We start from the raw sequence: 236,236 nt of genomic DNA on the forward strand, positions 1-236,236 counted from the left end.
AGAGGGCAGAAGACATTAGAGGCAATCCAGATGAACTGAGCAAGGGTTTGTGTGCACATGTCATGTACCGTTTTATATATGTATTATTGACGTTTAGAGTAATGCGAAGGAAACTTTCAAGTATGAGGTCTCTCTCAAATCTATTTACAGTTCATTTGGCTGTTGGTGTATTTATGCATTAGCTTTCCTCTGTACCAGCTGCTTAAGTATATATATATATATATATATATATATATATATATATATATATATATTATATATATTATATGGTCCATATGACTGTACCTACCTGTTTTACTTCTAATAACAGTGTGCATTCAAGCCTTTTTCAGGCAAATTTTAAAGAGAAATCTTCAATGACGTTTCTGTTTTCCCGTATATGTCTACCTCCATGTTGACCGCATCTGTTCGTACATTTTCACACTTCGCTCTCAGTGGAGGCTTTACGGTTCGGGACCCAGCCGGTGTCGGGATGCGCACTATGATGTTGAGCCGTTATGGCATGGGTGGTGTTAATACTCGAGCACTCTGATTGGTCACCCTGCAGCAGCTGTTCAGTTTCTCCATCGTTCAGAGAGGCGGAGCTTGCCTGTAGTGAGACGGTATCTGTGCGCATGCAGGCGTGAAGCCCAGCTCCTCGACACACCTTCAACTGCCTCAAGTCTTCCCAGTAAAGATCCTCTCCTGAGAGCAGACAAACTCCTTCCACGATGCGGATCTTCTCTTTAGTGTAGCCTCCATCCCCAACGCCCTGGACCTACAGATGACATTCAACTGCCATTAGAAGAGACTTTAAACTCAATCTAACTTTATAATATCACTGTAATTTGGAGATACTATTGTGAAAAGGAAGTACCCTTTAGCATACTTATTACGTAATACTTATTAAAAGAACTTATTACAGAAAAAATATATATACTTAAAGGGTTAGTTCACCCAAATGTGAAAATTCTGTCATTAATTACTCACCCTCATGTCGTTCAACACCCGTGAGACCTTCGTTAATCTTCAGAACACAAATTAAGATATTTTTGATGAAATCTGAGAAGTATATGACTTGTCCATAAACAGCAATATAATCACCACTTTCAGGGTCCAGAAAGGTACTGAAGACATCGTTAAAACCGTTGACATGACTGCAGTGGTTCAACCTAAATTTTAATGAAGCAACGAGAATACAGTACTTTTTGCGCGCCAAAAAACAAAACAAAAATAACAACTTTATTTCAACAATATCTTGAAATACTGCAGTCACGTCGACTGCTTTAACAGTCTGGACCATGAAAGTGGTGATTATATTGCTGTCTATGAATGAGTCATATACCTCTCGAATCTCCTCAAAAGTATCTTAATTTGTGTTCTGAAAATGAATGAAGATCTTACTGGGGTGGAACAACATGAGGGTGAGTAATTAATGACAACATTTTGGGATGAACTAACCCTTTAAGTGTAATCTGAATGTAATGTTTTCACACACTTGATTGAACTTAAATGAAAATATAGTTTAAATTTATATTAAATGCAACTTAAAGGTGCAATAGGTGATTCTCTACAGAAACATTTTTTGTTATACTGGTAGAAAGTCTCCTCATATTCTAAAAGCAATCACTATGTTAAATGGTCTAAATGTATTTTTATAAATATATATCATCTGTGGAAGGCGTAGGACCATAAAATGTTCATCCAGTTATTATATTCGGTCCGAATAAAATAATACAATGTCCTACCTGCCTGTCAACGTATGTTTTTACATACCCTCGCGCACCCTGTTCGTGCAGACATCATACGTCATCAACGCATTTAAAGGGATAGTACACCCAAAAATGAAAATTTGATGTTTACCTGCTTACCCACAGCGCACCCAAGATGTAGGTGACTTTGTTTGCTCAGTTGAACACAAAGGGTTTTTGACTCAAACCGTTGCCGTCTGTCAGCCGTATAATGAGAGTGGATGGGAACTCATACGATAAGAGTCGAAAACACTTCCATAGACAAATCCAAATTAAACCCTGCGGCTCGTGACGACACATTGATGTCCTAAGACACGTAACGATCGCTTTGTGTGAGAAAACGAAGAGTATTTATATAATTTTTTACCTCTAATACACCACTATGTCCAACTGCGTTCAGCACTCGGTTAGTGAGATCTGATCACGCTCTGACAACGGAAGTAATGTCTAGCACTCATTGAAGTATATGCGCGAGACATCACTGCCGTTGTCAGAGCGCGATCTGACCTCACTAAACGAGTGCTGAACGCAGTTGGACATAGCGGTGTATTAGAGGTAAAAAATGATATAAATACTGTTCGTTTTCTCACACAAAGCGATCGTTACGTGTCTTAGGACATCAATGTGTCGTCACGAGCCGCAGGGTTTAATTTGGATTTGTCTATGGAAGTGTTTTCGACTCTTATCGAACGAGTTCCCATCCACTCTTATTATACGGCTGACAGACGACAACGGTTGGAGTTAAAAATCATTGTTTGTGTTCGACTGAAGAAACAAAGTCACCTACATCTTGGATGCCCTGGGGGTAAGCAGATAAACATCAAATTTTCATTTTACTATCCCTTTAATGCTACGCAGAGTTTATATAGACATCAGTCACAGAGCACCGCAAACAAATAGCAGCCACCTTTTACAGTTCCTCCAAAACAATACGCTTATGCTGCGTTCAAGCCATAACTACCGTAATTAATAGGCGGCAACCTGTGATGTTGTACCCTGTACGGTTCGTGTTCTCAGACCTGGAATTATCCGCATTCATGTCAACAGTGTCAACACCGAAATGAGTCTGCAGCAGTCAGGTACAAGCTCTCTAAGTTTTTTACATTATTTATTATTGTAATGCTATGTGCTTTGAGACATGAGGTAGTTTAACACCGTCTCTTGTGAGGCTTTGCCGAGAGCAGCTGTGTGTGTGTGTGCCTTCTTAATGTGTTTGAGGATTTGCAGGTAGGGTGGGATTGTATGCCTTTAATGCTAGCAGGCTAACGTTAACATTTCTCACATCACCTACTGCACCTTTAATAGTGTTTTTTTTTGACCCACTGAAGTATGAATCAAAGGGAGAGGGATCACCCAAAAATAAAAATTGTCATTTACTCTCCCTCAAGTTGTTCCAAACCTGTATACATTTATTTCTTTTGTTGAGCACAAAAGATGATATTTTGAAGAAAATGGGCCAAACAGTTGAGGGGAACCATTGTCTTACATAGTATGGGAAAAAATACTATGGAAGTCAATGAAGCCCATAAACTCTTGGTTACAGACATTTTTCAAAATAACTTCTTTTGTGTTCAGCAGAAGAAAGAAATTTATACTGTACATGTTTGAAATAACTCGAGGGAGATTAAACGATGACAGAATTTTCATTTTTGGGTGAACTATCCCTAAGTACATCTTTATTTTAAATTTAATACTGAATAACACACTACAGTTCAAATTATAATCAAGTGCTTTACATGTGCTTTAGTATGTTAGTCAACACATCAAAATAAGTGTACTTCTTTAAAACATGACAAAAGATTATTAAAACAATGACTTGTACAACTTGAATGTACAATAAAAATGGACATTATTACAAAGTGCACTACTTAAGTGTATTAAGACAGTCATGAAAGTGTACTCTCTTTAAATACACTAAGTGGCCTTTTATTTTATTGTTATTATTCAATCTGAAAGTACGCTTTTAAAAATATACTTTTAAGATTTGAAGTACAATACAAGTGCACATTCAATAAAATCCAATTAAGTGCACTTCTTTTTCACAATGATATGCTATTATTAGCATTTTACAACCCATGTTACTTCTATTAAAGGGATAGTTTACCCAAAAATGAAAATTTGATGTTTATCTGCTTACCCCCAGTGCATCCAAGATGTTGGTGACTTTTTTTCTTCAGTCGAACGCAAATTATGATTTTTAACTCCAACCGCTGCCGTCTGTCAGTCAAATAATAGCAGTAGATGGGAACTTCAACTATAACAGTAAATAAAACTTGCTTAGACAAATCAAAATTAAAACCTGCGGCTCGTGACGACACATTAATGTCCTAAGACACGAAACGATCGGTTTGTGCGAGAAACCGAACAGTATTTATATAATTTTTACCTCTAATACACCACTATGTCCAACTTCGTTCAGCTTCCTGTTAGTGAAGTCAAAAAACGCGTTGTGATGACTGAAGTGATGTCTCGCCCATATACTTCAATGAGCGCGAGACATCACTTCCGTTGTCAGAGCGCGATCAGACCTCACTAGCCGGAAGCTGAACGGAGTTGGACATAGTGGTGTATTAGAGGTAAAAAATTATATAAATACTGTTCGGTTTCTCGCACAAACCGATCGTTTCGTGTCTTAGGACATCAATGTGCCGTCACGAGCCGCAGGGTTTAATTTGGATTTGTCTATGGAAGTTTTTTCGACTCTTATTGTTCAAGTTCCCAATCACTGCTATTATTTGACTGACAGACGGCAGCGGTTGCAGATAAAAATCATAATTTGCGTTCGACTGAAGAAAAAAAGTCCTCTACATCTTGGATGCCCTGGGGGTAAGCAGATAAACATCAAATTTTCATTTTTGGGTGAACTATCCCTTTAAGTGACATTTTCTGCTTAGGGGGTTTCATGTTGATTTTAAAACAGTACAGTATTTCTATTTCTTTGGCATTAAAATCATTGTGAACCGGAAGTTGTGACCTACTTTACGTATTGTGACGTACTTTCAGAGTGAAAAAGAATAATGCATGATAAAAAATAAAGGCCTGGCTTGTTTTTTCCCCACTGGGAATCGATTGGATCTGGAAAAGTGGGCGTTCCATTCAGCTCACTGTCAAAGCTCGCAGCAGACTGACAGTTGGAGAGAATGTCAAAGTGACGTAAACAGAGAAGGAAGGCCATCCCAGAGGGAAAGTACATTTTCAGATTTTTATCAAAGATTACTAAGAATCAACTTGCACGGATGAATTGTTCACCACAAGACTAGTAATGCGCACTAACAAAGTAAATAGTATCAATTTTGATTTCATGCTGACTTTAAGAATAAAACAACATCACTGCAACCACTGCACTTCAAAAGAAAAGGTTCACAATTCATGCTACCTCAGGCAGTATAGGCTAAGAAATTGCTCCTTTATAATATTATAAAATCATAACAAATTGTAACATCTATAAATGCTATCTTGCTTGCACTTTCATGCAGAAATTCTTTTCAAACTGATTACATGCATGAAGAAAACGTTTGGATGCTGGATTTGAGCATTCGAGCATAACAGTTGGTCTCAATCACAAGGCTGACTTAAAATTGGGGAAGCAAGAATATTTTCCCCAATTTGTTTGACTACCTTGTTTGCCATTCTGATGAAAATAAAAGGGGGTTGTCAAAAGATGAAAGGAGAAAGGGAGTTGTAAGGATGATTGAGCTGCCGTGGAGAACATGGGGGGGAAAAAAAAAAGATGAGTGGGGACTCTGTAAAGAGATCCAAGTACTGCTCACGAAAATGATGAGAACAATTATGTCAGTCATGGCTGACGTCAAACAACATCAACAATAATTTACATTCATCGAAATGATTCTTTTGTGAAATTTTCAACAGTGAAAAAGGAAAGAACAATAAACAATACCTCTTTTTTATATCGCAGTTGGTTGTTTATTGTAGGTTTCTGGGCAGTTTCTATTTTAACCTCCTGTGTTGAAGTTCTGTATGAAGGGTTGCTGTAAGTCAAGTTGCTCACTCCTGGATCTGCAAACTTGAATTTTTTGTGCCTGGAAAGCCCAAAAAAAAAAAAAATAAAATTATATATGTATGTTAGTATGAGCAGCTGAGAAATGGAATTCATTCATGAAATTTTATGAAACTTTATAAAGTGCTTCATAAACCCTGTGACCTACCTGTAAATAATGAATGCAGCTATGAGTATCAGGATCGCCAAAATTGACAGAGCTCCACCAATCACGTAGCTGATATGAGGGCTCTCATCTTTATAAAAATGGTCAAAATACAAATGGTCAATTCACACTTGCTTTACAATGTTCATTATTCTTATACGACAGAATTGTAATCCATTTACCACGAGGTGCAGACACAACATTATTCTGAGAGCAGTCCTCTGGATTGTGACTTGCATCTGTACAACTGTGGGGAGAAAATGTTTGGATTGGATTTGACGTGATTCTTCAAAGGAAACCTTTTTTTAGTCTGGATAGTTGCAGTTGACTTACTTGACCACTGACAGGCCTTTGTGAGGTTTCACTGTGGTGGGGGGTTTAGGGGCCCGAGTACCCATGGTGCCTTTCTCAGGTGCAGTGGGAATGTAACCAGAGACTAGTCCAGAGACAGAATCAGGGTTATTATAATTAACTAAAAATAAAACCATAAAAAAAAAAAAAACTTGTGTCACTTGAAAAAAAACTCGATGTACTAAAATAACAAAATCTAAAACTGAAATAATAATTAAATATAGCTGCAAGAAGCCATTAAGGGGCCAAGCACAAAGCAGCAAGCAAGTAGTAAATTCATCAGTAAAATATAGCATTATATTTCATATACTTTATTATAGTTAGTGGCAATTTAATATTTTTACAGCACCACCAACAGGCACAAATTTTTTTTATGCACAATTTTTCTTTTTTTTAGCCACTTACTATCAAAATTTTGGCATTTTGGACTTTAATATATAGCCAGCGACCTATGATTGTGAATTTCCCAATCAGACTAAAGGTTTTGAAGATATTCGCAAACATTGTTTTAATACTAAATCGCAATGTTGCACAAACCATAAGGTGAAACCTAGCATGTTAGGTATCGTTGGTCTCTGAAATGATTCAGTAATCCAAGGAGATGGCTCTCGTGAAAATAAGTCATCCACAACAAAAGTTATGAGCATATGAATATTTGATTTCAAGACTTGCTCCAAGACGTCGTGCTGATGGCTCATACAGAGTTTCGTAATGATACGGTAATTCGTAAAAAAAAAAAAAAATGCTGCATTTGTCTACATTAATACAAAATGGCCAACACCCAAAATGGCCGATATGGTAAAATTGGATATCATTCAACTTGGTATGCTGTCCTGAATCTAACAGTTTTATAATTTTTGGTCAAACTGTTCAGAAATTATAAGCAAAAAAAAAAAAAGGCTATATCCAGACCAGTAGGTGGCACTGAGCCGAAATGCAGCATGTAGCCGTAGGTCATGCTTGTGATGACATGTACCAAGTTTGGTCAGAATATGCTACAGCGTTGCGGAGATATAGCCTTGCATCCAATTTGGCATATTCTTCTTCTAATTTGTTTGCGTATTATTCGAGAATAGATGGGTGTATCAAAAAGCTTTTGATGACTTTTGCCAACATAGTCTGAAGATGATCTGATTTGATTTTCATGAAAATTGGAGCAACCTTCTAAGAGGAGTTTGAAAAAGTAGTGTTTTTGGCAGGAAAATTTGATGGGAAAAGTTTCATGATGGAAAATGACATCATAGGGTGTGGTCGAATTGCATTGAACCAAGGAATCAGAGGAAAACGAATTTTGTTTCTAACCCTTATGGTTCAAAATTTATTAGAGTAAACATGACCAAACTTTGAACAAGTGGTGGCGCTAGATAGTTTGATTTAGAGACACCAAATAGAGTGCCCCAGGGATTACGCGTTTTTGTAGGCAAAACCCGGAAGCGAGTTAGCATTTTAGGAGTTCCGGTTCCAACGCCGTCAAGTCTATGGTTTTTTTGAATGGGTTTTTGCTAAATTGCCTGAAATAAGGTCTGTGGTTAACAAAGCCTCTAAATACTTTCACGTTTTGATCTATGACATAAAACACACCAGATATAACCAACTTGTGAATTTTTTAACTTTTACTGTGTCTTAAAATCGGCGGTTGCTAACAAGTTGCTAAAAGGGACTACTTCCTTTGGCGGGGACTTCAGATGTCATCATTAAAAACGGGACATTTGGACAGCATTTCTCATGAAAAAGTGGATAAGTGTTCATACACAGCACAGATCATAATCAGTTGGCATGTTTTTAAATAGTGTTGTTTTTTAAATAAAGTTTGAGGACGCTTGGTGGTGACGACGTTGATCCACGACCATGGTGTGCTGTAGTCCGTTTATAGCCTACTGTTAGCCTTTTATATCTGACGACTTTATTTAGGCTTCAAAATCTATAAATGTTGTGTTAACTTGTAAAGATTATCTTGATAGACAAAACGTGTAAGTGTCATAACCCTTTGTTAAACACAGAGCTTATTTTCTGCGATTTTCCAAAAGTCTATGGGAAAAATGCATAGGCTTTCGATCGAGGGAACCCGTGCGCTGCTAACGTCCGGGTTGGCCTACAAAAACGCGTCATCCCTGGGGCACTCTATTGTCTGTAGGTAATGTTGGGACTGTCCTCTATCAGCGTGGCAAATTTCATTTCAATTTTCCCGCAAGTTATGAAAAAGTATAAAGTATAAATAAAGTATAAATATTACATGAAAAACTTAGAAGTACTAAAATTATTAAAACAAATAAAAATAAATAAAAGCTAAATATAAATTAAAAAAATAACTAAAACTTAAAAAAAGTATATAATAAAATTACAACAAACTTAAAATTGAAGTGAAAACTGAAAATATAAAAAATAAAAGCTAATTCAAAATATGAATAAATACTATAATAGTACATAACACTAAAATAACACCTATGGTAATCTGGTAGATGTAAACGCAGTCATATCATTAATATAATTATTCATTTGTGTAACATCTCCATGTTCAACAGTGATTCCATGAAAATTGTTGAACTCACTTGTAGAACAAGGTCTGTCGTCAGGCTCATCTGGACATGCGCACACAAAACTGTTACTCTTCGCAAGACACAAGTGTGTGCAACCCCCATTATTCACGCCGCAATAATTTGTACCTAGAACAATAAGATAGTAAATGTTACTAATATATTCATATCAATGGCAACTATAACATTTCTTCATCATTTATGTGTTCTCTGTTCATGTATCATTAACAATCTTGAAAATATTTAAGACATTTATTGCATTGTGATAGAGCTATATAGGCAACATTGTTTATATTCAAATCACACAAAAGACCATATTTAAGACATATTAATGTTTTCCAGCTCTGGTCCAGGACACATTTTGGACGTCTCCCATATCTGACGCACACATTCCAGGTCTTGGAGTTTCCTCTAAAGAGCTGATGAATTGAATCTTATTTGTTTGAATAGGGAGACATAAAAAATGTGCAGTGATGTTGGGGCCCCAGGATCAGGGCTGGGAAACAGTATTGGACCACAGACAAGACCACCAGAGGATTTATGTATAGCATTTCCTTAAGAATCCAAACACTGTGATATAGTCAGACATTATTTAATAAAGTACATCACATTTTAATTACATTTTGTCTGCTGCTGGGTTTCTGTTTTCAGAGTGGATTTTTTGGAAATTGACAAAAATCATATAATTACAATCATTAAATTCAAAACTAAATTCAATAGCCAATGTTGCTATATTCATAGTTTTCATGTGACATCACACTCTTATAAGAACGCCCACCTAAAGGGCAAAACAAGGCTTTCCTCCATGGATCGCCAGTTATTTTTTATCAGGTTTGTGCTAAGTACTAATGTAAGACAGTGATATTAAAAGACCAAATTCAGTACGAACCTTATTGATAAAGCATTCTACGTACAGGCAAGTAGATGAACCATTATAAATAAAACGCTTAAAGGGTTAGTTCACCCAAAAATGAAAATTCTGTCATTAATTACTCACCCTCAAGTCATTCCACACCCGTAAGATCTTTTTGTGCGCCAAAAATAACAAAATAGCGACTTTATTCCACAATATCTAGTGATGGGCGATTTCAAAACACTGCTTCATAAAGCTTCGAAGCTTAACGAATCCTTTGTTTCGAATCAGTGGTTCAGAGCGCCAAAATCTCATGATTTCAGTAAACCAGGCTTCGTTACTTCATAAGTGTTTTGAAACTTCAATAGTTCACGGGACTTTGGCAGTGCTCCGAACCACTGATTCGAAAAGCAGAGATTTGTTAAGCTTCAAACCTTCATGAAACAATGTTTTGAAATTGCCCATCACTAGATATTGTGGAATAAAGTCACTATTTTGTTATTTTTGAAAAAGTATTCTCATTGCTTTATTATATAAACGTTGAACCACTGTACTCACATGAACTGTTTTAAATGTATTTATAGTAACTTTCTGGGCATTGAAAAAGGGAGTGTTATTGCTGGCAATGCAGGCCTTACTGAACCATCGAATTTTATCAAAAATATCTTAATTTGTGTTCCGAAGATGAATGAAGTTCTTACGGGTGTGGAACAACATGAGGATGAGTAATTAATGACAGAATTTTAATTTTTGGGTGAACTAACCCTTTAACCATTTAGCACTTTGCGTTCATATTCTGGGCTCATCTTCTCACCTGTACAATAGAATGTACAGTATTATCAATAAGGTTTATACGGAAGTTGATCTTTTAATAACACTGTCTTAGTGCATTAAAGCACTTTAAGCGTTTTCACGTTAAGCGTTTTAGAACATCCCGCTATTTTTAGTCATTAAAATATTGCAGCAGTTGCTGTATGTACAGTTTATGGATCAAAAGTGCCCAAAACTTGCATTTTGTATACATGTTTGTGTTTTTCTTCTTTTGAGATGGAAAATTGACAGGTGTGTAATGCAGTTCTATGGATGTTTTGCCCTCCAGGTCTCCGCAGCATCATGTGACTGAAAACTATGAATAGCAGTAATTCTCAACCAGGCATCCTTAAGATGACTAAAAAAGTATTTAGTTAATAAATTAAATATTAATACATTAAAATAATCTAAATCAAAATAAAAAATCCTAAATTATTATTAGTTTTTTTATTTAAAAAATGCTAACACAAAAAATCATGACAAACTGAAATTAATTTCTTATATAACAAATATATATTTTTAATATAAAAAAAATACATATTTTTCTCTCCTCAAACTGTTGATTTAACTCAATAACACAAAGATCTTTAAAATTCTGAATTGACAAAATCTATTGTGGATAATTAATTAATATTCACTTGCAATGGATATTCTGAATGAGTATGTTTTTATAGGCCAAAATTCTGATTAATACAGGCATATGTAAGCCATCTTATTCAAATTTCTAGAAAACAAAACACTCTTCACCTTATAGCGATAGTTTACCCAAAAATGAAAATTTTGTCGTCATTTACTCACCTTCATGTTGTTCCAAACCTGTATACGTTTTTTTTCTTCTTCTGCTGAATAGAAAAGAAGATATTTTGAAGAATGCTGGTAAACCAGACAGTTGACGGTAGACATTGACTTCCATATTAGGAAAACAAATAATCTAATAATCTGTCTATTGTCAACTGTCTGGTTACCAACATTCTGCAAAATATCTTTTTTTGTGTTCAACAGAAAAAAGAAACTCATACAGATTTGGAAAAACTTGAGGGTGAGTAAATGATGATTTAATTTTTGGGTGAACTATTGCTTTAAAGATTAGGTGCATCTCCCAAATGTTCTATGCGTAGGAATTGTATGCAAAAATTAAATATCACAAAAACCCTTCAAAGTAAAACATGTAGACACATTGTGCTCTTCAGATCAGGCCCAACAAGTTAATCTTACCAGTCTGCCTTTGTGGTGACACCACTATGATGTCCATGAGGCCCTCTACATTAGCCAGCACAGTTTCCTTACTACGACCTGTATGCTTATCTACTCGCTGAATAGACTTGGTCTGCCAGTCCGTCCAGTAAATCCAATGGTCTTGCTGTGAGATTCGGGAAAAAGGAGTTAAAGGAGAGTATACCGGTTTCAACTGGAGACAAAGAAAAGGGGTAAAAAAAAAAAAAAAGAGGGGGAGAAAGAAAGATGGGAAGAAAAAGGAGGGTCAGATAATGGAAAGATGCAAAGGAACATCATGCTAAGGTTATAAATGCAGAGACATAAGTGAAAGAGAGGACGGGTCAGTGGAGCAGGAGGTGATGAAGGTGCAGGTGAGTGAGACACATTAATTCGATAAGTGAGGGTGAGGATCAGATATGGAAAGGTACCTGCGTGAGGGCAAACGGGTGTGAGACGGGGCTGATGAGAATTTGACGCAGTTTGCCATTCAAGTCAGAACTTTCTATGCGGTCCAAGTGTGCATCCACCCAAAAGATCCTATACATGAAATCACGTGATAATTCAGTTGTGTGTCCTCCAAAATGTTTGAAGGTACTTGCCATGATTGTGGTACAAAATAGAGTCTGAAACACTTGAAGGAAGACATCTTTTTAAGCAAATGAAGAATGTGAAAAGAGGTGCCTTGAGAAAGTGTTAAGCCTCAGGATGTCAACAGCCGTTTTATTTTTCAATGAAGTTTGCAATTGTGGTTATCAACATTTGGGACATGACTTAATACGGTTAAAACACTGATTTGTGATGTAATGTTTGTTTTATTATACTGAAATGGCACAAGTAAATAAATATATAAGGAAATCCTAAAAGCATTTTATTCTTAGCAAAATGCTTATATAAATCTACAATTTTATTTTAGTATCACTGATATAAAACTATAATTTTAAATTAGGGTTTATTTTCCATTTTCCTTATATATATATATATCTTTCTATATTTTGTTTTTCTGTCTACATAGTTGTTATTAATTTTTAATAAACTTTTAGTACATCTAGTTAAACTAAATTAAAATGAGAAATGCTGCCTGGCAAATAGAAAAAGTAAATAAAGTCATGGTTATTTTATTTCAAGTTTTTTTTTTTTTTTATGACTTTAGTTTTAGTTAACTAAGATAACGCAGTAACTCTATTTTGAGAGTTGTCATGATTGAAATATATATAAAAAAAAAACGCCTAAATTAATAACTTTGCAAATTTAACCTAAAGGATTACTCAGAGCTACAGTAGCTAGTTCCCCTTATTTCAACCAAAAATGGGACACTAACTGTACCCTATTCATGGAAAGTACCTGAACAGTCAAAGCCAGTTGTTGTTAGTGGTAAAGTGGCATTGAAAAAGTATAGCTAGGTGTAAAACTGAAGAAAGAAAGAAAAGAGAACAAAATTTGAAATGAAAATGATTGTCAAAAACAGCAACAGTGTATGTATGTTTCACCTAAGGCCACATACACACTGCAACCTAGTGACAGGAGTGTTTAAATGTGGCAGTGAATCTCCAAAAATAATTTGGTGTGCATCACCCTTGAAATTGCGATGACGGAGTGATAAACATGACTGTGAACAAGAAGCAGGAATGCCAACCTGTTTGACCTAAGTAATATTAGTAAATGCAAAGGTACATTTTTGAGGAAATTGCCAAGGACAGAAGCACTGTTTTGACAATTTTTTTCACACACCTATTTTTATTTTTATAAAAAAAAATGCTGGATGGAAACGCCAACATGTGCACAAATTCTAAAAATGCTCATTAAAAACTTGACTTGATAGTTGCAGTTTAACATAGCTTCATTAACATTAAATCCACTACCTGCATTTTTAGGGAATTTGGTCATAGAATACAACTGTCACTCCCATAAATTACCAAACTGTGTTTGTACAGAAAGTTATTATGCACTCTATAGGGAAAACTGTACAGAGTACTGTATGTAGCCTTAAAGTGCATCAGAATTTTGTTGATATGGGTTTAAGGTCCATTTTATACATGTATATACATTTTATACAACAAAATCATTATTGTGGTTATCATTATATATAGCTCTCTACTCTTCTTAATGAATTCTCCTCTTTTACCTGCGAGTGTCATAGTCCAGTGTCAAGCCATTTGGCCATCCCAGATCTGTGTTAATGAGGACTTTTCTGTCTGTGCCATCCAGATATGCTCGCTCGATCTTTGCGATATGACCCCAATCTGTCCAGAACAAGAACCTTGCCAAAAAATAAAATGATGAAATGCATTCATTAGTAATAATATAGTAACTATATATAGCAATTACCTTCTCTCTCTCTCTCTCCCTCTCATTCAAATAAATGCAATCTTACTGCATTATTTTATTCTAGATTCAACTACCTGTAGACAAAATAGCTAAAGAAAATTAACCATTATGGAAGTTTACAATATATACACACACACAGAGAATATATATAGTAAGCTTACATACCACTGTTCTACATATACAAAATACATAGAAAATACAGACACTGGGTAAAATAGTTTAGAATTAGACTAAGGGGTTTAGATACTTTTCAGGATTTAATAACATCGACATTTCTCATTTTCTCTTTCCAACAATAGTGCATTCCGCTAGCAAAGCCAAGGTCATGGGTTCGATTCCCAGGGAATGCATGAATTGATAAATTGTGTACCTTCAATGCAATATAAGTTGCTTTGGATAACACTATCAGCCATATGCACAAAGGCCCCAATATACTTTAAATGTGAAGTCATTTCGAACAAAATTAGGCCAAAACAAAGTTAGTTTGTTGTTCATTTCAGGAGTTCATAATAACTTGCCAAGGTGAACTTTCCAGAAAAGGAAACTCTTTCAAACTACCATTAGTCTGTGGCAGTGGCGTGCAGTGTTCTGAAATTTCTACATTCATTCCAAAATAATAACTAAAGGCAATAATAATTTAAACAATATATTTTATTTGTGTATTGATGTTTTTCTTTCTAATAGTCAACTTAGGCTATTTTGGATCATCAGTCATGCTCCGTAAACACCATCTGTCACAGACACGAAGATGTATTTTTAATTTCAGCAAGCTGATTGCACTAAAAAAACCTGCAGTCATCAAGCTTTCAGTCCATTTCAAGTTTGATTTTGACGTGACAAAGCAATTCTAATGGGGTCTAATGGTTTTCTATGGATTCCTAGGAGAGGAAAGGGAGGCATGACTCCTGCTGTAACTTCACCTGCGGGTGTCGCTGTTGGGCAGTGTTCCTCAAGAAATACAAGTGACTTGCGCTCTTTTTAAAGGGATAGTTCACCCAAAAATGAAAATTTTATGTTTATCTGCTTACCCCCAGGGCATACAAGATGTAGGTGACTTTGTTTCTTCAGTAGAACATAAATGATGTTTTTTAACTCCAACCGTTGATGTCTGTCAGTCTTATAATGCGAGTCAATGGTCACACAGTTTATAAGAGTCAATAAACATGAACAGGCGAATCCAAATTATACCCTGCAGCTCGTGACGGCACATTGATGCTTATACTTCAATGAGTGCGAGACATCACTGTTGTTGTCAGAGCGTGATCAGACCTCACCAAGCGATTGCTGAACGCAGTTGGACATAGTGGTGTTTTAGAGGTAAAAAATGATATAAATACTGTTCGTTTTCTAGCACAAACCGATCGTTTCGTATCTTAGGACATCAATGTGTCCTGGCCAAATTCCCTCCATAGGCCCTTACCAATCACGGCCTCCTAATAATCCCCATCCATTGAATTGGTGTGTGGTGAGCGCACTGGCGCCGTTGTACTGTGGCTGCCGTCGCATCATCCAAGTGGATGCTGCACACTGGTGGTGGATGAGGAGAGACCCCTGATATGATTGTAAAGCGCTTTGGGTGTACAGTAGTACATATGAAAGTGCTATATAAATGCCTCATTCATTCATTCATGTGCCGTCACGAGCTGCAGGGTTTAATTTGGATTTGCCTGTGCATGTTTATTGACTCTTATAAACTGTGTGACCATTGACTCGCATTATAAGACTGACAGACATCAACGATTGGAGTTAAAAATCATAATTTGTGTTCTACTGAAGAAACAAAGTCTTGGATGCCCTGGGGGTAAGCAGATACACATCAAATTTTCATTTTTGGGTGAACTATCCCTTTAAAGGGGCTCTATGTACGATTTTTGCTTTAATAAAGCATAAAAATACCCCGATATGTTTGCAGATATTTAGGAAACATGCTGAGTTCACCTACTTGTTTCTCAGAAAAACAATGCTACAGCCAGACATTCTACTTTGAAAATATGTGTTCCGTGTCGGAATGTCTGTTTTTGTTTTGGTCTGTGTGAAACATGTGCTGCCAGTTTATCCAATAGTATTTCGACATCACAGGTTGCCAGTTGGCAGAAAACACCGCATATTGTAGCCATGGAAACCAGCAAACAAACTGGGTCAGAGAATCAGGCAATAACGTCAGCTGCCCGTTCCTGCTCTCTTCTCTGTCACGGTGAAGCGACACACACCCGCGCGGGCGCCTCCTCTCTCTCCCTCGTCTCATTCGCTCCGGTTAAGTAATGCTTGTACTGCGCATTAATTTTAGTCATTCCTGCAGGTCTCGTGCTAACACCGAAACCCACACCACGTCCACTGAGTGGCAAAAGACTGAGTGGCAGGCAGCATTGGTTTTCAGCGTAAATGTCGCGAAAAACACAAAACACATCCAAAACGGGAAAGAGCTTTGTGATTGACTGTACAAATAGCTTTGACACAAACCTTGAGGTATATATTTAAAGACCACCGAAAGCTACAGAAAAAAAGCAAATGGATCACTGTAATTCACAGAAACAACTTGACTCCAGCAGATAAACATGGATTTAATCATTTTGTGTCAAATTGATTTTGAGGTAAAATCATACCGTATATATTGTATTGTTATATATTATGTTGACAACTCATCAATTAAATAGTTTACATCTAATATTCTGCATAATTGGGTGTTTTTAAATAAACAACACTGACAAAAACTATACTATAAAACTATATATGTTTTAAGGCTGGACAATATGACGATATAACATTGATATAAGTGATTACGCGGATTTAAACCTACCTATATTGTAGTTATATAAAATATACACAGGCAGATTTGCTTTATGTATTTCCCCGGCGTCGAAATCAGGCACATATAAATGTCAGGAACAATATCCATGGATTAGATTTATTTGACAATTTGTAAGGAACACATTCAATTCCAACCTTTAGTGTAATTCGTCAGTTTTACTTGTGTTTTCGCAGTTTCCTCTATTAAATCCGGTCACGCAGCAGCTTCTTTTGCCACTCAGTCCAGCTGAGGGAGCGTGCTTTCGGCGGGAAAGTGACGTTGATGCATACCCTCTATTGCATTTATTTGAGCTGTTTATATTTTATTAGTGACTTTTACTTTTTTTTAATGAAAATAAAACTCTGCATTGAAGAAAAGTAGATTTTTGTTTGTATATGTTGTCATTTAGAATTCTTAGAAAGAAAATTGGAATCGGCAAAAAATACGTATCGGCCAAGAAAATTGCAATCGGTGCATTTCTACTAAAAAGCCTCTGAGTCCATCTAATTATCTCTATGAACAACAGCATAACAAAACTAATCATAAATCAACTCATCAGCTTATAGTGTTTAAGTCTCCTCAGCTTTCATTGTCAATTGCACTCCCTATTGTTGCTGGCAACCATATACTGTAAAAGCTTGCAACCCATGTCTTTGAACGAGGGGACGGGCCAAACAATATTTTGAATTCGGACTGCAGTACCTATTTTGAACAATGGGTGTCATTCCTACAGAGAGCCCCTTTAATATTATAGTAATGTAAAAAAAAAAAAAAAAGGGCTCCCTGTATATAGTTTACAGCATTAGCCGAGATATTTATTTTTATCCTTCAGAAAATGTTAATTTTAATTTTAAGAGAGAGACACAATTTGTTCAATAAACCATTGTTTAATAAAAAAAGAAGAAAAAAGAAGCAATTCTATGTTTAGTTTTCTCCCCCCTGCTGTACCGAATAGTGACGTCCTGAGGTACTTCCCGAACTGGCATGTTTGTGTACCGTTACACCCCTAATATTTGCATATTCATCTAAAAACCGCTCTTAGCAGCATGGGCGACATAGTGTTGTTTGCTAACAGTATCCTTAAGCGAAGAATGAAAAAGAACTTACACCGTGAGTATACCAGTATAACTAAATGTAAACAAAGAAATCCAAAAATCAATACAACTGGAAGTAAATGATAATATGTTTGCCATTCTCACCCTTTGCTAGGAAACACAGCAATGGCTCTTGGTTCATCCAGACTGTTATTCACCAGAACTTTCCGAGATGTACCATCTAAGTGAGCCACTTCAATGGTGTTGCGGCCAGTGTCTGTCCAGTACATGTTGCGGGCGACCCAGTCAACAGCAAGTCCATCAGTGGTCTTCAGACCATGACTGATCACAGTTTCCATATTGCTGCCATCTAAATTTACCCGTCTGAATACAATTAAATATTTTGTAAATAATATAAGAGAGCTTAACAACATATTGCATTTAAAATAGAAGAAAATGGACATTTTTAAAACTTGCAGTAAAAATCTTGCAGCAACAAGCTGACAAATGATAACATGCCACTACTACAGTATTTCAAGACTAATGATTAAATTTTAGTATTAGACATCATACCTGATAACATCCAGTGACACATCTGTATAGTACAGTTTCCTTTCCACGCTGTCATAGTCCAACGAAATCACATTATGCAACTCGGGCACAGGAACGTACACATCTGTATGGTCATTAGTGTCTAAAGAGATTCGTCGAACACTGATGCGATTCGAAAACAGTAGGTATGTTTCAGGCAAACTGTCACATGATCTTCCATCACTTTTCAGCAGAATACCCGTGGGACACGCACAAGACGTCACATTATGCCGAGGAAGGCACAGGTGAGTGCAGCCGCCATTTCTCCTGCCACATTTATTGAAGCCTGAAGGAACAGGAAGGACGATTATGCCAGAAAGTAAAATCATTTTTGTATTATTATATGCCAAGCTCTGATAAGCCTTGAACTGCACAACATTATTCACCAATTACCCACTATTTAAGTACTTTAAGCTCATTGCTGTAATTATTTACTGGAAAAAGAATATAATGGTTCAGGTGGTTAATGGTTACCTTACATTTAGCAGACACCTTCTGTAACAAAACACGGGTTTGTTTTACTAGTGTTATTTAATATTACTTATATATATATATTACGGATATATATTATAATATATATATATATATATATATATTATAATATATATATATATATATATATATTATAATATATATATATATATATATATATTATAATATATATATATATATATATATATATATATATATATATATATATATATATATATATATATATATATATATATATATATATATATATATATATATATATATATATATATATATATATATATATATATATATATATATATATATATATATATATATATATATATATATATATATATATATATATATATATACACACACACTTTCAGTTTTTTGATTTTAATTTATTTTATTAATAGTAATTTTATGTATTTTTTTATTTCCATTTTTATATTTTATTTAAAAAAAAAATTTTTATTTCTATTTAGCTATAATTTATAACAATTTCATTTTTTATATTTTTTAAATGTATTATAAATCTAATTATATTTTATTTCAGCTTTATTTCAATTATTGATTAACATTTATTCATAGCTTTAGTTCATGACAAGACAAAACAAAACATTTTGGTTCTGAAAATGGCTGAAAATTATATTTCATGTCTTTTGTTCTTTTGAAACATGAAGGCTGTTTGCTGTAGTACAATGTGAAAGTCAAAGAATGAAAATGACAAAAAATAAATAAATAAATAAAACGACAATACTGTACATTATAACTTACCCAAAGGTTTTGCACGGTCAACAGCCTGTATGTCCATGAGACCAGGTAAGTTGGAGCGGACTGTGATGGTGTTTGCTCCAGTTCCCTTGTCTGCTCTATGAATACTGCGGCTCTGCCAGTCGGTCCAGTACATGTGTGGCCCCAACAGAGTGAGACCATATGGATGCTGCACAGGAGACACCAGGGTCCTCCGGTTTGAACCATTAAGATCAGCTGCTTCGATCCTCTAATGGTTAAAAAATAGATTAGACTGTTTAATTTAATTCAACCAGCAAGCATTTATAAAAGTCTTTTCATCCTCCTGTAGGGAAACACCTGTAAAGGTGTTACACAAAAAGCTGGAATAGACTACATGACCTTTAACCCTATAAAGCCTACCGTATCATATTTAATATGCAAATTTCTAAGACCTCTAAATTAACACTTAGCTGAAAATCCTTTTGCACACAGCCTCTCGTACTTTATTGCTTACATAACACAGATTGTGCTGTATCATGAATAAGTCACGGCTGAAGGGCGTCGTTAGGCACGACGCGAAGCGGACTTATTCACGATACAGCACTAGCCTCGAGTACCTTATTGCTTTTATAAAACGGTTACCACACAATATAAATATTAAAGCCAGAAATATGTATCAATGCAACTTTCATGAAGTAAACTTTTTCTAAAAGCCTTCCTTCCGCCGGAAAAAATAGTCCCTGACTGTGAACAGCAACAGAACTTTCATTTATGAGTGTGTCAATCAGTAGCGAAGACTTTTATTTTGATAAGACTGGATTGTTTTGAAAACGGAACAAAACTTGACTAGTGCTGTTAGTCACGTTAAATGTTAAAAAATGTTAAAAGGACAAGATGATACATCAGACATTTAAAACAGATTTTTTATTATGAATATAGGACTGACCTGAAGGAAAATGCTAAATCTGAATGCAGCTAATAAACTCGCTCACTCTATCTTTTTCTCACAACACTCTTCTACATAATACAGTAAGCTTCATTGAACAATATCAATTGAGAACATACAGTTTACATTGCTAAGAGTGGCTGCTATGGATGTTGTGTAGTGATGCACAGAACCGTTGGGTGAAATGGTCATAGCTGTGTTTTATTCATGATATTGACCAATCAGAAACAAGGAAAGGAACTAACAGTTTTATAAATTGTTATAAAGAGCTCATTGATTTCCATTACAAGCTATCAGAATTTCTTAAATCTTACTTTCTTTTTATATAAATATCCACAACTGCACCCAATTGCTTATTTTTGCTCAGTCTGGGACTCTGACTCTATCATAGTGTATAAGCCATAAATGCATGATGCATAATTTATGATATTCAGTTAACATTCAATTAAAAAATAAATAAATTATATATATAATTATAAAAAATAAATAAATGAATAAATATAAATAAATAAAAAAATAAATAAATTATAATTATTATTTTATATATATATATATATATATATATATATATATATATATATATATATATATATATATATATATATATATATATATATATATTATAATTATATCTCCATAAAAAATTTAATATTTCTGACTATTATTTCATATATCAGGCTTTACAGAGTCAAATTTTGAACAAAGGGCATCATTAACTAAATGACTGAGGATCAAACACTACCTGACGTTCAATCCATTCTGAACTCAAAAAACTCACGCAGAAACGTGTGTATCATTTCTAGGAGACACTAACCTCAGTATGTGCATCAGCCCAGAGCAATTGTGAACCAGCTTTGTCTATGGCCAGTCCATTAGGCCAGCCGAGATTATTATTTATCAGAACTACACGATCTGAACCATCCATACTGGAGCGCTCCAGCTTGGCATGTTCACCCCAGTCAGTCCAGTACATGTACCTGGAAGCAGATTTTATATTATTAATCATCACATACTGTGCATAGCTGCAGAAAAACATCTTAAAGGGATAGTTCACCCAAAAATGAAAATTTGATGTTTATCTGCTTACCCCCAGTACATCCAAGATGTAGGTGAATTTGTTTCTTCAGTCGAACACAAATTATGATTTTTAACTGCAACCGCTGCGTCTGTCAGTCAAATAATAGCAGTGGTTGGGAACTTCTACTCTAACAGTAAATAAACTTGCTTAGACAAATCCAAATTAAACCCTGCGGCTCGTGACGACACATTGATGTCCTAAGACACGAAACGATCGGTTTGTGTGAGAAATTTATATAATTTTTTACCTCTAATACACCACTATGTCCAACTCCGTTCAGCTTCCGGTTAGTGAGGTCAAAAAACGCGTTCTGATGTCTCGCCCATATACTTCAATGAGCGCGAGACATCACTTCCGTTGTCAGAGCCTCAGACCTCACTAACCGGAAGCTGAACGGAGTTGGACATAGTGGTGTATTAGAGGTAAAAAATTATATAAATACTGTTCTGTTTCTCACACAAACCGATCGTTTCATGTCTTAGGACATCAATGTGTCGTCACGAGCCGCAGGGTTTAATTTGGATTTGTCTATGGAAGTTTTTTCGACTCATTGTTCAAGTTCCCAATCACTGCTATTATTTGACTGACAGACGACAGCGGTTGCAGTTAAAAATCATAATTTGCGTTCAACTGAAGAAAAAAAGTCACCTACATCTTGGATGCACTGGGGGTAAGCAGATAAACATCAGATTTTCATTTTTGGGTGAACTATCCCTTTAATTTAAGAAAATCAGTGAGGGATTTTCTTAAATTAAGAGGGTTTTTTGCAGCTGGCTTAAAATGAAAATTTTAGTTTTAGTCTGTTGATAAGCTTGAAGGTCATCTATATGCAAGTATAATTCAAAACATTGGCATTTAATATTTACAGTCTCTCCCATCTTTTGGAAATATGGACCCAGAAAAAAAAGGAAAGAATTTTGTCCAAACAAATGCTTTCAGAACCAGAATATAATAAAGTTATTAGAAATACCACCTTCAAAGATATCACTCATTAGTTCATTCATTCAGTTCTACCCTTGTGGAAAAAAGGTGCATAATTTTATTGAATATGAACTTGTGTTGTACTTTAAATCTTGAAATTATATTCCTACAAACTTCACATGCAGATAATATATTTATGAAATAAAATGCCACTTAAGTGTAATTAAAGACTAGAGTTTCATGACTGTTTCTTAACACACTTAAGTACACTTTTAAAAAGTGCACTTCATAATGTCAAATTAAAAGTTTTACTTTAAAGTGCATTTTTTTTAAAATCAGTGCTTTAATCTTTTTTTGCAGTACTTTAAAGCACTTAATTTGATGTGTTGCCTAACAAGCACATGTAAATACAACATGACATACATTTCAATAGAAATAACATTAAAGTATATTTTAGTTTACCATAAATATAATTAGGAAAAAAGTGGGTATAACTGCACACTAAATTTCAGCTAATAGAATTTAATATAAATTTAAACTATAATACATTTTCATTTCATTGCCATTAAACATCACATTCAGTTTGCATTTAAGAAAATTTTTTAAGTAATGTTGCTAAAGTATACTTCTTTTTCACACATTGTGAATAACACGTATATCATCCTATATAAGGAAAGGATATTTATCAAGTCTATCTTTGATAAAAGATATGGCCTGAAATGAATTGTTTGGAGTCAAAACAGTGCAGGGCAAAACATTTACCCCATCTCATGGAACAGGGCGATAGCACGAGGGCTGTCCAGGTTCTGCCACACAAGCACTTTTCTCATGGAGCCATTGAGATTAGCAACCTCAATGCGGTTTGTCCCGGTGTCTGTCCAGTAGATTTTTCTGCCCACTGAATCCACTGCCAGACCATCTGTGGTCATTAGACCTGAAAGAGAGAGAAAATACCCCAAATGAATGAAAATTTGAGAGACTGGATAAAAGGAATTTAATATTACTGTAAGGAGTTTTGAGGGTAACTGTAAATGTATTATGGTCCCTTACCAGTTGAAATAATGTCCTCATGTTCTGTACCATTGATATTGGCTCTGCTGATTTTCTTTAACGTACTGTCTGACCAGTACACTTTACCTGTAAGAGCATGAAAATTTTCACAATGATTTTCCCTTGAATTCTAAGCCAAAGTGTCTATATATTGAGAATTTCCTTGTACCTTCTACAGCATCAACTCCAATGGCAATCGTGTTCTTCATAGACGCACTGACTGCCAGAACAACATCAGCAAAGTATGGGATGTCCAAAGAAATCATTCTGATGTCTGTCCGCCGGGCAAAGATAAGAAAGCTGTTCATTGCTGTAAGACAAGAGAGAACAATGGTGAAGGATTAGATAAATAAACAAGTTAAATTACTTTTTTCATACAACAAAAATATTTTTTAATATATTTTGTGCATTGTTTTAATTGCATTTAAATGTTAAAAGTAAACATGTTTAAAAAAATAAAATAAAAATGAAGGGGTTTTGAGCAGGGGTTTCCTTCATAGACATGATGGCAGCCCCTGTTATTAAACAAGCTGGCAGGATTTCAAAGAATAAAAAAAAAAAAAAAGTAAAGTAAAAAAAGTAAAGGCACAATATGTAATTAAAACCACTAGAGGTCACTTATTCAAAACAAAGGCGTAACTTCATGCCATGAATGACTGTGGAATCATGGGAGTTGTTGTCTTCATCTCGCCTATGGAAAGCAATCTAGAATAATAGACCACTTTGGAGCAGACGTCACAATGACGTCACTTGCAGCTGCGCGCACATAGTGGTTGCAGAAAAATAGTGGTAGCAATTGGAGAAAAATGTGCAAAATCCACAGAGTAAGAGAAAAATGTTTTGTTGTGCCTCTGGATGTTGGAATCGGAATGCAAAAAATATAGTCTTCATTTTTAAAGAAAACCATCATTGAAAACGTCCTTTGAAGCTAAACGGAGACGTTTCACAGACTGGACTGATGACACCTGCAAGGATTAGTCTACTATTTAAAGCAGTAAGTCTACATAATATTCACATATGCAGTTCAGAGGTCATACATACATAGCAGTTACAGCATTGAAATAATTTTTAAACCAATAACATTTCACATAGATAACTTTTAAACAGTCTATACAATTTTAATTTCACAATTCTGACTTTTTTCTTGCATTTGCGTGTTTATTACTCCCAGTTCGGACTTTATTACTCGCAATTGTGAGTTTATTTCACAATTCTGAGGAGAAAAAAGTCAGAATTGCGGGATAAATTGTAATTCAGAAAAGACAGAATAACGAGTATATCTCACAATTGTTTTTCTTTGTAAGAAATGTGAGATATAAACTCAGATTTGCGAGAAATAAAAGTCAGAATTGTGAGATATAAACTCGAAATTAACTTTTTATTCTTTTAATTCGTGACAAACAAAAACAAAACAAAAAACAAAGTTGCACGCGTCAAGAGACTTATACGCTTTTAGCTTCTCCTGAGTATAGGCTATACACTTGAGGTGTCAATCAGGTAAATATATATCTCTGGCCACTGGATGCTTGGCCATTTCGTTTCGTCATTGAACCACTGACAAGGTGCTATGGCAAACGGATCCGTAAGCTGTATCTCACTCTATGATCCCACTCGGTAATGTTAATTTTTTTTAAATAACAGTGCTTATCGCTGGGTGAAGCTGCTGTGATATGCCGACAACATTTAAAAAAAATAACAAATCAAAATATTATATAATGTTTCTAAATCTTAACTACTTTGAACCGCTTCGTCGTAACTCTCTAGTCGCACTGGTTATCACTCCCGGGTTTTCTGCAACCATGATGCGCGCGCATCCCGAATGTTTACAAACAGTAAATAGGCCTATAGAATATCATATTTTGAAAAGCTGAATGACTAAATGACTGTTGCTAAATGACATGCAATTCATTTTAAAATGTATGATGGAGATATCTCTTTCTGATTATGGTATGTTAGCCATTTGAAAAAATAGTGTTGTCTCTGACGCGTGGTAAAACATGGTACTCGCGGTAAATCAAGAAACAATTGAAACAAGCTTGCGCTTGCCTTAAACAGCATGAACAAAGTTCACACAGCTAATATAACCCTCAAAATGGATCTTTACAAAGTGTTCGTCATGCAGCATGACTAATCGCGTAAGTATGGTATTTATTTGGATGTTTACATTTGATTCTGAATGAGTTTGAGGCTATGCTCCGTGGCTAAAGCTAACATTACACACTGTTGGAGAGATTTATAAAGAATGAAGTTGTGTTTATGAATTATACAGATTGCAAGTGTTTAAAAAATGAAAATAACGACAGTCTTGTCTCCGTGAATACATTAAGAAACAATGGTAACTTTAACCACATTTAACAGTACATTAGCAACATGTTAACAAAACATTTAGAAATATGTAATATATCATGTCAGTTATTATTGCTCCATCTGGCATTTTTCGCTGTTGTCCTTGCTTGCTTACCTAGTCTGATGATTCAGCTGTGCACAGATCCAGACGTTAATACTGGCTGCCCTTGTCTAATGCCTTGAACATGAGCTGGCATATGCAAATATTGGGGTCATACATATTAATGATCCCGACTGTTACGTAACAGTCGGTGTTATGTTGAGATTCGCCTGTTCTTCGGAGGTCTTTTAAACAAATGAGATTTATATAAGAAGGAGGAAACAATGGAGTTTGAGTCTCACTGTATGTCATTTCCATGTACTGAACTCTTGTTAGTCAACTATGCCGAGGTAAATTCAATTTTCAATTCTAGGGCACCTTTAATACTAACCGTGTTGAGCTGTATAATAATGATCGGTTTGTGGATAAATGCATCCAAACAGTTGGACACCGGTCTAATAAAAGACAATATATCAAAGCATGCTTATTGTTTCCATGGTTTCTATAAAAGTAAAACTGGAAATTGAAGGTAGTGTAGATATGACGTCAGTGACAGGCGACGCAGTTACATGGTCCATGTCCTAGTTAAATTGCTGATTTCTCTGAATATAAACATTGTTGGAAACATTTGGGATAATGTAAGTATACAAGTCAACAAAATAATAACATTGTTTTTGTGGTTTTTGGATATTTTCATTTAAAATGTTACATATTGTGCGTTTAATTATAAAAGTGTCAAAAAAAAAAAAAATACAAGGAATAATTGACAACGGGTCGTTGAATTATTAGAAAATAACGCACACCCAAGGTGGTAATGCGGCTATGACGTGAAGCAGAGTTACACCTCAGGGGTGCATTATTTTCTAATAATTAGAAAATAATATAATAATTTTAAAACATTTCTCAGTTTTTTTGTCCTTACAATGCTCTTGTGTGTGAGACTAATTTCGTATGCATCTCATCCCACGCCTCCATTGCTAATACCAAAACGTCATTTCAGAGCTAGTAACAGCGGCTTGAGTCATTGATAGCAGACTAATTCAGTTTTAACGCAGTTATTAGAGAGTGTGTATGTTTTTACTGTATGTGTGTGCGTTTAAGTGGGAGAGAGAGCGGGAGAAAGACTATGTGCTTTCTGTGCATAATAAAACTTAATTTTGTGGCAAAAAAAACGTTTTCATCCAGTTGTTTACTATATTTATTTGCTTGGTTGGTGTCGTTGTGGGTTTTGGTTCTTTTGCTGTTGTAGGCTGTAAGAACCTTTGAAATCATTTGGCGAAGTGATATGGAACTGCAATGCAGTCAAGAACTGCCTGGAACTACTTTAACCGTGCATTTCCCTGAAAAGAATTGCACACCTTAGAACAACCTATCAGATTCAAGCATTCAACAGCAATGTATGTTTTTGTCTGCCAACATTTTCAGATATCTGGGGTTTTAGTCCAGATTAAAATTGTAAAAATGTTTTAAATGCAAACCAATGTTTGAAAATAAATATTAAGTCTAAAGTATTTGGTGTTGTTTGATAAAAACCATAAAAAATATAAAAATCTGAAAACATCAAACAGAAGTACTGACTTCCTTTCTTCTCTGTGACAAGCGGGTGTCAGAAACAGAAAGTTAACTGTTTTGTTTATGGGTAGCCAAGGCAACCACATTACTTCTGCTTTTCCATAAGCACCATCTACTGTCAGAGAAAGTGTGCATTTTTATTCAGTCCATCTCCTTCACTCGTTTCCAACATGCTTCTCGTTCATGTTGTAGTTTGGTTAGAGTGTACATGCTTCTTTATGCAGCACACACACAGATTTTTAAATGGTTGGTGGAAAAGAAGCATTCTAATTATTCCTGGTATTTTAAAGTGCCCACGATAATGCAGTAAAATGCATATTCATTACTGCAATACATCATCTTACTGAATGTGTACCTCACACATGCCACTGTTCCAGTAAACATCATGGTTTCTTTTGTAATTTGGTCTAACTCAAGTAAATGGTGGGCGAAGCTAGTGTAAATAGCCTTTGCCAACACAACGGGGTATTTTCATGTAGTGTAAATTAGCATACTGTCATTGCATGCACAGGAATAGTAGGTGCCATTTACTGAAACTGTAAATAAAACAAGCCTACAGTCAGATTTGATCGATGGCATTAAATGTCCAGAGTTGCCCACCGAGCAATTAAGTTAAGTAAGCAAAAAAGGACAAATCTTCTAGTGAATTCGAATTAAAACCAACTAAATGGTTTTCAGTCAGTGACTCTCACCTTCAGACATGCACCATGACATCATCACCACTGACACATCATTACGGTGACCCCTAAACCCCTACGGCAACTCAAAATGAGCATCAAATTTCAAAGATTCTTCTGCCCTTGCAACAAAAACCATGGACTGTCACCTGGAATCCCAAAAGCAAAGAACACCTGCAGCCATTTCATTAAATTTCAAGTCAATTGTGGAATTATGGTTACTGAATGAGGAGTTATTGCTGGTTCCTTAGATATTTGAGATGGGTAGAGCAGTATGGACTTATCGTCATTACCGTGAGTGCAAGTCTTGCCATCCGCCTGTAGGTTGATACCAGTGGGACATGCACAGCTTGAGGATTTGGGAGCAGGAGCCAGGAGGCAAAGGTGACTGCAGCCACCATTATTCACTGAACAGGGCGTCTGGACTTTAGACAGAAAGCAAAGAGTGGAGACAGGTGAGAGAGAGAGAGGGGAAGAAATGGCCGTTCAATCAGATGTAACAGATGCCTATCAGGCCTCTGGGTGTCCCGGTAGATCATAATACACCAATGAGACTCCAGACTGAAGATCAGTTATCACTGGCCTTAATCCACTGTCTGAAAACCCAAGACACTGGATACGGCAGAGACCCACATTCCTCTTTACCACATATCTGCTAGGTATGTGTGTGAATTTCAGTTGTCAGCGGGAAAAAGATGATGAATAGGAATGCTAACTTAAAGAATTATATTTAACTTATTTTATTTCAGTTTATAGAATACAGTTAAGGCATTAATTTAATTTGACATGCTGAATATACAATTTAAAAAAAAAAAAAAAAAAAAAAAAAAAAAAAACATTTACAGAAAATGTCTAAATTTTAGCCCTTAAAAAAAAAAAAAAAAAAAATCACTTGCACTGAAATATTTGCATGCAATACATGCAAAAATTCAGATGTGTTAATATACCCCTAGTCAAACTAGATGGAATTTAAACAATAATCTTAATTGGAATCTGATGCATTTTAATTTCGATCTAAAATTGTGTTTTAACCAAGTGGATGCGATACATGTGAAAATCAATCATAAAACAGAATCAATCATAACTGAAAAAAAAAAAATATATAAATATATATCTTTTATAAAACTAATATACTAAGTGTGAACTAAATTTAAAGTTTTCAGATGCTTAACTGCATTTTAATTGCAATTTAAAGGAAAATTAATATTAAATTTATATTAAATGCAATTAGTTGAACTTTACAGTGCTTTTTTAAGTACATCTTCACAAATATGGTTAAAGTGTACTGCAAGCATTTATGGTAAATTACAACATACTTTAAAGGTGCCATTGAAATTTTTTTTACAAGATGTAATTCTTTCTGTAAGTCTAAGGTGTCCCCTGAATGTGTCTGTGAAGTTTCAGCTCAAAATACCCCATAGATTTTAGATTTACCCCATAGCATAATTAGAAATGCGCCCCGATTCAGGGCTGTGGCCCCTTTGATTGCTCGCGCTCTCCGCCCCCCAGAGCTCTCGACTTTATCATTGCATAAACAAAGTTTACACAGCTAATATAACCCTCAAAATGGATCTTTACAAAGTGTTTGTCATGCAACATGTCTAATCGCGTAAATATGGTATTTATTTGGATGTTTACATTTGATTCTGAATGAGTTTGATAGTGCTCTGTGGCTAAAGCTAACATTACACTGTTGGAGAGATTTATAAAGAATGAAGTTGTGTTTATGAATTATACAGGCTGAGTGTTTAAAAATGAAAATAGCGACGGCTCTTGTCTCAGTGAATACAGTAAGAAACAATGGTAACTTTAACCACATTTAACAGTACATTAGCAACATGCTAACGAAACATATAGAAAGAATTTACAAATATCACTAAAAATATCATGATATCATGGATCATGTCAGTTATTATTGCTCCATCTGCCATTTTTCGCTATTGTCCTTGCTTGCTTACCTAGTCTGATGATTCGACTGTGCACATCCAGACATTAATACTGGCTGCCCTTGTGTAATGCCTTTCATAATGTTGGGAATATGGGCTGGCATATGCAAATATTGGGGCATACACCCTGACTGTTACGTAACAGTCTGTGTTATGCTGAGATTCGTCTGTTCTTCGGAGGTCTTTTAAACAAATGAGATTTATATAAGGAGGAGGAAACAACGGAGTTTGAGACTCACTGTATGTCATTTCCATGTACTGAACTCTTGTTATTCAACTATGCCGAGGTAAATTCAATTTTTAATTCGATGGAACCTTTAATGTAATTTCTATGAAACTAGTTTAACTTTAAAAGCTTTTTTGGTTACACTATTTTAAGGTGTCCTTATTAAAGTGTAATTATATATTTAAGTAATGAGTAATATTAATTAACTACATGTACTTACTATAGGGTTAGGATTAGGGTTTAATAATTATACTAAGTACATGTAACACAGACAATAAAATAAAGTGTTATTGCTTTTTCCCCCCACTGGACTGGACAGTGCTGGCAAAGAAACCAACAAGTGAACTCATTCAATACTATTTAAAAAGCAACTCAGGATGAACCTCATGATCTTGGTTGAGAGAACATCCAAAGTGTAATGTATATTTGGTACCAGTATTATTGATACATAATATCTCTATTGTTATAATGAAAGTTGTGATTACCGATACATAACTCTATTGTGCCATTTTACCTGTAGTTCTATGATGGTGGAACATGTGAATGTCCATGAGGTTTTCAAGGTTTTCTGCCAGCGTTCTTCGGTCCAAACCAGTAAGCTTGTCTGCACTTTGGATGCTCTTGGATTGCCAGTCTGTCCAGTAAATTTTGTCTTCATGGAGTGTCAACCCAAATGGATGAGGCAACTGACTGCCAATCAACACCTTTAATAGAGAAGAATGAATTGCAACCTTTAGCCTACTTAAATAAAAAGAGAGAGAGACACACACATACACACTCATTTCTACCTGTCTGCCTGATCCATCAAAGTTGCCATACTCAATGGTCTTAATGCTAGCATCTGCCCAGTACAGTCTCTCTGTGTTGTAGTCGATTGCCAACCCATTAGGCCACGTCAGGTTTGTTGAGATGATAACAGTACGGTTGGATGCATCCATTCCAGCACGCTCAATCTTAGGATTTGCACCCCAATCTGTCCAGTACATGAATCTATGGTGAGACAAAACAAATAAGGTTATGTACCCTTTTTTATAATGTTGTGTAAGCATCCAAAGCTACTGCAATACTGTCCAAATGACTATACAGCATCTTCCATTTATTTTGGCACCCTTGGTAAATAGACTAAAAATTCTATTATAATTCTACTTTTAAAAAATGTTGATGTATTATACACTGGTAACGCCAAGGTCATGGGTTTGACTCCCAGGGATTGCAATAACTGATAAAAGGTAAATTTGAATGCAATGTATGTCGCTTTGAATTAAAGTGTCTGCTAAATGCATAAATGTAAATGTTTTAAGTTCACCTGCCTGATTAACACTCAAGTAATAAAACCACGATTTCCTGTTTCACTGGGATAAAAAAATGAGGTCATGCACAGGCCAAATTCCTTTACTCATCCATGACTATGGGAAAGACCCAATAAAGTAATGATGTGTGACAAAAGGCTGTTGTGTTGCACAAATCAGGAAATGGCTATAAGAAAATGGCTCTGCTGTCGAAAAGGGCAATTTCCATTATTCAATCATTATCAATGGAAGTACCTCATCCCAAATGTGAAATCTTTGAAGTTATGGAGTTGTTTTCCCCCTAAAGGCCCTGGACAACTAGTAAGATATATGGTATCATGAACTACAAGTACCAGCAGAATAAATCAACACCTGACTGACCCTGTCAGGAAGCTTACACTGGCCATGACTGGATCTTCCAGCAAGATATTGGGTCTCATTCACATTCTTATTTACACATACTTTGAACAGACAAGAGATCTTCTCACAAATTACGCACAATTCACAACAGGTGTGCACTGGCATGAATTAGTTCTTAACCTTGGTCTAAGGTTAAGGAATTCAGAGTGTTCTAAATGAACGTCCATGTGCCTAAGGCTAGTAATTTGCATAAAACAACAAAAAATTCCATATAAGGGCTTTTTGTGCATCCTCTCCTGTACAGAAATACAACAAACAATTGTAAAATCAAGTTTTTTCCACTTGCGTAATTTAGCAAAGATGAAATAGTGTTTGCAGTCTTTCTTCAAATCTCCCTCTTGCTAATTCTGTCTCCTCGACTGTCATATGCCCCCTAACTTTGATTGGTTAGACGTTTGTTGTTGGTGTCGGCCTGAATAACTTCCAAACAGTGTTGTTCAAAAAATACATACCCCACCTTTAATTGTGCTATACAAATTAAATCACATTGACAATTTATAAGTGGAAGCAATAGATTCATCAGTAGGCTGTATATAAATGAATCTGCATTTTTATACAGAGGAACTTATCGTAGCTCGAGGTTTGTAAAACCCACTCTCACACCCCACACCCATTCTGATCTTCTCTCCATGCATCCATCAACACTTCCGACAACCCCCTGTCCTGCCCTCCTGCACTTCGGGTCTGTGAAAATGATGTGCGTCGTGTCTTCCGGAAACAGAAGACATCGAAAGCACCAGGCCCAGATGGAGTTACACCAGCCTGTCTAAAACCTGTGCTGACCAGCTGGCCCCTGTCTTCACACAGATCTTTAACAGATCACTGGAGCTATGCAAAGTTCCTTTCTCCTTCATATGCTCCACCATCATCCCCATCCCAAAGAAACCCAAAAAAAAAAAAAAAAAAAAAAAAAAAAAAAAAAACAGGACTTAATGACTAGAGACCTGTTGCCTTAAAAGATTAGTTAACTTTAGAAATAAAATTTCCTGAAAAAAGAGCTAGTGCAAGACGAGCATTTGTGGTTGTGTATATATATAATTTTTTTTTAGAAAATGACAGATTGCTTCACTAGATAAGACCCTTATTCATTGGCTGGGATCATGTAGAGCCCTCTGAAGCTGCATTGAAACTGCAATTTGGACCTTCAAACTGTTCAAACTGCTGAAATCCACTATATGGAGAAAAATCCTGGAATGTTTTCCTCAAAAACCTTAATTTCTGTTCAATCTTGGATGACATGGGGGTGAGTAAATTATCAGGGAATTTTAACTCTGAAGTGAACTAATTCTTTAACATCTGTGGTCATAAAGTCATTTGAAAGACTGGTGTCGGCCTACCTGAAGGATATTACTGGACACTTGCTGGATCCTCTGCAATTTTCTTATCAAGCAAACAGGTCTATGAATCCTGCAACATCTGGACAAACCTATGTGAAGATCCTGTTTGTGGACTTCAGCTCGGCCTTCAACACCATCATCCCTAACCTCCTCCTGTACAAATTAACATCTCTCTCTCTCTGCCCTCCTCCATCTGTCAGTGGATCACGAACTTCCTGACAGACAGGCAACAGCTAGTGAGGCTGGAAAAATTCTCATTCAACACCCGCACGATCAGCACTGGCGCCCCCCAGAGATATGTGCTCTCTCCACTGCTCTTCTCTCTCTACACCAATGACTTCACTGCAAAAGACCCCTCTATCAAGCTCCTGAAGTTCACAAGTGACACCACACTTAATGGCCTCATCCAGGATGGTGACGGGTCTGTCTACAGGTTAAAGAGCTGGATGTCTGGTGCAGTCAGTCAGTTGATAAATAGCTATTGCGATCTCAGAATTCTGGACAGTTGATAATACCTAGAATATCAAAATCAACTGCAGGCGGTAGATCCTTTTCCAAAGTTTAGGTGCTAAATAGGAACAGTCTTCCTATCACTGTTCGGGAAGCAGACACACTCATTCAGTTTTAATCTAGAATAAAAACACATCTATTTAAACATGCATACACAGAACACACTACCTACTTCTATGATTCAAATCATGTAAATTGTTAGGCTGCATAGATTAGGTCAGCCGGAACCGGGAACACTTCCCATAACACCTGATGTACTCGCTACATCATAAGGAGAATGGCGTCTACGCTAATATTAGTCTCTCTCTGTTTATCTCTAGGTTTGCCGCAGCCTGCCAGATCAAGGCCGTATCCAGATGAGATGAAGGACCTGCATCTAGACATGATGATAATGCAGCCCTGACGTTTCAACTAAACTATCCCCTGCGAAGGCCCATTTCCCTTTCCCTATGTATAGATAAAACACTTTTTAAAAAAGACCAAGCTTCTGCGCACATACACACTCAAACACGCAAACCTATAGACTAAACACGTAAACGAATGGCAAGAATGCATTAAAGGTATTCGGTTTTTCAGAAGGAAAGTTGTCATTTAAGCAGCCCCTAAAGTAATAATTAACAGTTATTACAATGGAAGTGATTCAATCAAAAACCAACTTTAGCTCGATAAGAATTTTCCTATTGTCACTGTGAAGCTGCTTTGAAACAATATGTATTGTGAAAAGTGCTATATAAATGAAGATGACTTGACTTGACGACAACAACCTGGAGCTGAACACGTTCAAAACAGTGGAGATGATTGTGGACTTTAGGAGAAACACCCCAGCACTCCCCAGCACCTTTTTGACCTACCCGCCGATTGGGTCAACAACAATGTCCCGGGGACGATCAAGATTCTCCCAGATCAGAACTGTACGCATGCTTCCATCTGTGTTTGAAACTTCAATCCGGTCAGTGCCTAAAAGTGTTATGAATGGGAAAAAAATAAATAAAAAACAATCAATGTTTTCTCAACAACAATGGGGAAAATTAGCTGTAAAAAAAAAAAAAAAAAAAAAAAAAAAAAAAACACAACCTTAAAATGTAGCTTAATAATGACAATTATTGAGAAAAAAGATATCATGAAAAAAGATAAACATATATATTCCACTTGGTCTGAAAGATGAACCAATAAAAGATCAGTACCTGCATCAGTCCAGTACAGTTTATGTGTAAGCCAATCAATAGCTAGACCTGCAGGGCTTTCCAAGCTTGTGTCCACCACAACCTGCAACCAAATTGAATATCATCTGTCAAATTACACGAAAATACATTACAGCAACCAACTTTATAAGGGAGAATTTATTGGCTTTTGCTAGTTTGTTCTCCAGGGGTCAGTATTTTACACATTTCTCCCCATTATATACTAAAACATTGCATAGTTTATACATTAGACATCCAACAGCAGTGACGTCCACAGACCTAAGCAAAGGCAAGGATAGAGGAGTAACAAAAAGGGCACTTAAAATATATCATTTGTACTTACACATAACATTGTGTTTGATTTTATTATTCCATCATTATATATTTTAGATTTTAATTCCATTCTCACAACACCTTACTAAATACAAGGATGTACCATGGTGTGTGTGAGCATGCATTTATCTATATGGATGAACTTCAAAGAATGTCAAGGTGTTATCCTTAAAATATTAATTAGATTATATATAAAATTAAAATGACATTAAATATATAAAATTTAAACATTAAAAACATATTAAGAGTAATCTGAAGTTCATCCACTTCAATGACAACCCAGCTAACAAAAATATGTTATGAAAAGTATTAATTAAAGTTATTCCTGAATGTTCTCCCAACATTTAAAATTACCAGTTTTTCAAATGTTTTTTTAAAAAAAATCTTGATTTTGCAAACGTTACAGGAACATTCCATTTTATTAATTCTGCAAACACTCTGGAAACGTTACTTTTGATGTTCTCTGAATATTTCAAAACAAGAAGTACTGTACATTTAAAAACATGTTAGATGAACATCCAGCTTAAACATTTCAGAAAAAAAACACCATGAACAATGTATAAATAATGTTATGTTACCATTTTGAGAAAATGATTAAATATGATAACTTTGAATGAACATCTTATTAATGTTACTGGAAGAAGGTTTGTTCATAACTTTGAGGGTGCCTTGCCACAACGTTAGCCAAAGTTCTGAGAATGTTAGCTGAAAACAGATACTTTCAACAGAAAATTACTTTCACTTCAATTCTTTTCATATTAATATAATGAGATTTTTATTGTAATGTTAATATTTAGGACTGTAATATCAAGCCAAATGCAAGTAAAAGTTTTCATGTAATAGCGGTCTAATTTCTTCAACTTTTGCTACTAGTCAAACAGCTCATTCAGTTTGTCACTTTTCTTTAGTGATATATGAAAGACCAATACACTGAATTAAATTTCTACTACACTGAAAGCATGTGACAGGATGTCATGTTTGAAGACACATACTCTCACTGTAGGTGTAATAGGAAATGCAGAAGCAACAGAGTTTTATGTTTTTGTAAATATATGATGAACAGCCACAAAGAACAGTACCTGTTCTACCTACCTGTTAATCACCTAAAGCTACTCTATGCTTTTTCTTCAGTGCTTTTACCAGTTGTAAAGGACATGTCATTACCGCTTAATCATTATCAATTATGAATTTATGGGTGATTATCATAAGGTTGTTTTTTATATTAGACAAAATAATAAATCTGTTTCTGGGTCTCAGGCTAAATTCCTGCTAACCTCCTGTTTGGTGCCATCCCATTTTGCTCTGTTGATAGAATCAGTGGTGACGTCGGTCCAGTATATATATCGCTCACTGGAATCCCAGTCCAGGGCAACTGCATTTCGAATATCAGCCAGTGGAATGACATCATCCAACTTGTCTTCAGTGTCAAAGCTGATTCGACGGATGTCCGTCCTTCGGGCAAAAAGCAGGAACTTGTCAAGACCTGATCAAAGACCAAAGGTCTCCTGTCAGTTCTTCAGATTTGAAAAGTTCATCAGTATAGACAAGTCAAAAATGTGAAAGGAAAATGACAAATTTGTTAAATGACATTTATTATTCATGTTTGTGGCTGTATTAATTTTTGTTACTTGTAAACAAGGATGGTTAGTTGATAAAGAGAGCAGCTGCAATTGACAGATTATTGATTATTAACATGTATACATATTAGTACAAGTATGATTTCTAAGGCTACATTTTATTGCACTATAAAAAAGCAACTAACTTTTGAGTCTCAAATATTAAGAAAAGCAATTTTCTTAATATTTGCTTTAGATTGTTTCTGTGCGTGCACACACCCTAAGCGAGCACACAGAAAGTCACCTCTCAGACAGCACACGAGTACTGAATTGAGTTATTTTCCACGTCTTCTTGAGCAAATACACACAAAATTATGTCAAAATGCCCATTTTGACGAGTAGCTGCATAAACAGACTTAAAGATGCAGTAAGCAATTTCTGAGAAACGCTGTTGAAAGTGGATCGGACTGAGAGCCAAAACACTTGTAACCAATCACCACTAAGGGACGTATGCACTCATTAGGGGGAAGGTGCCTGTGTTGCATATGGTGTTTGTGAATTTGGGGGTCAAGAAAGGGGTGTGATCCTTTTGGGTAGGGACGTTTTGTTTTTGGTGATTTCAAATATCAACAGCAATTTTCAGAAATAGCTTACTGCACCTTTAAGTGAACAAACATTCAAGAAAATATCGGATGCGTGTCAATCGCTCATCCATGTCTTTATGGACCTTGCTTTGTGCACTGGTGTGCAGTCATGTTAGAAAAGGAAGGGGCCATCCCCGAACTCTTCCCACAAAGTTGGGAGCATGATATTGTCCAAAATATCTTGGTATGTCACTGTGTGCCTCAGCATGCGTTGACACCGCTCTGTGATTTTACGTGGCCTACCACTTCGTGGCTGAGTTGCTGTTGTTCCCAATTGCTTCCACTTTATGATACCACTAACAGTTGACCGTGGAATATTTAGTAGTGAGGAAATTTCACGAATGGACTTATTGCACAGGTGGCAACCTATCACAGTACCACGCTTAAATTCACTGAGCTCCTGAGAGCGACCCATTCTTTCACAAATGTTTGGAGAAGCAGTCTGCATGCCTAGGTGCTTGATTTTATACACCTGTGGCCATGGAAGTGATTGGAACACCTGAATTCAATGATTTGGAGGGGTGTCCCAATACTTTTGCCAATATAATGTATATATATATTATTATATATATATATATATATATATAATATATATAATAATATATATTCAGGGCACTATATATATATATTATATATATAGTGCCCTGAGTCACTATTTTTATTTTTTAGCTAGTTAATAGTTATACTTGTTAATAATAATGATATGGTCACAATTTTCTGTCAAACAGTAGCCTATACTTGTACTGCTTTGAACTGTATTGCATAAAGACTGGTATCATTATATCATTTAAAATTTTTTGTATTGACTAAGTACCGGTAGGCTAATTTGACTTAATATATAGTAATATAGTGGTGTCGATTTAAAGATGCACCACTTAGGCAATTATCTCTTTCAACAGATTCTTATTGAGGGCTTAAGCCCCCTTGAGGATGAAATCCTAGAACCGCCCCTGGTCCAAACTACATTTTTCTGAACAAAGGGTGGATACTGTACAATATAGCTGAAATATTAAGGGTTTTTGAGTTCCCATCATGTATTGCAGCATGAATAAATTATGCAGCTACTTTACTATTGTTTTGGTCTTTGCTGACTTTATTTCAACTTTTGTTGTTTTATCATTACTGTTAGTCATTTGTAGTGTTGTAATGTTAAAAGCTTTTTTTATATAACATTTTTTGATTATCACCATTTGTTTGTTATATATCTCAAAACAATAAATCAATTTATTGTGTTACAAATTGAAAATTTGCTAAGCAAGAAATCTGTTGCTGTCTTCATGAATTTATTGGCTAAATGAGCATTTTGCACTTATTGAATGAACAAATTCAAATATAGTATTGTTACTTTTACAATTATTACAAAAATCATGTATAATTATTATTAAGACAATAGTTAAGAGAACTTCTGAATGCATCATGTTATCTATTGAAAGTATAACTCAATTTCTGCCAGTTACCCAGAACGCATCTGTGAGACTACATTAAACTCTCGTCTTGTAATCCCTTTAAAAGCCTGCTGTCAGTGAGTGAGAGGCTCTTCTTGGTTTCAACACAATAATGCACACAATCACTTTTTGGAAGTTTGTATTGCACTTCTCACATAACTGTCCCCTTAAGGTAAAGGGCTTATGTTGTAGCATGAATAAGGATAAATAACTAAAAAAAGAAGTACTTACTCTGGGCACAGTTATAGTGGTCCACCTTTTTAAAGCCTGTAGGACATGTACAGGTGTAGGTTTTATTGCTTGGAAGACACAGGTGACTGCAGCCCCCATTATTGCTCCCACAGCGATTTCTCCCTCCTAAAAAATAATAACTCTTTTAAAATGAATATTATTTCCTCAATCCAGGCTCTTTGGAAAAACATGACAGTGGTGACATTTTTTTTTTTTGAGGTCATAGCACAGTATTGTGTAAGAAACAGGATGGAAATAAGTCTTTATTAGTCGATAATCTGCCCCTGTAAAATCATAATTTGTGTGAAAAGGAATAAAAGTTGTTGGGGTTTTACAGACACTATCGTTCATTTCAGCTGAAAACTGTACTGAAGTGTATGTATAGGTAAATTTTTTTCCCATATGAGCCTATGTTGCAGTTACTTTAAAACGCATTTATAAACATTGTACACTGTAATCATTGTCTACTGTACTATGAGTAATAAGGACTTCTGTTTATTTGACCTGCAGGTTGCCTCTGGGGGTGCAGCGTGTGGATGTCCATGGGAAAATGCAGCTTGTTCCGGATGACCTCTTGGTTTTTGCCAGTAAACTTGTTTGCACTGTTGATACTCTTGGTGTGCCAGTCAGTCCAGTAAAGACTGTCTTCAAACACTGTGATGGCAAAAGGATGTGGAAGACCTGGAAGACAGAAAGATGGTTTAGAGTTTAGAATTATGACTGGACTGCTGTCGTTAACTATTGTTAAGCAATAATTAACGACTGCACACCAAAACTCAAGATCTCATGTGTTACAGGAAGTGGAGTGTTTTCCAATAATCAATACTCTGATGATTCATAATCCTCCTGTTATGTTTAAGAGTGAAAATCAAGCTAAAATGTTATATTTGGTCAAATTATTTCAGGGTTCTCCACTACAATGAATAGCTGCAAAAAAAACAAACAAACAAACAAACAAAAAACTCATAGGCTTTATGGAATGTCAAGCTTTTTGTCTACACTTTCTACGTTCAGGTCAAATCTGGCCCATGGGTAAATAATGTGAAAAGCATCACAAAATCACTCTCGATCCCTCCCTCTCTTTTTCGCTCTCACAAACAAGGTATTTATATCAAGGAACTCTAGAATTCTTGATTCTGATTGGTTCACAAATGCTCTAAGGTACTTATTTTCATTTTATAAAAGGGTTAGTTCATGTCCTTGATTCTGATGGCTATGACCGCTTCACTCAACGGTTCTGTGTATCATTACACAACACCCTTAGCAACCACTCTTAGCAATGTAAACTGTATGTTCTCAATTGATATTGTTCATTGAAGCTTACTGTATTATGTCGGAGAGCATTATAAGAAAGAGATCGAGTTTATTAGCTGCATTCAGATTTAGCATTTTCCTTCAGGTCAGTCCTATTTTCATAATAAATCTGTTTGAATGTCTGATGTATTATCTTGTCCTTTTAACAGTTAAGGGGTTTTCCCATGACTGACAGCACTAGTCAAAGCATTTGTCAGTTGCGTCTTGTTCCGTGTTCACAACAATTCAGACTTTTCATTATAAAACACTTTGCTTCTGACTGACACACTCATTTGGACTCTTTGCCGCCATCTAATGGCATGAAAATGTAACTTCTGTTGCTGTTCACGGTCAGGGACTATTTTTTCCTGCGGAAAGAACGGCTTTTAGTGATTTTACTTCATGAAAGTTGCTTTGATACATATTTTTTGGCTTTAATATTTGTATTGTGTGGTAACCGTTTTATAAAAGCAATAAGGTACTCGAGGCTAGTGCTGTATCGTGAATAAGTCATGCCTAAAGGGGTTAGCAAGTAGCCCGCTTCACGTTGTGCCTAACAACGCCCTTCAGCCGTGACATATTCACAATAAAGTACAGCCTCTCGTACCTTATTGCTTACATAACTCTGTTCCAGTCCTTGATTAAAATCGGCTGAGCTGTGTTCTAAGCTGTTGTAAAATACTCTATAAATACACTTGACTTCATTACATATAAGGTCAAATTAATCAAGTTTTACTTTAAAGTGCATTTTACATCATGATTTAATAATCTTTTGTCATGTTTTAAAGAAATATACTTAAACTTGTGTTGATTAACATACTAAAGCATATGTAAAGTACTTGATTTAAATTTTAACTGTATTGTGTTATTTGATATTAAAGTTGTTTTAAATGTACTAAACTTCAGCTTCATCATTACAAATATGTGACTACAAATATAAATACATGACATTAAAATATATTTTAGTTTAGCATAAATGCCAGCACATTCGGCAGTACACTTTAACCATATTTCAAACACAATATGAGTAACTATAAAATTACATACAAAGAAGTACTTAAGTGGGTCAAAAAACACACTAAAGTTGAGCTGATTGCATATAATTTCAACTAATTTTAAACTCCAATACATTTTCATTTAATTATAATTAACATGCAGTTAAGTGTCTGAAAACATCACACATGTAAGTTCACACTTTAGTATTTCTCTAATAAGTATGCTAAACTGTACTTCTTTTTCACAAGCGTTTATTGAGAATGTCAGATAAAATTAGACATGACGGAAATCTGGTGTACTTTAAACTTTGAATTCAAAGAAGATGAGGTAAACTATTTTTTTAAACTACTAATTAGCTACTTTCCATCTAACCAGGATTAGAAAAATCTTCCCTTCGAGCAATAGTCAATCAGAGGTGGCAGCCAAAAAGTTGTCCCTTACCATCCCTACCTAAATCTACAGCTAAAGACCTCTTCCACCCTTAACAAAAGGCACTTATAACCTCCTATTTCAAAATACTTATTATAACCTCCTATTTTTTCTGTTATTTCTCTTCTTTTCTGCTCTAAGTTGTGTGCTCTCCTAGCTTATTCTTTACACTTGGCACTCTGCCAAACTATAGGCGTGTAATGCACCCTGCCTGTATCTCCCTCCTTTTCTGCACCTTTCACCCTACTCCAGGTGTACACACACAGCGTGGGGTTGTTTTGTGATCTTATCTTTGTAGAGAAGCAAGAACAGGTTTGAGTTAGAAGGTTTGTTTGCCTTTTCCATCTCTTTTTTCTTTTGTTTCCAGCTCCGCTGCCATCTGCTGTCCCTCTTTGCTGGTACCTTTCTCTTGTCATCTCAATCATCATTCACTTTTGATCTTGTTTTTGCAGTCAGCATATCTTTTCTCTGTGTGTGTGCACTCTGATTTTTTTTATAATGCTGGTGCCTCCCTCCCTAGTAAATCTGTCATTGATGACCACAGTAAGCAAATCTGCACTGAATTTTTTTTAGAGCTCGGTTTTCAGGTCTAAATATTCCCCCACCTTTCCCAGGTGCACAGGTATTTTGTTCCTGCAAACCCCGAGGCTTAGTCTTCCTTTCTAGTGTGCCATTTAGAGGGAACATGGATTGCACTCTATCACACATCAGAGAGACATCTGAATTTATCTACAAGACACTGCTTATCCTCAAATGAACAGAATACTCAATAAAAAGAAAAAGCACAGCAGCCTAACCAAGCTTAACAGAGTCTGTAAACCTTTCCAGCTTTTAAAACACTGAACTGACAATAGAATCAATGTTTTGCTGTAGCAAAGTGCGTTTTAAAATCGTTTGTCCATAAGATGAACATAAGTTGCAGTTTAATCAGAAAACTTTCATCAGACTATGCCAAGTAAGTGGTTTAGTCTTGAAACGTACCAGTTTGATTTTTGTGAAATCAAACAAACAGACCTAGTTAATGCAATATTAAATCACACAACAATGTTTTCCATTTGAATATATTTTGAAACACATTTTATTACTGTGATGCAAAGCTGAATTTTCAGCATTATTACTCCAAACTTCAGGGTCACATGATCCTTCAGAAATCATCTGATGTCGGCACCGATAGCCTAGTGGTTAGTGCGCAGACATATGGAGCAAATGCGTTCACGGCGACCAGTTCGAGTTCGATTCCTGTATCGAGGTCCTTTGCTGATCCTGCCCCCCTCTCTCTGCCCAGTGCATTCCTGTTTGCTCTCTACTGTCCTTTCCAAATAAAAGGCACAAAAAGCCCATAAATATTTAAAAAAAAAAAAAAAAAAAGTAATCATCTGATTTATTATTCATTTTTATTGGTGCTTAATTATTAATAATGGTTCTTATTATCACCAATGTTGAAAACAGTGGAAACCATGATACACTACCATTCAAAGGATTGGGGTAATTATGATTTATATTATAAAATAATAATAATAAAAAATGTCAGCAAGGATTAAATTAAAATTGATCAAAAGTGACAGTAAAGACACTTATAATGTTACAAAAGATGTTCTTTTGAACTTTCAATTAATCAAAGAATCTGGAAAAAAATGTTTCCTCAAAAATATGAAGCAGCAAAACACTGATAATAATAAGAAGAAATGTTTCTGAAGCAGCAAATCAGCATATTATAATGATTTCCGAAGGATAAAGTGACACTGAAGACTGGAGTAATTCAGCTTTGCATTAAAATGAATAAATTACATATTAAAATATATTCACATAGAAATTTTTTTGTGGCTACAATATCTCAATTTTTGGATCCAGTAAATGCAGCCTTGGTGAGCATAAAACATACAAATACAAACATTATACAACATTAATTGTGAAACCATGACCTACATTTTACCACTCTATAAAGTACCATCTAAGATGTAATATATAAAAGCATCTGTAAAGGAATAAAAGGTAAAGAATTTTATTTTTATTTATTTATTTATTTTTTACCTTGGCTGATGACAGCTTTTCTATTCTTCCCATCCAGGTCAGCTCTTTCAATGACATGGTGTTTGGCATCCACCCAGTACATACGGTGACTGGCATAGTCAATGGTGAGTCCATTAGGCCAGAATAGGTGTGTATCAGCAATTATTTTCCGATTAGAACCATCCATGTTGGCATATTCAATGCGTGGCATATTTCCCCAGTCAGTCCAGTAAATCTTCCTAAACACAGAGCATAAGTGATGTTAGAAACATAGTTTTATCTTAATGTAAAAATATGCAGTTAGGACTCAATAAAGCAAATAATAAATGTCCTTTTGATAATGGCCTAACATTGGAAACATCTTTTTCCAACTCAATTTTGACTTAATGCAATTTACAGGAATTACTGTGCATAGGTTTTTACCATGAGGTTGTGTTTACAAAGTGCTTTTGAAGTAGTACGTAACTAGTTACTGGATTTGCCAAAGTTTTCCAGGTTGGTGGCATCAAATTTATAAAAGATACTCAGAGTTTTTTTTAAAACATGATCATTTTTTTTTAGTAAGGACTGAAACAAATTTGAACAAATGTTGCCCTACAAATAATCCTTATCCTCATCTTATCTTATAACTGATTCCTTTTTCTTTTCTTACACTTTACATTATGCATTTTATCCTTCAGAAAAATAATGTAATGCTTTGGCTTTTCTCACATACAGCAAGATCTACATGCATCTGTGTGTGAGAATCAGTGGACGCAAAGCTGGTCGAAAACAGGGGCTAAATCTCGTTGGAGAGCGAGAATTCAAGCCAGATTTCATAAACCCCTTTGTCCTCCATGACAAAGAGCCATGATGAGTGTCGGCTGCAACTCAAGCCTTGTGACAATCCCTGAATAAAACTTTTTGCACAGCCTTTGTGATTAGAAGCAAATTGAGTTACGAAGTTTAGCCAGAAGTCACCAGAATGGTTTCATGCCCTGCTTATCATTGCTTATTACAGAACAACAACTTCTGGTCACAAGAGGGGATTTTTCCCCATGCAAAAGAACAAAGAGGCAGTGACAGTTTTCTGTATACAAAATAATAAATGTACAGCATTTAAGCACATAAATTAAAGGGTCTCAGCATGAGGAAAGAGTCTGATGTTCCTTGTGAAAAAGAGGTACACTTTAGAGGACTTTTAAGAATTAAAACGTAATACTTCCAGACTTTTAACTACATGGTATTTGCAATTAAATAGAAATGGGTTAAAGTTTACATTCATATTAATGTGACTTGTATGTAATGAAGTTACAATGTAGTTACAATTAAGTACATTAAAACAGATTAACTTCAAAATAATGTAATACTGAGTAACACACTACAGTTGAAATTATAAACAAGTACTTCATTATGTAGTATGTCATTCAGCATTTCAAAATATGTGTACTTCTTTAGAGTAATTAAAATTAAAATTAAATTATTTAAAATGTACCTTAATGTAAACTTTTCATTTGACATTATTACAAATAGCATTTTCAAACCTGTAAAAATAAATGTATACAGGTTTGGAACAACTTGAGGTGGAGCAAATGATGACAGAATTTTCATTTTTGAGTGAACTATCCCTTTAAGTGTGTTAAGAAACATTTGCGTATTTATTGTGCAAAGCTTGTAATGAATATCCATTTGAAGGATCCAGCATTATTTGCAAGTTGCATTTTACAGTATATGTTATTAAAACACAACGGCCTGAATATTTACCCTTCAATGGGGTGCAGAGCAATAGCACGTGGTTTCTCCATTCTCTGCCATAAAAGCACTTTACGGTGTGTGCCGTCCAGATTGGACACTTCAATACGAGATGTTCCTGAGTCAGTCCAGTACAGCTTATTATGAATCCAGTCTATGGCCAGACCACCTACAATAGCAGAATAATAATAAAACAAATTATCTATGTAACTATTATTCAAATGGTATGTATTATTTCTTCTTTTCCTTGGGGAAGCAGAGAATCAAACTGAGCATCAAATTAGAGCATCAAACTCTTATGAAAACTTCACTTCATTCTGTAAAATAGTTTTAATATCATAATTAATATAATTTTTTAATAATGTAATATAATCTTTTAGACAGTCTATTAGTGCTGCATGGCTGTAATAAAAACAAACAAACAAACAAAAAAACAATTGTTGATTGTGAAAGTTTTGTTTTTGTAATATATTTTTATTAAAAGCTTTTGTTAAACAGTTTTTCTTCATCTAAGCTACAAAAGCATTCAAAATAAGCCAGTAACATTTTAATTTATTGCCATTTTATACATCTACAGGTGCTGGTCATATAATTAGAATATCATCAAAAAGTTGATTTATTTCACTATTTCCATTCTAAAAGTGAAATTTGTATATTATATTCATTCATCACACACAGACTGATATATTTCAAATGTTTATTTCTTTTAATTATGATTATAACTGACAACTAAGGAAAATCCCAAATTCAGTATCTCAGAAAATTAGAATATTACTTAAGACCAATACAAAGAAAGGATTTTTAGAAATCTTGGCCAACTGAAAAGTATGAACATGAAAAGTATGAGCATGTACATCACCCAATACTTAGTTGGGGCTCCTTTCACCTGAATTACTGCAGCAATGCGGCGTGGCATGGAGTCGATCAGTCTGTGGCACTGCTCAGGTGTTATGAGAGCCCAGGTTGCTCTGATAGTGGCCTTCAGCTCTTCTGCATTGTTGGGTCTGGCATATCGCATCTTCCTCTTCACAATACCCCATAGATTTTCTATGTGGTTAAGGTCAGGCGAGTTTGCTGGCCAATTAAGAACAGGGATACTGTGGTCCTTAAACCAGGTACTGGTAGCTTTGGCACTGTGTGCAGGTGCCAAGTCCTGTTGGAAAATGAAATCTGCATCTCCATAAAGTTGGTCAGCAGCAGGAAGCATGAAGTGCTCTAAAACATCCTGGTATCTGGCTGCATTGACCTTGGACCTCAGAAAACACAGTGGACCAACACCAGCAGATGACATGGCACCCCAAACCATCACTGACTGTGGAAACTTTACACTGGACCTCAGGCAACGTGGATTATGTGCCTCTCCTCTCTTCCTCCAGACTCTGGGACCCTGATTTCAAAATTTACTTTCATCAGAGAACATAACTTTGGACCACTCAGCAGCAGTCCAGTTCTTTTTGTCTTTAGACGCTTCTGACACTGTTTGTTGTTCAAGAGTGGCTTGACACAAGGAATGCGACAGCTGAAACCCATGTCTTGCAGACGTCTGTGCGTAGTGGTTCTTGAAGCACTGACTCCAGCTGCAGTCCACTCTTTGTGAATCTCCCCCACGTTTTTGAATGGGTTTTGCTTCACAATCCTCTCCAGGGTGCGGTTATCCCTATTGGTTGTACACTTTTTTTCTACCACATCTTTTCCTTCCCTTCGCCTCTTTATTAATGTGCTTGGACACAGAGCTTTATGAACAGCCAGCCTCTTTTGCAAATAATTTTTGTGTCTTGCCCTCCTCCAAGGTGTCAATGGTCGTCTTTTGGACAACTGTCAAGTCAGCAGTCTTCCCCATGATTGTGTAGCCTACAGAACTAGACTGAGAGACCATTTAAAGGCCTTTGCAGGTGTTTTGAGTTAATTAGCTGATTAGAGTGTGGCACCAGGTGTCTTCAATATTGAACCTTTTCACAATATTCTAATTTTCTGAGATACTGAATTTGGGATTTTCCTTAGTTGTCAGTTATAATCATCAAAATTAAAAGAAATAAACATTTGAAATATATCAGTCTGTGTCTAATGAATGAATATAATATACAAGTTTCACTTTTTTGAATGGAATTAGTGAAATAAATCAACTTTTTGATGATATTATTCTAATTATATGACCAGCACCTGTTTAAATCAAGACATTGCCTAGACTGTCAAATCTCACATTGGTTCTCTAAGCAACATGAAGAAAAAAACTTTTATTCATATTTTGAACAAATTATACACAAAGCAAGCAACATAATACTGGAATGCTTCCATTATCAATCAATGAAATTGTCACTAACCGCTTTAGACAATTTAAATGTAGCTGCAGTTTAGCATCTGCAGTTTCATTATAATCAATGCAGCTGTCTACACTGCAAAATAAATCTCAATTTATATCTTGTTGAGTGTAATGGGAGCATTTGAGTTTTTCTACATCTCCAAATTTTCCATTATTTATTTGGTTAATTGTACACTGTATAAAATAAAAAAAAGAAAAATGAACGCAACAGTATAGATCACTTTTTTTTGGAGTTATGATAACTTCTAATGAAATTATGCTCAATCAACAAACCAAAAGGAACTTAATTTGTTGGAACAACATATATTTTTTTGAGCATTGAGTTGGGTTCCTGGAACATTAGCATAGCACATGCTAAATGTAACAGTTAGCATGTAATTTTATTGAGTGAGTAAGACATTACTTGTCCAAATTTATACTCTCATGTCACCACCCATAACCATAACCACAAGATCTATTATTAAGCACAATAACCACAAACTTCAACATAAAAACAATTTTAAACGTCAAATACAACTGCATTAAATACGAACATGACTTTCCCCTTACTAAAAAACATAACATTTAATTTCAACATTTATTCTCCTTATCCAGTCCTATGCAAAGCATGCTGGAAACTATTAAGACATGCTATAAGTTATCAAGACAATTTAAATTTAGAGTTCATGCAACTTCATTAAAAATAAAACAAAACAAAACAAAAAAAAAAAAAAAAACAAAGAAGAATTTTTGGTTTAAATGACAATTAAGCTGGTGTAATAATCAACATTTTTGTCAAAATAATGTTTGCAACTTAAAAGGTTTAATTAAATCAATAAATTAGAATTTTAACTTATAACCATCCATTTAATTAAGCTGTGGTAATAGTTGTGCATTGAATGAATGCATTGTGAAAATTATAAAATATTTACTGCTTACCTGGGCTCTCAAGACCCGTGGACACGACCTCCTCCACATTACTACCGTTGAGGCTAGCTCTCATGATACGGTCCAGTGTGACATCTGACCAGAATACTAGCTCTTTGCTATGATGAAAGTCCAACGCAATGGCATTTTCCAGATTATTGAGTAACAATGTGTACTCAGCACGGTGCGGTAGAACTTGTCGGATGTCAATCCGATTGGCAAACAACAAAACCGGTTCTGGACCTGGGAATAGTAAACATGAAAGTTGCTATTAAAATGACATCTCCGTTCCAAACAACCAATGTTTTGCTGCTTTTATAATAGATATTCAACCTCACCCAAAGCCTTGCAACTGCGTTTATCAGGCCGAAGCTCATAACCTTGAACACACCAGCAGTGGAATCCTCCTTCTATGTTCGTACAGCCTTGACTACAATAACCTTCATCCGCACACTCATCCACATCTGGGTTCAGACACAGAAGCAGGAAAGATTAGAGAGGATGAAATACATAATATGAATAAAATGTATTAGTTTCCCCTTTAGGTATAGTAACATGATGATTCAAGCACAGAGAGACTGACTGCAAGACTGTACAGTTTAGAACTTGCAACACTACAGTGAACAAAGTAGCCAGAAACATCCCTGGATTTCTCCACTTAAAGATCCAAATGAGCTCTAAAAAGAGCAAATATTGCTCACTGCTATTGTACTGAGCTCAATTTTAAGCTCATTGATAATAAGCTGAATTTTAATTACAAAACGGAGTTGATTTGTAAGAAGGGACAGCAGATCCCTGATGACTTTGTTTTATAAATCTTTTATCGAGTCGGTTTTAAAATTCTCAATGTTATGCTGGTATGGCAGTCTTGGTGTGAAGGGAAAACTGCTCTTTTAAAAATAGTTAATGCCAGCAGCAAGGTTTTAGGTGTCCAACAGAGTCACTCTACCAAACTGTATAATGGTCAGGTAGTGAGGCAAGCTTGATCTATTTTAACAGTTTGTTCCCACCCTCTTTATTCTGAGTTACAGCTTTTGCCCTCAGGAGCTCGGTTCAGGTTCTATTCTGTTATGAGTAACAGGTACAGACACTCATTCATTTCCACTGCAATTTCTCTGTTAAATTTGGGTATGGGTGGAGCAGGGTGTAGTAGGATGTCTGTGGTAGTGGTTGTCGTGGATTGTATGTTATTTTTTAATGGTGGTATTTTTTTATGCCGTTTCTAATGTATGTTAGAAATTGTTTTGTTTGTATGCTGGCCTTGCTGCAAAACCTTGCCCTTCGGGGACATAAATAAATTAAGTGAAGTGATATTATCCCGTAATATCCCTGAAACTAAACTGCCACACTTCTTACACCCGTATGCTCAGTATTTTAAGTGTTTATTTTACTGGGCAGACGGCTTAAGCATGTTAGATTCTTCACCAAAAAAATTATTTATACCCTTATATATATTTATTATATATAAATACCTTGTATAAATAACCTGATTATCACTGTAAAGCTGCTTTGAAACCATCTATATTGTATACAACTAGGGCTTGACATTAACTTTTTTTTGTTCACTAGCCACTCAGCATTTTCACTGGCCACAATTTTGACATTGATACCATGGGAAAACCTCCTAGTACAGTGAATAAAGCATAGCAAATGCACACCTGCAGAGGTTCAACTTGAAGAAAAATGCAGTACAGGCTCATTTATTCACCAAAGTTTTGGCTACTAGCTTCAGTAGCTATATGCTTCAGTGTGCGTGCAATTGTTACCCTTTTACTACCATGGGAAAACCTGCCATATAGATATTTTTAATATCATCTCATTATTTGGCACCAGGTATATTAGGCTGCTGTCACTTTAAGACCTGACGCACGAATCTATTATACCGTTTCTCAACTGTTTTACATTCACTTAAAACATAACTGACAGCGTTTACGTGAATACTCTCCAAAACCGGCATTTTGATATTATTTTTTGTGTATTTGACTGTTTAAGTGCAATAAGCAGCGAAAAAGAATTCAATTTAGTACTGAGAGGTGGCTTTATGTTCACGCACTTTGGGTGTGAGCACAAAATCTGTGGGAATGTGTAAAATTATGCGCAATACGTGCAATCGCACACCGAAATTCAAGCCCTGTAAAAGCAACAATATTCATCCAGAGCAAATGAAACGAGTGAGTGTGGGGAGGCAGGTTTTTTGTGTCAACTCGCTGTCGGAGAGATGAGAGAGCGAGAAAGCGCAGCTGGTATTGTAAATCTATTCTGTGGAAAACGAGTATTGGAAGTTTTCAGATATTTCGATATTTATAAAACGGACAGTTCCAGCCCTTGATTCTAATTGGCTGAGCTGCGTTCCAAGCTGTTGTGAAATTCCCAAAAACATACAGCTGACCCTGCTTCACAGGGCTTACTGCTTTTTTTGATAACACTACATTGAATTTTATTTCAGATGCCTTTTTAAAAGACTATAATTGAAAAATGTATAAAATTCAAACCGCCAAAGTGGCTAGCAGGAGTGACTGTTTTACACACCACTGCTGAAATCCACCCGCATTTGGCGGGTTGTTGGGTGTCAAGCCCTGTATAAAGCATTACATAAATAAAGGTTACTTGACTTTGTCAGAAATCAAATCTTCAATCTTTAAATTTTTAAAAAGTAAATTTTGAAGAAAACAAAAAGAAGAAGAAAAAAAAACTATGTACTTGCAGGTAATATAATATTAATTAAATAAAAGGACACTAGGTGTACTTAAAGAGAGTACACTTTCATGACTTTGTTTCTTAACACACTTAAAGTAGTACACTTTTACCCCCGGTTTCACAGACAAGGCTTAAGCTAGTCCCAGACTAAAATGCATGTTTGAGCTGTTTTAACTGAAAGCAACGTGCACTGACATGTCTTAACCTATGTCAGTGTCATTGTTTTGCCTTAAGATGCACACCAGTACTGTTTTTTCTAGGGTACATTTATAAAAACTACTTAAATATCCTAACTGAACTAAGGCCTAATCCTGGCTTAGGCTAAACAAATTTTTCAGAATTGTTTAATTACATATAAAGCTTAAGTCCTACTTAAGTGGGTCAAAAAACACTTTTAAAGTTCAACTAATTGCATTTAATATAAATTTTAACTACAATTAGGGTTGCAAAGGGGTGGAAAGTTTCCGGAAACTTTCCACGGGAACCTAACCTGGGGAATTTTGGAAATATTCCAATTTGGAAACTTAGCAGGAATTTATGGGAATTTATTAGAAATTTTGGGAAATTTATATAATGAATAATATTTATATAAAATGTATAATATACAAACATAAATATAAACATTTTGTTTGGTCATAACATGATTTTTTTTTTTTTTTTTTTACATTCAATTCTAATTTAGTAAATATGTAAAATAAATATTTTTATTGCAGCAATTATTATGTGTTTATTTCAGTGTTACATGATCCTTCAGAAATCATTCTAATATGCTGATTTGATACGCTGATATGCTGACAGTTATTATCAACGTTGGAAACAGTTGTGCTTAATATTTTTTTGGAACCTGTGATACTTTTTTCAGAATTCACTGATGAATAAAAAAGTTAAAAGAACAGCATTTATTCAAAATTGAAATCTTTTCTAACAATATCACTTTAATATCACTTTTTTTTATCAATTTCACACATCCTTGCTGATTAATATGGAAGCCCGTTTCCGCCACTAAAAAAAAAAAAGAAACGCCACTTAAAAAAAAAAAAAAAAAAAGCCACCAAAAAAAAAAAAAAAAAAAAAAGATTAATTGCGACTTTTTATCTCAGAATTGCGAGTTATAAAGTCAGAATTCTGAGATATAAAGTCGCAATTGCTTGATAAAAAGTCAGAATTCTGAGATATAAAGTCGCAATTGCGAGTTATAAAGTCAGAATTCTGAGATATAAAGTCGCAATTGCGTGATATAAAGTCAGAATTCTGAGATATAAAGTCGCAACTGCGTGATAAAAAGTCAGAATTCTGAGATATAAAGTCGCAATTGCGTGATAAAAAGTCAGAATTCTGAGATATAAAGTCGCAATTGCGTGATAAAAAGTCAGAATTCTGAGATATAAAGTCGCAATTGCGAGTTATAAAGTCAGAATTCTGAGATATAAAGTCGCAATTGCGAGTTATAAAGTCAGAATTCTGAGATATAAAGTCGCAATTGCGAGTTATAAAGTCAGAATTCTGAGATATAAAGTCGCAATTGCGAGTTATAAAGTCAGAATTCTGAGATATAAAGTCGCAATTGCGTGATATAAAGTCAGAATTCTGACTTTATTTCTCGCAATTGCGACTTTATATCTCAGAATTCTGACTTTTTCTCACTACTGTGAAACGTTATTTCTCACAGTTCTTACTTTGCTTGCGTTTCCTTTCATTGCGACTGACCATCAGGATTACTGCTTTGTTATTATTATACATTAAATAGAGGACATCATAAAGGATTATTTTTAGCGCCGATTTACCAATAAAGAAATATTGAATTTACTGGATGAGACACATATAGATTAGTCTCCGGACATATGCATTACGCAGGAATATGCATATAGTGTTTCCAGGGTAACCTTGTACACAGCGTTTCAAGGAGAAAAAACAGCTTTTACTGCCATCTAGTGGGCTTAATACTAAAACAACCAATACCTATCATGTTTCATTAACTTTGCAACTCAAGGGTAGAATCATGCAATTCTTCAAATTACAGTCGAGGTATTTGGACAATAAAAGTTGTTTTTAACAGAATGGATACACTAATGAATTTTACACGATAATAACAATATCATAATAATCATAAGAAGAAGAAGAATCAGCTGTGGCGGAGGCGCAATAAATCAGACAAAGCTGAAGTGGAACATTTTAATACATCCAACAGCTTCAGACTTCACGGCAGCACGTCTATCGTTGGATGCACTGTTACAGACAGAGATACTGACCATCAGTTAATTGCGAGGAAAAAAAAGTCAGAATTCTGACTTTTTATCACGCAATTGCGACTTTATATCTCAGAATTCTGACTTTTTATCACGCAATTGCGACTTTATATCTCAGAATTCTGACTTTTTATCACGCAATTGCGACTTTATATCTCAGAATTCTGACTTTATAACTCGCAATTGCGACTTTATATCTCAGAATTCTGACTTTTTATCAAGCAATTGCGACTTTATATCTCAGAATTCTGACTTTTTATCACGCAATTGCGACTTTATATCTCAGAATTCCGACTTTTTATCACGCAATTGCGACTTTATATCTCAGAATTCTGACTTTATAACTCGCAATTGCGACTTTATATCTCAGAATTCTGACTTTATAACTCGCAATTGCGACTTTATATCTCAGAATTCTGACTTTATAACTCGCAATTCTGAGATAAAAAGTCGCAATTCATCTTTTTTTTTTTTAGTGGCGTTTTCTTTTTTTTTTTTTAGTGGCGGAAACGGGCTTCCATAGATTAAAAGTATAAAATAAAAAAAAAAAATAAATAAATAAAAAAGATTTACCCCAACATTTTGACTGGTAATGTATATTGTTACCAAATATTTCTATTTTAAATAAATGCTGTACTTTACATTTTTATTCATCAAAGAATCCTGAAAAAAGTATCACAGGTTATAAAAAAATGTTAAGCAGCACAACTGTTTCCATCACTGATAATTGAGTATCAAATTAGCATATTAGAATGACTTCTGAAGGATCATGTGACACTGAAGACTGGAATAATGATGCTGACAATTCAGCTTTGCATCACAGAAATAAATTATAATTTAATGTATATTAAAATTGAAAACCATTATTTTAAATTGTAGTTATATTTCACAATTTTACCTTTTTTTTTTTTTTTTTTTGTATTTTTGATCAAATGTGCATGCTATGGACTGGGGGAATGCACAGTGCATGCAGGAGTTGTGGCCTCAATAGCCCTGCACTAAGTAGTGTGCCGTGTGAAAGGTTAAAATTTCAACTGAAATTGGATTAAATCTGGTTGTTTTAACCAAAATTATGCTGCAAGATAATTTTTTCAACTACATTTAAGTACCCTGTTTGTTATAGGCTAACCTGCAATTTTGCAAATTCCCTGTTTATTCCCATATATTCCCATTAATTCCCATATATTCCCGTTAAAGGTACAATTTGTGATATTTTTTTCCGCTAGAGGTCACTAGAAGCCTATTCAAAACAAAGGCGTAGTTTGATGACGCCAAGTTTTAGAGCGGAAACTTGGGACATGTGGTCTCCATCTCAACGGACGGTGCAAAAGAATAGGGATTGGAGTCTGGAAGAACTCATATTCGTGGATGCAAGTATTAACGTTACTGTAGTATGAAGCAGAGCAGGACTGAGTGTTGCGGGAGCTGAACGAGGAGCTGGAGCGATTGATCAACACACGCCTCACGAGCAGCGGGACTTTTATTATGACACAGTCGCCGGCGCCGCTTCCACTTTTCCGGTCATGAGTTTATGGGAGCTGTCCTTGTCGACAGAACCAGCGGCAGATGGTAAACAGTAATTATGTTCCATAAATAAGTAACACCATCCACCATTAAACGTGCAAGAAGTAAATAAGGAACTGCTTGAAGCAAGCTAGTGGTTTGCTGGACGCTAGACACTACTTCCGCATTTGTCCATGGCACTGTTGTCATGTGGTTTCTACGTCAGTAAAGGCGGTAACAAAGGGTAACTGAGGTCATTGACAGGCGACTGCACTGCCCCGTGTCACTGTTTAGAATGGGAATTTTCTAATGATTTACAAGTCGTTGAAAACATTAGAGATATTGTTAGTAATCAGCTGGACAAAATATATAACACTAGCCTAGTGGTTTTTGGATATTTTACTGCAAAAATTTTACATATTCTACCTTTAATTCCCATGGATAGTTCCAGTTTTGAAAATTCACGGAATTTTGCAACCCTAACTGCAATACATTTTCATTTAATTGCAATTAACATGCAATTAAGTCTGAAAAAAGATTACATTCAGTTTGCTCTTAAGTATATTATTAAGTATATTATTATATTATATTATATTATATTATATTATATTATATTATATTATATTATATTATATTATATTATATTATATTATATTATATTATATTATATTATATTATATTATTCCCTTGAGTACTCCCTTTAAAAAGTATTCTAAACTACACTTATTTTTCACAAGGGTATCAACTTCTTCTTTAGTGTGCCAAACATTTGTGCCAAATGTGTGCCAAACATTTGTGCCAAACATTGTTCTTTTGCCAATAATTTTAATAGTCAAGTGAGATTTTTGTAGTTCGACAACAGACGGTGAGATCTGATCTCACTGTCATCCAGTCTGTCTGGGATTAGATAAAGAAACAGAAAAAACTGACAGAGACTACATCTATAAGAACTGTGGCAACATGTCCAAGACACTTGGAAAAATCTATCAAAATTAATTTACATAAACTGTACAAATATACAAGTGCATAATCCATATTATAAAACCCTTGCAGTATTCATCCAAATATAAAAGACAAAAAATATATATTAGATATTTACCTATACCCTAAGAATATAACACAAATATCCCCTTGCAATTTAACTTTCTTTTCTGCGGTCTTCTCATTTAACTGTCCTTTGTTTTTTCCCCTTGTCTATAGCTCACCTCTGCACGTCTTCCCATCCTGTGTTAATGTGTAGCCGGTGTGACAAGTACACTGCACCAGACCTCGAGACATCTGGCATTTCTGTGAGCAACCTCCATTGTTAACATTACAATTTTCTTCACTTGACTTGGAGCCTACAAACACACAGAGGCAAACATATGAATGCTAACAAAGAGGGAATGTGATATTTTCAGAGGAACTACCACGATTTGTCTTATGTAAGATGTCACGTGTGCTTGTCTATCTGCGTGCAACAGTGCGTTTTGTAGACTCACGGCAGTCCTGGAATGGATGTTCATCAGTTCCATCTTCACAGTCTTTGATGTCATTACAAACCTTACGCTGGCCAATACAGCGGCCATTCTCGCACAGGAACTGATCTGATGCGCATGGAGGAGTTTCTAAGAAACAAGGGGAATGTAAAAAAGAAACAGAAGACTATAAAGGTAAGTAATGCAGCAAAGGTAACTAAGCAGATATTAGAAAATATGAATGCTTTTTTATGCACATAATGCTTTTTTTAACCCATTTTAACAAAATGTGTACTCATTACTTTTAGTTGTAGCTTTTAGAGTAACGTTATAACATAACTTTTAACGCACACAAACAGTGTTGCGTTATTCTGCAATTTTAATTTGTCAAATAAACTGACGTGTATGAGTACAAATTTTCAAACACATATTTGCTCTCGGCAGTGTGGGCATCAGACGTTCGATAGCAGGACATCGCTGCTCACGCATTTCGAACTTTGTTTTATCCCAAAACAAAGAACGAAAAAGAACTTTGCCATGAGTATATCGGGGACTTAAGCGACCTCTAGCGACAGAACTTACATACTTTTTACCTCTTATGCTGCGTTCACACCGAACGCGTCTGGGGCGTCTGATTTACATGTTAAGTCAATGCAAACGCGCGTCTAGAGGTCCTGCGGCGCGAATCATGCGTCTAGCGCGGCGCGAATCGGCCGTTGACGCGCGAATGGCGCGGCGCGAATTGAGCGTTCACGCGGCTGACGCGCGAATTGAGCGTCTGACGCCCAAACGCCCGAGTTGAAAAATCTGAACTTTGGCGTAAATTCGCGGCGCGTTAACCAATCAGGGACTCTGCTTTGGTAGTAACGTGTTTATGATGTGATCAGTGATGCCGGAGACCAGAACAAAGATGTCGCTGTGTGTGGCCACCCTGAGCTCTGTGATGTGTCATTATATTTTTATCGAGACAGGAATAAAAAGGACCTTGCCTGGAAGAGAATAAGCGAAGAAATCGGACAATATGGTTAGTTGTAAAACTTTTTGCATGATTTTAGCCGTTGATACTAGCCCACCTTCTAACTAGCAAAAGTCGGCCAGCATAACCGAGTTAAATTGCCGCTACAGGTTTCCAACTGACGAGATTATGTGTTTATTCAGAGGATCTGTGCAGAAAGAGATGAAAGCCCCTCCCATGACGCGAATTCGCGTCTGAACACACTTTGTTTAGACGGCGAATTGAGCGAATTTTACGCGCGTCTGAAGCGTCTGACTTCAAAATGTTCAAGCGTCCAACTAGACGCGTCTGGCGCGAATTTGACGCCCCAGACGCGTTTGGTGTGAACGCAGCATTAAAAGCAGAGTATGTGTTGGCTTTTATATTCCTCACCTGTCTTTTCACAGCCTTCCTCATCACTGCCATCAGAACAGTCATTTTCTCCATCACAGCGCCATGACAACCGCACACATCGACCAGTCATACAGCGAAACTGATCAGCCATGCACATCGATGTGCCTGACGGTGAGAAAGAGGCATGTGACAGATGTGTAATATACACACACACACACACACACACACTAATATTACAATAAAACAGTAACTCACTGCAGTTCTTTTCATCTGATTGGTCGTCGCAATCGTATTCTCCGTCACACCTCCAGCCTGAATTTATACACATGCCACTGCTGCACATGAACTCTGCAGAACGGCAGGGTTGGTGGGAGGCTGCGTTCACACACACACAACACAAACACACACCAAGTCAGATATACACACACCCATAAAACTCAACTTCCATAAAATTCTATTGAAACTTCTATGTCATGTATTTAAATATATTTGTAATTACACATTTGTAATGATGAAGTTGCAATTTAAGAACTTTAAACTTTTTTTCACTAAACCGTGTACAAATACTACATTGATGTATGATGTATACTGTTGTCTTTTTTCAGTATATTTTATATTATGTCACACTTTAAAGAAGTACATTTAAACTACAAATAAAGATGTATTAAGACCTACTTTAGGTGGGTTAGAAAGCACCCTAACATTTAGCTAGGTGAATGTGAGACCCGCCCCCTTTAGTTACGGTTGCTACGTCCAACAAGGCCTTTTGAACCGACCATCTCTTCCTTCTAGTTAATTTATAGCATCAAATAAACATGAATGAAAAGGAATGTTGTTTCAACCACGGAAAGACATCAGCACACACCATTTTTCAAGTTCAAGTCTTACAACAATATTCTACAACACCCCGGACTGCTTTGTCGGACAAAACTGTGGATTCAGTGTTATGACTGGTTAGACTGCCTGTCAATCAAACTCCCGGGTAAGGGTTAATTAAGTGTCTGGAAATATTACATTCAGTTTGCACTTAAGTACATTATTTCCATAATAAGCATGCTAAAAAATATTTCTTTTCACAAGGGAAAGTGTGAATTATCTCTAATGATTGTGAGTAAAGAGAGGAAAGGCATTTCAAACAAAAGGAAGATATAACAGTAAGAACGAATGATCCTCACAACAGTCAGACTCATCAGACCAGTCACCGCAGTCGTCATCTCCATCACAGTGGTAGATGTCCAGAATGCAACGGCCATATGCACACTGAAACTCCTCAACACTGCATGTGGCTGTCATCACGTCAGATGCTGGAGAGAGAAATTATGTAACATGAGTTACACACCCACACACATGCACCCTGAAACAGTCCAAAAAAATCCCTCTGAGCAGCCATTTCCAATAAATAAAACAAAAATTTATGTCTGAATATTTTTTGGTTGGCATTTGTTTTCTACATTATACATGCAGAGTTTTGGATTGCATACAATGAGATGAAAAGATTTAAGAAAATCTAGAATAATTTGACCTAAGTGCATATTTTCTCTATAGTCCACCATGATGGATGGATGGATGGATGGATGGATGGATGGATGGATGGATGGATGGATGGATGGATGGATGGATGGATGGATGGATGGATGGATGGATGGATGGATGGATGGATGGATGGATGGATGGATGGATGGATGGATGGATGGATGGATGGATGGATGGATGGATGGATGGATGGATGGATGGATGGATGGATGGATGGATGGATGGATGGATGGATGGATGGATGGATGGATGGATGGATGGATGGAGCATTTATTTGTCAAATGAACATCTATCTAAGAAGCTCAAAATCAACTTACGGCAATTCTCTTCATCGGTTCCATCTTTGCAGTCGGTGTCTCCATCACAGTACCAGTGTTCTGCGATGCAACTTCCATCAGAGCATCGGAACTCTTTATCAGAGCACTTCCTCTTATCTGGACACACACAAGTCATGCAGAAAAAGGGCTTGAGATGCTTGAGATGTGCAGATGGGACTGTACTAAACGACTATGAATGTTTTTCAGAGCCAAATAAAGTGGAAATACAGCTGCAAGAACCAGTTGTAAGAAAAGGCACACCAGTACCACATACATCGCAATGTTATGAAGGATTGCTGGGCTGTGGCCATGTCTCTGGCCTTTTAGGCAAATTTAGATGCTACAAAATGGACCATTATTCATAGTTTTTGACAAATAAGGAGCTCCTGAAATGTGTGACTCGCCAGTTTCACTGTGCAATCAACTTGATGAAATTAAAGGTACATCTTTGTGTCTGTGACCAGTGTTTACCAAGCATGATGACTGATGAAAATACACAAAAAAAAAAAAATAGAATTGTATTTGGTGAATTTACATTTGATTAATAAAAAAATAAAAATAAAAAGGACCTTGCCTCCTTATTTCATAACAATACTGCACACCACTGATTTTGTGTTAGACCACATAAAAATGAGGATGTTCTCAATTACTCCCTCCTAAAACCCTTTTTATAATTTGTGCTTGTTATTAAAGACAATAATTAGCGCAGTGCCCCATAAATTTATTTTTTTGAGCAGAGCTGCAGCTCTGACATACAGAGGACACATGGCCAGCATGAAAACACAACGTGACCTTTTTATTTCAGAATATATTATTAGCAAGCAGGTCTTCTTTAAATATACTTTAAACATTTGAAGTACACTACAATGCACATTAGGGGTATATATTGTCTACTATTACAACGTATTTGTTGTTTTAACGATGTGCAATCTGACATTATCGAATATGTCCCTCACTTTGCAAAAAACAAATAAAAACACACCTAGAGTGCACATACACTGCGTGATGTAGCCTTTTTGGTGTAGGCTAGACTACTGCGTACATACTTAAAGTGCACGCTCTTACTGCTTGATTTATTCTTAAAGGGTTAGTTCACCCAAATATGAAAATTCTGTCATTTAAAACTTACCCTCATGCCGTTCCACACCCGTAAGACCTTCGTTAATCTTCGGAACACAAATTAATTTAGTTAATTCAGGAAGATTCAAAGCACAAATGAATCTGTGTATCGAATCATGATTCAGATCGCGTGTCAACTGCCAACGGCTGAAATCACGTGACTTTGGTGCTCCGAACAGCAGATTCGATACACTGATTAATTTATGCTCCGAATCTTCCTGAAGCAGTGTTTTGAAATTGGCCATCATTAAATAAGACGTTATTTTGTTTTTTTTGGCACTCCAAAAATATTCTTGTCGCTTTATAATATTAATATTGAACCACTGTACTCACATGAACGGATTTAAATACGTTTTTAGTACTTTTATGGATCTTGAGAGAGGAAGTGTCATTGCTCCCTATGGAGGCCTCACGGAGCCATCGGATTTCAACTAAAATATCTTAATTTGTGTTCCGAAGATTAACAAAGGTCTTCGGGGTGTGGAACGGCATGAGGGTGAGTAATAAATGACAGAATTTTTATTTTTGTGTGAACTAACCCTTTAAAATGCAGTTAAAATGCCCCTGTATGTGTATTTGTCTTTTAGGCTATATTCATATCATATGATCTAGCTAATCAGTCACACAAAGAGTGCTGTTTTTTCCCCCCAAATATCAGCACAACTAAAAAAGCGATATTGATTTTACACAAACAATTAAGTGACTCACATTTTAGACAATACTGCAAACATCATTTATGCATTTATCTGCAGCTTAAATGCTGAGCTGCATTAAACAGTCTGTGAAAATACATCTAACTAACCACCACCAGTTACTGTATTTGTTGATTTACAATGAAAGGTATCAGTTAAACTTTTTGCAATGGTCTGTTCTGTTCTAAGGGTGTAACAGTTCTGTGCATACAGTAAGATGACGAATACAATCAGTCACAGGCAATCCACACTTCATTCCAGAAGGGGGCGTGCGCGGTAATGCAACGCTATTTGCTAAGCGCCACAAGAGGAAAAAGCACATATCAAAGACATATGATCTAAGCATAAATATGTTTACGTGTAATCTCTCAATCAGTGTTTCATCCACGGAAAGACATCAATAAAACAGCTTGAGAATAATCTCTCACATAGCATTACATTTACCTCAGGCAAGTCATTTAGTGTCCACAGCATATTAGTTTACCAGAGAAATGAACTAATGTTTTGTTATGTAATGTTTGTAATGTAATGTTAAGTTTCACTAAATATATGATCAATATTAGCATATTTATTTATTATATTTACTTTACCTGTTAGTAATGTATTAATTATTTAATATACGTTTAAAAAGATTTGTCATGAAACAAAGTTATGACCGTAACTATGTAAATGATTATATTTCAAAAATGAATTGGAGTAGAAAAATCATTGTTAAAAATGAATTCAATAGTTTGGCTCTGTTGTTAATTGTAACCTTTAATATTATAGTAATGTGCAATAAAGAGCTCCCTGTGTAGTTTACAGTGTAAGCTAAAAAAAAAAAAAAGAAAAAAAAAGTAAATTATAATTGAATTTATTTAAAGAGAGAGACACAATTTGTTCAATAAACCACTGTTTAATTAAAAAAATTAATGCAATTTTATGTTTAGTTTTGTCCCCCCTGCTGTACCGAACCCATACCGAACCGTGACTTCAATACCGAGGTACGTACTGAACCATAATGTTTGTGTACCGTCACCCTGTTCTGTTCAGTTCTGATCTTTCTCTTTTGCTCTAAATTGCTCTTTCCACTGTCCCTTGGCAGGTATGTGATTCAGACCATCTGGCCCCAATTACAATCAAGGATGACCTGCCTGTTGAGATAGGTTAATGAGAGGAAAAGAGAAAGCATAAATGCCTGACAGACACCACACTACTCTCATGAGGATGTCTTTCTCCTGCACCATATGTTAACTACCAACTTGTTGCTAAACTTAATGCTACGGTTATTTAAATTCTATAACTGTTTTTGTATTTGATGTTTCATCTCTTCCCTGGACAGGGGAGGGGCGTAACGCCTCCAACATTCAAGACATGCTGAGACCAACTGTGCGTCCGAAATCGCATAATGTTTGAATAGGCTCTACATTTGAATTTGAAATTACTTTGCAACTGTTAAAAAATTATGTTCCATATAGTAAGAATATGGATAGTATAAATGAAATTCGGACATACTACATTCATGTTGTTATTGTCACATGACCTATCAGCACCAGTTGCGTCGCATGGGATAGTAAAGTGTCCATCTAATGCACACTTCAGATTCTCGCCGGGAGTTGAAGATCATCCAGGTACTTTTCGTCTACTGTTTTTCGAATACTATGTATTCTGACATACCACTCTGTAGTATTCAAAACACAGTATGCCAACATAGTAAGGAAGTAATCAATTTCAGATGCAGCACAAGTTTCACAAATCATTCTGAAAGAAGTAAGGAACTCACCACACTGCTCGTCACTGTTATCTCCACAGTCATTGTCTCCATCACAGTACCACAGGCTGCGGATACAGTATCCATTCTGACAGTGGAACTCATCTTCCTCACATTCTCGTGGCGCTGCTCAAAAACATACGAGAATGATATAAAATAAATGTCAGCAATGCGTTCACATAAATCAAACATATGAACTGTTTTTGCAAACAAAATTCCCTTTCTTCTGTTTAAATAGGGCCCTATGATTTTCACAAGGCAGAAAACGTGGACTGAATTGCGGAAACCAGTCATAATAATAGTTTGGTTTGACTTGAAGAAATTCTGACATTCAAGATTCAAAATATATTACTATTCTGCAGTAGCCTCCTGGGACCCAGAAAAAAAAATTGTAGTATTTTTTCACGTCATTATATTGTTTAGGGCATAAGAAAAAAATGAAAAATAACATTTTTGAAAAGTTACATATTTTATTCATATGTTATGTCCTCTGTGGTGGACACCAGGACTAAGTTGTTTAAAAAATAAAATGACATGAAATGACATGACATGTATAGGCAAAAACAATGGGATTTTTTTTTTTTTTTATTCGCCAATCAATTTTTAGGCTTCAGGATTTTTTTTAAACCAAACTTTGTTTAAAGATGATTCTAAACTATGTTATAAAAAATATAATGGAATTAATTGATACACCATTTTACTTTATGCAATATGTGGGTAAAATAGCCATACATGGGTTTTTCCATTCAATACAATGCATCTATACATTATATAATTTGCATATTAATTTGTTCTTAGGGCAACATGTAATGAAAAAAACAAGTGTAATAATAATTGGAAACATTTTCATAATAATATATAATAATTAATAAGAATATTGATACATAATTTATTTTGCTATTCTCCCAAAATGCCTGATAATCATGATTTAAGTCCTGTTGTCCTCTACAGTGGACATGTATAAAATCAATGTTCTGTTTTGTAACAAAGTCATATTTTGATTAGAAACCCCATAACATTTTCCTGAGATGTTTATTTGTGACAAACAATTTTAAAATTATTCTGATGTAAATGATTACAACAAAATATTATCATATATGTTAAATTTGATCACTAAATCAATGTCAGTCATATTTAAAGACCAAGGAGAAGGAGTGTTCATGGTGAAACCTCCGAACATTAGGTATCTCTGAAAAGCCCTGAATATGCTCTTTACAGGATATTCAGACTTAAAGGTGCCATCGAATGAAAATTGAATTTACCTCGGCATAGATGAATAACAAGAGTTCAGTACATGGAAATGACATACAGTGAGTCTCAAACTCCATTGTTTCCTCCTTCTTATATAAATCTCATTTGTTTAAAAGACCTCCAAAAAACAGGCGAATCTCATAACACCGACTGTTACGCAACAGTCGGGGTGTACGCCCCCAATATTTGCATATGCCAGCCCATGTTCCCAACATTATGAAAGGCATTAGACAAGGACAGAACGTCTGGATCTGCACAGCTGAATCATCAGACTAGGTAAGCAAGCAAGAACAATAGCAAAAAATGGCAGATGGAGCAATAATAACTGACATGATCCATGATATCATGATATTTTTAGTGATATTTGTAAATTGTCTTTCTAAATGTTTCGTTAGCATGTTGCTAATGTACTGTAACTTACTGTATTCACGGAGACAAGAGCCGTCGCTATTTTCATTATTAAATACGTGCAGTCTGTATAATTCATAAACACAACTTCATTCTTTATAAATCTCTCCAGCAGTGTAGCATTAGCCGTTAGCCACGGAGCACTATCAAACTCGTTCAGAATCAAATGTAAACATCAAAATAAATACTATACTCACAGGAATCGACGCATGCATGCAGCATGAATGACAAACACTTTGTAAAGATCCATTTTGAGGGTTATATTAGCTGTGTCAACTTTGTTTATGCTGGTTAAGGCATTCGAGAGCTTGGGGGCGGGGGAGCGTGAGGAATTAAAGGGGCCACGCACTGAATCGGTGCATATGTAATTATGGCTCAAAATAGGCAGTTAAAAAATTAATTAAAAAAAAATCTATGGGGTATTTTGAGCTGAAACTTCAGACACGTTCAGGGGACACCTTAGACTTATATTACATCTTGTTAAAACTGGTTCTAGGGCACCTTTAAAACTGTGATATGTATGTTGTCAGAGAAAATCACTAAAATATAATGTCCACTACAGAGGACAAAAGTCTATTCCTGGGTTCCAGAATGTACTTAATAAAATTATTTTTAAAATACTTTTTTTGTGTGTGTGTGTGTGAGAATATCACACATTTTTCCATGTTTTAATGTTAACTGTTTGCCGAAAACAAATGCTAGATTAATGATTAATGTAAAATTTTCAATTGACTGCATTTTAAAATATTTGTTAATACAATATTTCAAATTTTTATTTATTTTAGGAAATAAATAATACACATTTCATATGGACATAATGCAATTTTTGGGAAAATAGAAATTTGTATGTATAAAATAAAATGGAATTTAGGAAAAAATGATTTCATAGGGCCCTTGATTAACTAAATTTGTGCACCTCAGTACTACAGAAAAAGCTAGCAACACTCTGCAGCTACACAATCCAGTGCACTGGTGGCGCTCACAGCATTTTATTGACACCAGTAAGGGACTCCAGAACAGCAGCATTCAATGTGATGCTGCTTGTATTTACACCACCCACCGCGCCAGACAGACCGACACCAGTGTATTTCTGCACCACTGCACTTTTACTCGCCATACTCACAAAACATAATATCAAACTGCATCAAACCACACTGGAAAAGCAAAAAAACCCTGAATGAAATACATTTCACCCCACTCCCTGTTTAAAACATGTTTCCTATTACAGTATTTTAAATGGTGTTTTATCTTTAAGTAATTTTTTTTTCATGTTTATTACTGTACCTTTTGTTATATTGCCCTGACAGTTTGTAACAAAACACATACATAAAAACATTGGGTAGAAAGGTCTTACTTGCACAAAAGCGCTTTTCTTCTAAATGAATCCAAATACACAGGACATGCAGTCTTAAAGCAGTCTTTCTTCCATTTTATTACATGCCAATAATTCACAGAGGAAGCATGAACACATCACACTTTTTAATATAAAAGGGTGTAATATAGTATAATATAAAACAAAAGGAGGGAGAGAAGCAAAAAGAGATACTGAATGTAAGAGATGAGGCAGACATAGAGAAGTGTGGTGGAAAAGACACTAACTGTACAAAAGCATGTCAATGAAAAATTCATGGAAAGCTTATGGCAGACAGACCCCCCATCATGAGAAGAGCCTCAAGAGTACAGCGCAGAGAAATATGGGTCAGATGCAAAGATGCTTCTGTTTTTCTCTCACTGCCTCACAGACAGACATACTGTTCCTTTACAACATTAAAATGTGTTATATGTGTAATATACATACATATACATATACACTGCCCAGCCAAAAAAAATTTATTTTACCTCAACAGTGGATGGGATCCGAAAACTGGATTAACCTGCAGGCCATATTCATTGCACAGCATCTCAAATGTAGGTTTGATTATTCTTAAATTCCTGAGCCAAGTCGGCCATCAGAATGATTTGGTATAATTCCCTCCCAGAAGTGTCTCACAGGATTGCATTCCCAAACACTAGGCACACGCAAGCAGCGTTTATTGCGCTTCATATGTGCGGTTTATTATTATGTCATATTTCGTCATTTATCATGTAGGGAAAAAGAGCCACAGTGGCATCTTTATTACAGATATTTTGCACCAATTCCTCAGGAAGTGATGATTTTGTTCTCTTGAACACAAGGGATCAAAATGCTGCTTTGTTTTATGTGATATTCCAATTTTGTTAAATTCACAACTTTGAATGGAAGCACAATAGTGATGATCGTAGAACTTCAAAAAGGACACAAAAGGTATCATAAAATAATTATAGTATAATTATTTTATGATAGAACTGCTGCCCTCAAATGCACTCACGAATGAACACAGGAGAGTACATGCTGAGGTCAAGATCACTAAATAATAAATGAAATTTCAGTTTGTTTCTCACCAAAACCCCATGCTTTCAGAACACTAGAATATACAGCAGTCTAAATCCTTTTATTTTTCAAGCATTCTCCGTTTGTGCCTTCACAGAAGTACGGAAGAGGATTAGGGCCAAGCAATAATAAAAAAATAAAACCATCTCGAGATTAAAGTTGTTAAATTTCGAGAAAAATGTCGAAATAAAATGTTGAGAATAAACTTGTTAAATTACGAGAAAAAAAGCGTTAAATTTCAAGAAAAAAAAAGTCTAGATAAAATGTTGTGAATAAAGTCATTAAATTACGAGAAAAAAGTCGTTAGATTATGAGAAATTCATTAAATTATGAGGAAAAAAGTTGAGAAAATTTTGAGAATAAACTCATTAAATTATGTTATTAAATTATTAAATTAAAAAAGTCATTAAATTATGAGAACAAATTCGTAACAATTTTTTTTCCCCGAAATTTAAGGACTTTTCTCGTAATTTAACGAGTTTATTCTTAACATTTTATCTTGATGTTTTTCTTGAAATTTAACGAGTTTTTTTCTCGTAATTTAACGAGTTTATTCTTAACATTTTATCTTGACTTATTTTCTCGAAATTTAATGACATTTCTCTCATAATTTAACAAATTTGTTCTCGTAATTTAAAAACTTTTTTCTCGTAATTTAACAAGTTTTTTCTCGTAATTTAACAACTTTAATCTCGAGATGGTTTTATTTTTTTTATTATTGCTTGGCCCTAATCCTCTTCCGTAAGTAAGAAGGTCAAACATGTCTATGATTAAATAACTGAATAAAATACCCAGTAAAATATTCCTTTTAACATTTTCTTGTTCTCGTTCATTGGAAGTATACAGGGCTAAGAGAAGCTGTCACAAGCATATTCTTAACCCTCTGGTGCTCCTCATTTAGTGGTCACACACATACTCCTGGTTAAAAGTGGATGAACACCTCAAAAGTGACTTTTGTTTACAGTAAAATAAATGTAATATTTGTATTTTGAGGGAATTTAATGGTACTAAGTAATATGCAATAATTATGATCCATTTGTTTCCACGTTTTTTTTATAATACAATTAACCCATACATTTGTATTCCCCCCCCCCATTGATTTCTGTGGCAGTCATATTTTAACCATGAGGAGTACAAGTCTTTTTTTTTTTTTAGGACCATTTAACCTTTTTGAATTATATCCACAATTTGTGTGTGTGTGTTCACATAGCAATGCCACAAACTCACCAAGTGTCATACAATTCCAATGAAATAAAACATTAAAAAAAAAATCTAAACATACAAATTGTTGGTCAAAACTTAAACATGAGGGTTAAACATGCTGTTTTAAATAAGTTAAATATGTTTGAACTGTTTAAAGTTTAAAATATAGAATTGCAGTTCAGCACAGAATCACCACATCAGTCTTTAAAAGAACAACAAAGCCAAACAAACTAACATGTTTTTTTTTGTTTTTTTTTTAATCCTTAAACTATAACAACAAAAAAGATAAATTTACTCACGACAGTCTTGTTCATCAGAGTCATCCTCACAGTCATTGTCTCCATCACATAACCATGAGCGTCGGATGCATTTTCCATTATCGCAGTGAAAGTCTAGTGGTGAGCACGTGGGCAATACTGAAGGAATGAGATGAAATTAAAAACAATTAAACATCTAATTTCAACTTCTGACATTTTGAAAGATAAATAAATCTGAATTATTATAATATTAATATAATAACAATAATAGCTGTTTTTGATGAGCGTACATTCATTCATGAACTGGACCGATCCGACTACATCTGTTCTCGAGTCAACAGCTCACTGATTCAAATGATTCAGTCAGAACGAGTCTCCAGTTAACATTTCACTGAATTCACAAGTCTGACTCAAAATGAGCCAAGAACGTGAGATCTTGAGAGTGAAAGTGGACTTCAATGGCCTCCAAACGGTTGAAGGTCAAAATTACAGTGTCAGTACAGCTTCAAAGAACTTTAAACAATACCAGACAAGGAATAAGGGTCTTATCTAGCGAAACGATTGGTCATTTTCTAAAAAAATACAAATGTATATGGTTTATAAACACAACTGATCACCTTGCATGTGCTTCCGCTTTCCGTATTCTTCAAAAAGCTTACGCTGTATGTCCTAGACCTTCCCTATTCAACTTACGGAACGAACGCGGCGCCAGTTCAGTTTTTTTCCGTAAGTAGAATAGCTTTCCGTATTCTTCAAAAAGCTTACGCTGTATTACGTTTCCCTATTCTACTTACGAAAAAAAACAACTTGCGCCGCGTTCTTTTCCTGGAGTACTATTTTAATAGGGTATCTGTACTTTTACTCAAGAACTTGATTTGTGTACTTCATCCACTGCTGGTAAAAATGCAGAAAGTTTTCTGTGATTGGTAAGTTTAGGGGTAAGGGAAAGAATATGTAGTTTGTACGAAATCATTGTCTATGGAAAGTCCCAATAAAGCATGGAAACCCAACAATAACATCTAATCATTCCTCTTTAGATACCAACTTTTCAATTTCGGGAAACAAGCCTTTCTGCAGTATTCTCCTGAACTCCAAAGCATTAAATGACTTTTCACAGTGAAGCAGCTCACCAATACCAGCAGCTAAAAAAGGCTCCCCACACAATGACAGCTATTCCTCCATGCTTCACTGGTAGAGATGCATTTATTATTAGATTTCCCACCAGATTTTCAGACACCACTCTGGAGCCTCAACTCGTGTTTTATTGGGATTTATCACTTCACAAAAACTTCATTCTGTCTTTGATGTTTTTCTGAGACAACAATGGCTTTTTAAGTAGTGCATTTACTTGAATTTTGCTAATTTCCTAATCAATGATTTGTGGTTAAGACAATTAAAAGCTTAGCGTGGAGCCATTTTGGCCGAGGAGTGTGTGTATAGAAACCTGAACAGAAACCATATATCTACATGCGTATATGTCCATAGAAATGTGTGTGCATGGTAATGTTGTGCATGTCTGTGTGTGTTTTGTGTAGTGAGCTCTTCAGTCTTGTTCCTCATTAGGAATCTACATGGAGGAAGAGACTCCTGAGCCTTTCTGTGTTCTCAGGCTACGTTAGACTTTGCCTGAAGGCAGCATTGACAAGAGGCCATTGTTAGGATGGTGAGGGTCCTTAATGATTTCCCTGGTGCTTGTTCTGAACCTCCTGGATTAAGTATCCTGATGCGATGGTAGAGGGCTTCTATATGGCCCTGTAAAGAGTGACACGCTCAGCTGAGCACATCACCCTCAGCAGGGTCATTCAGCCCTGTCAGGTGCAGTTTGTGAGGTGCTGGCCAAAAAGATGCTTTCTATTGTGCTGTTGTAGAATGATGTCAGAGCCATCCTGAATTTTGCCTTCTGGACCACACTGTGAATGTGAACTATTCCTTGTGAAAAAGAAGAGTTCCTTAATTGTATTGAACGTGCACTTGTCGTTTACTTAAGAAAACATTATGTTTAATACATAATATTAAAGAAATAAAAGGCCACTTAAGTGCACTTAAAGAGCGTACACTTTCATTAGTCACTTAAGCACACTTTTAAAAAGTGCACTGTTAAATTAATAATGTTAAATTAAAAGTTTCAAAGTACATTTTTTACATTTTATATTCAAAATAAATCTAACAAACGCTTAGCTTGGATCACATCAAACCATGCAAATTATTATTATTGATATACTTTCATCTCAAATTTTTAATGTTAACAACATAAGCATTGCGTTACTATGTGTATTAGAGTTACCTGTAGATTTCAATTTCTGTACAGTCTAATCTCTAAAGTTAATTTGTCATACCATACAATCCGCCATCCAAATGATAAGTTTAATTATTGCAGCTGATGTGAGAAAAGGCATAAATGATCTGCCTCACATGCAATACAGCCTCTAGCTACTCATTCTTCAACAGACGTGACATAATGACGACATGATCGAATTTCTCACGAAAGTACCAACCGAATTATAAAACATTATTACAAGTTTACTGTTGTAAGGAGATAGTTTTGAACACTGGCTGGTTATGTACTTGCTCAAAAATCGATTTTGGATCATTTTTAAACCAAAAAAAGTTATGGACAGCAGCTTTAAATTTAATATATTTTTAATATACTAAAGTGCAATTTCATCAAAACATGACATATATGTTTTAAATATAAATGACATTGAAGTATACTTCAGTTATTTTACTCTAGTTTAGTTGTCTCTAGTTAGCACTCTAATGTTCAGCTAATTGCTTTAAATATAAATTTAAAATACAATTTAAAATACAGTATATTGATATATGACTTTCATGTCAAGTGTCCGATAACCTCAAATTCAATTCACACTAGGTATATTCTTTAAAGATAAAGTATATTATTTCCATAATAAGTACTTTATAAAAAGAAAACTCTACTTCTTTTTCACAAGGGTTGTATATACATGCTATATAAAGCTGTGCAACAACTGAATTAAGTAGATCTGTTTGTCATACTTCACAAAAAATGGACTTCAGTTTCAGACTACAATGCTAAAATGCTATTTACATGACATTTTAAAAAGACAAATGATGGTTTTAGTCTGACTGAAATTGACTTTTAAAGTGCATGTAAATGCACTTTGTGATGTACAATCAATTTCAATTGTATTACATTTGTTCAATCAACTTGTACAATTCAATTGTACAATCAATTTTAATTGATTGTAGATGAATTCTCACTTCATCCTAGTGCTCCTTTTGTTCTGTTCAAAAGATTCACGTCACTGTTTTAAAGACTGAGAAACCACTACAAGCTCTACAATGCATGAGTGATTTTTTTAAATGTTTTAGACTGAATCGCAAACCAATTCAGAACATTTTTCTATACCGCTTGACCAATTAATAGAAAATTCATTTGAAGTGCGCTCAATACTGCAACAATTGAAAAGATATTCCAGCAAACATATACATGTATGCTACCTTTGAAAATAACTTGTAGCCAAAGCAGAGGCCTAAATAACAAATTACCTGTCTTTGAATAAATAAATGCGTGTCTGTGCATGTGTATTTGTTTTATGTAATTATATTATGTTATTGCATTCTCATGAATGTGTGTGTGGTAAAAGACTCACTGCAGCCGTCTTCATCACTGTGATCTCCGCAGTCATTGTCCCCGTCACACTGCCACTGCGCCGGGATGCATGTGCACTCGCCAAATGCACTGACCGCACATGTGAAGTGATTTCTTCCACAGGAGCATTCGGCAGCGCTTAAAACACCTACAAAATACACAAAAATACATGAAGTCAGAAGGGGATTTAATCATTAGTTCATTAGCCAGAAAATGTAAAAAGGATGTGGGCTATTCTAAATATTAAGATTCCACTAATATTCTTCGGTAACACTTTGTAACAAATTTTGATTATAAGTGAAGGAGGCGGGATTATCTTACGGCATTTCTTAAAAAAAACCTGTTTTATGCTAGTTCATATTGTTAAATTTAAAATGTGACAGATAACATGTAGCTCTTTGGGGTCCTCTTTGGGGTTGAAAGTCATGCTGTGATAACTGCACAGTTGTGATGCATCTATCCGGCAACAAATAATAATCACAATTATCTTCAACAACACATTTTTTCTTTTCCATTCAATTCAACCCCCCCCCATCCTCTCGGTCTCTCACTTCCTAGCTGTCAGTCTGAGATCTGAAGTTCAAGAAAATACAGGAGGTCTCACCAGGCACAAACAGCAGATCATTATCCTGTCTCAATCTCTGATTGCATCTCTCTATCTAGAGAAATGCAAATAATGTTTATGAGAATCACCACTGGCTTATGTTCCCAAAATCACATGAGGCAAATTATTAAACAAAATAAAGGTGACCCTTGTAATGTCACAGACAAGATAAACACTTTAAAACCTATACAGTGAATACAAGTTCATCCAACTTATTTCAACAAAAATAACTATTACACTACTACTCTCAAAAATATGCTGCAATGCTTGCACAATAATTCAAGGATGTGTCTTAATTATTCCAGCCCACCTCCCATCTTTCAAGTATGTGGTTAAATATGTATATTTCATGAGAATGACAATTTACTTGGTTTAATCATTTGCATCTTTTTATTCCTCTCTGCTTCTTCACACTGTATTAAAATTTGCTTGCTTTGGACAGGATTATAAAGTAACCGAATAAAAAAAAAAAAATGTAGGGAATCAAGTAGAGTGAACTTGGCATGTAGAAGCACATGGTTCTGTGTTCCTTTTTGGCAAGCTTGAATAATTACAGCCCTTCTCTTGTGGGATATCAAGTTATATATGCCATGTTTAGTCACTAAATGGAGCAAGACATTCATCATGTATGCTTTAAAGCCTTGCCATTTCTGTTTCAAAGTCAAAAACTCCTTAATATCTTTGAAACAAAGCAAACAACATTACTGATAAAAGTTAAATATATTTTATATACATAGTCCTAAAGCATATTTGGGTGCTTGTAATAATATTTTTACAAAAACATTTATTATTAAAAGGTGCAGTAAGCAATTTGAGAAAAACTGCTGACATTTGAAATCATCCCAAACCAACACACCCCTCCCTTCATTGCCCCAAACCAAAATGCACAAACACACAATGCAAGAGTGAATGTCTCTGTCACAGATGAAGATGACGACAAGAAAGAACAAAAAACCTTCCCACTTCGGTCCCTTCAGCACTGGAAAGCTTTTCGAATATTAAAGTGGGTCCTAAAGCTCTTGCCTGATTTGAACCCTTCTTTTTCCAGTGATATTTCACTGACCTTTTCTCTTTTATAATGTCTCTCAGCCATCTCTCTTTCTACAGTCTTTCTTCAAATGCCCCTCTTGCTCACTCTCTCTCCTCCCCTATCATGAGTGGACACACCCCCCCTACTGCTGATTGACTACAAGTGCGTTTGTGGTGCTCAGTCCAAACACTTTCAACATTAGTTCTCAGAAATCACTTACTGCAATTTTATGCACAAAATACGCTTACTGATATTGCTGACAGACCTGATATTTGACAGCCAGCTAAAATTGGTAAAAATGTCTTTTTGTAAGCGATAAATATATACATACATATAGTCGCAAACATATTTGGGCACTTAGAATAAAGCAATAAGCCCCAAGAAGCTGTGGTTTACAGTGAATTGATAATAGCTAAGGAGCGTTGTTAGTGGTTATATATTCACTGTAAACCACAGCTTCTTGGGGCTTATTGCTTTTATTAAATGGTTACTACACAATACAAATATTAAAGCCAAAAAATATGTCTCAATGCAACTTTCATGAAGTAAAATCATTTAAAGCCTTCCTTCCGCTGGAAAAAAAAAAAAAAAATCGCCCCTGACCGTGAACAGCAACAGAAGTTACATATATTACGCCATTAGATGGTGGCAAAGATTGTCTTTATAAGTGAGTCACTCAGTCGCAAAGTCTTTTATATTGAAACTTGTTGTGAACACGGAACAAGACGCAAATGACAAATGCTTTGACTAGTGCTGTCAGTGTCAGCAGGGCATAAGAAAACCCATTAAATGTTAAAAGGACAAGATAGCAGCGGACATTCAAAATTTTTTATGATGAATATAGGACTGACCTGAAGGAAAATGCTAAATCTGAATGCAGGTAATACACTCGGTCACCTGATATCTCTCTCACAATACGCTTCTAGATAATGCTGTAAGCTTCAATGAACAAAATCAATTGAGAACATACATGTGTTTATGTTGCTAAGAGCGGTTGCTAAGACAGAAACAGAAACATACACACTCAGTGGAGCAGCGTCACTTGCAGTGCTCAGCGCAAATGAGTACACCCTCTTTGAAAAGTAACATTTTAAACAATGAAAACAAAAACAATTTCCAAAATGTGGACAATACTAAGTTTAATATAACATCTGTTTAACTTATAACATGAAAGTAAGGTTAATAACATAACTTAGAGAACAAAATGTTCAGTTTTACTCAAATAAGGGTGATGCAAAAATGAGTACACCCCACTGAAAGTCTCTGGAGAAAAGCTAAATTTTAGACTACAAATGTCTAATTTAACAAGAATTCAACCACAGGCGAGTCTAATTATTCATTACACAGGTCTCCAGCAGACAGTTGACTATAAAAGGGTGTTAAAACCCCTTTCCATTTCATGCTGTCAGCAATGGCACCACATGGAAGAGAAATGTCACAAGACCTGAGAAAGAAAATAATTTCTTTACACCAGAAAGGTGAAAGCTACAAGAAAATCAGCAAAGCTTTACTTTTACTTTTCAGTCAGAATACTGTAGCAAAATAGGTACAAAATTTAAAAAATATGGAACTGCAACCATCTCACAGAGACGTCCAGGTCGTACACAGAAGTTAACACCTCGACAGGAGCATCTTATGATGAGAAGGGTTGAAGAAAATCAGCATGCAAGTTCACTGCAGTTATCTAAAGTAGAAGAAAGGAAAACTGAAATGCCTATTTCCCGTGACACAATACGGCGTTCAGAACAGAGTGGAGAGAAATGGCATGCATGGGTGCCGTCCACGAAAGAAGCCTCTCCTAAACCCCAGGCACAAAAAAGCCCGCCTAGAGTTTGCCAGGGCCCATGCTGACAAAGATGAAGACTACTGGGACTCTATACTCTGCAGTGATGAGACCAAAATAAATGTTTTTGGAACTGATGGCTTCAAAACTGTATGGCGTCGCAAAGGTGAGGAATACAAAGAAAAATGCATGGTGCTATACAGTGAATCATGGTGGTGGCCGTGTCCTTATGTGGGGCTGCATGAGTGCTGCTGGTGTCGGGGAGCTGCATTTCATTGATGGCATCATGAATTCACAGATGTACTGCTCTATACTGAAAGAGAAGATGCTACCATCACTCCATGCCCTTGGTCGTTGTGCACTTTTCTAACATGACAATAATCCTAAACACGTCTAAGGCCACTGTTGGATTTCTGAAGAAGAACATGGTGAAAGTGAATCAGTGGCTTCTTATCTGAACCCAATCGAACACCTATGGGGAATTCTGAAGAGACAAGTTGAGCATCACTCTCCATCCTCTCTAAAGAGGTCATTCTTGAAGAATGGAAAAAGATAGATGTTTCAAAATGTCGCCAACTTGTTCATTCCATGCCTAGAAGACTTGGTGCTGCCATTAAAAATCATGGAGGCCATACAAACTACTATATGTAGCAGTTTTTGTTGGAGGGTGTACTCATTTTTTGCATCGCACTAATTTGAGTAAAACTGAAAAATGTGTAATATTATTAGTTATATTATTAACCTTACTTTCATGTTACAAGTTAAACAGATTTTTATATTAAACTTAGTCTTGTCAACATTTTGGAAATTGTTTTTGTGTTCATTGAGATATTGTTAAAAATGTTACTTTTCAAAGGGGGTGTACTCATTTACGCTGAGCACTGTATTGTAATGTGGTCAGCTGTGTGTTTTCAGGAATTTACAACGACTTCAAACGCGGCTCAACCAATCATAATCAAGAGCCATAAAAATATCAGTTTTGTAATAAATGTAATTTTTTGTCATATTTTAAAAATGGCTAAAATAAACTTTACAAATTAGGTTTTGTCCTTATATATTTGTTTACTGTTTGTTGTAACGAGTGTTTCTGTGTACTTCTCTATGTATGTTGGTAATAATACAAGAGAAAGAGAGACTGTTTATGGATAATATTTTAATTAGTTTTATTAAGCACTTACAGTGATTTTCTAAAGTGAAAACCGACGCTTTATCTTTTGTGTTAAGTACAATTAACGTCATAAAAATCTGTAAAGTTTTGGCCATCATTCGGACGGTACAACAGGCTTGCAGTAATAGCCTATAGTGGATAAAAACAAGAAGACAATATAATTATTTTCATAATATCATTAGTTACAAACGTAATTTAACCAAACTTTACCTGTTCTAACTCCATGCAGCATATATTCGCAGTTTCTGACATTATAGTGTTTCCTGACTGACTCCTGACACCAGAGAATAGAGTGCCCCAGGGATGACCCGTTTTTGTAGGCCAACCCGGACGTTAGCAGCGCACGGGTTCCCTCGATCGAAAGCCTATGCATTTTTCCCATAGACTTTTGGAAAATCGCAGAAAATAATCTCTGTCTTTAACAGAGGGTTATGACACTTACACGTTTTTTCTATCAAGATAATCTTTACAAGTTAACACAACATTTATAGATTTTGAAGCCTAAATAAAGTCGTCAGATATAAAAGGCTAACAGTAGGCTATAAACGGACTACAAAACACCATGGTCGCGGATCAACGTCGTCACCACCAAGCTTCCTCAAACTGTTTTTAAAAAACAACTCTATTTAAAAACATGCTCACTGATTATGATCTGTGCTGTTATGAATACTTTTCCACTTTTTCATGAGAAATGCTGTCCAAATGTCCCGTTTTTAATGATGACATCTGAAGTCCCCGCCAAAGGAAGTAGTCCCTTTTAGCAATTTGTTAGCAACCGCCGATTTTAAGACACAGTAAAAGTTTAAAAACCTCACAAGTTGGTTATATCTGGTGTGTTTTATGTCATAGATCAAAACGTGAAAGTATTTAGAGGCTTTGTTAACCACAGACCTTATTTCAGGCGATTTAGCAAAAACCCATTCAAAACACCCATAGACTTGACGGCGTTGGAACCGGAACTCCTAAAATGCTAACTCGCTTCTGGGTTTTGCCTACAAAAACGCGTAATCCCTGGGGCACTCTATAAGCTCTTGAAGCTCCGCCCCCTTAGGCCGAGTGCAGCAGCTCATTTGCATTTAAAGGGACCACACTGAAACGGCACGTTTTTGCTTAACCACTAAAAGTGGCAATTTTAACATGCTATCAAAAAAAATAAAATCTGTGGGGTATTGAGCTAAAACTTCACATACACTCTGGGAACATTAGAGACGTATTTTACATCTTGTAAAATGGGGCATAATAGGTCTCCTTTAAAATGCATTCAAGGTATACATTTATCAGTATGACAACATAATTGCCCTTCTAAATTTAGAGAAAACATACAATTCTAAAACAAATCAAATTTAATGCAATGAAATTCATACTTGAAGTGTGCCTTCACTGTCCAAAAATATTTTGGAGATAGTGTTTTTCAGATCCATTGCAATTCATTTTGAATAATTGATAAATAAAATAAATGCTTTTTAATCTATTAATTACACAGCCTTTATTTCAAAAAGTTTTTTTTTCCATAAATACATTTCCTCTGTGCTTAAATGCCAGCAGCCAGCCGCATCCACTGATCTAGAGTCTTCTTATCGCATTTCAGTAGTAATTATGGTTTAGACTTGACCAAGACTTGTGGTTATGAGTATCTGTGTGCCAAAGCAGAAACCAGAAGCAACTGGTTGAGCGAGAGGATTCACAAAATTCTTTGTGCAATCTAAGATCATACCGATTAAATGCTTGAGTATGCATGAAAGCAGAATGTGGAACTGCAGATTAGGACACTGACTGGCAAGATATAACTAGTATTGATGGAGATTTTGGATTGCTCTACTATGTTATGTTATATGTTATGTTATGTTATATTATATGTTATGTTAAGCATCCAGTAGCACCATCATAGAACCAGGACTGTTAAAACTGGCATGCAAATGTGGATAATAGGGTGGAAATAAAAAGCAATGAAGCTGTACAAAGGTGCACCCACACATATGCATTTCCTAAAAAAAGTAATTTATTAAATTTCCTTTTTGCTCAAAGCAGATAAATATAGCAAATCTGAGAAGACCAATACGATAAAAGAGCAGCAGATCAGTCTGTACTCAAATTATCCAAAACATCATCTTTTCATTTTCCAGTTTTCCATCTCAATTCCACCCTTCCATTTGCTGAAAACCCCTCACATCTGGAATCTCTTCTCTTCCCCCCTGTAGCATTGGTTGCTCTCCGTTACAGACACTGGCAACAAAAAATGCCAATACCTCACTGTGTGTGCATGTGTAACTGCCGTTCTCTCTAATTTCTATACCGTGAAATTACCCCTCAACCACAAAGATATATCAACATGTCTTTCCAGAAAGCTGTCAGACTTCTAAGCTTAACCCCTCAAATGCGAAATGAAGACACAGCTGTGGATGTATGAACGGGAGCCACCCTTTCAGCAAGAAAATCTACATTTAAAAAGTTCTTCAACACTGATGATAGATTTGCTTACCACAGCTCAGCAGTACTGCAAGTTGCTTAATCTATTCATTGTTTTATAAATGGAACAAATGGAAAGAATTTTTTTCATATATATATATATATATATATATATTGCTAATTTCAAGAGTAATAAAATTCAAAAAGAGCTGAAAGAGTGAAAAAATGTATTTGAAACTGAAGTGAAAATGTTCAAGTTTCTGAAACCAGGGTTATAATTCAGATCATTTAACTAAAAACTAAATTAGATTAAAATTAAACTTTTTCATTACTTGAAAGCTAGTTGCCAAGGCAACATCTAATGTTTCAGTTAAAAGTTGAAGTAAAATAAACTCAAAACTTGTATAGACAAAACTAATAGAAATGACAAACACACTAAAATCATTCTTTAAAATCAAGATGAAAACAGAAAATGTAAAAATTAATATTGAATATATTTTAATATAAAATCAAATGCAAATAAAAAATCTAATATAAGTTAATTCAAATACAATCTATAAGCTAATCAATAATAAAAATTATAATTATACATCAATAAAATAACATGAAACTTGTCTACAACTGACCTGTGTTTTAACATAAAACGTCAACATCAACGTGATAAAGTTGATATGATTAGTCATGAAGAGTACTGTGAGATATTTGGCAATAATAATAATAAAAAGTTCTTGATAAAAGAATAGTTCACCAAAAAAGAAAATTTGATCATACACATTCAAACATTGTGAATCAAGATTGGCCCTAAACATGTCATGAAATGTCTTGAGGCTTCAAGTTTAAATGTGAAATCAAATATGGAAAGTAGTCAAATAGGATTACAACTAAAAAATATTATTTGATAATCAATTAATTATGTTGATTATTTCTTGGAGAGGCTCCAGCATCTGCGACACTACAGAACAAGCAATTTGGAGAATGGATGCAAAAAGCCAAATGTTTTCCTCCAGACAAATGTGAAAACTGAAGAATATAAGAAACAAATATAAATCAGTCACAATGATAAAGAAAAACAAAAGCACAAAAAAAGCTAGCATTGCCACTCAAATGAACAGATAAATGAAAAATGAACTGAAAAATGTCCAATGTCCGTCCCCTTCTCTCTGAACCGAGAAGGATGTTCACAATGTTTCTTACAAGGTTGGGGGAAAAGCCCTTTTTTTTTTTTTTTTTTTTTTTTACAGGCCCGTAGAGAAAATGGAAAGAGACATTTGTCTGCGATTTAAAAAGAGGGTATCCCATTGCAGATGCCAAGTGCAGAGTTTTAGTTTTGAATGATGAGGTACAGTAAAGGGGAAAGATAAAGTATGATGTATTTAGAGGGTTAAAAAAAAAAAAAAGGGAAAAGGACTGGAAAAGAAAAATAGGGCTTGTCGTTGAGTGCCGGTTCTTTTCCATCAGTCAGCCATTTTTAATGAACTTGGCTGTTCTAGTCTGCATTTGAGGCAGAGCTGAGAGTCAGTGGGCTGAAGGAATGGGAAAGGGGAAGTGTAACGGTGGCATGAACGTGAAAGGAGAGAAAAGAAGTTCAAAATGCAGCCTCGACTCCGAAACATGCAAACAGAGTAGGGTAAGAAGGAAAGATGTCCTCCTCAAGAACAACGTGCATTTATTTTTAAATTGTAAACACATTTAGACAAGTTTAGCATTTGCAGGATTATTATGCAATCAGCTAATGTGTTAAGGAAATAAATGGAAACATTTGCTAAATTATTTTTCATAGCACAAGTGTACTGAAAATACCTCAAATGCTTTATGAAGGATGACAATGATGTCACTCTGAATCATTTTTAAGCTTTATTTACAATACGACAGCCAGCGTTAACCAAATAAAATTTGGTTACTTGAATACTTTGAAATCATTTTCACTCAGAAACTGCTAGTAAATTTTGCAATTAATTACAAAGAACGTTACAAAGACATTCAATGGCAAATAACACATTGAAACAAACATGAAATTATTATAGTATTGTAAAAATGTATGTAAAAATGATTTTTTAAGTTGTAAATAAAACAGTGTATATTATGAAATATTTGGAGAATTTAAACATTAAAGCAGTTAAAAAATAGGGTGGTTCTACCCATAGGTTGAGGTTTAAAACAACAACTTGCATTTAGAAAATACATAAGGCATATTTTTATTTCATTCCAACTTTAACACTGAGAATGCAGAATGAATTAAATGAAATGAATCGGTTCACTTAAATGGCACAATATGTACGATTTTGGAATTAAAACATCCAAAAACCATTCAAACAATGTTATATATTTTGTTGACTTGTGTACTAACATTATCCCAGATGTTTCCAAGAATGTTTAAATCCCAAGAAATAAGCCATTTTAACCAGTGTCCCGACTCTTGTCACTGCATCGCTATCAGTGACGTCATACCTGTGTTTCCCTGGATTTCTGGTTTTATTTTGTAGAAACCATGGAAAAAACCAAAACACTTTAAAAGGTGCAATCGAACGTTTTTTTACAAGATGTAATATAATTCTAAGGTGTCCCCTGAAAGTTTCAGCTCAAAATACCCCATCGATTTTTTGTAATTAATTTTTTTAACTGCCTATTTTGGGGCATCATTAACTATGCACCGATTCAGGCTGCGGCCCCTTTAAATCACGTGCTCCCTGCCCCCCGAGCTCTCGACTATAATACAATGCATTTACAAGGTTCACACAGCTAATATAACCCTCAAATTGATCTTTAGAAGATGTTTGTCATGTATGCTGCATGCATGCTTCGGGTCATGTGAGTATAGGGATGTCCCGATCACGTTTTTTTGCCCTTGAGTCCGAGTCCGAGTCATTTGATTTTGAGTATCTGCCGATACCGAGTCCCGATCCGATACTTAATAGCCTACATAAAAAAGAATAAAGAAGAGCGAAAAAACAGATCCAGGAACAGTGCTTTTCAGATTTTTCAGGTATCTAACAGTTTTCAAATAGTAATCAAATATAAAATATCACTGCATATTATCTTTACTGTATAAAATAAATAAAGATTAATCATTATTTAAGTTACAAAAACTATTCAGTCAAGAGCAGTGAGCATTGAAAACAGGCAGCAGGAATAGTTGTTTTCCCTTTAAGACATGCACGATCCAGTTCATATACTGTTACACATGCGCTGTCTTTTCTCGACTAATATACGTTCACTTAAGACATAACCGACTATGTTTGCTAGGATACTCGCTAATACGGGCATTTTGAAATAATTTTTGTGTGAATTTGTCCGCTGAAGCGCAAGACGTGAAAGAGAACTCAGTATTTGCGCGCTGACTGGAATAAGCGTGTGCGCGCTTCGGATGAGCGCACATAAATCTTCTCACAGCGCGTGCGAGTTCTCTTTCGCGTCTTGTTCTTGAAGGTTTAAATCAGCAAGGCTTAAATGAGTTAGTTTAAACACAGATAGCAACGTGTGCTGTTCAGGTCTCACCTGTATCAACACCCGGGTGATGACGGTGTAAATGACTGGACATTACAGCAGACGGCACTCGCAGTCAACAGTTTACAAAGAGTGACTGTTTTGTCCACACTTTCTGATTATCGTTGTTGTAACGTTTTGCGCATCCATCGACTGAAACATACATTATCTGAACTCTGTCTGTTTTCCACGTTGCTATTTTAAACAAACCATATTAACCAATAGATGCGTCGTCATTCGAGATGGACCGCAGTGCAAGTGCCGTCCGTAAGTGAACCGTATGGTTTGATTTTTTTATCGAGAACCGTTGCACCCCTAATATATCCGAGTCCTGATCGGGAGGTAATGTCCGATTCCGATCGAGTCTGAAACCACATGATCGGGCCCGATTTCCGATCACGTGATCGGATCTGGACATCCCTATATTTATTTGGGTGTTTATATTTGATTCTGAACGAGTTTGATAGTGCTCCGTGGCTAAAGCTAACATTACACACTGTTGGAGAGATTTATAAAGAATGAAGTTGTGTTTATGCATTATACAGACTGCAAGTGTTTAAAAATGAAAAGAGCGACGGCTCTTGTCTCTGTGAATACAGTAAGAAATTATGGTAACTAACCAACAGTAGCCTACATTAGCAACATTCAAACAAAACATTTAGAAAGACAATTTACAAATATCACTAAAAATATCATGTTATCATGGATCATGTCAGTTATTATTGCTCCATCTGTCATTTTTCGCTGTTGTTATTGCTTGCTTACCTAGTCTGATGATTTAGCTGTGCACATCCAGACGTTACTGGCTGCCCTTTGTCAAATGCCTTTCATAATGTTGGGAACATGGGCTGGCATATGCAAATATTGGGGGCGTACACCCCAACTGTTACATAACAGTTGGTGTTATGCTGAGATTCGCCTGTTCTTCGGGGGTCTTTTAAACAAATGAGATTTATATAAGGAGGAAACAATGGAGTTTGAAACTCAGTGTCTGTCTTTTCCATGTACTGAACTCTTGTTATTCAACTATGCCAAGGTAAATTCAATTTTTAATTCTAGGGCACCTGTAATATATTATGTGTCATTAGACAAGAGAACAACTGTTTGGATACATTTACAGGCAGAAAACTGATCACTGTTAGCCTTATTGTTTGAATCTCATTTTCTTGATTTTCTTGATCTAGCTTACTTGATCTAGTGTGCAACCAGTGTCTCATAGCAGCTGCCGAGCGAACGCAGTAACGCTATAGCATCATTTTCAACACACTCAAATGTATCCAATATGATAAAACAGCACTGCGTTACCCCACATACACTTGACCGGAAGAAGCGGAAGTGGCGACTGCAGCATAATAAAAGTTCCGCTGCTCTTGAGCCATGTGTCACGCTCGTCTCTCATTAGCAAATCGCTCCATTGGCCTCGTTCAGCTCCCACAGCACTCGGCCCTGCTCTGCTTCATACTCCAGTAACGTTAATAATCTTAACCATGAACATGATTTCTGCCCTGTCCTGATTCTTTTCCTCCGCTAAATCTCGGCAGAATCAAGAATAGGCGACCTCTAGCAGCTAAAAATTACATATTGTGCCTTTAAAAGGTTTTGCATGGCATTTTACATGGTTTTGAAAAATTGTTTGCATATGTTCAAAACCGATTTCTTGTGTGTTTTTCATTTGTTTCTCTCACCCCAATTCCAAAAGTATTAGTGCAGAAAAAGGAATCCGCTGTTGTGTTCAGACGCAACAGGAATTCGCTTACAAACAGACTGTTGTACTGTGAAGTCGTATCTCTTCACAAAGAACCACAGAATTGCTGGCAGTTGGAGAGGAGACAAACTGTCATTGTTCTTCCCAAGATTTCTTCAAATGTAATACCTAACCCATCTTAGGACTTGTCTCTTTTGCAAAACATAGTATTTATCTGTTTTGGCTGCTTTGCAACAATATATATTGTTAAAAGGGCAATACAAAAATATTAAGACAAAAATTCTATATATAATAATAGTTATTCAGTCTCAATTTGGAAGAGGAATCAGTAATATCTTGGATCATTTTACAGTCAGCGGAGGTGATTTGCAAAAGTGTAAAACCACTATGAGCAAGGGTAAGATTTATAAACCTTTGAGTTCATTTGTCATGTTTAATCAGTAGTGTCATTATTAAGAGAGTAGGGTAAGCTGGGCCACACTTATGTTGTCCTGTAGGGAAGGACAAAGAAGACAGGAGATTAATAGATAGCTTGAAATATAATTAGTTGTATTTGTTTCCTTTTAATCTCCCATAGCAGTACTACAAATTACTATGGTTAACATTACAATAGATTTTACAATAGTTATGTCTAACTAATTTATCTTAGTCAAATGCTTTTCATTTTGCCGTTTGTGTATGTTTTGAGTAGACAATCACTACACATACTACTACTACTACATATCATGATCACAAATATCAATAATTAAGAAACACCACCATTTGAACTAACTTAACTTGCATTTACGTTCCCTATCTCTCCCTGTTTTGTCTACTCACCTGACTTTTATGAATGTTTGCCACATTCCTCTGATGTTCTTACCACAAAATACTTGTTTGACTCCATTCCAGTTACCCAGACACTGCTATATGCTCTATATTGTCTAAGCTACCAGCTCAGAAATACACCAGTGTAAAAATAAGCCCACCCAGAGAGCCTTTCACAGGACGCATGCATCAGCAAACTCTCCCTACACACACAGACAGAAACATCTCTGGATCAAGCTGATCTAAGCAGATGTAATGACTAAACAATTTCAGCACTGAAATGATTTGTCTTGAGGCTTAAGTAGCTTGTCTGGATAACCTACAATCTTCTATAGCCAAACTTGACTACCAGCATGAAGTCTAGTCTACTTTGCAGCTTATTCTGGCCAAAACCAGCCCAATTAGACCATCTGACTGATTCAAAGAGAGTTGCTTTTGATTTGAACAAGCAGTTTAGGGGTGTGTTTATCTGAAATAGTCCCAATAAAATACCAATGTAAACACTGCCACCTTTCTCATTTTAAGAAACATTTAAAGGTACTCCAACACATGAGAAAAAGAGAATGTGACAGAGCTCATAATAAAATGAGAATCAACACTGGCTTGGCTTTTCGGGGAATGTTGTAAAAGCGAGGCGGGGATGGTGCTTTTATTACTCAACAGATGAGTAAGGTATTTTATTGAACAGATAAATTGCCACATGTAGCAGTTCATTGTAAAGCATTATCTATTGTGAAGGGCTGTTTCATTATTGTAGTTGAAGTGCTGTGTTGGAATTTATTTTCAAGAAAGTGCCATGCCTAATAATGGGTATGGATACAGTAACTTATCCAGCTAGTCAGTTTGAGATCTAAACTGGTTATAGCTCTTAAAAGTATAGGGTAGGCAATTGTGGAGAGGCTAGTAATAGCAAGTTAGCTTTGAAAGCATGAGATCCCTTCAGAGCGCTCTCCAAAGCCATGCCTCCTTCAAAACACATCTACGCACACGGCCAGAGCAGATTCTGCAAAGTGTTGCGAGAGACAGCGTTAAATTACCTCATATTTAAAAGCACATAACATAGGGCTGGGCGATATATCGAATGCTTTTGTCACGCGCATTTCGTCAGTAAAGCCGGTTCCCTGATTACCGCTAAATCGCCATCACCTGCTTTCAAATGAAACGGCATTTAATAGACAGAGCCGTAGTTCACTGATAAGCCACGCAATATCGCGTTTAATATCGACGGCGATTCATATCGATATTGAACGCGTTATTGCGTGGCTTATCAGTGAACTACGGCTCTGTCTATTAAATGCCGTTTCATTTGAAAGCAGGTGATGGCGATTTAGCGGTAATCAGGGAACCGGCTTTACTGAAGAAATGCGCGTAGTTTTATACGTTCTTTGTATATTTGAAAGTGAACTAATCCTTTAATATTTAGACCACTTCTATTGATTGCTATCAGGATGTAAAGAGTTTCAAACAGTATAACAAAAAGTGTTTATAAAACAAATTGTCTACCCTACCTTTAAGCCTAGTAGTGAATGATTTGAAAGCAGAAAGTTACCAAAGGGCCAAAAGTTACATAGTGTACCCTTAATAAAGTCAATACACTGAATAAAACAAATCAAAAGCTGAAATGAGCTGAGATTACAGACATAACTCAAAAATAAACTAAACTATTCTGCTCACGGAAAGCTTGTTCCCAAGTGTCTTCAAACTCTAAATATCTTTTTAAAATTTTGATGTCACTAACCTTGCAAAGTTTGGAAAATCTTGGCAATTTTTGGTTGCCACCACTTAACACATATTTATGTGTGTGTATATGTAGCTTATAGTATGTTCTCATTTACTCATTTATTGTGTACATTTACTTTGCATTGCCACAACTTTTGGTTTAAAATCCTGCTAAGGACTATAAATGTCATTGTGCTTAAAGTCATGGCTTCTCAGCTGATCACTTGCATACAATGCCAGATGTTTCATTTGTCTTCATCCATCAGCAGGGAGGAAATCACCTTGAGAAGTGTAATTCGATAGATAAACTCACAAAGAAGGTCACAGAATTACAAGCACACACATATGAAAGTTAGTGGAGATTAATGAGATTCAGTTTTTGAGACTTCATGTCATGTCAGATGAAAGGAAAAAAGGATTTAGCAGTTGCTTTTCTTCATCTACACACAAAGTCTTCCACACATAAAGATGCTATGCATACACTTCTCAGAAAAATCACAGATGGGCTCAAACAGACATCTAGCATGCCTGTTTCTAATCCCTCATCTGACAGCACTCACTAACATCCTGTCCTTAAGGAAGAAGCAGCACCATTTTCTTCAAGGGTCACTTGTTTCCCTGTGGACATGCCTCATCTTACAAAGACACTTTTGTTCCAATTGAACTACAGCTCATCTCTCTGCTCTGATATGTTATAACTGTGATTTCAAGAAAAATATCCTTCTTTCTGTTATTTGAATCTGAAAATCTCTTACATTTACTCAGTCACCAACTTTATTCATCTTTCCTGGTTCAGAACGGGTAGGGTAATAAGAAAGGTAACATCAGTAACTAAAGAAGAATATGAAAATTAATGCAGCAGCCACAGAACCAACAGCAACAGTGGCAGATCGGTTTCTACTTAATGTAACGTACAGCATCCTCTCCAGTGATTTCAAGAAAAGTGGTTTTAAAGCCATAGTTATAGTTATATCCATGTATAATGTAATACAAAACAGTAGGTGTTGCTTTCTACCTATACAATACTAAGGGGCTGACATAGATTTCCACTAGCAAGAAAGATACATATAAATGGCAAATAAAATTAAATAAGTTATAAATACCTATTATTAGGGGTGTAATGGTGCAGAAGCCACGGTTCGGTATACCTCAGTTTTGGGGTCACGGTTCGGAACAACAGGATAAAGCAACAAATCCCACTCAGAACTTTTACTGTTGTTGGTTTCACTCAAACAATCCTTGTTCACATTACTTAAACTCATGTAACTACATTAACTTTTAACTGTGTTGTTTAAACTGTGTTGTTAAAAGTGAGTATTGTCAGCTTTACTTAAGTGTTTGTTCAGTCAGCTTAACATTGCCGAGTGAAACGCACAAATAAATGTTGACAACTGGGCAGTGGATCCGTTGTTCCCAGCCTGCTTTACAAGGGACTGGATTAAAGTGTTATTTTATTAAAGGTTAAAAGTTGTTTTTCAGTAAAGGGAAAGAGTGGCGCCTGTGTTTAGGCTGTGAGCACTCATATACGCATGTTTTTAGGACTGAATTCCTGCTCAATTAAATTGAGTTTGTTCAACGAGTGCATTTTGTAGAGCAAATAGTTAAGGTAAATTAAGTCAATAAATGTGTTCACATACATAATAATCCTTTATAAATTTAACATTTTTATAAAGTAAAGTAAACTGCACATATAAATTATGTAACAGTGACAAATTCAAATGATTTGTATTTACTCAAAGATTTGTCAGCTTTACTTGTATTTCTTTTGTTCATTCAACTAAATTGTTATTTGTACAAATTATTTGATATAGTTGCGTGGAACCACTTGACACTGCTTTAAATCCAACAATTCATTTCTTTGAGTGAATGCTAGGCTTCTTTTCATTTATTTTGAACAGACAGTAGTGCAAATTACAGTTTGTTCCACCAAGCGGCATTTAGTCCCCCTGACGTAGTCGGTACAGTACAGCCTCCTTCACTAAGCAGTAAACATTATGCACTCTAGCATGTCATTATATTTTGTAGGGCTGGAAAAAAAAAAATTGTTTTTGGTCACAACAGTGGAAACAACGCAAAATACTTCGTAATTTATGGTCATATCGATAACAGACATCATTTCAAACTGTAAAGGGTATATTTTTATTTGTGTACACTCACAAAAAAACTAAACATTGTGCTTTTGTAAAATAAAGAAAACAAACAGGATGCAGCTTTCTGCTGTCCCGGTTTTCTTTCTGTGAAGTTTGTGGAGCGTGTCACAAAAATTAATCAAAACTTGGCATATAGACTACTAGTGTGCCGGTTAGCAAACAATGTTGCATTACCACACACCCCCTTCAGGATTGGAGTGCAGATTGCCTGTGACATATTGTATTCGGCGTCTGACTGTATGCACCAAAATTGTGATGTCCGTACCAGGGCCGCGGGAAGTAATTTTGAACAGGGGGTGCTGTGAATTTTTTTTTTTTTTTTTTGACAAAAAACCTATGAGCCTATAGGCCTATTTAAAATACATTTTAAAAATAAATACATTGAGATTTACTACTTTATTGTCATATACACTTCAGTGCACAGCCAGCCAGGGTCTGAAACACACAGACATCAGTTCTCAGATATGCGCAATGCACTATTAAAGAAGCTAGAAGCAGAATCAGAAATAATAGTTTAATAATCGAAAGAAAACGAAATAATTACTTTCATTACAATTTCAGATAGCCTATACATACATGCAACTTATTTAGATACAACAAATAATATTACAACAAAATATAATATTAATCAAACTTCACAATAACGCTAAAACAATGCAATCGATTTGGTCAGCTGGCTTGAGTCACTGCACGTTTATGTCACACGCAACTCTATTAACTCCAAAATCTTTTTACGCACACCACAAGGAAATAATCTCTGACTATTTAAGCAATTTGTTTATTGAACAGTTCTCCACATCCATTACGCAAAGAACACACGCACAGTATAAAGCTTTCTGTCTCCATCTCCAACCTTTTTACACAAACCACAAGGAAATAATCTCCGACTATTTAAACGTTATTTAACAGTTCTCCACAACCATTACGCAAAGAACACACAAACGAAATAATACTCTCCATCTCCATCCCCACCACCTTACAAAAATACTATAGTGTACTACTTACAATTGCTTGGCTAGTCAAAGCTGATCCCACACTTGTTGCCAAAAAAATAAATGTTACAAGCGCGGCAGCACCATGCTCTTACCTGAGCTACATGCAAAAAAAATCCAAAATTGGTTTCTGTGACATATTTTCTCCTCGTTTCTGTCATTAAACTATGTAAATTTACTAGTTAGCTGCTGCCAAAGATGTATTCTGCATGGAACGAGCGGGACCTCTTTACTCGGCGACCAAACCTGCCTGCCTGACGTTGACAACGTAACTTCCGAACCTGTGTTGATTAGGCCTCAAAATATGAAATTAAAATCCAAAATATACGTAATAGCCTACGTGTGTCAAAATCATTTTCTAAAATATTCATAAGGAATTTATAAATTGTGCAAAATATTTTAATAGGCCTACATTTTTTTTTAAATCTCCCTCTCGTCACTAGGGGGTGCTGCAGCACCCCCAGCACCCCCACTTCCCGCGGCCATGGTCCGTACCATGACGGTTCGGGACGAATATATGTACCATTACACCCCTATATGAATATTTATTTAAGCCTTGTAACTTGTAACCAATATGGGCAATGATTATTCCCTGTTATTCCCAGGGCACTGGTGTCTATAACACAAAGTAAAAATTGGGCCCAATGTACTGTGCTAATATATTATTTCGAAGAATGAAAGTCTTATGGGTTTAGAACAACATGACAGTGAGTAACTGATGACAGAATTGTAATTTTTGGGTGAATTAACACTTTAATTAAATGAAAATGTGACCAAACTGAACACTTATAGAGGGTTTAGTACAAGTTCCGAATAAATATCATATTTCACAACCTTTTATGGACAATAGAAAATATAAATATGATGTCTACCTCTTTGCCATTTTCCTCAGGATTATCATCCAGATTTAGTTTAAATCAACAACTGAGAAGGCTTTCCCATGCCAGCCCAGCAGGATATCAGAGCATGCTGTGTGAAAGCTTCTGTCTTCATCAAAAGACAGAGATGAACAATGCTGCCTGCGATGGCTGTGCTCTGAACAATTCACGTGGCTCTGCCTTGCTCAATACATCCACCATGTTCAGCATCAGCATATCCTCCAGCACTGAATATGTCTTGTGAAAGACAAACAAATTAAAAGAAATAGAAGGCAGGGAATGAAGTTTCACACATGTCTGAGTTCTCAGGACCCTAAATGACCTTATTGCATATACATCTTTGACATTTTCTGTGCATCGCTCCCAGCGATGCCCATCCTTATTTGCTGGCATGCACAATATCCAAGTGCTGACAAATGAAAACCTTGATAATCCTATGAAAAATACTTAATAATAAACTGTTGTTTGTTATGAAACAAGGTTAGAGTGTTCTAAATGAGCATTAGTAATTTGCACAAGCCACACCTAAGCATCGTGCGTGCGCACGTGTGTGTGTGTTCTAGAAAGCTGATTAAGATGGACCTGCAAACAAAAGTGACGTTCTTAAAGTTTTTTGAAGAGTGTGTGTGTGTGTGTGTGAAAAGGTTGGATAAATAAAGAAAATGGAAAGGTGAGGAGAAAGCCATTTACCGACTGAGCCGCATGTACAGAAGGGATAAGAGAAAGTCACTAACACAGCACATGTAAAAGCAAATGCAACTTTCGTGTTTTAATCAGCTTTCTCGCAGTGTGCTTGCAAACGTACTTTCTCTGTGGAGTTCCCACAGTATTTTAAATGCATTTAAAGCAGTTTAAACATCATTTGTAGCATAAAGCACAGTCTCCCGCTAGGCCAGGCCTAATAGTCATTACCATTGTCCTCAGTTAATGGGACACTATATCTTTTCTTTCCACCTAAAGCGACTTTCTCATTTTCTTTCAGTGCACAACAGAAGGGGGCCATGTGGCCAAATAAAATGTTTTTGGAAGTTAGTAAAGTGTTCTGTGAATTTGGAGTTAAAGTTCCTTTCGATGGAGTCCTTGGGAGTCATTATACAGGACTTTCATTAATTTACATTAAATTTACATTTATTCATTTAGCAGATGCAAGGGACAGCCAAAAATGAAATTCTGTCATTTATTTGTTACCCTCATGCCGTTCCACACCCGTAAAACCTTCGTTTATCTTCAGAACAAAAATTAAGATATTTTAGTTGAAATTCGATGGCTCAGTGAGGCCTGCATAGGGAGCAATGACACTTCCTCTCTCAAGATCCATAAAGGTACAAAAAACATATCTAAATCCGTTCACGTGAGTACAGTGGTTCAATATTAATATTATAAAGCGACGAGAATATTTTTGCACCAAAAAAACAAAATAACGACTTATTTAGTGATGGCCGATTTCAAAACACTGCTTCAGGAAGCTTTGGAGCACAAATTAATCAGTGTATCGAATCATGATTCAGATCGCATGTCAAACTGCCAACGGCTGAAATCACATGACTTTGGCGCTCCGACTAGCAGATTCGCTACACTGATTAATTTATGCTCCGAAGCTTCATGAAGCAGTGTTTTGAAATCAGCCATTACTAAATAAGTAGTCATTTTGTTTTTTGGTGCTCCAAAAATATTCTCGTCGCTTTATAATTTTAATACTGAACCACTGTACTCACAATAACTGATTTAAATATGTTTTTAGTACCTTTATGGATCTTGAGAGAGGAAGTGTCATTGCTCCCTATGGAGGCCTCACGCAGCCATCGGATTTCAACTAAAATATCTTAATTTGCGTTCTGAAGATTAACGAAGGACTTAGAGGTTTGGAACGGCATGAGGGTGAGTAATAAATGACAAAATTTTCATTTTTGGGTGAACTAACCCTTTAAGTAATAATATAAGTGGCGGCAGCAATACAAAGTTTCAAACATTGCCCAGAATAGTACAAGCTACCATTAACTGCATCAAGGGGGGGGCTGCAATGATCAAGCCAAGGGGGACCCCCTTCCGTGGAACATGATTTCAAATTTCATTCATTCGTTCAGACATATTAATATTATTATGGAAATATTATTAGGTATGCATATAAATGGTGCTTCAGCTTACAGCAATAACAACACTACTTCTCTCATAAAAAAAAAAAGAAATCAATATTTTCACTTGAAATCAAAACCGGCAATCTTTTTTTTTTATTATTATTATTATTTATTATAAATGACTTGGCTTATCTGTGCACATTTTTTTTTATTCATGTGACTCAATCTTTAATCAAAATTACTTCCCCTGCCTCTTCCAGCGACATCTTTTCTCTTTTCTGATGACGTCTTTACTGTGCGAGGGCAAGACAACCGGTCACTCACAAGAGATTGACTAAAAGCAAACCACAACTTTCCAACCATCCAATCAATTCCCCACGGACAATATCAAGTCTCGCCCTACATTTTTCCATTTAAAAAGCTGTTTCACTCTGATATACGTCACAATAGAGAAGAAAAAACTAACGCAACTTCTATTTCATGTCGACTTTAATGATTACATTTGTTTCTTACCAAAACATTGTATATCAACAGTAGACTTTAAAATAAAGATGGCATGGACTACATTTATGGTGCTTTTAAATCTCAACATACAATATCCAATTATTGCCATTGAAAGTGAAAGGGTGATAGGGATATTTATCAGAATTCTGCTTTTTTATGATCCTCAAAGTGAATTTTTGGAAGGCAAGGGGCAATCGTAACCTTTTACATCAATTCTTTGTGAATAAAAATAGATGTAAACTTTTGTACTGACTTGTTTATGTAAATTCAGTTATTATTTTGTCTTGTTGAATTTATGTAAACATCTGTTATGTGAAAGAACTTATTCAGGCCAATGCTAAAATAAAAACAAAACAAAATGCAATGTGTGTATCTAAAGAACGATTACATGCTTTCATTTGGCCTGCCCTTTATATGCTAGTCACATTTTGTGTTCATGTGATACACAACATTTTAGAAAAAATTGTGGAATCATCTGATCAATATAATTTTAAATAATTACTGTGGCCAGTTGCATAAACTGCTTAGACTAGGCTTAAAAGTTAGACAGGTCATAACTTCTTAAAGTCAGGAGATCTACCTTCCTGCAGAGTTCAGCTCCAGCCCTAGCCCTGCCCGTGAAGATCTTAATTAGCTGATTTAGGTGTGTTTTACCAGGGTTGGAGCTAAACTTTGCAGGTAGGTAGACCTCCAAAAACAGGGCTGGACACCCCTGCATAAAAAGATAGATCATTTTTATATAATTTGAATTGGAAAAGTGAGATGGTTAACCCCTTGGTTAACTGCTAGTTGGTCGAACTAGTTCAGTCTTAGCAGAGACTTAACATAGTTGCAAAGTTTATGAAAGACAGAGAGAGAAAGAGAGAGAGAGAGAGAAACAGTTACTAGCAGGAGCTGGACAGTCAGACTGTGTTTTAAATAGCCCAAATTATCAGCTGTTCATATGGTGATGGCATTTGCTCAGAAAAGTATCAGTCATAAGAATTCCTACAAGGACAGGAGTGCTTTTAATAGAGTGCATGTGGCCTAGAGTACACAAATAAAACACAGGACCTCCCAAAGCAATCTGAAGAAATCTAAAGGGAATCTAATGTAATCTTTTAGATAAGAGCTTGATATTCTATGAAAACATTCATTAAAGAGATAGTTCACCCGAAAATTAAAATTTTATGTTTATCTGCTTACCCCCAGGGCATCCAAGATGAAGGTCTTATAATGCACGTCAATGGGAATTCCATCTATAAGAGTCAAAAAAACATGCACAGACAAATCCAAATTAAACCCTGCGGCTCGTGATGACACATTGATGTTCTAAGACACAAAACGATCAGTTTGTGCAAGAAACCAAACAGTCTTTATACAATTTTTTTACCTTTTACCTACACCACCATGTCCAACTGCCTTGCGCATCCAGTTGGTGAGGTCTGACAACGGAAGAGATCTCTCGCACTCATTGACATATACACGCAAGAGATCACTTCCGTCATCAGATCGCGTTTTCAGACCGAATGCAGTTGGACATAGTGGTGTATCAGAGGTAAAAAATTATATAAATACTGTTTGGTTTCTCACACAAACTGATCGTTTCGTGTCTTAGGACGTCAATGTGTCATCACGAGCCACAGGGTTTAATTTGGATTTGTCTGTGCATGTTTTTTTGACTCTTATAGATGAAGTTCCCATTGACACGCATTATAAGACTGACAGACCACAATGGTTGGAGTTAAAAATCATCATTTGTTCTACTGAAGAAACAAAGTCACCTACAACTTGGATGCTATCCCTTTAATAGAGGTGTGGCGACGAGATAGTTAGCTCACGAGACAAGGCACGAGATTGAGTTCACGAGAACGAGATGAGACGATATTTTTACACAGTATTTTTAAGAAATCCTCAACGACGAAATACATGACTAGAAAAATAGTCTGCAAGTGCTTTTGAAATAAATGCTCATCTTGTAATGAATGTCAGTTCTACTTTGAGTATGAATTATCATATGCAGTAAAAGACAACAAAATGTTTTGCCACAAACTCAACTGACTGGCTTCTCTCCTGGATGATTTCATAATGGAATTTTTGACCTCCAAACTGAACTCCTTTTCACAAATTGATGATAGAAATAAAATCAGTATAAATAAAAATGAATAACAGTTCTCTCTTAGTCTAAAGTGCAAACAATAAACCATAATCAAAGTACTCTCTCAATACTGCAATAAGTGCAAACAGAGACCAAATTGTTCTTCAAGCATGATACAGAGCGAAAAGATGGTTAAAACTACACAGCCCAGCCTAAGATAGCTTTCATATTGGGAGGTATGTGCATGCATCAGGGAGCCGCATTCATAATGTGGGGTATTGAAATCGTGTTTGAATGCACGTTCGCATTTTACTTTATCTGTGAATAGGGAGCGGTGCTGAGCAAACATCCTACAAGATAAGACGTATGTTCGATTCATAGGCTCTGTCGTGCAACAAATCCTCCGCCACGGTCTTGAACTCTGTGAACTCTGATGATTCCTGATGCACTACATACATTGTGTTGGATGAGGTGGATGGAATTGAAGCGACCGTAATCCAAATGAATTAAATGGTTTTTATTTCTAAAAAGCAAAATGACAGCGGTGTAATGTAAATGTAGCGATGGCATATTCTATCCTAATTTCACCCTCACACTCCGTTATGGCAATTTCGAGAGACAGCTTTTCACCTTGATGAGAAATCTCATCACATTTTTATCTTGCGAGACCTTGTGGCACGAGATCTCGTCACACCCCTAGACATTAATCATCAAATTCACTGTAACATCATGCTAGCAAGTGTCAGATCAACTTCATCAACATTTTTACCAAATTTTTTACGTTCTCAATTTCATTCTCTGCAACTGTGCCCTTTACTCGCCTCACTTCCACAAAATCAGATTCAATATTCTTTACAAAACATGCACAGGGAATTACAAAGACTTTCTGAACTTTATGCAAACCTGCAAAAATGAATTTGTTTATGGAATATTTCAGTATTTATTGTAAATAATGTATCCGTACACATTTTTTATGTCACAATGAAGAAGAGCTGACTTTAAATAAAACAATAGTGTTTTTGGTGTTGACCTTCAATCAGTAAATAAAATCATACAAATAACTTGACTTCAGCTAAACAATGTTTATGTTTAATTAGCCTGATGCATATATATTTCAGTGTTGGTTTGAATAAACCATTTGTCTGATTCTTTTTCGTTTTATGTGAAAGGGTTTTTTTCCCTGTGAAAATATTTGTTTTGTAATCCATTTTACAACTCACTGTGTATTACAGCTGCACAATTAATCAAAAAACATGAGCTGAACAACTTTAAGCCAGGTGTATACTGTACGATTTATAATAGTCCTTTACAACTGTTGCTTGTCAGATGGTAAAAATCTCTAGCATTAGTTTTGATCATGGCTTGTCAAGAAAAGAAAAGTGGATCTGATGAAAAGAAAGATTGATTTGATGGTTATCGTAGGAGAAGTCACTGCAAGACTGCGCCTCAGAACTTCTGACATTGGCAGAATTTCATTGGAGGTAAAATTTGATCACAGTAGTCATTAATCAGCTGTTGGCGAACATGTCAAACTAACGATCAAAGACTACAGATTTTGGCCTAGGAAGAGGAATCTTTTAGGATTTACAAAATTTGGCTCAGACAGCCAAATCGTGGCCAAAATCATACAAACGTACAGACAGCGTTCCTTGCATGTTTCTGTATACAATCTATTCACTCTTTGGATAACAGTTTTTTTGTTACTTATTTTTTATTAAATCAACATCTTCTTGCAGAACATGTACAAAGTGCAAAGATACATAGTTTTAATTTATACATAAACTTTTGTAATATGACTGCTTTTTTTAGTTTTAAGTATGACAAGAAGAATAAAGAGAAAAGAAATGAAAAAAATATAATAATAATAATAAGAAGAAGAAGAAGAAGAAGAAGAAGAAGAAGAAGAAGAAGAAGAAGAAGAAGAAGAAGAAGAAGAAGAAGAAGAAGAAGAAGAAGAAGAAGAAGAAGAAGAAGACGAAGAAGACGAAGATGAAGATGATGAAGATGAAGAAGAAGAAGAAGAAGAAGAAGAAGAAGAAGAAGAAGAAGAAGAAGAAGAAGAAGAAGAAGAAGAAGAAGAAGAAGAAGAAGAAGAAGAAGAAGAAGAAGAAGAAGAAGAAGAAGAAGAAGAAGAAGAAGAAGAAGAAGAAGAAGAAGAAGAAGAAGAAGAAGAAGAAGAAGAAGAAGAAGAAGAAGAAGAAGAAGAAGAAGAAGAAGAAGAAGAAGAAGAAAAAGAAGAAGAAGAAGAAGAAGAAGAAGAAGAAAAGAAAAAGAAAAAGAAGAAGAAGAAGAAGAAGAAGAAGAAGAAGAAGAAGAAGAAGAAGAAGAAGAAGAAGAAGAAGAAGAAGAAGAAGAAGAAGAAGAAGAAGAAGAAGAAGAAGAAGAAGAAGAAGAAGAAGAAGAAGAAGAATTATTATTATTATTATTATTATTATTATTATTATAAAAAAAATAGTGACAATACAATACACCACTAAAACGAAACCATCAAAACCAATAAACACAGAATAACCTCGGATGGGATCAAAATATTCAAAAACAACAAAAAGCCAATCTTTAAAAAAAAAAAAAAATCAGAACTTATTTTTTTAATGCTTAATAAAAGGAATTGTGGCCATGTACAGTGTTTCGGCAGTGACAACCATATTTAAATGTGGGAGATAATCAAAATTCCGATGTAGTGTCAAAAGTACCGACCAGAATACCAAGTCGGTACTGAAATTTTAAAAATGTGACATTGAGAGCTCTGTAAAGAGCGTCATTGATATCCATTTACCTCATGTTTTTGAAGTGTTGATCACTGTAGCCAATCACAGACATATCTGATGAGCGCATGAACACAAACGCCAAACAGAGGTGTTTACGAATCCGCTCAACAATGCTCAAATTTCAGTACCGACTTCGCGGCCGGTAATTTTGACAACACTATTCTGATGGCTGACCCACGCGTAACAGCAATAATCTAATTCAGAAAGGTTTTCAGCTTGTTTTGAATGTGCAACAAAGTGTATGGCATGAAATTTAATTAAAGTCTATTACATTTACATCACAATTATTTGTGAAATTTACTAGCAATTTCTGAGTGCAAATTTCAAACAAAGGGCAAGTAACACATTGAAATAAACGTGAAATTTTGAAGTAGAAGGAATGAAATTGTATTCTCTTGTAAAACAACTTTAATAATGTTAGTTTGATTTACAAAAAATAATTACGAAAAAAAACATTATATAGTGTAAATATGGAGAGAAATAATCAACAGTTATGATTTATGTCACAATCAAGCAGCTCTACTGTGTATTGCACATTTTTGGCTGTTATGGCATCAAAATTAGATAGGTAGCAATCTCTTGTAAAACAAATCAAACAGTCAAAGTGTATGTTAAACAATCATTATCTAAAAACAATAATTAATTGCATTTCTGTAAGCAAAATCCTTTGTAAAAAGCAATTAACATCTAATAATTGTCAATGAACAAATATCTCATGCACAGTATCCACTCCATTTAAAAAAATAAAAATAAATAAAATAATAATCATTCAAAAGAGCAGTTTTCTATTAGTTGTCAAGTGAAACTCACTGCCCGCTTATTCCAGAGAGAAGCAGATTCCTGGGGACCTTTTGATTTTGTCAGCCTTGATGAGTGAACCCACAGCTTTTCCCACAAGCCTATACTGGGGAGGGTTTGTCCCACAATGCTCGGCAGGGGTGCGAGGGGCCCAACAAAAGCACCATAGGCAGAACGAGCTGCAGTTAAAAGTAGAAGGGAGTCCTGAAACTCACACTTTCTTATCCCTCTTTTCAATGTCCCCCCCATCTCCCAAACCCCCACCTTGGAGAAAACCTGAGCCACAGAAAAGGGCTAAAAGGAAGAAGCAAAAAGAAAGAGGTTGATTGATTGAAAGCTGTAGGTAGGAAATACTTGAATCTCATACCAAAACACTAACAAAGCCAGTTCGCCACAGGACTCAAAAACAGCTTAGCACTCCTGAAAGGTTTTCACACACACAAAAAAGCAGTTTAACGTCTAGGAGCAATGATGAATCAACAATGCACAATTTACCGTAACTACAAAGGTACCCTATATGCAATCTCAAAATGGTGTCTGATGTGCTCACACAATACAAAGATATGAATCACTACAACAAACAACAGTTATAATGCTAGGGCTACTTCATGAAAATGTAACCTTCTCTGAGACAGTTCAAAAAGGATAAGGTTTCATGTCAGCATGATGAAATCAGAAAAGTGACACCAAGATTACACAAAACATTGGTGTTCATGTCCCCCGTCAGCATAAAACAGCTATTATGGCTATTAAAGTGATTATGGCCCATTCTCCAAAATAAAATATAAAAATAAAAAAAAATAAAAAATAAAAAAAAACTTGGAGCCCAACTCAAATCAACGAAGCCCTCTCAAAACTGTAGCAGTTAATGGATCAGTTTGTTCCTGAGTGTAAATCTGGGAAACAGTGATATTCTAGGTACGGCTGCAACTAACTATTATTTTTTTTCCTTCAATTAATCTATAACATTTTTAATTATGATCTTTGATAATCAAATTATATATTTTTAAATTAAATTATTATCAAATTTCAAGTAATTTGAGATTATTCCTTTGGTTAACTCATCAGTAAATCACTATAGTGAAAGTTTTATTCAAACTTTTTTTTTTTTTTTTTTTTTTCCAAAAAATGCTTACTTTACAAATGAAAAATAAATAATTAAATAAAAGTGCCAATAATTAAAAGGAATTTATCAGTAATACAAACATCCGACATAAATTCAACCCAACAATGGCTAGTGTCAATTATACTCTGAAATGTCTGTGAATTATTTAAAAAAATCATGTACACAAGAAAAAAAAATCTCTCCTAAATATTGCTGTAAACTATACAGGGAACCCTTTAATTCGGTACATTACTATAGTAATAAGAGTTATAAAAATAAATAAATAAATAAATAAATAAATAAATAAATAAATAAAAAAGAGCCCCAAATATTCTCAACTCTTAAATTTAATCGGCTGGTATTTGACCATTATGAGATTCAACACTAGTCATCATTACCTGTGGATGCCTGGACAATTAACAGAAGTGTTAGTTTCACCAAAATGTAAAAAAAAAAAAAAAAAACACAGACAATGTCAAATTAATTTGAGGAATCGTTTGTAAAATGAAATGAAATAGTGTGTATAACACACACACACACACACACACACACACACACACACACACACAGATTATTCTGAATTACATAACCAGATTCCAAAAATTAAGTACTTGTATGGTGTTATTTTACTGTCAAATGTCGAGAGCGCATTATTGTGAAACGAGAGCACATCACATTTGCTTGAGCGCAAATCTCTCCGTTCGCGCGCAGATTTCCTTTTCTCTCGCGCAAAAAAATAAATAAATAAATAAATATCGGGGTTTGACCTGTAATTTGATGCAGTTAGACTAGGTTACATTTGATTAATATTATTAAATTGTAAAGAAATTACATATCTATTTTTATCAAAAGAATTCCATGTGCAGTTCACTCTCAGCCAATAAGATTCCACATTGCATTTTCATGCATCAGTCGTCTCTTCTGATTGGTTGATAACCTTTGATAGCGTTTAATCCTGAAGCAAATTTCTGCAAGAGCACGAAGAGATTCGCGAGTGCACAGGACACAGTTTGAGCACGCAGGACACCATTTAAACGCACACGTGCAATACCTGAGCAAGAGGAGAGGCAGTTCATAAAAGAGCACTGTATATTTGAGAGTGCGCGTCCAGTTTTGCATGAGAGAAAAGGAAATACGCGGGCGAGCGGAGAGATTTGCGCTCAAGCATTACATTGATGCGCTCGTTTCACAATAATGCGCTCTCGACATTTGACAGTAAAATAACGTCATATTTGTAATTGGAATATATTACATTTTAAAATACTCGTAATCAGAGTTACTTTTCTATTGATTACATGAATACATGTTATTCTCACAATGGCAGTAAATTATTCATAATTCATTGATTCTACTTTGTTATATATAATTTTTTCCTTTCTATAAATGTCTACTGCTTTTATGAGAGAATGAGCTGTTTTCCACAACTTATTGCATATAACTCATTTAAAAGCAATGTGGGTGAGTAAATTACAGAGTTTTCATTTTTGGCTGAACTAATCCTTTAATTTCCGGGTCTTGTTCTTCACAGAAATCTATTGTATGGATTAGATCATAGTGCATGAGTTATGTTGGCCTCTTTTATGATGATATTTTAGTCATTTCAAAGTTTGAACTAATCCTTTAGGAATATACACTTTTTGCAGTGTAGGAGCATGTTTGAGAATAAACCTAGCTTATTATAGCCATATGTCTCAAGCTCCTGCTTCCTGTGTCTCTCTAATGTGGCAAGGCAAGAGAGATAAACTGGAGACAGATAAGGTCTGTTTGAGTTAAACGGTTATTGTCAGTGAAAGTTTATTTAGAAGATTAGACATTTTGGTTTAGTGGGTTCTAATTTTATGCATTAAAAAAATTTGTACCTTTTCCCCATTTAAAAAATGTACACTCGCCTGAGACAAAGACTGCAGTAACATCAGTGGCCTAGAAAAATCTGTATGCCATGTTGAGATCACAGCTGAATTCTCACTTTATCTGCATAACTATTATAATTTCTACAACGGCATCATTATAACCAAAAGATTGTGTGATTCTGCATGCATGACGAGATGTTGGTATAAAGTCTAAGATCAAATGAGTTGGTGCGCCTAATAAATTCACTTTTTACAAGAAATTACTATTTTCAGTCCTTCTACTTAATTTCAATATTTATTCAATGTTTTACTTGCCATTTCTTTGTAATTATTTACTACATTTACTAGGAATTTGAGTGAAAATTGTGTACACAATGTCAGTTTTTACTGACTTCCACCTGCCACAAAACTACAAAAGGCCCTGGCTGGCTCAGAGATACACATTTTAAAGCAGCAGAATGGAAGCTGTATTTGCGAAGGCTCATGGGGCCTCTGATTGATAGACCCGTCAAAGACCAATAGTCCTGTGAGGAGCACATGTGTCATTTGCTCTAGACACAAGAGCAAAGAAAATAAAGCTCTGATCATATTTGCAGAAGAACAAAAGGAGACAGGCCGTGCGTCCTTTAGACAGGACGTGCTAAAACAGAGTGCGAGTTCAAGAGAGTCCCAGAGGGACTGACTGCTATTGACTGGGCACAGCTGATGGGCCAGTGGAGTAAAGAAAAGGGGGAAGGGGTTCCCCAAGAGAGCTGAAGATCAGACAATGGTTCAAGAAACATGCATTAGGCCAGTCTCTCCAAGCAGCTGGTGTGAACTTTACGAGATGGTTGGGCTGAGGTAAAGTCATAACTAATGACGAGCATGAGAGTCATGAAGCATCAATCAAACTAAGATATTCAGAAAAAAAAAAAAAGTTAAGTCAAGTTAAGACTGCATGATTAATCTAAATAAAATTGAAATGGATTTGTGAGATTATCAAATCGCAAATGCAGTGATTTAGTTAGATAAATTTTAATAAATACATTTTTAAATGCATTTTTTAACCCAATGGTTGGGTTTGTCCATATTTGACCCAAATTTGGGTTGAAACAACCCAGCATTTTTTAGAGTGTACCAGTCAAAAGTTTGTAATAACTGCAAACTTTTCAATGTTTTTGAAAAGTCTCTTATGCTCACCCAGGCTGTATTTATTTGATCAAAAAAGTAAAACCGTAATATTGTGAATTATTGTTACTATTCAAAAACAAAAATGTTTTCTATTATTTTAAAATAAAATTGTCCTGTGATGCAAAGCTGAATTTTCAGCATCATTACTCGAGTCTTCAGCACAATCCTTCAGAAATCATTCTAACATGCTGATTTTGTGCTCAATTATCATCAACTATTATTGATGCTTACTTATTGATGATGGTTATAATTATCAAATTGCTGCTGAATATTTTTGATGTGAAAGTAGTGTTGTCAAAAGTATCGACAGTGATACCAAGTCGGTACTGAAATTTAAAAAATTTGATGCTTTGAGCACTGTTGAGCACATTCATAAACACCTCTGATTGGCCATTGTGTTCACCTGCTCATCAGATATGTCTGTGGTTGGCTACAATGATCAACACTTCAAAAACATGTTGTAAATAGTCCTCAATGATGCACTTCACCGATACACACAGTAGCATTTGTTAGCAGGCGTCTATCATCAGTAGGGCTGTCAAACGATTAATCGCATACAAAATAAAAGTTTGAGTTTGCCTAATATATGTGTGAGTACTGTGTGTAATTATTATGTATAATACAAACAAATTAATGTATATAGTTAAAGAGAAATATCTTATTTATGAACAAAATATTCTTTATTTATATATAATATAAATATAAAAATATAAATAAATACATATACTTGTAAATATTTCTCAAATATACACATGTGTTTGTATTTATATATACATAATAATTACACACAGTACTCACACATATATTAGGCAAACTCAAACTTTTATTTTGTATGCGATTAATCGTGATTAATCGTTTGACAGCCCTAATAAGCAGACCGGTCCGCTGATAGACGCCTGCTATTAAACGCTCCTGCTTTCAAATTCAAACACTTCCGTGTGCTTTCAAGCGCTTCCGTGCGTTGATCATTGTAGCCAATCACAGACATATCTGATGAGTGCATGAACAATTGCCAATCAGAGGTGTTTAAAAAATCCGTTCAACAGCGCTCAAATAACACTTTTGTACTTTGGCATCAGGTTTAGTTTTTGCATGTTGGAGTGCTTTTTATGCTGATTTTGCTTTTGTCGTTGACCGTGTCCCATGTTCGGAGGGGACATTTAGAGATCACTCTAGACATACGGAAACAGATGGCTACTGACCGGGATATAAAAGCTGTGATGCCTGTGACAGACTACATTAATCCCCCACCTTCATTTGACTGCACACTCAGGAATACAGAAAAGGGCAGAGCAGCAAAGAGTCCCATCCACATACAAATAAGTTCTTCCTCCAGCAGGGAGCCACATTTAAGATTTTGGCAGCACTATAACCCAGATTTGCCATGATGTCCTGTCATCTGCAGCCTCCTCGTGTCTGGACAGCATGCTCATGAAAAAATTATCAGAGTAGTTGCTGCATACTTAAACAGTTCCAGTGGGATGCGGAGAGGCACTTTGAAAAACGTCCAGACACCATTAGAGAACGCGGCTTAAGTGAACGATTGGCCTCCTGTGGGAGAAAACCGTCATTTACACACTCGCCTTCAATCAAACAAGATGAAAAACAAACCTTTTTGACCCAAGAAAAGAAGCACACTTTAGCATACTTTCAAGAGTACTTATTATGGATTTAAAAGCACAATATGTACATTTCGCCGCTAGAGGTCGCTTAATCAAAAAGTCGTAGCTTGACGACGCCTTCATTTCCCGGAATCATGGGAGGTGTTGTCTTCACGTCTACAGCCGGTGGAAAAGAAGTTGTCGAGACTCGGGCAGAAATCATATTCATGGAGGAGCTAATGTATTAAAGATTTATTAACATTACTGTAGTACGAAGCAGGGTTTGGCTGAAAGCTGTTGGAGCGATTGCTAACGAGGGACGAGCGCAACACACGGCTTGAAAGCAGTTGAGCTTTTATTATGCGAGTGCTTCGACTTCTTCTGGTCAAGTCTATGTGGGGTAACGCATTGCCATTTTATCATATTATGGCTTGTTTCCACCAAACAGTACGGTACAGTACAGTTCAGAACTCAGTTTTGCCATTTCCATTGTCAGAAGTTGTGAATGGTACCCTAATTCCGAACTGTAACGTATCACTTTTTTGGGACCCTTCCGTTGGGGTACCTCATTAGTCCAGTAGTAAAGGGTGGAGCCAAAATCACTGCAGAATGTTGATTGGTTTACAGAGAATCGTCACTTGTGCGTGCTACAAGGCGAATGACAACACAAGAGGTGCCATTTTTTAATAAAGTTAAAACACAATACCGTTTCTTCTTGTGACAAACAGCCACATGCCGAAGATCTGCTGCATGTCCTCCATTGTTGTTTACTGTGTCGCTTTCTTCTTCACGCAAAAATGATAGATCGCTACTTTCTGGCATACACCACGCCTATCAAGTAAGGGCTCTGTTGTTGCACACTGCAGTAAGCTAGATTGATATTAGGCATGGTAAAACATGGTACTCGTGGTAAACCAAGAAAACAAGACTTAAACAAGACTTAAACAAGACTTAAACAAGACTTAAACAAGACTTAAACAAGACTTAAACAAGACTTAAACAAGACTTAAACAAGACAAACAAGACTTAAACAAGACTTACTGTGTTGAGCTATATAACATTAGTTTTCTGTTGATGAATAACACACATAATATATTAAATCGTCTTTGGTTGCTTCCATGATTTTTACAAAATAAAACCGGAAATCGAGGGTAATGCGGGTATGATGTCTGGATTTAAACATTCTTGGAAACATTTGAGATAATGGAAGTACACAAGTCAACAAAACATAACTTTGTTCTAGTAGCTTTTGAAAATTTTAATCCAAAAATCTTATACATTGTGCCTTTAATATACATTGTTGAAATCGAAACGATGGTCATCAACCAACAACTTATCTGAATACAAAACTCAATCTTGATAATAATGCAAAAATAATGCAATGATACATTGACAAGTCATGGGACTCTGGAAGAAAGCCAAAGGCAATCCACCCATTATCACTATTTAGAGCTTCTTTTTTTAAAGTCTTATCTTGCATGCTTGGAACTTAGTCCTATGAATGAATTCACTGTGAAGAAGCCAAAGGGTTTGTTTGATCTTGGCGCTTTTCTACAAATCATGTGACTACTAACACAAGGCCCTCATCTGAACTCTATTCATTGCTTGCTGTTGCTGCCTCAACATTGTTAACTGAGTAATTTTACCAGTGGTTCACAAGCTAATCTAATGGGCAAATGGACACAAAACGATGGACTTTAAAGAGATGGGCAAACTCAGTCCTGGAGGGACACAACACCTCTAAACAAAAACCTTTTGTTGCATTTGCTGCAAAACCACCAAAACAAACAAACAAAAAAACAGCAAAAATATCAAAGCTATGTGGGACGATGATAACAATATGCAATTTGCCCCAAGTGTGATTCCAACCAGGGCTAGATTTATGCATAAACATTCTAGGCACATGCCTATGCTTGCACGTCCAATTACAATGAGTAGAAATCATATATATTTTAAATTATTACTATTATTAATATCATTATTATTTCACTCTAATGCAAATTCATTTTAAAATATTGTCGAGCACCATATTTTGTCTTTTTTTTTTTTCATAAACCATTACTATCGGTCACCTTTTACATCTATCTGTTGGTTTTTGCAAATATTTAACCAATAAAAAAGTATTAAATGGAGCATGTGATTAACCCTTGTAACTCCATTGAACCCGCAAACTGTCAGTCAAACCTAATAACTCTGCCCTGCCTCAATCTTACATGAAGTGCTGCACACCTCTGCTTGTTTGCAATGCAAAGGTATAAAGAACTGGTTCTTTGACTAGGTACAGAGTTTTCTTTACTCAACAAACACTATATATATAAATGCTAATGTTTTATGTATTTGAGGAGCGGAGAAGAGTGTCCTAGTCTAGCATTTGCCATTGAGTCTTAGCCAATACGTTCTCAAATAGCCTGTGCGTAGCACTTCACCATTTATAACATGAGATTTTGGCCAAATGACAGAAAAAACTGAGTGTCCACATAGCTACAGCTACAATAAACTTAATAAACTATAATAATAAACTACAATAACTTGTAAGTTAATGAAAATTTAATACGATGCACTTACTGCCTCAGATGCAATTTATTAACAATTTATTTTGTCTGTGTCACAATATGATTCTAACTTTTGTCACTATAATATCCTTACAAGCAGAGCTGGGATTTAGCGAACTGTAGAAACAGGTTAGTTATTTGTTTTGGTGTGTTTAAACAACCAACAAAAAGATTCACAAACCTCTTTAAATAGCTACTTTGCTTTACTTGTGAGTAAAGACACAAAAGACTGCATTACATATGCTCACTTGTTACTGCTTGCTTTCTTTCTGCACCAAATAAAAGGAATATGCGATCATTTTGATCAAAACTAAATGATGTGTCGAGCAACAACAGCAGCTGTATATGGAAAACTGCACTTTATTACTAAATGCTGTAATTGTCCAAGGAGAATCTATTTATGGAAATTTTCATCTGTGTTTATAGAAAATACATTTTTGGCTTAAGTATTATAAATGTTATTATGACTATTGTGAAATGCTGATGACATTATGTGCGATAAGATTTGTTTCATTCATTCAAGTCGAATTATAAAATGTGGTTACCATTTAACCAATGTGTCATGTATGAATCAATAATTACCAGACACACTCAAGACTGACAACAAAACATCAACTAATATCATTAAAGCTGCAGTATGGAAGATTTTTTAATAAAAAAAAATATATATATCTTCTGTACTGCAGCTTTAATGATATTAGTGGAGTCTTTTTGGGAAAGATGCAACAAGATTTTCACACCTAGATTTGGGGATCCTCTGCCATTTCTCCTTGCAGATCCTCTCCAGTTCTGTCAGGTTGGATGGTAAACGTTGGTGGACAGCCATTTTTAGGTCTCTCCAGAGATGCTCAATTGGGTTTAAGTCAGGGCTCTGGCTGGGCCATTCAAGAACAGTCACGGAGTTGTTGTGAAGCCACTCCATTATTTTAGCTGTGTGCTTAGGGTCATTGTCTTGTTGGAAGGTAAACCTTCTTACATAGACAGGTGTGTGGCTTTCCTAATCAAGTCCAATCAGTATAATCAAACACAGCTGGATCAAAAGAAATGGACAGCACTTGAGTTAAATATATGAGTGTCACTGCAAAGGGTCTGAATACTTAAGACCATGTGATATTTCAGTTTTTGTTTTTTAATAAATCTGCAACAATTCTGTGTTTTTCTGTCAATATGGGGTGCTGTGTGTACATTCATGAGGAAAAAAAATGAACTTTGTCTTTGAACTTTCATGATTTTAGCAAATGGCAGCAATATAACAATGAGTGAAAAATTGAAGGGGGTCTGAATATTTCTGTACCCACTGTATGTATGTATGTATGTATGTATGTATGTATGTATGTATGTATGTATGTATGTATGTATGTATGTATGTATGTATGTATGTATGTATGTATGTATGTATGTATGTATTAGGGATGCTCACATTGACCGTTTAACCGTTAACCGAAAGTAATAATTTTAACCGATTAATACTATCAGTTAAACGTTTTTTTTGTTTTGTTTGTTTGTTTGTTTGTTTTTTTGCTGCATGGTTAAAGAAAAATATGCTATATATAGTTACATATATGCTTATTTGTTAACTCGCGGGGCGTTTCACACGTGCCAGACATATTTCGCTAAGCAACAAGCAAAATGAAGCGAGCGAAAAGAAGTACTGACCATCAGTGTTGCCAGATTGGGCGGGTTCCCGCCCAATTGGGCTCCTTTTGGTCACGTCCGACCGGAAAAAAATGCATTGGGCGGGTCTTTAAAATTTGGGCTGGTTTTTGATGCAACAGGCGGGTTTTTATTTTTGACTATAAACAGTATTCTTTATTATTTTTTTTAATGAAAACTAACTATAAAATAAATTATATAATTTAGGATGACATTTAAATTAGGTATGGTTCAGGTTAGCCAATAAGGTTCAGGGGAATCCTGTCCAATCAGACTTCAAGCTTGATTGGCGGGTTGTTGTAGGCTAATTCGTTATATCGTCAAAACTGCATTATCATCATCAGTGATCATCATTCATCATCATCATCATGCCAAAGTGGGGTAAATATAAAAAGTCCTACAGAAAGGAATGGGAGAGCGGATAAGTCAACAATGCTGACTCATCTCTCATCTCCGCAGTAGTGGACGCGCCTATATACAAGTTTCATATGGATTACATAATCTGAGAATATTTATTTTCCATTTGAATTGGCTCGTTTAAAAGTAGACATTCCAAGCTATAGATATATTTCTTGTGTCTGTGAGGAAAGCAGCCTATACGATGAGTTTCGGTTCATGCTTGTTACGAGCTCAAGTTCACCGAGACCGAGATCAGAAAACGCATCCTGATTGCTTTCATTGTTTTACAAAAGCACAACGTTTTGCTGTTATTGTGAGTTTACAGAAATAAAAGTAGACCCTTTACATTTTGCATTACTCTTATCTATGACCAAAAATGTCGGAGTATTTTAAGTTAAGTGCAGTGATCACACCGGCGCCTCCATGTCATGCAGTAAACACGCTCTCCACACAAACACTTGGATATGCCAAATGCACATTTATCTATAGGCAAACATTAAAGAGAATGGACTAAAGTGGCGACTTACATGTTTCAAGTGATAAGCCATATTTGAGGTCGATAAATGATAGGTGAATGTTTGGATTTCCTGCAGTTAATGATCTGTGCCTCTAGGACTGCGTGACCTCGCCACTTCCTGTGGAGATTTTTTTTTCTGCGACTAACCGATTAATAAAATCTTGGTCGACCAAGCCTCTTCAAGCTGACTAACGGTCGACTATTAGGGGGCAGCCCTACTAGTGCCGATTCAGTGTATCATTCAGTCATTATTTTATTTAAAATTAAAAGAAGGAAAAAAAAACGAGAATTCATGTTGAATCGCCCAGTGGTCTATAAGTTAAATAATAATAATAATTTTAATAATGATAATATAAAAAAATTAATTAGTTGGTAATTAAGCACAAATTTGTAAGTAGCCTACTAATACAAAAAGAAAAGTATAATGAAATGATTTGAGAATTGGCCTATTAGAAAAGAACTGTAGTTCTGACAATAGTAGCACAAGAACAATAAAAAATGTTGTCCCCTTCTGAGGTTTCCGATGTAGACCTTGTGTTTTAATAAAATTATCATTTATATAAAAAAAAAAAAAAAAAAGATGCACTGGATATACTTGAGGCGAGCCTGGTGCTCTCCAATGTGCGATGTGTTAGTCTGGTTGTTTAATAATAATAATAAAAAAAATTGTGTGTTTTATTCTATAACAGTTTTAATAACAGTATGTATTTTGGGCTGGTATTTTTTGAAATGGGCGGGTTTTAAGCTGTAGTTGGGCTGGAAATCTTTAGTCCAATCTGGCAACACTGCTGACCATTTCGATAGGCACGGGGGACAGGGGGGTCAAGACGACCCCGCACTTTTGAAAAGACAGAAATCGACCCCCCCGCACTTTTGATAAGGGCTGCTTCAATCAGTCACAATATATCATCTTTTAGCTTAGGACATTTTCTTTCAAATGAGACCATTTTCACGTTTCTGTGAGCTTTCCTTCATAAATAATCAACTGTTTTGTCGCAGATGTGAAGAAGAGGAAATGCATGCTAACGATCACAGCGTGCTAACGTTTTAGGACAGGACGATGGTATATAAATCGTGGCCGAACGTTAGCGTTTGTCAATCAAGCAAAACCGTCCATTCAGAAACCAAGAAATTTGACACTTTAAGGTAAGAGGCTGGTCTCTCAGATTGACGCGCGAGCTGGCTTGACTGAAGTTTTCGTGAGGATTTGTAGTTAATGGACACCGTACACCGTCCGTGGTCATAACAAATAACAATCCTTGAGGTAGGCCTGCTATTTTTATTTGACGGAAAAAATGTCTAAAATACCGGTTGTTCAAAGCTTCAATCGATTCACCGTGTTTTTTTTTTTTTGTTTTTTTTTGTCATCTTAATTTGTTAAACATTTAAGTGAAAAATATTTAGTGTAGGCCTATTTATTTTATGCCTTTTTATTTAAATTATGCAGGTGCCAATTTGATAATGTGAATCCAGGTTCTGTTGTTTATCTGTTCTATGCTGCTGTTTGCATGTTAAAATAAACCCGTGGAAGACACAGACACTCGTCAATTGTATTTTTTTATTTAATGTCATATATATGTCATATTATCATCATATACGCTATACAACATTTTAATCTCATCATTTAACGGTTAATAATCGGATAACGAGCGTCGGTTGTCGGTCGAGAAAGTTAACCGAAACGAGCATCCCTAGTATGTATGTATGTATGTATGTATGTATGTATATATATATATATATATATATATATATATATATATATATATATATATATATATATATATATATATATATATATATATATATAAATAAATGTTGAAACCGTTGAAAAGTATTGTTCATTGTCAGTTCATGTTAACTAATGAAACCATATTGTAAAGTGTTACCAATAAAAAAAAAGTGCGTACGCAAGTGTACAGAGTCAAAAAGCTTTTTTTTTAATATATAAAGCATTTAATATAAAAGCATTTAGCATTCAATATAATTTATTTTATTTATTTAATTGCAATTAACATGCAATTAACTGTCCAAAACATATATTCAGTTCACACTTAAGCTTTAAAGATAATTCAACATATGCTGCAATTATTAATCACCAAAATAAATAAGGAAGTACTCCACAAATTACTGACACAACACTGAAAACAATGCACTTCAGATACAATCTAGAAAACAATGCCTGGTCGATGGACTCAATAGGGCATATAAATGCCATGGCAACTGAGCAAAAATACTAATTTTATAGTGTTTTAGAATAATTAGAAATAAAAGTATAACCCTTTTTTGTATGTCTGACTGTGTGGGAAGAGTTCAAAGAATACCACATGAAAAGAGAGGGTGGGTGGAAGTAAGGGCAGGCTGCCAATGGAAAATATCTGACCATTGACTATGAAGCCAGGCAGGCACCAAATGAGCCATTTTTTTCTACCCACTGCCACGACTGCCCAGCAACTGGACCGCGCCATGCACCTGTCTCACACACATAACAGAGTCTGAAGGCATATGCAATAAGGTTTGTGCATGTCAAACTGCACAAAGTGGAGCATGACCAATACACACCCGCATAGATAAAAGTGTGCACACACAGAACTAAGCCGTGGCACCTGTCAGAGCTGTAAATGAGGGCTTACGTATGAGACTGGCTGAGGGAACACTGGCACATTCACAACATTCCAGCCCAAATCCCCATGATTCACAATGAAACCTGCAGGAGACAAAGTATCTCAACATTGGCCAAGCAGTAGAGACTAGGGGTGTCACGATACCTTAATTTAGTCTCACAGTAATATACCAGCTGAAGAACCATGATGCCAAGTAGTATCACAATACCATCCATATCTTTTGGAAGTGCCAGTGTCTCTGGTTTAGAGACTGCTTTCTAGTTTGGTATATTCGTTATAGTTCGCACAAAGATGATGATGAATGATGGATGATGACGACGATAATAATAATAATAATATTATTATTATTATTATTATTATTATTATTATTATTATTAATAATAATAATAATATGAACCATGTTCTGGTTTAACCCTATATGCCTGATTTCACAGACAAGGCTTAAGCCTAGTCCCAGACTAAAATGCATTGAGCTGTTTTAACTAAAAGCAATTTGCACTAACATATCTTAAAATATGTCAGTGCTATTGTTTTGTCTCAAGATGCACACCAGTAATTTTTTTTCTAAGGCTGCTTAAATACTTCAATATCCTAATTGAACTAAGGCCTAATCCTGGCTTAATCTAAGCCCTGTCTGTGAAACCGGCCTTTAGTTTATTCTAGTCTAGTCTAGAATAAAATACTTTGCACTGCTACAACTTGATTGAATGCTCTAAACAAACCTGACCTGTGTGTCCTATACTACAAACAATTTGTTGTACATTTAGATTTTTATAACACAACGGTTAGAGAACGTTTTACTAAAAAATCTTCAAAATACTTCTACTTCAAAATGTCACATTTAATTCAACATGTTACTTGCCGTTTCTTTGTAATTAACTGTGAAATTTACTAGCAATGTCTGAGTGAAAATTTCTACAATTTTTTTTAGAGTAGGATTTACTATGAAAACATTTTCCACACAGAAATTGCTATTAAAGGATTAGTTCACTTCAGAATGAAAATTTCCTGATAATTTACTCTTCCCCGTCATCCAAGATGTTTATGTCTTTCTTTCTTCAGTTGAAAACAGATTAAGGTTTTTGAGGAAAACATTCCAGGATTTTTCTCCATAGACTGGACTTCACTGGGGTACAACGGGTTGAAGGTCAAAATGGCAGTTTCAATGCAGCTTCAAAAGGGCTCTAAACGATCCCACATGAGAAATAAGGGTCTTATCTATTGAAACAATTGGTGATTTTCTAAAAACTAAAATTACATACTTTTTAACCACAAATGCTCATCTTGCACTACTCTGCAATGTGCCACGCATTCTGTAATCACATTGGAAAGGTCACGCGAGATGTAGGTGGAAGTACCGATCCAGTGTCTACAAAGTGAACATGCAAAGACCAAGTCAAATGCCCTTTACAAAAAAAAAAAAAAGGCTAAAACAATGATGTCAGACGATTTTGAAGTTGGAGGAGAAAAAGAGATGGTTTTTCGCCCTAACATGGTACTTCCGCCTACTTCACGCGTGACATTTCCAACGTGATTACGTAATGCGTGGCGCATTGCAGAGTAGTGCAAGACGAGCATTTGTGGCTAAAAAGTATATAAATTTGTATTTTTATGTTTATTAGAAAATGAACATTTGTTGGTAGATAGATAAGACCCTTATTCCTTGGCTGGGATCGTGTACAGCTCTTTGAAGCTGCATTGAATCTGCAATTTGGACCTTCGACCCATTGTACCCCTGCGCACTATATGGAGAAAAATACTGAAATGTTTTCCTCAAAAACCTTAATATCTTTTCAACTGAAGAAAGAAAGACATAAACATCTTGGATGTCATGGGGGAGGGTAAATTATCAGGAAATTTTAATTCTGAATTGAACTAATCCTTTATCTGCAAGTAACACATTGAATTAAACATAAATGCCCGGTTTCACAGACAGGGCTTAGCCTAAAGCCAGGATTAGGCCTTAGTTCAATTAGGATATTTAAGTAGCTTTTATAAACATACACTAGAAAAAAACATTACTGGGGCCGTATTCACAAAACATCTTAAGGCTAAAAGTAGCTCCTAAATTGCCGATTTAGGAGAAACTCTTAAAAATAATGGGCGTGTCAGTCCTAATTTTAGGACTCCTAAATTTTTGCTCTAAGAGTATTTCACAAAGCATTTTAGCGCTAAAACTAGCTCCTAAATCTGTGAAACGTTAGGAGTAGTCAAGAGGACTCCTAAGTCACTAAGACCAAATCACAAACAATCCTAATCTACCCAAAGACACTGTACACCATTGAGGGAATAGCGACAGAGCCTTAGGTGCTGAACCTTTTCTTCATAAATGCAATAAAATGCAATGCAAAAAAAAAAAAAATTGATTTATAGATTTGAATCTATGATGAGATGCCAAAAATGTATCTTTAACAAATAAATAAATATTGTCTGATTACCTGTGGCAGTGGTTTTCATGGGTTCACACTTACAAATAATTTAATAGAGTAAAAAAAAAAAAAAAAAAAAAAAAAAAAAAAATAATAATAATATATATATATCGTCTGTGTATTTATTCCTCTTCTCGTGCTGATTAGAAAGACCATTTGAATGTGTTTCTCCCAAACTTTGTTTATAAAACATAATTTGTCGGTTGAATTCTGCATTCTCTTGAGATGCAGACATCCAAGAGGTGGACAATTAAGTGTATAGTTTAATTAGTGACACTTAGCCTACATTTTAAAACCTTTATGGCAACAATACGTCAACATTTTATTTTGACTGTGGGAACATTTTTATTAAAAAAATATTTATTTGAATAGGGCAACATTTGTATTTTAAAACCTTTATTTTAATATGGAAACATGACACCTCATTCTACAATATTTCTATGATTAAATCGCTGACTCCTCCCCCATCAGCCAATCACTGTGTGTATAGTCCATAGCAACGAGGTCAACCCCGCCCTTACTCTTAGCTTAAGACTTCAGTCTATTCCTTAGTAAAAGTTTGTCTCAGCAGCTTTGTGAATAGGTTTTAAGAGAAAACTCTTAGCTAAGAACTTTTACTGCTATTTAGGAGAACTCTTAGTGGTAAGATAAAATGTTTTGTGAATACAGCCCCTGGTGTGCATCTTGAGACAAAACAACGGCACTGACATATTTTAAGATATGTCAGTACAAGTTACTTTCAGTTAAAACAGCTCAAACATGCATTTTAGTCTAGGACTAGCTTAAGCCTTGTCTGTGAAACTGGGGGAAAACTTTTATGTAGAAATAGTATTTTGAAATGGTATTTTCCTGTAAACCATACTGCAATAATCTTTGTTTTATTTACAAACCAGATGCGATAAGATACCAGCAACAAGCAATTTGTCTGTCCACACCAGACGCGAGACAGCAATAAGAAGCGATAAAATCAGAAGAGTATGTGGGCGGAATCTCTCTGCAAGTTATAGAAATGGATAAGAACATAGTCAAAGTAATAAAACAATTAAAGCATTTTGCCATAATTCCAAATATGCACTAAGTGTCTGATACTATCTTTGTCATGTAGTAAACTTCAAACACAGAGTTCACAGTTTGAAAACTATTTTCAATATCTGAGGTAATTTATTCATTGTTACATTCATTACAGCTAATAAAGTCATTAACAATGATATTCAATGTCAAATTAAAACCATTGTAATATTATACAAATCACAATCAGTACCTGAGCTGTAAGCCGTGACATTGCCGAAATAGAAACCCTGCCGCGAAACGTACAAAAACAGAACAACAAGGTGTACTAGGGCTGCCCCTGACTAAAGATTTTTCTAGTCGACTAGTAGTCATTCATTTAAGCCATTAGTTGACTAGTCACACATTTATGATATTCATTTAATTACTTAAATATATACTGGGGGGTGGGTGGCATCAAAAAAATGGTTAGCTTCAAGGCTAAGAAGAATATTATATGTAACATTTGTAACATTGTTCTACATCACAGATAAATACTTGACCATCTTTCCTGGTGCGCTGCCACAAGTGCATGCACTTGAGTGCTCATTTTTTATTTTAAAGGCTCAATGGTTAAGAATGTGTCGGAAAAAACAGAACGGAGACTTTAACATTTTAATAATTTATTTGTAAACTAGTGTTCTCTGCGTCAGTGTTGGCTGCAAAGATGAAGTTGACCATGCTGACTCACCATCTCCGCAGTATAGTGGCCTTTAGAGAGAAATTCACCTTTCATAAGGATTAGCCTACATAATCAGAGAATATTCGTTTTTGAATTTGAATTGGAAAAGTAGACATATATAATATGTCTGCGAGGCAATGCTTGTATTAGTATGAGTTGCGATTAATTTTTATGATGCACTCCAGAAAGAATTTATAGGTGTACATTTGGATTTCCTGCCCGACATACAGTAATTACCACATGGGCAAGCCATGTAATAATCTGTCCGTCGTGGACTGCGTGACCTTGACACTTCCTGTTAAGTCTTTTTTTTTTATTTCTGCAATTAACCAACTAAATAGAATTTGGTTGACTAAAAGCCCCGATATACTTCAAACGAAATCCATGAATGAACTGATGTGACCTCATTTCGAACAAAACCAGACTGAAACAAAGTTTGTTTGGAGTTCATTTGGGAAGTTCGAAAATGCTCGCCAAAGCAACTTTTCCAGAAAAGTTCGCTTTGGCTTGTAAACACATTTGTACTCCCATTGGTCCATGGCCTTTTACATAAGGTAGGTGTGCACTGAGGCTCCACCTTCTTTCATGTGAAAAATCTTTTCCAGTTAATTTCTCCTCAAGAGTTTGTGGAAGTCAGACGTTCGCAAGTGAATAAAAAGGGTACATTGTACTTCTGATGAAATGAGACATTGACACTTTTTCATGTTAAATACGGTAAAGCTGCTTGATTTTAAAGGTGCCCTAGATTCAAAAATTGAATTTATCTTGGCATAGTTGAATAACAAGAGTTCAGTACATGGAAAAGACATACAGTGAGTCTCAAACACCATTGTTTCCTCCTTATATGAATCTCATTTGTTTAAACGACCTCCGAAGAACAGGCGAATTTCAACATAACACCGACTGTTACGTAACAGTCGGGGTGTATGCCCCCAATATTTGCATATGCCAGCCCATGATGTTCCCAACATTATAAAAAAGGCATTAGACAAGGGCAGCCAGTTAACGTCTGGAGCTGCACACAGCCGAATCATCAGATTAGGTAAGCAAGAACAACAGCGAAAAATGGCAGATGGAGCAATAATAACTGACATAATCCATGATATCATGATATTTTTACTGATATTTGTAAATTGTCTTTCTAAAAGTTTCATTAGCATGTTGCTAATGTACTGTTAAATGAGGTTAAAGTTACCATCGTTTCTTACTGTATTCACGGAGACAAGAGCCGTCACTATTTTCATTTTTTAAACACTTGCAGTCGGTATAATGCATAAACACAACTTCATTCTTTATAAATCTCTCCAACAGTGTAGCAATAGCCGTTAGCCATGGAAGACAGCCTCAAATTCACTCAGAATAAAACTTTTAACATCCAAATAAATACTTTACTCACATAATTCAAAGCATGCATGACGAACATCTTGTAAAGATCCATTTGAGGGTTATATTAGCTGTGTGAACTTTGTAAATGCGCTGTAATATAGTCGACAGCTTGTGTGGCAGGAAGCTCGCGTATTAAAGGGGCGGCGGCGAGTGTAAATCAGTGCATTTGTTAATGGTGCCCCAAAATAGGCAGTTAAAAAACTTAATTTAAAAAAAAATCTATGGGGTATTTTGAGCTGAAACTTCACAGACACATTCAGGAGACACCTTAGACTTATATTACATCTTGTGAAAGAACGTTCTTGGGCACCTTTAAGCAATCTATTGTATAATGTGCTATAATATAAACGTGACGTGACTTTACTGGAGTGCTGAATTACAGAACTCGTGCAAACAAACATGCCTACATTGCTATGATCAGATGCATTTCTTAGGCTTTATTAAAAAGCTTGCTAGTTTCTCAATTTTGTTGTGTCTAACTGTCGTGCTCAGCAGTGTGGGTTGTGTCACATGTTCGATAACAGTATACCACAGCTCACATATTTCGAATATTTTTTTTTAATTTTTTTTACCCCTAAACGCCTTTAGCCTCTTCTCGTCGACTAACATTTAGGGTGCGTTCACACTTGTAGTTCGGTTTGTTTGGTCCGGACCAAAAAAAGAAAAAGAAAAACATTTAGTCCTGGTTCAATTAGCATTCAGATTGGCAATTTTATCGGTGAACTAAAAGATACGGAACCTAAAGGCATAGGGACACGTTCACAATCTGATTGGTCGGATTTTATGACGTATTGACTATTTTGAGACAGCACACAGCATTGTTTTGGATGTTCGGTAAGTTCTGAGATAAATGTGCTTGTGTGTGCGTAGCCTGCATATGATGGTATTTTGGCCAGCTGGGAACTCGTGAAGAAGAGCTTATAAAATGTGTAAAGGAGTCAAAACAGCTGCGGGAATCCATCCGTCACAAACAGGGCCGGCCCAGGCTCTGTTGGTGCCCTTGGCGAGATTTTAGATTTTAGATTAATATGTTATGATGATGTATTATAAATTACGTCAAGATGCAGAAAGTGTTTAAATTAGTCCAACATGACATGTTGTCAAATCTTTTTTGAGGATTCTGTCCTTTTTAGGGTCTCATCTTCCCGTTTTTGGTTCATTTGTCTTTGGTCCGTGTTTCATTCATATATCATTCAAACCGCACCAGAGTTCGCTTGGAAGAACCATCTTTTCAGCAGTCTCAGCCCACTTGTTTGGTGCACACTAGGGTTCGGATGACAGCATTCACACGTTCAAATTAACTGCACTAACAGAGCAATCACACTAGGGTTCGTTTTTTAATCGAACCAAACATGACAAGTGTGAACTCACCCTTAGCCAACAATTAGGGGGCAGCCCTATGGTGTTTAATGCGTACATTTTCTTTCTTATATTTCATTATGATCTCTTTAAAACTGTTGGTCTATGTACATTTTCATGAGATAAACATTTTATCCGTTGCATCACTTCTTTGTTTTTTGTTTTTCAGCATCTTGTAATGTCTAATGTTAAGATGGTGTCAGCAGAGCTCAAGAATCCCATTGTGCATTTCATTTTTGTCTGAGCCGTAAGCCTCACAACTGAGTTCAAAATACAGTGTCACTGGCAATATTTTAAGGCTTAAGCAACACCACACAACCAAAGAACCAGTATACCATGCAACATTAGAGGAGACAGTCTAAACAAGCAATTTTTGTGTAATCTGTTTAAGAAAAAAAAACATCATTCAGCAAACTTAGTATTGAAAAAAAAATTGTACTCTCAAAAAATACATAGTGAATCAAAGGGCAATTTGCAGAATCATTCAGTTGCAATCTACTACCAGAGACAAACTGCTTTGTTGTCAGTCAGAGTGACTATAGTCTAGATGCAAACCCAAAGCAGCACATGAAACAAAATCTCACAATATTTTATAATATATATATATATATTATATAGGAAACAGGAGGCTACTTTGAAGACCTTTTACATAAGATTGGCCACTAAGGAAAGACAAAGGCAACTGACAAAGTGATCAAGAGGATTGAAGGGACAATAATAATCATGTAGAAAAAGGGTAAACATACATTTTAGGTCTTAAGAGTTGAGGGGAAACTATGAATACACTACAAATATGTACATAGAGATGTTGTTAGATTCATCACAATAGTATTTTGTCCACCACTCACAATAATTGTTGAATATTGAAGCATTTGATCCCAACTGTTATGTCACATCTCTGCAGTACGGTATGACACTGGGATATACATTGAAATTTTAGTTAAAAATATAGCTCCCAAATGCAAATTAGTTTTTAAAGGGATAGTTCACCCAAAAAAAAAAAAAAAAAAAACATGATTTACTCACCCTCAAGCCATATGTGTATATGGCTTACTTCTTTCAGCCAAACACTATCAGAGTTATATAAAAAATATCCTGGCCAAAAAAGTGCATCCATCGATCACAAAAAACGTACTTTAAAACTTTATAAAGTAGCTTCCAGGGCAACAGCCATACGCATTTGACGTACATCCAAAAAGCGCTAACTTTCACGATGTAGTACACAATGCCATGACGTTCTACACTACCTTAAGTCGTACTATGCTACGTCCTATGTTATAATGCGTAGTACGTCATGTCATTGTGTACTACATCCCTAAAGTTAATGCTTTTTGGACGTACGTCGAATGCGTATGGACTTTGCGCAGGAAGCTCGCTATTTTACTTTATAAAGTTTTAAATATGGATATTTGTCTTACACAAATGCAAGGATTCACTTGAGATGGCCTTCATTACCTCCCCGGATCAATCGATTGACTTTCTTGGACTTCAAAAACTCATCTTCCACTCACTACCATTATGAAGCTTGGATGAGCCAGGATATTTTTAATATAACTGATTGTGTTCGGCTGAAAGAAGAAAGTCATATACACCTATGGCTTGAGGGTGAGTAAATTATGGGGTAATTTTCATTTTTGGGTGACTAACCCTTTAAGAAAAACATGTAAAATATCAAGGCCGCAGCTCAAATGGGTTCGTAGCCTGAGATTTCATATTTTCAAATCTCATATACTGGTTGCTAAGCAACCACAGCCATAATCATTCCATTACTTAGATTATTTTATTCATAGGTTGACAAAGCTTTAAAAGTGGCTCACGACTTATAAGTAGAACAAGCCACACAAAGAGCATGAAAACTGCTTTAATATATTTTAATAAATACATTGTGCTTTAACACTTTTTTTTTTTTCATTTCATTTTCTTTTTTTTTTTTTTTTGCAGTCAGTTCAGTGAAGAAACTACTAGACAGACTGGAAATCCTTCTGCAAAATAGCACAGAAAACACTGTTGCCATGGTTTTCATGGTCTTTAGGCTCTGCTACCTGAAAAGCTGAAAAGCTACAGAGCTTGAACAAGACTGAGAAAAAGTGAAAAAAGAACTACAAATTTAAGAGTGAAGCTTGCAAGACAATGCTATACACTGAGTGAATCCTACACCAAATTCAGAAAATGCTTATTTAACAAAGAACTTCCAAATAGCTCCTTGAATTTAACATGAAATTTTGAAGTAGAAAGACCATAATAGTATTTTGTAAAAACGCATTTTGTGTTGCAGCGTCTGTGTGTTTCTTGGCAACTATTTCGCTTGTGAAAAACTACACTGCTTGGCGGAAGAATATTTTAACCAATAGCATTACATTTTTGTGTCTGTTTATTTTATGAAACCTGGCCAGGTGTGTGGAAAAATAGTTTTATAAAAGCAATAAGCTCAGTGAAGCACGGGCTTCTTGGAACGTATTGCTTTATTACATAATTAAAATTTTTGAAGGATGCACATTAGTTAAGATTTTTAGGGGCCAAGCCCCGAAGGGGCTGTAGCCCCTATTGTAATTGTACGTTTTCCCTTTTATTATTAATGGTGCTTGCCATAGGCAAAGCTCCATTCTTATTATTGCTCATACTTATTATTATAATTATTTTTCTGGACAAAAGTTTGGCGCGCTACTCCTCCCACAGTTTTTGTCCTAGACCAATGAATGAGGTGTCAAATCGACCGGCTTATTGAGGAGACCTGTGCTATGACTTTTATAAGCGATCGGGTGTACGATGTTCGTCCAGCGGGCGAAAAAGTAGCGAAAAAAATCCCATAGACTTTGCATTGCGACAAATTTTGACGAGTTATTGCTCCGAGTGAGAATTTCGTAGAAACATGTGGGTTACCACGTTTGAAGAGGCTAGCAAGCTCTGTCAGGCCATACCTCAAAACTGGGTGTAAGTTGTACCCCTGGGGCGCAAGAGCTGCCCAAAGTTGCCCCATAGACATACTATGGTGAAGCCGTGCCCATGAACCAGGAAGTACTGTGTTTTTCCTACTATGGGAAATTACATAGGGATTTTGTATTGAACATAACTCTGGATCACAATGTCTTAGAGACAAGGGGTGGGCTCATTTTACTCAGGCAACCAATCAGTCTCTCAGGATCATTGTGAAGCTATCAAGCCACGCCCTAGCAACCATATAGAGCACCATAGCAACAAGTTCCATAGACTTCCATTGAAAAAGATCAAATGAATATCTTTGGATAGGAGTGTCATAGAAACATGAGGGTGGGCTCATTTGACTCGGGGCAGCAAACGGCCAATCACGAATCACCTTCAACACTTCATAGCCACGCCCTAGCAACCATTTAGAGCACCCTAGCAACCCAAAGCATAGAGGGGATATCTTCAAATCTGAATATCATACAGGCATGGGGGTTGGTTTATATCATTCATACTGGCAAGCAGCCTTTGATGTATCATCATTGGCAGCTGCCAAGCCACTCCCTAGCAACCAAACAGAGTACCCTAGCAACCGTTTTTCAAGATGTATATCTCTGCATCAGAACATCGTACAGACATGGGGGTTGGTTTATATTGTCAAGCAGCCTTTGGAGTATCATCATTGGCAGCTGCCAAGCCACTCCCTAGCAACCAAACAGAGTACCCTAGCAACTGTTTAGCAAGACCTATATCTCTGCATCAGAGCATCATAGAGACATGGCGGTTGGCTCTTTTGACTCATGCTAGCAATCTGGACTTCCAACATGATACACATGCTAGCAGTGAATAGCTACATGCTAATAGTGATTAGCTTAGGGTTTAAACATGACACAAACTAGTGAAAATGTGTTAGCATGATGATAGTAGCATGCTAATCATGTTAGCAAACATGCTAATCATGTTAGCATGTTGTTAACATTATGCTAACATGGTTAGCATCTTGCTAAAAACATGTTAACAGTATGCTACGGGTGTTAACATCATGGTGGCAACATGCTAATCATGTTAGCATGTTGTAAGATTATGCTAACATGATTAGCATCTTGGTAAACACATCCTAGCAATATGCTAAGGGTGTTAGCATCATGCTACCATCATGCTAATCAAGAGTGCCGAGTTTTGCCACTGCAAGCACCATTCACATTTTCTTCAGGAAATGTACATTCTAGTTATTATTCTTCCTCCCGAATGGGAGTCTATGGCAGCCCTATCAACGGAACATGAGAAAATGATGAAATTTGGCACACTTGTAGCGATGGTCATGTCTAGAAATCTGACCAATTTTGGAGTCTCTAGGACCAACTCTATAACGCCACCACCAGTTCAAAAATTCAACATTCTAAAGTTTATAACTTTTGAACCATTTGCTCTAGAAAAATACAATTTAGTACATCTGATTCGTCTCTTCATGCTGATTCTATTAAAATTCTTACATTAAGTCTCCGCCCATTACAGTAGCGGCCATTTTGAAAAGTACAGTATTCCGTTTTTTCGCTACTCCTCCTTCAAAATTTGTCCAATTTTGTCCAAACTTTGATCAGGTGATCTTTGGTCTGAGCCGCACAGAAATGACTGAACAGATTTTTTTTATTCATCTTTGTTCAAAAGTTATGATGTCACGAAGTTAACGAGGTTGACCCAAAATTGCAATAGAGGCTGTATCTCGGCCAAACTTTGAGCAATCAAAACTAAAATTGGTACACTTGATCAAGACCATGATCTGAGGTTCCATGCCAAATTTTGGAACAGCGCCACCTACAGGTCATGAGATCTGAAAAATGGCTATTTTGGTCAATAACTTTTGAACACTTTATTAGAAAATCAAGATCTTGGTGTCTATGGATTCCCTGTGCCATGCCGAATCCGAGGATATCGAATTCGTCAACATCGGATGAACCACGTGTCCGCCATTTTGAATTTTGTCATAAATTGCAATAACTTTTAAACAGTTTGACATATCTTCACACAAATTGGTATGTATGACCTTTAGAAGGCCCTGAAGGTACCTGAGAAGTTTCAACACAGCGCCACCTACTGTTCCACAGATGTAATGATTGTTTTCAAAAGTTATAAGTGGTTTTGCAATACTTTCCAAAATGTGTATGCTTTATGTCATTTTATTCCCTGGCTTATGCCGATTCCGACGATGTGTCATTTGTCATTTTCCTTAAATGTACCTGTCCGCCATATTGAAATAAATGGAAAACAGTTTTTTCGCTACTCCTCCTACAATTTTTGTCCAATTTTGTCCAAAATCAGCTCAGGTGATCTTTGGACCGAGCCGCACAGAAATGACTGAATGGATTTTTGATATTCGCTACCATTCCCAAGATATTCATCTCTGAATGTGACCTTGCTTGTGTTTGTTGTCTTATGCTAGTTAGCTTAGCATGCTAATTGCTTAGCATGCTAACCAGTTGTCATTCTCTTTAATGTGGCTCTTCAGCTATCAAGTTAACCATGAGCTTCATTAGCATTAAGTTAGCTTAGCATGCTAATATGGATAACATGCTAAGTTATGCTTTTTTTGTGAATTCTTTGTTAGACTAAAAGGTTTCTTCCACAGTTTGTTGAATGTGCATCCTCAAGTAGCTCAATGTGTAAAGCCAGTTATCTGAAGAGCCATGTATCCGAAGTTAGTGGGTTCAAATCCCAGGTGGAGCGGTTTTATAAAATAGTGTGTTTTGATTCCTTTACTGCCTCTTGGATTAGAAATAAATGCTTTTTGTTTCATGCTGTGTTCATTTTCATCTAAGCTTATGTACATTCTGAGTTCATTCTTGCCCGTAATTCTGAACCAGCGGTTTCATGTTTGTTCATTTTCTGCTGTTTTTCCTCTTCCTGCTCTGTATTGCACTACAGCATGATGAGCTGCAGAATGATCTAAAGTGCAGCTTTATAAGAATTCTTCATTTTGAGTTCATTTTCACATGAACTTCTGAACCAGATGTTTTGCATGTACATTCAATTTCTGCTGTTTTTGCTCTTCCTGCTCCGTATTGCGCTACTGCCCCTACTGGGGCTTGGCCCCGAATTGCTGCTTGCAGCTATTTTTTTACTGTTTTTGAAAAGTCTATTATGTTCAGGATGTATTTATTTGATGAAAAACACAGTACAAACCATAATATTGTGAAATACTATAATTGAAACTTAAAATAACCAGAAGATATTTTAAAATGCAATTTATTCCTGTGATGCAAAGCTGAATTTTTTTACTCCAATATTCACTCAGTGCCACATGATCCTTCAGAATTCATTCTAATATGTCGATTTGCTGCTCATGAAACCTTTCCGACTAATAACAGTTGGAAAAAAGTTGTGCTGCTTAATATTTTTGTGGAAACCCTGAAACCCTACCATTTAAAAGTTTGAGGTAAGATTTAAAAAAAAAAAAGGACGCATTAAATTGAAAAAGTGACAGTAAAGACATCTATAATGTTACAACAGAATAGAGCATGAATGATATTTTACTTCATCTGCCTCTTAGAAAAAGTGACCAAAGAGCCAGTGTTGCAGTAACAGTTCATGTTTTAAAGATTTTTTTTCTTTCAGTGGTTGATTGACAGGCGAGTATTCAATCAGTCCTTCAGTGTTATTGCCATCAGAAGAGAGGAGCAGTTACACCACAAATGCATGTGTTTTTGACTAGGCCTACCTCTCAATGTGATTTGAATAACTGGATCACAAAAAGTTCTGGTCCCGTTTAAAGCATTGTCCACTTACGACTGGGTGACCCAAGACCAATCTGTCTTGGGTCACTTGATGAAGCTGATACATTGACATCTGTGCAGACATTTTTTTTTAGGAGCACTCATGCCCAGAAGTTGTGTACCTATACATACAATTCACTGCAGTTTCCAGCGGAAATGAACAATAGTGTCTGTAAAACACCAACAACTTTTATTCCTTTTCACACAAATTATGATTAAAAAGGTGCAGATATTGATTAATAAAGACTTCTTTTGGTTTCTTGCACAATACTTTATGACCTCAAAACAATTTTACCATAGTGCATTTTGTAAACTAATAAATTTTATCGTTTGCATCACATAACCAGCTCCAAATGTTTTGGCTTTTATGAAGTGGTAAACTTGTGGAGCGTTGAGTGAAACAAGTCACAATAAAAGAGCACAAAGACTTATGACTACTGTAATGGCCAATGACTATTATAATTTGCAATTCTCATTGAAAATGATAAGAACCATAGGATTTTCCATCTTCCTCAAAATACTTTCATTACTTTTTTAAAAAACCCACACATTCCATTCTTCCTCATTCTTCATCAAAATATTTCGATCACAACACACACAAACCAAGAAAAAAAGATTAATTTCAATGTCAAAACCAGAGACAAAGCATTTCATGAACTCTAAGCTGTTTGAAAATAAAATGCACAAAAACACCAGGTAATACAGTAACAATAAGGTTGAATTTGCTAACAAATTCAGCTATTAATGTTAAGAGATGTATTAGCATTTAGTATATGTGCAAGTTAACATTAACAAAGATTAGATCATGCTGGATACAAACATTGCTCATTGAAATTAAATGTTAACTAATGCAGTAATACAAATACAAGCATATTTCAAAGTGTTACCAATAGTTCCTTTCCAACTAAACACTTAAACTGCATATTCAAAGTTGTAAATAAAACAAAGATTATTGGAGCATGTTCAAAATTAAATTTCATTCTTTCTACTGCAAAATTTTACATTTAATTCAGTGTTACATGCAGTTTCTTTGTAATTATTTGTGAAATTAACCAGCAATTTCTGAGTGAAAATTGTTTTAGAGTAAATCCTACACTGAAAAAATCTGGTGTATAATTTTCACTCAGACATTTCGGTTACACTTTAGATTAGGGTCCAATTCTCACTATTAACTACGACTTTTGCCTCAAACTCGTAATTACTACTTGGTAATAGTAAGGTAGTGGGTAAGTTTAGGTACTGTGTAAGACCAAGGTATGTAAAATTGGACCCTAAACTAAAGTGTTACCAAAATTTCTATTAAAATTTCATAATTAATGAAAAGAAATGGCAAGTAACATTAAATTAAACATGAAATTTTGAAAAATAGTGTTTCCTTTGCACGTTTACTGGTTTTATTTACAACTTAGAAAAATTATTTTTTTAGTGCAGGTACACAACTTTTTTTCTAAGTTTTTCAACCCTTTTCTAACTGCCTCCTCATTGATTGGGGGAAAAACAAACAGGGACACTACACAGAGTCAAAAGCTATTGTTTGCATACATCCTATACTGCTAGGGAGAGAGGCTGGCTTGTTTGGACATTTTGTCCCGACACTAAAGGACCACTTAAGTTCTCTGACTTCATTAGTGAGTGGAGCTTTTAACTTGCATACTGCTACTTAAAGCCTTGTGTTGTAGGACTATTACTATTAGAAACCCATATTGTCTCTTTAACAGAGCCTGTTGCTGAGGCCTCTTGGATGGTTTAGGGTATGCAGGCATAGTGGTGTGAATGTGTGTGTGTATGTGTATGTGTATGTGTATGTGTGTGTGTGTGTGTGTGTGTGTGTGTGTGTGTGTGTGTGTGTGTGTGTGTGTGTGTGTGTGTGTGTGTGTGTGTGTGTGTGTGTGTTGGGGGTTGGACAAGGGGTTTCAAAAAAGAGGGACCACTGAACGTGACATGGATGAGTGAAAGATTTCTAGGCCAAGGACACAGAAACCCTTTGACAGAGAGAAAGAAAGACAGAGACAGCCTGGGAAAAAGAGTAGTGAGAGTTCATTAGACACAATGCACCCAGTAAATAAAATTACTTACTGCTTCATTCTAAAGCTGTTCTAGATTCGGAATGCTTTCTTTAAACATTAGGAATGCCAGCTATTGTGAGCACACTAATGAATAGAACAGATACCGCTTAAAAGGGTAATTTGCCATTAACAGACACTAAACACCTTCTCAATGCACATACTAATGTTGATTAATTCTTTCTTAAATTACATTTTCACATTTCAATGATCTTTTAACTTTAATTTTTCTCTTGAACATACAGTATATGTCACTAAATGTCAACTAATAAAGACTTCCTTGAACAACAGTGTATTATAAATGCTTTTACCATAGTACACATTTTGAAAACTAATAAATTTTAAAGATTGCTTCCGCTTTCCGTATTCTTCTAAAAGCTTACGCTTTATGTCCTACAACTTCCCTATTCTACTTATGGAAAAGAACGGAACTGGCACCGTGTTTGTTCTGTAAGCTGAATAGAGAAGGTGTAGGACATACAGAGTAAGCTTCTTGAAGAATACGGAAAGCGGAAGCACGTGCAAGGCGATCATATGTGTTTATAGAGCATATACGGTTGTATTTTTTTTTTTTTTTCAAAATCGAGCGATGATTTCTCTAGATAAGACCCTTATTCCTCATCCGGTATCATTTAAAGCCCTTTGAAGCTGCTGTAATTTTGACCTTCAATTGTTTGGAGGCCATTGAAGTCCACTATAAGGAGAATAATCCTGGAAAGTTCTCATCAAAAACCTTAATTTCTTTTTGAATGAAGAAAGACATGAACATCTTGGATGACATGGGGGTGAGTAAATTATCAGGAAAATTTTATTTGAAAGTGGACTAACCCTTTAATACATTAGCTCATCCATAAATAAGATTTCTACCCGAGTCCCTTTTCCACCAGTTGTAGATGTGAAGACAACACCTCCCATGATTCCACAAAATCAAGACGTCATCAAGCTACGCATTTGTTTTGAATAAGTGACCTCTAGCAGTGAAATTTACACATTGTGCCTTGACATCATTCGCCAGACGTTTTATTTCCAAACTGCCAAAATACGGACAACAACCAACATAAAACATTACCAGCTTCACGTTCATCGGTTGGATAAAACTGAATGCACACAAAAGCAAACATAATATTTTACAGAAATGGTGCCATAGGCACGTTTTACCAATGAGCACTGGTTGAGAAAAATAATGAATGGCCCTTCTTTACAATGGCTAAATGTGGTGGTGGCATCCTAAATGCCATTGTGTATTGCACAACATAAAATAAAAATGTCTATTCACAGGGTGAGAATATCAGCACAAAAACACATCCACTTTTTGAGACAGAATTGGGCTAAGTGGCAGAGAGCCCACTTTATATCACATAGGTGGCTCAAACAACAGTCAAGTATTGCCTACTCGCCAGTCAAATCAACCAATAAGCTAAACAGGGTTTTCTTTAAATGGCTATCTGAAAGTTTGGTCTATCTGTCAGCTTGCCAGTATTAAACTGAGTTGTCTTTCATGATTTGAGCACAAAGTATACTTAGTATACAAAGTGTAGTGTATGCATACAGTCGAACGTGTAGCCTTTCAAACTGTACTCCATTTGATAGAGTGTGTGAACGCGGGCAGTCGACACGTGCTGTAGAAAGTTTCATCTTTGTCCAGTGTGTGTGCTATTTGAGGTTGAGGGAAAAAATGAGATCCAATATATTGGATTTGTACATTTGGTCTTAAAGTGACAGCAGCATAATATACCTGCTGCAGTCTGTGTCTCTGTTAATCAAACAACAAAAGACAAAGAGAAAAATCACTCACTGCTTTGTTTCCATCACCCTGTTTTTATGTTCATTTTGAAGTATCACATCAGAAACGAGTGATGGAAACTAAAAACTTCACAATGCCACCTTCATCCACTCGAACAACTTGATGCAAAATTTGACGTTTGGATGGAAACCCAGCTTGTGATTGACTGCATAACTTTTGTAGCTTTAATAAGGATCAATTTATATTTAATTCATGCACTGAAGTATATACAGAGTTTTATTTTTACAATTTCTGTCATATTTCGTTTTTTGTTGGCTAGATCTACTGTACCTGAAAACTTATTGTCCTATTGTTTGTAATTTACAGGTTTATTCTTATATTAAATTAACAAAGATATAATAAAATAACAAAAATAACAATACTGATACTGTTATTGTGGGGGGAAAAAACTACTCATATGTGAAATAAGATTTTAGTCATATCACCCATGCCAAGGCACAGCATTTTTTCCATTATTTACATGGATCATCCAAATCAAACATAAAAAAAATGGACCGTAACTGTTAATTACAGCATTAACTATAAAACATGTACTAACAAGTAGACACCATGTTCCTTAACAAAAGCCCATATTCTAAAATGCCTTTTAACTTTTGCTACTAGCTCAAGACTCAAGCTTGTCACTTTTTTCTTCTCAATCTTAGAAAAACCCTAGGGTTCTTGATTTAATTTTAAAGAATTCTTTAAGCCAAAAAGGTTCTATATAAGAAGAAATGTCTAAAATATCTGCACAATACTTTCAGGTTTAATGGGTAATTTCAACTGTGCCTGGTGTTTATAGTAAGTTTACATGCAGTTTAATTCATAACATTTAATGTAAATAAAAATTTATTACTAAACTAATTATTTAAAACTAAACCCATAAAATGATCCCATCATGGGAACCCCTATGAAGCACCTGACAAAACCCTTTAAGGTTCTAAATAGGACATCTTCTAAAACTGTATAATGTACAAACTTGTAACACCTTTACTTATTCTCTCATGCAGGCTTATATATAATAATTACAAAAAAAATTAATGCATTAGGCTTACAGAAAAAAAAAAAAAAAAAGAACACACTGCACAACACAAACAAACCCAGAGTCACTAAGAGCTCAGCATTTTGTTTAAATGTTAACTCTTCTCCAAATAAGATATAAAAAAACACAAAAATGTCCTCATCACAATAAGTGTAAACATTTCCAACACACCAAATGGTACGTTGATGTCTTTGATATCTGACCGATTATTGGACTATCTGACAGTCACTGTAACCTGAAAGCCTATTGGTCACTTTCCTTTTCTGTTTTTTTACACAATTTTTTTTTTTAAATATTAATTTTACAATACTACAATACTACTTTTGAAACACTGAATTTATTCAGAACATCAAAAAACAATTTATCCTACATAATGAAATTTCTATGTATTAAAAAGATGACGTTAATCTACTGATTTATTACAATAGCCTACAAAATCTTTGCGTTGCGTCACTGAAAATGCTTCAACTATGGCTGTTTTTGATGGCAGGACTCCTAAGGCAATTAGAAGTGTATAGATGCATCTTATGAGTAATTGAATGGGATCATGACATTAGAGCTAATGCCCAGGGGGGTTGTGAGAAACCCAAGACATTGCCACAGATTTTCACACACTTTATAAAAAGCCCATACACTTGTAAGCAGGACATTGATAGAGCTATATGGCTTCCAGTGACTATAAATGCTACAAATATAAAGGAAACATCAGCTTAAGAATACACCAAAGAATATCATCCTGTTATGAGATTTCAGCATCTCAGAACAACTAGACCCATGGATGATACAGATCTTATAGTTCATCTTTAACATTAATGATAAAATTGTAAAACCAGTACCATACAGCAACAAGTTTAAAGGTCATGCAGAATGTGGATGTTATTGCATTATGCAATGGCACATTACTATTAGTTTACTGTTAGAAATTAGTCTCTCTCAGTAGACAACTCAATTTCATAGTATGTCTGAGTGGTCAATTCTTCTGCAATGTTTTGCAAAGAAAGAAAAACCTAGAATAAAGAAACAAATCATGTCCATGCGACTAATCCTAACAAAACTGTAGCTACATGTTCTACCAAACCAGTCAAAAACCTACCAAATATGTTGTTTTATTCACTTAAAAAGTTGCACCCCTAAAAAAACGTATCTACATATTGAATAGTGTGTGAACCTCAATGCAGTTTCATTTGTACATGCAGGAATGGATCACAGGTGTAGTTTACATTTCACTGCCAAACACTGTAAAACTGTAGTTTGTGTCGTGAGAGATAAAGTTTATTCTTTAGATAATATATTATAGGCAATTGCTGAACAAGACATAAAGCTAGCGAAACATTACATTTCAATATGAAAGATTTTTCAGAATAATGTTTATAGGCTAATATTTGTATATTACAAGGCATGGCTAACACAGATACATATAATTACGCGTAGTGTTATGTAAGAGGTGAAATTGTTTGGAAAGCATATACAATGAATAAGGAAACTCACAGAGATACATTTACGCACACTTTTTGCAATCCCTCCAAGGGGGTTTTGTTACCTGATACACAAGGGAAGACGTCTAGTTGACATTTACATGTCAATCGATGTCGTACACTGCATCTTCACTGATGCAACACTGTGTAATTTTTTTATCAGTGTAATTCTGCGTCCGTGCATTTCTTTATTAAGGCCGAACCTGCGCTTTGAAGTCGCTACATTCCTGCCCGCGTGCAGCGGCTGTTCCAACATGTTGCAAATACAGTGTGAGCGGCGATGTTGACTTGCAACCAAGTGGCGATTATGTATTTTCTAAAAGACAAATGGTATTCAAAAGATAGCCTACTTTACGTGTTTATATATAGTAGAAACATCCACGTTTACATAAACGAAAGACATCAAGTTGGTTTCAGCCAAGCTGCATTACTCAAGGAAATTTCTCTGCACGGCAAATTAAATTCTATTTATATAAGCTACATCAACAACAACTAGATAGTAGCTAGTATTAGTTTCTCGTCTTGGCAAACTGACCATCGCGTGAGGAGATTTACTGCTTTAACGCGGTTTGAATCTATCACGACTCTGTTTTGTTTTGTTTGTGTAAGTGTCTGCTGTAACTCTTTGAAGATCATACGGTTTAATTGTGTTCGCTCAGACTGTTTTGGGGGGTATTTTCACACACTGGCGACTGTATTTACAAGTAACGACGTGTTTACTTCACAAAGCAAAGAAAGAACTCCAAAACACTTACCTTCGGCGAGAAGCGTGAAAGTTAAAAGACTGCCACAAAGCACCGCAGTGAGCCTCATCGTGAAGAATCCTCTCTCGGTCGCGCTGTATTTTCGCAAATGTTTCTTTCAAGTATCAGCACCCTTCAGATCAACTGAATCAGATTAATAACTCTTTGAACACCATTGTTTAAGGCGTCTGTGATCCCATTCGGCCACGGGTTAAGTTAAACTACAGACAAATCAGGACGCCGCAACTCCACCAAGAACCTTGAAATGTTGTTCCACAGTCAGTCGCTGCTGCTTCTGCTGGAATGATCAAAAGGTGCATTGGATTGTACCATGTGTGTTTCAGGGGTAGTTCCTATTTCAGCGTGAGATATCTAGAGGGCACAAATCACAAATCAGCGTTCCCTAGTAAGTAACTTTTTTCAGCTTCGCACGAGAGGTTTCGGCCGCTCTGTAAGTCCAATGAAAACAACTCCTCTGTGTCATTTTTTGTGGAATAGGCATTGCTCGTGATTCGCCACGGAAACTTTGAAGTTCTTTGAACCCTTTTCAAACGGTGGACTATGCAGCGGCCCTTTTACAAAGTGAGTCAATCCAAGTCAAATAAGGAGACGTCAATTGGCCAGTTGACTGAACTTAACAGCCCACGGACACTGACGCCTTCAATTACGGCTGTAAAGCACGCTTTATCTGCCCAAAATTTTTAGGCTACTGAATGGTACTAGCTTTATAACAACTGGTTCTGTCACACACACACAAAAAAAAAAAGAATACTAAATTATTTATATATTGCTATAATAGGGGTGTAACGTACACAGAACTCACGGTTCGGTACATACCTCGGTTTTGAAGTCACGGTTCGGTACAGCAGGTGGGGAGAAAACTAAACATAACATTTTTTTATTTGTATTATTTTATTATTATTATTAAACAGTGGTTTACTGAACAAATTGTTATTGTATTTAAATATATTAAATTAAATTAGAACTAAAAGTTTCATAAGGTTAAAAAAAGTATCTTTGCTAATGCTATAAACTGAAGGGAGCCCTTACTTGCACATTATGCTACTTTAATATTAACAACTTAACTTTGTTTGTTTTGTTAACTTAATATTAGGTTAACAACTGAGCCCAAACTATTAGCCTAAATTCAATCGCTTTTTATTTTTAGGTATAATCAACACTCAAACAACAAATTGCAAACATGTAAGCTGCACATGAGGCAGTTTTTGCATTAAAGGGTTAGTTCACTCAAAAATGAAAATAATGTAATTTATTACTCACCCTCATGTCGTTGTACACATGTAAGACCTTCGTTCATCTTCGGAACACAAATTAAGATATTTTTGTTGAAATCCTATGGCTCAGTGAGGCCTGCATAGGGAGCAATTACATTTCCTCTCTCAAGATCCATTAATATACTAAAAACATATTTAAATCAGTTCATGTGAGTGCAGTGGTTCGATTTTAATATTATAAAGCCACAGGAATATTTTTGGTGCGGCAAAAAAACAAAATAACTACTTATATAGTGATGGCCGATTTCAAAACACTGCTTCAGGAAGCTTTGGAGAATTATGAATCAGCGTGTTGAATCAGTGGTTAACTATAATATTCCAGCTATATGCTTACTGATTATTGCTTATGACCTTCAGTAGTTATTAAACTACCTAATTTTCCTTCTATTGAAAACTGTAAAAATTGTAAAAATGTTGGCAAATTGTCTGAAAACAAAGTCTAATGTTCACAAAACTAAAACAACTGGACAACTTTAGGGCAAAACACAAATTTGATCAACTGCTGGTCTTTGGGAGAACTGTAACAATGCAACCTCCAGGTTATGTGAAGCACATGGTGTGGTAACAAACAATAAATATTTCATAACGTCAAATTTTTGTCCTGTATTTATGCAAAATGTCTCTTCGTTTCATGACAACCCCATCCAGAGGAGGATACTCTCATTACAAAATGAACATAAATTCCAATGGCCTTATTGTCTAGAAATGGTTGCTATATGGCTGCTAAATTACATTTTTTTTCTTCAACTGCAAATATAATATATCATGGCATCAGCACTGATAAACTGTGCAGCATGAGTCTACTTCAGGCACTTGCTTTCTTTTTTAACAATATCCCCCCTCTTCCCGCAGTTTTCTTTTCACTTTACTTTTGGGTGATATGTTGTATCACACAACCGGAGTACCACAAACAGTGCTAGCATTTGCAGTTTACTGTAGTTAAGCCTGTTTCTCTGTGTTATTTAAGTAGTTGTCCCCTTTGAATTTAAGCAGACTTGGGTTTGGTGCACACCCGAATATAACATTCACACCTGTGTTGTTTTAGTTTTATTATTATTTTTAGTTTTAGTTAGTTTTAGTTTTTATTTATTTCCAGTTCATAATTTTAGTATTTAATTTTAGTTTATAAAAGGCAGCATTTCTAATTTTAGTTTAAATTACATTTTCAACTAATATTTATATTGTATTTCAGCTTAATTTCAATTAACAGAAATGTTTAAAGGGTTAGTTCACCCAAAAATGAAAATAATGTCTTTTATTACTCACCCTCATGTCGTTTTACACCTGTAGGACCTTCGGTCATCTTCGGAACACAAATTAAGATATTTTGATGAAATCCGATGGTTTAGTGAGGCCTGCGTAGCCAGCAATGACATTTCCTCTCTCAAGATCCATAAAGGTACTAAAAACTTATTTAAAACAGTTTGTGTGAGTTCAGTAGTTCTATCTTAATATTATAAAGTGACAAGAATACTTTTTGTGTGCAAAAAAAAAAAAAAAAACTTTTCAACAATATAGTGATGGGCCAATTTCAAAACACTGCTTCGGAGCTTTACGAATCGAATCACTCATTCGGAGTGCCAAAGTCGTGATTTCAGCAGTTTAGCCATTTGATAGGAGATCCGAATCACTGATTCAATTCGTAAAGCTCTGAAGCAGTGTTTTGAAATCGGCCCATCACTGTATTGTTGAAAAGTTGTTATTTGATTTTTGGCACATAAAAAGTATCCTCATCGCTTTATAATATTAAGGTAGAACCACTGAACTCACATGAACTGTTTTAAATGTGTTTTTAGTACCTTTCTGGATTTTGAGAAGTTCAGTGGCATTGCTGTCAATGGAGGCCTCATTGAGCCATCGGATTTAATCAAAATATCTTAATTTGTGTTCCGAAGGTGCACAAGGCTTACAGGTGTAGAACGGCATGAGGGTGAGTAATAAATGACATTATTTTCATTTTTGGCTGAACTAACGCTTTAATAGTTTTAGAAATAACCCTGATTCACACCAACCAAATGAGCCAAACTCTAATGCAAACACCCTCTGCTTGTGTTGAGCAAAAGGTTTCTAACTTTTAAAAGTTTTACCATCAATGTTTCTTTACTGACTACATTTCTGGACTGATGTTAATCAAAAGTTTTTCTGTGAGAAAATTGAACACAGTCTGTCGTGTGATGTCTGCAAGTCTTTTTGAAGGAATTGCATATTCAGAAGCCATCTGTTTTATCAAGGACACGCCACTACTTTGCAAAGACTTGAATAACATTCACAGGATGAATATTGAACACAGTTGCAACACCATCTGTTTCTTTGTGGAGGTGTGTTGACACTATGTTAAAAATAATTCTGGTAGCACTTCATTTGACAGTCCGGTACATATATGTGTTATGTACTTAATAATATATATCCTAACTCTGAACCCATACTTAGTACAGTATATTACTAAGTACTTTCTTAAATACTGTAAAATAAAGTGCATCTTAATTCTTATCACACCTTATATCTTTACTTAATGAAACTTTGACTGAATAAAAAAACAAAATCAAGGCCATTCATCCAGGGTGTTTCCCTGATGGGTAATGAAGGGATGAATAGAATGTATTTACTGCAGTAAATTGACAGCATATGATATTGAATATTGAAAATGTAAAAAGCAAAATTAAATGATTTAAAAACTAAAAGTATCTGGAAAGCAAACAGCTGCCAGCCAGTTGCCCACTGAAGCTAGGCAGGGTTGAGCCTGGTCAGTACCTGCATGGGAGACCTACTGGGAAAACTAGTTGCGGCTGGAAGAGGTGTTAGTGAGGCCAGCAGGGGGTGCTCACCCTGTGGTCTGTGTCTGCGCTGTCCTTCGGGTGAAACGTTAAACCGAGATCCTGACTCTCTGTGGTCATTAAAAATCCTGGGATGTTCTTTGAAAAAGAGTAGGGGTGTAACCCCAGCATCCTGGACAAATTTGCCCATTGGTCTCGATCCATCATCATGGCTTCCTAATCATCCCCATATAAATACTGATTGGCTCCATCACTCTTCGTCTCCTCTCCACCAATAAACTGGTGTGAGGTGGGCATTCTGGCACAATATGGCTGTCGTCGCATCATCCAGGTGCATGCTGCACAATGTTGGTGGTTGAGGAGATTCCCCCTTCCGTAAAGTGCTTTGAGTGCAGAGAAAAGCACTATATAAATGTAACAAATTATTATTATAACTCCAGGAGAAACTGATAGTTGGCAACTGTTACCTTCTTTCTCACTGAAACCACACAGGGTGGTAGAAATCACCTGCATGGCAAAAAAGTACTGTGCAAAATACTGAAACGCAAAAAAATACTTTTTGTGAGACAACAGATATGCATGTGTCTCATATTGTGGAAAACAATGATGTACACTACCGTTCAAAAAAGGGGTTAGTAAGATTTTTACATTTTTAAGGTCTCCGTGATCACTGCAAGGCTGCATTTAAAAAAAAAAAGTAAAAAATACAGTAAAACAGTAATATTTTGAAATATTATACAATTTAATGACTGCTTTCTATTTAATTCCTGTGCTGCAAATCTGAATTTTCAGCATCATTACTCCAGTCTTCAGTGTCACATGATCCTTCTTAAATCATTCTAATATGTTGATTTTCCACTCAAGAAACAGTTCTTATTATTATCATTGTTGAGAACAGTTGCGCTGCTTCATATTTTTGTGGAAACTGTGATACTTTTTTCAGGATTCTTTGATGATTGGAAAGTTCAAAAGAACAGCATTTATTTTAAGTGGCCTTTTATTTATATTATTATTAATTTGTAACATTGAAAACATCTTTTGAATAATATAATTCATCCTTGCTGCATAAAAGTCTTAATTTCTTTCAAATAATAAGAATAAAAAATCGTACTTACCCCAAACTTTTGAACAGTATAATGTACATATATACATATGTATGGTTTAATGGAATGGTTTGGTTTTTTTTTTACTTCTAAGTTAAAACACACAGTGAAGACACACAAGGGCATGTTTACATTATTTATGCCTTGATTTCCATCCGGACATAACAGCATTCTCTGCATGAAACTTCAAAAAGTAAAAAAAAAAAAAAAATGTTCAAAAGCATTCAGCAGAAAAGAAGACATGACTGAGAGAGTTCGTATCTGGACTAAAGCAAGCATGTTTTTTCTCATACACATTTGAAGTCCTTTAGTTAAATCTTCTGCAGTGTAATAAAAAAATCAAACTTCCAAAGGTTGATTAAACTATCAAATAAATATAGAAAAAGTTCACATTATAAAATTTTGTATGAGCAACATAAAATAAGCATCAACGACGTCAATTTTGGTGGTGAGGGTCCAACTAGGCAGTTTGATCACTGATGATGCATATGAATAATCTGTGTTTTTGGTCAAAGCATGGGGACTTATGATAACATAAATATTTGTTATTCAGAATTAACAGATGTTTTAGCGCTATGTAGTGTTTTCGATAAGATTTGGTTGGAACAGTTTTATGTTTAAAGTCACAATAAGAGTCATCTGTGTTTTAGTTAGGTATATTCCAATTTAACGAGCATACACAATTTGTTTAGGAGTAAAGAAATAACCTTTAGTTTTGTTCAACAAGCTGATACAAGTTAAACAAGACATCAAAATGTACAGACATTAAAAAACATAAAAAGTTAGATACTTTCCCTGATCTACTATTTCTTTTATTCATTTGTTAAACAGTAGTTAGTGAGATTAATATGGTGAAATATTTCATTTGAAATATTACTTTTATCTGTTTTGCAGGTCCAATATCTGAATTTCAAGAAATGTACACTAGTATATTTAAATATACATTAATACAGCTATAGCTATTTTTGTATACTATTTACATTACTGTGAATTATTTAAATAAGTTGTGCTCCATCTTCATTGTGTTCCTGCATACCTGAGAATGGAAAGCAGGAGAAAGACAAAACCAAATAGGAAGTACAACAATCAAGTGTTGTTAAACAAACTGAGGCTTTGGACTAATATTCAGACGAGAGCTCCCTCTGGTGGGCTGGAGAGGGAGCTGCATGTCAGAGAATATCATGTCACAAAATCTCATTATCTAGGAACTGTCTAGTATCTTAAAGGGACCAACATACCTGGGACTAAGGCTACTTAAGCCCTGATTGCGAGCTATATTTTTTAAGCTGGCTGATAACTGGGGTCCCAATACCAGTGGTGGCTGGTATCCTATTATGCAATAGAAAGGTCTCAGTGGAACTCATAGATATATTCCACATTCACGCTTAGCTCTTCTCTTAATTTTCTTCATCTGAACACTATACCTGCACACTATCTGCAATATTTGTATCCAAAATCACTGACCCCATCCATGGTCCTGATTACACAATCTAAGGTTCAGTTTTCATATGTTGAGAACCATGTTAAATGAGCTCAGAATGTGATAAAATTGTGTATATTGTTGAATGCAAGGTATGTTAATTGCAGTTAAGTGAAAATGTATTTTTTAATTGATATTAAATGCAATTAGCTGAACTTCAGAGTGCTTTTTTGATCCACTTAAGTAGGACTTAAGTACATTTTCATATGTAATTCTATTGTCTTTGAAATATGGTTAAAGTGTATCGCTGAATGTACTGACAACCATTTATGGTAAATTGAAAATATACTTCAAACTTTAAATTTAATATTGAATATTGAATGTAATATTGAATGTAATACTGTAATATTAAATAACATTATGGTTAAAATTACAATCACGTACTTTACATGTGCTTTAGTATGTTAGTCAACACATCAAAATAAGTGTACTTCTTTTGAAGCATGACAAAAGATTATTAAAACATGACTTAAATGCTATTTAAAGTAAAACTTTTGACATTATTACAAAGTGTACTTTTGAAAAGTGTACTTAAGTGTGTTAGGAAACATGAAAGTGTTATCTCTTTAAGTGGCCTTTTATTTCATTAATATTATATATTATCTGCAAGTACAGTTTTTTAATTTTACTTTTAAGATTTGAAGTACACTACAAGTGTTCAATGCAATTAAGAGCACTTCTTTTTCATAATAGTAAGTTGAAGGACATTTAGCAACATACACCAGATTTTGATTAATATTAATATTGCTGTAGTTCATATAAATCATGCTGCTTGGAGACCCCATAAGTCCCTTGACTGCAGATTTGTGAGAGAGCCTTATTAGCATCTAAAACACAAACAGCACAATAGTAGCATTTAAGGTTTTCAAGCACATGATTTTGCAAACCATTTCAAATATTGCAAACCACTTTAATTCATACTAATACCACACTTCGAAAACCACTTTAGATATTTACAACAATCTTATAAGAGTAAAGTGTAATGACCTAGACAACTACTCATTATTTTGCAGTGACCCAGTGTGTTAAAAACAAATAAAGATGCTTTCCAACTTTCTTTTGTGTGTAATGTTGCTGTCTGAGCATGAAAAATGTCTGCAAAGTTACAAAGCACAAAGTCCACTCTAACTTATTCTCTATAGGCCTATCAGTATGCACTGTTTCTGAATTCCATGAAATTCCTTGATTGTTGTCTTAAGTTTTCATCCGGGAATGTACACGTCACAATTTTCCTCATGTAAATAATTCCAACCCAAGGCATATCCAAAAAGAAAAAAAAAAAGAAGAAGGCCTGGTTGAGTTTTGTTAGTAGTGTGTTGAAACTTGCAGTTATGGTAAGGGGCGTGACATTTCCCAAACAAGCTCACCAATCACAACACACTGGTCCAGCCGACAAATCAGAGCACATTGGAAAGAGGGGCTTCAAAGAGACAGAAACTAAACAGAGTGTTACTGACAGACTGAGAGGTGTTGCAATAATGTAAAATATATGGAAAATAATGTTTTGTTTTTTTTGTTTGTTTTTTACATTAAAGCATGAAAAACTATTGTAGTAGACCCAAAAAACAAACTCTAGACTCTAGGCATAACAGGTCCCCTTTAACAAATTAAATTAGTTACTTTACAAGAATTTACAGACAGCTCATCCAAACTTTTTGTGATGGCTGTTTGTTAACATAGTGTCTGTCACTAACCTGATAACTGTAATTGGAAACTACATGTAGTCATTGTGAATTCAAGCCTGAATTATTGATCAGTGAGAGACAGTTGCAGTAGTAGCCATCCTTTTTTCCCCACTGTTAAACAGTGAACATGTCTAAGAAAGTCAAGGTAAGGAAATGGTCTATGTTTCATTTGTAATGGAAATATATTAATGTTTTTATTTCACTTAGTGTTAAGGATAGGGTGACAAAGGAAGAAACTGAGTGTGTGCTTATGTTGATGTGCATCTAAGTAACCATACCTTTTTGTCTTAAGAGTTCATCATTGCAGTCTTTTTCTAATAAGGCTTTACATACAGCATACATAAAATAATCTATGATTATAAAAGAATGTTGGTGTAATGTCTGGATTGTATCTGCTTGTAATCTCTGTAAATTGAGAAACAAAGCATATCTTTATTAGGTGAATAACAATATGAAAAGTTTTAATTTTGGTAAATCAGGACAGTTAACTGAGAATCCAACTCAAACTCTGATCAAACGTAACATTACCCTCCTTCAAAAAGGCATGCCCACGCACCTTAATGAAAAAAAAAATCCATAGAGGAGGGTGGGAGAGGGATTAGGCGGAGAGCGTAGAGCTGGCAGAGGGGACAACCCAGGATGAGGGAGGAGTGAGTGAGAAGTTGACGATGGGAGGAGCCAGGGAGTGACCACAAACCATGCTACCAAGAAGATGGAACCAGGGAGTTAACTGACAGAGGCAGAGCCGGTGGATGTGAAGACCCAGGCTCTTCGTCTCCGCCTGGGTCTCCACATCCACTGGCTTCGCCTCTATCAGTCAACTCCCTGGTTACACCGAAGGACCTGGGGGACAATGTGGAGCCATGGTGATGAGCAGTTGAGGTGGAGCCAGGGTACCAGAGGACTAAGGCGGTGCCGTTGCGACTGAGGACTGAGGCAAAGACATTGGGAAGGAGGAGCCCGACGGAGCTGAAGGGCTGAATTGATGAGGTGCAGCGGACGGCCCAGAATTCTGTGGTGTAGGCAAAACGACAACTAGCAACCAAGGTGGAGATGAGGGAGCAAGGAGCCAGGGTGGAGCCAACTGGTTGACGGGACGAGGTGGAGTGATGGGCACAGCAGTTTGAGGTGCAGTCAGGGGGTCGAACCACCAGGGCAGAGCTGGCGAATTGTAAGTCCAAGGCAGATCCTAGCTGCTAGGAGGAGCCAATGAAGGAGGAGCCGAAAGGCTGAAGGGAGCCAGCGGAGACAGGGCCAAAGAACTGTGACAGGGCAGGCAGAGGGTTTAGAGACAGCCTCCTTGGCTAATACAGGAAAGAAAGGGAATGTGGGAATGGGAGGCAGGGTGGGAGCATCATCAACAACACTGACATGGTGCTGAGCAACAAAAAGGGCTTGAACCAGTGAAGCAGGAAGGACTTCAGACAGAACTACATCTAAACAGCAGGATGAGATTGACAGGGAAGGAGGTTGCTCAAGGGCAGAAACAAGGAGGGGAACTGGCTTGATGTCACTCAAGTTAATCAGACCCTCAGGCAGTCCGATTCCACTGAAATTCCCTCTGGGATGGGCAGTGTTGCCAGCTTTTGTCAGGGTGCAGTGGTGGCAGCAGGAAATGAAACAGCAGGATCTGTGCGCAGCAGTCTTTCCCATTCAGTCGGTCACGTTCGACGTTGGACAGACCAACGAATAGGAATCTCGCTAGAGAGGCCAATCTACTTCGAGTGTAACTAAAACAAGCCAATGCACATTGTCATGCAATCATATGCATCAGCTGCTCGCCTCGCAACGCGGGTATATAATGAGCAGCAGGTGCGTTGCATCTTCAGCTTTTCGCTTCGGAGCCGAACGGTGTTTGTTCCTGTTCTCTGCAAGCAAGTGTCTGCTAGAAGACGAGTCAAGCTTTTTGGTTGAACTTCTCTTTTTTTTCAGAGTGCGGGCGAACAGCACAGCAGCGGGGTCGAAGTCCTCTCTTTTACTGTTTTTGTTTCGTTTGCCGTTTTTGAGCAAATAGCTGTTTGACAGCGTCAGAAGGCTGTTCTCACGGCCGGTACGGTGCGCTTTTGAGCACTGAAAAGCCGTTTTTACGGCTGGTAAGAGTGAGCGCCTTCAAAGAGAGAGAGAGAGCACACGACAGGCTGCACACAATCCCTGTCTGTGTTGCGGTGACCGTTCCCCTGCGTGCTTCAGCACTTCTAAAAGAGTAAAGTCCCTGAAAGAGCTTACACAAGTAGATTCGCGTCTTTTTAAAGATGACATCCTACTTGTGTTTCTGGATGCGGTCGTTCCTGTCCTCACTGACGGCCACGATCACTGTTTCACATGTCTGGGCGCGTGCTGAAACGATGTTCGTGGGTGTTCATGTTTTCATATGAGAACATGATCACGTCGACACGCCGGTCATGACTCTTCTTTCTCCGGGAAGCTTGAGTCCCCTCTGTTGTTGGCCAGCTGCCGTTTGTGTGTAAAAGCACAGCCGCGGGTCTGCCCAACACTCTGGGAGACCGTGCAGATCAACGAGAGCAAACCTCTCACTCCTCTGCGTGTCGTGTGCCGTCGAGCTGCCGGGCTGCAGCGCGGGTTGTCACAGCAACCCAGCGCTCGCTCGGCGCCGGTTCCCTTGCATAATCTCCACCGACCGTCTGCTAGCCGCCTCACGTCACAGAACTCAGATAATTCACAGCACATAGAAACACTTTCACCTAGATATTATCACATAGAGACTGTGTCTGTACCTCGAACTAGTAAATACAAAAAACTTCCAAAACCTTTTAAGGGTAAAAATTTAATTGATGTTCAAAAAATGAAAATCACAGATAAATCAGATAAACAAATGATAAAGCTTGGGTTACTGAATATTAGATCTATTTCTTCAAAAGCACTTATTGTAAATGAAATTATCACAGACAATAAACTAGACTTGCTGTGTTTGACAGAAACCTGGCTAAAACCAGACGATTACATTACTTTAAATGAATCTAGTCCTCAAGGTTATGATTATCGACACAATCCTCGACAGAAAGGCAAAGGGGGAGGTGTTGCTGTAATTTATAGTAATATATTCAGAATCATTCAAAAGAATTTCAAATATAATTCCTTTGAAGTGATGGTGCTTTATGTAACATTATGTAAGTTGACATTTGTGCTGGCTACTGTATACAGGCCACCAGGGCACCATACTGACTTTATCAAAGAATTTGCTGAGTTTCTATCAGAGTTAGTACTGGCTGCGGATAAAGTCCTTGTTGTTGGTGATTTTAATATCCATGTAGATAATAATAAAGACGCATTTGGATTGGCATTTGCAGATATTTTAAACTCTATTGGAGTTAAACAACACGTGTCAGGACCCACTCATTGTCGTAATCATACCCTAGATCTAATACTGTCGTATGGAATAGATATTGATGCTGTTGAAATTCTACAGCAGAGCGATGATATATCAGATCATTATTTAGTCTCGTGTATAATACAATTAGCCAAGGCTACAAAACCACCACCCAGCCATAAATATTGTAGAAAAATCACGTCTGCCACTAAAGATTGCTTTATAAATAATCTCCCCGAGCAGTTTCATCGCCTTAGTATACCTGACAACATAGAAGAACTCGATGCTGCAACAGAAACTATTGGCTCTCTCTTTTCCAGCACATTAGATGCGGTCGCTCCTTTACGTCTAAAGAAGATTAAGGAAACTAATCCAACGCCGTGGTATGATGAGCACACTCGGGCTCTAAAACGAGCTGTTAGAAAAGCTGAACGTAGTTGGAAGAAAACAAAACTAGAAGTTTTTCGCCTTTCGTGGAAAGAAAAAATGATTGAGTACAGAACAGCCATAAGAAATGCTAGATCTACTTATTTTTCAAATCTCTTAATAGAAAACAAACATAATCCTAGGTATTTATTTGACACAGTGGCTAAATTAACTAGAAACAGAGATTCAACTGCTGACGTTTCCATAGAGCACAGCAGTAATGACTTTATGAACTTCTTTACTTGCAAGATTGATAATATTAGAGAAAAATTATAAACATGCAACCGTCTACAGTTTCTCTTCAGACAGTGCACTGTAGTGTCCCTGAGGTAAAACTAGAATCATTCGCCGCTATAGGAGAGGAAGAATTATCTAAACTTATCAAATCATCAAAATCAACGACATGTATGTTAGACCCAATGCCGATTAAACTACTGAAAGAAATGCTTCCAGAGGTCGTAGGTCCACTTCTTGATATAATTAATTCATCTTTAACACTAGGACACGTGCCAAAAACCTTTAAGCAGGCTATTATCAAACCTCTTATTAAAAAACCTCAACTAGATCCGAGAGATATAGTAAATTACAGGCCAATCTCGAATCTACCTTTTCTGTCAAAGATACTAGAAAAGGCAGTTTCAACACAACTGTGTTCCTTTTTAGAAAGAAATGGAATCTGTGAGGATTTCCAGTCAGGATTTAGACCATACCATAGTACTGAGACTGCTCTCGTTAGAGTTACAAACGATCTACTCCTATCATCCGATCGTGGCTGTATTTCTCTATTAGTGTTATTAGATCTCAGTGCTGCTTTTGACACTATCGATCATAACATTCTTTTAAAAAGACTTGAAAACTATATTGGCATTAGTGGAATTGCTTTGGCATGGTTCAAATCATACTTATCTGACCGTTATCAGTCTGTGGTAGTTAATGAAGAGATGTCGTATCGATCACAGGTTAAATATGGGGTACCACAAGGCTCAGTATTAGGACCGTTGCTTTTCACTCTGTACATGCTGCCCTTAGGAGAGATAATTAGGAAGCATGGTGTTAGTTTTCACTGCTACGCTGACGATACTCAGCTCTATATTTCCTCGCGCCCTGACGAAACCTACAAATTCACAAAACTAACAGAATGCATAGCTGACATTAAAAACTGGATGACAAGAAATTTCTTATTATTAAATTCAGAAAAAACTGATTTCCTAATCTTTGGACCAAAAACTTCCTCACGAAAAAACCTTGAATACTCTCTAACACTTGACGGGTGCTCCATTAAACCTTCGTCCTCAGTTAGGAACCTGGGTGTGCTCTTTGATACCAATCTTTCATTTGAAAGTCATGTTTCTAGTATCTGTAAAACCGCCTTCTTCCATCTAAAAAATATATCTAAATTACGACATATGCTCTCAATGACAAATGCGGAACAGTTGGTTCATGCATTCATGACCTCAAGACTAGATTATTGTAACGCTCTACTGGGTGGTTGTTCTGCTCGGCTTTTAAACAAACTACAGTTGGTTCAAAATGCGGCAGCCATAGTTCTTACTAGAACCAGAAAGTATGACCATATTAGCCCAGTTCTGTCAACATTACATTGGCTCCCTATTAAACATCGTATAGATTTTAAAATCTTGCTACTTACTTATAAAGCTCTAAATGGTTTAGCTCCCCAGTACCTAAGTGAGCTCTTAATGCATTATAGTCCTTCACGTTTATTGTGATCTCAGAATTTAGGCCAGTTGATAATACCCAGAATATCAAAATCAACTGAAGGCGGCAGATCATTTTCCTATTTAGCACCTAAACTCTGGAACAATCTTCCTAGCATTGTTCGGGAAGCAGACACACTCTGTCAGTTTAAATCTAGACTAAAAACACATCTCTTTGCTCTTGCATACACATAACACATTATCAATACATTAACATTTTTCAAATCCGTTAAAGGATTGTTACGCTGCAATAATTAGGTCGGCCGGAACCGAGAACATTTCCTATAACACTAGATATACCTGTACATCAGAACAAGAATGGCATCTACGCTAATATCTGTCTCTCTGCTTATCCTGAGGTTTGCCGGGTGCTGGATCCAGGCCGTATCCAGGTCAGATGGAGAACCTGCGTCTGGACCTGACTACAACGTAGCCCAGGATCCCCGTATCCGCTTACATATATTTATATATAATCGATTTTTAATCTCTATAATAAAAATGTACAATTCAGATTTTGATCTCCATATACATTTACATATATATATCTTCCAAGGGGTTTTTTCCCTCCTAGGACTTTTTCCCAGTGCTAGCACGCTGGGTTTTTCTCCTAGGGGGTTTTCCACCCCTGGAAGTCAGCCGACATTGGCTTAATGTAGCACCATCTTGTATATGTTACATATTACCACGCTTGTTTGTACAGTTTTAACCACTTCCCTTTTTTTCTGTGCTTCTAATATGTAAAGCTGCTTTGAAACAATTACCAATTGTAAAAGCGCTATATAAATAAATTTGACTTGACTTGACTTGATTGTAGCGCCCTCTCTGGTGCACCAGAAGAGGTCTACTTTGCTGATATGGCTTGGGTGACATGAGGTTGAGGGGTTCCTTCGGGGAACCAACCCCCTAGGGCCCCTCCCTCTCTAGCGCATTGCAAGCTGTGCAGTTTCTGGATTGGATTGCTGGTCCTTCTCATAGGGGAACCTAGCATTTCATTCAGAGCTCCAGCTGAGGGACAGACGCCGATTGCAGCATCGGAGAGAGTGCTGTTATGCTCTGGAAATGAAGGTGACGCTGCCCACTGTAATGGTGTGTGCTTATGCTGACTCAGATTTGGAGTTTACAGCCATGCTTTCCTGGGTCTTCCAGATGTGCATGGAAAACTTGGCAGTATGGGGGTATATTGGTGCCATAAATATGGAATGCCAAAAGTGCCAAAATCTGCATATGTTTTTCCTCTCTCACTACCCTCTTGGATGGGGTGGCTGTACACAGACCACACCCACCCTGCATGTGAGGCCAAGGCACTCTTTTTGCATGAGGGTAGTTCTGTGCTGGGGTTGAGCTGTGCTTGTTGACTAACCGTGATCAAAGTCATGGCGCAGGCCCTCAGCCAGACGATGTCCACCTCAGTGGTCCAGAAGTGCCCCCTGGCTTACCTTGTGAGGTGTGAGAGGTTGTCAAGCTAAATGCTTTCTCAATGCTCCCATCTTACGAGGTGGCCTTTTCGGTGACACTGTCGAGGACTGAGCCCAGCGGTTCTCCTCAGTTAGTAGCGGATCGGGGAGCTTCCCATGACAAACCATTGAGTTCCTCTTGGGCCGTCCCTCAGTCTGCTCGTCGCCAAGGGTGTCGTCCACTGCAAGAAACTCCGGCCCAGCAGGCTCTGCTGTGTCCAGTGTGGGGAGATGACGCCTCCCATCTCTGCAGCTATTTAAGTGGTTCTTGAGAATCACCCCTGAGACGGGCGACCCAGAGATGGGTGGGGCTGCTCTTCCACCCCTGGAGGAGGGCCGGGTGGTAAATCCTTTTATTGGGTTTGTTTCTGTTCCGCCACTGACCCAAGAGGCAGCGGAACCCAAATTTAAAAGAGCAGTTCCTCCATTTCTAGGTCTGAAGAGGGTTTGGAGAGCAGTGGGAGGAGAAAAACCTCACCACTCTCATCCCCCTCTTCTGTCGCCAGCGGACAGCAGCGAGCAGCCAAAGCCTCGACTGCTCCCTCTGTCCATCCATGGAGCCAGGTAAGTGTTGCCTAGCACACTGTGATGCCGCTTCGGGCCGCCTCACAAAGAGAGCCCCCCGAGCCTGCTGCTGCGGGTACACCGGTGGTCCCTTTGGTCCCGCTTGTACGGTCTCTGCGAGCCTGGTTAGCGCTCCCCAGTCCGTCTCGCTGGCTCCTTCGGACCATCAGGTTCGGCTTTGCGATTCAGTTCGCCCGGCATCCTCCCCAAGTTCAGGGACGTCCTCTTCACTAAAGTGAAAGATGTCGTTGCCCCTGTCTTGCGTGTGGAGATCGCAGTCCTACTGGCGGAGGATGCGATAGAGCCGGTCCCTCCAGCCGATTTGAGGTCGGGGTTCTACAGCCCCTACTTCATTGTACCCAAGAAAAGCGGCGGGTTACGACCGATCTTGGACCTGCGAGTTTTGAATCGGAGCCTCCACAAGCTACCGTTCAAAATGCTCACACAGAAATGCATTTTCGAGTGCATCCGTCCCCGAGATTGGTTTGCAGCGATCGACCTGAAGGACGCGTACTTCCACGTTTCGATTCTTCCGTGACACAGGCCATTCCTGAGATTCTCGTTCGAAGGTCGAGTATATCAGTACAGAGTCCTACCCTTCGGGCTGGCCCTGTCTCCCCGCATCTTCACGAAAGTCGTGGAGGGAGCCCTCGTTCCCATGAGAGAACAGGGTGTTCGCATTCTCAACTATCTAGACGACTGGCTCATTCTAGCACAGTCTCGGGATCGGTTGTGCGAACACAGGGACTTGGTGCTCAGTCACCTCAGCCAGTTGGGTCTTCAGGTCAACTGGGAAAAGAGCAAACTCTCCCCTGTGCAGAGGATCTCTTTTCTCGGTATGGAGCTGGATTCGGTCGAACAGATAGCACGCCTCACAGAGGAATGTGGTCAGTCGGTGTTGAACTGCCTGAATACGTTCAATGGCAGGACAGCAGTCCCACTGAAATTCTTTCAGAGGCTCCTGGGGCATATGGCGGCCGCGGCGGCAGTAACCCCGCTCGGTCTGCTTCATACGAGACTGCTTCAATACTGGCTTCACGGCCGAGTCCCGAGATGGGCGTGGCAACGCGGCACGTTCCGGGTGCCAATCACTCAGGAGTGCCGCCAAGCCTTCAGTCCGTGGTCGGACCCTTTGTTTCTCCAGGCAGGAGTGCCCCTAGAACAAGTGTCCCAGCATGCTGTGGTATTCACAGATGCTTCTGCCACCGGCTGGGGTACCACGTACAACGGGCATGCAGTGTCAGGGGTTTGGACGGGACCCCATCTGCATTGGCACATCAATCGCCTCGAGTTGCTAGCAGTACGTCTTGCTATGAGCCGCCTCAAAGGGCCGCCACAGGGCAAGCATGTACTGGTCCGTACGGACAACACTGCGACCGTTGCGTACATCAACCGTCAAGGTGGTCTACGCTCCCGTCGCATGTCGCAACTCGCCCCCCATCTCCTCCTCTGGAGTCAGAAGCGTCTGAGGTCGCTTCGTGCCATTCTTGTCCCTGGTGTTCAAGCCATGTGGCCGACGAGCTATCACGAGCTAAGCTGCCAGGCGAGTGGCAACTCCACCCCCAGGTGGTCCAGCTAATCTGGAGAGAGTTTGGAGAGGCTCAGGAAGACCTGTTTGCCTCACCGGAAACCTCCCACTGCCAGTTGTTTTGCCCCCTGTCCGAGGGAACACTCGGGACAGATGCACTGGCACTCAACTGGCCCCGGGGCCTTCGCAAATATGCATTTCCCCCAGTGAGCCTACTTGCACAGACCCTGTGCAAAGTCAGGGAGGACGAGGAACAGGTCCTCTTAGTTGCGCCCTATTGGCCCAACCAGACCTGGATCCCAGAACTTTCACTCCTTGCGACAGCCCTCCCTGGCCCATTCCTCTGAGGAAGGACCTTCTTCTCAGAGACGGGGCACTCTTTGGCACCCGCGTCCAGACCTCTGGAAACTCCATGTCTAGTCCCTGGACGGGACACGGAGGTTCTAGGTGACTTACCCCCTGAGGTACTTAACACCATCACTTCAGCACGTGCACTGTCTACAAGACGTGCTTACGCCTCAAAGTGGAACCTGTTCGTCGAGTGGTGCTCTTCTCGCCGAGAAGACCCCTGAAGATGCTCGATCGGAGTCGTGCTTTCCTTCTTGCAGCAAGGGTTGGAGCGTAGGCTGTCCCCCTCCACCCTCAATGTCCATACTGCTGCTATCTCCGCTTACCACGACCACATAGATGGCAAATCTGTTGGTCAGCACGACCTGGTCGTCAGGTTCCTTAGGGGGGCGAGACGGTTAAATCCTCCTCGTCCCCCCTCCATACCCTCTTGGGACCTCGCTCTGGTGCTAAGAGCACTTCAGATTGCTCCCTTTGAGCCTTTGCAATCGGCAGACTTAAAGATTCTGTCTATGAAGACTTTGCTGCTGGTTGCATTGGCCTCCATCAAGAGGGTAGGGGACCTGCAGTCATTTTCGGTCGACGAATCGTGCCTGGAGTTCGGGCCGGGTGATAGCCACGTGGTACTAAGACCCCGGCCTAGCTATGTGCCCAAGGTTCCTACTACTCCCTTCAGGGACCAGGTGGTGAGCCTGCAAGCGCTGCCCTCGGAGGAGGCAGACCCAGCCCTGGCTTTACTCTGTCCAGTTCGCGCTTTGCGACTGTACATAGACAGAACCCAAAGCCTCAGGACCTCAGACCAGCTCTTTGTCTGTTATGGAGGCCAGCAGAAGGGAAAGGCTGTCTCCAAACAGAGGATGGCCCACTGGATAGTGGATGCCATCGCCTTGGCTTACCAAGCTCAGGGCGTGCCCTGCCCGCTCAGGTTGCATGCTCACTCCACGAGAGGCGTCGCATCCTCCTGGGTGCTGGCTCGTGGCGCCTCGCTGACAGACATTTGTGAGCTGCGGGCTGGGCGACACCTAACACGTTCGCTAGATACTATAGCCTTCGTGTCGAGCCGGTCTCCTCCCGTGTTCTCGCCACAGGTCAGAGGCATGGAGAGGCCCCGGCTTAGTGTCGGCTTGCTGCGCTACATGCGCTTCTTTTCTCCAGAGAGTCCCTACAAGGCAGACCCTGTCGAGTCCTCCAATATCACTTCGGCAGCCGACGTGGCGGAGCGTCTGGCGCCAGGCCTATACTCCGTTGTATCCTTGAGAACCTGGTTTAGGCTGGGTTCCATATGTGTGACCCTACGGGGATCCCATATGGTTGGTTCCACGGTTGCTCCTAAACAAAGCCTGTGTCTTTCCCTCTGGGAGAACCTACCCTTCATCGGGTTGGAGTCACCCCAGCTCTTCCATATGTAGCACAGCCCTACAGGGTTAGTCCATATGTACTTCTCCACATAACTCCTTCGGGGAAGGATGTGGCTTCCGCAGTGTTCCTTTCCCAGCGAAAGGGTACGCTTTCCCAGCGTTATCTAATAGTCTCACTGAATGGGTTTTGGGGAACAGCAGTGATCGACTCTCTCTGTGTTAGCCCTGTCCCACCATCCTCAGGCAAGGATGGTGGGACAGGTGGCTTACAACAGAGCGCTGGAAGGGGGCAGCTCCTGTGGCGCTTTGGTAGGGAATCCTATTCGTCAGTCTGTCCGACGTACGTCGAACGTGACCGACTGAATGGGAACGTCTCGGTTACAAAGGTAACCCTCGTTCCCTGAAGGAGGGAATGGAGACATACGTCCCGTCGCCACAGTTGCTGTACCCCGCTGATGCTGCCGCCTATCCGGTTCGGCTCCGAAGCGAAAACCTGAAGATGCAACGCACCTGCTGCTCATTATATATCCGCGCTGCGAGGTGAGCAGCTGATGCATATGATTGCATGTCAATGTGCACTGGCTCGTTTTAGTTACACTCGAAGTAGATTGGCCTCTCTAGCGAGATTCCTATTCGTCGGTCTGTCCGACGTATGTCTCCGTTCCCTCCTTCAGGGAACGAGGGTTACCTTTGTAACCGAGACATTATTAATTACCAAATGAAAATAACAGAAACCTCAGTTATCTCAGAACTTCTCAAAATGCGAACAGAACAACCAGCAAACAACAACAATAACAGACAGAGAACAACTGAAACTGAGGGTTATAAATACACAGGGAAACACTAGAGACTACACAAGAATACACATGTGTAACACATGAGGGCAAATTAAAAACCATGGCAACTAATGAACAGGGACCAAGGAAACAAGCGGTGCATCTCAATCAACTCCCTAGCTTCCTAGGTCATGAACCATTATATTGTGTACACAAATTCAGGCACTGGTAAGGACAGTAAGGTCCCTGGCTTACTAAACATTGGAACACTGTTGACTGTTTCCAGTGACATGACAATAGCCTCATTGTACAACAATACTAGTAGTATTTATGAACAACAGCAGAACTTATTACATATATATTTTAATGTTATTTAAACTACATTATGATAAATACTTTGCTTGTTACAAGCAAACAAATTATAAATGTTAGCTAGATTATGCTCATTACCTGTCTAGTAATGTATGTTTATGCGGACATATAATTAAATAATGCTTTGTATTTAAAAAAAAAAAAAAACATCTATCACGTGGCATTATGTGTAGTGTGTTGGCTCACATGATTTATGTTTCGCTCTTTAGAACTTCCATTAAGGGAACATAGTGAGTATCGATGCTTCCTGGTTTTCACGGTGCATGTGGGACATTTTAGTAACCAAACTTTTAAGTGCACTGGAAGGATTTTTGCGATCGAGACAGTCCTTAAAATAGCTGACTTCCTGATCAGTGCCCAGACTACTGAACTAAGGAGCTGATTGAGAAGCACCCATTAACTAACACAGGAAACTTAACAGGAAACAGTGCAACACCAACTCAGAATCCAACTCAAACAAAACTCAGATAACTTATAATGTTAGTAGGATATTTAGATCAAAAACATATAACTGATTAGAAATAATTGTCCGTTTTCTTTCATTATGTTTTGATGTATTTCATATGAAATACATATTATGCATTTGGAAGTTTTGGAAATTCTGCATGATGATAAACATTACAAAACATGTTCATTTAGGCCTGGTTTCACAGAGAGGGCTTATATTAAGCCAGGATTAGGCTTTAGTTCAATTAGGACATTTAAGTAGCTTTTATAAACATTCCTTAGGGGGAAACAAAACTTTATTGGTGTGCATCTTGAGTCAAAACAATGGCAATGACATACTTTAAAGATATGTCAGTACAAGTTGCTTTCATTTAAAACAGCTCAATAATGCATTTTAGTGTGAGGCTTAACCCTTTTCTGTGAAACCGGGGGGTAATTTAGTAAACTTAAGTTCAAGTATATTTTCCAAGTAAGTCAATATAGTACTAGTATTGCAAGTGTACTATTTCAATACTTCTTGGGACTAAATTAGTTCTATTTTAGTTAATAAAAGTATACTTATATATATAGTTTACAGCATACTTGCAATACAAAAGAAAAAAAAATGATGTAAACTATTACTGCTACACTTAAAGTACAGTTAATGGTATATTTTTATACACTAAAAGTGGGCCAATTTAGTTCCAAGAAATATTGAAATACACTTAAAGTAGTACTCTGATATTCATATACTTCAAATGCTAGAATATTTCACAAATAATAACAAAGAAATGGCAAATAACATTACATTAAACATATTTTAAGTAGAACAGTAGTGCTGAAAAAGTATTTTCTTGTGTCTAGTGTTTTATTTACAACTTCCAAAATGTTTTATTTTTTTTTAATAAAATGAACTTGAAGAATAATTTTTTGTAAGGTATACCCATACCTTGACCTCACGTTAAAACTCGGTCAGGCCATGTACAGTACAAAGTTCAAAATTACACTTTTATTCAAATACATTCCTAAAAATGTGGGTTTTTTTGTTTGTTTTTTTGGTTTTTGTTTTATTGCCATTGATGGTTCAATGAAGAAACTTTAACATCCATGGAATCTTTCCATTCCACAAAAGGTTTTATTGGAAAAGTGTTTTTTAGATTATTAAAATATTCTTTAAACAGAGAAAAGAAAAAGGGTTCTTTTAAGAACTGTTGACTGAAAGACTCTTTGGGAAACCCAGAATGGTTCTTCTATGGCATCTTTTGGAACCTTTATTTTTAAGATTGTAGCATCAACATGGCAGTAAGCTAAATATTATCTAACATCTATATCTTTGTATCTATTTATCTCTCTATGTAAAAAAAAAAATATAAAAAAAAAAAGTCTTAAGTTTCCATATTTAGAAACTTCTTATGAAAAACTTTTAATTTTCTAATTTCATAGTCAAAACAACATATGTATTCAAAATGATACATCCGAAACCTTAATGAATTATAGGGCTGCCACTTTATGTTAGTCACCCTGATTCGGATTGAATAATTTTTTACTAATCTTTAGTATGTGTGTGACTGCACATGTAGTTATGTGCATGTCTGAGAGAGCATGGGTTTGTGGGATGGACTGTCACGGTGGGGTTTTTTCTAGGCGTGGGAAAGAGAGAGAATTCTGGGTTTAGCAGACATGCTTTCGGGAGGAGAGAGAACGTAGACTAACAGACCATTCATTTTACTAGCACATATTTGAGCCCCTTCAAACTCAGCCCACAAGAGCGAGAGGAAACCGCTCTCCCCCTTTCTCTTACGAGGACTGTTTGTAGAGCAACTGGGTGGAGTAGTGCTCTCTGACACACACATATTGCACACACACACACACAGACAGATGTTCATAGACATGTACCTCTCAACCAGCGAGGAGTCTGATTTGGTGAGTCCCAAATATCAGTTTTAAGCTGCTTACACACAAGTTTTTGTCATTCTTTGTGATGTTCAACTTCCATTTTCTTCTCTTTTAAACAATGCACGTCTCTTTCTGGAATTTTCTAGGCTAGGATTTTGTGGGTGGGAATAACACATTTCCTGAAAGTTTCCTGAAGACTTTTTTCCACAGCCGTGCATTGATGTGTGAATGTGTTAAGAGACTGTAAAAGAGTCATTGCAAGATTGTCTTAACTACGTATGCGATGGGTTTTAACATCAAGTATGGAATGGCTTTTACAGGCCAAAGCACATAGACATACTGAACTTTAGATTTCTAAAGTACTGTCTGCAACTGCTTGGCATGATAACACTCAAGGAATAATAACCAGAAAATCCTCTATAATGCCTGGATCACTTTTTTGTACTTTTTCTTTGTTAAGACTAGTTCATACGCGATTCCTATTATGTTCAGCATAGGCTATATATATAAATATACAGTAGTATTATTACTTTTTAAGTTTACAATCAATAAGATACCTGCTTGATTAACAATACTTTAATGAAAAGATGCGGAAAATACCATTTAATGCAGTACATGAGTGCTCCATCTATCATAAAATTTGTGCATTTGTGGCATGTGTTTTTGTAGATGGATAGATGGAGAGAATTCTTGGTCAATTTAGCTAGTCTTTGTCTTGAGGACAAATAACTCTACATAACAAATGAAACAGCTTAAAGTGAATTTTTAAACAGCAAATTTAAAGTGTGCAAAAAAATGAAGATAAGTGAGAAAGAGAGACACAAATAACTTACACTACTAACTGCAAGCTTTAAACACTTTTAAATGCAAACAATTCACTAGATGATTACATAGTGACATTGTCCCAGTGTGTGTGTGTGTGTGTGTGTGTGTGTGAGGCTGTGTAAATCTTTGGGATTTAGTCGATATGTGTAATCATCCACATTGATGTGTGGTGTTCTAATTTAAAATGACAGTGGAACATGGTCGAATACATCAGAGTGAATTTGTGTGTGTTTCACGCTCTCTGTGACCTCTCAGAAAAAAAGTATGCTACATTGCCTGAGGAGCACAGCTGAGTCTATGTGATTGTTTGTGTGTGTGAGTGAGAGACAGAGACAATAAAAAAGGGATAAAATAATAAAACTTATGCCCGTTATACTTAGTTTTTTTACGTGTAAACTAGTGCACGTGCACAGTCGAAATCACGGCCTTATAGTTCACTCAACCCGTGTGTACACAGGCGTTCGACGTTTTGAGCAATCTCTCGGCACGAGTTGTAACCAATGTATATATTTGAAGAGTTCATTTGCAAAAACCGATAAACGCCATTTTTAAAAAAAATGAACTAAGTGCTGTGCATTATTCTCCATATATAGCACGTTCTGTACCCTAAATCCATTTTGTCAGAAGAGCCGGTTTTGCCCACTTTCAGGCATCGCAAGTTCACGTTTTACAGCAGAAGCCGACAAGCGCCCTTGTTTGTGTACAGACAGAAACCGATAAGTCCGTTTTAGCGAATCAGCGCGCAGTATTCAGGTCAGGTGACAAGGCTTCTAGTCACTTCAAAAAGACGCGCTAGCTGAGGAAAGTTTTATCAAAGCTCACTAAAAGTGATCGAGGATTTATGATTTCGACTCCTGTAAGTCCTTGTACACCATACACGACTTACATGCTGAAAAATTGGTTGTCCTTTTGCTTGTGTGTGTGTGTGTGTGTGTGTGCGCGCGCACGTGCGTGTGTGGATGAGTGCGTGTGTGTGTACTTGTGTGTCGATCTGTGTGTGTGTGTGTGTGTGTGTGTTTGAGAGAGAGAGAGAGAGCGTGTGTGTGTGTGTGTGTGTGTGCCGATCTGTTTGTTTGTTTGTTTGTGTGTGTGTGTGTGTGTGTGTGTGTGTGCGCGCGTGGGTGGGTGGGTGTGTGTGTGCGTTTGTGTGCACATGTGTGTTTGAGAGTGTTTTAAATGCAATTACTTGGGTTTTGTTTAACTATGAAACATGAAATGTGGAGTTATCTGCTTTTGCCAAAAAAACGACTGTTGGAGTTATCTGCTTTTGCTAAAAAACAAACTTTTAATATATATATAAAACATACTTTCAATGAATTTTATTTTTTTAATTTACCTGTATTTTTTAGAGTTATCATTTCTTAATCAAAACAGCCCAACTGCAGTTTGATTGTTATTACTTGAAATGCACAATAAAAAAAACATGATTTGTGAGAATTCATAAAAATGGAGTTATCTGTTTTTGCAAATAAACTCTTCATTTGTATTCTTTCATGCTATAGAGTTGTACAAATCAGGGTACTTACTAACTTCTTAGTAACCTCGCACAATCTGTCTTCTATATAGAGGGTATGCACGTGACGTCACCGTCGACCCTTACGACTGCGGTCACGGCCACTGAATGGCAAGGGGCTCACACACCGGACGCGAAGCTCAGCGCCTCGCCACGTCTTTAAAATTCGAACGCATTGTTATGAGTGTACGAACACCGGCGGCGACATTCGGCACTTGTCCACGGCGCTGAGCTTCGTGTCCGGTGTGTGAGCCCCTTGAGCAGCTGCATTGGTTTTCAGCGTGAATGTCGCGAAAAACACACAAAACACATCCAAAACGGGAAAGAGCTTTGTGATTGACTGTACAAATAGCTTTGTACAAAAAGCAACAGGGGAAAAAAGCAAATGGATCAGTGCAATTCTCAGAAATTTAACCGCAATTCTTGAGGTAAAATCATACCGTATATATTGTATTGTTAGTTTGACAACCAATCAATTAATTATTTTCCATCTTATATTCTGCACAATTGGGTGTTTTTCAATAAACAACACTGACAAAAACTATACAATAAAACTATATATGTTTTAGGGCTGGACAATATGACGCTATAACATTAATAAAAGTGATTACGCAGATTTAACCTATATTGTATAAAATATTCACAGGCAGATTTGCTTTGTATTTCCCCGCTGTCGAAATCAGGCACATATAAATGCCAGGAAACACGACCTGACTGGCTGCATGTAAATATCCATGGATTAGGTTTATTTTACAAGTTGTAAGGAACACATTCAATTCCAACCTTTAGTGTAATTCGTTAGTTTTACTGCCATTTTCGCAGCTTCCCCTGTTAAATCCAGTCACGCAGCAGGTTCTTTTGCCACTCAGTCCAGCTGAGGGAGCGCGCTTTTGGCGGGAAAGTGACGTCGATGCATACCCTCTATAGGCCTCCATTGTCACTGTAGCTTGCATGCGTTTCGGTCTGTTCTGTTTATGCAGTTTTTCTTTGACTACCTTGTGAATTGACGCCCCCAGGGCACGGTTGCCACCTTGTGGATAAACTAATTACTGCAAAAAAATATTTAAATGGGCATGTGCAACTGTTGCGTACAAAGTAGTGCGGTTACAAAAATCCAGTGGTGCGCACACAGTACGCATCGCGTGTACTTTTCTGATGAAGAAATTTGCGTCACACACACTGTACATTGATCCTCGCATACGCGTAAAAAGTGAAGTATACTTTGGACTAAGGACAAAATGCGCTTCTACCTGCATTTATGCCACACTGCAAAATTGTACATACAACTCACTAGTTTCCAGCTGAAATGGCAGTAAAACTCCAACTTTTATTCCTTTTCACACAAATTAGGGCAGATAATCGATTAATAAAAACTTATTTTCACGTGTTTCCTTGTGCAATATTATGTTGACCTCAAAACACTTTTATCATATGCATGATTTGTAAACTAATACAATTTGATGGTTGGATCAAATAATCAACTACAGCTTTTCTCTCGGTAGCTCACCTGGTACAGCATTGCGGATGCTTTGCATAGAACAAGCAAGATAAAATGGCGTAGTTGCTTCAGCAAATGTTTTTGATAACAGTATTGGTTAGGTTAGTGTAGGGTTTAGTGTAGGTGGTATGTTATTTTCAAACATGGGTAGAGCATTAACCTTAGCGCCACTGGCTGGACATTTCCGTTATGAACTTCTGCCATACGTACAACAACCGACTTAAATTGTTGATGCATTCATCAAGATTCATCTGTTTCTGGGGATATTGAATGTGCTTTTAGTGCCACTACTTAGACAATTCACTTTGAAAGTGTCACAAAATGTGCAGGAAGCAAAGTAATATTAGAAATGAGCCTGGGTTGTTGTAATATGCTGTAGAATCTGAGATCAAGAGACGATTCAGACCAGTAGTTTAAATATCAAGGAGACAATTCAGTCTCTCTGTCACCACAAGAATTTTTTTGTAAATTGCAGATCATTTATGTCAAGTCTGATGATGCATTTTGTTATTATCTTGTTTAAAATAAAATCAACTTGGTCACAGGGTAATATTTTGGTTTGGATGCAGTGTTGTTCATAGTGATAAATTGTGCTGTTTTGAAATCTTGTTTGGATTTTTAGACTTTGTGTAAATCAGCCCTTGACTTTGACAAGGTCAGACAAAACAGAGTCAGTGCAAGGCAGTTGGCTTAAATTTTATAGACTGATAAGCCTATAGATATGTAACCCCTCAGGTCCTACTCGCCTCTTTGTGTGTGCCTCGAACCCGGCAACCAGGGTCTCCGGCGTGGGAGGCAGGTACACTAACAAGGAGGCTAAAGGCCGCAGCCTTTAACATCAGTCGCTAGTGTGCCTATTGAGACTAGGGGAGTGAGGTTTACCTGCACAGCTCTTACTAGCTGACCTCTGTTATACTCACCCCCTAAACCTTACTCCTTTCCGGGTCATGGCACCAATGCAACCCCTCTCTGTGCGGACCTCGAACCCGGGTCTCTGGCATAGAAAGGGCAGGCGCACTAACAGGGAAGCTAAAGACCGCAACCTTTAGCATCAGCCACTAGCGCACCTCTTGAGACAAGGGGAGTGAGATATATCTGCACAGCTCTTACTAGCTGATCTCCATTACACTCACCCCCCGAACCTCACTCCCATCCGGGTCACTGCACCAATATAGCCCTGCCCTCTCAACCCCTCTCTGTGCGGACTTCGAACCCAGGTCTCCGGCGTGGGAGGCAGGCGTACTAACAGGGAGGCTAAAGGCCGCAGCCTTTAGCATCAGTTGTTAGCGCACCTCTTGAGACAAGGGGAGTGAGGTTTATCTGCACAGCTCTTACTAGCTGACCTCTGTTTAGCCGAGTTCAGACTGCACGATTTTAGCCCCGATTTTGGTTCGCCGACAGGTTTTGAGAAATCGCAGACAAATGCCCGAAATCACAGGCAAATTGGTGCTCGTTCACGCGAATGACAATCACGCAGTGTGAATGAGCAAAGACGCGACCTGAGAGAATCCTCGATGAGTCGTCGATACCCGTGAGATATTTGGCATGCTAAATATCTGGACCTGTCGGCAATTCAAAATCCTGCTGTGTGAAAAGTATTCTGACTGAAAATTACATTGGCGATGACCGACAGCCAATGAGAGAACATGATACAGAGCAGCGGGGAGTTCGGGGAGGAGTTATAGACCCCTCTCACTGCAGAACACACAATCCTTGTTCCTCACGTCTCCCCAACCATTTCCTCCTACATATTCTTCTTTTCTTTTTCTTGTTTTCGCTGCAAATCAGCACACAGGCAATTCATATTGCAAGCTTCTTGTGGGCTACCATTTTTAATAATAATCCCAGTCTCACGTGAGAACTCCGGTCTTGCACACGTGATATCGCGTCGTTTCCTTGTCACATCTCGCGTATGTTTGGTTGTGAAACGTAGTTTGCGTGCCAGACAGAGTTGTTGGCGATTCTTCCTATTGTAAAGTCATGCAGTGTGAAACCTTCTGTCGCCGATCCATCGTGCAGTATGAACACAGCAGCGACTGAATGCTGGCCAAGATAGTCATGCAGTGTAAAAAGAACAGTGACCCGACTACTTTGAAAATCGGCTTTAGACTCACCCCCCTAAACCTCACTCCCATCCGGGTCACGGCACCAATGTAACCCTTCACACCCGGGTCTCTGGCGTGTGAGGCGGGTGCACAAACAAGGAGGCTAAAGACAGCAGCCTCTGACAAATATTGAAAAATAAAAATAATATTAATAGCAAGTGTCAGTTGTGCAAGTTTATACCTCTTCCAATTAATGCAATAAATAACTTCTGTTCAATCTTACAATCCTGTGTTTATGTGTTGTTTACAGTGCATAAATGTTTAAGAGTTCCTGGGAAACCATTCAAATCATTTTAAAAAGTGGACTTATTACAAAAATAATATATTTAAAAAGAATACACTTAAAGGGTTAGTTCACCCAAAAATGAAAATTCTGTCATTAATTACTCACCCTCATGTCGTTCCACACCTGTAAGACCTTTGTTCATCTTCGGAACACAAATTTTGATAAAATTTTGATAAATTTTGCCTCCATTGACAGCAAGATAATTAACACTTTAAAATGCCCAGAAAGCTACTAAAGACATATTTAAAACAGTTCATGTGACTACAGTGGTTCAACCTTAATGTTACGAAGCGACGAGAATACTTTTTGTGAGACAAAAAACGAAATAACTACTTCATTTTAACAATATCTAGTGATGGGCAATTTCAAAACACTGCTTCATGAAGCTTTAAGAAAATTTTGTTTCAAATCAGTGGTTCGGAGCTTGTATCAAACTGCCAAAGTAATGTGAGTTCAGTAAACGAGGCTTCTTTACATCATAACTGTTTCGAAACATTTCAAAATTTCAATGGTTCACATTTTGGCAGAATACTTTTAAAACAAAAATAATGTCTTAATTCAACGATATCTTCTCTATACCTGTCAGTCTCCTTCAGTTTTTAAAAATAAATCTTTTAAGATTAAAAGTACACTACAAGTGAACATTCAATACAATTAAGCACACTTCGATTTAACAAGGGCACACGCACATTTTGCAGAAACAGCACACATGCTCCCGCACACACACAAGTAAACGTGCAGCGGGATTAATCACAGAAGACGACACACAGATGGAGAGACTCTGAAGACCAACGCAGAGGCAGAGAGCGAGGAGGATGGGGAGGGTGGGAGAGGGCTGAGTGGAAGCAAAACAGAGGACGTATCAGAGAGACAGGAAGACTAGAGCTTACAGAAGGCTGGATGCCTGATGTTTAACTGAGGAACATGCAGAAGGCGGGAAGGACAGCGTATAAAAGAAAAACTGACAGCTAGAGGTGCAAATCACTGCAGCAAACGTGCTTGCATCTTTAGCGTCGGAGTGCTGGGCTCTGGGGAGCGGGGAAGGGCTCTTCATAGAGGAGCATGACAGCCTGTCTCGGTGGTGTTGCTGCAGCGGGATGGACCGAGTCTCATTCGTTCTAGAAGGAAATACATAGGCCGTTGCAGCTCTTATCATCCACTATGCGCAGGGATCGAGAGCAAGCACATGGAATTGCGTGCCATCGTCAACAACACAGCAGAACTCTTCGTCCCCACAGCGACAGCACATCTAGCATTGATAACATTAGCCAGGGCAACAGCAGAGATATTAGGTAGCGTAGGTTAAATTGTAGTTTTAGTCAAAGCTACAGGAAAAACAGTTTAGCTAAACAACAGCAGTAGTGCATTTGTTGCATGCATTTTCTCAAACAAGGACCTTCTGATCTGATTTATTTTTTTTCTTTTAACTTAATGATAATTTCATTTTTTGACAGCAGCAGTTTGCATATACTTTGGTAGATGATGGGCGGTATATAGTTATTGCTAGAGTTTATTGAAGTTTGTTGTTAGTATGGTGAGGAGAGCAAATGCTCTAACCGGATTGGCTGATGAAGGCCTCCTGGATACGTCTGCTGAAACGAGCAACAGGAAACCGAGTCAAGAACAACATTGGCGTAAGAAGCTATAAATCTTAATCTTCAGTGTGTGTTTGCGTGAGTTGTGCATTTGAAAATTGACAGTGAAAGGATATGCTAGTATATTGAGTATCTTGTGATTATTCTCTTTATGTTCTTGAATGATGACTATAACACCCACATTTCACTTTTGACCTTGCTTGACATTAGTTGACCATGATTCCATGTTAACATAGTGTTTCTTCAAGGTTTAATTTCTAAACATTTCCTTGTATCTCTCTCTAGCCTAGTGCACAAAAAGGTAGAAATATTACATACAGAGATGCACAGATTTTAATGCATTTATGTGTTGTTGTTATTATTACTACCCTTATGAAAAAGAAGTGTGCTTAATTGTATTGATTGTGCGCACGTAGTGTTCAACTGTACTTGCAGATAATATAATATTATTAATATAAAAGGCAACTTAAATGTACTTAGAGTACACTTTCATTATCGTTTCTTAAGTACACTTTTAAAAAAAGTGCACTTTGTAATAATGCCAAATTAACCCCCGGTTTCACAGACAAGATTTAATGGGATAGTTCACCCAAAAATAAAAATTATCCCATGATTTACTCACCCTCAAGCCATCCTAGGTGTAATATATGACTATCTTCTTTCAGACGAACACAATCTGAGATATATTTAAAAATATCCACCCATCCATCATAAATACAATCCATATGGCTCCAAGGGGTTTATAAAGGCCTTCTGAAGTGAAGCGATTTTTGTAAAAAAATTACGCAATGTATGATGCAGGATGTAGGAGTAGCGTAATCTTAGACGCCTTGTGGTTCAAACGAATAGGGCTGTGCAACAAACTGAAGCTCCTCTTATATCAAATTCCTCTGACATTTCTCTTTAAAATTTCTCATTTTAGACTTCTAATTCGTGAGCGGTGTTTTGTTTGGCTCTATCCTCTGTGCTTCCATGTTCGTCATTACATTTGAGTCAGAAGTTACTCTTCTTTTTTTGAGTGAACTATCCCTTTAAGCCTAATCCCAGTTTAAAATGCATGTTTGAGCTGTTTTAACTGAAAGCAACTTGCACTGACATATTTTAAAATATGTCAGTGCAATTGTTTTATCTCAAGATGCACACCAGTAATATTTTTTTCTAGGGCACGTTTATAGAAGCTAAATGTCCTAATTGAATTAAGGCCTAATCCTGGGTTAATCTAAGCCCTGTCTGTGAAACCAGGCCTAAAAGTTTTACTTTAAAGTACATTTTAAATCATTGTTTTAAAAATATTAATCTTTTGACGTGCTTTAAAGATGTTTAAAAGAAGAACTTATTTTGAGAAGTAATTATGAAATTACATATAAAGATAAAGGGTTAGTTCACCCAAAAATGAAAATAATGTAATTTATTACTCACCCTCATGCCGTTCCACACCCGTAAGACCTTCGTTAATCTTCGGAACACAAATTAAGATATTTTGATTGAAATCCGATGGCTCCGTGAGGCCTCCATATAAGAAGCAATGACACTTCCTCTCTCTAGATCCATAAAGGTACTAAAAACATATTTAAATCAGTTCATGTGAGTACAGTGGTTCAATATAAATATTATAAAGCGACGAGAATATTTTTGGAGCGCCAAAAAAAACAAAATAACAACTTATTTAGTGATGGCCGATTTCAAAACACTGCTTCAGGAAGCTTCGGAGCACAAATGAATCAGTGTATCGAATCTGCTGTTCAGAGCGCCAAAGTCGCATGATTTCAGCCGTTTGCAGTTTGACATTCGATCTTAATCATGATTCGACACACTTATTCATTTGTGCTCCAATGCTTCATGAAGCAGTGTTTTGAAATCGGCCACTGCATTTAAAATATATTTTAACTATAATACACTTGCGTTTACTTGCAATTAACATTCTGTAATGTGTCCGAAGCACTCAGTTCACAATTAAAAACTTCTTTAAAAGTACTCTTTTTAAAAATACAAAGTTCTGTCAAGAAACTCTAGATGGCGCAGGCTGAAAGGTCATTAACTGCTTGCAATCACATCATTCTCTATAGGGGACAGCTGATTGGTTCCTGCTATATCAATAGCCAATGAGCTTGCTGCTCAACCTTCAAATACTTGGTCAGTATTTGCTGTAGCAGTTGCAGCATGCTTTCAGAAACCCTCCACCTTCCCCAGCTCCACCTGTATAGATCTGCTATGGGTAATTCATGTACACTTTTGTACAGCAGCAGCATGTCTTACTTGCTCACAGCAGTGTGTCATGTATGTATTGACAGTATAAAGTCCCGTATAGCAATAACCAACAGCAGCAGCAGCGGAGCAGATCTATTCCACCAAGACCAAACATCTATCTATCTATCTATCTATCTATCTATCTATCTATCTATCTATCTATCTATCTATCTATCTATCTATCTATCTATCTATCTATCTATCTATCTATCTATCTATCTATCTATCTATCTATCTATCTATCTATCTTTCTTTCTTTCTGTACAATTAGCCATGGCCAAGCACATAAAAATTTGCTCAGTAAGATTTTGTTTACTTTTAACTGGCTCTTTCTCATCTCAAATGGTCAGTGGTTTTAGACTTTATACTGACACATATCGCCCTGGATGCATGAAGTTTGATTAACTGCTGCTGAAGCTGTTTGTTTATGTTTTGTTTTGTTTCAATGGTAACCAAAACTGTTTGGTTACCAACATTCTTCAAAATGTTGGGAATCATCCTAATGGCTTACTTATACACTGCAAAAAATGCTGTTCTTACTTAGAATTTTTGTCTTGTTTTTAGTCAAAATATCTTAAAGTTCAAAATTATTTTCTTGTTTTCAGGAAAAATAAATCAAAATTGAGTACTTTTTTCCTTAAAACAAGCAAAATAATCTGCCAATGGGGTAAGCAAAATAATCTTAGTCCAAACTGAAAACAAGATTATATATCTTATTCTTGGTTTGAAATAAGATTATTTTGCTTACCCCATTGGCAGATTATTTTGCTTGTTTTAAGGAAAGACTTACTTAGTTTTGACTTATTTTTCCTGAAAACAAGAAAATAATTTTTACTTGTCAAGAAAATGCGTCTTGATTTAAGAACTTTAAGATATTTTGACTAGAAACAAGACAAAAAATCTAAGTAAGAACAGCATTTTTTGCAGTGTATGTATTTGCATATTTAGCTGGAGTAGGAGAAACTATTCTACTAACAAAAACAATACACCTCACCTTTACGTATGGGGTCTTTATTTGTAAAATGAGTAAATGTCATGGTGGTAAAATCATGGAAGACAATCAAATTGTCAAAGTAACTGTGTGAGCCCATTAAAACAATATTTATGAAGAAAATGCACTATATAAATACACAAAGAAATCCCTCTGCTCTTGTTGTAGGGTTCTGCGGACTCATACACTAGTCGGCCATCGGACTCGGATGTGTCTCTGGAGGAAGATAAAGAGACCTTACGCAGAGAAGCTGAGAGACAGGCTCAGGCTCAGCTCGAAAAGGCCAAGGTTTTGCTGCATGTTTTACTAACTTACTATGACTGAATGTCTGATTAAAGGATTAGTTCACTTAAAAAAAAAAATGAAAATTTCCCCAAGCTTTACTCAACCTCAAGCCATTCTAGGTGTAAATGACGGAGAAATATTAATTTATATCTTGAATGGGACCAATGAGTATGAAGTTCAAGAAAGTGCATCCATCCATCATAAATGTACTCCACACGGCTCCGGGGGGTTAATAGAGTCCTTCTGAAGCAAAGCGATGCATTTGTGTAAGAAAAATAACAAGTTATAAATTAAAATATCTAGCCTCCACTAAACCGGCTTCCGTATTCAACGTATGAAGAAAGCGAAAGCGTAAGACCTCTCGTAGTTCAAAACATTTACACTACGTCCTACACCTTCTGTATTCAACTTGTGAAAAAAGCAAAACTGACACAACATCAGTTATCAGTAACACAAATTAAGATATTTTAGTTGAAATTCAATGGCTCCGTGAGGCCTCCATAGGGAGCAATGACACTTCCTCTCTCAAGATCCATAAAGGTACTAAAAACATATTTAAATCAGTTCATGTGAGTACATGTGAACATCAGTTATGCTTTCTTCGTAAGTTGAATACGGAAGGTGGTCTGGCGGAAGCTGGATATTGTACGTTTATGATGGATGGATGCACTTTTTTCAGCTCATACTCGTTGGTCCCGTTCACTGCCACTATAAAGCTTAGATGCGTCAGGAAATGTATTAATATAACTCAGATTGTGTTCATCAGAAAGAAGAGGGTCAAATACACATAGGATGGCTTGAGGGTGAGTAAAGCTTGGGGTAATTTTCATTTCAAAGTGAACTAATCCTTTAACTGGCAAGGGGTTTGAAAAGGGTTTGTTGAATGTCTGTTTTTCTGCCTAATCATGAGCCTATCTGTCTGTGGCTATATTCAGAATATCATACTATTGCCATATTACTGAATCTATGTCTTAAGTAGTAATGGTTTTGAAATTATTGGCATCAGCCTGCGACCGATCATTATTATATTAAGATTGTGTCTCAGGAACCAGTTTGACCAACTAGCAGTTAGACTTACTTTTCGGATTTAAATTAGACCAATCTACCTTTTTATGTAACTGACTTTAAAAAATTAGATGATAACTTTTAATATTAGTCTAAGCAACCATATGCAATATTTATTTCTGTTTGGCCATTAGTTTTGGAAGCAGCTTTTATTTTGACAATGCTGAGAACGCAGCGCTTAAGTGTAGATGTCAAGATAAATTGTCATACTCATGTCATATGTCAGTGTGCACTGTATGTATAATTTGCATTAGCAGGTCTTTGCTTGAGAAAATATGATTTCCAGTGCTCACAAACTTACCAGATTACTCTGTGCACTGTTGTTTAAAGTGTATGTATACTTACTTTTAAAGGTGCCCTAGAATTAAAAATTTAATTTATCTTGGCATAGTTGAATAACAAGAGTTCAGTACATGGAAATGACATACAGTGAGTCTCAAACTCCATTGTTTCCTCCTTCTTATATAAATCTCATTTGTTTAAAAGACCTCCAACGAACAGGCGAATCTCAACATAACACTGACTGTTACGTAACAGTCGGGATCATTAATATGTACGCCCCCAATATTTGCATATGCCAGCACATGTTCAAGCATTAGACAAGGGCAGGACGTCTGGATGTGCACAGCTGAATCACCAGACTAGATAAGCAAGCAAGGACAACAGCGAAAAATGGCAGATGGAGCAATAATAACTGACATGATCCATGATAACATGATATTTTTAGTGATATTTGTAAATTGTCTTTCTAAATGTTTTGTTAGCATGTTGCTAATGTACTGTTAAATGTGGTTAAAGTTACCATCGTTTCTTACTGTATTCACAGAGACAAGACTGTCGTTATTTTCATTTTTTAAACACTTGCAGTCTGTATAATTCATAAACACAACTTCATTCTTATATAAATTTCTCCAACAGTGTGTAATGTTAGCTTTAGCCACGTAGCACTATCAAACTCATTCAGAATCAAATGTAAACATCCAATAATTACCATACTTGCACGATTAGACATGTTGCATGACGAACACTTTGTAAAGATCCATTTTGAGGGTTATATTAGCTGTGTGAACTTTGTTTATGCACTGTTTAAGGCAAGCGCAAGCTCCGTGGGCGGGGAGCGTGAGCATTTTAAGGGGCCGCAGCCTAAATTGGCTCATATTTAATGATGCCCCAAAATAGGCAGTTAAAAAAATTAATACAAAAAAATTCTATAGGGTATTTTGAGCTGAAACTTGACAGACACATTCAGGGGACACCTTAGACTTATATTATATATTTTAAAAAGATGCTCTACGGCACCTTTAATACATGTTTTTAACTATTTATTTATTTGTAAAAAGTACTATAATTACAGAATCAAGCAGTTGCTAAAACATAAATCTGTTTATTTTTCAGATTTTTTATCAAGTTCAAATAATATTTTTCATATTGATTCATTTTACAAAAAAACGTTAGGGTTTGTCTACTCTGGACATTGAGTGCCATCTTCTTCTAAAGCTTAATTTGTAGCTGGGATCATTTTTAGACAGAACTTTCTCTGTGGAAAATCAAAGCAGCTATTTGAAGGCAGTGAAATCTCACTACATTAGTCTTTCCGATCTATTTTTATTCTTTTATAGTCTATTTAATCTTTTTTTTTGTCACTCTCTTTACCACCTCTAGGGAAGATAGATATTTTTAGTGCTTGGCATCAATCAGATGTTATAATTTATTTATTGAATGCTCACATTAATATTGAAAATAAAGCTAGATGGCAGTAAAATATTCAGACAAGTAAAATTCTTCACTGACCGTGTTTCTTGAAATATCTGCATCTGTTCTCTCACACGCATAGTCAAACACTTTAAACCACCTTTGAATGTACCTTAAAGCAATAGTTCACCCAAAATTGAAAAAAATGTCCTATATGGAACACAAAATGAGTTGATTTTGTGCTTTATCATAAAAAGAAATGCTCCAAAAAGAACAAAACAGCACAATATATTCCAAGACTTCTGAAGCCATTCTCCAAAAATTCATTTGGAGGAATAAAAACTAAAAACATAGGCATAATACACAGTAGGACTATAGAGCAATAAAATTAATGTGGACAGCATAGCTCAGTTGTTTTTCTTGGAAATCTACAGTACCAGCCAAACGTTTTGAATAATTAAGATTTAGAATTGATTCCTGAAGGAACATGTGACACTGAAGACTGGTGTAATGATGCTGAAAATTCAGCTTTGACACCATAGATTAATTACATTTTAAAATGTAATCAAATAGAAAACAATTATTATTATAATTATATCACAATATTACAGTTATTATTATATATATATATATATATGCATAAATATACATGCAGCCTTGTTTAATCTCACTTTGTTATCTTGCTAAATCAGAATGTTTTCTGAAATTCTGGAGATACAATTGAAGATATTGTTCTAAAGAGACAAAGAAACAAGTCTCCATTTTCTCTCCATTTATTCTCATTGGAGACTGTATAGCTGAACGGGCATGTGCATGCAAGGTTACAATCACTATGTTTGATCAATACTGCATGTATAATGGAAAATTGCGTTACATAAGAGGCAGACAGTGGCTATGAAAACAAAACAGGGATTTAAAAATGAACTGCAATCTATAAAAAATAACACAAAATATAATTTAAAGCTCCTATAAAAATATTACATTGCCTGTCACCTTTATTTAATAATTAAAATTCAGATGCAAAAAGATGCAGAAGAAAGGAAAGATAAAAAGAGCATTGTCTTGACAGATCATGGAGACTCATGAAGTGCATGTGACCAACCCTCCATCCCCACTTCCATTAAAGGACACAGTGTCCTCTGTTTGTCATACCCATAATTCATTGTGTGTGCAATGCAGACCGTCTTGTGGATGTTAATTACATTGAGTCCATATTGATTTTGCCCACTAGTACATGCTCCTTTTTCATTTTAAAAACATTGAAAAAATGTGCAAATAATAATTTCCTCTTATAGAACACAAAATTAGAATTTTTAAAGAATAATCTGGCAGTTTTGGTTGTTTTGTAACAGCAACCCCCATCTTGGAAAAACTTAATTCAGTAAGATTTTGGCTGTTGCATGTGCTGTGAAGTTTCAAATTGGAAACGCCTCCACCCATCTAGAAAACAAATAAACAGTCATTAAAGTGTAAGTGAATTCTCCACTAGGAGGGACATGACCTAGTCCATTTGTAGGTGTCAGCATGTGGCAAAGAAATTTTAAGCTTTGACAGGGAATTCACTTTGAGACATACCAAGAACCTTTTTGCAAAAATCAGTGCAGGCATTTCTCATCTTTGGCCTGCACCATGTTTTTTAAATCATTGAATGTAACTTTTCAGGACCTGCATTTGCCAAGCCATGATACAGAGACATTAATTTAGTTTGAGCAGAAGAAGGGCAAACAAGTCGCTCATTAAATTTCCACAGTCCATCTGAGCTCTGTTGTGCACCTAATTTTGTCCATTGCTCTACTTCATCAGCATCATTAACTTCATATAGTGCAAAAATGTCTTTGACACAATCCTCCACCTCCTGTGGAGAAAGAGACATTACACTGACAGTTCTTTCTGTTTGTTTTGCTGCCCCCCTGGCAGCGGCATCTGCAGCTTTGTTTCCCTTGGGTTCAGGCGAGATGTCCTTTGAGTGTCCTGTTATTTTAAAAACAGCTCATTCTGCAGGGAGAGCACATGACTTAATGAGTTTAATGAGAGAGAGTGAGGTAGTCCAGTAAAAATCCTCTGCGTTTCCACACATTAGGTAGTGGCTCAGTGTCCAGAAGGCTCTTGGTGACATGTTCAATTAGTTGTAGACAGTTATGCACATTTCACTCACCTGGGAGCAGTGAGGCAGGATTGAAAGCATTATCAGTGTCAATTTGTATCTCCACATTGTTGCTCAAAAGAGTGGCTTCCCACTTGGCCTGTCTCTGATTAGAGATTGAGCCTAGGTGTGTTTATTAACAGCTTCAGTACTTCCATCTTTTGGTGGCCTACAACTTCCTGCCCACTCTGCACAGTCACAAATCAACAAGCAAGGATGCTGTCCTGCCATTGAGGCAGGAATTAGGGTTGAGGAATATTCTCCCATCTCATATGACATTCTGCCTGGAAATTTATGACCCAGGGTTGCTGAATTATGCTTATTACCCATACCCACCTTAGTCTATAGATGTAATGGCTTGCTGGCATTAGCATGTCTTAAAGCTGGAGTCGGATGTCCACCAAAGTGTTTTTTTTCAGTGGATAGCGTACTTTTCCAATTGGGAGTGCCATGTTTTTTAAACAGCAGGAGCATAATGAGGTGCTGAGCACCTATTCCATGCTGAAGTGCTGAATGCTCTGCGTTGTTTAACAGTCACCTCGAGTTGAAGAATGTTCAACTTTGGGTAAAACGCAGCGCTCATCACTGTCACGTTGTACCCAGCTGTCCAATCACAGTGGAGGAGGGGCGGGACAAACACTGCAAAAATTGCTGTTCTTACTTAGTATTTTTGTCTTGTTTTCAGTCCTAATATCTAAAAAATCTTAGATCAAGAACCATTTTCTTGAAAAGTAAAAAATATTTTCTTGTTTTTAGGAATAATAAGTCAAAATTAAGTGAGATTTTTTCTTAAAGCAAGCAAAATAATCTGCCAGTGGGGTAAGTAAAATAATCTTAATCCAAACTGAAAACAAGATTATATAGTTTATTTTTGGTTTGATATAAGATTATTTTACTTACCCCACTGGCAGATTATTTTGTTTGTTTTTAAGGAAAAACTCACTTAATTTTGACTGAATTTTCTGAAAACAAGAAAATAATTTTTACTTTTTTTACTTTACTTTTTCAAGAAAATGCTTCTTGATTTAAAGGTGCCCACGAACATTTTTTTACAAGATGTAATATAAGTCTAAGGTGTCTGCTGAATGTGTCTGTGAAGTTTCAGCTCAAAATACCCCATAGATTTTTTTTTTATAAATTTTTTTAACTGCCTATTTTGGGGCACCATTAACTATGCATGATTTCACTCGACGCCGCCCCTTTAAGACGCGAGCTTCCTGTCACACGAGCTGTCAACTATATTACAACGCATTTACAAAGTTCACACAGCTAATATAACCCTCAAATGGATCTTTACAAGATGTTCGTCATGCATGCTGCATGCATGCTTCGAATTATGTGAGTAAAGTATTTATTTTGATGTTAAAAGTTTAATTCTGAGTGAATCTGAGGCTGGGCTCCGTGGCTAACGGCTAATCCTACACTGTTGGAGAGATTTATAAAGAATGAAGTTGTGTTTATACATTATACAGACTGCAAGTGTTTAAAAAATGAAAATAACGACAGTCTTGTCTCCGTGAATACAGTAAGAAACGATGGTAACTTTAACCGCATTTAACAGTACATTATCAACATGCTAACGAAACATTTAGAAAGACAATTTACAAATATCACTAAAAATATCATGATATCATGGATCATGTCAGTTATTATTGCTCCATCTGCCATTTTTCGCTGTTGTTCTTGCTTACCTAGTCTGATGATTCAGCTGTGTGCAGATCCAGACGTTAACTGGCTGCCCTTGTGTAATGCCTTTGATAATTGTTGGGAACGTGGGCTGGCATATGCAAATATTGGGGTGTACACCCCGACTGTTACGTAACTGTTAAGATTCGCCTGTTCTTCGGAGGTCGTTTAAACAAATGAGATTTATATAAGGAGGAGGAAACAATGGAGTTTGAGACTCACTGTATGTCTTTTCCATGTACTGAACTCTTGTTATTTAACTATGCCAGGGTAAATTCAATTTTTGAGTCAAGGGCACTTTAAGAACTTTAAGATATTTTGACTATAAACAAAACAAAGACTCTAAATAAGAACAGCAGTTTTCGCAGTGAATACAACACCGACCAACCACCACATTCTGCTTGTACAATGTCAACAGATGACAACAACAAGCATATGGAACAAAATAATTTAAAGGGGCGCTGTAATGCTGTTTCATGCATTCTGACTTACTTACGCTGTTAAAGAGTTGCATTCTCATGCTAAACATGGCCAAAGTTTCAAAACACGAGTTGGACGTATGACAGAGTATTTCTGTGCCAAAAATACTACTTCCGGTTGTGGACATGTTTCGCCAAATTTTTTTGGAGTATGGCCCTTTATCATATAATAAAGGGCAGAATTCCTTATATAGGCACTTCTCCCTGATAAGCGTGCACACACACACCACCCAGAGCAAGAGCAAGAGCACACCCATCAGCGTGCTTGGTTCAGGATACGGAAGCCAAGAGATTTTTCAACAATGGCTGTGTCCAAATTCAGGGGCTGCACCCTTTGAAGGCTGCATACATCATCGAGGCAGTCTCATTTAAGAAAAATAATTGCTAGATTGCAAAGTAAAAAAGAAATTACAGTATTTTACACCTCACAATGAATATCAGTCAATTTTATTACGGTTACTTTTCTTAAATATGACATCCTTGATGACTTATGCAGCCTTCAAATGCGACCTCCGGAGGAGGCAGCCTCCGAAATGAGACGCAGCTCTTGTCAACAAAGGAGTGTGTTTTTGGTTGTGAGGAAAAGATGACCTTTTTCAGCTTCCCAAAGTACCCAGCATTAAGGTACAATGGATGGAGTTTGTTTTTCCGGGGAAGCAACAGAGTTGTGCACGTATGTTTGTTTGTTCCCGCAATTTCGGTGATGAATGATTTGTAAAGTCCCAGTTCGGCGCTGGATTTGCAGATCGCGGGTGGTGAGTAAAGCTGCATCAGGTGTTTTGTGCGCAAGTGCATAAAATGTAAACAACACAAACATTTTTATTCCATTTTTATTTATGATGATGTCACAGCTAGCAGATGATCTCTACACAAAAGCTGTGTGCGCTCGTGACTCTTTAGCTCCGCCCACAGCACTGACGGCAGGCACACCTCCAGGAGCTCATTTTTTTTTCGGAAAGACTCTGTACAGCATATCTATCTTTTATAAATATGATAAAACCAAAGACTTTTCGGAGATATGAAGGATGCAGTGTTACTCTACACTCTACAAAATGCTGGGTTAAAAACAACCCAAGTTGGGTTGAAAATGGACAAACCCAATGGGGTTGTTTTAACCCAGTGGTTGGGTTAAATGTTTGCCCAACGTGCTGGGTAGTTTTATTTAACTCAACTGTTGTATGAAAATTATTGTATTGCTTGCTTAAAATCACCCCAAAATATGCTGGAAATTAACATTTATTAATATGTTTAATAAATGAGCATTTATTATTAAGATAATGAATAATAAACAATAAACATTTATTAAATTGCTTATTAATAAATGTACACCTTTTGATTATTATTGTTGCCTCTAGTAATTATGTGTCTGATTTTTTATTTCTCACCTATTTTGGATTAATTTTAAGCCAGCCATATAGTCATTTTTAATCAGTAGTTGGGTTAAATAAAACTACCCAAACATTTAACCCAACCACTGGGTTAAAACAACCCAATTGCTGGGTTTGTCCATTTTCAACCCAACTTGGGTTGTTTTTAACCAAACATTTTTTAGAGTGTATATGTACTCAAGATTAACATGAGATTGGCAGAAACTGTGTTTGATATCCCCTCTTTAAGAGCCAGAGCAAATAATTTACATTCTATCAACATTTTTATATAGACTAAAGGGTTCCTGATGGTTTCACACTTAATTATTCACCTTAATTCTCAATTAGTTTGCAGTTAACATGTCTTTTCTTCTCCACCACCTATTTTTGTCTGACCCTGCTTACCCGATGACAGTTTTGCTGTCCAATGGTCATGCTTTAACTTTGCAATTTCTAGTATTGCATTAGAAACTTATTTTGGCTCATTTTATCTGTAAAAGAAAACCTACCTAGTAATTATGCACATCTGAATATAAGGCGTTTTTCACTTCAAGCCTTCATGAACAATTATATATCACGTATAAATGATTAAATACAAAATTAATAGTAGTTTTTAAGATTGATGTAGTTTGGAATTGGTAAAATGTGCTTGGAAAAAAAAAAGATCAGATAATCAACTTACCTAATAATTCTGCACACAGTGTAGAAACAGTAAAGAAAGAACTTATCTGTGAAACAAGATACTAGAAACACTTCCGCAGATATCCGTATCTATATCAAGCAAAGCTTCTCAACTGAAAAAAACGATGTGCTGCCAGAATGCTCTCAAGCGCCCACAGCTACTTGTTTTCAGCAGAGCGCCTAGTGATTTCAGCTGGCTAAAAACACTTTGGTGGACACACGGACCGGCCTAATACTCACAAATGCGTGTTGTCCATTTAATTAGTTCTGGCCCTGGCTTTCCTCCTTTCAAGGCCTCTGTAAGCAGTTTAGATAATTCAGTGTATTCTGGAACATACTGGCTGCAGTAATTCAGAAGTCCCATTACTTGCCTTAGACCAGTAATAGTGTTTGGTTTTGGAAGTTTGACAATAGGTTACTTCGGGTTGTGCTAGATGAGCTTTTTCACATTCTTTCAAAAACAGTTTCTACAGTAGTTAAATGAACTTCATTGAGCGAGCAATCAAAATGTCATCCACATATTCCAGGTACCCGTCAGAACCGTCAGATTCAGTGGTTTTCTTACAACTTTGACAGTTTTTCGACATGGTCAGTTCTGCCACAGATTTTACACTTTGAAGGCTGGTTGCCGCAGAAAGGGGATTTATGATCACCCTGATAACAAAATATCTCATCTGGAGGATTTGTTTCGCTTCGTTCATTGTGAACATGTAAATGGCTCCAACTTAGTGCAGTGAGTCCCAATTGGGAATGTGGACCGAGCCAATGATAAGCAGTTCTCCGTATTCTTTTGATTGCCCACTAGTGGCAGATTCAATCACAATGGCAGAATTGTAGACTTCATTAGCATTGTTTGCAGCACAATAATTTTCGTATGCCAAGTGGTAATGTGCTACATATTCTAAGGGGTTTTCATTGGCCCTTTACTTAATTTGGGTCACGCATGTCCAGGGAAATGCATTTTTCAAAATGACTTCTTTTGTGTTACACAGTTTTGGAATAGCATGAGAGTTGTTGTAATGTTCCAATCTTTCTGTTCTATCACACATTAATATTTTATACTTTATTCACTCTTTGTCCTTCTACACAGACTAAACCAGTGGCATTTGCTGTACGTACTAATGTTGGCTACAGTGCCTCCCTTGAAGATGATGTCCCTGTGCCTGGAATGGGAATCTCATTTGAGGCTAAAGATTTCCTTCATGTTAAAGAAGTATGTATATACACATACACACATATTCATATTCACAGAAAATATAGAATTATTACGGTTGAGTTAAAATCAGTTATATCCATATCACAACAAACACAAAGCACAATACTCAAAATACATCATGTATCACAGATTTGTTTACTCACACTCTTACTCTTAACAGACACACATATAAAACAAGGCCTTGTAACACAGTTAATCAGCAAATAGTGAAATACCCAAAATAAGTTTATATATATATATATATATATATATATATATATATATATATATATATATATATATATATACAATATTTATACAACAGTTCTTTCTGGTTCTCGAATCTGATTGGCTAAGAGTCGTGAGATATTCTAGTGATAACAACACTCCTACCTTTTCACCATATGTATCACTCCGCTAGAAGCGACTGTCATGGCGGCCGAGCAAATTCACTATATTTTTACAAATACTACACTTGTTGTACCACACTTGTTGTACCACGAACTGTAGTTTTAAGAGTTTTTTAGGTGAGAATGTAGATGTTTAGACCTGAAATATGTGACTCATATTTAATCACAGCGCCTAATTTACAGTTTGTTTAGACATTTTCGGAGATGCGAGCTCCAGGCCGTCAGCGGCCGTTCAGTGCTCGTGTACCCGCCGAGAACAGCTTCATCTTGGCTAGTGCAGTGGGATTTTCCACTGGCTCTTATAGTGGTTAAACGTGAGATATAACTTTGGGCTATGTTAAATTTAATAATTTAATATTAAAGCTATATTTAACTTACTGCACTGTTTTTGTATGTTTGACTGAATTGTACAATTGTGTTTTTTTTCCTGTTGCCATTTATAATGGCTATTGTTGTTCATTTAAATATTGTTGTTCAATAAATATTTAATATAAATAAAATGTTGTATTTGGTATTGAGAAAGGGTCCATTAGTGCGTAATATGTTTAAGTGAACGTTACATTAACACGCTATTAGATGGCGGCAAACTTTACGGGTGAGTCAGTCAGTTGTAAGAGACTTTTAAATTGAAAGGATTGTAAACAAAGGACATTGTTTTAGCACTGTTATGGAAAATACTGTAAAAAAGGACAAATACAAAGATCGCTTTCCTCAGCGGACATTCAAACAGATTTTTATAATAGATATAATATTATGAACCTGAAGAATGAATGTTATATTAGACAGGAAATATTCACACATGCGATCTCTCTCTCTCTCAATAATACTGTTGAAAATACAATGAGTTTCAATGGAGGGACTCAACATTACTTTGTTACTACTGTAGTTCTGAAGTGACTTTTTAGAATTAGTAACTGTCAAATTGAGATTGTAATCCTTGGTGGAAGGAAGTAGTGCTGCACAAAAGAGGGTTTTAAAGACACTTCATTGTTATTTCTTATTTATTTACACACTTGTGCCATCGAACTGTTGTATAAACACAATATCACACTCATAGCCGTGTGATATGGCTGAATATCAGTTGATAAACACCCATATCGCACAGCTACTCGTGTGATATTGCTCATATATACACACACACTCTATTTTATATATTTAAGATTGTTTATGGCCTTTAAATTTTGAATTAGACATGTTTACTTTGTAAAGTTCTGTGAGAATGGTATTGTATACTTTGTGTGTTTAATGACAGAAATTTAATAACGACTGGTGGATTGGTCGCCTGGTGAAAGAAGGGTGTGATATCGGATTCATCCCAAGTCCAGTGAAGCTTGAAAGTACTCGCATCCACCTGGAGCAACGTGCAAAACAAGGAAAATTTTACTCAAGGTATCTGTTCCACAAATGCACAACATAATACAGAAAATAATGCTTTGATATACAAAACTAGACTTTGACTGAGTTTCTCAAAGTCATTCCTTGTGAAAAAGAAATGCAGTTTATTGAATGTTTTATTAAAAATATATATTTTTAAAAATAAAAAATGAACTTGCAGATAATATATTAATGAAAAAAGGCCACTTAAGCAGAGCACTCTTAAATACATAAAAGAAAATCTATACTCCTTATTTCTTTCTTTTTTTATTAAGGATTGTATGTTGTTCTTTTCCTTCACAGTAAATCAGGAGCAAACTCTTCATCTAGTTTAGGAGACATGGTTTCAAACTTGAGTAAATCAACCCCTCCCTCCTCAGGTAAGTTATCAAAATTGGATGTTACTTTAAAAGTCAGTGTTATTTTCAACAATATTTTAAACAAAATTTGTATGTTTTGATGTACTTGGTATATTATATATGTCACACATCATATTATATTTTAGTTTTCAACACATCCTCTGCCCTAGTCAAAAAATTCTAGATGAAAGTAAACCAGATACACTCAATTTTCTATTATAGCATGGAACTATGCTATGTTTAATGTGCAAGAACTGTTTAACGTGCAAAGACTGAAATCAACAAAAGGGAGGCTCTCTGAGTCTGTTAACACTAACAATACTGGGTACTGTGGGGAGTCAAAATTTGAGAAAAGAATGGAGGAAGAAAGTGCTGGAAATGCAGTGGCAGTCACTATTACAACAAAAGATTTGAAAAGGTAAGTTGCCGTGTCAGCTTCTGAAGTTCAGCCTAGTAAACTGGGATGAAGAAATGTCCTCAGATGATGAGAAAACACTGTTTGATTTGAGATACCCATATTGAGTGTGTGGAGCCAGATGTGTGAGGAAAGCAAGCGGTTTATTTGATACTCTAGCATTTTGATTGGAGTATGGAATTCCTCCCCCTGAAGTTTTGTTTGTTTGAAGGGATACTCCATCCAGAAATAAAAATTCTGTGATCATTTACTCACTCTCATGTCACTTCAACACGAGCGTTCTTCTGTTGAACATAAAAGATGTTTTGAGAAAGGTTTATATATATATATATATATATATATATATATATATATATATATATATATATATATATATATATATATATATATATAAATCATGCAATGGGCTTCAACATTCTTCAAAATGTCTTATTTTGTGGTCCACAGAAGATAGACATGTATATAGGTTTAGAACCACATGAGGTAAGTAAATGATAAGTAACATTTATTAAATGAATTTTTGGGCGGACTATCCCTTTAATAAGTCCATTGTGTGTAATGCTGGAATCCTGTAAGACAATTCTTCTGTAAGATCCTTTAGGATTGATTCCAGATTATGATTGAAATTCCAAACATTCCAGAATTTTTTGAGCAAACTGAAACAACTGTTGTTCTACAGTTTTGACAAAGTGTACTTAACTGTATGTGTGCTTGCAGTTTAACTGTATTTAAAGATAATATAATATTAATGGAATAAAAGACCACTTAAGTGCACTTAAGAAACAGCCATGAAAATGTACTTTCTTTAAGTGCACTTAAGTGGTCTTTATTCCATTAAGTGTGTTAAGAAACAGCCATGAAAATGTACTTTCTTTAAGACCACTTAAGTGCACTTTGATGGCTGTTTCTTAACACACTTAAGTACACTTTTAAAAAGTCCAAATTGTAATGTCAAATGGAATGATTAAGTTTTAATAATCTTATGTTGTGCTCTAAAGAACTACACTTATTTTGATGTTGACTAACATAATAAAGTACATGTTCTTGATTATAATTTTAACTGTAGTGAGTTATTTGATCTAAATTTAATATATTTTAATGTACTAAATTGTATCTTTACAAATGCATAAATACTAATTACACAACAAACAAGTTTCAATAGAAATGACATTAAAGTATATTTTAGTTTACCATAAGTGCCTGTCAGTACATTCTTCAGTACAGTTTAACCATATTTCAAAGACAATAGTATTATGTAATTATTAAATCACACATAAAAATGTACTTAAGTCCTACTTGCGTAAAAGGGTCAAAAATGAACTTCAGCAAATTGCATTCAATATGAATTTAAACAAATATATGTTCACTTTAATTGCAATTAATACTCTGTTAAGTGTTCATAAATATTACATTTAGTTTGCACTTAAGCATATTCTTTTAAAGTATAGTCAAACCAAAAATTATTCAGACACTAGATTTTTTTTTTTTTACTAGTGTATGCAGGACACTATAGTTTATTTATGTATGCAAAATAAAGTAAACTGTGACATATTATACAGAATAATTTTTCATACAGTGGACTACCAGTAAAATTGATAAATTTGGAACCAAAATTCTTTCAGACGCTTTGACCTGACCATGTTTTGCTAAAGTGTCATCTGACATAATTAAGATTATTTTTTTCTGACACAGTTTAACTCTGAGATCTTAGCATATTTTATTACCATTTTTTTTAAAGTATAGTGAATAAACTGCAATAATGAATGAAATGTTCAAGGTGTCTGAATACATTTTGGTTTGACTGTATATTATTTCCATGATAAGTACTCTTTTAAAAAAAAAGCATGTGTACTTTTTCACAAGGGTCTGTTTTTAATGAAATGCAGTATGCTTCGTTCATTGCATATTTTGTGTGCATTGTTATATTTTGTTGCGTTATAAATCATTGTTTTAAAATGAATGTACATTTACAAGTGTCAATCTTATGGTCTGTATGAATTCCCCCTTGTGTTTTGCTGAAGCTCATATGTACGTGTGTGCATTTATATATATATATGTGTGTGTAGCTGTGGACATAGACGCTGCAGGGTTAGATCCAGAGGAGAGTGACCCTCCTCCCCATCAGCGTTCTCCCAAAGCCAGCCCAAACACAGTAATATCCCCTTTAGCCCGCGAGAAACGAATGCCTTTCTTTAAGAAGGTAAAGCATGCCGATGGACGCTCCCTCGTTCTGCATCTGTCTGTCACCTCCTGCACAGCAGCATCATGCAGAGCCTGTTATGTTTGTCATCGTCTCAACGTTCATGCCAGCTTATTCCACTCACTCTTTCCTTTCTCTCTCCCTGTCTTTTCTTTGTTCCTCTGTATCCCAATCTTTCACACTCCCTTGGTCTTTTCTTTTTGTCTGTTTCCCTTCCTTCTTTCCTCAGCTATGCAGAGGCATAAGTCGGTAAGTTAGGCCTCACAGAGAGCCTTGCAGTGGATTCCTGAGGCCTGCAGAGGGTCATTCCTGTTATGCAGTACCTATGCTTGTGCTGTAGTTTATTAATTATAGCTTAGTGTTTTTTACACAATGTTTAGAAAATTAACAGGATGCCTAAGAGGACAGAAATAAAAAAACATTGCTCAGATTTGCGAAATGTTGCGAATTGCGAAATTTCACAGTCAATCCAGTCATTGCAATAGAACTCCATGTTTTTGGGAGTTTTATGAAAAAGTTCCCCACACAGTTTACACTCGTATTCAAGTTGGTCACACAAATTCACTGCGCTGACCAACAAAAAGCTGCTTGGGTTGAATGTGACTTCCGTGTGAGCTGTGCTTCATACATTGCTAAACTATTGACAATAGACAATGGACTTTTTTTGCCTGTGAAATTTAGTAGATTGCGCCTTAAAGGCTTAGTTCACCCAAAAATGAAAATAATGTCATTTATTATTACTCACCCTCCGTGAGGCCTTCATAGCCAGCAATGACATTTCCTCTCTCAAGATCCATTAATGTACTAAAAACATATTTAAATCAGTTCATGTGAGTACAGTGGTTCAATATTAATATTATAAAGCGACGAGAATATTTTTGGTGTGCCAAAAAAACAAAATAACTACTTATATAGTGATGGCCGGAGCATAATGAATCAGCGTGTCGAATCAGCGGTTCGGAGCGCCAAAGTCACGTGATTTCAGCAGTTTGGCTGTTTGACACGCGATCCGAATCATGATTCGACACAAAAGATTCATAACGCTCCGAAGCTTCCTGAAGCAGTGTTTTGAAATCGGCCATCACTATATAAGTCGTTATTTTGTTTTTTTGGCGCACCAAAAATATTCTTGTCGCTTTATAATATTAATATTGAACCACTGTACTCACATGAACTGATTTAAATATGTTTTTAGTACATTAATGGATCTTGAGAGAGGAAATGTCATTGCTGGCTATGCAGGCCTCACAGAGCCATCGGATTTCAACAAAAATATCTTAATTTGTGTTCCGAAGATGAACGAAGGTCTTACGGGTGTGGAGCGGCATGAGGGTGAGTAATAAATGACATATTTTTTGGGTGAACTAATGTTTTAATACACTTTTCAAAATAAAGGTTCCAAAAGGACCATTTTTGGCTCCTCAAAGAACCTTTCAGTGATCAGTTCTTAAATGAACCTTTTTCTTTTTCTTGGTATGAAGAACATTTTAATAATCTAAAGAACCTTTTTCCACTATAAGAACCTTTTGTGCAATGGAAAGGTTCCATGGATGTTAAAGGTTCTTCATGGAACCACAGATGCAAATCACCTTTATTTTTAAGAGTGTACAAGAGATGTTTGTGCAGTTGTTTTTCCACCAAATGGGATTAAATGTTAAGTTGAACCAAAACCACTCAAACCAAACTAGTGAAATTATTTGTTTTTTAAAAATTAATTTCACACCTTATGCTTAGTTAATTATAAGACAAGTAACTACTAGAATCTGGTATGAATCCTACTCCTGAGGGCAACACTCCTGCAGAGTTTAGCTCCAATTTACCTGCCTGGAAGTTTCTAGTAATATAGAAATCCTTGATTAGCTGGTTCAGCTGTTTTTAATTAGGGCTGTGGACGCTGGCCCTCCAGGAGCAGGATTGAATACCCCAGTCTTTATAAATTGTAAGTTTAATATTTTATCCATATGGGGCTGTTTACATGACACTGTTTTCAACTAAAAATAAAAAACTTTTTATACATTTGGCCCTTCATTTATAGACAAAAGTGTTCTGGGGGCCTGAAAATGCAAACTTTTGAAAACAGATTTGCAAGTTTTTGATAACAATACCACACTCATCTCTGTATAAACTACAAAGAAAAAAATTTTCCATTTTTATTACAACGTTGTTGTGTAAACGTACCCTGATTTAAGACATGAAAATGTACGACATAGTAGGAATGATCGGATGGCCACTTCCTAGTAACCCTGTGTGGGTCTCCCTTCTGACATTTCTCTTATACAGCTTTGAATTTGCATTTGTTGTGTGTGCATGTTTAAACAATGAAATTATTATTTATACAATTATATAGAAAATTGTATATATAATAATTTTCTAATAACTGTGCTGTTATAAAAGCCTGATTTGCTTTTAATCCTTTTGCTTTTACTAAACTCCTCAGTATGAATGAAACACCCGATGTGTGTTTGTTTCAGTTGGGTGTCAAACTTAATTTGAGCTCAGGCAAAACTAATGCATTACATCAGTTAACTAGAACCACTTTAACATTTTTTTTAATTTATCTGAAATAATTAGCAATACAGCAATGTAAGAACAGGACATACTTAGCTGGCTTACATTAAATTTGACACTTGCAATGTAGATATTGATCCCCCCCCCCTTTAATCCCTCCCAGATGTTCTTGTAAATTGGGTGTTCTCTGTTTGTATTCTGTGAGGTGTGTATGTATGCACACATCAAAGAGGTTAATGTTGTGTTTTTGTGGTGCTCTACAGACAGAGCATATTCCTCCATATGATGTGGTGCCCTCTATGAGACCAGTGGTGCTAGTGGGACCCTCCCTCAAGGGCTACGAGGTCAGGTGCTGCAAAAAGCATTGTGACTTCATAGAGAAGATATTTAAGGGCTAATTCACCCAAAAATTGGCAATTGTCTACCTTTATGTCACTCAAACCCCTTATTTAGCAGAATGTCCATGCTGCTCTTTCCCATTAAATGAAAGTACTGTCAAGGTGTAAAAATGACACAACATTGCAAACATAGGATGTTTTTAGGATGTTTATATATATATATATATATATATATATATATATATATATATATATATATATATATATATATATATATATATATATATATATACACAAACCCGATTCCAAAAAGGTTGGGACAAATTGTGAATACAGAATGCAATGATGTGGAAGTTTCAAATTTCAATATTTTATTCACAATACAACATAGATGACATATCAAATGTTTAAACTGAGAAAATGTATCATTTTAAGGGAAAAATAAGTTGAAACACATCTCAAAAAAGTTGGGACAAGGCCATGTTTACCACTGTGTGGCATACCCTCTTATTTTTATAACAGTCTGCAAACATCTGGGGACTGAGGAGACAAGTTGCTCAAGTTTAGGAATAGGAATGTTGTCCCATTCTTGTCTAATACAGGCTTCTAGTTGCTCAACTGTCTTAGGTCTTCTTTGTCGCATCTTCCTCTTTATGATGTGTCAAATGTTTTCTATGGGTGAAAGATCTGGACTGCAGGCTGGCCATTTCAGTACCTGGTTCCTTCTACGCAGCCATAATGCTGTATGTGGTCTGGCATTGTCATGTTGGAAAATGCAAGGTCTTCCCTGAAAGAGACGACGTCTGGATGGGAGCATATGTTGTTCTAGAACTTGGATATACCTTTCAGCATTGATGGTGCCTTTCCATATGTATAAGCTGCCCATGCCACACGTACTCATGCAACCCCATACCATCAGAGATGCAGGCTTCTGAAATGAGCGCTGATATCAACTTGGGTTGTCCTTGTCCTCTTTAGTCCAGATGACATGGCGTCCCAGTTTTCCAAAAAGAACTTCAAATTTTGATTCCTCTGACCACAGAATAGTTTTCCACTTTGCCACAGTCCATTTTAAATGAGCCTCGGCCCAGAGAAAACGCCTGCGCTTCTGTATCATGTTTAGATATGGCCTCTTTTTTGACCTATAGAGTTTTAGCCGGCAGCGGCGAATGGCACGGTGGATTGTGTTCACCGACAATGTTTTCTGGAAGTATTCCTGAGCCCATGTTGTGATTTCCGTTACAGTAGCATTCCTGTATGTAATGCTGTGCCGTCTAAGGGCCCGAAGATCACGGGCATCCAGTATGGTTTTCCGGCTTTGACTCTTACGCACAGAGATTGTTCCAGATTCTCTGAATCTTTGGATGATATTATGCACTGTAGATGATGATAACTTCAAACTCTTTGCAATTTTTCTTTGAGAAATTCCTTTCTGATATTGTTCCATTTTCACCGCAGCATTGGGGGAATTGGTGATCCTCTGCCCATCTTGACTTCTGAGAGACACTGCCACTCTGACAGGCTCCTTTTATACCCAATCATGTTGCCAATTGACCTAATAAGTTGCAAATTGGTCCTCCAGCTGTTCCTTATATGTACATTGAACTTTTCCAGCCTCTTATTGCTACCTTTTTTGGAATGTGTAGCTCTCATGAAATCCAAAATGAGCCAGTATTTGGCATGACATTTCAAAATGTCTCACTTTCAACATTTGATATGTTATCTATATTCTATTGGGAATAAAATATAAGTTGATGAGATTTGTAAATTATTGCATTCCTTTTTTATTCACAATTTGGACAGTGTCCCAACTTTTTTGGAATCGGGTTTATTATATATATATATATTTGTCTACACAACTCAAACATACTGGACCCTCATGTCGATCTAAACCCAAAAGACTTTTGTTCATCTTCGGATAACAAATGAAGATATTTTAAATAAAACCTGAGTAATTTCTGTCATTCCATTGACAGCTACACAACCACCACTTTGAGGCTTCATAAAGTTCATCAAGAGATCGTAAAACTAATCCAGATGAAACAGACATAGCATGCTCTGAAAAAACATATAATCCTCCCACGCGATCCGGGACACCATTAACATAAACCATCCACTTGTTTCTGAAGCTGGGGTCCTTCTGAAGTCTGTACGGATTCAAACGACCTGTTTAAACAGGACGTGACAAAGTGAACCTTCTTTCACTCATCCATTTGTCCTGTTGTTGACAGATTCAAGTGCGTGGAGTATGTCAGAAACTGAATGCACATGTGTATACTGTATCCAGTGTAGACAGCGTCAGTGATTATAATGGGTTCTATTTGCTTTTGACGCAACACTCATATCATGTAGGTAAATGTCAGCTGTTAAGCATCTGAATGCCAGTGGGCGGGGCCTATGGGGTGATGATGTATAACTATTTGTTGATGTCTTGCTCTGGAGGCAGACATATGCAAATGTATTTGCCCCTGTGATGTCACAAATCCCACAATATCCAAACGAGCCATTTTTGGAGCTTGATTAAATAAATGCTTTGTTTATAATGAGGAGGACATTTTAAGCTATGAAACTATCAGGAAGTTTTAATGGTATAAAGACCTCATATATGACAAAAGATGTCATGACCCCTTTAAGAAATATAAGTAATGGCACATTCATCTTAAACAGATCTGTGTAATATTTAATATTATTATTAATATAAAATTTACATTCTGTGACTTTTTTGTGTCTTTTGTTGGCAGTTTTTGAATTCGTTACCCAGAATTTTCTTCATAAAACATGATTTAGAGAACAAAATTATATTCTTATGTCTGCTATTATATTAAAACTATTTCAGGTGTATAGTGGCCCTTAAAACTTCTAAAGCAGGATTGCCTGGTTTTCACAACAAAACCCATCCAATTTCTACTGAAAACTAGCCCAAAACTAGCCCAATCGCATTTCAGGGGGGTCCCCCGGTAAAAATCGAGTTCCATTGGGTAAAGTCCATGTTTTTGGTGGGGTTCCTTGGGTAAAATTCACACTGAAAATCCTGCCATATGCACTAGTTCTCCTGATGTGTTCAGCATACAGTTTGAAAAGAGAAACCTGGACATTTTGCTCTTTTAACTTGTGAATAAATATTGATAAATATCAACTGACTAAAATAATACAGGTGTTCAGTGACAAATTTGAGTTGGTAATGACTGAATTTTCAATTTTTGGGTGAACTATTTCTTTAAATGTCATAAATCTCCATACCTCATTACGCTCATCTTTTTAGACTTGCACAGTATTTAAGTGCTTATAATATATTTTCCCAGTCTTACATGAATCCTTATTAATTGTAAAGCATTTATATTTATGCTGGCTTTATGACTGTTCTGGAAATATAATGTGCAAAAGTTAAGGCTAAGACAGGAACAGGAACAAAAAAACTTAACATGTTCCATTTTTGTGTGTAAACAGGTTACAGATATGATGCAGAAAGCTCTGTTTGACTTTTTGAAGCACCGCTTTGAGGGAAGGTAAGTCTTTAAGCTGTTTCTCTTCCTCCTTCACCCTCTGTTGGGATAGTTTATATATTTGTGTGTGTATGTCACGTGAGTGTACAGTGTTTCTTTAAATAGTCACATCTCATTGCCTTAATTGGCCATGCTGGTTCATAAGCACACAGCTGGGTCACATGCTTGTACCTTCCCTTGACTGCAGTTTTCCCGACACGGCTGCTCTGTATTTCCAGTATGACATTTAAAAAAAATCTGTTAGTGAATGTTTTGGTGAATCCCATTCAGTTCATTTTTTTTTGTTATTTTTTTGTTTTGTTTTTTACAAACTCTACTCAATCCTGACCAAGTTCATATTAATCCAATTAAAATGCTTTTTTAATGCATATACATTAAAAATGCATATACAAGAAAAACAATGGAAGACTGGATAGAGATAAACGGATGTGTGCAATGACTAATTCCACTGTAGTTAAAATGGAAATCTTGTAAAAAAAAAAAATAAAAAAAAAGTCTAAAACAAAGAAGCCCTCAGAAAACATTGTTTTTATGCATTTGAAATACTAGTATTCCATAGCCAAATACACAGAAGCTGCACACTCAGTTCTAAATCTAGATCTTTTACCACTACAAATGGTGTCAAGGACATTGGTAATTGCTGCTCATGTTGTCTCTTTCACTCTCCTTGTTTTCTCTAACTCAGGATATCAATCACAAGGGTAGCTGCTGATATTTCTCTGGCTAAGCGCTCTGTGCTGAACAACCCCAGTAAACATGCCATCATTGAGCGGTCAAATATACGCTCCAATTTAGGTCAGTGAAAGTGTTTGAATTTCTTATTTATTTAGTATGATGGTTTGGTGTGAATGACCAAGAAATGAAATATATTGTGGAATGGTGAGATTCTGGAATTAAGTAATTTCCTTCAGAGGAATTCTGGCAAAAAAGTTCTTGCTTACATGAATTGTAATCTCTTGTACAGTTTTTATTATTGATTTTGCTTTCTACTTTATCCAGAGAAGCACATGTACATACTTACGCATAATAGTGTATATTTGTCACAGCATGTTCTCAAATCTGGAAATGATTTTGAACAGTGCAGAAATATTTATGTATAGTTATATAATATATAATAATTATATATTATATAGTTGTTCTGTTATTTTCTGATCTATTGAGAAAATAAATGATGGCATTCTATGAATGTCTTATTCATTATTGGAGAGATAATTAAAAAGTAGTGTTTATTTTTTTTTTTTTATTGAGACACCTACCAAGGGAGTCGAATGAGGAACTAAAATGCCTGCCTTTACATGCACATGACCTTTAGGAGTGTGTTTATGAGAATTTTTGACCATTCTTCTAGAAGTCTATTTGTGAGGTTAGGCAAGATGAGAAGGTTAGGCTCGCAGTCTCCGCTCTAATTCATCCCAAAGGTGTGGGATGTTGGTCCTAACCTCAACCCAAGGTATCGGGTTGAGGTTACAACTCTGTGCAGGCCAGTCAAGTTCCTCCACACCAAACTCGCTCATCCATGTCTTTATGGACCTTGTTTTGTGCACTGGTGCGCAGTCATGTTGGAACAGGAAGAGGCTATCCCCAAACTGTTCCCTCAAAGTCGGAAGCATGAAATTGTCCAAAATGTCTTGGTATGCTGAAGCATTAAGAGTTCCTTTCACTGGAACTAAGGGGCCAAGCCCAACCCCTGAAAAACATCCCCACACCATAATCCCCCTCCACCAAACATTACACTTGGCACAATGCAGGCAGGCAAGAACCGTTCTCCTGGCAACTGCCAAACCCAGACTCATCCATCGGATTGCCAGACAGAGAAGCGTGATTTGTCACTCCAGAAAACACGTCTCCACTGCTCTAGAGTCCAGTGGCGGCGTGTTTTACACCACTGCATCCGATGCTTTGCATTGCACTTGGTGATGAAAGGCTTGGATGCAGCTGCTCGGCCATGGAAACCCATTCCATGAAGCTCTCTACACACTGTTCATGAGCTAATCTGAAGGCCACATGAAGTTTGGAGGTTGACCGTGGAATATTTAATAGTGAGGAAATTTCAGAAATGGACTTATTGCACAGGTGGCAACCTATCACGGTACCCATTCTTTCACAAATGTTTGTAGAAGCAGTCTGCATGCCTAGGTGGTTGATTTTATCCACCTGTGGCCTCGGAAGTGATTGGAACACTTGAATTCAATGATTTGGAGGGGTGCCCCAATACTTTTGGCAATATAGTGTGTATATATATATATTTCAGATTCAATTGTTCAATTGCTATATACACAGATGAGGAATAATATTATGACCACTGACAAGTGAGGTGAATAACTAGTTCATAGTGGATGCACCATGGGAAGAAGGCAAGCCAGTGGAGGCAGTGTGATGCTTTGGGCAATGTTCTGCTGGGAAAGCTTGGGTCCTGCCATCCATGTAGATGTTACTTTGACATGTACCACCTACCTAAGCATTGTACACCCTTTCATGGAAACGGTATTCCCTGGTGGCTGTGGCCTCTTTCAGCAGGAGAATGCATCCTGCCACAGAGCAAAAATGTTTCAGGAATGGTTTGAGGAGCAGAACAACGAGTTTGTGGTGTTGACTTGGCCTCCGAATTCCCCAGATAATCCAATTGAGCATCTGTGGGATGTGCTGAACAAACAAGTCCCATTCATGGAGACCCCACCTCACAACGTACAGGACTTAAAGGATCTGCTGCTAACATCTTGGTGCCAGATACCACAGCACACCATCAGGGGTCTAGTGGAGTCCGTGCCTTGACAGGTCAGGGCTGTTTTGGCAGCAAAAGGGGACCAACACAATATTAGGAAGGTGGTCATAATGTTATGCCTTATCTGTGTATATCATAATAAGTAGTTTGAAATACAGAGTAAAGATAAATTTCGAATAAAATAAGTTTTATTAAATTAAAGAAAGAAAAAAATATTAAACTGTGTGACCATATTGTTTTTGTTTAGTATATGGTTAAGAATGATTATTGGAATGTGGTGTTTCCTCCAATGTACTAAAAATAATTATTAATGGAAGTATAAGGAAGTTGTCAAGGAATTGTTATTGCAATTTTTATGATTCCATTTTTTAATTGCATGTGTATAAAGTCATTCCTAGTTTGTTGAACTCATTGCATTGCATACTTCACCACATTATTCTTTCTGAATTATAGCTTATTTGCTTCTTGTGATTTGGCTCTATATTGTCTGGACCGCTCTATTATCACCATTACTCTTTCATTCTTGTGTATGTGTGCGTTTATAGCGGAGGTACAGAGTGAGATAGAGAGGATCTTTGAGCTGGCTCGGACATTGCAGCTGGTGGTTCTTGACGCGGACACAATAAACCACCCAGCCCAACTGGGAAAAACTTCTCTTGCACCTATTATTGTCTACATCAAGATCACCTCTCCAAAGGTACATGCATAGAGAAGTCTCATTCATGTGTATTTTTGTGTAAAACCTGCGTATGAGGGACTGTTCTCTCACTGACTATCCCTTGTGAAAATGAAACACTTTAGCATACTTTTAAAAAGAGTACTTATTACAGAAATAATATCCTTTAAAAAAAAACATTTTAAGACATTATATTGCATATGAACTGCAATTCAATTAAATTCTTTAGCTTAAATTTATATTAAATGCAGTCAGCTGAACTTTATTTATTTATTTTTTTACTATTTTTGACCCACTTAAGTAGGACTTGCATGTCATGTATTTAAATTTACACATTTGTAATGAAGTGTAAGCCTTGCAAAGTATACTTCAGTTGACTCGTACACGACGCAAACACAGTTTTGAGCAATCTCTAGCCACGGGTTACAGCCCATGTAAATATATTTGTATTCTTTCATGATAGAGTTGTACAAATGAGGGTACTTTCTAACCTCTTCGCACAGTCTGTCATCTATATATTGGCCTCCATTGTCGCTGTAACTTGCATGCGTTCAGGTCTGTTCTATTTATGCAGTTTTTCTTCAACTACCTTGTGAATCGACACCCACAGGGCACGGTTGCCACCTTGTGGATAAAATAATTACTGCAAAAAAAAATTTAAATGTGCATGTGTGACCTACAAAAATCCAGCAGTGCATGTACAGTATGCGTGTACTCTTCTGATGACGGAATTACGCTGTACACACTGTATGCTGACCCTTGCGTACGTGTAAAAAGTAAAGTATACTTTGGGCTTCATGTTCCTGTTTGCCTGTTTAATTTGACCTAGTTTCCAATGTTTCCTCTCCTTATTGGTTGTCATAGTTACTGATTAGATTTTCCTTGTTATTGATTCTCTTGACAAATTAACATTTTTAACGATTAATAAATACAGTAATAAATGTATTGCTCATGGTTAGTTCATGTTAGTTAATACATTAACTAATGTTAACAAATGAACCTTACCAAAAAAAAAAAAAAAAAAAAAAATCTAAGATTTGAAGTACACTTCAAGTGTATATTTAATACAATTAACCACACTTCTATTTCACAAGGGACCCTGATTTTGTCTTTCTGACATTCAACAATGACATTTTGCTGGAATATTGTTTCTGGCATGTCCATCTTTCAGGTTTTGCAAAGGTTAATAAAATCTAGAGGAAAGTCCCAGGCAAAACATCTCAATGTACAAATGGTGGCAGCAGACAAACTGGCCCAGTGCTCTTCAGTGAGTTTGCACATGCCCACACACACACACACACACACAAAATTTATTTTTGAATAATGCTAATTATAACAACAAATAACTCTCAAACCCTAATTGTACTCCCAAAAGACCACAAACAAGAAATTTTTGTATTCTTAAATTTTATTCTAGATTTGCTAAACTTTCATTATTTAAAAAAAATACTTTATTCCAAAGTGATTCCCTACATTTAAATTTTATATAAGCAAAATAATTTTACTTGGTGTATTTTGCCTAACAAATTTGTGTATGTATAAAATAATTACATTCTCCACTCTCTAACAATTCATTTTCCTGTTCACACATTTGTTTCTTCTCTGTCCAGGAGCTTTTTGACATAATTCTTGATGAGAATCAGTTGGAAGATGCCTGTGAGCACATGGCTGATTACCTGGAGGCCTACTGGAAGTCCACTCATCCTCCCAGTGTCACTCAGACAAACCCTCTGCTAGAAAAGCTTACCACAGTGGCTGCAGCTGCCATGGCCTGCAAGGAAACACTGTCTAATCCACAATTAAAGGTGCTTATGAAACTTACATTTTATTAATCTTTTGTCATGCTAAAAAGAAGCACACTTATTTTAATGTTGACTAACAAAATAAAGCACATTTAAAGTACTTGATTATAATTTTAACTGCGGTGTGTTATTCGATATAACATATTTTAAATGTATTACATATATTTTAAATGTATTAAATTGCAAACTCATCATTACAAATGTGTATTTACAAATATATACATCACATACACGTTTGAATAGAAATGACATTAAAGTATGTTTTAGTTTACCATAAATGCATGTCAGTATATTCAGCAGTATGCTTTACTCATATTTCAAACACAAGAGAAGTTATGAAATTACAATATAACATTTTAAAAATATTTTAAAGCCCTAACTCATCCATCCTTATTTTTATCATTTTGCATTAGTCAATATTACTTGCATTCTGTATAAATTACATTTTGAATAAAATTAGCAGTAATTTATCTCATTTTAAAAATACCAAGTTAATCCTAAACAGATAAATTTATAAAAACAACCACGCATGCTTCTGAATATTGCTTGAGCTAAATAGTGTAGACTGCTATGTAACTTATTTTGTTCAAAATTTAAAAAGTCAATACATCGTCAATCCTTCTTCCAAAACATGTTTTTGTCTTACCCTGATTCACTACGGTAAACCTGTTGTGTTTATATTTTAGACCTGATGGGATGGTTTTTGTGGGAAATTGGGTACTTAAGGTCCTGATATACTTCAAACGAAATCGAAAAAACAAACAGATGTGATGTCATTTCGAACAAAATCAGGCCAAAACAAAGTTTGTTTTGTGTTCTTTTTCGAAATGGCTTGCCAAAGCGAACTTTCAGGAAAAGTTCGCTTCAGCTGCAAAACACCTTCATGCCACCATTAGTCCGTGACGATAACGTAATAGGAGGTGTGTGCCAAGGCTCCGCCTTCATTCGCGTGGAAGTCTTCTCGGACTCATTTGATCTGTTGAGTCCGTTGAGGTAAGATCTGCGCGGGCGAAAACATGCACACTGGATAGCCACTTTATAGTACAAAATGAAGTTGTGCTTCTGATGAAATGAGGCACTGACAGTTTTTCGTGTTTGATATTGTAAAGCTGCTTGATTTATGCAATCTATTGAATAAACATCTATTCTATATGCTATATAAATAAACGTGACGTGACTGGAGTGCTAATTTACACAGCTCGTGTTAACATACCCATGTTATGATCAGATGCTTTTCTTATGCTTTCTATAAAAAAATGCTAGCTGTTTTCTCATTTTTGTTGTTTAGTTTGTTACTGAGAAGAAAGTGTGGGCGGCATCAGATGTTCGATTACAGTATATCGCAGCTCACGCATTTCGAACTTCGTTTTACCCCTAAACGAAGAACGAAAAAGAACTTCCTCATATCCATAAATAGAGAAATGTTGCTACTTTGACGCGTGTATGGTGTAGGAGTGGCATAGGTTAGTTGTCACAACAAGTGAGAAAGGTTGACATGGAGCAGCTAAATCTCGAACCTCCAGGAATCACTCCTTTTAAACAAATGCAGAACCAAGGAGAGTTTGTTGATAAAAATAGAACGTGACAGAACTCGTAATAAAACAAGAATCAACATTGGATTTCTTTTTGGAGATGGTGAGAACTGAGAGACTTGCAATGAATAAATTGCTATATGTAGCAGTTCATTTTAAAGCATTATCTATTGTGAAGGGTCATTTCATTAATGTTGTTGTAGCGCTGTGCTGGAATTTATTTTAAAGGATGTGCTGTGTCTATTAATGGGTATAGATACAGTGTAACGTCTTCAGTAGGCCTGCACGATAAATCGTTATAAAATCGCGATCTCGATTCACCCTGTTCACGATTTAATTTTTAAATGACTTCGATTTAAAAAAAATAAAAAATCAGCCTTTATTTTGAAAGGACCGCTCTCACAGGGCTTCACCCTCAGCCAACGACAAAGCGCCTGTTGAAATTATGATTTCAATGTTAAGTCAATGTAAAGACGCGTTTACGCGCGTCTGGAGGTCTCACGGCGCGGAAGACGCGAATTCGCCTCATTCGAGCGTCAGCCAGAGATTTATGACACAAGTTCATACTTCAGACAGGAATAAAAACGAGCTCGCTTGGAAGAGTGTCGGTGAGGAGATTGGGCTACGTAAGTTGTAAATACACATTTCACTTTTGAGTCACGTACAAGTTTATCGACCCGCAGCCTTCCCGCGACGCTGACCCCTACGCCGCTGTTCTGCTCTCCAGAGCAAATACAAAGCGGTGGCTCTCTCGATGAACGCACGATCAACATCAGCCATCTTGCAAACAGACAACCGCCTAGCAGTTGCCCCTCACACAAGAAGCGGATTTCGCCTCGGACGCGTGTCAATTTCGCTTCAAACGCTTGTTTTTTACGCGCGTCTATTTCGCTCTAGACGCGCGAATGCATTCAAAATGTTCAAGCGGCAAACTAGACGCGGTAGACGCGAATTTGACTCTCTATTCGCGTTTGGTGTGAACGCTAGTCTCGTGTTTCACTCGTCGAGCGAGTGCGGTAGTTCTATTCATTGAAGCCTCTATGTTTACAGGCTTGTGGTGATGTGCAATGTTCTATAGGTGCCAAAACAAATATTTTTGGTACGTTACTTCCAATTTGTTTTGTTTTGTCATGGTTCATGTGTGCAATAAACATTACATTTCATGAGAAAAAAATCGTTGTAGAGAATCGTGATATCAATTCTAAGCTAAAAAATCGTGATTAATATTTTTCCCAGAATCGTGCAGGCCTAGTCTTCAGCTAGTCAGTTTGAGATCCTTTCCATCTTACCAGGTCATATCTCTTAAGCCTAACGGTGAATGTTTTATAAGCAGTAGGATAACCATATTCATCAGTCAATCAGAGCCAAAGCACAACCAAAACAATGTTCTTCCACAAAATGCATGCAGTTTTGTTTTTTAACCGCTAGGGGACAGTGTACCTTTAAATCAAGCAATTTTCAGAAACAGTTGCAACAAATAAATCTTTAAAAAAATCATGAATAAAAGTCTCAAAAATCACACATGTACATAAAAAATGTATATACAATTTAATAAACATATTGTATTATATATATAAATGGGCTATCTATTAAATAAAGGTGCAGTGTTGACAGTTGTTAAATCGGTTGTTGGGAGCGTGGCTGTTTAAACTATTAACATGACTCTTACTTTAACTCAGAACTGTTTCACAATTACAAGTCATACTTCGATTATAACACTACATGTTGTAATATTCATATTTTTACGAATGTGCTTATCATTCTGTTGACAAACATTGCCGCTGCTCAGACTGAGGAAGTTACTCCTATTAAAGACGAGTAGCCTCAGTCACGGTGAGTGTGTGTGTGTGTGTGTGCAACACTGTCAACAATTTAAACACTGACACTTGATCATGCTTTCAGTTCAGAATGGTGACAATTCATTAGTATTTAACCTGAAGGGATACTCACCCAAAACCCAAAATGAAAATACTGTCATCATTTACATCAAACCCATATTACCTTTTCTTCGAACACAAAAGATTTTTCAAGCTGCTGTTTTCCAGACAAATGGCAAGTTTTAATATGCAAAGCACGAATGAGATTTATGCACATAAAGCTTTTTCATGTGTACTATTATGGTACTTTGGAGATATTTGTCCTTTTTTTTTATCTTGATAGCGCATGTGCTTTCGTTATATGTAAAAGACCAGCATCAACCTATGGAAGCTTGTTTGTGCCACTGAATAAAAAATAAAAAAAGTTTACTGTAACTTTTTATCTCACAATTCTGACATTTTTTAACACGCAGTTGCAAGTTATGAAGTCGCAATTGTGTTATAAAGTCAGAATTGTGAGAAAAAATGTCAGTCTTTTTCCTCAGAATTGGACTTTATAACTCGTAATTGTGACTTTATATCTCACAGTTCAGAGAAAAGAAGTCAGAAATGTGAGATATAAACTTGCAATTCTGAGAAAAAGTCAGAATTGTGAGATAAAAAGTCAGAATTATCTTTTTTATTTTTATTGAGTGATGGAAACAAGCCTCCATATCAACCTCCATTTTCCATAGAGGAAAGAAAATAATATTTTTGAAATTGCATAAGGATAAGTAAATGAGGTCAGTTTTGGGTGAACTATTCCTTTGATAATCTTACTGTTGACTTTTAAGCTTTTTAATATGGATTTATTGCATTCTAGGGAGTGTGGTAGTAGATTTAATGTGGTTTGTAGTGATTTGCAGTGACTTAAGAGACTTGCGTGTTTATGTGTGTGATGTATTAAAAAAATTGTATTGGACGTTTTCTATGATTATCTTACTGCAAAATAACTATAATTTTGGTAACACTTTACAATAAGGTTCAGTTTGTTAACATTGGTTATCTACATAAGTTGATACTCCTAACTAACAATGAATACTTTTATTAAAGCATTTAATAATCTTAATGTTAAGACAAGACACTATAGGCAAAATCATTGTCATTTCATGCACTGCTCAATTTTGAGATTTTGGTCTATTTGGGCTTCCATAACATGCCTTTTTTTTTAGAATAGTAGAAATAAAACTTCCAAAATACACATTTAAGTGTTTATTTTATTACACTTTATCTATTTGTGTCTGCAGATTTCTTTTACAATACATAAATATAAAGGCAGTGAGTTAAAAATATCCAGTTGACTGAATTTTCTGATTTATGGAGTGATATTAAGAGCTATCCAAAATCCCCTCGGTAAAAACCTTTAACTCTAATATGTCAACAAATTGAAACAAGAATGTGAAACTTGGCTTTATCCAATGTTCAGATGTATGTTCTGGTAATGCGTACAAATTAGTGCACATTTAATCAGATAATGCCTCAACTGCATATTTAAACGTAACATTTCAGAAAACTTCTTAATGTCTAAATTGGGGAAAGCATGGTGACGTCTATTAGTTAAATTTTTACTGTATTTACCTGTAGTGTCTTGCCTTGGATACAACTTATTTTAAGAATGTACACCCAAAAATGAAAATTCTGTCATTAATCATTCACCCTCATGTTATTCCACATCTGTAAGAACTTCATTCATATTCGGAACACAAATTAAGATATCTTTGATAAAATTCGAAGGCTCAGTGAGGCCTGCATTGACAGCAAGATAATTAACACTTTCAGATGCCCAGAAAGCTACTAAAGACATATTTAAAACAGTTCATGTGACTACAGTGGTTCAACCTTAATGTTATGAAGTAAGGAGAATACCTTTTGTGTGCCAAAAAACAAAATAACGACTTTATTCAACAATATTTAGTGATGGCCGATTTCAAAAAACTGCTTCATGTAGCTTCGATGCTTTACAAATCTTTTGTTTCGAATCAGTGGTTCGGAGCATGTATCAAACTATCTCAAACTGGCAAAGTCACATGATTTAGGTAAACGAGGCTTCGTTACGTCATAAGTGTTTCGAAATTTCAATGGTTCACCACTGGGGGGCGTGACTTTGGCAGTTTGATTCCGAACCACTGATTCAAAACAAAAGATTTGTAAAGCTTCGAAGCTTCATGAAGCAGTGTTTTGAAATCACCCATCACTAGATATTGTTGAATAAAGTCGTTATTTTGTTTTTTTGGCACACAAAAAGTATTCTCGTCGCTTCATAACATTAAGGTTGAACCACTGTAGTCACATTAACTCTTTTAAATATGTCTTTAGTAGCTGTCTGGGCATTTGAAAGTCTAAGTTAACTTGCTCTCAATGCAGGCCTAAAGAGCATTGGATTTTTAAAAAAAATACCTTTATTTGTGTTCCGAAGCTGAATGAAGGTTGAAATGAATGTGGAACAACATGAGGGTGAATGATTAATGACAGAATTTTCATTTTTGGGTGAACCATTTAATGGACCTGAGCTAACATGAACTAACAATGAACAATTGTATTTTTTATAAACTAACAAAGATTAATGCATACTGTAACAAATGCATTGCTCATTGTTAGTTAACAGTTTTGCATTACAAGTAACTTGAAGAGATTACTTTTTCAAGTAACTAGTAAAATAACGCATTACTTTTTTCAATTTAAAACAAAATATCTTTTTTTCAAGTACGTAACGCAAGTTATTTTTTCACATTTATTGACTGACAGCTCTCCTGTCCCCATGTTGAGAGAAATAAAGTGTTGTGTGCGCTGTGTGAACATGATAGTTACATACATTTACTCATCTCACTTACAACATTCAGTATTGAATATGAATAAAAACAGTGAAATGCAATCACAGAATTTTACGCAAACCTGTAATAATTGACTATATTAAATTACACAAATGTACTTTATGTATTTAATCTCACTTTATTAACTAATGTCTTTGCTGCGGACCTTTAATGTTCTAATTCAACCATACTAATAAGCAAAAGTTATTTTAGATTAGATTTAGAAATAATAACTTTCTTCTCCTTTATCCTATTCATATGCGATTCAGAATGGCAGCACAGCTGAAAGGTTTGTTTAAGCTGCACCCTCTACTGTACAGGCGTAAATATGCATTTCCTTCAGCCTGAGGCTCATTCATTTCACTTTTGGCGTGAAAGGGCCTTAACATTTGCCAAAAATATAACTATTTTGTTTTTATTAAAAAACAAACAAGCAAGCCCAGCCCAGGTGAGAAAAAATAACGCTAAAGTAATGTAACACATTACATAAAAAGTAACTGACATAGTTACTTTTTTAGGGAGTGACGCAATTTTGTAATGCATTACTTTTAAAAGTAACTTTCCCGAACACTGTTAGTTAATGCATAAACAAATATAAATTAATGGGTCCCTCCTATTGTAAAGTGTTACCATAATTTCCTTAATCAGAATTTGCCTTGTTTTCCAGTCAAAATATATAAACACCCTTGCAATTTTGGGTGTGCAAATAAATTAAATCAATATAACTGCATTGTTTCATGTGCGTGTTGCTAAAACAGGGCACAGGCGTTGACCAGAAAGCAGATCGACCAGGCGACAGGACGGCCTTTTATGAAAACTATCATCATCATCATCATCAAGGAAGTTTGGAAGAAGACAACATTGAAGAGAGAAATGCTAAAGACCAAGAACCATTACAGAGTGAATGGAGAAGCCGTCACAAACATCACAATTCCTCATCCACACGGACTGAACAACACAGTCATCATCATCATAACCGCCACCATCACCATCACCACCATCACAATCGGGCGAGGCGGACATTTTCCAAACAAGAGACGTTAGAGTCCACATATCCTGAGCCTATTGCTGGACATACACAGACTCACGAAGATGCGCACTCGCATCCGCACCACCTCGAAGAGGAACTGGACCCTTCGATTCAGCCAAACCATCATCACCATCACCATCATCGCGGGGACAAAGAGAAGGAATATGACCACAATGAGAGGAACTGCCGGCAAAGAGGAAAGCAGAGATCGCAACGAGAACATCATCACGAGAGGGACAGGAAGCGAGGAGAGGCGGAATGGGCGAGAGAGCATTACATAGAGCAGTGACACAAACTCACACAAATACAACCGTGCCACACACACACACACACACACACACACACACACTCTACTGCTGACCTCTTCTATGGGCTTTAAATGGCCTCACATCAATGTTATGTGTTTTTACAGGGCAGTGTAATGTATATGATGTGTATCCATACAAGTTTTTTCCAAGTGTGGACAAATTAAAGACAATTATATATTAATTTAATGTGGCATGAATGATGAAATTTTTTCTTTTTTTAAAGGTTGTCTATTTATTTTTTTCTTCGCATTCCTGGTCTTATTGAATGAATCATAGGTGCACGTTATTCCAAAGAAACTGTTTGTTTGTAATTGTTTTTAAAATCAAAATCTAATATCTTGCTCTGCCTCTGACACGAGTTTTGTTTTCAGCTGATGTCACGTGAGTAGCAGTTTCAAAAATTAACGCAAGGAAAAATGCCAGCGAAAGTGAAAAAAATGGCTAAATGTTTTTGTTTTTTTTTGTATCTGATATATTCCCTAAAATTCTAGTTATTTTTATTATTATTTTGCTGTTTTTGTTGGATATTCTGTTCTCTCATAAAGATGTCACATTACAGAAGTAAAATGTGTTGTGAATGTCATTTCATGTTGCATCTTCACTGCTGTTTTTGGGTAGTTCTAAAACAAAATAGGATATTTATTTTATGTTGTGTGGATGTCATTTAAAATTGTTATTTTATGGTAATTATTTGTGTGTTAATGTTGCAAAGGTGTGTATTGCCTTGCATATAGGATAAAGACATTAGAAAAATATGAGTTTTGGTTTGTTTCTCCAGCAGTCATGTGCTGTTTTAAACTACTGTCCTGACAAATTGACCAGGAGTTAATGAAATGCCACAGTTAAATTAAAAGATGACAATTTTTAGTTTTGTTTCCACTCGTCTTTGAATTGCTAGAGATTTGAAAGGGAGAGTATTTTAGGCTTTTGGTACATATTACATCAAAATGTGTTATTTGAGCCGTAACATTAAATTGTCCTTTTAGTAGTGAGACTTTGTTCTTTCAGTCAAAAAAAAAAAAAAAAAAAAGTGTAAAATTGGGTCATTCAGTAATTTTTAGGGCCCAAGCCCCAAAGGAGTGAAGGCATTGTTTTCATGAGGATTATTTTTCAGTGACACTTTTGATGATTTAGAGTTTAACCCTTTCATTGCAGTGTGCTTTGGCAATAAATGCATAGATTCAGCTCAATTGTGGGGCACTGACAATATAGTTGTATATAATTAGTTTAATAATAAGGTTAATAAAACTATAAAAAAGACCTTAAAATAAATACTGGACTTTCAAAATTTTGAGCTGCAAAAGATAACTTTGCACTAATTTCAAAGTGACCAATTACATCCTATATGACATGAAATTCATATAAATTTAAATTATTTCATGGATGTGGCTGTTGTGGTTCACAGTCATAGTGACACCAGCTTGCTGCATTAAATGTGGTGTATTCAAACAACTTTGATTTAGTTCTTTTACATTTCTATAAATGCACACACCGGGGTGGCGGTGACACCGAGTCTTGGGCCCATCATCGCTGCTTGCAGCTATATTTGTTGTTGTGACCCATAGAATGAAGGAACAGCATCGCAGTATAGATACTTCTGGCTGTCATTTGAAAACTGATGAAAAATGGCAGACATCAATTTAAATTTAACAAAAATACAGAATCTGTAGTCTGTTGAGTGAGTAAAATGAGTAAAGAGTGTAGTCATCTACACAAAAACTTAAGTGAGTTGATTGTGTGATTCTATGCAGTTGTGCTCACACGTTTGTGGAACTGCAAGATGATTAAAAAGGATCATACGTTTTTTTTTTTTTTATTATTTTAACAATATATATTGCACAAGACAAATTTAATTTGCACAAATGATCCTGTTCAAAAAAGCTTTCCCCTATGATCTTATTATGCTCTGTAACTTCCTTCATGATCAATGGCTATTTGTATGTTAAGTGATGGTTGTTCATGAATCCCTGATTTTTCTGGGGTAGTTAAACAGTGACTACATGATGCTGAGATCCAGTTTTTCACACTGGACGATCACTACTATTACGAAGAAAAACAAACTAACAAAATCAAGTAATTCTTCAGTCTTACAAATTAACTAATTTATTTTATGTACTAATATGTACAGTATTGCATAAAAAAGATGAAAACAATACTTGGAAACAAAACATTAAATGGATATGATAAATGCATATTAAAACCCTGCCTGTTGTTCTGTATTAAGCTTGTGTGCACTTCTCACCATTTTTTATAAACTTGGCAATAAAAAAACCAATAGTATCAGTGTTGGCGTTTTGTAGCAGGCTCTCAGGGGAATGTGCAAAATGAGCTCCTCTCCATGCTAATTCTGGGCGAAATCTCTGTAGTAGCCGTCGTTGGTCACATGACAGACCTGCTCCTTGCATCCCCTCTGATCCTAAATGAGGCACCTGGAAGAGGTGACAAACACAAGGTTTCACTCACTCTCAAACTGCCTTTGCTCAACCATATTATAATCTATCTATCTTCAACAAACAGAGCATTGATATGCTGGGTTAACAGAACTTTGAGAAAAATCACATTGAGAAAAAGAGTAAAATACAGTAGAAAATTTCTAGACTAATTGCTAAGTGATTACGCTACAGTACAATAATATTATCCGTTTTATGTAAATTGAAACTTTGTTTAGACATTTTCATAATGATATCAGGGTATGTGTTTAGATTTTCAAGAGCTTTTCCAGCATTTTCAAGCAGTGGCAGTCTGTTTATTTATAATAAACTTGTCACAGTCACGTTCGAATTTGCCTTAGTTATTATCATGGACTTTCAGTTTGTTTTCCTTTAGCATGTTCCTTTGTTCTATTTTCCCACCACAATCCATCACCATGGACACTGCACTAATCAACACAGCTGTTTGTCATTTAAGTTAATCATCTGTGTATTTAAGTTCAGTTCAGTTGATGTGTCTTTGGTCTCATTTCAGTTTTGTTTGTGTTGGACTGTTTGCCTCTCTGTTGGATTGTACCTGTTTGGATGATTAAAGATTACCTGTTTATGCTCATCTTCATCTTCGTGTGTGTTTGCACGACCAGTGCGTTACAAAACTACAGTAATTATAAATTTACTTAGCAGAGTACACTATAGCTTCTCACTTTATAATAGCTGTATTTAACTACTATGTACTAACATTTAAATTAATAATTTGATACAATGCACTTATTGTGTACATGCATGTTTTTACTTGTACTTTAACTAAAAAACCTACATGTAATTACAGCTGTAATTAATTTCTTTAACTACATCTCTAATTACACTTCTGACCCTTCCTTTACACCTTAACCTACCCTTAAACCTAACAATACCACTAAACCTGCCCTTAATCTTACCCATATGATATACCATTTCAATAGCTGCAAAAGTGTTTTGCAATACAATATGAACACAATAACTACAGTAATTGTACTTATTTTCTGATTTAACTACATAGTAGTTAAAGACACTTAATATAAAGTGTGACCCACTATAGTAAGGTAAATTGCTATATGAATGGGGGACCACCAATGTTTTTTGTCCAACAGTAAAAGAAAAAATCCACTACTCCATTTCCCCGACTTTCAAAAAATAAAACGAGGTTGATTATGACAGATTCAAGATTCAAAGATTCATTGTAAGCCACTTGAGGTGACTGTCATATTTAATGTCCTTTGCCTTATTTAAAGATCCGATAATAAAAATAAAAAAATTGTTTACTTTCAGTTTTTGAGTGCATCATATTTGTTCTGTTTTATCTAGACTCAAAAGTTTTCACTCATTAAATTGTTTTGACAGTTCTGGGTTATAAAGAAAAAATTTCTTTTAGCAATGTCTTTCATCCTTACCTGTGGTTCTATTGTTAAACAGGGGAAGGTCTTGAGAGCCCAGGCAACCTGCTCTTCATTCTCCGCAAGTGTCACAGTACAGGTACTATACACCAAAACACCTCCACGTTTTAACAAACGTACAGCCTGTAACACAAACATGTATCAACAACAGACACAATCTATAAGCTATGAAAGACTTGCACTGTAACATGTAGGTACACAGCACCACCTTCTGTTCACTGACTTTAAGAAACATTTTCAATAGTTAAAATGAGCTCGAGGGCTTCAAACAGTGTCATTGTTACGTAAAACTAAATAAAGCTGAAAATATAAATATTAGATGTAAAATGTGAACTTAAACTAAAACAATAATTAGAAATGTTGCTTTGGCAGCTAACTGTAATAAAAAAAAAAGTTGAAGTTGAAATACTAAAAACTGAAATAAAAATAATTTAAAGCTAAATAGAAATATTAAAAAACTATAAATAGTGCACACTATTTATAAAATATATAAAAAATAAAAATAAACTAAAACGAGAAATATATTAATAAATACTATACTAGTATATAAATAATAATACCACTGTACTAGAGACCTTCATTTATGGTGGTGATAAAGACACGGCAATGGCAAGAAGTGGCACGACTAAGTATTTGAATAGCTTTTTTTGTTTCACTGTCAATAAGGGATTACCATAATTAACTGGTTAACCATTAACTGACAGTAAGAATTATGATCGATTAATAATACTATCAGTTAAATGGTTAAAAGGTAAATTAAAGAAAAACGCTACACATATCGGTCAAAATTGGGTTTTGAGACAGAGAAAAAAACAAAGGTGCTGGTCATATAATTAGAATATCATCAAAAAGTTGATTTATTTCACTAATTCCATTAAAAAGGTGAAACTTGTATATTATATTCATTCATTACACATAGACTGATATATTTCAAATGTTTATTTCTTTTAATTTTGATGATTATAACTGACAACTGAGGAAAATCCCAAATTCAGTACCTCAGAAAATTAAAATATTACTTAAGACCAATACAAAGAAAGGATTTTTAGAAATCTTGGCCAACTGAAAAGTATGAATATGAAAAGTATGAGCATGTACATCACTCAATACTTAGTTGGGGCTCCTTTTGCCTGAATTACTGCAGCAATGCGGCGTGGCATGGAGTCGATCAGTCTGTGGCACTGCTCAGGTGTTATGAGAGCCCAGGTTGCTCTGATAGTGGCCTTCAGCTCTTCTGCATTGTTGGGTCTGGCATATCGCATCTTCCTCTTCACAATACCCCATAGATTTTCTATGGGATTAAGGTCAGGCGAGTTTGCTGGCCAATTAAGAACAGGGATACCATGGTCCTTAAACCAGGTACTGGTAGCTTTGGCACTGTGTGCAGGTGCCAATCCTGTTGGAAAATGAAATCTGCATCTCCATAAAGTTGGTCAGCAGCAGGAAGCACGAAATCACTCTCCAGGACATTCTCATTTAATGTCCCTTGCTGGTGGAACGATCTTCCTGCCTTCATCCGGAATGCTGAATCCCTGGCAACATTCAAAAGACAGCTGAAAACTCTTTCGTGAGCACTTAACCTCAAAAAAAAAAAAAATTCTTATACCTATCCTTTCACTTCCTCTCTATTGTAGCTTATGATACTCTGAGCACTGCCGATAACTTTTATTGTGAGCACTTCTTGTCTATTTGCCTCGTCATGATGACTCGCTTGTTGTATTCCTCACTTGTAAGTCGCTTTGGATAAAAGTGTCTGCCAAATGAATAAATGTAAATGTAAGTGCTCTAAAACTTCCTGGTATATGGCTGCGTTGACCTTGGACCTCAGAAAACACAGTGGACTAACACCAGCAGATGACATGGCACCCCAAACCATCAGTGACTGTGGAAACTTTACACTGGACCTCAAGCAATGTGGATTGTGTGCCTCTCCTCTCTTCCTCCAGACTCTGGGACCCTGATTTTCAAATGCAAAATTTACTTTCATCAGAGAACATAACTTTGGAACACTCAGCAGCAGTCTAGTCTTTTTGTCTTTAGCCCAGGCGAGACACTTCTGATGCTGTTGTTCAAGAGTAGATTGACACAAGGAATGCGACAGCTGAAACCCATGTCTTGCATACGTCTGTGCGTAGTGGTTCTTGAAGCTCTGACTCCAGCTGCAGTCCACTCTTTGTGAATCTCCCCCACATTTTTGAATGGGTTTTGTTTCACAATCCTCTCCAGGGTGCGGTTATCCCTATTGCTTGTACACTTTTTTTTCTACCACATCTTTTCCTTCCCTTCACCTCTCTATTAGTGTGCTTAGACACAGAGCTCTGTGAACAGCCAGCCTCTTTTGCAATGACCTTTTGTGTCTTGCCCTCCTTGTGAAAGGTGTCAGTGGTCGTCTTTTGGACAACTGTCAAGTCAGCAGTCTTCCCCATGATTGTGTAGCCTACAGAACTAGACTGAGAGACCATTTAAAGGCCTTTGCAGTTGTTTTGAGTTAATTAGCTGATTAGAGTGTGGCACCAGGTGTCTTCAATATTGAACCTTTTCACAATATTCTAATTTTCTGAGATACTGAATTTGGAATTTTCCTTAGTTGTCAGTTATAATCATCAAAATTAAAAGAAATAAACATTTGAAATATATCAGTCTGTGTGTAATGAATGAATATAATATACAAGTTTCACTTTTTGAATGGAATTAGTGAAATATATAAACTTTTTGATGATATTGTTCTAATTATATGACCAGCACCTGTATGTCACGTATAAGTCACATTTTATTGTTACATTCAGAAATAATGTAAAATACCGGTAAATAAAGCAAATTATTCACAAATATTATAGACAATATAAACTTATAACCTAGACTATTTTGGTTCCCCTCACTCCACAACAATAAAAGTATTCAGAACAGAGCAAGAATGAAAAATGTAAGTAGCTATAAAATTATAGTATAACATTATATATTAAATTATAAAATGAAACAAATTATAGTGGCATTCCTTATAAACAACAAAGTCAAGCCAAAATTTACTTAAAGTGAAACTGAAACCAGCTCACATACCCCTCTCATTCAGCACAAAATCCAAATGTTTCCATATTCGTGATGTAACATTTGGTCGCTAAACTATCATTTATTGTGTAAACTAGGCTTTGTTCTTTTTACGTGGTTATTAGAACTTTGTACTTGTGTTCTAATAACCACGTAAAATATCATTCTTCACAAGCAAATTGAGCAGTGTAATTTTTTTATATGTTTGGTTGACTATTTTATTTTGATAATAAACAGATTGCAATGTCAAGTTAGCAATGCTAGAATAGTAGGCTTGGATTCTGCATAACACTGGAAAGAACTTAAAATACTCCATCATTTATGGTCATACAAATAAGAGTAAGACTCAATGTTTTGTAAATGCCATAAATTTGTATTCTGGATGAGTAGGATCAGTAGTTGAGTGTTATTGCATTACCGTAGTGAGGAGTTTTCTCTGTAGAGGCTGGTAGGAGCAGACTTCTTTTAGACTCCAGCTGTAGGTCATGTTGGGCCTTTGACCCAGTCCACTGCAGGGAGCGTCTAATAATATCCGGTCAAAACTCTCCTCAGGATATGGGGGACCATCAACAAATATACAAAAAATTGCAATTAGTAAGTCTACAAAAGTAAATACATGTTATGTTCAGCCAAAAATCTGATCTAATCTGTAAATAAACCTTTTTATGAATAATACACTTGATTGACAAAAGTTTGGCATGATTAAGTTTTTTTATGTTTGAAAGAAGTCTCTTATGCTCAACAAGGCTGCATTTATTTGACTAAAAATTTATTAAGAAATGTTTCGTGATCACTAAATCAGCATATTAGAAGGATGAAGGATCATGTGAAGACTAAAGTAATGATGCTGAAAATTCTGCTTTGCATCACAGGTATAAATTACATTTTAAAATACGTTCAAATGGTGAGCAGAAGAGATTCCATCAAAAACATTTTTATTTTTGAAGAACTTAATTATTCAAAACATTTGACCACCAGTGTATATAAAACTGTAAATATATATACATTTTATTCTACTGATTTCACTTTGAAAGATAGATTAAAAGCAGAAAGCTGACTATATAACTGACTGAATATTACGTATGTAACACTGGTTTTAGACTACAGAGGCTTACCTGCACTGAATTCCTGAGCGGGGTCGGAGCTCACAGCATGTATGCTGTTACAGCAATATGCTTTAATACAGTCCAACTTCAGCATCTTTGCATTCTGAATGATCTTTTCCATTTTGGATCTGATTTTTTCCAAAGCCACAACAGTACCCTGTGGAGACACAGCAAAGATATATGAGTTTGTGCTAACAATTTACATTTGTTAACATGAGTTAATGAATTAGCTAACATGAACTAACAATGAACAATATATATTTTTAAAGCATTTATTAATCTTTGTTTACGTTAGTTAGTAAATATCAAATAGTTTATTGTTTGTTCATGTTATTTCACATTGCATTATGAATTACAATATAGTTAAAGGGTTAGTTCACCCAAAAATGAAAATTCTGTCATTAATTACTTACCCTCATGTCATTCCACACCTGTAAGACCTTCATTCATCTTCGGAACACAAATTAAGATATTTTTGATTAAATCTGATGGCTCAGTGAGGCCTGCATAGACAGCAATGGTACTTCCTCTCTCAAGATCCATAAAGGTATTTAAATCAGTTCATGTGAGTACAGTGGTTCTATCTTAATATTATAAAGCGACGAGAATATTTTCTGTGTGCCAAAAAACAACAACTTTTTAACAATATCTAGTGATGGCCGATTTCAAAATACTGCTTCAGAGCATTATAATTCTTTTGAGTCAAATCAGTGATTAGGATCGTGTATCAAACTGCCAAACTGCTGAAATCATGTGATTTTGGCGCTCCGATTCACTGATTTGATTCGTAAAGCTCCGAAGCTTCATGAAGCAGTGTTATGAAATCAGCCATCACTAGATATTGTTAAAAAGTTGTTATTTAGTTTTTTTGGTGCACAAAAAATATCCTCATCGCTTTATAATATTAAGGTAGAACCACTGTACTCACATGAACTGATATAAATATGTTTTTAGTAATTTTATGGATCTTGAGAGAGGAAGTACCATTGCTGTCTATGCAGGCCTCACTGATCCATTGGATTTAATCAAAAATATCTTAATTAGTAATTAATGACATTATTTTCATTTTTGGGTGAACTAACCCTTTAACTAATGATAACAAATGAAACCTTATTATAAAGTTTGTTTTCATCTAAGGCAACATTTCCTTGCCAAAATGTAATAATGAAATGAGGGTTAGTGGAAAAAAAAGGTTGTCATGATCACAGTTTAAAGGTGCCCTAGATTGTTTTTTTACAAGATGTAATATAAGTCTAAGGTGTCCCCTGAATGTGTCTGTGAAGTTTCAGCTCAAAATACCCCATAGATTTTTTTTTTATTAATTTTTTAACTGCCTATTTTGGGGCATCATTAACTATGCACTGATTTTTTCAGCACGGCCCCTTTAAGAGATGCGCTTCCTCTGCCCCACGAGCTCTCAACTATACATTGCATAAACAAAGTTCACACAGCTAATATAACCCTCAAATGGATCTTTACAAGATGTTCGTCATGCATGCTGTATGCATGCTTCGAATTATGTGAGTAAAGTATTTATTTAGATGGTTACGTTTGATTCTGTGTTAGTTTGAGGCTATGCTCTGTGGCTAACGGGCTAAAGCTAACATTACACAGTGTTGGAGAGATTTATAAAGAATGAAGTTGTGTTTATGAATTATACAGACTGCAAGTGTTTAAAAATGAAAATAGCGACGTCTCTCTCGTTTCCGTGAATACAGTAAGAAACGATGGTAACTTTTACCTCATTTAATAGTATATTAGCAACATGCTAATGAAACATTTAGAAAGACAATTTACAAATATCACTAAAAATATCATATCATGGATCATGTCAGTTATTATTGCTCCATCTGCCATTTTTCACTGTTGTTCTTGCTGGCTTACCTTGTCTGTGCACAGATCCAGCCGTTAATACTGCCTTTCCTTGTCTAATGCGTCGAATCGGCTGGCATTATGCAAATATTGGGGTCATACATATTAATGATCCCGACTGTTATGTAACAGTCGTTGTTATGTTGAGATCCGAGTGTTTTCCGGAAGTCTTTTAAACAAATGAGATTTACATAAGAAGGAGGAAACAATGGAGTTTGAAACTCAATGTATGTCTTTTCCATGTACTGAACTCTTGTTATTCAACTATGCCAAGGTAAATTCAAATTCTGATTCTAGGGCACCTTTAAGTAACAAAACAAGTTATATGTTTTAATTGAGTTGTAGTATTTGTTCAAATTATTGTAGATTACTGTTTCTAAGACACTTATCACAAGCTGTCCTTACATAATTGCTAAAACACACTTGCCTGGTTTCCCATGAGAGAAGCAATGTGTGTTGTCTTTCCTCCAGGAGCGGCACACATGTCAAGGATTCGCTCTCCAGGACGAGGTCCTAAAACATGCCCCACAACCACTGACGGCAGGTTCTGTATGAAAAAAATGTCAACACATCAATTCACAAAGACCCCTCTATTTGTATGTATACACAGAGATTGAAGATCACATTCAGGAGCACAGAAACTTGTTATCAATGCTGCCCCATGACTCTTATTAATAAAACAGCTTTACTAGTGAATCGCTACTGGTGCTACATTATATTTCTCAGCAATGAAGGGTTTTTGAAACTTGCAACTTCACTATTAGTAGAAAGATGCCGCAAAGATGCAGGTAATTCACACAAGGATTTCTCTCTTTCGATAATTAATTCAAATAAATACTATAATTCATTCATTCAAATAAATGTAATCTTACCGCAATACTTTATCTCTGTCTGCAGGACAAACGTATCAGGACACCTGACCATTACACCCACAGTTACTTGATATCACATTCTAAATACATAGTCATATGGAGTTGGTCCCACCCTTTGCAGCTATAACAGCTTCCAATCTTCTAGGAAGGCTTTCAACAAGATTTTGGAGTGTTTCTGTGGGAATTTTTTGCCATTTATCCAGTAGAACATTTGTGAGGTCAAGCACTGATGTTGGACGAGAAGGCCTGGCTCGCAATCTCCATTCCAGTTCAACCCAAAGGTGTTTGATGGGGTTAAGGTCAGGGCTCTGTGCGGGCCAGTCAAGTTCTTCCACACCAAACTCATCTAACTATGTCTTAACGGACCTTTTTTTATGCACTGTGGCACAGTCATGCTGAAATATAAAAGGGCCTTCCCTAAACTGTTCCTACAAAGTTGGGTGCATAGGATTGTACAAAATGTCTTTGTATGCTGAAGCATTGATATTTCCTTTCACTGGAAGTAAGGGGCCATGCCCAGCCCCTGAAAAAAATGCTATACCATTATCCCTCCTCTACCAAACTTTACAGTTGGCAAAATGCAGTAAGGCAGGTAATGCTCTCCTGGGATCCGCCAAACCCAGACTGCAAATCCATTAGACTGCCAAACAGAGAAGCAAGATTTGTCACTCCACAGATCACGTTTCAACTGCTCCAAAGTCCAGTGGCAGCGTGCTTTACGCACTTAGGGACGTGCTCGGCCATAGAAACCCATTCCATGAAGCTCCCACCGCACAGTTTTTGTGCTGATATTAATGCCAGTGGAAGTTTGGAACTCTTCAGCTATGGAATCAGCAGAGCGTCAATGAGTTTTACACACCATGAACCTCAGCACTCGGTGACCCCGCTCTGTGACTTTATGTGGTCTTCCACTTCGTGGCTGAGTTGCTGCTGTTCCTTTCCAATAATACTACTTACAGCTTACCGTGGAATATCTAGCAGAGATTAAGTTTCACAAACTGACTTATTGCAAAAGTGGCATCCTATCACAGTACCACGCTTGAATTCACTGAGCTCTTCAGAATGACCCATTTTTTTTTACAAATGTTTGTAAATGCAGACTGCAAGGCTAGGTGCTTGATTTTATACACCTGTGGCAATGAGTCTGATTGAAAAATCTGAATTCGAGGTGTGTCCCAATACTTTTGTCCATATATAATATTATATAATAGTATATAATATTTGTTAAAAATGGTAATGCTACTAGGAATGGTAGTTATCTGAGATACAGAAACATGAAGGGTACCTGGAGAAAGACCTCATCTGTAAGAACACCATCAAAGGAAGGACTTTGATAGAGAGGCTCTGTCAGTCTAATCGCAACACCCCTGAGTGACAGAGACACACATTCATACACGTTAAAGTGAACTGGCTTTCAACAGGGTAAAAAAAGAGAACTTGACTCACTTGGCAGGTCCATCTGAGCAGAATAATTCTGAGCGATCCACCTCAGAAATCCCATTACCCAGAAATACCTTCTTGCCCTTGAACTCTTTGGCTCCACGTGTGCACTTCCCCTCAACATCAGAGAACACAGACACCATGTCGCCCGCTTTCATGTCTGAGACAGATGGATGCAACAAGGAAAACACATTGAAAATTTAACATATTATTTAATCTAAGTCAGGTGTTCTCAAACTAAAGTATCATATGGTCCTCCAAAAAAATTGGGAATAAACGGCAAAGTCATACTACATTATTAATTATTTATTAAAAGCAAGTATTGATACTTAGGTCACATTTACGCAGCAGCAGAATATGGTTGTCAGTCCTGTATTTGAGTTCTTTCACTCACAGTTCAGTTATTTTCAGGAGTAACAACCGCATTCTATAACCAAACTCGCATCCATACATTTTCAGGATTCACAACCACATTCTCAGAAAACCTGGTTACTGGTAATATCCGGGCTTGACTCATTTTGCATGTTCATACAGACAGTATTTGAGACCATACTGTGAGCTGCTGTTTGAATGGGACATTTCAAGACTCACATATGTAAGTAAATTCGGTTGTCAATCCCAAAAACTGACAGTGTGGACAATAAAGCACACACAAAAAAATACCCTCAGAAATGCCCCCAATTATTATTATTTTTATTTTTTTGGTTTAAAAGTTCTTTATTTTCAAAATATAGAAAATATTCTATTGAAGGATCTAAGGATTCTTTGTAGCAACCTGTGTGTGTAACATTTGTGTAGCGTTTTATTTTCTTGACGTTTTTGTTATTCGATTGATTATACTATAATCCTCCCTAATTTATAATCATTTAATTATTCCATTTAATCATAATATATTATTTATCATATCATATTCTTTTCTATATGTTGTTCACTATGTATTTTCTGTGTCTTTAAAAATAAACCTTTTCAAGAATCACCCCTGGAACAGCCACACTTCAGTAAACACTGGTCTTAAATAATACGGTAACAATCAGGTTTAATTTGTCTACATAAGTTCACAACATTAGTTAACATGAACTAACAATAAACAAGACTTCTACGGCATTATTAATCTTAATTAGTTAATCTTAACATTTATTAATACATTTTTAAGATCAAAAGATATTTCGGTAACACTTTACAATAAGGTTCATTAGTTAACGTTAGTTAACTATATTAGTTAACATGAACTAATAATGAACGACACTTGTACAGCATTTATTAATCTTTGTTAATTTAATTTATTAATCATTTAAATGTTCATTTTTAACCTTTACTAATACATTATTAAAATTGTATTGGAGTTGTATTTGTTAACATTAGTTAATGCACTGTGAAGTAACATGAACAAACTATGAACAGCTTTATTTTTGTTGAAGGTGCCGTAGAACGTCTTTTTAAAAGATGTAATATAAGTCTAAGGTGTCCCCTGAATGTGTCTTTGAAGTTTCAGCTCAAAATACCCCATAGATTTTTTTTTTTTATTAATTTTTTTAACTGCCTATTTTGGGGCATCATTAAATATGAGCCGATTTAGGCTGCGGCCCCTTTAAATGCTCACGCTCCCCACCCACGGAGCTCACACTTGCCTTAAACAGTGCATAAACAAAGTTCACACAGCTAATATAACCCTCAAAATGGATTTTTACAAAGTGTTCGTCATGCAACATGTCTAATCGCGTAAGTATGGTATTTATTTGGATGTTTACATTTGATTCTGAATGAGTTTGATAGTGCTCCGTGGCTAAAGCTAACATTACACACTGTTGGAGAGATTTATAAAGAATGAAGTTGTGTTTATGAATTATACAGATATATATGATGGTAACTTTAACTTTTAAACAAATGAGATTTATATAAGGAGGAGGAAACAACGGTGTTTGAGACTCACTATATGTCATTTCCATGTACTGAACTCTTGTTATTTAACTATGCCAAGATAAATTAAATTTTTAATTCTAGGGCACCTTTAACAAAGATTAACAAATACTGTAAAAATTGTATTGCTCAGGGTTAGTTCATGTTAGTTAATATATTGATTAATGTTAACAAATGAAACATTGTAAAATGGGTTTCACTTTATTTTAAGGTGACAGTTACATTGTACTTACTCAAATAAGTACTGAGTAATATTAATTAACTACATGTACTTACTATAGAGTTACAGTTAGGGTTTGGTTTAGGGTTAGTTACCTTTAACTATGCATAATTTACGGTTATTACATAGTAAGTACATGTAGTAACTTATAATCAGTCACCTTAAAATAAAGTGTTACCGTAAAATGTTACCGATATTTCTGTTAAAGGGTTAGTTCACCCAAAAATTAAAATTACTCACCCTCATGTCGTTCCGAACCCGTAAGATCATCTTTGAAACACAAATTCAGATATTTTTGATGAAATTCAAGAAGTTATTTATCCTCAACAGAAAGCAACGAAATTACCACATTCGAGGTCCAGCCCTACTTATGTCCAGTGTTTATGGCCGAATGCCGGCTCAGTGTTGGCTGAAGCTGTTCACGTGAGCAGCACGATGCATGCGTGTGATGCTGACGCAGGAGCTGGCTACAATTTAGAAGAATGATAGGGGAGAGACAAATTTGTTGAATAAAGTCTTACTTTGTTTTGTTTTTGCACACAAAATGTATTCTCGTCGTTTCATAACATTAAGGTTGAACCACTGTAGTCACGTTGACTATTTTAACAATGTCTTTAGTACCTTTCTGGACCTTGAATGTGGTAATTTCATTGCTTTCTATGGAGGATAAAAAAAAAACCTCTCGGATTTCTGAAGATGAACGAAGCTCTTACGGGTTTGGAATGACATGAGGGTGAGTAATTAATGACAGAAATTTCATTTTTGGGTGAACTAACCCTTTAACATTAGCTAATGCACTGTGAACTAACATGAACATTTTTATTAACTACCATTAACAAAGGTTAATAAATGCTGTAAAAAATATATTGCTCATTGTTAGTTCATGTTAGTCAATGCATTAACTCTATGTTAACAAATGAGTAAAGCGTTACCAATAATACTTCAAGTACATTATAAAGATGCAAAGTGACATGTGTATGTGCTGCTCACACTTTGGCGTGCTGAGGATGCCAGGCGTGAATACGTGAGCACCTCGAAGAACAGCATTGCCACACTGAGCGCCAACTATAACTTCAGAGGCCAGCAAATCCACATGCCTGCAGAACAGGGTTGACAGAAGCATGGACACAAATGAATAGCCACTATATACAAAGGTATGGGCTGTTCACACAGAATGCGTTTATTAAGAATACTTTTCCATTGTTTTTCTATGTAAACACGAGCTACATGGACATGTTTGACTGTTGCACTGGCATCTTGAGTTTTTTGCAGTGTCTCACACATGACATGCCATTCTAAAAACAGGGCGCTCACGTTAAAATAAGTTCAAACGCGTCTCTAGACCTTGCTTTTTTCATTCCATTGACCTGCATCTCAACTTTTTAACTGCAAAAACACATTCTGTGTGCATAGCCCTATAAGCTTTTGAGAGAAAAGATGTCATGCCAATGATCAGCTCATCATCATCATCATCATATTAGACCTTAAATACAACTACTATTTTAAAAACAGACAGAAAATACAAACATTTTCTAATATCACTATATTCTAATCATACCTCGGGCCATGGACTGGAAGCAGTAGAACATCTGGAAGCTGTGGGTGAGTGTAAACAGCTGGAACTCTTTTCTGCTGCAAAGAGACATGACATTGAGATCATTAAAAAAAGGTCCTGAAAATCATTCAGATTCAAATATATTTAAATATACATTTTAATCAACCCTTCACACAAGACTCATGCTTATAGTTACACTGATTGATTCACTGTCACGACCGTCAGTGAGAGTGCCCGAATTAGCCACTTGAGGGCACTCCATCCTGGACTGTTTTCACCCCATTGACTACACTACCCATAACGCACTGCCGAACTCATTATCCCTTTATCACATCATTACACCCAGCTGTCATGTATTTTGTAATCAGTGTCTGTCTATTTATACCCTGTCTGTTTCTGTTCACATCCTGGAGTTTTCAGTTCACATTCCCTGGTCTGTGTTTTTTTCCTGTTCCCGTGTTTTGTTCTTGTTTTTTGATGGACTGATTACCTGGCTTTTGACCCATGCTTGTTTGTGGACTACGATTTTGGATTACCCTAAATAAATTACCTGCAATTGGATCTGTCTCTCGTCTCCGTGTTTGCACCCGTGACATTCACAGCACCATACAGTGACCCCCAAAATGGATATGTGGATGTTTAATATTCAAATACTTGCATGTGTTTACAGTTCTCTGATGTCAGTTAATGGTCACATGATATGCTGGTAAATAAATAAAATACTTAATCTTTAATAGTAAGTTTTATTTTAATCGTTTTCAATTAATTCTGACTTGTTTCTCACAATTCTTTTCTTTCACAAAATTGTGTTTATTTGCAATATCTCATAATTCTAAGAAAAAAGTAAGAATTGCAAGATGTAAACTCACAATTCTGATTTTCCCCCCACAATTGTGTTTATATCTTGCAATATCTTTTAAGTTTACATCTCACAATTCTGACTTTTCCCCTCCGAATTCTGAGTTTACATCTTGCTTGTTTAATTCTCTTTTGTTTGTTTTTTTTACCACAAAATAACAAAAAAAAGGTTAATTGTGACTTTATATCTCATAATTCTGACTTTTCTTCTCAGAATTGCGAGTTTATATCTAACAATTCTTTTTTGACTTTTTTCTCAGAATTGATTTAAAAAGTTGCAATTACCTTTTTTTTTTATTAATCCGTGTCAGAAACAAGCTTCCATGCAGTAAGACGACGTGTATGTGCACAAAAAAAAAAAAAAAACATGCACCTGTGCTAAATGTTGCTCCAGTCTATGCTGAATCTCCTGTAGTGGGTGCAGGTGTGTGCTGGCTCTCAGACAAGTGAACAAGGGTGGATGAGACAGACAGGACAGCAGAGCTTCAAACACCTCATTTTTATCAAATTCAGACTCCACCTAAAAACAAACACAAGAAAATATATGAGAACAGACATGCTACTGTGTTTTTTAAATGGCATGTATTGTAAACTTGTGTCACGAGACAGAACATTTCGATAACACTTTACTTTAAGGTGATGTACACATTACATGTACTTACTATTAGTAATAATAGTAAATTATGCATAATTGCAAGCAACTAATCCTAAATCAAACCCTAACCCTACAGTAAGTACATGTATTGTAGTTAATTAATATGACTCAGTACTTGTTTGTGTAACTACACTGTAACAACGTCCCCCTAAAATAAAGTGTAAACAACATTTCCATAAAATTCATTTGAAGAAAAAAATAATAATAATAAAATTGCTTGACCCAAGAGGTCAATTAACATGGATTTGACTTAAAAGTGCCAACCTCTTTTCCTCTATAAACACTGCTAAGATGTTCTCGCACTTCTGGCTTCATGGAAAGCTGAGGGAAAACTGACATCGTGTCTCATGTGGGGAAACATAAAAAGTCATTAGTATTAGTTGTAAAACAACTCAGTCAGTCCTTTCACATTGCTATGTATTAAAAACTTACAGTATGCGCGCTCCTGTTCAATAACAACTAGATAGAAATCAACAGGAAGCAAGGGTCGCGAGCAGTAAATAAAGACCACGTGCGAGATATTTCAGCGGTATTTCAGAGCAACATATGAAAAACGTGTTTTGACTCAGCCATTTTTGTGTTTCTTAAACAAACGGACATAAGCTCGTATACGTTTTGAGCTCTAACCGGGTAATTTTAATCAGAACAGAAGTAAACACTTTTTTTTTTTTAGTTCTTCTTCTTCTTCTTCTTCTCCTTCTTCTTTTTATTTTGGCGCATTTGCGGCTTATGCACATACCGCCACCTATCGATTGATCAAGTCATGTGAGTTATCATATAGTGTACAGCAATGAGTAAACTCCCTCTGAACAAATACAAAAGATGTATTTTTTTTTTGATCGCTAATACAATTCATGGAAAGATGGCAAAACTAAAATGTATTAAACATATACATAATAAAAACTGAGAAATATAGGTCATTGATAGCCATAAAATAAGTAAATTAGCCAGTTTTGTTTAAATTAAAGATTGCAGAAATGAGTACAGCCTAGATTTAATTCAACAAATGTATAATATTCTAGTGTACAAGTTCATGACAAATTGTCACATCTGTCCTGATTAACTCCTGGATGATGAGCTCCTTACTGATCTTTAATGGGGAGTGTTGCTCAACTCATCTCTACAGAATCCCCCACAGGCGCTCAAGAGTGTTAAGATGCAGGAAAGGGTAACATCTTCTGTTTCAAGTTTGTGTATTAAATTACACAGTATTGTGGGAATTCATGACAGCATTGATAAAGCACAACTCCCTCACACCTTCAGCACTCATACATCCCTATATAAGAGCTTTACTGCCACTGAACTTTACTGTGGGAACCAGGCACTTCTCACTGTACTCCTCCTCTAGCAACACCAGAACATTTTGGATGCTGTTAGATCCAAAATGATTGATTTGGTCTCATAAGACCAGAGTATTTATTCCCAGAATCTATATTTTGTAATTATGGGCTTTGAAAATGGCTAAGTCACTTTATTGTGCTTTGGCTACAGTAAGTAGTTCCAGTGAGAACAACAACCATGCATGTCATTTCTGCAGGCTGCATCTTACTTTGTGAGATAAACAGTCACTCTTTTCATAGCTTTTGCTGGCTCTGAGACACTCGCTTGGTAATTCTCCTGCTCTTTGTCTAGCAAAAAATCCCTCATCACTAAATGAAAGCTTAAAATGAAGGTCTGATTATTTGTCACAAGTCCATTGTTTTTGAATTTCTGTGTTACTTTTGCTATATTTTTACACTTAAAACAATGATTTGGTAATCCTCTTGTACCACTGTCCTCTTTTGTGCTAAGAAATAAGCCTCCTGACAGTTCTCTCCCAAGTGGTTCCATTGTTGTCAGCATTAAGTCTGAGAGTGATTCAGTGGGCTATATTACACTTTTAATTGTCAAAGAAATGACTTATCTTTAAATGTTTTGGTTCAACATACTTACCTGTTGATCAAACATTGCCTTAAGCTTACACCAGAACATTTTTATTTCATTTCATTTAGTAACCTTTAGGAGGGTGTACTCATTTTTGCTACACAACATTGTATCACCTTGATAAGAGAATCTCATTTTCCTGAATAATTTTGACATGCTTCTTTGGTGATTTATTAAGCAGACTTTCTGGAACATTATATCTCTAAAGAACCCTAACATGTCTTCTAAGTAATTGAGTAATTGCTGACTTTCAGAAGTTTCAGAGGGGGTGTACTCATTTATGCTGTGCACTGTATATATCTGCAAAAAAGAGGCAAATCGAATAACCTTAACATGCCATGATACCAGCTCTCTTTTTTGTCTCATTATTAGGGGTGTAACAATATAGTGTCACAGTATATCGCAATACAAAAATGCAGCAATATGTATAGTGGATAGTGACAATATGTATTATGTATGGTTCACCCAAAAAGAAAATTACTGTGAAAGAAAAAAATTTACAGAATTTTAGTGTCAGTACTACATTAAACAACTATTTATAATGTTGAATATAATGTATAATAATGAATTGGGGGAATATTAGTGGTTCCTGTTAAGGCAGCATGCCAAATGTCTTATGTTACCAGTAAAAAGTGGCCTACATTAATTTAAACATACTGAATCTAGTCAGTGATTCATGAATATTTTTATTCTGGTGTCACCATTATCCTGTGCATTGGGTTACCAGTACCAAGCCTGTTCATTTTCACCCACAATATAATACCAAATTTAGCATTTTAATCAAAAGTACATTTTTTGTTAACCGTTTATCATGGAATCTTGGAGTAGTGCAATAATATTGTATTGTGAGTTCAGTATTGTGATATGTATCAAATCATGACGGTATGAGGGTATCGTTACAACCCTACTCATTATTTGAAACATTTTGGCAGAATAAAATATTTTATATTATTTATATTTAATAATAATTTAAAATGTTGATATATAAAAAAATATTTGACTATATATATACTCAGACATATTTTTAAAAACCAAAATTCTTAGACTTGGAGAAGCAATAAAACTTGTTTAACTCCATGATTACTGCAGATGAATGCATCCAAACTCTGCACTATGCTTGCAAATGTAAAATGATTTGCTTTTGTAATTTACAGTGCTTCTTAAAGTTAGTCTTGTACCTTTGCGTTTTGTCTGATTTTTTAATACTTTTTGCTTTAAGTCAGTTTATGTTCTCAGCTAATGTGAAAATTCTTAAAGCATCTGCACATGAAAATTGACTCAGCAGTGATAAACCTAACCTCTTCAGAATAAACCTAAGTTAACCGTCTTAACAGAATAGGTATCAGCACTGAAATAAAAAAAAAAGCAAAATTATGACTGTACTCATATTACACCAAATCCAAAAACACTGACATAGTTATATAAAAACAAAACAAGAAACTGCACATCAAAATGCTTTTTTAAGAGAGATTTATTCAAAATACTTAATATTTATCAGATGTAAAAATTCAGTTAGGCGATGAAATCAAATGAGATCAAATGCATCTAAATATATCAACATGTTCACATTTTTTACTGTCTGATTAAACAAAAACATGACTGTCTTAGAGGTCTGAGATAACTTACCTGTGTGCGACTAGCTAAATGTAACTACAAAGTTACACTTGGTTATAAAAACCTTAGACATGGACAAAATATACGAAAATATGATCCATGAGAGCCCTATACTTACAAAATACTTTCACCAATTAATTGTAAGGTGTGACGAGTAAAGTGGAATTTGTTCCAACTGGCATACAGCGAAAAAAACAAAACACTGGCACACTAATGTTAGAAAAAGAAACATTTTAACCTCAAAAAAAAAAAAAAAAAAAAAAAAAAAAAGTGATTTTGACAGCCCAAACCATGAGGATTTACGTATTAGAGTGGCGTGACTTTCTGTGATACTGTATCATAACCCATTCAAAACATGAGGTCTAGTGAGTTGTGTAGAGTGAACACTTAACTTCCATACACACATACAGCAAGAACAGAGTTAAAGTTGGGTTCTCAAGGGGACTCCAGATGAACGGGACAGCACAGGATTTTATTAGGCTAAAAAGGGAATTTTAAAACGGATGCAGGGCGTTTTCTTGGTTGTTTGTTTTTTTAATCGTCCTTGTCTTTGGCTCCATGTTTAAGAATACGGGTGAACTCCACGTAGTTGAAGTTGCTCTTTTTATCGATTGGCGCTTCTCTGAAGAGCTCGTCGACTTCTTCATCTGTGAATCGATCGCCCATAGTGGTCAGAAGTTCTCTCAGATAGTCCTCCTGAATGAAGCCTACGGGGAGAAAGAATCAAATGATCGTCTTAAAAGGAAAGTCTGCAAGTGCGATTTTCTTTTCTCCGTTATTTTAATATTTTAGTTATGCAGTTATGAAGAGAAACCGAGTACAACTCTACACTCAAAAAGATTTATATGCATTTGAACTGCATATAAAATTTCTAGAAATTCTAATTGGAGTACAGTTAAACAAACTAATAATCTTAATGTGATGCATACTTGTCAGGTAAGATTTCTACAATAGTACTTATAAACTGAATGGGCCTCATTCATTAAACTTTTGTAAATATATGAGTAATCTGCAAGTAAAACTCAACTCTGGATTCACAAATGCTTCGTAAACATCAGATTTGATAGTGTGTGTATGTTAATGAATTTCAATCATTCGTAAATGGGGTGTGTTCATTCACAATTAGCATTATCCCTGCCTATGAATTACAACTGTGCAAATCACGTGTCCAGGAATGCTGTGGAAAGGAGTCCTTCTGGACTCCTTTCTCAGGTTTGGCTCCATTATATTGCATAAATGCAAAAGAGACTAATAGATCATATACCAAACAATAAATATTCAATTAAAGTGTGTCCGCCAAAGTGTTTTTAGCCAGCTGTAAAAATACCAGGTTCTCTTAACAGCCAGCTGGTGGTGCTTGAGAGCGCTTTGGAGGCGCAGCGGGGTTTTTTTCCAGCTGAGATGCTTTGGTTGCTATGATTTGGAATGTGTTACTAGCAGTGTTGAGGGTAATGCATTACAAGTAACTTGAGTTAGGTAATCAGATTACTTTTTCAAGTAATTAGTAAAGTAACATTACTTTTTCAATTTACAAAACATCCAAGTTACTTTTTCAAATAAGTAACAAGTTAATTTTTCACATTTACTGACTGACAGCGATCCTGTCCACGGTAACACTGGTTACTAGCATCTCATTTTGAAGAATATTACTGAATATAAAAATGCAGTAACCAGCAATATTAACTTCATTGTTATTCAGTCGTTGTACAAGCAGGATGAGGCAGTTGGTCAGTATAGCATTTGTCCCACCCCTCCTCCACTGTGATTGGACAGCTGGGTAAAGAGTGACAGTGACAAGCACTGCATTTTACCCAAAGAGTTGAAAACTGTTCAGCTTAGGTACAATTATGCGCCATATGTGCAATGTGAAAATTTACATCAGAATGGCTTTATGAATGATTTACACAAACATATGTTCTGCTCGTGTTTCATGAATGAGGCCCAATGTGTTTTAAATGCACACTAACCCAGACTTATATATTTACCAACAATAAATCCAATTTGTTTCAATATCAAGTATTTTACAATTATCAGACTTATGTTGATTCTTGAAATTTAAATGCATTTTGAAAATTTGATTGATGTACAAATAGTTGTTAATAAACTTTTTTTTGTTTGTTTTTTTTTTTAATTCCAGAAACCCATTTCATTTATTTATGACTGACAAATATGCATTACATTAAGTTTATTAGTTCATATTAAAACTACAAAATCCAAATTCATGGTTATTTTATATGCAAATCAAATGCATGCATATTGAATATAGGCCTAATTTTTTTTTTGTGCAGAAGCCAGCTGTAATATTTAGCAAATAATTTTAAAGGGATTCAGTGGTGCCGAGCACAGTAATAAGAGACAGTCTTTTCACCTGTTCCTTCCTCGTCAAAGCAGGCAAACGCATTACGAATGACTTCCTCTGGGTCTGTGCCGTTAAGCTTCTCTCCAAACATAGTGAGGAACATCGTGAAGTTAATAGGCCCGGGAGCTTCTGTCATCATCGCCTCCAAATAATCATCTGTTGGGTTCTTGCCTGAAAGACGGTGAAAAACAGATTAATTCCACTATGCTATAATGTCTTTTTAGATAATTTACTTTTTAGATATTTTTGTTGGCCAGGTCAATTTGCTCTTACACACACACACACAATACACACACACATGATATGAAAAAAAATTAGGGCTCTGAATCCACTGTATATCAGTACTGTGATACAAAATTATTCATTATGATAGATTTTGTTCATATTGCCCAGCCCTATGAGCAGTTTGTAATTTACCATCAAGTATCTTTTTTTTTTTATATTGGCTTTTTAAACCATTTTCTGAATATTTACTTGAATACTACTATTAGATACTGCTATTTGATGCCTGAAAAGCTCAAATAAATAAATAGTGAATGGTACTTTGTTTTTATTTCTTCAGTTCCCTTTCATTTGTTTCTTTAATCTTTATTTTTTTTATTGACTGAGTAATTACTAGATAAAAACCTTTACTTGCTTGAAGGGTAGATGCTGTTGTTTAAATGTATTATTTACATAAATTATTAATAGCACATTTTCCACTGTGGTATTGGACTTGGCATAAAACATTTCTACTGGCATTGGTGAAATATTAGTGTCATCACAAGACAAGATATGGTTGCATGTACACAACATGATGGAAATGGCATACTGATGAAAGCTAAATTGCTCACAAAGGAATATATTTTGAAGAAAGTTTGTAACCAGGCTGCTTTGGGGAAGTCAATGGTGTTCCAGAACTGTTCAGTTTCCCACATTCTTCAAAATATCTTCCTTTGTGTTCAACAGAACAAAGAATATTATACAGGGAATAACCTGAGGGTGATTAAAGTGATGACCGAATTTTCATTTTTGGGTGAACAATCCCTTTAAAAGGAATATTTGACCCAAAAATCATCCCATAATTTACTCACCCTTAAGCCATCCTAGGTGTATTTGACTTACTACTTTCAGTCAAACACTCTCAGAGTTATATTAAATAACATCCTGTCTCTTCCCAGTAGCAACGGCTGTACGTACTTTCGTATGGATTACTTTTATGATGGATGGATGCACTTTTTGGAGCTTCAAAACCTTGGACACTACTCAATGCCATTATAAATTGTGAAGAGCCAGGATATTATTTAAAGGTGCCCTAGATTGTTTTTTTACAAGATGTAATATAAGTCCTAGATGTTCCCTGAATGTGTCTGTGAAGTTTCAGCTCAAAATACCCCATAGATTTTTTTTAATTACATTTTTTTAGCTGCCTATTTTGGGGCATCATTAACTATGCACTGATTTTTTCAGCACGGCCCCTTTAAGAGATGCGCTTCCTCTGCCCCACGAGCTCTCGACTGTAATACAGTGCATTTACAAAGTTCAAACAGCTAATATAACCCTCAAATGGATCTTTACAAGATGTTCGTCATGCATGCTGTATGCATGCTTCGAATTATGTGAGTAAAGTATTTATTTAGATGGTTACGGAAGTCTTTTAAACAAATGAGTTTTACATAAGGAGGAGGAAACAATGGGGTTTGAAACTCAATGTATGTCTTTTCCATGTACTGAACTCTTGTTATTCAACTATGCCGAGATAAATTCAAATTCTGATTCTAGGGCACCTTTAATATAACTGATTGTGTTTAGTTGAAAGAAGAAAGTCATATACACCAAGGAGGGCTTGAGGGTGAGTAAATCATGGGCTAAATTTTATTTTTTGGGGTAAATTATTCATTTAAGATGTTTTGTAACAATACAATGGTTAATGAAATGCAAAACAAAAGCAAGAATGTAAACCATCAGGAGAGTTTAAAGAGCACAGATAGTGATCTTCAATGCTAGTAAAATCTTACCAAGAGAAGCAAGCATGTCATGAAGATCCTCCTTATCGACAAAACCGTCACGGTTCTGGTCGATCATATTGAATGCTTCCTTAAATTCCTGAATCTGTGACTGATCGAACATAGCAAAGACATTGGACGTCGCACGCTGAGGGCGCTTCTTGGTTATCTTTGCCTTGGCACGTTTGCTCGACATTTTGGCTGTTTTTTGGCTTTACCTACAAGCTTAAAAAAGGGGGGAAAAAAACACATATCACACATACACACCCCAAAAACACCAAGGGATGCAAAAATAATTGTGCATTCAAAAAAAGTACAAGCACCAAGCTAAACTAAAAGACATCTACTATGTGATGCAATACAGTGTTTTAGTGGCTCTGTAAAAACAAACATGGCTTTTACTAATAATTGAGCAACTCTAAAAGCAATATGCCTTGCATATGCCTATTGGAAAGATGAAAACAAGATGGTATCTTCTAAAAATGCCTACATATTTGTTTGGCGTGCTGAGGCAAGTCCACTACATTACATAATCCATTTTAGACTTTGCGTATACTGGGACATTGAGCTAAACTTGAAGAAAATTGTAAAAACAAAACAGGTGCAATAGCTGCTCATTTTTATTTCAAAGGACAACGAAGAAATGATGCGTCGCAATAAAGACTGCGAAAGGAGGCCGGGCGTCTTCCGCATCATCACTATAGCCTACATTTGTGACCCATTTGATTTATTTATAGCACATTTACTTACCGGGGATGGATCTATTTACGGTAATGATCAAAATAATTTTAGCATAATTTCGACGACAAGGTTAAACTAAACATAAAATGAGACAGGAAGGAAGTAAAAGCACTTTAGCATTAGCTTACATATTTTCCGATGTTAAACCAGGTTATACTGCAAGTGGATAAATTTTTTTAGGTAATATGTAAGTTATAACGTTAGAGATTTTTAATCAGAACCGTCAGATATCATGACACATCGTGGCTCGTTTAATCTCCCTGCCCGCATATAGGTTTAAATGAACATTATGGAAATACACAGAATTTAAAAAATGAAATCTTATAAAGTAAACAATCCATGCGAAAGGTCACTTCAGATCAAAGAATTTAAAAGAAAGAAAAATAATCGTCTTACCGAACACCCGAGATCGACAGCTGCGTTCAACCAACACCCAAACTTCCGGATTTCAGTGTCGCTTCCGCAAGCCTGGACCAGACCAACACAACACTGTAAGGGTGTCACGGATGAAAGACAAAGACTCTCAAAGTCTGCAGTAGCATGCACTAAACCTTAAGGAAGTTAAGTGAAATCTTTCTATACAATATCTAGACTTTTAACATGAAGCTGAAATCTTTAATGAAGTATCATAAACAACATGCGGTCCCCGTTCTGCTTCAGCGTTAGTTTCTCCAGACACGCCCACAGACACGTAATCGCTCTTAAACATGACCATATACGGTCTGAAATCATTTTTTTTCCTGTTCAGCGAGAGCAAACGTAATATTTATTGCACTGTTATGCTAATTTGTTTTTTTGGTCTAATGTGTTATCACCACCTGAAAAATCTAATGGTGATTTACAAAAAAGAAAAAAAGGGTCAAAGTCTGTGTAAAGGTTTGGATGGATGTGCATGGATAAATCGTTTATAATAAATACTGCAATGTTCCGTAAAAAATGAGAATTGACCATTTTCATTTCATGGTGACTTTAAAACTTTATTGAAAAAAAAGGCACACCATAGCCTCTCAAGATCCATAAAGGTACTAAAGACATATTTAAATCAGTTCATGTGAGTACAGTGGTTCAATATTAATATTATAAAGCGACGAGAATATTTTTTGTGCACCAAAAACAACAACAACAACAACATTTTTTAACAATATCTAGTAATGGCCGATTTCAAAACACTGCTTCAGAGCATTATGAATCTTTTGAGTCGAATCAGTGATTCGGATCGCGTATAAAACCGCACAACTGCTGTAATCACGTGACTTTGGCGCTCCGATCCACAGATTTGATTCGTAAAGCTCCGAAGCTTCAAGATGCTGTGTAATGAAATTGGCCATCACTAGATATCGTCAAAAAGTCGTTGTTTTTTTTTTCCACAAAAAATTTTCTCATCGCTTTATAATATTAAGGTAAAGCCAATGTACTCACATGAACTGATTATATGTTTTTAGTAAGTTACCTTTATGGATCTTGAGAGAGGAAATGTCATTGCTGTCTATGCAGGCCTCACTGAGCCATTGGATTTCAACAAAAATATCTTAATTTGTTTTCCTAAGATTAACGAAGGTCTCACGAGTGTAGAACGACATGACGGTGAGTAATAAAGCAAAGCGATGCGTTTGTGTGAGAAAAATATCCATATTTTAAACTTTAAAAATGAAAATAACTACCGTGAGGTGCATGCAGAACTCAGCATAACACCTGTTAGCGGTTTTGCCCCCTGAATGCACACGCATCCAGTATTGTTTGTATACAAGTAACCCACCTATTCTACACATAGGTTAGCTTGAGGGTGAGTAAATCATGGGTTAATTTTCATTTTTGTGTGAACTATCCCTTTAAGGTTAGGGTGAAAGGTAGGATCAGATTAAAATATCTTTGTTTTTAAGGCTAAACTATTAAGCATGCATCATACATGTGCAGAGTGCTCTTTTTTGTAACTATATTTACCACTAAACATTTTGATAATAATCATTTTTGTGTTAAACAGGAAAAAGTCATGCAAGTTTGGAGGGAAGAAGAAGAGAAGATGATGCCAGTGGAAGGTGAGACTCAACTGGATGAAGTAAATTCAGACCTGGGAGTAATTTCTGTCACCGTGTTTTAAACCATGCATTTTTAATGATATGAATATATATATTTGGACTTTACATCCAAAATTCAATTACAAATCACCAGATCTGAGTAGACACATGCTCAAGGGCAGGACACGGTTTAATGTTATGCACTGCCATTCATCATCAGGATAACTATGCAGCTTTGTATTCTACTGTATGGCCACAAGAGAGCGTACTTGTGCTGTAGTATTAGTGCATTTACTCTCTCTGTGCCACACTTTTGAGTCATTAAGATGTATTTTACGGCCAAACGTTTTTATACATTATTACATGTGAGAAGGCATACAAAATTATGACCTATGAAAAATATCCCTTTTTGAATAGGCTAAACTGCAACACAGGATTGAACATTATAACAATGGAATATATAGAGTGATTTATTGTGACAAAGGAAAAGTATGACATCATGTTGAAAGGCTTAGTTTCACTGCATATATTCAGCAGAAGACGCAGTGCAGCAGCTGTGTTGAAACCCATGCTACAATCCCAGGGTCAGCCAAGCATGTGTTCTTCCAAACACTATTACAAAGCTTCTTTGGTGAGGGACGAAAATACACAAGCATATTCATGACAACAACAGAGTCTCATAAACAGGCAGCTGGCCTGAACATGCACACATTTTTCCAGGACGAGTATTCTCTTTTGGTTTGATTGGCATATATATAACTGGAACTTCATGCAGTCCTATCTAACAGGGAACTTTCTCCGAACAATAACATTCTGGCAAGGTTCTCTCAAAGTTTTGAACTACATTCTTCCATTCACTCAAAGTTATCTGGTCTTTAAATAGGCCTATGTTCTTTTTTTCATTCAGGTAACATTCAGTCATTCATTATGTCATACTATAGTTTGTAGAGGATACTTGCTAATACTGACTTTGCACCATTAAGTATGTGTGTATCGGCCATATTTTGGGGACAAATTTGTTCCCAGAAGTAAGCTACTTGACAAAACCTCCAAAAAATCCTTCTTTTTGGGAAATCCTCATTCATAAAATATAAAAATGAAGTAAAGTTTAAAAAAAAATGCAGAATGTTTTCTGTTAGGGTTAGGGTGTTGTATGTAAAGGTTAGGTTTTAGTATTTATGACTATAGTTGTATAAAAAAAACAATAGAATGCAATGTAATGTCATTTAGATAGCTAAGAAATGTGTGTGCGTGCATGTGTGTGTGTGCGTGTGTGTGTGTGTGCGTGTGTGTGTGTGTGTGTGTGTGTGTGTGCGTGTGTGTGTGTGTGCGTGTGTGTGTGTGTGTGTGTGTGTGTAAATGTTGACTCAATTTACTATCGTCTTTCCCTACACTATTCCCATCACAGGAGCCTAACATAATTTTAACATTCTTGTATATATATATGTACACTGTATATAGTGGGTACGGAAAGTATTCAGACCCCCTTAAATTTTTTACTCTTTGTTATATTGCAGCCATTTGCTAAAATCATTTAAGTTCATTTTTTTCCTCATTAATGTACACACATCACCCCATATTGACAGAAAAACACAGAATTGTTGACATTTTTGCAGATTTATTAAAAAAGAAAAACTGAAATATCACATGGTCCTAAGTATTCAGACCCTTGTGACACTCATATATTTAACTCAGGGGCTGTCCATTTCTTCTGATCATCTTTGAGATGGTTGTACACCTTCATTTGAGTCCAGCTGTGTTTGATTATACCGATTGGACTTGATTAGGAAAGCCACACACCTGTCTATATAAGACCTTACAGCTCACAGTGCATGTCAGAGCAAATGAGAATCATGAGGTCAAAGGAACTGCCTGAAGAGCTCAGAGACAGAATTGTGGTAAGGCACAGATCTGGCCAAGGTTACAAAAACATTCTGCTGCACTTAAGGTTCCTAAGAGCAAAGTGGCCTCCATAATCCTTAAATGAAAGACGTTTGGGACGACCAGAACCCTTCCTAGAGCTGGCCGTCCGGCCAAACTGAGCTATCGGGGGAGAAGAGCCTTGGTGAGAGAGGTAAAGAAGAACCCAAAGATCACTGTGGCTGAGCTCCAGAGATGCAGTCGGGAGATGGGAGAAAGTTGTAGAAAGTCAACCATCACTGCAGCCCTCCACCAGTCGGGGCTTTATGGCTTTAGTGGCCCGACGGAAGCCTCTACTCAGTGCAAGACACATGAAGTTTAATAAAAAACACCTAAAGGACTCCAAGATGGTGAGAAATAAGATTCTCTGGTCTGATGAGACCAAGATAGAACTTTTTGGCCTTAATTCTAAGCGGTATGTGTGGAGAAAACCAGGTACTGCTCATCACGGTCCAATACAGTCCCAACAGTGAAGCATGGTGGTGGCAGCGTCATGCTGTGGGGGTGTTTTTCAGTTGCAGGGACCGAACGACTGGTTGCAATCGAGGGAAAGATGAATGCGGCCAAGTACAGGGATATCCTGGAAGAAAACCTTCTCCAGAGTGCTCAGGACCTCAGACTGGGCCGAAGGTTTACCTTCCAACAAGACAATGACCCTAAGCACACAGCTAAAATAATGGAGTGGCTTCACAACAACTCCGTGACTGTTCTTGAATGGCCCAGCCAGAGCCCTGACTTAAACCCAATTGAGCATCTCTGGAGAGACCTAAAAATGGCTGTCCACCAACGTTTACCATCCAACCTGACAGAACTGGAGAGGATCTGCAAGCAGGAATTCCCAAATCCAGGTGTGAAAAACTTGTTGTATCTTTCCCAAAAAGACTCATGGCTGATCATTAGATCAAAAAGGGGCTTCTACTAAATACTGAGCAAAGGGTCTGAATACTTAGGACCATGAAAACTTAAGACATATTTTTAAAATATATATAAGAATGTTAAAAGGTTCCTGTGATGGGTAAGTTTAGGTATAGTGTAGGGAAGGGCCATACTATAGTGACTTAAGATTTTGTCAAACATTCTTATGACTTCTCAGATGTTGTCTTTGTGGGGTCTGACCAAAGGACCCCACAATGTCGTAAATTCCTCATATTACTGTTGGGGTCATTTGGACCCCACAAAGTAGTATAAACAAGAATGTGTGTTTGTCTGATCCTGGTAAACCCTACACTTTGGGGACCAAATGTCCCCATAAAGATAGTAATACCAGAAATGTTTGGCCTTTTGGTCACATTATTTTAGTCCCCACAAGGAAAACAGCTTATAAGTCATACTTATGTTTTTTGAAAATGTAGAAATGCAGAGTGCAAAGCTTTCTGTGAGCGTTGTGTTTAAAGGTAGGGGTTGAGTAAGGGGATAGAATATACCGTTTGTACAGTATAAAATCTATGTAAAGTGTACAGTCTATGGAAAGTCTATGTGTGTGTGTGTGTCATGTCTATGTTTTTTTTTTTTTTTTTTTTTCTGTAGTCTGGCACCATTTATGCATATCTGTTAGACCTGCATGACACACTGGGTCCCCTCCCTCTATTTCTATTTATTTATATGTACCTATCTCTCTATTTCACACACATACACACACACACACACACACACACACACACACACACACACACACACACACACACACACATTGTTGGTATGTGTTGCATGTGACGGAGGATAACAATAGCATGGCTATTGTTAGCGCAAACCACAGCTGAGATGAAGGCCTTTGAAAGGAAGAGAACTGTAAGGTCATAGGCTTAGGAAGATAATCGAACCTTTTCTAAAATTCCATACCGGAAAAATCTAGTTTGCTTGTGTAATGTGAATACATACAGTGAGACCAATAAGCAGGAGCTTACACTGGGGAGGGGCCTACTGGCTGCACGAAAATTATATTTTTCAAATAATTATTTGTATGGTAGTTTATAGCGGTGACAACAGCATTCTAAAAACAAACTCACACAACCCATCAATTTTCAGAACTCGCAACCGCATTTTCGGCGAAGCCCTGCTGTGAATGCAACCAGACTGCACAACTACTGTAGCTATAACGTCATACAGTGCGAGAGAGCTGCTCTAGGCTGAAGATGGGTTCAGTAACTTACAAAAGCATGGATATAATTAATTGGTTATCTAATTGGCCAATTGATTTCAGATCCAATCAAATTCAGGAGGGGACAGAAAAACAGGAATCACAATATTGCTTGTGATAAATAAACTTCAAATGGCATATATGTTTTAATTAAATAAACGTGAGCACTGCATGTTTCCAAGTAAAAAGGCGGTGCTGTTGTGAGTTCTACATAGGCTACTAGCTCTTTCAGAGCAGGTTCCCAGAATAGGAATTCTTCACACCTAAGTACAAAAAGTGACAAAAATAGACAAAAATGAGAAAAATATGTTTGGAAAAAAAAAAGGAAAGGAAAACTGTTGGGGAGTGGAAATGGCTAATGAGCCAATAAAGTGCTCCTCTGCAGCCATCTACTGGTTATAGTGGTAATTTCATGCCTTTTTTAAAGGTGCCATCGAATGAAAAAATTAATTTACCTCGGCATAGTTGAATGACAAGAGTTCAGTACATGGAAATGACATACAGTGAGTCTCAAACACCATTGTTTCTTCCTTCTTGTGTAAATCTCATTTAATTAAAAGACCTCCGAAGAACAGGCGAATCTCAACATAACACTGACTGTTACGTAATAGTCGGGATCATTAATATGCACGCCACCAATAATTGCATATGCAAGCTCATGTTCAAGGCATTACACAAGGGCAGGACATCTGGATCTGTGCACAGCTGAATCATCAGACTAGGTAAGCAAGTAAGGAAAATAGCGAAAAATGGCAGATGGAGCAATAATAACTGACATGATCCATGATATCATGATATTTTTACTGTTATTTGTAAATTGTCTTTCTAAATGTTTCATTAGCATGTTGCTAATGTACTGTCAAATGTGGTTAAAGTTACCATCGTTTCTTATTATATTCACGGAGACAAGAGCCATCGTTATTTTCATTTTTAAACACTTGTAGTCTGTATAATTCATAAACACAACTTCATTCTTTATAAATCTCTCCAATAGTGTGTAATGTTAGCTTTAGCCATGGAGCACCATCAAACTCATTCAGAATCAAATGTAAACATCCAAATAAATACTATACTCACATGATCCGATGCATGCATGCAGCATGAATGACGAACACTTTGTAAAGATCCATTTTGAGGGTTATATTAGCTGTGTGAACTTTGTTTATGCTGGTTAAGGCATTTACGAGCTCCGGGGGTGGGGAAGTGCGAGATTTAAAGGGGGCGCACGCAAAATCGGTGCATATGTAATTATGGCTCAAAATAGGTAGTTAAAAAAAAATTAAAAAAAAATCTATGGGGTATTTTGAGCTGAAACTTCAGAGACACATTCAGGGAACACCTTAGACTTATATTACATCTTTTGAACAGGGGTTCTAGGGCACCTTTAAATTTGAAAATAAAAGTGTTTGTATTTCACCAAGTGTTAGTTTTCCTACTTTGTGAAACTTTTAGTTTTACAAATGTGGAAAATGGACAATCTTTGAAGGATTGGATCTGAATAAAGGCACAAAAGGCCCATAAATATAACTTAAAAAATCACAAATCTTCATTTGTGTTTCAAAGATGAACAAAGGTCTTATGGGTTTCATACGACATGAGTACAATGCAAAAAATGATTTTCTTACCCAGTATGTTTTCCAGTACAAATGTGTAAACATTCTTAAATCAAGATACATTTATATGAGATCCAAAATTATGTCTTGTTTTCTCAAAATTGTCCTGTTTAAAAATTAAATTAAATTAAGAGTTTATGCCTAAAACAAAAAAAAACATCTGACAATAGGGTAAGAAAAATAAGCAATTCAAAGGGGAAACAAGATTGCTAATGTAATGGGAATGCATCAGTGATTACGAGGTCTGAATCCATATAGATTGATGCTAACTCACTGGATGATGGTGCTAAAATGACGCCTAATTACCTGCAGGTGCATCTTGAGACAGGAGTGAGTTCTTCAACATCCAAAGTTTATGAAGTCACTATAGCAGTGGAACATGTGCCTGTGGGTAACAATCTTTTGTCTCTCATTTTATGTGTGGAGGGCACAGGCTTCTGCATTTTCAGTCAAATCACATTCTTGTTTGGGCTCTGTCACTGGTTTTAGAAGTGCTCGCTGATCTTTATCTCTTGAATTGGCCCAGCTTTTG

General features: G+C 36.3%; 4 protein-coding genes across 10 annotated transcripts; 1 reads left to right on the forward strand and 3 right to left on the reverse strand.

Annotated features, from left to right (window-relative positions):
• Positions 1–260: 260 nt before the first annotated feature.
• On the reverse strand, positions 261–134,258 carry lrp4 (low density lipoprotein receptor-related protein 4). Of its 5 annotated transcripts, XM_067401326.1 has the most exons (39): positions 133,984–134,258; positions 72,857–73,003; positions 69,270–69,386; positions 63,711–63,824; positions 60,138–60,254; positions 59,463–59,591; positions 58,543–58,662; positions 58,327–58,452; positions 56,964–57,089; positions 56,688–56,822; positions 49,375–49,500; positions 49,049–49,279; positions 45,823–45,979; positions 44,101–44,318; positions 39,856–40,032; positions 39,352–39,477; positions 36,750–36,958; positions 35,146–35,227; positions 34,813–34,918; positions 31,194–31,395; positions 30,920–31,109; positions 28,527–28,658; positions 23,768–23,908; positions 23,599–23,685; positions 23,311–23,482; positions 21,364–21,526; positions 19,646–19,871; positions 18,377–18,680; positions 17,969–18,187; positions 13,779–13,913; positions 12,085–12,193; positions 11,657–11,801; positions 8,794–8,907; positions 6,227–6,329; positions 6,076–6,140; positions 5,897–5,984; positions 5,629–5,770; positions 5,349–5,426; positions 715–757 (listed from the first exon to the last, which is right to left on the reverse strand). In XM_067401326.1, exons 1-38 carry the CDS (start codon positions 134,039–134,041, stop codon positions 5,385–5,387), a joined length of 5,400 nt encoding a protein of 1,799 aa, XP_067257427.1. In that variant the 5' UTR covers positions 134,042–134,258; the 3' UTR covers positions 715–757; positions 5,349–5,384. The 5 variants fall into 5 exon arrangements, 4 of the variants coding, with proteins under 4 accessions (XP_067257425.1, XP_067257426.1, XP_067257427.1 ...); XM_067401324.1 differs by lacking the exon at positions 5,349–5,426 and having other exon boundaries at positions 261–757; XM_067401325.1 differs by lacking the exons at positions 5,349–5,426; positions 60,138–60,254 and having other exon boundaries at positions 261–757.
• Positions 134,259–156,419: 22,161 nt separating this feature from the next.
• On the forward strand, positions 156,420–202,991 carry cacnb2a (calcium channel, voltage-dependent, beta 2a). 3 transcript variants are annotated; one of them, XM_067399973.1, is made up of 13 exons: positions 156,420–156,526; positions 167,728–167,847; positions 178,048–178,170; positions 179,815–179,951; positions 180,240–180,316; positions 182,777–182,910; positions 185,682–185,762; positions 189,204–189,262; positions 189,945–190,054; positions 192,527–192,678; positions 193,829–193,924; positions 194,268–194,462; positions 201,416–202,988. In XM_067399973.1, exons 1-13 carry the CDS (start codon positions 156,482–156,484, stop codon positions 201,974–201,976), a joined length of 1,890 nt encoding a protein of 629 aa, XP_067256074.1. In that variant the 5' UTR covers positions 156,420–156,481; the 3' UTR covers positions 201,977–202,988. The 3 variants fall into 3 exon arrangements, with proteins under 3 accessions (XP_067256074.1, XP_067256075.1, XP_067256077.1); XM_067399974.1 differs by lacking the exon at positions 193,829–193,924 and having other exon boundaries at positions 201,416–202,991; XM_067399976.1 differs by lacking the exons at positions 156,420–156,526; positions 167,728–167,847 and adding an exon at positions 173,952–174,082 and having other exon boundaries at positions 201,416–202,989.
• Positions 202,992–203,855: 864 nt separating this feature from the next.
• On the reverse strand, positions 203,856–220,101 carry nsun6 (NOP2/Sun RNA methyltransferase 6). Its single transcript, XM_067399977.1, has 12 exons — positions 219,830–220,101; positions 219,662–219,741; positions 219,116–219,262; positions 217,888–217,961; positions 217,320–217,426; positions 214,199–214,352; positions 214,038–214,119; positions 212,308–212,427; positions 210,018–210,165; positions 209,321–209,469; positions 205,855–205,980; positions 203,856–204,424 (listed from the first exon to the last, which is right to left on the reverse strand). The coding sequence occupies exons 2-12, from the start codon at positions 219,734–219,736 to the stop codon at positions 204,215–204,217; spliced, it is 1,392 nt and encodes a 463-aa protein (XP_067256078.1). The 5' UTR covers positions 219,737–219,741; positions 219,830–220,101; the 3' UTR covers positions 203,856–204,214.
• A 3,054-nt stretch (positions 220,102–223,155) lies between these two features.
• myl12.1 (myosin, light chain 12, genome duplicate 1) lies at positions 223,156–228,525 on the reverse strand. The gene is made up of 4 exons (XM_067399978.1): positions 228,416–228,525; positions 227,291–227,503; positions 225,303–225,464; positions 223,156–223,641 (listed from the first exon to the last, which is right to left on the reverse strand). Exons 2-4 carry the CDS (start codon positions 227,472–227,474, stop codon positions 223,469–223,471), a joined length of 519 nt encoding a protein of 172 aa, XP_067256079.1. The 5' UTR covers positions 227,475–227,503; positions 228,416–228,525; the 3' UTR covers positions 223,156–223,468.
• Positions 228,526–236,236: the final 7,711 nt, after the last annotated feature.

The sequence above is a fragment of the Chanodichthys erythropterus genome, chromosome 11 (assembly GCF_024489055.1).
Source record: "Chanodichthys erythropterus isolate Z2021 chromosome 11, ASM2448905v1, whole genome shotgun sequence".
In the NCBI taxonomy this organism is placed as follows: Eukaryota; Metazoa; Chordata; class Actinopteri; order Cypriniformes; family Xenocyprididae; genus Chanodichthys; species Chanodichthys erythropterus.

Bases quoted from the DNA above. Each gene is read 5' to 3' on its own strand.
- nsun6 (XM_067399977.1), bottom strand. From the start codon at position 219,736: ATGTCAGTTTTCCCTCAGCTTTCCATGAAGCCAGAAGTGCGAGAACAT. The intron at 210,166-212,307 runs GCAAGTGTGTTT...GTGTCTCCACAG, and splicing joins CTTCTCTCATGGGAAACCAG to GGTACTGTTGTGGCTTTGGA. The intron at 205,981-209,320 runs GTAATGCAATAA...TTTGTGTTACAG, and splicing joins AGAGAAAACTCCTCACTACG to GCTGTACGTTTGTTAAAACG.
- lrp4 (XM_067401324.1), bottom strand. From the start codon at position 134,041: ATGAGGCTCACTGCGGTGCTTTGTGGCAGTCTTTTAACTTTCACGCTT. The intron at 60,255-63,710 runs GTGAGTTCCTTA...GTGTGTGTCCAG, and splicing joins TAACAGTGACGAGCAGTGTG to ATAAGAGGAAGTGCTCTGAT. The intron at 35,228-36,749 runs GTTAGCAGGAAT...ATTTGGTTGCAG, and splicing joins GGGATGGCACCAAACAGGAG to GTTGTGGTGGACACAAGCTT.
- cacnb2a (XM_067399973.1), top strand. From the start codon at position 156,482: ATGTTCATAGACATGTACCTCTCAACCAGCGAGGAGTCTGATTTG. The intron at 190,055-192,526 runs GTCAGTGAAAGT...GTGCGTTTATAG, and splicing joins AAATATACGCTCCAATTTAG to CGGAGGTACAGAGTGAGATA. The intron at 192,679-193,828 runs GTACATGCATAG...TCCATCTTTCAG, and splicing joins TCAAGATCACCTCTCCAAAG to GTTTTGCAAAGGTTAATAAA.
- myl12.1 (XM_067399978.1), bottom strand. From the start codon at position 227,474: ATGTCGAGCAAACGTGCCAAGGCAAAGATAACCAAGAAGCGCCCTCAG. The intron at 225,465-227,290 runs GTAAGATTTTAC...ACCGTCTTTCAG, and splicing joins TGACATGCTTGCTTCTCTTG to GCAAGAACCCAACAGATGAT. The intron at 223,642-225,302 runs GTGAAAAGACTG...TTCTCCCCGTAG, and splicing joins CTTTGACGAGGAAGGAACAG to GCTTCATTCAGGAGGACTAT.